The sequence below is a fragment of the Panthera pardus genome, unplaced genomic scaffold, assembly GCF_024362965.1.
Source record: "Panthera pardus isolate Hobbes unplaced genomic scaffold, ASM2436296v1 HiC_scaffold_13, whole genome shotgun sequence".
Lineage (NCBI taxonomy): Eukaryota > Metazoa > Chordata > Mammalia > Carnivora > Felidae > Panthera > Panthera pardus.
The window spans coordinates 44,395,760-44,651,218 of NW_026526688.1; the positions used below are offsets into that span (position 1 = coordinate 44,395,760).

Consider the following 255,459-nt stretch of genomic DNA (forward strand, 5'->3'; position numbering starts at 1 on the left):
TTGTCTTTCCAGAAAGTCAAGCCACATCTAAACAGATTAGTGGCTGGACAAATGAGTTCTAATGATGACAGCATTCGCTCAGCTGCCTGGGGACAAGACACAGTGACCAGGAGGATACAGCTTTTGAAATGAGAGAATTAAGTACCTCTTTACGTGCCCCTCCCAGAAGTCTGATTATAGCCCGGTAGATAGCAGGAAACAGGAAGGAGCAAGCAGCTCTGAAAACCTACTAAGCACCAGGTCTTTCATGTGGCTGGTTATGTAATGTCTTGCATTAGCGCCAGCTGTAATATTATTCTTTATCTCCACTCAACAGATGTGGAAGCTGAGTCTCAAAGAGACTAGGCAACTGTCCAAGCTTACGAAGCTAAATCATAGCAGTGACCTTGACCAAATTCCCTAACTTCAGTATTTGAGCCAACGCCTGCCTGATTCCAAAATCCATCATATCTTGTTACCTAATGGGTACTGGTATGTAAAAAATTTGGTTTTTATTTCTGTAAATCCAGACTACTGTCCTTTAGTACAAAACCCAGGATAAACAAGTTTTCCTGAATAGGACTTACTGGCCAGGAGGCAATGAGGGCGGGGACACTTCCTTCATATTCTTTAATTTGGACAATCGACACTTTCTCAGCCTCAGGTAAAGTACCAAACAAGCTTCGAGCCCTGGCATCTGACCAGATCACTGCTCTTAAGCTGCTCCATAATGAAATTCTCTACTAATGTAACTAACACTTGCTTCTGCAATGAGTGTTCTCTCCTCCTTCTCTCTCTGAACACTGTTATTCCAGAAGACAGTATGGCCCGCTTCTAGCAGAATCTGTCAGTGGAGAAGGGCGGTAACCCTGGCCACAGCACAAAGGCCTGAATGGGCCCCATTTCAAGCTGAATGATCTATTCAGTCCTCATTGATCTGCAAACTGGGCTGAGAGCCCTTTAAGCTGAGCGGGAATGAGGCCTCAGAGTGGGGCGTTGCTCTTTGCTCCGCTTTTTTACTTTTGTTTTTTTGCCCCCAGGGCAAAATGTAACTTCTGTTTTAGTCTGAGCCTCGCCCTCCTTTTGGTAAACACAAAACAGTCCTGGGTTCCCCACCACCACCCATCCCAGACAGAATAATGCCCAGTGAGGAGGAGCCCGATCGTTGTTTTTGCATAGGAGCTAGATAAATCCACTCCCCAGTTCAGTAGTAGAGGAAGCTGGGCAGGCTCCAGAATACGAAAGAGCCTTCCCCAGTCTCTACCAGCCTTTCTCTGACCTTCTGGGGGCTTCAAATTCCCTCCTCCGTGTTCAGAAGTGTCAGAAGCTAGGTCCTTCCCAATGCAACCCTTTCCTGGGACTGCACATGGAGCCGCTTTAAGCTCTGAAGTTTGCTAGGACTAGGGTTTCCTCTTTCACCTCAAGCTTTGCTTCAAGCACCCTTCCCTGCACAATCTGCTTCTCCTCTCCTCCCTCTCTTCCCAGTTCCAATCTGCCCTATTACTCAATCCACCTGACCTTTCTGGAACTCAGAACAGGGTGCATTGCATTGTTAGAGACAATAGGCCCAAAGGGGTGGAGAGTTAGAACAAAGAGAAGAAACATTTTTTTCCCTCAGGAAGTTTAATTTAGATCAGGTGAGCACAAAGCTAAGCCAGATAAATACCGAATTTATGAGCCAGTGACTGTGGCACAAAGCACATCTAATGCAGGTCGGACCTGGGAGCGTTGCGGAGTATGAGTTTCATCTCTGCTCTTTAGGGGTGACTTTGTGGAGGAAGCCAGCTCTTAGCGGTCATGAAGGGGAGTGCCGGGCAGCTGACCTGTTTGAAAGGAGATGCAAGGTGAACCACGCAAAGGAGATCCAGAGCTGGTGGCAGTTGGTTAAAAGAGAACGACTAACAAACCCAAAGACAAGAGGGGAAGATTCGGCAGAAGGAGGCCATCGCACTTCTGGGACCATGCAGTGTTCATCACATGTGCCACAGGCTACGTTGCACAAAATCCCTTACAATGGGGAACATGATGAAAACAGGCCCGCATGGCAGAGGCTGCTAACCTGCCCCATGACCTTAGAGAAGACTTTTGAGCTTGTTGGACCTCAGTTTCCTTACCTGTGAGAAGTAAGGGAGATGATTCATTTTCAGAAATACCAAATAAAAGCTGTGCTATCTAATTAACAGTAGGTCTACAACCTATTGGAAATATCTGCAAAACTTCCCCCTTCCCCCACCCCGCCACAACGGAGTCCCAAACTTTTAAACACTTCACTTCCTGGTTCTTCAGCTCTCCATTTCGAGGGCTTACTTATTTTTTGAGGGCTTTGCAATGAGCATGGGCCAAAGAACAAAGGAGGGACTGAAAGTCTCTGCATCACCTCAGGGAATTTACATTTATTCCAATCAGACTATTTTTTGCCTTACATGGGCATAGACGACTTCCGGGTGAGGCTATAACCTCTGTAGTGCTCAGCCAATGAGGAACCAGAGGAGGGACTGGCATGCTAGGAGATAAATTGTCTGCTGTAACTGCCCTGAGTGTGCCTGTCCATCAGGCATCCGCTCTTGCAAGAATATTGATTACAGCCTCTCCTCACTGTGCTCTGAGTCTTCATGTCGCTCCTTTGATTGGGTCGGTGGGCTTCTTCCTCACATTATCTACCTGAGAAAGGGGTTGGATTTGAGCAAATGATTCCTAAACTTTGGATGGGTCCAATTGATTAAAAGTTTATGAAAATTCTTTATATTGCCAAATAAGAATGTTTTTGAAGCATCACCATCTACTCTCACCTTAAAAAGAAAGCACATTTCAATACTAAAAAAAAGTAGAAGAGACACAATCTTGGAATACTAAGGAGAGTCCTTTAGAGAAATATGGAAAAGTCCATTACGTGATCTTAGTGTTCTCATTTCATTGCAGACTATTGAAAGCTTCATCACAGAGGAAGACAGATTCCAGAAACCGGGAACTAATAAGTGATTCTAGAGGCACGTTCTAGCTCCTAAGATTCTGTGATTGGATCCCCAAGTGGGCAAATGACCCGACCCTCCCTTTGACCCACACTTGGTGCTTTCCACAGCCTGAAGCATAGCATGCTTGAGAATGGTGGCTGCCACTCTCTGTGCAGGTGGTCCCTGATGCATCAATTTCCCCTTGTCCCCTGAGGTGCAGAGGAAGCTTCCTGTGGCGGTTCTGCCACTGTGACAGGTTCTGGTGGGGTGCTGTAGGCAGCAATCTGAGAGATAACTCCTCTCCTCCACTGGAGGCAGTAAGTTACTCAGGGGTGACCTGTGTCTCACTCATCTTGGAAACCTTTGCAGCAAGTGTCCGTAAAGTCTTTCCACTAATATACACTGGATTTAATTTCTATACTCTGAGGTGCAGAGATACGAGGGTCTACACAAATGAAATCGGTTCTGTGTGCACAGTTTTAACAGACCGCACCCCAAGGAGGCTGCAGGCTCTGGAATTGAGTGCCATGTCAGCCGAGGGCAAGGGGGCTGCTTTGGTAACTGCTTTTGGGGGCTGTCATTTGGTAACTGAGACAATTCGGGGAGCAGCTCCCCACACAGCCCCAGGAGCCTGAGCCCAGCAGACGGACAGCTGCCCTGGCGGCACAGACTTTGCTGGGATTGTCTGGCAGAACTGTTGTCTGGAGACAATGCAGCCCATGTGACAGGCCCTAATGAGTCCCTTCTGGAATCCCACAATGGCCAAGTGGCAGAGGCTCCCTGAATAGGTCTCTCTCTCTTCTCAGCGGTGCCTGGGCAGCAACCTCTTCTCTCATTCTCCTCCTGCATTTCTCGGCCCTCTCTTCCTTTCTTCCTTGTCATCTTTGTCTTTTAGGTACTTTAATTCTCTTGTTCCCCTTTGACCTCTTTCTTCTCCGCACCCCTCCACATTCCGTCCTTTCTATCATGCCCTCTTAGATACAAAATCACCCTTCCCTATGCCCTGTGGCCATCCTACTCCTAGATCTCATAGCTGAACAGCTATTTCTGTAGGCATGTACCATCCCCCCCATTTCCCTGCCACCCTACCCCAAGGGGACTGCTCTTAAATTCTTAAATCATGCTTTCCCTGCTGCTGGGAGTGTGGGGGAGTCAGCAAGATTTAGTGATTGAAAATAAAAGCACCTGTAATGTAAGTTCATTATAAGTACTGGCGTTCCCTCTCAAGTTAAAGTTCCCAGGCCCCAGCAAGATGGCTTTTCTCTGCCATTAAGAATTGGAAAGGTCTGATCCAGAAGCTGTAAGGGAGGGTGGGGGAGAGGGTTGGGTTTATCTTCCTGCTCTCACTTCCTTGATTTGCAGCAAAAGGGGCCATGTGCAGCCTTGGCTGACCCAACCATGGGCATGAGGTCACATTTAGGGCATCCCCTGGGTGCCTTCCCTACAGCCTGCCTGGCTGGCTTGGAGCTGCCAATCCGTCTGTAAGAAGCCCCACTGCTGGGGAGGGTCAGCTTCTGCCACTGCCTGCCTTTTCTTCACCATTCACCCCTCAGCCTGCACTCCCCACCCCCCTCCCACCTCTTAGGAACCAGAGCTGTGGAGGAAAAAAAAACAGCCCTGATGAATGGGGATTAGGGGGCTCTGTGTTTTACAAAACGTGGTCAGGAAATACTGAGGGTCCTCCTTATTTCACCAGTAGATTCCCTAGAGAAGGATAATGCAATTGAGGAAGCATTGAAAGGGGTCTTCTTTCAGAAGAGCTGAAGGTTCTGTCTGGGGAGGAGAGAGGTGAGGCAGAGGGCAGGAGCCAGGGGCAGGAGCATTGTGGATGTTCCATAAATCTTCGGCTTTACATCATTCACTTAAAACCTGGCTGTGAGGCACAAAGAGGAGAATCTGAAGCCAGAGAGAGAGAAAGGGAGAGAGGGAGAGAGACTGCCAGGGAGCTTATTGAGAAAAAAGGAATTTGAGAATCACCAATCTGTTTCATTATCCCTGATGGCTCACCTTTTTTTTCTGCCTCAATCACTTTTTCTTTGATAACTGTCTTTATGAAACTGGGTGCAGTGGGTGCCTTTCAGGATGAGATGCTGGGTGGGTATGAGGGCAGATGAAGATCACTGATGGTGGTGAGAAGAAGGAGAGTAAAGGAACCCACCCCCACCCCTGCCTCTTTATACCCAAACTGGGATAAATCTGCGTGCTGGCCTTAGAACTGTTCAGAGGGGTGCCTACCCTGATATGCACGTCCCAAAAGTCCGAATTTGAAGCTGGAGCATTGTTCAGGCCTTCCGGCCCCTCAGTGACTCCTGGTACACTGTAGAGTAGCTCAGGTAAAGATAGTCCACATTTAATGAGCACCTACTATGTGTCAGGCACCGCGTGCAGGGCTTTAGATGGATTGTTTTTCATCTCCACAACCCTACATATCCATTTTACAGTCAAGGAAGTGGTGAGGCCCCAAGAGGCTGCTAAACTTGCCAAGGTGACAAAAAAAAAAAAAAAAAAAATCATAGGCTGGACAGACCAGGGTTTACCTAGCCCCAGGGGAATACTGGCAAGTCAGTGAAGCAAAAGGGCTAAGGAGGTGTCTGTTATTCTGTATTTTTGATCAAGGCTAGAGAAGTCTCATTTAGATCCTCCAACAGGCTTTAGAGCTCAAATAAAAGGCCACCTGAAGCAGAAACAGGAAAAGGAGGGCAGGAAGAGGGCATAACTGCTCCACAGTCCCAGGACAAAGTGCCTTCAATCAGGGCCAGGGGCAATGTGACCCACAGTCTGGACAAAGTTGGGCGTGCATTTATTGTCCCAGCGTGCTCCCAGAAGCCCCTTACCTGTCATCAACACTGTTTCTTGCTGCCACCAACACACGATAATCTGATCTGGAAGGAAAAAAAGGGAGTGGAGTATCTGCAGAAACAAACATCATCAAATGTCCTGGCTCCCTTCCCAGAGCTTCAACATAAAAGCAGGAAGGAAGAAGTCACTGAGCTGAGGCCGCATCAGCAAGTCTGTCCGAGTCTCCAGTAAGGTGGCAAGAGAGGCCTTGTAGCTCCAGGGCTGACTGCCAGGGCGCTGTTGCCGTGGCGGGGTGGCCTTCTTGGCGGAAGGACAGGCTTAGTGACAGGGACATGAAGGATGAGTTGAGTACTTGTTCTTTTCCTTCCCCTCCATATTCAACTTTTTGCCATAACAAACTTTCTGTTTTAATAATGCTTACGGCATTGGGGTGCCTGGGTGGCTCAGTCAAGCGACCCACTCTTGAGCTCAGCTCAGGTATGATCTCATGGCTCGTGGGTTCGAGCCTTGCATGGGGCTCTGTGCTGATAGAACGTAGCCTGCTTGGGACTCTCTCTCCCTCTTTCTCTGCCCCTCCCCCACTCATTCTCTCTCTCTCTCTCTCTCTGTCTCTCAAAATAAATAAATAAACATTAAAAAGAGAGAGAGAATAATGCTTACTGCATTTAAGACCTTGGCTTGAAGTCATAGCATCAAGCACAGCTCTAATTTGGACAACCGGTGACCTGAATTATACTCCTGGGAAGGTAGGAGGCAGGGGCAGGGGACTGCCTCTGAGATCTTTCACAGAGGTGAGGGAACGCTGCAGCCAAGCAAGAGTTTCCTGGTGAAACTAAACTGGCAGTAAAATGAAAGATCAAATCCTTTCTCTGCTCAGAACACTGCCCCTCGCTCCTCAACACTTTGAAAGGCAGAAGGAGATGGAATTATAAGTGAGCCGGGGTATGGGGTATGGAAAAAAGATGTAAATGAAAAATAAACTTGAAACATACCTAGCAGAAAGCACATTTGATTTGAAAGAGTCTTTCCATCTCAATTCTCTGTGGGCCTATTTGTAACAGAGATAGGGTTACTTAAAATACAGTCTCTGCACTGGCTGGTTGAGTCTCCTGAAAAACGCCTTCCATGTTTTCCACCAGCCTCTGCTGCAGCATTAACTCCTCATTCCTGAACAACACCTCCAACAGGACCAGCTGAACTTGAGCAGAGTAATTCTGAAACCTAGGGACACCCCTAGGTGACACGGAGACTTGGGCCCATAAGCTGTCAGATTGCAGCCCTTTTTTTCCTACCACCCCCTCCTTACACATATGGGCTTGCATGCACGCGCGCACGCGCGCGCGCACACACACACACACACACACACACAGAGTCACAACATCCTATAAGGCTGAACTGTTTTAGAAAAATGGCCTAGGTGTTGATTCAAGCAGATTAGTAACAAGTTCTCTTTAAAACACACACTCAAACTGCTACAGTTCCGTTTGGTGTGGTTTAAACATTTTTTTTTATAATTGAATTTTTTTAAAGGAAGAGCGGTTTTAAATTTCCTTCTGTAGACACTTAATCAAGAGCATCCTCTTCTCCTGAGGTGAAATGGCCAGCAACAAAGGCTCTGGAGTCAGGCCGTCTGGATTTGTAGCCTTGCTTCTTTACCTAACCACTTGTGGGGCTACTTCCTCTCTGTAAGCCTCAGTTTTCTCACCTGTGAAATGGGACCTAACAGTTGCGTCTACCTCATTGTTGTGAGGTTTAAATGAGATGAGTGATGTAAAAGCAAGGGGCCTGCTCACAGCAAACATTCATTAAATATTAGTTTTGTGACCTCAAAACAAAACATTGTTTTAATGTTTTTATTTTATTATTTTTGAAAGAGAGAAAGACAGAGCACAAGCAGGGGAGGGGCAGAAAGAGAGGGAGACACAGAACCTGAAGCAGGCTACAGGCTCTGAGCTGTCAGCACAGAGCCCAATGTGGGGCTCAAACCCACGGACTGTGAGATAATGACCCGAGCTGAAGTCGGACGCCCAACCGACTGAGCCACCCACGCACCCCAAGAAAAAATTTTTAAATGTTGTCCAAATGGACTTGCACCTGGCAGGGCAGTTCTCCACAATCTCTCTTCTTGCCCAAAGATAAAATTATATCACTTAGAGCATGTTTGCTTTTTCTAAATTGCTAATCATAAAAGTAGTACACGGTCAGGGCCAAATGCCTCTGAGCATTTATAGACTTTATACGTTCTGTTAGCTTCTACATACATGTTGGAAGAAGGTACTACTTCCTCTGGGCAGATGTAACCCTGCAACAGCACACAGCATGTCAGCCCCTGAAATACTCACACAGGACACAACTCGCTCAAACATCCAGGTGACCCTGTGAACACACTCCTTGCAAAAAATTCAAATGATACAAAGGTATGTAAAAAAGAAAGTGTAAGCCTCAAACAAGAAAAAGGAAAGGAAAGGAAAGAAAAAAAAGGAAAGGAAAGGAAAGGAAAGGAAAGGAAAGGAAAGGAAAAAAGAAAAGGAAAGGAAAGGAAAGGAAAGGAAAGGAAAGGAAAGGAAAAAGAAAGGAAAGGAAAAAGAAAGGAAAGGAAAGGAAAGAGTAAGCCTCCTGTAATCACATCCCAAACAAAACCACTATTAACAGCTTGCTTAATAGATCTTTGCTCTGTTTAAATTTTTTTTTTTTCAACGTTTTTAATTTATTTTTGGGACAGAGAGAGACAGAGCATGAACAGGGGAGGGGCAGAGAGAGAGGGAGACACAGAATCGGAAACAGGCTCCAGGCTCCGAGCCATCAGCCCAGAGCCTGACGCGGGGCTCGAACTCACAGACCGCGAGATCGTGACCTGGCTGAAGTCGGACGCTTAACCGACTGCGCCACCCAGGCGCCCCTCTTTGCTCTGTTTAAAACAGAATAATGAAATTCAATTAGGGAGGAAAAGTATGGTACATGATGAAATTTTTAAATAGTGCCAAGGGGCGTAGTCTAAAAGTTCACTTCCTACCCCTTGAATTCCTAATCAATTCATCAGTTGTGTATATGTGTGTTTCCTTCTAGGTATCTATATATAGATAAGCATATATGTGTGTAGGTGTCTGCATATGTGAGGGTGTATGTGCCCATGTCGTTTTTTTTTTTTTTTTTTTTTTTTTTTACAAGTGATGTCTTTTTTTAGACACAATCCTGAGATCAAGAGTCACAAGCTCTACTGACTGAGCCAACCAGGTGCCCCATAAATGATCTCTTATATACACAATACAAAGCTTCATGCTCTTTCCCCTCCGTGTTAGTACATACAGATACATCTCATTCCTTTTAACAGATGCACAATTTTGCACTTAGGGGTGTACCATGATTTATTTCACCAAGTCCCTTATGGAAGAACAGTCAGATGGCGCACATGTACATTTTCAGTGCTTTGCAGTCACAGACAATACTGCAATGATTATCACTGTATATGTATTATATACACAGTCTTTCTGGACATATGCAAGGACATCTATACATTATATTTCTAGAAGAATTGCTGAGTCAAAGAGTATGTAAAATGTATACCCATTAAATGTTGATAAATATTATCAAATGGCCCCCAAAGAGGCTATCAAGCAGCACTCCCACCAACAATGGTTCTAAGTGCCCGTTTTCCCACACCCTCACAACACCTTCATCTTTTAATCTTTTAAAAGACATATCTATCTTTTTTAACCTACCTGGGGGAATGCTGTCTATTTTTAAATTCTCTTGCTCCCTGATGCCACCCATTCCAATATCACCAAAAGTTCTTAACAACCCAGGAGAGGTCATCTGCAACTTTGTTAGCATATCCTTGGATGGAATCCATTTCAAAGTTGAATCCTCAGATATCCCTGTCTAACCCTGAAACTTTGATCTTTGTCCCTAGGCCGGGCAGAACCCTGAGGAACCGGGTCCTCTTACTCCTGGGGAGTCCTCAGAAATGCAAATGGTCCACCGCTCTGCTCCTGCCATCCTGTCACCTCTCCAGTCCCCAGCACAGTGCTTTGGATGAGCCGCTTTTACTGGAAGAAGGTTTGTAAGCTAGAGTCAGAAAGAGGGAAGAGTTTAGGGAGCTTGGAAAAAAAGCAGAGGACAAAAGGCCAGCTGGTTCTTAGTGAACATTCTGAAGGGAGTCTGAAAGCTAGACAAGGGACATGGCTCTGAGGTTTTATACATTCTGTTAGCTTCTACATACATGTTCCTGTTGTCATCTTCCTGTTTCACAGTAAAACCTACAGCAGAAGGGGCTGCTTGTCCTGTGAGGTTAGCAAGGAAGGGGAAGATTAGCAGGGAAAATATAACTTTTTGCAGCCGGTCTTGGGGGACACAGAATCTGAGGGTGGTGGTGACCGTATAATAACACCACAAAGATACCTGGAAAATGGACTCTTAAAGAGGTGTCTTGAGCTGCAGGAAAGCTCTTGGGCTAAAATAGAACCACAGTGACCACCATTTATTGAGCACTTACTATGTGCCCAACATTCTGCCAAGTACATTGCATGTGCTATCTCATTTAATCTTTTCAGCAGTTTTTTGAAGAAAAGGGTACCATTGTTATTCTCATGACACCCCTGAGGAAATGGAGTTAAGTAACTTGCCCAAGATCACACAGCCAGAAAGCAGTGGCAGAATTGGGACCAAAACCTGTTTGATCCCAAAGACCTGAGTTCATCCCCTCAGGGCAAGATCATATAGAAGCTTCAATGCCTCTGCATATACTCTCCAGTCTTGCACTGCTCAGTTACCCCAGATGAGTTTGTCTACTTCCACATGCTGCTTGTCGTCTCTCAAGATTCAGGCATCACTTCCCTCCAGTCGTCTCCTTTCCTGATCTCTCTTTCTCAAACACCCTGTAGGTGCGCCTGGCATGGCACTGCTTGTAACACTGGGTCTCTGCCACAAGACTGGGTGCTCCCTGAGACTGTACCCTCCTCTCGCATCTTGGGATGCACAGTGCCTAGCACAGTGCCTGACACATGAGACATGTCCCCCCCCCTCCCCACCCCAAGGTTCGGGGAATAAATGTTGCATTAGGGCCAGACAGGCTGAGCTGCCACTATTGCAAATTCCCTTTCCCACTCCCAGTTGGTAGGACAGAGTGAAATGTTATTTACAAAAACACCAAGCCAAACAAGACCCTCCCTTTCCCGATATGCTGAAGCTGCGCCCAGAACAGCCAGGGGTCACCAAATGGCAGCCAGATGGTAACTGACGGCTGCTTCCTAACTCCAGGGGCCTGGGGCAAAAGGCCTGGCTGCCCACCTGCTCCCAGGGACCTGTGAACATCCACTTTGTAGGCAAAAACCCAGACAGTTCCCTCCTCCTGAAACCCATCCAGCATCCAGTCCTAGGAGCTGTGACGCTGCCTGCTCCCTCTAGTCTGAGGGACTCCCAAGGCCGGCTGGAGCAGCTCTCTGGCCCAATCTCGACCCCATAGAGATGTTGCCTGCCTCTCCCCTAACTACTCCTGTGACAGGGAGGTTTTAACTCGGCGGTACCAGTCCAGTGTGGTGGGGGTGCTTATCTCTGGGGGGAACAGTCGAGCCCTAAGATAACTAAACTCAGATGGAGCAGGGGAGCGCTGGGGAGACAGCCCTTCTCCGTGGAAGAACTGTGAGGCCACAAGTGGCTGGCAGAAGAAGGAAGGGATTTTCTGCAGCATCCGAAACAAAGAGAACCGATGGGGCTTTGGGGAGAGCTCCGTTTCCCTCGATTTCATTCAGCACCGGTTCCCTCCTCCCACAGATCCAGGAGGCAACAGGCCCCCAACTGGTTATCAGGTCCTGGAGCATGAGGGCCTTTGTCTCCCCCTCAGACATCTAGCTGGCAGGGCAAGGGGCCTACAAATCCTCCCTGACCCTCCCAGCTCTTTGTTATCTCGGAGGGAAGATTACATTTCTGTGTGGGGAGGCAAGGTGCCAGGAGTCCTCAGAGCAGGACAGAGGCCGCCAGAGCTGCCGGCTGACCCCCGTTGCCTGGAGCCACTCAGGGCTGACACTCAGAACTGGGGATGTTCTCCCTTCAATGTCCTGGGGCCTGTCCTAAAGTGAAGGGTCTGCGTTTCAGAAAGACAAGGGGGGGAAGAGTCGCTGGGAAGGGGAGTTGAGCTGGAAGGAAGCAGCCAGCTCTCAATTATTCAGGAGCTGCGTCTGTAGTCTGTGGATGGCCCATTCTTTCCTAGGTTTCTCACCTTCTCCATTCTGCTGTCATTGGCTGTTTCCTTGAGAACTGGAGGGAGGAGAGCTGTCAAGGTGGCCACTTGCTTTCATTTTGATTTCTTGCTAAATCTATAGAGAAATTTGTTCAGTAGTATGTCTATGCCTCTCAGCAGCAGGCACACAGACTTTTAGATCATTCTCTTTCTGTTTCAATCAAGGACACGTTCTTCAGCCTTCTCATTTGGGTTCAAGATACTCCTAAAATGCTTCCAAATCAAAGGGGGAAAAAAGGCTGGATTAAAAACTCCCCGTTTTAGGAGACTCATAAGAGAGGAAGGGGGATATATTGTCTTTGAGTAATAGAGTCGGAAAATAGTCATTGGATATTGATGTAAACACTGGATTCTCCCTGGCTTGACTTCCCAATTATATTCCCTCAAGTTGTATTTCCTCCTCTGGCGGGTTCGCTACTCTCATCAAGTCCACCAACAACAAATACGTATGGAACACCTCCCAAGTAGCTCCCTAAACTCGTCAGACACTTAGATGGGATCCTTGCCTTGGTATAGCTTGGAAACTAGTTAGAGAGAAAGGTTTAAAAAAGATGACTAACAAAGTTAAGTGTCAGATCAGTGGGATAGACCAGAATGTCAGGAGAATTCCAGGGACTGACAGGGCTGGGAGTGGCAGGGAAGGCCTCTCTAAGGGGGAGGGATGTGAGTTTGGCTTTCTTATGTGTCTGGAATGAGCATTATTTAAAATGAGGAAGGTCTAATGGGAGAGCAGCTTCTATGGGAGGATAAACAGAGCCTGATTAGGAGCTGAAAAGTTGAAGGATCGGGGTGGGTGGCTGGGGGGGGGGGGGGTCAGGGAATAGGCTTGTAGGGGGAATAAATCTATAACCATGGCTAAAATTGATTTATTCTGCAAATACGTGTGTTCCTGCTTTTTATTTAGTTTTTTTTATTTAGTTTTTAATGTACTCATCCATTCAACAAATATTTATTGAATATCTCTAGTCAGTCAATAAACATCTATTGATCTCCTACTATGTGAATGACACCATGATAGTCACTATTCTTTCACATGCTGGTCAAATAGAAAAATAACAGCTCATTTCCTTACATTTGGGGTGCTGGTGGTTAATCTCATTCAGTATTCCAGCTTCCACAAATTCGAGGGGTTTTGTGGGGGGTGGCAATGAGGTATTAGCCCTACCTTAACTGACAGTGACTTGTATTTGTGTAACACTTGGTGCACTGACATCCATTATTTTCTTTGATTCTCATGACAATCATCCAGCTAGGGGGAAATAGGTAAACAAGTCTTGATTTTTTTCAGATGTATAACTTGTCTAAAGTCAACCAGTTTGTAAGCAGGGGACCAGAATGGATATATCTTTCATACTTCCTGTGGCACACTTCTCACCCTCCCAATGGCCCCAACCTGGCACTCTGGGAGCCTCAGAAAAAAATATAGACTCTTGACCCCTTCCTGGCACAGCCTAGTTCCTTAAGTCTGAGCAGGTCCTAAAATTTGTATTTTTTTAGAAGTTCCCCAGAGGACTAGTGTCCATCTGGATTAGGGAACCACTAGCTTACAGGGGAAGGATCCAGAGGAAAGGGCATCTGAGCCACTTTTCCTCAGGTTCCACAGAGCCTTTTCTTCGGGTATTCTGGGTGGGTTCCGACTAATTTCCAAACCAACAGCATGCCCAGCTCCCATCGCTCACTCTTTGCTTCCTAAAAGTCACTGCAGGTGGAAGACTTCTGGAGGCCAAGAATGGTGCCGTAGAATTCACAGGGCCCAGCTTTGCGTAGACCTCAAAACCTAAACTCTGTGGCTGGGGCAAGTGAGATGGAGGGGAAGGGTCTAAAGAGGGGATAGATCCTCTCGTGAATAAAAAAGCTTGTATTTATTGAGTGTTAACTATGTGGCAGGCCCTCATTTAATCCTCAACTCTATATGGAAAGCACTATTATCCACCTTTTCATAGAGAGAAAACAGATTTAGAGTGAATCATTTCCCCAAGGCACACAGTCAAGTGCGACTCCAAAGCAGGGGCTAGCAAGTCAAACCTCGGGATTACAGCGTCTCCCCACCTCACCCCCAAACCGCTTCTGTGTCCACTGCCTGAAATTCGGGCGCCCTCCTGGCGGTGCTCAGATGCAGGGGCACGCGCGCCCAGGGAGACCAGGCTGCAGCAAAGCAGCCGCAGAGCGCCGCGCCGTTGGGCCCGCTCCCCCGGCTCGGGGGCCGCGGCTGGGAACTACAAGGCCCAGCAGGCAGCAGCAGGGGGAGGAGGAGGGGGGTGGGACTAGCGCGGGTGGGAGTGAGAGAGCGAGCCCTCGCGCCTCGCCGGCGCACAGCGCTCGGAGCGCTCCTGCGGGTACTGCTGCGGCGGCCTGGGCAGCGGGCGGCAGCGAGCGGGAGCCCGGACTCTGGTCCAGCCGCAGCGCGCGGAGGAGCCCAGGCTGTGCCCGGAGCTGGGCGGCAACGTCCCGACTGGACCGAGACTCTTTAGCGCATTGCGGCGACCTCGCCTTCTCCGGGCGCGAGCGCGCGCCGCAGCTGGAAAAGCAGCGGAGACCGAGGACTTTTCGCCGGTCCGAGGGGCGCCCCGCAGCGCGCACCGTCCTAGTGCTGCAGTCGGGCACGCCGCGGCGCCGGGAACCCCTCAGGGCGATGAAGCTGGGTCTGCGAGAAGCGTGAGGCGCCGCCGCCCGGTTCCGGAGAGGGGGGCCACAGGGTCTGGAGACCCCGGGCGGCGGACGGGAGCCCTCCCCCCGCCCCGCCTCCGGGGCACCAGCTCCGGCTCCATTGTTCCCGCCCGGGCTGGAGGCGCAGAGCACCGAGCGCCACCGGGAGTCGAGCGCCGGCCGCGGGGCTCTCGCGGCCCCGCCAGGACCCGAGCGGAGCCCGGGGGGCGGCGGGCCGGAGCCCGGGACGCGGGCGCCCGCCCGCCCGCACAAGCCACGGCGGACTCTCCAGAGGCGGAACCGCAGCGCCGAGTGAGGTAAGAGCCGCGGCGCCCGCAGATCCGGGGCGGGCTTGGCGTCCCGAGCGGCCCCCCGGCGCTGGAGCCTCCTGGCTGCGCGCTTCCCCCGCCGCAGCCCAGTTGGGTCCGGCGCCTCCCTCCACTGGTTACGCGCCCCCTCCACCTCCTGACTCCCTTCCCAGCGCTCTGCGCCCCCCTTTTGTCTCCCCTCCCAGCTCCCCGCTCGCGTCGCCTTCTGCGCCCCCTCCCCGCGCTGGTCCCGCCGCTCCTCCTGCCGCCCAACTTTTCCGCCAACTCGCGCTGGGGAGCTGGCGAGGCGGCGGCGGCTCCGCGGTGAGACCTGGGAGGGACAGGGCCGGGGCGAAGGCGGCGGCGGCGGCTCTCGGTTTCCTCGGACTGGAGAGGGAGGGCGGGAGTGGGCAGCGAGGTGGGGGTGCGCGTGTGTGTGTGTGTGTGTGTGTGTGTGTGTGTGTTGCATTCCAGCCCATCTCTTTTTAATCCACCAGTGGGGACTCACCCCAATTCAGCAGGTAGCTTTGGGTGGAACGGTAAAAACCCGAGGTATTTCTGAGTCCTTTCCCACCCCGGGGAAGTCTGGGGTCGGAGTTGCGGGTGGGTGGATGGGGATATGAAGAAGGAAGGAAGTGGAGGGGTAGGTTAGCCTCTCCTCGAATAGGTTTTAAGGAGGTGTCGTCACCAAATGGCTGAATCGGCTGTAGCGGAGAGCGAGAAAGGAATTCCCTTTTCCAGAGGGGGTTCTTCTACTTAGTCGATCTCAGAAAAGGTCGGAAGTTTGGGGAAGGGAGGGCGCCCAGCGGGTGATGTTAAGCCCCATTATGGGGTCGGGTGGGGGGGGGGGGGAGGGGAACGTTCAGTTCCAATCTGGTTCTAGGAGGTGGGGGAAGGGATGAGGGTTTTGCCCGGTGCGGTTCACTCGGCAGCGCTGCTTGTTGCTTCTCTGGCTCAGACCCTCTGCCCGCCCTGCTCCCGCCTCCCGTTATGTTTGGGGTTGGGAAAAGAGGAACCCTCGTTTGCAGAGGAATTTATTGGCATTGTAGACGGAGTTCATTTAACACATATCCTATGAAGGCAGCCAGACACCTTCGCGCGGGGGTGGAGGGGGTGGTGGTGGTTGAAGCTTGCTTCTTTCTGGGCCCAGAAGCTATTGGTCCACCAAAAAAATTTCTGCGGTGTCTTTTTCCCCCAACACTTTTTTCCCCCATTTTCCAGATGTAGCAGCTGCATCTGGTTCCGTTTCGCCCCACACCGCAGCCACATTAACATCCCTCTCCCTCCCTTCCCCCTCACCCAAATTAAAACTGCTGTTCTTCAACTTGTCCTTACCACCTCCCTCTTTAAAATTTTTTTGAGACTTGGAGAGGAGAAGAGAGAGTTACTCTGGATCCCAAGTTATTTCGAATCTGATGGTGGAGATGCTGTCTAGATTGTGCCGGAAAAAGGCGTCGTGGGAGATGGGGCCACGATTTTAGGGGCGGTGGCACTTGGGAACGGTTCTGCTGGAGGTGGCCTGTTTGGCCATGGGTTTGACCCAGAACTGGCCCTGACGGAAGTTTCTGGAACCATAGCATTCCTTTTTCCGTCCCTTCAGTTAGAGCTGGAGCAGCCAGGGTTTCTGACCCTGTCCGTAGCTCGCCGTCGGTGTCTGACCGCCCCGTGGTGGCGTCACGCGTTCCTTTTCCACCCTCCTTGAGCCCGGGGCGCAGCTGCGGGGGGCATGGGAGGGGGGCGGCCGCTGTTGCTGCTGGGGGCTCTCCTTGGGCGTTTTAAAGTCGTTCTGTGGGCTGGAAACTGAAGTGAGACATTTTACCTCTTAAGGGCTACAGGGTTGAAAGCGCGGCGTTGGATTGTTGAGGGTGTGTGTGTGTGTGTGTGTGTGTGTGTGTTGTTTTTGTTTTTGTTTTGTAATAGCCTTTGAGGTAGGAAGGCACCTTATGGTCCAAAGTTGCGGGAGGGTGGGGAGAGTTGGTCGCTCTCACCCTCTCTTTTCCAGTCTCTTTCAAATTGAAAACACTTCTCTGGTTTCCTCCTTTGGGCGGTAGTTTGGAGGCTGTAATGAAATCGCACTTTCTCTAGACATGGTAATTAAGGTGACTGTTTCCTCCGCAGATGTGCCCTGCCCTTTGCACCTCCGGACCAGCGCTTTTTTTGGAATAGCGTCTAAACTGTAGAACCTTAGCCTTGAGACTGTTTAGCAGAAAGTGGCCATTTTCCCCCTGGGCCCAGCCTCCTGGTTTCCTCTCTGAGGCTTTAAAAGCTAAGTAGCAGGGCCCCGTGGGACGTGTCTCAGTCTAGCTAATTACCCCCAAGCCTGGGTCATCTCCTTTCCTTGCAGTGACCAAGGGAGAGCCATTGCCAACTGTCTGTCCTGATGGCCTGCCCCTCTAATGACTTGTTTATGTATTCCACCCCACCCCAGTTGGGAGAAGCTCCAGGGCTGCCGCTGACCCCTGGAGGAGCACAGGGTGTTTGGGGTCAGGAGGTTGCTGGGGCCTGGCTCTAGCAGGGTTGGTTACATACTGCATCAGTGACAAGCTCCTTGAAATATCTGTTGCATTCACTGTTAGTCATAGCCAAGTGTCAGCTCTTTAATGAGGGCCATCCGGATGGAGAGCCACTTGGACATGTGTGCTTTCACTGCCTGCGTTTACCGTGCCTGTACAAATGCCCATTTTGTAGATGTTTTCACTAATGGGATTTGGGCCAGAGGGGGCACCACTTACTTTGGTTCCAAAGTAGACAGCCTTGGGTACTTCTTTTCCTTGGTCAAAGTTCCTTGAACTTAGAAAGTTCCAGTAGAAGAGCAAGTGAAGCAAAAGCACAGGAAGAAATAGAGTAGGAACATTGCAGATGCTGTTGTCCCTCGTGTCTTGAGGGAGATTAGAGTACATCAAGGTATACCTAAGCCTGAGCTAGCTTGGACTCCAGAGGGCAGAAAGAGCACACTGAGCATTGAGTAGGCAGATTCCAGCCATGGAGACCCAAGGAAAATCTGCGGGTTTTTGTTTTTAGTTGTATGCTTTGTGTTTGGGGCATTGACCTGAAAAAAAGACTCCTAAAGCAGGGGATTTGCTCCCATGAGCCAGCTTCTCTGAACACACTCTACTTGCCTCCATTTTTAAATCTCTTTCATCAAGATGGCTGTTAGGGAAGAGCTTCCTGAGAAAGTTTGAGCCTGCTAGAGTCAACAAAGGTAGATAGAATTGATTCAAATGTCTTGTTCTGAAAAAGCCTCATCCCTTGAGATGAGTTTAATTTCCTCTTGGGAAATTTGCCTTGCATTTATCTTCCCAAGAGCTTTGTCAAAGGTCCGGATGCACCAAGGACTGGTGGGAGTCCAGATGTAGAGCTTTAGAGAAGATTCTGGTGTTTCCAGAGAGGATTAAATTCCAGACTTGGGCCAGCATATGTGCTTTTTTCCCTCAGCTTGCATTTACCTTAAACAGAAATTCTCTGTCACTACCACTTCTTGCAATTAAAGAAGTTATATTTGGTCTTCCCTATGCGCCCCCCTCCCCCCCGCCTCCCAGGTAAATGGCTGTCACTTGGGTGAACAACTCCAAGAATATGGTGAATATGGTGGTGTTCCACCAGTCCATTTTGTCTTCAAAAGCAAGGTTTCCCAGGTTATGGTGGAGCAATTAGTATTTCACTTATTATTATTAATTTTTGGTATACCTCCCTCCCAAGGACATTGGACACATTTTTTATAAAGACTCAACATTTATAGTGTTTCCATTGGGGCACCTGGGTGGCTCAGTCCGTTAAGCGTCTGACTTTGCCTCAGGTCAGGATCTCATGGTTCCCGAGTTTGAGCCCCGCATTGGGCTCTATGCTCTCAGCATGGAGCCTGCTTTGGATCCTGTGTTCTCCTCTCTCTCTGCCCCTGCCCTGCTGTGCTCTATTGCTCAAAAAATAAATAAATAAGTAAATAAAATATTGTTAAAAAAAAACAGTGTCTCCCTTGGACCAACAAAAATTTTACAAGCTGAGCTGCATAACTTTTTTCTGGTGTCTATTAATTATTTGCCCTGGTACTCTCAACAGTGAGTAGAGAATACTCACTTTGGGGGAGTGCGACCATTTCTGTTAAGAAGTCAATCTTCCCATCTAAAGGGATGAACGTTTTGATGTTACTTCCTCAATTCTGAGGAATCAAAATGTTTAGAAAATGTCTCATTTGGTATTTTTTGAGATAGAGTTTGGCTGGCTAAGAAGGAGTATTTGACTATTGCTTTTATGTGGCATTGGCAACCTCTTTTCCTCAAGAGTATCTGGGGGCGCCTGGGTGGCTCAGTGGGTTAAGCGTAGGACCCTTTTCGGCTCAGGTCATGATCTCACGTTTTGTGAGTTCGAGCCTCGAGTCAGGCTCTGCACCAGCAATATGAAACCTGCTTGAGATTCTCTCTTCCTCTCTCTCTGCCCCTCCCCTGCTCTCTCTCAAAATACGTAAACTAAAAAAAAAAAAAAAAAAGATGATCTGTATCAGTTTCTTTTCAATCAGCCTTTCCTTCATTCACTTACTCATCCAATTAACAAATGTGTCAGCATCTGCTATGCAGATCGTGGGTGCTAAGGGTATTAAGCGAAAGTTAGTCAGGCACAGACCCTGCTTCTTAAGGAGCTTGTGATCCCATGATACTTTGGAAATTCGGAGGAATGAGAGCCTCAGCTAGAAGGCTCAAGAAAGACTTGTGGAAGAGGTAGGGGGCTTTTTTTGTTTGTTTTTTGTTTTGTTTTTGAGGTGGGATTCAGAGAATAAGAAAGCTTGGCCCATTAAAGATGGGGGAAGGGCAAAGAAGAGGGCAGAGCACGAAGATCGCCTAGGATCATGCTGTCCCATAGAAATAAAGCACGATGGGTGGCTCAGTCCATTAAGCGTCCGACTTCAGCTCAGGTCATGATCTCATGGTTTGTGGGTTCGAGCCCTGCATCGGGCTCTGTGGTGACAGCTCAGAGCCTGGAGCCTGCTTTGGATTTTCTGTCTCGCTCTCTCTCTGCCCCTCCCCAGCTCACACTCTGTCTCTCTCAAAAATGAGCATTAAAAAAAAAAGAAATAGAACACGAGCCACATGTAATCTTAGATTTTTCTAGTAGCCATGTTTGAAATTCAGAAAAAAGAAACAGGTGGAATTCACTCTCATTAATTCATTGGTTGAGATTTTAATAATCTATTTAACTTAGCCTCATAAATCCAAATGCTATCATTTGAACATGTAACCAATGTAAAAAATTATTGATGAGATACTTTACCTTCCTTTTTTTCACACCCAAGTTTTGAAGTCTGGTGTGTATGTTTCATTTCTAGCACGTCCTAATTCACATTAGCCACATTCCAAGCAAGTTCTTGGCAGCTACAAGTGGCTAGTGGCCATTGCATGGGATACCTAGGTCTAGAGGATAGGGTTTGAAGATAGATAGTGAGAAATACCTTCGTAAAGATAGGAAGTTTGTGTCTTCTGCCACCAGTTACCAACGTCTCCTGAGAGTGCTGGCCAGGAATGACTCAAAGCACAGTGTCTATGATTCCTTACATGGATTTGTACTTAGGAGAGGGCAGGTTCTTTCACCCATGCTGCCCATATGATCTCTTAACCACCTGTGATGGAGGCTGGGCAAATACCTCCTCCAACAAGTGGGGAAATGCAGAGGTTGTGTCCCCCCCCTCCAGTCCCCAGTTGAGGACCTCTGTGCCCAGGTGGGGTTGGCGGGGGGCGGGGGGGGGGGGGAGGGGAGGGGGTGCTTCAGGTCCCCGGAGACCTGACTGGTATGGGAGAGACTGAGGGTAGAGCCAGCTGCAAGGTCTCTGAGGAAGCTTCTGAGTACACCTGCAAGGCTGCAGGTCACATCTGTCCAGCAGTGAAGGAGGGAGACTGTCCCTAGGGGATTTTAAGAATTCATTAATTAGTAGAAGGAGAGGGGGGTGTGGTAAAGGAAGAGGTGACAGTTCTAGGGTCCCAGACAGTATGTGGATTGGTGGTTTGGGTCGCCGTGTTTTCTGTAGGTTTGTGGAATGGGGACCCTTCTCATTCCAGGGGTTGGTGCTGGGAGGCTGGGTTTTCTTGACATCCTTTGTTTCACAGATGTGAGACTTGAGGCCCAGAGAGAAGCACCTTTTTGGGGTTGAGCTGGAGAGAAGCAGCTAGAAGAGTTTGACGTACACTGATAGCAGAGCTGAGCACAGCCAGCCACACCTGTGAGGGAGCCGGAGAGGCTTTTTGGGGGACAGAGTGGCTGAGTGGTGGTGGAAGCCGCCTGTCTGCTGCATTGAAAACAAGCTTAATCGCCTCAGCATGGTACCACCCTTTCCACTGGATACTGAAAATTCATTCATTACTCTGGTGGTTCCTGTGATGCTTAGGTTCTTAGCCAGGGGTACCTTTCTGGATGACAAGCCTGTATCTTGTTTGGTGTATCTTTGGGGGCATAATGAGATGTGGGATGTGGCTTACGGACGCCCTGTTGTAGCAAGCATCACTTCTGTCCCAGGCCAGGGACCGTGCCCCATCCTCGGCCCTTAGACGGTCCTAGACAGATCTGTGATCTGCTTCCAAGGGTCTTCTCTCAGGCGAAGGAACTGAGGCGCTCCCATCTCCAGAGCTACCTTGGGTCTGTCCATGTCTGCTTGGTTTCTTTATGACACAGAGATGCTCTTTGGAGAAAATGGGCTTGTGCCAGATAGAGCCAGATTTGCTTACCCCTACTTGGCCCCTGGGCCCTGTCCTTTAGCATTAAAAACGAGTGATGAGTGTCCCGGTGCTTTTGCCTACCAGCTGCATAGCCAGGAGCAAAGTACTCAACCTCTTGGAGTCTCAGTTTCCCCATCCCTTAAAGGGGAATAGTAATTCCTACCCCCAAAAGTGTATAGTGAGGAAGAGAAGATGTTTTATAAGTATAAATTTTACCTAGTACATGCTTCATGCATAGTAGGTGTTCAGTAAATATCCTGTTCTGTCTCTTCAAGTCCCTTTCCTAAATTTAGAACATTGAAAGAGAAATGTTTATTTATTTAACGATTTGAAGTTATCAAATTTTAGTAAAGCCCTGGAAGGAAGCTAGTGGTAGTACATGCCTCCTCCCACTAGCCAGCGCCTGTGAACGAAGCCAAGAATCTGGGGGTTTTCTGCCAACCGGGACTGACTCACTCATGGGGACTGACTCACTCATGAGGGGCCCTGTCTGCTCCAAGGAGGCAGGGCTGAAGCACCACATTAGGGCATGTTCCGGAGAAGTGGATTCTCCAAATAACTTGGATGGTTCCTTGGAGCATTTAGGACAGAAGCAACCTATAATATGGAGACGTCACTCCTACCCCAGTCCAAACAGGGCCCAGAAAGTCTTAGCACTTGGTAAATGCTTAGCAGCAGCAACGATCCTATCCTTAAGACCCTCAGTGGGTATTTAAAATTTTACCACTCCAAACCTGAAGAGGGTAAGGGGCTACAGTCCGTGCTTTTTGGAATGGGTCGCGGCAAGGACCTTCGTATTCTTCAGCGTAACCATTTCTGCTAGACATCTTGCAGCGTCGGGGAGGGGCATTGCGTCCACCTCGTGGTTCTGTGCTTTGAGGTCCTTTATGAGTTGGTGAGAGTTGTGTTCTGTCCATATGGGAACTTCATAGAACCAGAGATCCCTGCGATGTGTGTGGTGTTAGAGACCAAAAGAAAGAACCCAGGAGATCACTCACTGCAGCTTCCTGGTTGCACAGGTCCAGAGAAGGTCAGCGTTGTACTGGTTTCCCAGTCCTTGGTTTGTTCCAGAATTCTTCATCTTCTCTACCCCTCACCAAAGGGCTGGTTTGCCCTGGAGGAAGTGCAGTGTGTACTGGGAGGGGCACCAGCACGCGGGGGGCCTCCCGCAGCCCCACCACACTCTGTGGAGCCCTTGCCTGTGAAGGGGCAGAACTCTTGGGGATTTTCACCAGGCTCTTTGCTTTCCCAGCATAAATCATCTTGGGGCTTTTGCCTTGGAGGACTTCACGACAATTTTCCCAACAAGGCTTGCCATGTAGCCCACACTCAGGAAGTAGTCGGAGAGCTGAATTAAAGCACTGTTTTGTCTAATTAAAGCCTATAACCTCAAATTCAGTATTGGGGCAGGATCACAGTTCCCTTCTTTGTGCCTTAAGAGTAAGTTTTTGCTTTAAGCACCCTTCTGGACAGGGTGACTGTGCGACACACTTTAACTCCTTTTACTCCTTATCTCCCCCCTCCCATGCAGACTCTCCTAACTTTTTGGTTTGTTCTTTCCTTAGAGTCAGCTTGAAAAGGAGGATCAAGCTCAAGACGGAGTCTCCATGGAGGTGTGGAGCCTGGTCACCAACCTCTAACTGCAGAACTGGGATGTGGAGCTGGAAGTACCTCCTCTTGGCTGTGCTGGTCACAGCCACACTCTGCACTGCCAGGCCAGCCCCGACCTTGCCCGAACAAGGTAAGGCATGAGCTGAGGGGTCAGCCTGGACTCCTGGGCCTCGGAGACCTGGCAGGCTAGGACAAAGGTGATGTTGTGGTTGACCGGGAAGGCAAGGCTCCACCCCGGATGGAGCAAAGGGCTCCTTTTTGTAGGAGAGGCTTCCAAAATACATGGGCTGGTTTGCACCTGGCTATAAACACACCCAGCTTCAGCAGAGGCTGGGGTCATAAAGGCTAGTGACGTCCATTTGCCAGAGGTGACCTGCTTAGGGCGGAAATATAGTCTTTTCTCTTCCTGAAAAAGAACTTCTGATTGGGATCTAAGAGCTGATTCCCCAACCTAGATGACATAAAATGGTGCACAAGTGACCTATGAATTTGTTTGTTTAACACTTGGATGTTGAGGGGTGTGGGAGCTTGATAAAGACCTCTGGCTTCTAGAAAATTGTTTCAAAGACAATTGTTCCAAAGACAATTGTTCCATCTTCTTTGAGGGCTGGCAGTCATGGCCACGTGCCTGCCATTTTGCCGTCCTTGGCCATGTCTGACAGGCTGTGGTTGGAAGCCTGCCGAGCGGTTTGCTTTGGATACGCACCACTGGAGGGATTTCAGAGAGACGGAAAGCCAGGGAGCATTATGGTGCATGGATGCTCCTGGAGATCTATAGCTTCTTACAAAGTCAGACATTATTAGTAACGAGAAGGACTTGCTCATGGGATTTACTGGAATTGTGAAAGTACTTCATGGAGGTTACAGGTATATAACACACCTAGTGGCTTTCAGGGGCCTGTGAGAACTTACTGCTGCCAAAGGGTAGTGTGGCTTGTGACTCGGTGGCTCATCACACAAATACGAAGGTTGGCAGGCAGTGGGCGAGAGGCTCAGGTGTGCACGTGAGGTAGTGGCTGAGTTTAAAGAACCATCAGTCTCAACTGTCAGGACCCGTTTGAGTGATAAATCATGAGTGAAAATATTTGTCTACTCTCATGGTGATGGGGAAGATCACATGAGACTTTCTGGAAGGTGTGCTTGGGTGGACCACACAGACTAATGTTGCATTCGGAGACAGAGCTGAACGTAAGACTTGAGCTAGAACATGCCAGAGACCCAAAGTGGGAGTGATCATCTCTGCCCACAGGGAGTTTATTATCAGGAAGATAAGTACAGAGGTAACTAAATACAAGGTAGACTGTGTTTTAACCACACAGTGGAGTCATAACAATGCAGTGGGAATGCAGAGGAAGAGGAGAGCAGAGAGCATTTGAGATGGGTCTAGAGGGATGGGTGAGGGTTTGTTGGATGACAGCCAAGGGGGGTTGGTTTGGAGGGGAATGGAGGGCATTCCAGGTAGACTAGTGTGAATGAGGGTGCTGAGGCAAGATGTATAAGGTGTATACAGAATGACTTGCCCAGTGAGTAGGTAGTTGTGGGGAGTAATACCTGGAAGAATTGAATTGCGTTAGCATATGGAAGGCCTTAACACCCTGCTAAGGACACTATGCTTAAATGAGTAGATACTGGGAATAAATGGGTAGATACTAGGAATCTCAAAAAGTTCTGAGCAGGTAGTGATGTGGATCCAGCTTTCAGAAAATTAACTTGGCAGTTGAATTTGGATAGATGAGAAGAAGTCTGTATTTGAGTCCTGCTCTGCCATTTAATATCTGTATTACTTGCTTTGACAAATTACTCAAGCACACTAAGACTTAGTTTGCCCATCTTCTTTTTCTTTTTAATGTTTTAATGTTTATTTATTTTTGAGAGAGAGAGAGAGAGTGTGAGGGGGGGAGGGCAGAGAGAGAGGGAGACACAGAATCTGAAACAGACTCCACACTCTGAGCTGTCAGCACAGAGCCCCTTGTGGGGCTCGAACTCACAAATGGTGAGATCAGACCTGAGCCGAAGTTGGACACTTAACCGACTATGCCACCCAGATGCCCCTTAGTTTTCCCATCTTTAAAATGGGGACAGTAATAAAGCATTAAATGAGGTACCCAGATAAGACACCTACAGGTAAAGTTTTGGTAGTTATTACTGCTGTTACCACAGTTGCCAGACAGACGAGTTAGCTGTTTATTTAGCTGTTTGTTTTGAATGTCTAGCTAGAGGAAGGAACCAGAGTGGGGGGCGTGAGTTGTAAAGGAAGGGAAAACCAGCAGACACTATAGAAATAGAATCTGTGGGTTTCAGTAGGTTGGCTGTCAACTCTGGGTGATTTGAGACAGAGACAGAATGAAAGTAAAAGGAGTGAGTTAGGGCAGAAGGTTTATGAGGAGCAGAGATTTGGATCAGCCACAGTGTAGACGGTAATAAGGGAGTCCAAAAAGCAAGGAGGGCTTGGATGAGGTTTGAGAATATGAATTTATGTTGGGCCCTAAAGTGCTTTTTTTTTTTCTTCATCTTTCTCTATCAAACTCCTTTGCCCTTGAGAAATGGAGAATGGAGTAAGTGAATGGTATGGGTCTCAGGCCCAAGGAATTGTGGGGTGGGGTGGGTGTCGAGACGTTCACTGAATCCACTGGCTGTGGATCCTGAGAAAGGAAGCCCAGGCGGTGATAGAGGGTGGAGCCAGGGGGCTGAAGGTCTTGATGAGGAGGAAACACAGGCCAGGAACAGAAGGGAGGGAATAGGGAAGGTGGAGGGGGCTATTAGGAGGGCTCTGCAGCAGTGAAGACTGAAGTCAGACCGCCATTTAAAAAAAAAATCAACTGAGGCATAATTTACATTTTGAAAAATAACATCCATTTTTTAAATATAATTTATTTTGAGAGAGAGCACAAGCGGGGGCGAGGGTGCAGAGAGAGAGAAGGAGAGAGAGAATCCCAAGCAGGCTCTGCACTGTCAGTGCATAGCCCCACTCGGGTCTCAAATCCACAAACCATAAGATCATGACCTGAGCCCAAATCAAGAGTCAGATGCTTACCCACTGAGCCACCCTGGTGCCCCAATACACCAATTTTTAAGGGTATAGTGTGTTTTGGTGAATATAATGTCCCATGTGACTACCACCCCAGTCAAGGTAGGGAACATTTTCATCACCTCCAAAACTTCCCTCTGGTCCCTCTGCATTCAGTCACCTACGCAGCATTGACCCCAGCAACCGAAGATCTACTTTCTGTCACTATAGACTAGCTTTGCCTCTTCTAGAATTTCACATAATGGCATTATGTGGTGACTGTGTAGCCATTCCCCGGTTGATGGGCACTTGGGTTAACAGGTTTGGTTGTTATTAATAAAGCTCCTGTGAACATCTGTGTGTAAGTCTCGTGTGGACATAAGGTTTGCTCAATTGCCTTGGTTTTGATTTTGGCACCACTTCTTACTGTTGACTCTTGGGAAAGTTCCTGTGTGTGGAACTTCTATAAAATATAATGATAATGAACATCTGCTCCCAAGATCCAATAAGAATGTGTGCAGAGCTCTTAGCACAGTGCCTGGCACATGGTCAGTGGGCAATAAATGACAGTTGTGAGTGCTTTTTCCTGGGACCCCACAGAAGACAGCACGTGGTGAGGGGCTTGTTCCCTGGGTGGTGTGGAATGCCTTAGGACACAGATGTGGAAGTCCACTGGACTCCGGGGACGAGTCCCAGATCCCTGTTTGGTTAAGTCCCCCTGTGGGTGCAGTGTGGCTCTTTCACAGAGCTTTACCCCTCCTGAGCTTTGTGATAGCAAAGTACGTGCCCCCCACAGTCTTCAGAGAATTGCTGGGAGGTCATTAGGGAAAATCTGTCCCTGTGCTTTGTAAACCATAAGGTACCCCACAAAGGTAAAGTATCACTGTATGGTCTTAGCCCTGCTGATTATTAAATAATAATGCTGCTATTGTCCTCAGAAAAGACTATAATCTGTGTATAAAGGGTTTGTGCAAAAGTTTAAACCCCAAACTCTGCTCCCACAGAGAGCTTTTCCCCTTCAGAAGGGCCTTCTGTAATTGTGTGTATGTGTGTGTGTGTGTGTGTGTGTGTGTGTGTGTGTGTGTTGGGAGCCCCTCCCCCAGTCTGCAAATGCTCCTGAGGGAGTGGGGAGGGCCTGGAGTTTCTGGCTGTCCTTGGAAAGTTGATTTAATAAGGGTTCCAGGAAAACCAGCCTCCCTTGGTCCCTCCCTCTCCTTTCCTTTCTCTAGTTTGGGATCGTAAAGAGGCTAAGCTTGTTTCAGAGCAGGTCTTGAGGAAGGAGGGAGAGGGAGTTGTGTGGAAAGACTAAACCTGGGTCATGGGTGGAGGTGCAGAAATGCTCCTTTAAAAAGAGAAATACTGACTTGAAAGAGATTTTGAGCTTGAGGAGGGTTGTGTCTGTGTATTTTTCTCTCCTTTAGAATAAGACTTGGAAAAGCACGTGGGTGAATCCAAAACTGCTTGCTTCTTGCAGTTGGGGCTGGGGGTCCTGCCCCCTTTCCAGTAGTAACGTGGGTTAAACACCCCAAACCCCATGGTCAAGGGGACAGTGTGAGACTTGCAGTCTCAAAATACTTGCGTACATACTCAGAAACCTGCAACTAATAAGCGATTTAATGGGCTGGGGTTTTCCTGCTCCTCCCACCTACCCAGATTTGAAGGAGTCTGGTGGCCGGTTGAAGGGGGAGAGGTTACCCTTAATGGAAAAGCCGCACGTTTCCATTTCTGGCTGCAAGCCCCCTCGATGCCGAGCGCCACAAAGCAAGGCTTTGTCTTTGTGTTCCACAAAACCTGCGCCCGTGGCGGGGTGGCTACAAGCAGTACCAGAGACATTGCCCCAGCTTCAGGTGGGAGGGCCCCGGCCACCCCAGGCAACCCACCAGGGGGTCCCACAGCTGTCTTTGGCCTTAAGGAGTATGCATTTCAGCCTGGCTGCAGGGGGAGCCGCAAATAGGTACCAGAGGGTATCCCACTGCCTGCCTTGGACAGGCTGCAGCTGATTGGTATGGCCGGGGCACCAGTGTCCCGTGGCTATACTGGGGCACACATCCAGGAGCGTCCCTCTGCCCCATCTGCCCCCCAACATCATTTCTTCCTGTCTGCTTTGAATGCACACTGGATGTTCAGGAGGAGTTTCTCCTCCCTCAGCCAGAAGGCGAGGGGAATCACATGGAGCAGAAGGCGACGTTGGGTGACCCACTTGAAAACAAGGGTGCAGGATTTAGGTCGGTAGAAATCTGTAGGGTGCTTACCTACCAGGTTTCCCCCGAGGATCCGCTCTGCCCCACATCCTTTTCCCCAGAGTGGAGGCCTGAGTGTTTTTGAAAGGGCATGTTTGCAAGTGTTCCCAGAGCTGAGCTGAACAGGGTGGGGGTAGGGAGACCCAGTGCTCAGCCTGTGAGAGAATGTGAAGGAGGAGCACTCACGTGTCCTGCTTGACCACGCGGGGCAAGTGCAGCAAAGCCACTCCAGGGCTGTGTTCTTGGCTCTGGCTTCTGCATTGCTACACTATTAGCTTCACTGATTTTCCACTCTGGCTTTGCCAGCCAGCTCCCCGAAGTCAGGGAGGAGGAATTTCTCAGGGAAGAACAAATGGCTGTCCAGAGCCCTTGCTGCGGGTGGGGGAGGGGAGGGAGCCCAAACAAAGAATCAGGCTGGGATTTTGTCACCTGGTTTCTGTGACTACCTAGTCTGGGGTGGGCGGGAATTGAAGAGAGAGCGCCAAGGATTCCTTTGGATGCCGTGGCCCCAGCATGGAGGTAGGTCAGCAGGGCTCAGCCAGGGTGCTTGCTCCTGGTCAGGCAGAAGCAGTGAGTGATGGCTTGTGTCTGGGGTGGTGATGGATGGCCTTGGGAGAAGTGAGTTCTGGGGAGTCATTATCCGGGAGGGCCATGTCTGGGGTCAGAGAGCCTGACCAGCAGCTGCGCCCTGTTTTCACAGCGCCTGGTTCCTCTGAGGCCACTGGGAGCTCCAGCTCACCCTGTAGACACCACCTTTGCCTCTTCCTTCCTTTCCCGAAGCCTGGAAACGAGACAAGTGTCTCCCTGCTGACCGGGGAAAGTCCAGCTGCTCTGGCGCTCCTGGTCTCCTGAGTTCAGCTGCCCAGGCCTCCCTTTCATTCTGGAAAGATGGCTCATTTACAGACTTACTGCAAACATTCTCTTCTCTCTGCCCACCCACCCTACACCCTCCCCTCTGGCCCCAAGTGATTTAGCTGAAAGTTAAGTGCTCAACGGGACTCTTAAGGGCCTGGAGTAAATCCCAAACTGTTTCCTCCCAGAGAGAGGCCTTCTGGAGCCCAGGCTGCTCCTGATTGTGGAGGTTTGCTCTGACTTACAGCTGGTGACAGCCAAGTAGGGGAGACAGTTGCCTGAAGCCCCCATGGTGGGCTTGTTGCCGCTTTTTTTTTTTTTAATTTTTTATTATTTTTGTGAGAGAGACAGAGTGTGAGCAGAGGAAGGGGAGAAGGAGACACAGAGTCTGAAGCAGGCTCCAGGCTCTGAGCTGTCAGCACAGAGCCCGACGTGGGGTTCAAACCCACAAACCTTGGGTCATGACCTGAGCCGAAGTTGGAAGTTTAATGGACTGAGCCACCCAGGTGCCCCTAGGCTTGTTGCCTCTTAATGGTAGCTCCTGTCTCAGAGTTCCTCTTTCCTGGTTGTCAGTTCACTTGGACTCTCATCTTTCCCCTTGCCAGATGAGGTGCCCACTGCCTTCATTTAAAGACTTTGCGCCTTGCAAACTGGGCAGTGCTGGGGTGAGGCATCTGTCCAGTTAGTCCCAAGCGCTGAGAAAGATGGGCTCTGGCAGAGCTTGAAACCCAATCCTCCTTCCTTATCCCACACACTATGGCGTGGCTAAGCCTCCTGGGATGGGTTGTGTAAAAGGAGGTGAATGGGGGGGCAGCCGGCACCGCCATTTGAGCGAATGTGGCTGTGTTTCCCTGGCCCTGCACGTGCAGGCGCTTGCAGCCTCAAGTGGGTGAGAGGGTCAGGGAGTTCGGTGAAGACAGGCCTCAGTGGTTACGAGCTTGGGGCAGGGAGAGAGGTTAAAATCCACCAACACTGAACTTTCAAATTTGAGTTTAGTGTTTAGCCCTTCCTAAGTTTTTCTCTAGGATTGAAAACTAGCCTCTGGCTGATGGTCCCTTCATTCTGTCAGTCATTCATTCATTAACAGATTTCTCCCTACCTCCTTTCCTTCCTTTTTTTTCCTTCTTTCTCCTCCCTCCTTCCCTTCCCTCCCTCCCTCCCTCCCTCCCTTCCTCCCTTCCTCCCTTCCTCCTTTCCTCCCAGCCAGCCAGCCAAACAAGACTCTTCCTTTTCCTTCTTTTATACAATGTATTTATTCATACATAACCGTAGTTTATCCTGGTCCCTCAGTAGGAAATGTTCGCCCCTATCTTTTTCTCCTTTCACTTTTTGTAATTCCTACTCTTAGCTGAGGGTTTAGCTTGGATTTAGCTTGGGTTTAGCCTAAGGCATAGCTTGAGGGCCACCTACCCCTTGAATCCTTCCTTTTGTCTCCAAATTAATCACTTCTTTTATCCCTCTTTCTGTTTAACTTTCAAGCTGGCACTTTGCCTTAATGTTATATGGAGCTTTTTTTAAGTTTATTTTTATTTATTTTGAGAGAGAGAGAAAGGGCAAGTGGGGGAGGGCAAGAGAGAGAGAGGGAGGGAGACAGAATCCCAAGCAGGCTCCACACTGTCAGCCCAGAACCCGGTGTAGGGCTCAAAGTCACGAAACATGAGATCATGACCTGAGCCGAAATCAAGAGTCAGACCCTTGTGTCTGGGGTGGTGACCACCCCTAACCGGACTTAGCCACCTAGGTGCCCTAGAGGTTTTTAACATATGGTTTGTTTCTTCCTCAGAGCAAAGTTCTGAGCAGTCAGAAAGAATATTTTCATTGCTCTTTTAAAACACAGCTATTTGATATGTCATCAAGGTTTACCATAGGAAATTTAGAAAATACAGACTTGTAAAGAGAAGAAGAAAAACTATTCCCATCATCTAAAAATAGTCACTGTTAACTGTGAATCTGTTTCTTTAGACTGTTTTTCTTGCATTTATACAAATGTGACTTTTTTTTTTTTTTTAATTTTTTTTTTTTAACATTTTTTATTTTATTTTTGAGACAGGGAGAGACAGAGCATGAATAGGGGAGGGGCAGAGAGAGCGGGAGACACAGAATCTGAAACAGGCTCCAGGCTCCAAGCCGTCAGCACAGAGCCCGACGCGGGGCTCGAACTCACGGACCGCGAGATTATGACCTGAGCCGAAGTCGGACGCTTAACCGACTGAGCCACCCAGGCGCCCCCAAATGTGACTTTTCAAATATGGAATTTATATGGCATACACTGGTTTTTAACTTAAGCACATAGGTTTTTTTGTTTTTTTAAGTAAGCTCTATGCCCAGTGTGGGTCTTGAACTCGTGATCCTAAGATGGAGAGGTACATGCTCTACCAGCTGCCCCAAGCATGTAGTATTTATTGCCAAGCAAAGAAAATTGTTTCATTGTACTTAATAACTACATATATTCCATTGTGTGGGTGGGCAAAATGTATTTATTTACCCAGTCCTCTACTGTTGGGCATTTAGGTTATTTTCAATAGTTTGCACTTAAATGAACATACTTTTACAAATAAAATGTGTCCGTATTTCCAAGGATACTTACATTCTAATACATAGAATGTATTTTTTTACATTAGTTTGTACAAAGTATGTAATGTACTTTATTACATTAGTAATATTACATTACATTACTAATTACTAATTACATTACTAATTACTAATTACATTACTAATATTACATTAGTATGTACAAAGTATGTAATGTACTTTATTACATACTGACAAATTTGCCACAGAAAGGTTAAGCCAGTAAAACTCTTCTAAAATAATAATAAATACTATTTATTGCACCTTCACAGCCTGTCTGCTTTACATTTTTACATCTTTACACTGATCCCATGGCCATAGGTTTTACTCCCATAGTCAGATGGGGAAACTGGGATCCAAGGAGTTAAGTAACTTACCTGAGGTCATAGTTGGTGAAACGTGGAACTTAGATTCACACTCAAGTAGGTCTGACTTCAGTATTTTTTTCTAGTCCCTAGAAAAAATAGTGTATTTTTTATACTATGTCCCTATGTCAGATTGGGTTTCCCCCTAAAGTTCAGACGGACGAACATTTTATTTTTTTTAATGTTTATTTATTTTTGAGAGAGAGAGGGAGACCCAGAATCTGAAACAGGCTCCAGGCTCCAGGCTCCAAGCTGTCAGCACAGAGCCAGTCACGAGGCTCAAACCCACAAACCGTGAGATCATGACCTGAGCCGAAGTCAGACACCTCACTGACTGAGATACCCAGGCACCCCCAACATTTGAATCTAAACATTTCAATTTGCTGGGTCAGCCTTTCTCTGTCCCACAGGAATCAGGCTCCACCTCCCTTTCTGGGTAGGTGTGCAATTGGGGTAAGGGCAGCTGAGATGCTTGCCTTATAGCATTTCTCATGTGACATTCTTCTCTCTGCTCAGAGGTTATGCATGGGTCATAAGTCTGTGAGCTGCCTAAAGGCAGGGGTTCCCTAGCCTAGAATATTCAATAGAACAAAAACCCCATGGAGGCTGCCTTTTCTATTGTAGCAGAGCCTTCCTACTTGGAGAAGGTCTAGGATCGGAGGTCCCCAAAGTGTCAGATGCCACACCTGAGTTTTCTTCGTAGGTCACACTTATTCTAGAATGTGGTGGTGTTGCCCAGACATACAAATCACCTAGATTGCTTCTAAAATGGTTGTGGTCCAGCGGTGTCTGCTGGGTGGAAATATGTCAGAAGGGCTTACTGAGGCTAAAGCACTGGCATTGTTTTGAGGCTACCACTATGTATATTTTTAAGACATAAGGAAATACAGGGGTGCCTTGGTGGCTCGGTCAGTTAAGTATCTGACTCTTGATTCAGGCTCAGGCCATCATCTCACGGTTCGTGGGTTCGAGCCCCACATCAGGCTCCTCACTGACAGTGCAGAGCCTGCTTGGAATTCTCTCTCCTTCTCTCTGCCCTTCCCCTTCTCATGCTCTGTCTCTCTCCCTCAAAATATATAAATAAACTTAAAAAAAAAAAAAAAAAGACATGAAGAAATACAAAAACAGGGACAGAGATCCTGAAGCTGTTGGTTGTCTTAGTGCCTACTAAGATATTCAACACATTAATGTTTTAAACAAAAATATGTATTATATTGTGGTTGGGCTAGTCACAAATAATTACAGGATTTAAAAAATCTAGGGGCGCCTGGGTGGCTCAGTCGGTTAAACGTCTGACTTTGGCTCGGGTCATGATCTCACGGTTCATGGGTTCGAGCCCTGTGTCAGGCTCTGGCTGATGGCTCGGAGCCTGGAGCCTGCTTTGGATTCTGTGTCTCCCTTTCTCTCTGCCCTTCCCCTGCTCATGCTCTGTCTCTGTCTCAAAAATAAATAAATGTTAAAAAATAATTTTAAAAAAATCTATATTAATTTGTGGTATACTGTCTGAAGTGTGCCCCAGGAATAGGACATAGATGTATTAAAAGTTGTTTGACAAATATCTTCTTCCATTTCTGTTGGTAACTATCTGTGTAACCTGGGGAGAAAACACCAAAAGTCCCCCATTCAAGAGAGGCCAGGACAAATGCCTTCCCCTCCCCTAGCTTTACCATGGATCAGGCCCAGTCCTGGCCAGTGTTATCTTTTTTTTTTTTTTTAATGTTTATTTATATATTTTGAGAGAGAGAGAGAGAGAGTAGGGGAGGGGCAGAGAAAGAGGAAGAAGCCGAGAGAATCCAAGTAGGCTCTGAGCTGTCAGCATAGAGCCCTAAGGGGCTGTGAGATCATGACCTGAGCCAAAATCCAGAGTCAGATGCTTAACCAACTTAACCGACTGAGCCACCCAGGCACCCCCCTGGCCAGTGTTATTCTTACCAGACATATGCAAATACAGCAAATGACTCGTTAAAGAAGTGTCATCAAAAGACTGCATCAAGTAAGGACATAAAACCCAGGTTATGAGGACATCTGCAAACGTAGGAGAGGGTCCTTCCCTAAAGTGAAGGGACAAATTAACCATCATTTGTGAGCTGTGATCTGTGTGTGTACATATACATCGTGAAGGCAGAGGTTTTGTCTTTTTGTTCACTTCAGCACCTTAGAACAAATAAATACATGCATGAACACACAGGTAAGGAACCACCCATTTTCTTTGTTTAAAAGATAACCTAAAATTTCCAGTTTTAAAAAAGGAGACAGCGCAGGGCACTTGGGTGGCTCAGTCGGTTAAGTGTCCGACTTCGGCTCAGGTCATGATCTCACAGTTTGTGGGTTCGAGCCCCATGTCAGGCTCTGTGTTGACAGCTCAGAGCCTGGATCCTGCTTCGGATTCTGTGTCTGCCTCTCTCTCCCCCACTCACGCTCGCTCTCGCTCGCTCTCTCTCTCAAAAAAAAATTTTTTTGAAGTTAAAAAAAAGAGACGGTGGGAATAAAATCCTTTTCAGCAGGAAGATAAGGAAAATATGTAAGGAGTCATTTCTCCCATGTCTGACACTCTTCACATCATCTCACGGAACGATTCTTGGGTGCTTGAGACATGGCATCACCTGGTGGCCATGCTCCGTTCCCACAGCTCTTGATTCTGAAGCAGGGCCCGAGGTTGGTAGTTCTGACAAGTTCCCTGCCCATCCAGGAGAATTTGAGAATCTCTGATGTTCAGTTAATTTCTCAAAAAAGTCTATAACGTAGGTGCTGTTTCCACGTCACAGTTTAGGCAACTGACCCAGAGAGGTCAAACATACACAACTTGCCGAGATTAAACAGCCAGTAAGTGGTGGGATTGAGACTGGAGTCTGGTGGGTATCAATGCCTGCAGCCCTAACTCCTGTACTGGAAAGGATGAGAGGCAGGAAGGTGGAATATCAGAGAGGCTGGAGAGAGAAAGACTAAGATAGGCTGAGAGGTAGTGGGAAAGGTGGAAGAGGGCTGAGTCAAGTTGCCTGGGGGTACTGGGGAGGCAGGGGTAGGTTGGTCTGAAAGCCTTCCGGGGAAGAAGACTCTCTCCCCTCTTTCTCTGATGTGGGGCTTTAAGTCAATTATCACCGTCTTTGGAATGCTGATCTGCTCTCCAGCCTGTTAGAAGGGCCCTTTTGCATTCAGAAATCTCTGTTCCTTTACTGTCAAACTTTAGAGTTTACTTTTGGAATTAAGGTTTATTTTCCCTAGGTTTTGGGAATTAGCTCTTGAATCTTGAAAGAGTCAGCCTTACCTAACTACTGAATGAAGTTCTTCCTGTGACATTCAAAACTTTTGCCGATGTCATTTGAGCAGTCAAGAGTATATTAATGTCTGAAGGGTGCTCTTGGAGGTGGCATTTATTTTATAATGGGGGCCCTTCACTACCTGCAGCGCTTCCACTCCATTTTTGTTTTTTTTTTTAATTTTTTTTTTTCAACGTTTTTTATTTATTTTTGGGACAGAGAGAGACAGAGTATGAACGGGGGAGGGGCAGAGAGAGAGGGAGACACAGAATCGGAAACAGGCTCCAGGCTCCGAGCCATCAGCCCAGAGCCCGACGCGGGGCTCGAACTCACGGACTGCGAGATCGTGACCTGGCTGAAGTCGGACGCTTAACCGACTGAGCCACCCAGGCGCCCCTCCACTCCATTTTTGAAATTTATTTGCCTCGCTAGTTCTCATAGGGTAATATATCATGAGTCAAAAAGGACAGTGAAATAAATCCCTCTAGAATACTTGGGCTCCCAGTTTTCTGCCAGTCACAGCCTGTTAGCTATTCCGCGTCCTCCATTCTAAGACTTCTTCTGGTGAGAACATGGGTCAGAGAGAAGCCATGAAGACAAGCATTTATTGAAGTGCTGGTGGCTGGAGATCTGGGACCAAAACAGAATCCACCCATCCACCCATCCTCCCTCCTTCCTTAGAGTGAGCAGGGGAGAGGCAGAGAGAGCGAATCTTAAGCACACTCAGCAAGGAGCCCAGGCGGGGGCTGGATCCCACGATCTTGGGATCATGACCTGCGCTGAAATCAGAAGTCAGATGCTCAACCAACTGAGCCGCTGAGGCACCCCCAGAATCCTCGCTTCTTAAGGCAAATTAACTTGCAGCCTCTTGCCTTTCCTCACACCAGAGAGCACTGTGTGCTCGTGGGGGCAGAAGGGGGTAGCAGTGAGTGATGCTCACTTCTTAAGCCCCAGCTGAAAATTGGAAAGTTAGAACTAGAGGGCACCCAGAGCTTGTCAGGTCCATCAGCTTTCCAATTTCACAGATGAGGAATTTGAGGCCCAAGGGAGGAGATGACTTCCCCAGGGTCACACAGTTAGTGGTAGGGCCAGTTGTCTGAGTGATTTCCACTCAGATGTTCTTTCCACTGCACCCAGCCAGTTACACCTGTGCTTCAAGCAGGGTTTGGGGCTGAGTGGTTTTCACAAGGGTTTCAGACTAGGCTCGCATCCCTTAGGACGTCTGGATGTTGACATTGCCCAGATAATGTTGACATTATCTCTCTCCCTGGATTCTGATTGTTCAAGATCCTCCCGACTGAGCAAAGGAGTCCCCAGTGTAGACATTGGTCCCTAACCTTCCTCCAACCAAGCCTTTAGTCCTCCTCCTTCCACCTGCTTGCTACCTGACAGCCATACCGTCTCAGGTAGAGAGATCCCTGAAGCATGTTCTTGTAATTTCTTAAAGAGCACTTAATGCTCAACTTTCATGGTGTGTGTGAAAGAGAAAAATGAATATGTAGTATGTCACTGCATCCCCTGAGTCCTCACTGTCCTGCAAATCTGTGGAACAGACCAGAAGCCCCAGACTTTTACATTTCGTGAGCCAGTAAAAATTCCTCCCAGTTTTTCAGAACCTACATAGGGTTAACAACTCATTTTGCTACGTAAGAACATTTTTTAAAAAATTTCTTTTAATGTTTATTTTTGACAGAGAGACAGAGTGCGAGCAGGGGAGGGGCAGAGAGAGAGAGGGAGACACAGAATCTGAAGCAGACTCCAGTCTCTGAGCTGTCAGCACAGAGCTGGATGTGGGGCTCGAACCGTGAGATCATGACCTGAACCAAAGTCGGACCCTTAACGGACTGAGCCACCCAGGTGCTCCATGTAAGAACATTTTTAAAAACCAACACTGTTCACTACCATTACTTTCTTTTTTTTTTTTAACTGTGGTAAAATACACATAACATAAAATCGACCTGTTTTCACCAGTTTTGAGTATCCAGTTCTGTGGCATTAAGTTCATTCATGTTGTTGTCCCTCCATCACCATCATTGTCTCCAGAATGTTTGCATTTTCTCCAATTGAAGCTCTGTTCCCATTAGACTTGAACTCCCCATTCTCCCCTCTCCCAGCCCCTGGCAACCACCTTTCTACACCATTTTATTCTCTTTAAAAAAAATTTTTTTTTTAACATTTATTTATTTTTGAGAGACAGAGAGAGACCGAGCATGAGCAGAAGAGGGGCAGAGAGAAAGAGGGAGACACAGAATCCGAAGCAGGCTCCAGGCTCTGAGCTGTCAGCACAGAGCCCTATATGGGGCTCGAACTCACAAACTGTGAGATCATGACCTGAGCCAAAGTCAGACACTTAACCGACTGAACCACCCAGGCGCCCCCACCATTTTATTTTCAAAGGATGCTTATGCCCTTTATTTTCATAATGTAACGATAAGAGGCATTTCTTTAACATTGAGAAAAAGTAACCTTATGAAGAGCCCATTCCATGGCCCACTGAAGTAAGTGACCCCTGTACACTGTGTGACCCAGACCCGCCATGCAGTGATCGGACTAGACACGGGGAGGGAAGGTGGCAAGTACACTGGAGTGCTGAGAGTTTTGGTGAAGCATGCTCTCAAGCACCCACTGAGGTTTTGGGGGGGCGCAAAAAGCCAAATTCTGGAACAGCTGACTCCTCCACTAGTTCATCAGCAAGTTTAGGGAGCTGCAATTTTTTCCTGCCCAGCTGCTGGTGCTTCTTTCCCCAAACAAGCTCTGCTGAGTGTGGGGGTGGGGAAGCCCTCCAAGGGGCCCTTGTAGGGGGCGCGGTGGGGGCAGGGCTGTACTTTCTTTTCTTTAAGGAACCTGACCGGACTTTAAGGTCAGAGCACGGCAGAGTGGGAGCTGCAGGGTTACCTCTTCCCTGTTGATTCATCTCACTGTCCTCCTCCCCCAGCCTTAATGATCTTTCCATTACAGAACCCAGACCAGGAAGTGCATGACAGGTCGCAGCTGCAGACACATGGCTGGGAGGCCTGGGCTCCGGGCCAGTGGTGGGAGGGTCTGAGCTCTCTTTACAGCAGCGGGACCCTACACACACACACACACACACACACACACACACGCACGCACGCACGCCCTCACGCACACACTCAGGCACTTGAGCTAGTTCAGTGGAAGGTGTTCTGTGTTGTAACAGTTGGTGGCCAGTTGTACTTTTGCTTTGAGTTCAGGACTTGATTTTTACTAAAGGCAGAAGACCACCACCTGAGTGTCCAGATCCCCTCAGCTTACAACCCACACAAGTGGTCCTTACTGGGTTTGGGATTCTTTCAGGGGGGGTTTCCATCATTGAGCAGAGGCTCTTTGGCTCCTTTTCCCAAAACAGGACCCATCTAATATGGCTTTAGAAGCTTCCCAGATGTCCAGGAGAGTTATTAGGCATAGTATTAATACCTCCAAAATTGTCAGTTTTTCTTATGATTCTATCAAAATGCAAGGTTCAGAACCTCTTTTGGGGGATGGTTTAGTTGCAAGAGCGTAGGCTTTGCAAACACACAGTTCTGGGTGCAAATCTTAATGAGCAGAGCCTCCTCTGGCCATCTTCTTTGGGGATGGCTCCTTCCACATGCAAGTTTGCTCAGGAAATGTTAATTTACCCTCAACTGTGTCCTGGGGGGCAGTTGTCACACAGGAGTTTCTGTCTCCACCGCCAGCTGTGTTGTTGGCTTTCTTCCCTGAATCTGCCAAGGCCGGATTCCTCTAGTGCCAAATGTGAACCCCGGTGACACCAACTTCTAGGAACTGTGAGCTTAGACCGCCCTTCCCCGTAGCTGCAGGGCACCTCCCTTTGCTCTGGGGTGAGTGGGCTCTTTGCTTCCTGCGCCTCTTAAGTGAACTTGCCTCAGAGCAGCTAAGGTAGGCAGGAGAGAAGCATCGCGTACTGACAGTTGCTTTGGGAAATGGGGATAGGAAGAGATTTCTTCGGGCTCCATCCGTAGTGTGTCAGTAAATATTTGGCTAGAGAGCTTTTGCTGGCGGAGAGGAAGAAGGGAAGTTTCTTTTAAAACAGCTCTTGGGCACATTCCTTTGTTAATCACTTAATTACGGTCCTTCTCCCCAGTGAGTGAGTGCTTTGCCCTTGGTGGGAGGTAGAGGGGACATGGGGGACACGGGTGCTGATGGGGGCACAGTCCTCAGGAGGGGGACAAAAAACTACAGGTACGAGGAGGCACCACATAGAACCCATAGAACCCGGCGCGTGGGCTCGAACCCTGGACTCCATCCTGACTCTCATCTGGTTGAAAGTTTACACAGACCTCGCTGGGCTCGGGGCGCTCTCGGCTGGGGTCTCCCGAGTGGGGTTCTGCATGCCTGGGCCTCCTCCTGCCCAGATACTGGGGAGCTGTTTTGGGGGGTCTTGGGGCGGGCGCGAGGCCCCGCGCTGAGGCTTTGGCCAGCGCAGGCGGCTCTGCACTAAATTACAGTGACGAGGTGGGACACACAAAAGACCAAAATCTTTTTTTAATAAAAACAAAACAAAACTCCGGCCCCAAGCCCCTGGGCTGCTGAATGGCGATGGCTTCCTGTCAGGATTAGCCGGGCCGCCTGGGCCTGTGTGCACTGCCTTTCTCCTCAGGAAATACCTTTAGTAAGCCCCGGTGGGGTCCCCATGGCAACGCGCGAGGGGACCTGCTGACAGAGGCCATTCAGCCCGCCATTGTTCCTCGGCCCCTTTGTCGGGAGCTGTATTGCTGCCCCTCTGGCAAACACAGCAGTTTGCACCGTTTTGTCAGGCTGAATGTGGAGTTTTTACATTTTAATGGGTTCTTCTGGCAGTGGCCCATTTGCATGCAAAATGTTCCCTCGTACTTCTTTCCCTTTTTTTCTATTAAAAAAAAAAAAAAAAAAAAAAAACCTACACTCCAAATCTCCTGGGTCGGTGGGGGGACTGGTGAATGCAGCCGGATCAGGGTGTCCGACCCTGCTAATTGATTTGGTGTTCTGCCTCCCCTATCACACATGCCTGTGCTCCCCATTTCTGCAGCTTTCACTGTATGTTGGGGACATCGTGGGCACAGGGAATCCTGTATCTTTAGGGCTTCCTCTCTGTACCCCTGCTTGTAGGAGGATAGTCATTCCCTGGGATTTCAGTGAGATCCCCACTCTGGCCTGGCCTTGCCAGACTAAAGTAAGTTTTCAGTTCCATTTCAAAGCCAAAATAACGTAATAAAAAACCTCTGCAGAGGGCTCCCGGAGCCCTGCCGTGCTGTTCTGTGTTCCTTTTAAGTTGCCTTCAAAGCCACCCGGAGTTCCTCCCCCACCCACAATTGCCCCCTCATTTATCTCTGGGGAGTTTGTGCCAAAACTGTAAACATTCCTGGACCACCAGTTCCCCCATGTTACCGAAAAGAATGGCCGTTCTCCCCTAATTTTCTTAACCCAGAAATCCAAAATCAAAAGGATTTCATAAGGATGACAGCAATCACGACCCCGAGACAACAGGTCTGGACTTTGTTAAGGGCTGGTTATCCTTTGGAATGTAGGATGTCGATGACACCACTCGATGATACCACTCCTCACCACAGAGGGTAGAGAAGATGCATATTTATGGGACCAGCCCACAACCAAGCAGCATGAATAAGCACAAGATAAAGTCGTGAAAATCCGTAGGTCCTAGGAAGGCACATTAAGAATAGGACGAAGATTGGAGTTGGGGGTGTCTCAGAAGAGTGAGTCTTAAAGTCTTAGAGGAGTGAGGGAGAGAGCGGAGGAAACAGGCATTGTCGGAGAAAGCAAAAATAAGAGGGCCAGGGAGGGCAGTGGCTTGGCCAAAGAGGCTAGGAGATTGGACAGCTGAGATTGGGAGGTGGGTTGCGGGGCTCCAGATGGTGGAGGAGGAGGAAATAAACCGAGGTCCCCAGGAGTGTGAGGGCATGGAACGCAGGGCGCCCAGGCAGAGAGGTCAGGGCTGGAGAGCTGGGGGCAGTCGGATGTGTGACCAGGAGAGCTGGCCCCTGTGCCTGATGTTCTTAATCTTCCGCAGCAGAGTCAGGCAGAGGTCATCAGAGGTCATCAGCTCAGCTGTAAACTGTATTCAGAGGTGAGGGTCTTAGGGCAAGAGAAGGTGTCAGGTGACCCAGAATTGAGCCAGGGACACAGTGAGGGAGGGACTGTGCTGTCCACCTGTGGCCAAAGCCACAGTAAGTACCTCGAGTGGGTCACCTGTCACTGTCCCAAGTGCTGAGTGGAAAGTGTGACACTGTGGAGGGGCCCAGGCCCTGGCAGACCCAGCATCGAGAGCCAGTGCTGATCCCTGTTTTGTGACTTTGAGAGAAGTCCTTCAATCTCTTTTTTTCTTTTTCTTTCTTTTTTTTTTTCTTTTTTTTTTTCTTTTTTTTTTTTTGTATTTTGATGGGAATGAACACCAATAACATGAACATGAATTAACATGCCTTTTGGAGTATCAAGTGCCATACCAAAATAGGGCATTATTCTTAGTCCCAAGCCTGCCCCCACCCCCCATTTTCTCACTTGCCAAATGTGCACATTGATACCTGCTCAGCTTTAGAGGGTAGATGAGTGTGGACAGAAAAATGCATATATAAGTTAAAAAGCCCTAAAGTATAAGGTAGAAGTGGTGAGCTGGAGGGAATGAGAAGACAGGATAAGGTCAAAGCAGTCAACTTCAGAAGCTCATACGAGGAAGTAGGAGACATGAGTGCCGTTAGGATAAGGGTTTCGGTCACTTTTCAGAAGTCAGGGATTGCAAAAGCAAAGTGAGGGTAGAGAATATTTTTCAAAGTGATAGACATGGGCTCTGGACATGTGTGGACTCTGGAGAGTCAGGCCGCCCGCTTTTGAATCCCAGCTTGGCCACTTACTAGCTAGGTGGGCCATCTTGGACAAATACTGGATCTCTTTTTGCCTCTGTGTCCCCTCTATAAAACGAGGGTAATAGTGGTACCTACTTCACAGGGTTGTGGTGATTAAACGTGCTTGGCATGCGGGGAGCTTCCGTGTCCATAGGGTAGAGATCATAATAGTATGTACCTTATAAGGGATGGAACGAGAGTCTGTGTTAAAAGCTTACAGTAAGCGCGCTGTAAATATCGGCCAGTATTAATTAGCATGATCGTTTTCAGCATTGTTTATGATCCCAAGATAATATAGGGGAAAGCACATAGTAAATTGCAAAGTGCTATGCAAATATGTTGTTATTCTTCACCGGGTTCATATTAAGTTGTGAAGTTTGGAGATGGATAACTCAAACCAAATTGGCTGTTATGGGACCAGAGCTGGTAAAGTGGCATTTCAAAATACATTTTCAGGTGTGTTTGTCTGTGGCAGGAAAGGTTTGCATTCTTGGTCTGCAGAGAAATGTGTTCCCTGGGACTTCTTTAGTGCTTCTGTTCTATCTATTACCCACCTCACAGGTTAGAATCATTATTTTTTGCTATTTTCTGCCGTGAACCTCTGGTCCAGGCAGGCCATATGCTCTAACCTCGTCTCCTACTCTCTCCTTCATCTCCAGGCACATCCCATCCTTTTCTGCTCCCCCCAAAGTTTATACTCCCAATCTTAATTCTTTTTTTTTTCTAAGTTTATTTATTTATTTTGAGAGAGAGAGAGAGAGAGAGAGAGAGAGAATCCCAAGCAGGATCTGAGCTGTCAGTGCACAGCCTGACACAGGGCTTGAACTCATGAACCACGAGATCATGATCTGAGCCAAAAGTCAAGAGTCGGATGTTTTACCATTTAACTGATGAGCCACCCAGGTGCCCCTCCCATCTAAATTCTTTTTTTTTTTAATGTTTTTATTTATTTTTGAGAGAGAGAGAGAGAGAGAGAGAGAGGCGGGGGGAGGGGCAGAGAGAGAGGGAGAATCTGAAGCAGGCTCCAAGCTCTGAGCTGTCAGCACAGAGCGCATCTCAGGGCTGGAACCCACAAACCGTGAGATCATGACCTGAGCCAAAGACGGATGCTTAACCAACTGAGACACAAAGGAGCTCCTCCCCATCTAAATTCTTAATTTTTTCCTCCCCTTTCCCTACCAGTATGTCCAGCCTCTGCTGTGAACCCTGCTATCTGCTCTGACCACCAATACTTTTTTTGTTTAAGTTCTGTAACCTCAGAGGCTGTGTTGGATTGCCTGTACTGGGTTCTCATGTGCTTCTCCAGTTGTCTCATGTTGCAATATAAAATGCCTCATCCGTGTCAAGGTGTTGTGTAAATCTTACCACCCTGGTTAGAGCAAGGCATAGGTTTGCTCCTTTGTTTAATCCATGTCTTTTCCTTGCACGGTAACCAGGGCTCACAGAAAGCACCCAATGGACAGCTATTTTGAAGAAAGCTCCCTGTCTTCTCCTTGGATTTTTGGGGACTAGGGTCTCATCTTCTCATAAGAATGACAAATTTTGTATGGCTTTGGGCCTCCTTGGAGACTCCATTCCTCCCCCTTGCACAGTGTCTGCTCATGGCTGGTGGGAGACTCAGATTTAGAATCAAGAACTTGGATCTAATCCGATGTACCCAGGGCAGAACTGCCTGCTGGAGGACAGTGGCAGATTTCTGGCCAGTCGTGCCACAAGCAAAATGGTACATCCTATTGGTTTGTTGGGAATTGCAAAGCCCTGGTATTTTGGAGAAATGTAGGAAGGGATGGGAGACTCAGGAGGGCTCCATTAGCATTAATCATGTTCTAGACCTGAGAGCACCATGGAAAACACTGCCCCCCTTTCTAGCTGCTTCCCTGAGGACTATGAAAAAGTGTGGGTCCCTGATCTGCTCCTACTTTTCCCTGGGGAATAGAGAGGCTCTGTTAGAGAAGTAGGACAGGATTGATGATTGGTGTAAGAATCCCTTCCACTCTCACTAAAGCAGGTACTGGATCCAGCCTGCACAGCCTTCCACAGTGCACCTGCCATCCACACTGTCCCAGGAACCTGCCTCAGGACCAGAGGCCTCCTCAGTCTCCCAGACAGCCTTTGTTCGCTCCTGTTTTCTTAAGAGTTGGCCAGGGTGTTGGCAGCCTTAATCCTCTGGGGATATTCAAGTCAAACCCTAACCCTACCCCTAACCTTCCCACTCCCAGTGATGAGAAGAGTGACCCCACGCTGTGGACATCAGAACACAATGCATCTTTTTCCACAATGTACTTTGAACACATTGCACGTAGGGCCTGTAAGAGTGGATGTTGTTATCTGACTCACAGCCAAACACCTTCATCCTCAGGCTAGGTCATCACAGAATCCAGATACCAAATGTCCTCCAGCCTCCGTTTCCCACCTGATCTCTAAGGAAACAAGAGGCAGAAAGCAAGTGTTCTGGCTTGCTGCTTCCCTCACAGCATCCCCATTCCAATTAACCAGGTTCTCCAAGAGTGGGAATGTTGGTTTCAAGTGGCCAAGCAATACACTTGGCTTTCTTTTCTTCGTCTTTCATGGCCAGTCCAATAAAGGTGTCAGCTTCTTTCTTGCTACCTGACAGCCAACAATAAATATAGCCCTGGTCTGCTGGCCTTGACCAGAGAATAGCCAGCTCAGATGGAGCACAGATACAAGGGCCTTTCCCAGTGGGGACATAAATGGAGGACACTACCAAAACCAAAAGGAGAATAGAGAGTAGTGACTGAATTGTTACAGTGAGCAGTGATGCCCTTGCATCAGCCACCACACATAGGACTTCCCAAGGTCAGGACCACTATTGAGGGCAGTGATGCAGACAGGCAGGGTCCAGTAAACCAGCGAGTGCTTTGTTACCTTTCTGTCACCTAGAAGAAAGTGGCATTATCCCTGCTTTATAAATAGAGACATTGACACACATCCAAGAGCACTATTAGCCATGAAAAAAAAAATACACTCTAAACCCAAGAGCCGTAGGCTGAATTTTGGCCATAAGCTAAATTCAGTTCAAGACCTATTGGGTATTTTCGGCTTGTGACATTGTTAGGCACTCTGGAAAAATTATAATAAGCAGTTCTGCTCTGAATTGCTTTCTGTTTCTTAGGAGAGGAACACAGGGACACTTGTGACTCTTAGGAAACAACATACCCAAGTGTGCATCAACCAATGGATGGATAAATAAAATGTGGTATATCCATACAATGGAATATTATTTGGCCATTAAAAGGAATGAAGTAGTGAGACATGCTACAGCATAGAAGAATGTTGAAAGCATTATGCTAAATGGAAGAAGGCAGTCACAGACCATATAATGTAGAATTCCATTCATATGAAATATCCAGTATAGGCACATCTATAGAGATGGAAAGCATCAAGCTTCCTAGGCTGAGGGAAAGGGTAGGAGATGGCATGTGACTGCCAGTGGGTATGGAGTTTGTTTTGGAGATGATAAAAATGTTCCAAAGTTAGGGGTGCCTGGGTGACTCGCGTCTGACTCTTGGTTTCAACACAGGTCATGATCTCTCAGTTTGAGCCTGCCATGGGGCCCTCTGCTGTCTGTGCAGAGCCTGCTTGGCATTCTCTCCCTCTCCCTCTCCTTCTCCCTCTCCCTCTCCCTCTCCCTCTCCCTCTGCCCCTCCCCAGCTTGGGCTTGCGCTCTCTCTCTCTCTCTCTCAAAATAAATAAATAAACTTAAAACAAAATTTTTTTTAAGTTCTAAAGTTCAATTGTGAGGGCGCCTGGGTGGCTCAGCAGGTTAAATGTCCAACTTCAGCTCAGGTCATGATCTCATGGTTCATGAGTTCAAGCCCAGCCGGCATCATGCTCCATGCTGACAGTGTGGAGCCTGCTTGGGATTCATTCATTCATTCATTCATTCATTCATATTCTCTCTCTCTCTCTCTCTCTCTCTCTCCTTCCCTCCCTCCCTCTCCCCCCTTCTCTCTGCCCCTCCCCTGCTCTCATCCCCCCACTCAAAATAAATTAAATAAATAAGTAGACTTTAAAGTTAGATTGTGGTGATGGTTGCATAACTCTATGAATATACTAAAAAAAATCGAATTATGTGCTCTAAATGGGTGAATTTTCTGGTATGTGAATATATCTCAATAAAGATGTTTAAAAAAGAAACAAGATGGTATGTGATCGAGTGTGAATTTGTGTGGTTTGTACAGTATGTTTTACAGACAGTTGGGGTGGCAACACTAGGGACAAGAGGAGGATTCCTGGCGGGCTTTGATGGTGCACTTTGAGCAGTGTGGGGGGCGGGGGAGGGCTAGAGAATCACAACGCTGACAATGTTGAGCAGAAGTAAGTTTTGTTGTGAGAGAAGAATGCAGTTGGGCTGGAGAACAGCCAGCCTTGAAGCGGAGGGTGGGGAGAAGAAGGTTGCGTGGAGAGGTGGGAAGAGATTGTCAATGAGCCTTGAATGCCAGGCAAGGATTTTGATTTAATCCTATACACGGTACAGGATCTTGATCAGGAGAATTAAGGGACAAAACTCCAGAGGCAGAGAAAAGAAAGGTGGTCCTTGAGGCTATTTATTTATTTATTTATTTAACAAATTGCTTCAATCTTGTTTTTTGTTTTTTTAATTTATTTACTCTTGAGAGAGGTGCCTGGGTGGCTCAGTCAGCTAAGCGTCTAACTTCTGCTCAGGTCATGATGTCATGGTTCATGGGTTCAAGCCCTGCATCGGGCTCTGTGCTGACAGCTCAGAGCCTGGAGCCTGCTTCAAATTCTGTGTCTCCTTCTCTCTCTCTGCCCCTCCACCACTCATGCTCTGTCTCTGTCTCTCTCTCAAAAATAAAACAAACATTAAAAAGAAATTTTAAAAAATGTTTTATTTATTCTTGAGAGAGAGAGACTCCCAAGCAGGCTCTGCGCTGTCAGTGTGGAACCTGATGTGGGGCTTGAGGCCGTGACCCTGGGACACTTAACCAACTGAGCCACCCAGGTGCCCTGAGACTTTCTATGTATCCTGTAGAAGTTTTGTGTGCACATCCTAGTTAGAACAAGCGGGGAGTCAGGGCTCCGAGCTAGAATCAGCCAGAGTGGTCTCAGTAGGGCCAGTGACCCTTTGCTTTCTCTGGGGGGAATGCCCGTGTTTTCCTCGCTACCTTTTTGTTCCGAGACCTATCAAAATAGGCTGCGATGCCAGAGGCTAAGAATTCGAGTTTACGGAGTTTACTGTTTGACCAATGGCTTGTACAGAATCACGAGCTGCAAAATATTTAATCAGTGAGGTCACTGGAGGGAACAGAGGTTTGATCAATAGGAGTGTCTGCTGTTTCCCTTAAGGATCAAGTCTGAACAGCTTTTCTTCCCCCTTCTTTTGGCAAAACCACAATCCATTAAAAATGGAAAGAATAACTTTTTTTAAAGACCCACAAAAGCTTATTTTTAATCAGTTATGTGGTCTGCTCACCTTTGTGGGGTTCCTCTTGACCCGATTCACAAAACTATAAATGAATACTAGCCTAGTGGCTTTCAAACCCTTTTGCAGCAGCACCTCCCCCTTTCGATGACTCAGTATTTACCCAGTATTTAAGACAGCCCTTGGGTTGCAAGAGGGTCAGGGACGGCAGCCTTGGCCCCTCTGAGGACGATGGCTATTAGCTGGTAGTCACTGGTGCCATCTGACGCCCAGGGTGCTCATTTCTTCATTTGTAAGGTTTGGCACCTGGGTAGCACTTCAGAAGGAGTCAGTTACGGTGAAGGTGGTAAAGGAGAAAAGGGAGTTTAGAAAGGAAGACGGTGAGGAAACCGTGCATTTTCCAACAAGTGTTCATTGGGCAACTGTTGCGTGCCAAGTCCTGTACTGGGTGTTGGGCATTTTAAACGTAAATATGACACGTCCCCACCCTCACAACTCAGTCGAGAAAGGGGACTGTCCTTCAGTGTGACGAGTGCAGTGGGAGAGCACCTGCCCCAGCCTGGGAGTCAGAAAAGGCTTTGAGGCAGAGTCCCCAGCCAGCCAGAGAACTGGAAGGTAGCTGAGAGCCAGGCAGGGCACGGGCCCTGAGGGCAGTGGGGTGCAGGGATGGGAGAGCGTGTTTCAGAGGCGGGTGCTTTGGGGACCTGCAAGGAGCCCCAGCTGGGCCTCCCATGGTTAACCGAGGGGTGAGAAAGAAAGAAGGCTCCCAGGGCAGTGGAGACGTAGGTCAGGTGGTAGATGTGAGCTGGAACAGGTGCACTTTTTGGTGGGGGGTGGACAGTTGGCAGAAGATGCCAGGAGGGAGCACAACTGAACATCCTGAAAGGAAACAGAAACTGCATTTCCCCCTAGTTAGTAAAGGGGAGCTGCTCAAGAGCGGGTCACAGTCAGGGATGGTGGACTCTGAGTGTGCCTGGCTTCTGGCCTTCACTGTCAGTGCGGGTGCCCACTTGCTGGTTGTGAGGATGGATGGGTAAACGGGTTGTATCAGATCTGTGAGCCGTGGGGCACTCGGGATCCAGGGAAAGAAAGGTGAGGAGGAATGGATGTGTGTGACTGTGTGTTGGGGGAGGGGAAGCGGGAGGGCTTGAGGCGGGGGAGCCCTGCGGTGGGATGAGGAGAAAGGAGCTTTGTGTGCAAGGGCTTCTGTAGCCAGAGCAAGTGTGGGCTTGGTGGCAGCTGCAGGCCTCCGTTCCTAATATAGTCAAAAGCTCCGAATCCTCTGGCCCGACACCTGTTAGCCAGAGGTTCCCCTGAGCTGACCTCTCCTTAGGCCGCCTCTCCCACATATGCATCTTATGCATCTGACTCACTGAGGGGCCAGACCCCTCCCTGCTGAATCACTTGGACTGAGGGCCTCGGTTGACAAATTGCCTTCTCTCAACTTAGGTGGGGGCTGCTGGAGTTTTGAGGGACAGGTTTGCTCAGCTGTTTCTAGGGAGAGGCGTGAGGCTGGGCTAGCCAAAAAGAAATGGGGTGTCCTCCTGGGAAGTGGCCATCCTTGACAGAGGACTGAGCGAGTGGGAGAGGGGCAGTCTGGACACAACGAAGCCCTGGGGAGGGCCGGCCTTTCCCCCGCCCTCCGATGGAGGGAAATGAAACATCAACTGCTTATTGCTGCTGTGGCTGCTTCCTGGCTTTGCCTCTTTCTTCTTCTGACCTTTGGGGGAGTGGGGCATAGCAGAAGAGGTGGGGTTCTAGGTAGCCAGCCGTTTCCCACTGACGCCTGTTCCGGTTCTCACCTCACAGCTCTGTAGCCCCTGGGATGTTGCAGCTCAGTGCGGCTAGCTAGCATAATTCCCTTTGTCTCTCCCCCTCTCCCCTCTCCCCCTCTTCCTGTCCCATCCCTTGGTCCCCCTTCCCGGTCCCTGTGGGGGGCTGCAGCCCAGCCCTGGGGAGCCCCTGTGGAAGTGGAGTCCTTCCTGGTCCACCCTGGTGACCTGCTACAGCTTCGCTGTCGGCTGCGGGACGATGTCCAGAGCATCAACTGGCTGCGGGACGGGGTGCAGCTGGTGGAGAGCAACCGTACCCGCATCACAGGGGAGGAGGTGGAGGTGCGGGACTCGGTGCCTGCTGACTCCGGCCTCTACGCTTGCGTGACCAGCAGCCCCTCGGGCAGCGACACCACCTACTTCTCCGTCAATGTCTCAGGTTGGTAGCAAAGCCTGCCCTCCCCCTCTCCCTGGATCCACCCCTCCAACCCTCTCTGCTAGTTTCAGGGGGAGGCGAACCTCCTCCCCTTCATGATCTGCCCCCACTCTGCTTCCAAAACTGCTGCCCACTAACATTGCTCCCTGCCCGCCGCGTGGCTTAGCTCTCAGAGGGGTGACCAGGTGGGGCAGGCCTCAGGTCAGAGATCTAGGCCTCCAGGATCTGCCTCAAGTGACTGCTGATACACTTGGGTCAGCAAGACACTGATTGTTTTCCGCCACAGCTTGTCCAGATCTCCAGGTGCTACCTGGGGCTCGGCCAGCTTCCATTCTGTCATTCCCTTGCCATTCGGACTTGGTACTTGGCTTAGGGGTTAGAGCCCCAGAATATGTGGTGAGGTAGGTCCCTACTATGATGGGAAAGGATCCAGGTGCACCGCCATATTCACAGGCTTCATGGAAAACATCGGTCCTCCAGCTTCCTGAGCTGTATTAAGGGCAGCCAGGGAACCCTGGAGTTCTGTGACTTTGGGAAACTGCCACTTATAGAACACGAGTTTTACAAAACTCTAGGATGAAACAAAGAAGAGTTGAAATTTTCTTGATGCCGTTTGTGCATCCCAAGGGGGAGGGCTGGGCATGTCCTCCCCTTCAGGCATCATTTAGAACCTGCCCCCATTTGAAGGACTGGAAAAAGATCTGGCATGAACCCTGATTGGTGACCACATGTGTGTCAAGCCTTTTAAAAGGGGTGGATACTTGGGGAGAAGTGTCGGCAGCTGCAGACGGTGTGGTGGGCTCCCTATCTACCCTGGGCAAGAAGGGCAGCCCCCAAACCTCAGCAGATACATGCTAGGAAAATTCCATCTGTGAGTTGTTCAGCCTCATGGCTTTAGAAATAGCTTCTCGCCATAGCGTGCCTAGATCTGTCTGGGTTTCTGAAGAAGGAGACACACAGATTCCCCTGGCTGCTAGTTCTGAGACCCAGCATGTCTGGGTGCTACTGAGTTGAGAGAACTTCTCAATACAAGGTGTAATTAAATCCAAGAGGACCCGCTGCCCCTGATGGAACTGGCCAATATCAAGGCTTGTGGACAGAAAGGGGCACTGCGTTGGGCTGGGGAAGGCGGGGGACAGGCATAGAGCATGCAGTTCTTAAACCATTTCTGTCCCACAGAGAGACTGTCACTAAGGGTGGAATGGGACTGGGGGGTTCCAGATGCATTCGTTCTGTAACTGGACTGGCCTTTATGTTCATGGCTGGCTGTTGATATGGATGGAAATCTAGTGAGCCCTTTTCCCTCGAAGGGACCTCAGTGCCCCCTTCTTCCCATAGATGCTCTCCCCTCCTCGGAGGACGACGACGATGATGATGACTCCTCTTCAGAGGAGAAAGAGACAGATAACACCAAACCAAACCGTATGCGTGAGACACTGTTTCCTACCTTACTGCCTTCGGGCCGGGCCTTGGGTTTGAGTGGGAAGGGGGAGGCTTAGATGATTGTTTGGAGAAGGGGAGAAGAGGGCACATGCGGTCATGGGATCCTTTGGGCGCCCTGATTAGTGCAGGCATTGTTTACAGTGTTGGGGACACCTCCAGGTCCTGGCCTGGGCCCCTGCTCCTGAGCCTGACTGGCCCCTGCCTGTCTCTCTTGGCTTTCCCTGGGTAGCCGTGGCTCCATACTGGACATCCCCAGAAAAGATGGAAAAGAAATTGCACGCAGTGCCAGCTGCCAAGACTGTGAAGTTCAAATGTCCTTCTAGTGGGACTCCTAACCCCACGCTGCGCTGGTTGAAAAATGGCAAAGAATTCAAACCTGACCACAGGATTGGAGGCTATAAGGTACGTGTGTATGTATGGAAGTTAATGTAAGATGAATGAAAAAATCTACTTAGAAAATCCTTATTATGTGGCATTAATGGTTTAAAGTAATGCTTTCTAACTATAAAAGTAGTGTGCCTTAGAAGAATTTCAAATATAAAAAACTTCAAATGAAGCTTCAAAATCTTTTCAGTCTTGGGGTGCCTGGGTGGCTCAGTCGGTTAAGCGTCTGACTTTGACTCAGGTCATGACCTCACGGTTTGTGAGTTCGAGCCCCATGTTGGGCTCTGTGCTGACAGCTCAGAGCCCGAAGCCTGCTTCAGATTCTGTGTCTCCTTCTCTCTGCTCCTCCCCCGCTTGCTTGCACATGCGTGCGCGCACGCTCTCTCAAAAAAAAAAAAAAAAAAAAAAAATTAAAAAAAAATTTAAATCTTTTCAGTCTTTTTTCTTATGTGTATGGTTTTTTCATAGTTAATCGCAATGTGTGTAGAATTTCTTTCCCTTGTTAACATTACAGCACGTGTCTTCTGCCATGTGTTCGGTAGATAATTTTTCATGGCTGCACAATATTTCATTATTAAAATGTCCATAATTTGATGACATAGATTGTCATACTAGTTATTTTCTGATTTTTCACTATTACGAATTATGCTGTAGTGAATATCTTTATACATAAATCTTTGTTGGTGTTTTAAAATATTCTTCCCTAAGACAGATTGCTAGAAGTGAAGTTTACTAGATCAAAGTATAAGCATTTTTTTAAGCCCTTGATGCGTATTCCCCATTACCTTATTTCCCCCTGGTAATTAGATAATTTTAATCATTTATTTTTTTATTATGTGAACATTTCTTTTTTAAAAAAAGTTTTATTTATTTTGAGAGAGAGACAGGAAGTGCGTGTGTGCGCATGTGCGTGGGGGAGAGGCAGAGAGAGAGAATCCCAAGCAGGCTCTGCACCATCAGCACAGCCCAATGCGGAGCTTGAACTCATGAACCTGGGAGATCATGACCAGAGCCTAAATCAAGAGTTGGACGTTTAGTCAACTGAGCCACCCAAGTGGCCCTTTATGAACATTTCTTGAGCACATGTCTTTTCAGAAGGTGTACTGGCTGGACAAGTAGAGCTCTAAGTAAAACAGGAAGATACAAAATTTTAATTATTGTGACATTTGCTTTAATGGAGTATGATGTAATGAGTTGGGTGTGATTTTATTTTTTAATTTAATTTTATTGTGGTAACAATTACTTTCCTAAAAGGGAAGATTGATTCATCTTCCCATAGCAGAGTACAAGAATGACAAGCTCACCATACCTGAGCCAACAACTTTGATAGATGATGAAAGTATCTCATTGTTGTCTTATGCATTTTTTTGCTTATTAACAAACTTAGAATTTTCATATGTTAATGAGTGATTTCCGTTTCCTGCTGTGTGAATTGTCTGCTTGTATCTTTTACCCACCTTCGTTTCTAGGAAGAACTTCATCCTAATCTCTTCTTTAGACTCCCAGATCATCCTTATATCCTATTTCACCTAGCTGCTCTTTCCCCATTAATCTTGTATAAGAAAAGCAGAGATCCGGGGAGCCTGGCTGGCTCATTTAGTGGAGCATGTGACTCTTGATCTCAGAGTTGTAAGTTTGAGCCCCACATTAGGTGTAGAGATTACTTAAAAAAGTAAAATCGTTAGGGGCACCTGGGTGGCTCAGTCAGTTAAGCATCTGACTCTTGATTTCAGCTCAGGTCATGATCTCACAGTTCAGGAGTTTTGGCCCCACGTCAGGCCCTGTGCTGGCAGTGCAGAGCCTGCTTGGGATTCTCTTTCCTTCTCTCTCTGCCCCTCTCCTGCTCATGCTCTCTTTCTTTCAAAATAAATAAATAAATCTTAAAAAAGTAAAATGTTTCTTAAAAATCAGGAAAAATAGGAGAAACTGTAAATTAATTTACCAGACACTTGCAAGGCACTGCCATGGTACAAGGCAGCATTCCTGCCCACAAAGAATTTCCAGTCTGGTAGGAAGGCAAATGTCCTTGAACACTGCTGCAAAAAGCAGTCTGTGATCAGTGCTTCAGCAGGGCCACAGGAGTGAGAACCATTCTGACCCAGGTTGGGCTGGAGGAGATGGTTTTTGAAAGGAGAGGTCAAGAGCAGACAGGGCAGAACTCTTTGCAGGGAGCCCTTCCGGCCCAGGACACGAACAGAGGCGCAGAGTGGAAAGCTCCCATTGCATTGGGGAGTGTGCAGGAGGCACATAGGTCCAGATCATGGATGCCCCTGGCTGTTGTGGGCAGACTTCCAGAGTTTCTCATACCCACCTGCCAGCTTGCCTGATACATTCTTTCCCCGAACTTGGACCAGGGTGGCCGTCTGCCCTGTCCTGGCTCGTTTGCTGCGTGGGCCGTGTGTTCTGGGCTGTGATTGGAGGGTAAGTGGCACAGGGTGCCAGTGCCTCCCGTGGCTTCTGCCTCCATTTTCCTCCAGACTTGCGATGGAGCTATTGGCATGTTTTCCCCCAGGTCCGTTACGCCACCTGGAGCATCATAATGGACTCCGTAGTGCCTTCTGATAAGGGCAACTACACCTGCATTGTGGAGAATGAGTATGGCAGCATTAACCACACCTACCAGCTCGACGTCGTGGGTAAGAGGGCAGTGGCAACAAGGTTAAGGAGCTTAGAGGAAAGAGCAGGGTGTTGAGAAAACAGCCGTGGGGTCCAGGTTTACTTACAGGTCATTGGCGTTTACTAGCTCTGTCACCTTAAGCAGCTTTTCCATAAGTCATTTGTGCATTTTTCTTACCTGTAAATGGTTGAGAGGATTGGACAGTTCTGTGACTCACTGTAAGGTGAAAGGTGCTGTGGCTGGTCTCCTGCAAGGCTGCCTGGGGAGGGTGTCACGTAGCAGATACACAGGCAGCTGCTGGTGCTTCAGGGCCGGCAGCCTGCTGGGTGCATTACACCCGGCCGTTCTCACGGGCCCTGCGAGGTCAGCACTGTCACTCCCACCCTACAGAAGAGCAGACTGAGGCCCAGAATCAGACACCTCATTAATGTAAAACTGCAGACCCGTGCAGGGCATCACAGGAAGCACTAGGAAGGACGTAGTCCCTGCCTCTAGGTGCTGTTACTGCAGCCTCTTCCTTTCAGAGACTCTGAATCTCATTCCCTAGAGATCTTAAGGTGAAGAGTTTCTCAGCTAGCATTCTGTCTTGGCTTTGCAGATATGGTATAAAAAGAAGCTTCTGGTCCGAGGGGGATAGGACCTGAGATTTGGCATTGCTAGTGGACTCTTAAGTGCTGCCGGTGATGCTGTTCTTGGACCACGCTTTGAATAGCAAGTCTAAGTGACTCTCTAATTTTAGTTAGGGAGGTCTGGGAGTGTGACTAAGTTATAGGGTCTCCATTTAGGCAAGAGGGACTTCTGGTGCCTGGGAAAATGGGTGCACTGCCCTGGGGAGGAGGTTCCTAACAGCTGAAGACCCGAGGAGAGAGCGTCCCTTCTCTTCTTCCAGCTCAGGGTCAAGGGGCTAAGGCTCAGCAGAGACTGGAAATGCTCTGTCAGCATCCCAGCCAGGAGCAGGCCATGGCAGAGCCTAACGAGCCTCTCCTCTCCCTTCCTCCACAGAGCGGTCCCCTCACCGGCCCATCCTGCAGGCGGGGTTGCCTGCCAACAAGACAGTGGCCCTGGGCAGCAATGTGGAGTTCATGTGTAAGGTGTACAGTGACCCACAGCCCCATATCCAGTGGCTAAAGCACATCGAGGTGAATGGGAGTAAGATTGGTCCAGACAACCTGCCTTATGTCCAGATCTTGAAGGTAATCTTTGCCCTAGTCTCCATGGGCTGGGTCTGGGAAGGTCTCCTGCATCTCCCGGGGCCCCAGTTGCTGTGGTCAGGCTCAGCGCCGGTGATTGGGACCCATCCCTTATCCTTTTAAATAGGGACCTAGCCACATTCCCCGGAATTAGTGACAGGTCACAGAGTAGAGGTGCAATGGGAACAGAGGACAGGGGGTGGGGTGGGCATCACTAGTTTCTAAAGAGCTCTGAGAGTGGCTTTGCTCAGGTTTTTGGGTCAGCTACTCAAGGAAGGCCTTTGTACTCCTGACTTAACATTGCCTGGGACCAGAGCCTCTCCAGCAAATGTCTCCCAGATTCTGCCCTATTTCCCAAGTCCTGTCCTTTCTGGCAAGTGAGTGAATGAATGATAAGGTCACGACTCTTAGGTAGAGTTGGAAAAGCAAATGCCACAGGTAAATTCTAAACAGCATCAGGAATAATGGCATTTTCTTCCTTTTTTCCTCTCAATCCCAGACTTACATTGTCCCTGAATGCTCCACTAATCCAGGGAAGGTAATTACCTAATTCCCCAGTGGATCTCGCAACAAGAAGTAACCAGAAGCTGGGAACGTGGTTTACCTCCTGGTCCCAGAGTTAGACCTCATCCTCCCCTGGCTTGGCCGTCCCAGAGTTTTACTGGCTATCCCTTTTCTTCACTATTGGTGCTGAAGCCTGCTGTGAAGGAGATGAGGCCGTGGCCTTGGCCCTTGGCCACAGTCTCCATTCACAATCCCTGGCCTAGACCTGGAGGAGTGAGTTTAACACAGAATGTTTGATTGGGGGCAGCGATTTGTTTTTGTTTTTTTTTAAGCTTATTTTTCAGTCAGATGCTTTGGGCCTTTGAAGTCAACTTGTTTTGTCCTACTAAAAAGAGAAATGACAAATCTCACTAACGTCTCCCTCGCCTTAGCTCCCTGGGCCTGCCTTAATGTTACATGGGAGCAAGTGTGGCCACGTCTCAGTGTTTGCCCCACTGACTGGCTTGTCGTTGGTTTGTTCTAGCATTCGGGGATTAATAGCTCGGATGCGGAGGTGCTGACCCTGTTCAATGTGACAGAGGCCCAGAGCGGGGAGTATGTGTGTAAGGTTTCCAATTATATTGGTGAAGCTAACCAGTCTGCGTGGCTCACTGTCACCAGACCTGTGGCAAAAGGTAATGGGAAGATGGATGGGGCCGTGTGCTGGGAGTTTGATTCAGGCCCCAAGCTGCTGGGGCAGATGGGGAAGCCAGCACCCAACTCTCCCTGTTATCCTGCTGTATTTCTAGAGCCCAGAGCCATGGAAAAATACCCGGCCTGGGAGGCTGCTTTGGTTTGGTACTGTGTTGGTGTCTGCTCCCTCTGTGCCTTCTGTGTCCTCCTTGGCTATGTGCGTACTTGTGGGGACAGTCTGGCTGCATGGTGAATGATGCTACAGACTGAGGTTTGAATGGTAGAGAAGGGGCCAGATGTCCCCTTGCAAACTGGCAGGCCACGTGCACGCATGTGTGTGTGTATATGTGTGTGTGTGTGTGTGTGTGTGTGTGTGTACGTGTGTGTGTACGTGTGATTGCAGCACCCTTCCATCCCTCCTGTGTGTGCCCTCTGACTTTCTTTACCAGAAACCAAACAGCACCCCCCTGCCGCCGGGCCCCATTTCTCCATGCTGCCCACTGCCCGCCCGCATGCTTGGATGGGCCAGGGGCTGCCAGCGTCTGGTGAAGGGTTGTAACCAGCCAGCGTCGTCTCAGGTCTGCGGAGTCCCTCCCTCAGGGTTTCACTGTCTTCCTCTAACAGGTCTCGCTGCCTGGTGGTTTTTGTTTGTTCCTTGTTGCAAAGGAGACGCTGGGGAGCATTTCTTCCTCCGGTTTTTCCCCCCTTCTCTTCCTCCCTCCCTTCCTGTGTGTCTCTTAGAGGTCTCATGTCCTGTGCTTGTCCATTTTGCTTCCGTTGTCTCTTCTAGACTGCCGGAGTTAACACCACCGACAAAGAGATGGAAGTGCTTCACTTAAGGAATGTCTCCTTTGAGGACGCGGGGGAGTATACGTGCTTGGCGGGTAACTCTATCGGACTGTCCCATCACTCTGCATGGTTGACCGTTTTGGAAGGTATACACTGTACTTCTCCTCTCGATGTCCTGCCCTCGCCACGGGCACGGGGGGAGCATGCATTGTGGGGCTGGTGGAGACACAGAGCCAGGAGAGGTAGAGGAATGGCCCTGGCAGGTTGTCCAACCTTGAGTGTCGAATCCTCTCAGCTCACATAGGATCTGTCCTCGTTTTGCAGGAACACGGAGGCCTCCCACCTCTATGCCTGCGTCTGCCTCTCCCTTTGGCCAGTGCGATGCATGCGTGGGATCTGGAGTTAACCTGCAGCCGGGCTCTCCTGCCGGCCAGGCTCCTTCCCTCCTTGGGTCCAGCAGCCTTCCCCAACTTATCAGATCCTTTTTTGCTGGCTCTGCAAGTCTCGGGCCCATGCCTCCCCTCAGCAAATGTAGGCATTCTGTAAAGGGGGGCTTGTTGCTTACAGAGAACAGTGCTAGCCCACCCCACCATCCTCTGATCTTGGAGGAGAGGTTCCATCCACGTGAGTGAACTTGAGCTCTGAATAAAGTAAGGCCGCCTGGGATGTGGTGGTACCCCCTTATCCTCTTGGGCTACTGACGTTTCTCCTCTCAAGAGGGGAGGTCTGTGTGTGGGGCTGGGAAGGAAGGAGCCTGCGGCCTGCTCAGGTGGTGGGCTGCCCATCGCTGCTTCTCGAGTGTCCTGCACGTGGGTCTAGGGGCTGTGCTGCTCCTGTTGCCGCTGACGCTGCCCTCCTCTCTCTCCCTCCATCTTCCTCTGCCCTGCTCGCCCAGCAGGGTCTGAGAACACCCCTCCTTCAGGGGAGAAGCGTTCTGTTTTTACCCTGTCACTGTCTTTGTCCCGTGTGTGCTCCCAGTCACTTGTCTTCGTCCGTCCATACTGGGAAAAGAGAAAAACAGAAACACTTCCTCTTATTATCAGCTCTGCTGTCTCCTCGTCAGGCTCGGGAGTCCCTTGGGGCTCTGTCTGTGGTCACACCTAGTGCCTCTCTGGGGAGGTCCCCAGCATGCCAGCTTCTGTGGCTGGCTGGGGTCTTTGGAAGAGGAGGGTTGGGAGGAAAGCCATGCAAGGAAGAAGGGCGTTCCTGCTGGTGGCGAAGGAGTGTCCTGTGAAGCCCCCCGGCTTCGGCTTCGGCTTCGTATGCGAGGGAAGGGTGGGTTCAGCTGGATGGGCTTCTGTGGGAAACAGGCTGCGTTCTAAATGGAAAGTGGGAGATGACAATACAACAGTACCTTCTCCCCCCCCCCCCAATGTCCTCGTTCAGTTTCAGGAGTTAGGGCCTGTGAGTAGAATTCTTACAAAGTGCAGCAAAGCTTACGTTCTCATCTCAAGCAGCCCAGACATGGTTGGAAATGCAGTTAGTTCTGCCTATGGTTCAGCTAGGCATGTAGGTACGAATATTTGCAGGTCTGACCTGACACAGGTGAAATAGGCAAGAGGTGAGGAATGGTCAGGACACCGACTGGGGTCCTCCTTTCCCTCCCCTCTTGTTCTCGTTATGTGAGTGTTGCTATATGCTAGGCACTGTGGCATGTGGAGATGAACAAGGCGCCGGGCCCCTGCCCCCAGGGTGCTCATGGGCTGTCAGGGACCAAAGACAGATGGTTCCTTGTGTCGCATGTGATAGGTGTAGGCACACAATGCTGGGGCCCTGCGGAGAAGGGCCATGTTTCCATGAGGCGACTGAGAAAGTCTTTGTTGCATACCTGGTAGCCACCGAGCCCAGTGGTTCCACTGAACGAGGCAGGCTCCTGACCGAATGAATGAGGATGGGCCTCAAGTAACAAGACGGTTCTAATCCATCCCTCTTGTGGGATCCAAGTCAGGATCAGGAAGACTCAAAGATGGTAGGATATCTGATCTGCTCCATGCTGGACCACAGTCCCAGCTAGGACCTGGCTTGGTTCATTCTCTGCCCTGAAAATTCTCAGAGGAAAGGAGATGGGGGTTGTTTTTCTTATGAAGCTGGAAGCCTAGCGCATTGCTAACACGCCTGCTAACATGGTGTTCACACTGACTCAGCCCTGGAAGAGAGGCCGGCGGTGATGACCTCGCCCCTGTACCTGGAGATCATCATCTACTGCACAGGGGCCTTCCTCATCTCCTGCATGGTGGGGTCTGTCATCATCTACAAAATGAAGAGTGGCACCAAGAAGAGCGACTTCCACAGCCAGATGGCCGTGCACAAGCTGGCCAAGAGCATCCCTCTGCGCAGACAGGTAACAGAAAGTAGATAGGGGATTTGCACGCTCTATATCACCTTTCCTTCCTGTGCCCCCAGGGGCTTCTCCAGGATTCTGATGCCCTGCCCTCCTCTGTCCCCAACCTACCGCTTCCAGCTTTGCTTTCTAGCTTCTGGGCCAGAGGCAGTGGAATGTCCTAAGTGTTCCAGAGTTGGGTTCCAAGCTGTGCTAGCCCATGGATTCCATACACCTACCGTACCAGAACTGCGAGCCCCCTGCTCCTCCAGCACATGGCTTGGGAGAAGGCCCTAGCCAGGCTGAATGTGCATCTGATATTGCACTTTTGAACTGTCCCTGAGGGCCAGCTACAGGTGCAAAGATACAGAGTAGAGAAGAGGGCCTGAGTCAGGTGCCAGGATGCCTCTCTCTCCTCTCCAGGATGCCACCCTCTCCTCGTCCAAGGAAATGGAACAGAGGGTGAAGGCATGTGGAAGGGAGGGAATGCTTCTCATTCAGAGTGGTGCTAATTCTGGAAGGTGCTTCGGGGGTTAGGAATCCATAATTTGAGGCAGGGTTTTCACAAAGAATGGGAACAGGAATAGAATTGTGGTTGCAATAGTAAGTTATAAAATAATCAGTCTGGAAGAGGTAGACTTGGTCTGTTTGTGTTGAAGGTAAGTGAACAGAGAAGGCTGGCCGGTGGCAAAAATTAGTTTTAGAACTTTAGGCCTTCAGACCTTTTGTGGTCTTTCTGTCACTCTGTGTTAGAGAAGGAACATCAGATACCAGATACCTCTGCCATGTTGGTGGAAAGCCCTAAGAGTTGCAGGAACTTGCTGTTGCTGCTGCTCAATCCCCCCAACCCCCCACCCTATCCTCGCTAGAAGGGTGACCCCACGCTTCCCTGTAGGTGTCGGCTGATTCTAGTGCCTCCATGAACTCTGGGGTTCTGCTGGTTCGGCCCTCACGTCTCTCCTCTAGCGGAACCCCCATGCTGGCTGGAGTCTCTGAATATGAGCTTCCTGAAGACCCACGCTGGGAGCTGCCTCGAGACAGGTAATATTCTAACTTCAACTTCTGAGGAAGTCCCCTGCTTGGGAGTGAAGGTATACCAGATGCCTCCAGAAATCATAGTTGACACTTCTGTTCTCAGTCGAGTGGAATATGGACAGGTGGAAAGGGGGTGCCCTCTCAAGGCCTGAACTTTACCGGTCCTGACTCACACCACCCTTTGTTTTCCTAAAAGGCTGGTTTTAGGCAAACCCCTGGGAGAGGGCTGCTTTGGGCAGGTGGTGTTGGCAGAAGCCATTGGGCTGGACAAGGACAAACCCAACCGTGTGACCAAAGTGGCTGTGAAGATGTTGAAGTGTAAGTGATGTTTCTGTCCTTGCAAAAACAATCCCTTCCTTTTCCAAGCAAACTGTTACCTCAGGCCAAATAGAACACACTCTCCGGTGCTCTTTCACCGTCCACACCGGCTGCACTGCCTGCTTGGCGTCTCCTGGGAGTGGAGGGGCATTCTGTACCCTGAGATTGCCATGATCTCACTTTGTTCCTCAGCGTCAGTCTGGGTGGTGGCCAGGTGTTTATTCTAGATCTCGCTGCCAGCTGGTTTTTCTTATCATATCCTCCGTCCCACTTGTTAGCACACACTGCCAACAACCGCTCTCAGAAGAGGGAAGGGAAAATAGATTTAGGTGTGAATCAGGGAGGAGAGAAGCCACTCCGGAGGACAGGGACTCCTCGAGCATACACCTCATCCCCTCTCCCTTAGCTTTCCTCCTCTTGTCCTCCTTCACACATAAATGAGTCTCATGCCCTTCTGGTTTATGTGTAAAGCGGACGCAACAGAGAAAGACCTGTCAGACCTGATCTCAGAAATGGAGATGATGAAGATGATCGGAAAGCACAAGAACATCATCAACCTGCTGGGGGCCTGCACACAGGACGGTAGGCGCTAAGCCAGGCCGGCTCTCCCACCCCAGCCGGGAACCCGGGCCTCCCACGGATAACAGTGTCTGTCGGGAAGGAGATCACGAGCTGGGGGTATCAGTGAGCAGGCATCTCAGCTACACTGAGGGAACGGGGGCCAGCTTAGCAGCAGTTGGGAGTTACCTCTCGGGGGCTGGGCTTGTGCCTGTTGGTGCTCATCTGAGAACAGTGTGTGGATAGAACCAGGTGAGTCCTTGTGGTCTCAGGGCTCTTACCTCCCTCCCCCAACACAGCTTGGCTCAGGAACTTCCTAGTGTATGCTAGGAAGAACCACTTCCCTAGCTTTCTTTGGGTAGTGGACTGAATTTCCCAGGCTCCCTAGAGGTGCAGTTAGGATTGGAGGACAGACACATGGTGTGCAGTTGGGGGTGGGGTTTCCTTAGGGTGGAGCTGACCCAGAGCACCTGCCTGCCCACCCTGATGGCCTGTCCATCCCCGTGTTCCCAGGTCCTTTGTACGTCATCGTGGAGTATGCCTCCAAAGGCAACCTACGGGAATACCTGCAGGCCCGGCGGCCCCCGGGGCTGGAGTACTGTTATAACCCCAGCCACAACCCAGAGGAGCAGCTCTCTTCCAAGGACCTGGTCTCCTGCGCCTATCAGGTGGCCCGAGGCATGGAGTATCTCGCCTCCAAGAAGGTGTGGCACCTGAAGGTTCCCCTGGGTGAAGTTGGGATGGGAACAGAGCCCTCCTTGCACTCCAGTTGATGACTTTTAATCCTCTGGTGGGGTCGTAGATGTCTGTAGCACCGCTTCCCTGTGCTGTCTGCAGCTCTCAGGGATGTCGTCAGGAGAGCCTGGTGGCCTTCTGGTCAGACGGGATAAAGTTCTGATCCGTGCACACTGCCCCTTTTCTGTGCAGCTACTTATGTATCTCCAATTGTAGAGTAAGAATGGGGAGTCCTATGTTGTGGGTAAAATGAAGTCGTTCGTGACAGTGTTAACTACAGTTCTAGTGCTTGGTAAATGGATGCTTTGTTTGAGAGCACACACCTACACAGACTGGCAGAAGCGTCCAGGTTCTGCCTTTCCGGGTGCGAAGGAGACCCATGAGGAGGGTTTGCTCAGGTGACTGAGAGGCCTGGAGCTGGAGGTGTTCGAATGGCTGACTTTGAAGTGGAGCAGAGGGACCTCCTAACAGTGAACTAGAATGGTCAGGGGGAAGTGGTGTGGCAGGAGAAGGACTGTAAAGGCACCTGGGCTACCTGCCTGCTGCAGCGTCACGGCTGGGCCAGAGGCTGACCGACAGCTGGGCACTGTCAGCCCCTCACCCGCATCCCACCTCCTCTCTGCACAGTGCATACACCGAGACCTGGCCGCCAGGAACGTCCTGGTGACAGAGGACAACGTGATGAAGATCGCAGACTTCGGCCTCGCTCGGGACATCCACCACATCGACTACTATAAAAAGACAACCAATGTAAGTGCTGAGGACGGAACTGGGCGCTGGTCCTCGGCCCAGGCCTCTGCCCTGTTAGGCTTCCTCCTACTTACATCTCCTGGCTGTGACCCAGTGCAGGCAGCCCTGCTTGAGAAGCAGTGTGCTGGGATGAGCGAAGCGTGTGCCCCGTCCTGTGTGTGCCCCAGCTGGCCCCCACGCTGCCCTGTCCTGGGCCACCCCCAACCTCCCTCATGCTGCTTGCAGGGCCGGCTGCCTGTGAAGTGGATGGCACCCGAGGCCTTGTTTGACCGGATCTACACCCACCAGAGTGACGTGTGAGTTTGAAAGAAGCAATTGCCGGGGATATTTGGTATAGAGCATGCCCCTCTGGATGGGGGGGGGGGGGGTCCTCTTTCCATCTCAGAACAGAAGGAAACATTGTATGTGCGCACCTACTCTGTTCACTCAGTAGAGGTTGAAAGGCCAGTCTGTTCTCCAGCACTGCCCTTGGCGTCCCCCTGAAGAGTTTGTGCTCCGGGAGGGTGGGTTCAGGATGACGTGCTGGTGGAGAGATGGAGAGGGTTCTAGGCTGCCCGAGTTCTGTGCCCGTAAGACCCAGTGGCTCTGTGCTCACCCACAGCTGGTCTTTTGGGGTGCTCCTGTGGGAAATCTTCACTCTGGGAGGCTCCCCGTATCCTGGCGTGCCTGTGGAGGAGCTTTTCAAGCTGCTGAAGGAGGGTCATCGAATGGACAAGCCCAGTAACTGCACCAATGAGCTGTAAGCATGGGAAGACACTTGAGGTCCTGAGCCAGGCCCTGGGGACGAAGGGGAGAAGAAAGGGGCTTAGGTAGATCAAGTAGCCCTTCCTGGTCGTTCCTCCCCTGACTCAACAATCCTGTCCCAGATACATGATGATGCGGGATTGCTGGCATGCAGTACCCTCTCAGAGACCTACCTTCAAGCAGCTGGTGGAAGACCTGGACCGCATTGTGGCCTTGACCTCCAACCAGGTGAGGCAGTCCTATCCTAGACCTTCAGCCACCATCAACTAGGTGCATCTCTGTGAATGAACACTACCACAGGGAGGAGAGTGCCGGATCTTTTGTGTCTCCTTTCACAGGAGTATCTGGACCTGTCAATGCCCCTGGACCAATACTCTCCCAGCTTTCCCGACACCCGAAGCTCTACCTGCTCCTCAGGGGAGGATTCCGTCTTCTCTCATGAGCCGTTGCCTGAGGAGCCCTGTCTGCCCCGACACCCAGCCCAGCTTGCCAATGGCGGACTCAAACGGCGCTGACTAGCACCCCAGTTCCCATCCCCGAACTCCATTGTCAGCTGTAACCCTCACCCACCCCTCCCTGCGGGACTCACTGCCTTCCCCTCTGCCCCTTTCCTGCTGGCAGGAGCCGGCTGCCTACCTGAGGCCTTCACCCCATGGAGTTCACCTCTCTTCCTCCTCCTCGCAACCTGCTTGTGAGAGAGAGGAGCAGAGAGGCAGGTACTTGCTCATGGCCACTTCGTTCCCTCCCAGATGTTGGACCAAGACCCTCCCCACCACCTGGCACTGCCTGGAGGGCTGGGGAGTGGGAGATGAGCAGGCATGCAGGCGAGAGCTGACTGAGCTTTCCCATGTTGGTTTTGTCTGCTTCGAATAACCCGTAAGCCTGAGTTCCGGTGGCGGGGGCCTCATCCTCATGGCCACCGCGGTAGTGAGGGGAGGTCCGTGCTCCGGGCCTCGGCTGAAGGCAACCTCTGCTCCAGATAGATGGTGCCAGTGGCTTATTAATTCCGATACTAATTCGCTTTGCTGACCAAATACCTGGTACCAGAGGATGGGGAGGCAAAGGCTGGGAGCAGTGTCGTGGCCCTGGGGCCCAGCCCCAAACTGGGGGCTTTGTACATAGCTATGAAGAAAACACAAAGTGTATAAATCTGAGTATATATTTACATGTCTTTTTAAAAGGGTCGTTACCAGAGATTTACCCATTGGGTAAGATGCTCCTGGTGGCTGGGAGGCATCAGTTGCTATATATTAAAAACAAAGAAAAAAGAAAAAAAAGGAAAATGTTTTTAAAAAGGTCATATATTTTTTGCTACTTTTGCTGTTTTATTTTTTTAAATTATGTTCTAAACCTATTTTCAGTTTAGGTCCCTCAATAAAAATTGCTGCTGCTTCATTTTTATATGGGCTGTGTGACGAGGGAAAGAATGTCAGCTGAAAAGGAGTGAGCCTAATGGGGCCCTGGGGCTGTGTCTGTGCAGAGGGCGCCACAAGTTCCCTGCAGTTCCCTCCTAAATCTCTTCCCCTCAGGTCCTGCACCGAGACCTCCGCCACAAATCTCCTACCCCTCCGATACTTTTGGAAAGGCATCGATGTGTGTGTAATGGGCAGGAACCTCCCATCAGTGCACCAGAGGTGCCGGGCCCGGAGCCAAGGCCCCACCGCCCTCAACCACAGATCGTTTCCTCAGAGGAAACTGATGGGGTTGGTGGGGTTGGAGGGTCAGAGGGGGAGCTGGGGGCCTCCCTGGGAAATAGCCAAGAGGTAGAGCTAAGTGATTAAGAGGAGAGCTAAGGATTACTCCACCAAGGGCCTGCAGAAACTCAAACCCAGATATACATCTACCCCTTTATGTGGGTGTGGTTTTGTCTGTGCTTCTATGTGGGGGAAAGCTTGTCACCTAAGATCAGCTTTACACTCGGGTCCCTTGCTTCATGTTTCCTGGCTTACTCTGTTCATGGCGGTCCCCCACATCGTGCTTCCTGTGTCTGTGACCGACTTCATGTGTTGAAACTACCACAGATCTTGGCTTCCTATAGTTCTTCCTGTACAAACTCCACCCCATCCCCCAGGAAAGGGAAAAAATTCTCTGAATGTTTGGATTTTGGCTGCTTGGAAATCTACTTTCTCTGCCACCTGCTGGTTATTGCTGCGTTCCACGCGTGGATCCCTGCTCCTCGGAACGTTAGCACTCAACCTGCTACCACTCGGCCTCTATACCCAAAGCTTACTCTTTGCTGGATTATTGCTAAATACAAAAAGAAGGTTCGATTCACTTTCATTTCTGCAGGGCAAATGGGATTGCTGCTTTAAGTCTCCTTTCTAAGCTAGCTATGTTTTGGCAGCTGCGGTGTTGGCCACTATTGTAAAGTTCTCTCTTATCCTTGTGTCTCTCTGTAAATATGTGTCTGTCAACATGTTACAGTTTGTGTTTATGCTTAAAGAAGGCGTAATTTGGTGCAAAGAGCCAAGAAATGAATTTCTGATCTTAAAACCATTTGCTTTGAGACCTTAGAGTGGTGTCTTTCCTTGCAAAGTACAGATAATTTCTGCCTTGGCCCTCCCTCGAAGCAATGTTATGTGAGTGGATGGAGGACCTATGAAGAGCTTCAGATGCCTTTGGGAAAGGTGCCAGAGAAATAGAAGGCACTGTTATGATAACCGTGATGTCCTTGCTGTTACTACTCAAAATCACCCACAGATTTCCCCAGAGACTGAGCTAGCTGTCAAATAAAAGATAGTAAAATTGACCTGAGAGAAAATGAAGTGGCCATTTTACTTAGATAACCAGATTGGGTCTCCTGAGGAAAGGAATCCAGTTTATCTAATGAAGACGTCGTGCTGTCAAGGCACTGAATCTCTGGTTTCCTGAGGGTTAAAAGATTAGGGCCTGGGACCACCACAGCATTCATCAATACTGCCTTTCCACCTTTTCTAATTGCCACAGACTGAGGGTCATCAGTCCCTCGGTACCACTAATGTACGATATCGATCTCAAGTAAGAAAGATGGAACCTCAGGAAGCAAGAAATCTGTCTCGAGGACAGTGAAGCCGCTGTGACTATCGGCTGCCACTGGGAGGAGCCAGCAGGCCAAACTCAGTCGACATTCACATTCGGCAGCCAACCTGCTTTGAAGTTCCCTTAGTCTGACCTCACCTACGGTGAACTGGTGGTGACTGGGAAACCTTTAGCCTCGGTTTTAGCATTACAGAGCATTTATTTGATGTCACCAACATGACTGGTATTGTAACGACTCAAGTCCTGGCACGAGTGCAGGTCCTAAAAGTCAAGTACCACCAGCACCTCTCTCCCTGTTGTAGCAAAAAAATGTGGGAGACACAGGCCGAAGCTGACCTCACCACCAAGGTTTGGTTTTAAAAACTGCCTGAAATCGTCCCCAGTGAGATGATGGGCACCGGCACAGCTGAGGCAGCTGCCTCTGCAGGGAAGAATGGAGAGCAGGAAAGCGGGCTTTGTAGCAAGCAGCCTGGCATAGCCTTCCATTCCCTCAGTCGATGAGAGACGGAAGGTGAGCAAGAACCCAGCTGTTCTGGAAGACTCGGTCTGGGGCAAGTTCTCATTAGATTGGCACCTAACAGTATTCAGGGCCATGTATGCCGCGCCGCCTCCCAGGCGCTTGGATCGGAGCACAGAAGTGACATTTAATGAACATGCTGCCAAGTACAGATTTGCCCCTTGTTGCTCAAGGAGGGCTGGGGTCGGTGGTGTGCTGGAGCTGATCGTGCACACCTCTGACTCTTCTTCAGTGACCGCCTGTTGGCAGCTTGAAATCGAGCACTACAAATCAGGGCACCCCCTCGTCAGGCAGAGCTGGTTGTTAATCGTTTACCAGAACAACACCAGCTCGGTTTCAGCATGGGGATAGATGTAACAATCACATAGAGCCTGACAGCCAAGAGTGCTGTGTGATGATGAGCCCAAAGAAACATCCTTGACTTCTCTGAGCCACTATCCTAAGAACGGGAAGAGGGCTATATATCAGGTGTCTCAGATGCCTAGATGTAGAAAAAAAATGGGTGAGAGCCAGCTGGGGCCAGAACTGCCCAGGGGCCCCTTGACCTAACCAATCCCACTCGGCTTACAGGGAAAGCCAGAAAGAACCGGAGAACAGCCAACAGTATTTATGAATCATTCAGCTTAAACAGGATTGAACAAGTTGACTAGCTAGGCCCTTTCCCACCTTTAACACTTGAATGTGAGCTAATTAAAACAAACGCCCATCATTTTAAAAATGGGAAAGTTTATTGTGAATCACCTTACTGGGCCAACAGCAAAATCCATGGAACCTGCATAGTAGGGATTCGTCATTTAGCAGGCTGTGGTGGGGCTTTTCCTCTGGGGGAGAGGAGGCTTAAAAAGTATTGTAAGGTACAGATCTTTGCTGTGAAGTGCTGATGACAGTCCTCACTTAGGTGATCCCAGAGAGAGAGATTTGAGTTTTACTTGGTTTAACTGACTTCCACTTAACCGCTTTCAATTTCACAGCAAGCAAAGAAAACTAATTTCATCACCCCCGGGCCAAAGTATCTTTTCTTTCTAAGCATTCCCCAAGGGAAGAAAGCTGTTGGGTCAGCTGCATGGCAATCTATTATGTTAAGGGTTTTTTTTGTTTTTGTTTTTTTTCCCAGTATTAATAATAGTGAACACACCAAACATAAATATCTGAACATAATACTTGTTACTGGGTAGCACAGGGATTGTATCAAACTTTAACAACCCCTATGACCAACAAATATGTTTATGGAAGACAGACTAGAAAAACATACACCCAGCACAGACAAATGGTTAAGTCTTAAACCCTTAATTAGGTTTCCTGGCAAAATGGTGGCTAATGAAAGCCACATGTGCTGGAATAGTGGCAGCCTCCCAGATTCCTGGAGCCTCTGCAGGCCCCAGAGGGGGACGTCTCAGAACAGCCAAGCAGCAGCCAAGCCTTTTGGACTGCCAGTCTGCTTAACTCCCCATTTCTTCTCCGAAGAGCTTTTTCTTCTTCATATCCAGAAAGACTTTACTGGGGAGTACATCCATCCCATTTCATAAGGTGCTCTGTTTCCAGGGCACTATTCATACTGATGGATCACTGGAAAAGTGAGGTGGTCTTACAATGGTTTTGGAGTTTCCAAGTTCTCACTCAAGCTATCTAAGATGCCAAGCTGATTCCATTATGCGAAAACTTTCCTTCCGTAGAGGACACGCACACAAATACGAAGCTGTTCAAAAATAACATGGGGAGGGGGCTTTACACAAAGTTTAGTGGGATGACATAATGGTACAGAGGAAGTTGGCTTTGCAATTATATTTCTAAACGGTCTGAACTTGGTCTCACTGCTGACATCATCTGGATGGTTACAAGGCCCCAAGGACGAAATGGCTGATCTCTTCTCAAACCAGACACAGATCGTCTTAGCTGGGCGGCCCGTTATGGATGCCACTGCGGAGGGCAGGGAGCTGGAGAGAGTGAGCTTCGTCCTCAGTAGTCCTTATGCTCCTTTTGAACTAGCCTTGCTGTTCTGGGTTGTCTTTTGGGATTTGACCTGGAGTGTCTAGGCATAAAACATAAGGACTTTAGGCACTGGTCACAGTCAGATGTGTGAGTTCTTCAGGAGTTCCTCTTGTATTTTCTTAATCAAATAATGACAGACCATAAAGTCAGATCCAAGGTTATAATTTACCTTGATAATAAAAATTTAAAAAATTTAAAGGGGGGGCCCTGCAAGCAAGGCCCCTGGATGTTCACCCCCAGATGTCTGCATGTTCGCTGGCTCTCTTCTTTGGTGGTCAGGATCCAGTGGAGATAGTCACCGTCCAACTCTCCCATGAACACCCCCCCCACCACCACTTACTTGTGTCATGCTTCTGCTCTTGCCCCAAATTCTTTCACCCAAATGGGAGAAATGGATAGATAAGTAATTTCTTATTTACATGCATTTCTCCTAAGATTTAAATTGCTTTCCTGCTAGTATTTCCTGACATCTGAAGCCTGTGTGAGATACACAACATATGGGAACTATTTCCATCTGGCACAAAAGAAAATAAGAATCTGCCTATATTGTAATTAGCTTCTAGACTTAACATGTTTAGTCCTGATCCACGATTGCATTGGTTGATAAGGTGTTTTGTTTTGTTTTGTTTCGCTTTTGGATAACCGAGTTTTAAAAATGTTAGTGGTTATAAAATGACTAAAGTTCAGCCTACAACTTCCTGTTTGGAGGACAGGAAGAACTGTGCAGTGTTTTGCAATAGTTACAATTCTAGATTCTCCCTGCCCTTAAAAATAGCCAGAGAGAAAAGGCTTTCTTTTTTCAGACACTTACAGCTTCTTTAGCAGAAGGGATGGGTCCTTTCAGTAATGAAACAGGTGAAGATGGCAATATGGACGATGGGGTAACTGGGGGCAGTTGTATACATTCTTCATCCTTAAACACCAGAACTGAGAGTTAGGTTATGGGTTTAAAACAAAATGTGTACTAGATCTATAGTCACACTGCCATGACTGCCAGGAACTTGTAACAATGACATATTTTGGCACAGGATTCAAGAGGCTACATTTGGAACCTAATTGCATATAGCCAAATGTTGACCTTTCTTACAAATAGATCTGTTAGTACAATAAATATTCCTTATTTAAAGAACACCACTGTATTCAAATACAGTTTCATTGAGGGAGTTAAAAATATATGTTAACTTGTTCTCATTTTTAAAGCTAATTAATCAAATGAAAAGTAATTGTCCAACCTTAGTTCCCTTCAGTGGAGGTGCTACATCCAGCAGGTTCTCTTTAGATTCAGGAGAAGTAGCTGGTTCCACAGGAATATCCATCTTTGGAGACTAGGAAGAGAGATATTTTATATAAACATAAGCTTTCTGTTATTCCTGAAACTCAGAAGCACTTCATAGTAATAAATGCTTTCTAGCACAACTTGCTTTCCACTAAATCCCTGACTTCTTCCAACTATACCCTTTGTGAGAACATATGAAATATGTCCCTGAAATAGCAACTTAGTATTATTATCTTTGAATTATGAGCACCCTATATACAAAAGTTGCACCCTAAGGAGATCCTAGTATTAATAATCCTCAGTCATTGAGACACCTGGCTGGCTCAGTTGGTGGAGTGTGTGACTGACTCTTGGTCTGAGCGTTGTGAGTTTGAATCCCATGTTGGGTGTAGAAATTACTTAAAAAGTAAAATCTGAAAAAAAAAAATCCCCATTTATGAACAAGCTCCTGATTTGTTAATTCTGATCCTGTTCTCACTCTCAACAACAATCATTCATCAGCTTTTTTTTTTTTTTAATGTTTATTTTTGAGAGAGAGTGGGTAGGGGAGGGACAGAGAGAGAGGGAGACAGAGAATCAATCCCAAGCAGGCTCTGCCCTGAGCCAAACAGGGGGCTTGAACCCACAAATCTTGAGAGTAACCTGAACCGAAACTAAGGGTAGGACGCTCATCTGACAGAGCCACTCAGGCGCCCCTCATCAGCTTCTAATAGCATTGATATAACTTAGTCAAAATTGACATCTTTATCATCTTGGTGTCTAATAATAAGTGATAAATTTGTCTGAATTATTAAAATGGTAGGTGCTGCTTAAGCACCTAATGGTAGGTGCTCCTGCAACATGAGGAAAATGTAAGGGATGGTATTTTAGAATAGCTAGCTAACTTACTTTCAAGAATTATATTAATTAGATTTGAAAAGTAAATATGTCACTGCTCTTTGGAAATAAGTAATTTCTTTATGCACTTTGGAGGGAAAAAAGCTACATATATCCTAAATTATAGTATACTTAACTTGATGTCTCTAAAGTCTTTACAGAACCTAGCATGCTACTTATTTGCATTTTGTATATATGGAAAATAGACGTTTAAAGACGTGGATTAAAAAAAAAAAACTAATAAAATGCCTAGGAGCTTGTCATTTTGTCCTTGATTTCTAGGTTTTTCTCAAACATTCTAGAAAGCAGCATCTGGATAAAGGGCTTATGCCCCTCTAGAATAATTCTGGGAATACAAATTTAGCTCTGAGATATTACACTATTCCAAGATTTCCTTGCTCCTGAGAACAGTCTAAGAATGACAAATTTGTTCTGTCTTAATGACCAAAGATAGAGTAAGAATCAGGTAGGCTGCCTTTTAGAACATGGTCTGTGTTCCAGAATTGCTCCTACTCTCCCCAGGGTCCTTCCCAGACAAAGCCCAAATCTGATTAATCTCTGGAAATATGGAAAGGAAAAGCAAGGTGGTGTTCCCTGAAGTACATTTTTCATGCTGGAATTCATCTAATATCCCTTGGCTTGTCCGAGGAATCACTAGCTTAACTGAATTAAAAATGATTGGTCCCCAATCCAGAGTACTTCACTAAACCACATGTGCAGCGTCTTCTGTAATGGTCTCTCCTTTCTTACCCATGCAGGTTCTGACTTAGACATGAAGCCACAAAGTAGAGAAGTGAGAGTCCCTTTCTTTTTTTTAAAGAAAGAGATCGCGAGTGGGAGAGAGGGGCAGAGGGAGAGAAGCTTAAGCAGGCTCCACACTCAGTGCAGAGCCTGATGTAGGGCTCAATCCCACAACCACGGGATCATGACCGGAGTCAAAATCAAGAGTCGACGCTCAACCAACTGAGCCACCCAAGTGCCCCGAGCGGTCCTTTCTGATCAGAGCAAGATGCTCTAGTGATTGGGCCCATCCTGGGTTTTTCAGTAAAATACCAGGAGGGAAAAAAAACCTGCTGAATTAAAGGCAACAAAAAATGATTAAGGAAACGAGTTGAAGGAAAACAAATAGTTTACATTCTAGATTGGCCATTGACTGCTTAAAAATTAATAGGAATCTGGACAAATAGACACGAAAGAACAGGGACTATTTAGTTTCAAAACAGAAAGTGGTGAAAACAGTCTGCTGCTGAAGACAAGATAGCTTAAAGAGAAAGAATAAATGGGATTCCTAAATCAAGCTGGGATTAAAAAAAGTAATAGCTCTAGAGCTGGAGCTAGTTTTAATGATTTTAATTTTTTAAAGAATTCTAAAACGATTTTAAAGCCAGTTGGACCAAATTTCAAAAGATATTCCAAAAGAAAGGTCTACCCTAACTGCAAGAGGAAATAAGACATTTATGGAGAGGCCCCAGTAACAGAAATCCCGAAACTCCATAAACCCAGGTACTTACCTCCCCACTTAGTGGTATCTCAATTGGCTTTGGCTTCACATCTATCAGGTAGAAGGTTCGGGACAGGAGCAACAGAGAAGGAGGGACATTTTCCTTCAGGTGGAGGTCCTGCCACTGGAGAACGGGAGGAGGATAAAACACGATCGCATTGCAGAATGTTAGAACTGGACATGACCCACAGTCATCTACTGCTTCCCTGGTTTTACAGCTTCCCCAGCCACACCCTGGTAAACAACAGCACAAGGATAATGCTCGTCTCCGGGCTTCTGAGCCAGTAGTTGTGCTGTGCAACCCCCTCACACCAGTGGGATCAGAGTGAGAGAGGGGGTGTTCCATTAAACTTTCAACCCAATTGTGGCTCAAAGTAGCTCAGTATCTTTTCTTCGCCACAAAGCGGATAATGTGAAAGAAAAAATAAGACTCGTGCATAACCAAGGAAATAAACTGTAAAATGAAAATGAGACGTAATTTTCAAGAACCAAATTGGTCAAGCTTAAATATTATTAGAGCAATCATACATGACCAGAGACAAAATTCAAAAAGTAAAATGTAATCAGTAACAATAAGCCTGCCTTCTACTCCTACCCTTTGCTACCTTGTTTCCTGCCCTAGAAGCAACCAGTGTTACCAGTTGTCCTGTGAATATACAAACATACATTTATAGGTGTTTCATCTTTACATAAAGTATGATATATATACACTGTTCTGCCCTTTGCTTTTTTTTCCACTAAAATATCTTGGAGATTGATTCATATCAGTAGTTAATAGAGCTGCCTCTTTCTTTTTAAACATCTATTAAGTGTTCTATTGTTGCATGGAAATGCCACAATTTGATTATTTTCCTATTAATAAACTTCAGGCTGTTTCCAATCTTTTGCTATTATAAATGGTGCTGCAATGGATAATCTTATTGATACATCATACTGCACAAGTGAAATTTCTAGGTCAAAGTAAATGCATTTTTAAATTTTGAAAGATTATGTGGAGGTTTTTCTCAGCAATGCATGAGCACCCCTCTCCCCAACCCTCAACAACACAGTGTGTCATCAGACTGATCTTTGCCCACATAATAGGTGAAGGGGATATCTCGTAGTTGTAATTTATCTTATTATGAAGCTAAGATGTTTCATATGATTATCATTTTTAGATTTTCCTTTCTATAAAGTGTCTGCCTGTATCCTAACACAGGAATTTTTATTTTTATTTTTTTAATTTTTTTTTAATGTTTGTTTATTTTTGAGAGAGAGACAGAGTGTGAGCAAGGGAGAGGCAGAGAGAGAGGGAGACACAGAATCCAAAACAGGCTCCGGGCTCTGAGCTGTCAGCACAGACCCCAATGTGGGGCTCGAACCCATGAACCATGAGATCATGACCCGAGCCAGAGTCGGACACTTAACCAACTGAGCCACCCAGGCGCCCCATGACACAGGAATTTTTAAATAATACATAGTGCTGGATGTCATATTGTTGGATTAGTATCCTCACTTCTTTGTGGTAAAAATGATACACCCTCTCAAGCAAGCTATTTGACAGTATGAACTCACCCAATACTCTATGTTCAAGAAATAAATGATTTTAAGAAACTTTCTCTACAGTATGTTCACCTTCCAGCCAGAGCAGGTCCGACACGTAAGAGGAAAGAGCTACCTGACCTGGTTTCGAAGCCACAACAGTGACTCCCATTCCAAAACGCTCTGTGTACACTTGATAGCACTTCTTACAGTTATGAGAATTTTAACAGGAGCTACTCCTTTGTTCGAAAACATTGATGCTCTTAGTTAAAATATGTTGTCTGAGGGAAACTATGAAACATCTGCTGCCAAAGTCAAGGCTTTACATTGGCTTGAGGCATTAACTGGAAAAGTGGTCCCAGGTGAGCCACCGGGCAAGGTTTAGAACTCCGGATGGATTCACACATGACAGGCCTTGGATTAGAGATTTTGCCCAAACCCGTTAAATAGCTGAAGTATGCAAAACTCTAAGGTGGCCCCAAGATTCCCTGTCCCCAGTGCACCCACACCTCCTTCCAGTTATTCAAGCATGAATGTAGGTGCTGCCAGGAGGAGTTTGCAGATATAATTAGGGTCCCAAGTCAGTAGGCCTTAAAGTAGGAAGTTATCTAACTAGGTCTCGCCTAATCACGTGAGATCTCTAAATGTGGAGCTAGAGGTCAAAAAGGGGAAGTCTGAGATGAGAAGCTTACAGGGGTCTGGCTAGCGAGAAGCTTTGCACTTCTGACTGACAGAACTTGTAAGCTAACAAACAGGTGCTGTTTTCAGCAACTAAGTTTGTGGTAGTTTCTTAGCAGCAACAGAAAACTAACAGAGTACCCTGTCTCCATCAAAAAAGTAAATCTAGCTTCTGGGGTGCCTGGGGGGCTCAGTCAGTTAAGCATCTGACTTCAACTCAGGCCATGATCTCATGGTTCATGAGTTCGAGCCCCACATCAGGCTCTCTGCACTGAGTGCGGAGACTGCTTGGGATTCTCTCTCTCTCCCTCTCTCTCTTTGCTCCTTCCCCACTTGCACTGTCTCTCAAAATAAATAAATAAACTTAAAAACAAAATAAATCTAGCTGCTTCAGTGTCCCACTGCTCAATTACATGAGGCAAACTAAGGTAAGATGGCTCGCCTGAGAAGTCGACATTGCGAAGTGAGGTCTGCAAATCGCAGGGAAGAGAGTTCTAGTGAAAGTGGCCCGGGAGAGCCGCTACTTGCCTCTGTGAGCTGTTGTCTCAGTTGCTCCTCAGTGAGACCCAGGGATCTCATTCCTCGGGCCCTGCAGGCAGCCTGCAGTTCTGACACGCTCAAAGCACTCACCCCTTCTTTGGCAATTATCTGAAAGAAACGTAAGCAGTGGTACTGGATCTTTCCGTCCCAATCTTACCAAACGCCTAAATTCCAACAAATCAGGGAAACACTACATCTCTCACACCTTGTCCTCTGCACTGACTAAAGGCGCAGCAGTTGGAAATGAAGGGAATCCTGCCAACAGGTATTAATAGTATCAGAGATAGTCCCATAACTCCCCCCCAACACTCTCATCCAAGTAGTTCTTTCCCCTCTTGGTTTGCATTTTGGCTGGTTGTGACATCTCTTCCCCTTCGTGGCAGCTTTAGGCTTCATCAGAAAATATTCCACTTGAAAAGTTTTCAGTGTTACTATTTGCTGCGTGTCCCAGTATCACTCTCCCCCCAACCCCGCCCCCACTGGGGCACAGCCCTACCTCTGGTCCACAAAACCCTCTCAATATCTAACAGTTTCTGCTTGTTGTGCCCCAAAACTACAGTACTTCTGGGACCGGTATTGTTTATTCCAAAGTTCTGGAAGCAACAGCTGAAATCTAAATGAGGCCAAAGGCATGGTGCTTTCTCAGTTCTGGGAATCTTGCTCCCTCAGGCAGAATGCTTTCCTTAAAGCAGCTGATTCTGACTCAAAAAACATTCTTTCCATTTTTTAAGGAGCCTAATTAGTAGTTACAATGCCTTTTCCTCCATAAGATGTCCAGGCTCTGCTTCCCCTCTCTGCATTATGACTTGTCACCCCTTCTTATCAGGCCAACTCACCGGGCAGAATATTTACTCTGGCATCAGCTCTGAGGAAGGGGAGCGGAGGTTGGGGGTAGAGCACTGGCCTTAGCAATGGAAGACTCTCAGGAATCTCCTGGGCTGCTGCTCCTTCCCAGCAGGTCCTAACTACTTTAGATTACTAAATTACTAACTGCTTGTGAGGGCCTTCTCCAGAAAGTGCGTCAGAGTAAGACAAACAACTCCTAAAATGAGTAATCACAGTTCACGTTGTCATGGTAATGATTGTTTAAACCATTCAATGGTTTGCCAGAACCAGTCCCTGAGAAGATCTAAGAGAAGATATTGCACTTTATCACAAAGCCACCCTAAGGGATCTCCCATGCCTTGCTGATTCCCTATGGCTATAGTTAAGCTCTTACTTCATCATCTGCTTTGATAGACTTCAGTTTCATCAGAAGTTGAAAGCGAAGCAAATTGTTGGTTCCAAAGGGCTGTAGTTCTAGTAGTTTGCAGAGGGCGACCAGCTGAGGTCGGTCTAGGTGTTCCAGGGTTAGCTGATCCTCAAACAGTTTGGAAAAGCGAACTATCTCCTTTGTACTGGGCTTGTGGCCTGTCTGAACCTAGGCAATGAGACAAAGAGGTTCATTAAAATGTATTTTTAAAAAATTTTTTTTAACGTTTTATTTATTTTTGAAACAGGGAGAGACAGAGCATGAACAGGGGAGGGTCAGAGAGAGGGAGACACAGAATCTGAAACAGGCTCCAGGCTCCGAGCTGTCAGCACAGAGCCCAACGCGGGGCTCGAACTCATGGACCGCGAGATCATGACCTGAGCCGAAGTCGGCCGCTCAACCGACTGAGCCACCCAGGTGCCCCTAAAATGTATTTCTTACTTAATTTAACCTTCCCTGTAGACTATTTGAAAGACACATCAAGGCATTCACAGACTCTATCTTATGTCTGGAAATCGGCCCTGTGGTACAAAAAGGAGAAATCTGTCCAAGTCAGTCTAAGTCAACTGAAAAATCAGGAGTAGTTCACAAGTCTGACTCTAGATCTACAGTTCTTTCCACAAAGTTATCAATGTCTTCAACACATGACTGCTTTAAAATGGGTTTTTCTGCAAATCTCTAAATGTTTGCGGTATTGTATCTGTATAACTAAGGTATCTGCAAAGTCAGAGACCATGAACAATTTGGAAGCTCCATGATGACATGAAGTTTTCATATAACTGCCAGCCTGGAAGTTGTTGTCTGGTATTACAAAAGAGACGGACACCTGTTTGACGTAGGATGAGAACTGTGTAGAGGCGTCTCCCAACTTGGCCCTGTTCCTCCTTGCCATTTCTGTAATTGTTTCTTGAAGAAATTTTGCTAGTTCCAACTTTGCAGCCATTTTCTTTTTCTGTTTTTCTTCCTTAATAATAGAAGAGGAGGAAGTTAATCATTCATGATTGCAACTTCATAGATAAAGATGAGAAAAAAATAACCACCACCTTGTTATTGTTCATCCCTACTTCATGTGTTAATATTATTTTCAGACCTAATTAAATGGGTTTTGTGAGAAGCAGAATAAAAACTAGCCTGTTTGCAACTTGACTCCTTAATCTTACCTTTTATTTGTTACTAACACAATGATCATAAATATTTGATAGATCCAAATTGTCCCCTCAATGGCAGCCTTTGTCATTATTTAGAATGAGATCTTATCTCTTAGCCTGGTACAACCAAACCATCTAGTTGGACCAACTTCTGGTCTCAGTGGTCCCAGATGTTGCATGAGCCAGAAAGTAACTGGGAAAGAAACTGGGAAACTGGGAAAGTAACTCTATGCTACTGTAGCACATAGTTTCATACAAAACAGATACAATTAATTATAATACACTGATGTAAGTGTTACAACAGATGTGAACAAAGCACTACACAAAAAAGAATTACATGTACATTCCTTTTTTTTTTTTTTTTTTTTTAAGTAAGCTCTACTCCCAGGGTGGGCCTTGAACTCCAAGATCCTATGATCTACTGACTGAGCCAGCCCCTAAATGTACACTCTTAAGACTCAATGTTGACAAGTATTTCTAAATCCTCATTCACTATCAGAAATGCAGTGTGGTAGCATTTTCAGAATAACCATAGTCAGGACTCAGGGGGATGGAGAGAAAGAGAAATCTTTGTCTATTTTTTAAGTTGTCCAAGAGATTCTAATGATCAGCCAATCATAGCAATCATTGATTTTTAGAAAGATCTGAAGAGAGAGACGCAACCAAAAAAAAAAAAAAAAAGAAAAAGAAAAATCACACAATGGCAATGGCAATACCATCATGAGATCCATCCATCCATCTATTCATTTATTTACTGAGCATCTACCCTGTGCTAGGTGCTGGGGATAAAACAAGCAAAAACAGAGAAGAATTCCTGCCCTCATGGAACTTCTAGTCTAATGGGAAAGACAAACATTAGTGACTAATGATAATCCAAAATTTCCATAAATTAATGTAAAAGTGTAACAAATAAGTATGATGAGAGTGAATGGGTGCTCTAATCTGATGTAAATAGTGTCCTGCCTCCCATAACCTGCTTCCCTCCACCATCACCTACTCTGTCTGTCTGTCTCATTCATCTCCATGAAAAGAAAGAAAGAAAAAGGTACTTTCTAAAACTCTGGCCATGATGTGTGTATATGTATGTTTGGGGAACAAGAAGTGTTGAGGAAAGAGGAATGTTTAGATAAATCACTTCCTCTCTGCCCCCATCTTCCTGCACGCACAAATACATTCCTTGGAATCTCAAGATATTAATTCTATGTCCTGATTACTTTAAACGTAAGTAAACTAAACCACTACCAGTCAGTTAAATATTGAAGCTTGATTCTACCCCCTAACACCTATCTCAAATGTATCTTCAAGTTTTTATTCCTAATACCACTTTCATAATTTAATCCTCTCACTCCTGTGCTACTGTCACGGTATTCCAGATGATTTCCCTCCCTTGACTCTGCCCTCTTCAATCCTTCCAGCTAGCAAAATTATTTTTCTAAGGTACAGATCTAATCATGTTACTCACCCTCTGCGTAAATTTACCTTCCATCATTCACCATGGTCAAAGGCAAACTCTAAATTCCTTAGGGTGGTAGACGCTTTCCAACCTGACCCAACACATCACTTTTGTCTCATCTTCCACCATGGATCTCCTTGTATTCCCTACTCAAACCACAAAGAAGCACTCAGTGTCTCAGATTCTGTCATACTCTTTTATCCAATCAAGCCATTGTAAGTGCTACTCTTTCCATCCAGAAAGCCTTTCAAATGCTGCAGCAAAATTCTACCACTTTTCTAGTCTCAGTCGCCTGGCTATCTCTTCTATGAGACATTTCCCAATCCCATTTAAAAGTTGTCCTTTTCAGGAGTGCCTGGGTGGCTCGTTGGTTAGGTGTCCTACTCTTGATTTGGGCTCAGGTCATGATCCCACAGTTTGTGGGATTGAGCCCCACATTGGGCTCCGTGCTGACAACATGAAGCTTGCTTGGGATTCTCTCTTTCCCTCTCTCTCTGCATGCCCCACCACCCTTCCCCCCACTGCGTACACACTCTCTCTGTGTCTCTCTCAAAAGAAATAAACATTTAAAAACAAATACATAAAAGTTGTCCTTTTTGTCCTCTTGTAATGTCGTGTTCATGCCTTTGTACTTCTGTGTAGTAAGAGTGGCACAGCATGGAAAGAATGAAGGGGCCACCCCAGTGACCATCCAATGAGGATCCCTCTTCTCCAGGACGAGTCTTAAGCACTAAAGTGTCTGTCTGGCTAAACCTACTATTCAACTAGTCCCTGCAATAGCAGTTGATTTTTGTTTTCTTTTTTTTTTTAATGGTTAAAAAGTTACGATTCAATGGGATCACATCGTCAACAAATGATGCTAGAAAAACTTGGTATCCACACGCCAAAAAAAAAAAAAAGTCTTAACACTGATGTTCCACCTCTCACCAAAATTAACTCAATACAGATTATAGACTTACATTTAAAACTCAAAATTATAAAACATCCGGAAGAAAACACAGGAGGGGCATCTGGCTGGCTCAGTCAGTAGAGCAATGCGACTCTTGATCGCAGGGTCGTGAGTCAAGCCCCATGCTGGGTGTGAAGCCTACTTAAAATAAAATGTAAAAAATTAAAAAAAAAACAAAAAACAAAAAACATATGAGAAAACCTAGGTGACCTAGAGTTTGGCAATGAGTTTTTAGATACAACACCAAAAGCATGAGCTAAGAAAAAAATCTATCGATAAGTTGTACTCGATTAAAATGAAAAACTTTAGCTCTGTGAAAGCCAGTTAAGAGAATGGACAAGCCATAGGCTGGGAGAATATATTTGCAAAACACATATCTGATAGAGGACTTGTATCCAAATATACTAAGAACTCCTAAAACTCAACAATAAGAAAATGAACAACTCCATTAAAAAGTTGGCAAAAGCCAGATACCTCCCCAGAGAAGATATACAGGTAGCAAATAAGCATATGAAAATAAGCATGTGTTCAATATTACACCTCATCAGAGAATTGCAAACTAAAATAACAATGAGATATCACTTTACACCTATTAGAATAGCTAATATTCACATCAGTGACAACACAATGCTGATGAAGACAAAGAGCTATGGGAACTCTCTTTGTTGGTGAGAATAAAAAATGGTATCACTACCTGGGGAGACAGTTATTTTTTTTTTCCAAAACAAAACAGTCTTACCATACGATCCAGCAATTGCTTTCCAATGTACTTAGGAACCCAAATGAGTTGAAACCTTATGCTCGTACAAAAACCTGCACACAGACATTTATTTATGGCAGCTTTATTTATAATTGCCAAAAACCGGAAACAACCACAATATGTTTCAACAGGTGAATTCAACAACCTGTGGTACATTCACACAGTGAAATATTATACACTGATAGAAATGAGCCATGAAAGGAGTGCACACTGTATGATTCCAACTATCTGATATTCTGGAAAAGGCAAAACTATAGAGACAGTGAAAAGATCAGTGGTTGCCACTGATTCGGGGAGGTAGGAGGAACAACAAATGACACACAGGGCATTTTTAGGGCAGTGAAACTATTCTGGGTGATAGTGTGATGGTAGATACATAACATTATGCATTTTTCAAAACCCAAGAACTGTACATTACAAAGAGTAAAGCCTAATGTAAAGTATGAAATTTAACTAATAATAATATCTAGATTTTGGTTCTTCAGTTATAACAAACAGACCACACAAATGCAAGATGTTAATATAAGAGAAATGGGAGGTGGTACCTGGGGACCCTTATATTTTCTGCTCAATTTTTCTATAAACGTGAAAACTGTAAAGTCTATTAATTTTTTTTAGTTTTAAAAAATCCTACATACCTTTTTGGATTCACTTTCAAAAGTTGATGGCAACATCTCTGGGAAGAATTTCAGAAATGCTGGTAATAAGAATTCCATGAAGGGTACAATGAGGAACACCATAAATGGAACCAGGCGGAAGAAATCAGCACAAGTTCTCAAGAGCTAAAGAATTAAATGCACATGCGGTATTCATTATTTTAGGGCATGCCCAAAACAAAAAAAAAAAAAAGAAAGAAAGAAACCAAAAAAGGATGCCTTGGTTCTTAAAGTGTTAAAAACCCTTAACAGATTTTCTCTCTGTTTATAAAATGGAAAGGTAGAGTTTTCCTCTTTACCACAGCTCTGAAGTAATATCTATGGGACACCTTCAAGGAAATCTATGACAACCAAAACATGTTATTGGCATCTCTTAGCTTTCACCTAAGTTAGAGGCCTGTACTTTAATAATACAGTATCTGTTAAAAACTGATTTTTGAAATGCATATACAGAATATATCAACAGTAGTTTCTACTTCGGGTGCACAGATCAAACCCAAAGTTTCTCCACTCTGTGGGGAGATCAGAAAATACAATTATAATCATCTTACAGGCAAATAAGAATCTTGCCTAAAGTTGGAGGGTCAGTCAGTTTCAGACAAATAAACTCAATCAGAAACTCTGGTTCTCACCATCAGTTACTACTTCTACTTTGGGATTTTTAGGATGAACTTTATGTTGAGTTTAAAACTTGGTTCCCCAACATTTCACTTTAATTTTACATTTTCTTTCTCAAGTATGATGCTTGCCTACCCTTCGTCTCTCTCGTCTGGTCAGCACCTGTCCATGCAATAGCCTCCAAACCATCCGGGCAGCAACTTTGGTGTCAATCCAAAGTAAATAAAATCCATTGTAATAATATTTAAGTTCACCCATAATTTTTTGTCTATAAGATTGCTTTTCTTCTTTAATCTTCATGCCAGTTCCTTTCGTGGGCTCAGGGTTTGTCACCTGTGGCTTTTTTGGGGTTTGCTCCGGCTGAGGTTTACCAGGGACGTCTTGTAGCCAGCAAGTTGATGTGTGTAGCTTTTGTATTATTCTAGTTCGTAAGTGCAGTACTTTACTGCCTGACTGATTAGGACAGGAGTACTTCTTGCTTCCATAGTCCTTCATATATGTTTTCTTTAAATGGGAATCTGGCAAGTGAAGAAATGCAAATGATGGGGAGTAAGAAGAGCTGGTGAGATGGACAAAATGGCTAGGGAATCTGGAATAAAAAGCAACATCCTCTGAGTTGAGCACATACTAGGACAAACTCAAAAATTAAAGAAATAGACATTTTCTCTGGTTAAAAGAAAACAACAGTTTTTAAGGTTGTATTTTAAAAGCACATGATAGTCATTAACGAATGAAATATAACTTTTTACCCCAGTTGAAGAAAAAGGTACTTCATGGTTGAATGATATACTCTAGAAGAAATACTAATAAGTTAGTTCCTAAAAATAACTGGTATATTACAAGTTAGAAACCCCACAACTATTAATTTAAAAATCTAATGGCAGGGGAGCCTGGGTGGCTCAGTCGGTTAAGCCTCCGACTTCAGCTCAGGTCATGATCTCATGGTTTGTGAGTTCAAGCCCTGCGTTGGGCTTTGTGCTGAAAGCTCAGAGCCTGGAGACTGCTTCAGATTCTGTGTCTCCCTCTCTCTCTCTGCCCCTCCCCTGCTCGTACTCTATCTCTCTCTCAAAAATAAACATTAAAAATAATAATAATAAATAAAATAAATAAAAATCTAATAGCAAATATTTTTCCATCACGGTGTGTGTTTGAAAGTGTTGCCTTGGGGCGCCTGGGTGGCTCAGTCGGTTAGGCGGCCGACTTAGGCTCAGGTCATGATCTCGCGGTCTGTGAGTTCGAGCCCTGCGTTGGGCTTTGTGCTGACAGCTCAGAGCCTGGAGCCTGTTTCAGATTCTGTGTCTCCCTCTCTCTGACCCTCCCCCGTTCATGCTCTGTCTCTCTCTGTGTCAAAAATAAATAAATGTTAAAAAAATAAAAAAATTAAAAAAAAAAAAAGAAAGAAAGTGTTGCCTTTATCTACTCTCATGAAACAGGTGGAACGTTTGTGTCTTCGGTTACTCTGCTGACAATAAGAATACTGTTTGAGGGGTGCCTGGGTGACTCAGTCAGTTAAGCATCTGACTCTTGATTTAGGCTCAGGTCATCTCAAGGTTTGTGAGTTTGAGCCCTGCATCAGGCTCTGTGCTGACATAGTGGAGCCTGCTGGGGATTCTTTTTCTCCCTCTCTCTCTGCCCCTCTCCTGCCCGCTCACTTGCTTTCTCTCAAAAAAAAAAAAAAAAAAAAAGTAAGATTGCTTGAACAAAACTCTTCATGGCCTCCGTGGGTATTAACCAATCACATAATACTGCTTTGTCTGTGTAGTGCCCATGGACTCCCTCAAATGAGAGACATTTACAGCTGAAATGCCCTTCACCTAAGATTCTTCAAGAATCTTAGGTAAGAATTAGAATTGGGCACACCATCCATAGATTTCTATATCATAGTTTTACAATAGCTCATAATCTTCAGTTAAATTAGCACATTAGATTGTTTGAAAATAAAAAAATGACCCATCTAGGCAAAGAAAGTTCCTGGCAAGGACAGCTCTTCTGGCAAAGAGATGGCTTTTCCATTCTTGTGGACTGTTTTTGAAGCATGCCAAGATAAAACACATTTTGAAGGGCCAAAAGGCAAAATGTGCAATGTATCAGGCACAAAGTAAGTTCTCAGTGAATATACTTTGGAATAGTAAGTGATAACAGACCCTACTATGGCAGTTATGCGGCCTAGGACTGGTTTGTTTGCCAGCCACTGTACTCATTTTTATATCTAAGGGCGGCATGTAACATTTATTGATTATGGAGGTGTCACTCTTAAACCATGATGTCTTCTGTCTTACCTGTGCCATACATCTACAGAATTACTCAGGCTGAGTTCTAAGGCATATAGAAAATTCAGGGTAGGTTTAAATACCATAAAATATGAGCTTCCTAAAAACCAGGCTAGTTAAAGGCAACAAAACTTTACTTTTTTAAAAGGTTTTATTTTTAAGTAACCTCTACACCCACGTGGGGCTTGAACTCACAACCCTGAGATCAAGAGTCCAACACTCTTCCCACTGAGCCAGCTGGGTGCCCCCAGCAAAGCTTTAATTTGTTGTGTAACCAGCCTATCCTTTCACATATATCTTTTTCATCTAGAAGAAAATTCATATGAATTTGGCAGGGGAAGGGGGGGTTCCACAGCTTACCTTGTTCGGGCAATAGCTAAGATTGTATTATAACTGTAGAAAGCCATATTTATATTTGTCTCAACTAGTCAACATAGGAACCTAGACAGAAGGAGTAAGTACACGATTTAGTATTTTAAAAACACATCAATTATAAAGATATCAGGATTTAAGTGTTAAAAATTGCAAGGGTAGAAAATTTGCACATTCCATTCAAGGCATAAAATCTCTCTCAAGTTCATGAATGTTTTCTCAGCCCTGGATCTGGAAATGGTACTTTGAGATCCCAACAAACAGAAATAAGTTCTAGTATAACGGTGCTCATGATGGCGATATGGTCTTCAAAGACTTCTATTTGTGGTCAGTAACACCTAGTAACCCACTAGAATGATTGCCAGGTTATTAAATAAGCTAAGCAATACACACTTATTTGTAGTCTAAGAATACAGGTAGAATGAAGTAAATATCCTGAATTTGTTTCACTTAGCTTTTCCCCCATACTTGGCCAAGCTGCCCCAAACTTTAAAGACTGAAAGTACTCACTAAGCACTCATGTAGCAGTGAAGAGATAACATGGTACCTACTAATAATTCAAGTGGAGGTAAATCGGTTTCCTGTATTGGTGGTTCTCCAGAGTCCAAACTGAGCTTTGCACCTTTAAATAAGCTTTATCAAAACCTTTTTCCATCCTGGGGCGCTTTTCAGCCAAGGGCAGCAAGGTGCTTTAGTAATATCCCTTAGCGTCAACTCTGCCTTCCTGCAGCTGGAAAAGGCCTAGACCAGGGTGTTCTCCTGGACGGAAACCTCAACCACAGAGCTGATATTTTGAACAGGAGTTCAAATAATCCTTCGGAACATCTAAAAACATCTAAACCCAGGCTAAGGGCGGGTGGTCTCCTGCTGGAGGGATGCCACACCCGATCCGGCGGTTAGCCTGCTCTCTGGCCCCCGGGCGCTCCCGCCCGGGGCTGTGGGCAACCACTTCCTAGGCGGGGACTGCCGGGAGCCCCGCCTGCGCCATCGCGCCGCCCACGCCCACACGCCGAGGGCCCCGGGCTTCCCGGGTTACCTTTGCTTCAGGCCCTTGACGACACAGGGGCGAAACGCGCTCTCGGCTTTTGTGCACGTAGTGTGTTGGAGGATTGTGTTTGTGGTAGCGGGGTCTCGGGGGGGGGGGGGGGGGGGCGGTTCTTTGTGTTTGGGTGCGGGGATGATGCGGGTACGGGGGCGACAACCTTGTCGGCGATCCAGGTTTATGGAAGGAAGCCGAGGAGAAGCCGGGCGCGGGGTACGGAAGAGAAAAGAGGAAGCGAAGCACCGAGGGAGGGGGAATGGAGGTTGAGCTCCAAAGTTGGGGGGCGGGCAGGGGCACGAGGTCAAGGGCTGAGGAGAGTGCTGAGGGGAACTGGAAGCTGTCGGGAAAACTGGACGCTGATGGGAAGAGCGGATGCGGAGCGACCGGGCTCCGGAGGGAAAAAAAAGCAGGCGAAGTCCTCCGAATAACAGCTGGAGGACTTGGCCCGCCCACCCCTACCTCCTTGGGCCGGCTCCCGGGAACGGCTGCCTCAGTCCTCCAGTCCCTTCCCAGTCCCCCCTCCCCCAGCTCCCCATCTAGAAGGGCCCCGGGCCAAGTCTCTATGGCTCCACCTCTTTCCTCACCCGTTACGTCGCTCTGAGTGACGACACCACCCACCAATAAGCGCTCGGGTTACGGGGAGGGAGGGCGTCCTTCGCTGTGGCAGCCCTGGAGGCAGCGAAGGTCCAGCTGCCACCAGCTAAATGACCTTTATATTGGGCTCAGTTTAAGAAGAGGCTGTACTGCGGGAGGGGGCAAGACTGACGTTTTTTCGCCCGTCCACACTCTATGAGCTGTGGGCTAACCCTCCCTGAAGGCTAAAGAACCTCTTACCCTACCGATGGCGTAATATGCCCGATAGTCGCCATGGTAACCATCTTAAAGTCACGAATTACATCACTTTGATGTACTCCCCCACCCCCACCCCTCCGAATCAGCAACTGCCGGGGTTGGGGTGGCGCCGAGAGCTAGGCGGAGAGGGAGTGGCAGAAAGGGCGGGAATGGTTAGGAAAACATCCCTTTCCTTTCTCCGAGGCCTAAGAGTGGAATGCTGTGAAATCTTCATATGGAAATATGAATTCCACTAAAGTAATTTGCTTTATAAATCCGTTCTTAACAGATATTGTTTATGATAGTAGTTTGTGTAGAAATGTCAAATAACATTTAAGATGTATATTATAGTAGCCGTACAGTGACGTAGGCACTACAGGTTTGGGGCACTTCAATTCCTAGGTTGGGTAACTGAGCCATCTTGGAAAAGTGAAAGACGCAGAAATATTCTCGCTCTCTTGTTATTTCTACTCATCCATTTCCTCTGGCTCTAGAAGAAAAACAGCATTTTTAGTGGCTCTACTTGGACTAACACCAGACAACAAGGAATCGCTTTCACACGGATAATACTTCTCTTAACATGTGAGCTGACCACAGACCCTAGTCATCTGGGCTGCACATTTGTAAGAATGAAAGATGGCGGGTATTGAATTTCAGTTATTATTATTATTTTTTAATGTAGACTGCATTTAATCCACAAAGCATTTTTCAGCTAATAACCAGTTAGATCAACCATATTAAATAAGCAAAACTTTTCAGTTTGGCCACGAGAGGGCTCTTTGTGCATGTCTGATGCCCGAGTTTCCACATAAAGGTTTCACTTCACGTTCTGTGTTTACTAGAATTAACAAAATCTACAAAGCTTTGGTCTCTTCACCTTTCCTTTCCTGAAAATTCCCGATGGCAAATGTTGAGCTCTAAAAGGCTAGGCAGTTATAATTTTCAAATTAATTCCATAAATTAATCACTGCACTATCATAAACATGTACTTTTCTGGAACAGATCATAAAGATGCAAAAATATTCCTTTCAGTTCCCTGGGAGACATTTTATACCGGGAAATAATCTTATTCATGCATTGTATTCACTTACAACCAGGCACAGTGAAAATCATTAAGTATTCATAAACCAGATGAACGATTCCAAGCTCAGTATTGGAAAGATGAGCTAGATTTTCTACCACAGCCATATGTCAGCAATCCTATTCTAAAAAGGGAAGGGTTAAGAACCTTCCTATTGAAATCTGTTTGTTCAAAGCAATGTTTGCCTTCTGCTCTCAGGCCTGGCAATTTTTTGACTTTCATGATTAAGTGATTTATCATGTTAGGAGTTTTTGGATATAATCTTTGGAAGAGAAACAAAAAATTTTTTTCTCCATAACTGTGGCCCTGCGAATTGTGTTTGATTGCTGTCTTCAAATGAACTGTTTGCTCATTTTGTATGGAGAAGAGAAAGCATGATCTGAACCTCAGAAGATGTTAGATGCTAAAAATGTAAATTATTAATTTTAACGGCCGTTTCTTTAAATATGACTCAAGATCCAATATTATTAACAATATATTTTCTAATGTTTTGCAAGAAGAGATTATACATCTACTTGACATAACTAATTTCATTTATTTATTTTTAATGTTTATTTATTTTTTAGAAGAAAGAGCACGAGTAGGGGAGGGGCAGAGAGAGAAGGAGACACAGAATCTGAAGCAGGCTCCAGGCTCTGAGCTGTCAGCACAGAGCCTGATGCCGGGCTTGAACTCACAAGCTGTGAGATCATGATCTGAGCTGAAGTCGGACACTCAACCGACTGAGCCATTCAGGTGCCCCGGCATAACCTTAATTTTAAACTCTTGTCACTTAGAAGCAGATTAAAATAAAATCCCTGGGGACAATTTATCAGCTTCTCCTCAAGGGGAAAATCCAGGTGTCAGGTCAAAGCAACAGTTTGTCAACAAAGCAAGGAGTTTACAGGAAGGTGGAAAGGAAGGATGATGGTGGAAAGGATCATAGGAGAAAAAAAAAGATTTAACCTCTCAGGTGTCCCCCTTTAAGATGTCTGTGTTCTAAAAAGACATTTAAAGTAAACAAAAATAGATTCGGTTGATTCCTTTAACTTTTGGTACTGCACAAACCATAGAAATAGGTTTAGAAATAGTTAATGGTTGACAGTAATGAGACACTTAATTATCAATATCATCTGCAGTATTATTAACAGGGTTATGTTTTTAAAACCCTGAAACATAATTAGTAATCATTAAAATAATTGATCTGTAGGAATCTTTTAATTTCTTGTTTAAATGGTATTTAAGATAAAAATATCAGGAATTTCTTGTGGCCGTGCCAAACAGATCCAGAACTATAATGTCGGTGCAGAGTGTAACATCTAGTAGCGATACGGCTTTATTCTCAGACCATAACGCAGAGGATAGGTTTCGTTGTCTCACTGCTGCTGTGTTTCCTTCGTACGTTCACGTCTCTTGTGCTGCAACATTCTAAGTCATTACCACCAGGCCCCAGGAAATATCACCAAATTTCGCACACTCCTGCAAGGCTACTTTATTATGTCACACACCTTCTATTGTTTAACATAAATTTCCTAGAAGGGGGAGCGCTTAGAGGGTTACAGAGAATTTGGGTCTCTTTTCCTCTTCTCAAGCTTGAGTGAGCTCTGTGGAGGACAAATGCCCCCCCGTCCCTGGAAGCGAAGGTCTGGCTGTGAGCAGCAGAGGACCCAGGCACGTGACGGACACTGAGCCCTCTAGGTCCCTGGGGTCCGGGCTGCAGTCGGCGTTGACGACGTCCTCCTGGTTACCCACAAGCCTCCGGGCCCGCAGTGCCAGCAGGAAGAAGGCGTGCGGGGCCCGGTGTCTGCCAGGGAGGTCAGCGCTTCCTCATAGCGACTGAGATGCCGCCACGGCTTGAGATTGTGGGGCGGGACGGGGTGTGGGGGCGGGGGGGGGCAATCCGGGGCTCACATCCGAGGTTGGATGAGCGACTATCCCCCAAGGCTCAAAACTGAAATTGCTGCCACGGATTCCAGACACAGACTCATGTGAAATAGGGAGCTCTTCTCTGACAGCTGTCGGACAGAAGGCAGCCAAGGCTGCACACAAATTGTTCTTCTCTTTCCCGGTCATCTTAACCGGGCACTCGTTTGTAGGTTATTTCTAACATCTAAGGAGCGTACAGCAGTGTCACTCTGAGGAGTACCATATGGTGTTTATTATGTGCTATTATTTAATAAGTATCAGAACACGCACGAACACAATTTTACCTCACAGGCCCAACCTTTAGCCTAGCTTTCTAAAGTCTTTTTTTTTTTTTTTTTTTTTTTTTAAGCTCTCCTTCGTATCATTCCTTCCTGTCTTTGCTTTTATCGCCTGCGGTCTCACTTCTCGTCTAGACTCTCTCGGGCAGCTCCTCTCCGCCCCGCTGACTACCTTCTTCCTCCTTTCGCACCCCCTGCCCCCAAACACGGGACTGCATTTCCCGGCAGGCGCCGCGGCCAGCGGCCAATGAGGGGCTGAGGATTTGGCGGCGGCGGCGGCGGCGTTCCGAGAGCCGGGGTGGGGGGGCTTTGTGCGCGGCGGCGGCGGCGGCGGCGGCGGCGGGAGCGGGCGGCGGCGGGAGCGGGCGGCGGCGGGAGCGGCGACCAGGACGGAGGCGGAGACCGAAGGGGACTGTCCACTGGTCGCTGCGGAGAGGCGTGCGAAGGCCGAGTAGAGCCCCGAGGACCTTGCTGCTCCGGCGCGGCCGCCAGCCACAGCCTTCTCTCTGGCAGCAGCGGCTGCGCCGCGACCCCCCATCATCCTTCCACCGCCCCTGGCCACCCCGTCTCCCGCAGCCTTCCTCATCTCAGCTTCACGCCCGGCCTGGCCGGCCGCGGCCCTCCTCGGTGCCGGCAGCCATGGCAGAGGCGTCCGGCGCGAGGAAAATCTAGCCCGGGGATTTCATGCGGCCTAGCTCGGTTCCGTCTCCTCCCCCCGCAGCCCCGGCGGCTGCCCGCACCCCAGCCCCACTCCGGGCCTCCGTGTCTCTCCTGTGATCGTACTGACACGGCCGGGGGGTTAGAATGGAACAAACTGAAGGTAAAGTTAATGCGTCTGTGTGTGTATGTGTGTGTGCTGGAAGGAAGGGCTGAGGAGGGAACGACGAGGAGGGAGCGACGTAGGGATGGGACCCGGGGAGAGAGAGAGAGAGAGAGAGACCCTAACAAGGATGGGAGGACAAGCTGGTGGCCAGAAAGGGTTGGAGGGGAGCTCAGTAGGAAGAGCAGAGGGCCAGGTGGGGGGTGTGGAGATTGGGAGGTGGGGCAGAGGAGGTAGGATTGGGATGAGCGATGGAGTGGCGCTGAGGTGGGAATTGGGAGTAAAGGTGGGATGGGGGCGGGGATAAAGATGGAACGGGGGAGGGGCAGGGAACGAGAAGAAGAGTTAGGTTTGGAGATTAGAGACCTGGGTGAACTGAACTAGGTTTGGGGGTGCAGTGTGGAAACTTGAAGAGTCTGGGGGAAGGGGATAGAATTGTATGGAGAAATGGGGCATCAAGAGAGGAAACGAGGGGATGGAAGTAAAGGAAAAGGTGGATTAGGAAAAGGGATATAAATTGTTGAGACAGGATGCATAGGGAGATAGGACATAGACTCAGGAAACTGGAAGACTTAGAATTGGCGTAGTAGGGAGGGAAATGCACTGAATGTTGAGAAGGATGAGAACTATCGACCAAGCATCACAGAGTGGGAGGAAAAGAAGGGGAAGGGGGTTGTTAAAGGAAGGGAAAGCCTTTTGTTCCTATATTTCTGTGTATTCTGGGCCTTTTCTTTCAAGGCTAGAGAATGTAGAAGAAGCTAGTGGTTCTAGTGTTGTGATTGTGAAATGAGGAGGTGTGGGGTTTTACTGTTTTGAGGGAGGAGGAAATGTGTTAGTGTTATGGTGTCAAGACAGCAGAGACATGGCCATAATTTGATGGTTTTGCTGAGGGAGTGAAGACTATTCGGATTTAAAGGGGGTAGGGGCAGCCATGTTTGCTGCCAGGCACTGCAGTGTAAATAAATTCCTTCTCTCCGACAGCAGTATGAATGTGGAAGGGGCCAGTTCAGATTGTCAACCCCCTTTCTTTCTATTCATGAACTCTTCCCATACATCTTGTGGTAATTTAAAATTATTCATAACCACCAAAGGAGGTAGTGATGTTTTCCATCTTGTGTGTTTTGCTGCTCCCCCCACCCCCTTTCCCTCTTCCTTCTGGTTGCAAACAAGGCATGCTAATGAACTGCAGTGTAAAATTAACCCTTTTTATAAAGTTGGAACTGTATGTTTACTGGGTGAAGGAATCATTGCTATCGTATTTCAAATGTGATCATCAAAAGTCTTAAATGTTGAAAATTCATTTGTTTTAGAAGCTTCGGAAGCAGTCAACATGTTTTCTGAAATTCTTTAAGTAAACAAGGAAATTGCATTGGTTATTTTTCTTGGGCTTGTGTTCTTGGCAAAGCACTGTGTGGGGGTGAGAAGGGGTAGAAAGATCTGCTTGTGGTAGGTTATGTTCTTGCTGTATTTTGAATGTTGGAAAATTAGAAGTAGGTGTATTTTACAATGATGTTACCGACAGTTCATGCTCTTAGGTGACGGGTGTGTTAAGAAGTGTTTTTCTTTTAATACGCTCTCTCTCCTCCATCCCTTCTCTTTGCTTCATGGGTACAGGTCAGTACAGTCTCCAGATGTCAGCTCAGCACAGTGTAATGATCTATGAAGTAGGCATGCAGTTCTTAGAGCCTCAGTGAAGTGCCGGATTTTTGGGGTTTTTTTGTTTTTTGGTGAGAACTTCAGGTTACTCTCAGGAAAGCTACAATAACGCTTTAATGTATTAAAATGTAACTGCTTGTGTAATTTGAAATGGTTACTGTTCTAAAGGTTTTAAATCCTGACAAACTTACAGTAGATACATTGTTAAGTGGAGCCTATTTTATTTTCCTATTGAAAAGGATTAAATGTGTGTGTGTGACCTTTTATTTTTGTTTTATAGTTGTAATTGGGGTAATTCAAACTTTAATCCATCATATTGATTTTGAAACTATTCTCTAATACCAGGAAGGTGTGTTAAAATTGTAATATGATGGACTCAAACCAGTTGTACCACATATTGATTTAATCTATCTTAATGCAATATCCTTTCAGTTGTTATATAGAAGTTTAGGAGGTGTTCTTGGTGTGTTGAAAAAATTAAATTGAATATTGTTAGAGTAATACTTTATGAGAGTACTTTTAGTTAAAGGCCAGATTCAAAACTTGGTGTATTTTGACTTGATGATATTCAGCCTGAATTTTTAATGTTTGTTTATTTATTTTTGAGAGAGAGAGAGAGAGAGAGAGAGAGAGACAGACAGACAGACAGTGCAAGCAAGGGAGGGAACAGAGAGAGGGAGACACAGAATCCGAAGGAGGCTCCAGACTCTGAGCTGTCAGCACAGAGCCTGATGTGGGGCTCTCGTTAACCACCGGATCATGACCTGAGCTGAAGTTGGCCGCTTAACTGACTCAGCCACCCAGGCGCCCCTAAGCCCAAATTTTAAAAAATTCTGTGAGGAAAAGTTTCACTCAAAAAAAAACTATTCAATATGCTTTTTTGGAATTAATTTTTATGGAGATCTCATTTTTATATCTTCCACTCAGTTGACATGTTATTTGTAATTAACTGGTAAAATTGTGTGCATGAACTATCACTGCCATAAATTTAGGAAAATGAGAAATTCTTGTATATTGAAAGAAGAAAAAAACTCATGTTGGAAGCTTGAATTACTTTTTTAAAAAAGTGTATTCCTATGTATTCAGCATTTTGTCAAAAGCAGGGTCCCCTGACTAGCTGTATTGAGTATTCTGGCTCTTTGGATAGGTATCCACATAATGAAGAAGGCTATTCTAGTTAGATAATAATTAATTAAAACCCAGACTTTGCTGTGATTACCGTGTCTGTCAGCCCACCTGCTACCTGTGATAGCTTTTTTTTTTTTTTTAATCTTACTAAATATGCTCTTTCCTATACTAATCAGATTGATTCAATTTTGGGTAAAGGAAATTGGTTGCCTTTGAGATGGTCCTCCTTGAGTGAATTGTCAAATCTGATTCTAAAGACACTCAGTTTCTGAAGTTTATGATATTTATAATAATTATAGCAAAGCTGCTAATAGTTGTCTTACAGTATGTTATGCTAAGTGCCTTACACGTATAATTTCCTTTTATCCTACCAACAGTTGCATGAGGTTGGTACTATCGACTCCTTTTTAGAGATGGAGAAATTGAGGTTAAGTATCTTAACAGCATACAGATGGTAACTAGCAAAGCCAGTGTTTGAATCCAGGTCTTTTCTAATTATATAACCTGGATCAGCAGGTCTTTTAGTTTCTTTTAAAAAATTTATAAAGATAAAAAAAAACTATAAAGATAATACATGTTCATTATGTAAATTTTTTTCAAATATTATAAAAGGCTAAGAGGTAAAAAAAAAAAAAAAAAAAAAAGTTAGCACCCCATTTCCCCCAATAACCATTTTGAAGTTTCTTCTGAAAATATCTATAGATATTTTCTATATATTCTATTTCTTCTAGAAAATATCTGTATATACATATCTGTCTTAAAATACATTCAAAATGGGTCATACTGTCTGCATTTGCTATTGTGGTGTTTGGGGTTTTTGTTTGTTTTTGTTTTTTGCTCTTGTGTTTTAATAGGCTACCTGGGACATCCTTTTAAATTAGCACATATTTGATCTACAAGTGTTTTTAATTAAAAAAATTTTTTTTTAATTTTTTGAGAGAGAGGGAGACAGAGCATGAATAGGGAGGGGCAGAGAGAGAGGGAGACAGAATCCTAAGCAGACTCCAGGCTCTGAGCTGTCAGCACAGAGCCCAGTGCCAGGCTCGAACTCACAAACTCTGAGACCATGACCCAAGCTGAAGTTAGACGCATACCTGACTGAGCCACCCAGGCACTCCTACAACTTTTTTTTTTTAAAGGGTCATGTAGTATTCTATTGTTTGGAATATTGATTAACAGGATGTTAACTATTTTTACTATTGTAAGTAGTATAGCAGGTTCTGAATTAAGTACCTAACAGCCAATTTAAATGGAAGAGATATAATCCAACTACTTTATTTTATAAGAGAGAAAACAGAGGCCTAAGGAAGTTAAGTTCCTTTGGTGACAGATCTGTACCTGGCTCTTTATACTACACCACATTACTTCATTTATTATGAAGGTATTTGAGCTCTCTGTAAAAGCTCAAGGTGAAGGGGAATATTCAAGGTTAGGCACGTTTAATATAATGAATGCAAAAGGATTAAGTTGCAGTGAGGCAAAGGATCTTGTTTCTTTTTTTCATACTTTGTTCACTATGTTGTACATATAGTATATGCACAAAGCATTCTTACATGCATAAATGAACCCTAAGGATCTTAGAGTTTGTGTTTTGGGTAACGAAATGGTTTTGGCAGAATTTTTCCTGTTTTAGTAAAATTATCAATGAAACAAAATAGCAGTGAAATGAAAAAAATAAGAGGTCCATCGTGGTCCTAGAAAGGAACTTGTAAAGAAAATGGAGTCACTAGTAAGTTTTTAAAAATGAGCTAAAATATAGCTCATTGAAAACAAGTTTTAAAAGATCTTAGCAGGCACCACTGATTACTTTATTTTTAATTATTTTTGTCAAGAAGAAAATAAGTTACCATGGATACTTATTCATTGGATTCTTTTGAAACAAAGTCAGTTTTAGACACTTAAAAATTAGAATTATCAAAGCCTTAAAAAGATTTAGAACTTGGTGTCTATAAAATTTGTTTCTTGATACAATGCTGTTTTTAGTTTTACTTTAAAAAAAAAAAAAAGTAGAGTCTGTTATTTTTTGAAAGAGCAACTAAGATGATTTATTCCTTTGTTAATAAACAACATGTCCAGCATTTGAGTTTTTAAATGAATGGTCACCTTTATTTCTGCAGGCTAATCTTTTTATAAATGTTAATAAAGGTAGATTTAAGAAATTGATTATACTACAACTACCCAACACGTTTTTAAAAAGCTTACAGAGGTTTAGTTTTGGTTTTTATTGTTGATTTTACTAAGTACCTAGTAAGTACTTTCAAACACTTCGTATTATGTTGTGCGTGCACAGTGTAGCATAAAATAAAGGTAAAGGCATATTTAAAATTTTGTGAATTTAGAGAATGTTCAGTTCTTACTACATGGATATGTGTTATTACTCCTAAAATATATCTGCCTATCGATGAGATTTTGAATTTGCAAAGCTCCTTGAAAAATATTCTTGACTTATTTTTAAATTTATTAAGATGTGGATCTGTAATTCTTTTTTTACTAGGTTCCTTTTTTTATGTAGATTTAGAGATACATTGAAGAGAAAGTGAAGGGAAAATGAAAACATTTTGTATCCTTTACATTTTAACTGTATAAATGTATGAATTTATTATCTAATAGTACCTTGCACTTATGCCATCTTCTAAGATGTTTGATTGAATTCCTACATGATAATTGGACTTGTTTTTAAAATGTGAAGTTGGAAAGCATAAAAATTATTTAACCCAAATTTAAAGATGGGAAAATTGAGGTTTCAGGAAATCCTTAGGCCAAGTAGATTGGCATGTTAGGTAGAATAAGGTTTTCAGAGTTCTGTCTGATTACTTAAAATTTTTTTTTAGGGATGCCTGGCTGGCTCAGTCAGTAGAGCATGCGACTCTCCCTCTTGGGGTCGTGAGTTCCAAAACCCCACATTGAGTGTGGAGCTTACTTAAAAAAGACACTTTAAAAAAAATATGTGTGTTTCTTGACTTTTTCTTCATAGCCTGCATTATCCTTACTTTAATAGATAAACATTAAATAACAGTAAAGCATTTTTCTACCATGGAACATGCTTTTTGAATTTTGTATGATGTATATACATACATCTTGAAGTACATAGATGGATATTTTAAATATAAGTAATGTATGTATTCCTGGGGTTTTGTGAGTCAAACAAAACTTGGTTTATCAAGTTGATTTGAGATGAAGAAGTCTTGTATGGAGGCTTGCCTTTAACTAGTGGCATTTTGGCTGTAGCCAAGACAGTATTGTGTCTGTTGAGTCTTGTGTAACTAGTATCTCTTAGCTATAGAGTCTTAAGAAAACTGTACATTTAAACACATACACATAAAACACCTTAAGAAAGAAACAATTTTAAACTTTTAAGTTGTGAAATATGACATATAAAGAAAAAAGCACAAAACCTAAATGTACAGGGCACCTGGGTGGCTCAGTTGGTTGAGCGTCTGACTCCTGGTTTTGGCTCAGGTCATGATCTCACACGGTTCGTGTTTGAGCCGCACATCTGGCTTTGTGCTGACAGTGCAGAACCTGCTTGGGATTCTCTCTCTCTCTCTGTGTCCCTCCCACTCTCTTTCTCTCAAAATAAATAAACAAACTTGAAAAAAAAAGATTAAAAAAAAACCCTAAATGTACAGTACAAACAAATAATTAGAAAGTAAACATTATGTAGTGACCACTCAGGTAATAAACCCTTTAAGGAAAACTACAGAGACTGCTTCATTGGTTTAGTTGGTATTGCCTTGATAGTGTTGGACTTTCAGGATAACAGTATGCTGAAAGTAATCTGAAAAATTAATAATGAGGGGTCAGGAAATGTAAAAACTGAATCACCAGTTACTGTTATTATCAAAAGGGTTATCTAGGCAATTAAAAACAAGTTTCCTACCAGTGTAGTCATTTAGTGATTTGAAATCTTAGTGCTATATTAATGAATGTGAAACAAAAAATGACACTAAATTCTATAAGAATCATGCCATTTTACACAAAGTGTTTTTTTTCAGAGTTCATCTCTTACAGTTTTTTGTAGAATTTAATGACTACTGATTTTTAGATTAATATGCAAACTCTAACAATGATTTTTGCTTAGAAAATATCAAATTTGAGCTATTAATAATATCCTAAGTTAAGTATCTTATTTTATAAAAACTGCTTTGACTCTCTTGCTTTCACATTAATGTAACTATTAAAAAAGTATTAACCTGAGAAGTAATCAGTAGTGACATTCTATTTTGACACTTCATCCTTGATACCTTTTGATTCTTATCTTTTCTGTATTTGGTCTAGGTGAATCAAATTTTTTTGAAACTGAAGAAACTTACTTGAGGGTGCTTCTTTGTCTTAGCAGACTGTTTTCTTATATGTTTGGAAGTGTTAAATGTTGATTTTCGAGGATTTTGATAACAGAGAAAATTGAATTTTTTTCCTTTCTGACTACCTGTTACATACAGTATACTTGCATAAAATTCTGCAATGTGGACTTTGGAAAAGACATTTTTGGAACACATTTTTGGAACATATCTACGTACATAAAGTAAAACCTTTATTTGGTTATTGTAATTTTGTTACTTTTTAAGCTTTCTTTAATGATTTCTGCAGAATCCAAATACGTTAGCACATAGTATTTCATATTTGGTTGTGATGAGAAACTTTTTGCTGTGCTTTACCATACCCTTGAATTCCTTCCTGTAATGCCGTAAAATGTTGTTCTTTTTTATTCTGGCTAATTTTCCCCTAGCAAAGATGATAAGTAATTATTTTAAATCTTGAAATGAACATACATGTTGAGTTTTCCTAGATGTGGAAGCAAATGTGATTTGATATAATAATGTTTTAAACCTAGATTAGGTAGTTTGGCTTTGTGTATGAAGTAGAGTTAATACGCTTTTGGCCAGCTCGTGGTTTCTGTGTTAACACCTGTAAAATTAAGCGTGGATCATTAGAATTTATTTTATTGGGGATAGAATTAGTTAAGGTTTTAAACTATGAGGTTAATGCATTAATTAAGGTATTGGACACATATACATACATGCACACACATAATACTTGTGAGAAATGCTGATGGCCCTGTTTTTATTTTTTAATGGAAAATTTGTACTTTTCAAAGTGGCTACTAGTTTAAAAATAACACTTATGTTTAACTTATGAAAGGATTTTTATTGTAGAGAAATTGAAGACTAGTCAGATATAGAGAAGATTAAGATCACTTGAAATTCTGCCAGTTGGAAGTAACTATTGACACTTTGTTCTATATCTTTCCAGTGTTTTCTCTTATGCATCTATGTATTTTTTAACAAACTGCAGTTGTACATTAATATTATTTTGGTAACATGGTTTATTATGAAATGAATTTTTTGAGAATGTGATTTTTTGAATTGACATTTAATTTCATTGTATGGGTATGCCATATCTGTTTACCATTCTTCTATTGATGGTATTTTAGGTAGTTTGCACTTTTGGGATATTATGATTTGATGAACATCCTTATACATTAAAAAACAAAAACCTTTATGACTGTGATTATTTCCTTACAACAGATTCCTAGAAATAGAATTACGTAACAGATATGAACATTTCAAAGGCTTTTAACACGTATTGCCAGTTTGTTCTCCAGAAGGGTTTTTTTAAATAACAGTTTTGTTGAGAAATAATTCACATACCATACAATTCACCCACTTAAAGTATACAATGCAGCATTTTTTAGTATATTTGTAGAATTGTGCAGTCATCACCACAATTAATTTTAGAGCATTTCCAGAAAATTTTGAGCTAGTTTAAACTCCCAGCAATATCAGAAAGGCTTTGTTAAATTTGTGGTTTTTAAAGTGTAGTGCAAATATATAATAACACAATCATTTATGTGATAACATATTTTTTCTTTGTGATCACCATTTATTTTTTTTAATTTTATTTCCAGCTTTTTTTTTTTTTATATTTATTTTTGAGAAAGAGAGAACAGACGAGCAGAGGAGCAGCAGAGAGAGGGTGACAGAGGATCTGAAGCAGGCTTCATGCTTGCAGCGCAGAACCCAATGCAGGGCTCGAACTCGTGAGCCTTGAGATTGAGCTGGCTTAACAGACTGATCCACCCAGGCATCCCCAAATTTTAGTTCCACCTTTATTGAGATATAATTGACTGACACACACTTTATATCCATTTATGAGTGAGTTTAGAAAGTTACTGATGAAGATGCTCATATCCTATGTTCAGAAATCCTGACATACAGAGTTTAAGTTTATGAAACAAAGTATGTGGCAGATTTTTCAAAAATTATAAAATCATTCTCCAGTCAAGATGCCTTTATTGAGAGAGTGTTGTATATGGTTTAAAATATGTTTCTTTTTTTGGGGCGCCTGGGTGGCGCAGTCGGTTAAGCGTCCGACTTCAGCCAGGTCACGATCTTGCGGTCCGTGAGTCCGTGAGTTCGAGCCCCGCGTCAGGCTCTGGGCTGATGGCTCGGAGCCTGGAGCCTGTTTCCGATTCTGTGTCTCCCTCTCTCTCTGCCCCTCCCCCGCTCATGCTGTGTCTCTCTCTGTCCCAAAAATAAATTAAAAAAAAAAAAAAAAATATGTTTCTTTTCGTTCAAATTTTATTTAGAAACATTTTATTTTAGAAAATGGCTATAGAAAGTGTGCTATACCTGTATAATTAACTATAGCAAACTTGTCACCCTAAAGAAAGTATGGTTTTCTTTTTATTAAGAGAGGTTTGCTTTGCTTAAGTGACCTTCACCCTGAAAGTTGTTCTGTCATTCTGTTTGCTTTAAGCCAGTTAACAAAACATCTTTTTTTTTTCCCCCAACTCCATGGGCCTGTGGAGTATAGGGCAAGAGTCCCACCTTAACAACTAAGGCACAGTGTTGTCATCCCTGGAGATGAAAATATCTACTTTTTGGAGTTACAGTGATCCAAATTAGAACTGCTAGAGTGTACCTGGAACCGGACCAGGCATATAGCTGATAATTAATGACTTAAAAAAATTTTTTTTAACATTTTTATTTATTTTTGAGAGAGAGAGAGAGAGAGAGAGAGAGAGAGAGTGTGAAGTGGGGGAGGGGCAGAGAAAGAGGGAGACACAGAATCTGAAGCAGGCTCCAGGCTCTGGGCTGTCAGCACAGAGCTTGAGGTGGACCGCAAGATCATGACCTGAGCTGAAGTCAGACGCTCAACTGACGAGCCACCCAGGTGCCCCCCAAAATTATTTTAATGTTTATTTAGAGAGAGAGACAGAACATGAGCAGGGAGGGACAAAGAGAGGGGGACACACAGAATCCAAAGCAGGCTCCAGGCTCCAAATTGTCAGCACAGAGCCCCATGCAGGGCTTGAACCCATGAACCTCGAGATCATGACCTGAGCCAAAGTCAGAGAGTTAACAGACTGAGCCACCCAGGTGCCCCGATGACTTTTTTTTAATATAAGAAAAATAATATTTGCAAAATGAACTAGACTTTAGTCCCATGTTTAATAGATGAAGAAATGAATTCATCTGGCCTAAACTCAGTTTCAAAGAAGTTAAAAGTGAAGGTTAACTAATACTTGAATAGAATCTTTGCATGGGTTATGTGAGTGTTTCCCAGTTGTAAGAATTCATGCTGGTACAAGTACGAACATGAAGTTAACTTTCCAGTCCAAATTTACTTCCACTGTTGTTATTACAACAGCATGGTGGCTATAGCTTCACCAATGCTTAGTGTTCTGATTCAGCAAATAGCTGATAGTGTAAAATTTGAGTATATGGTATGAAGTGTCTTATGTTCTTTTTTTTTTTTAATTTTTTTTTAACGTTTATTTATCTTTGAGACTGAGACAGAGCATGAACAGGGGAGGGGCAGAGAGAGAGGGAAACACAGAATCTGAAACAGGCTCCAGGCTCTGAGCTGTCAGCACAGAGCCTGACGCGGGGCTCGAACTCACGGACCGTGAGATCATGACCTGAGCGAAGTCGGACGCTTAACCGACCAAGCCACCCAGGCGCCCCTGTTCTAACTTTTATTGCTTATTTTGAAATGGAATGTTGAATACAATTGATCCTAAAATACTAAAATGATAAACCTGATGAACCAAAAACCAAAAACTGGTCTTTATAGGAAAAATAAACTTAGTAAATTACTATTTTAGATATTATAATAAGTTACTTAGTATTTTAAAAACCACATATCAGTTCTGTGATGCATTCTCTTTTTGTCTTGCTGTGGTGAATGGAGAATACAAGGTAAAGTCAAATTTGAACATTTACAAAATTTTGAGAACCAATCTCAAATCATTTTACTATAACTTAAAAGTTTGTTGGTGAAAGAGGTAGGAAAATATGTGGATGAACTTGTTAGTTTACTAGATTTCATAGTGCATGGAGCAAGATGACTGATTGGAGTTACTTATTTTGTAGTAATTTTCAGTATGAGTCAATACCCTTGATGGAAGGGATTGGAAAATAATCTAAATTTTCTTCAAGTGTTAATACCGTGTCTGCTGTGCCGGGTGGGGTCAAGAACAAAGTGAAGACCATCGAGGTTAAAGCAAGTAGATAAGGGAAATATGGTATATTGCTAGTAAGTTTTATATTGGTATAGGCAATTCAGTAGTACTGAGGTTTAGTCAGGAAAAAATAAGAACTACAAAGCATCCTAAACTATTGTATAACAATGAAATCATAGTCAATGAAATTTGTATAATTGTATTCAATGACACACTTACTAGTCCATTGAAATACAATATAGGGTGGGGTTTTTTTGTTTTGTTTGTATTTCATTAGTTAATTGTGTTTTATTTCATGCAGGTCACTTCCTAATACAGGATATTAAAATATCCTTGACCCTTATCCACACATTTTTTGTGGAAAATTCTTAAGTGAAAATTTCAGAAAATATTTGTGGCAGTAACACTGTAGTTAAACAGATTGTGGGGTAATACAGTTACACTTTTAAAAATAGTGTTGCTCTTTTATTAGTAGTATAGACTCAGAAAAATTAAAAATTAGAAGAAAATGTGCCACTTCTGTAATGCATCTTTATTATTTACTTAGAGAATTTGGTAGAAAGAAATATGGTAGAAAGAAATATGGGTCTGATTTTCCCCCCTAAAATTTTATTTATGTAAATAGATATTGGTTGTCAATTTCATATAATTGTTTGCTCTTTCAAATAGTGAACATCTTTATGTAATGTTAATGTTAGGTAAGACCTTAAAGTTAATTTTTTTCAACCACGTATATTTCTGTCAGCATGAAAATCCAAACTGTACACCTATTTATTGATAACTAGGAGGAGTCACAGCCCATTTTCCATTGTTTGGGGTCTTTTCAGGTTATCTGGATCATCTCATTTTTAACCTCTGCTATTAGATATACACAAAAGCCTAATTCTGTATCCCTCAGAATTCATACAGCTAAAAGAGGTAGAATCAGAGTTAAAATTCAAGTCTCATTACGAAAGATGGATGTCAGAGTACGTTTTTGCTTATCCCAGACTTATCTCAGTCTGTCTTATTCTAGAATATAGATCTGATTACTAAACCTCTTATGTGACTTCTTTCTGGCTTCACAGTACTACTCACCCATTCCTTTAAAAAGTTTATGACTGGGGCGCCTGGGTGGCTTAGTTGAACATCTGACTCTTGATTTTGGCTCAGGTCATGATCTCACAGTTTGTGAATTAGAGCCCCACATCGGGATCTGCCCTGACAGTGCAGAGCCTGCTTGGGATTCTCTCTCTCCCTCTCTGCCCCTTTCCTGCTCACTCGCTCTCTTTCTCTCAAAATAAGTAAATATTAAAAAAAAAGTAAAAAGTTTATGATTAACCTTATTTTTATAAGCTTCTTTGGAATATTTTTGTTTAGTTCAAATATGAAAAATAATTTTTTTTTGAAAAATAATTTATATCAGCACTGTCCAATAGAATTTTCTGTGATGGGGGCGCCTGGGTGGCTCGGTCAGTTGAGTGTCTGACTTCGGCTCAGGTCATGATCTCACAGTCTGTGAGTTCGAGCCCCGCGTCGGGCTCTGTGCTGACAGCTCAGAGCCTGGAGCCTGTTTCAGATTCTGTGTCTCCCTCTCTCTGTGACCCTCCCCCGTTCATGCTCTGTCTCTCTCTGTCTCAAAAATAAATAAAAACGTTTAAAAAAAAATTAAAAAAAAAAAAAAAGAATTTTCTGTGATGATGAAATGCTTTATAGCTGTGTTGTCTAACATGGCAGCCACTAGCCACATATGGATATTGAGCAATTAGAATGTGGCTAATGTACTTGATAAATTTTATTTAATTTTAATTTGTTTAAAATTAAATAGCCACATGTGGCTAGCACCGATTGAGACATTTTTTAAAAATATTTTTTAAAAAACTTTTTAAAAGTTTATTTATTGTGAGAGAGAGGGAGAGAGAGAGAATCCCAAGCAGGCTCTGCACTGTTAGCACAGAGCCCATTTTGGGGCTTGAACTCCGGAGACATGAGATCATGACCTGAGCTGAAACCAGGACTTGGATGCTTAGCCAGCTGAGCCACCCAGGTGCCCCAGGTTTAGATATTCTTAATAAAGGAAAGAATTAAGTAGAGGTGGACATATTTTTCACATTATTTGCTCTTGCAGTCTATTTGTGTGTTTTTGTGGGGTCGGGTTTTAAAATCTCATTTTTCCAAAATACTCAGTGTCTTAGTGAATAAATCTAGTCATAGAAAACAACTTAGTAATAGCTATTTGAAAGCTATCGTGTTTTTAAAAATTCTTTTAATTGATTCAATTAAGTGACTATAGACTGCCAACCAACAGAATAATTTTATTTCTGTAGTATTCTGGAATAGTTATGGTTAAATAAGATTTCAAACTTAAACTTTTCATGTTACATGGAACATTTGATTAAATTATTATTAAATTTTTTTGCTATTGCCATATCTCAGAAGTCTCTGAAACAAAGAGAAATTGAAATAAAAGATATGCCTAATGATCACCTCTTCACTTTGTCTTCTTTAAATCTTTCTATATAACTAATTCCTGGTTTTGATTGTTAAGCCTTTTTTTTTTTTTTTTGAAATCAGGCTAGCCCCTCAGTCATTGTATCCTGTTACCCTGTTTTATAGTAGTTTATCACTATCTGAAATTTTCTGCTTTAAGCTCCATGAGACTAGAATCTTATTTCCTTTGACTTCCCAGAGTTAGAACAAGATCTGCTGTATAGTTGGTGTTCAGTAATGAACCATTTCACAAACAAAACAAAACAAAACAAAGGATTCTGTGAAGAATAAGATAAATATTTGGAATAACATGCCAGTTGGAGTCTGGGAATAGGCAAGGTGAGACTCAGCTTTTGATTATCTTAGTGATGCTGGTGTAGGTAATTTAAGGTAATTATTTTTTTTTTTAAGTTTATTTATTTTGAGAGACAGCAAGTGGGGAAGGGGCTCAGAGACAGGGAGAGAGACTTCTCTTAAGTCTCCACACTGATACAGTGCAGAGCCTGATGTGGGGCTCCAACTCAACGAACCATGACATCATGACCTTAAACTGACACTTCACCAACTGAGCCAGCCAGGTGCCCCTAAAGTGATTAATTTAGAATGATTTTGTATAGAAATGTTTCTCTGTGAACTTTTATTTTATTTATTTTTAAAATTTGTTAACGTTACTATTGAGAAACAGAGCACGAGTGGGGGAAGGGCAGATAGAAGGGGAGACACAGAATCCAAAGCAGGATCCAGGTTCCGAGCTGTCGGCATAGAGCCCGATGTGGGGCTCAAACTCACGAACTGTGAGATCATGACCTGAGCCAAAGTCGGACGCTTAACTGACTGAGCCACCCCGGCGCCCCTGTGAACTCTTATTTTAAAAACAAGCTTTTGTCAGGGCCCCTGGGTGGCTTAGTTGGTTAAGTGCCCAACTCTTGATTTTGGCTCAGGTTGTGATCTCATGTGCTGATGCTGCGGAGCCTGCTTGGGATTCTGTCTCCCTCTCTCTTTGCCCCTCCCCTGCTCACTCTCTATCTCTAAATAAATAAATAAACAAGTATATAAATAAAAACATTAAAAAAATTTTAAAACAAGCTTTTGTCTAGGCATACATACATGTACTAAATAAATCTCATCCACATAAAAACATCATAGAGTTGACAAAATGGAAGGAAAAAGTGAGAAAATATTTACACGGTCAGTTTTTGAGTATTCAGCCTCATTTCATAACTTCTTAGAGATGAAGGGGTTTACTCAGAGTCATTTATATACCATTGGCTGAAATGGTAGGAGAACTACCTGCTCCTGATTTTCCAGTATGTTTTGACTTATGATCTATGAATGAACATCGCTGGGTAGCAGACATAGGCACTTTAACTGATACAAGCAGTATTTGGCTAATACTGATTTGAGTTATCTCCAAGTTGTTGGAAATCAAATATTCTTTTACAGTAAATTAGGTGTTTAATTTCTAATTTTAAAATGTCAACAAGGTAAGTGTGGAAAGGATTTTATTTTTACTATTTATTTCTATACGTACTCTTAAATAGCTAAACAGTGTTTTAAGATGTGAATGAAAGCCTTTTTATTTAGGGAACTTATTATTTTACCTTTACAAAATACATTTCCACTTAGAGGTTATTCATCAGAGGTTATTCATCACTACATATTGGCTTAATGTAGTATTTTTGGATGCGAGGCTTTTCTTTTTTAACTTGTTCATTTATGTTTAACAGAATTTTAAAATATGGTTCTTACCAGAGTGCTATCTTTATTAGTGCAGATTTTCTCCACCTCCCTCTACATATTTTTGTGAAAATCGGTCACAAAATCCAGTGTGGCCCAGTGATTTTAGTTGCCAGAAATTGAAGATCTTAAAAACAGTAAGTATTTTCGTAATAAAACGACCTATAACATTGTGTCCTGTCTGGGAATGGCTTTACTGCCATTTCATTATTTGTATCACATCTATGACTAGAATGAAAGTAAACTCTAGAGCATAGAAAGCAGCAGTGACTGTGCCAACAAAATGGGAAGAAGTATTTCCTTTCTTCTGCATGTATAAAAGGTGGCAGCCACACCCTACCAGCAATTTAAATCTAATGGCTTTTTCTGGCTGTCCAGGGACAAATTGTAGGTCACATTACTATATTTGTATCCATACACAGGAATATTTGTGTTGTAATAGGGTAAGACTTTTTAAAGTGATATTTCTGTTTCAGATTCTCCAAATCTTAGGTTAATGGATCTATGGTAATTCCCCTCCTCCCTGTTTGTGCTTTATAGGGATGTTAGTGGAACTAAGGACAACAAAGTGAGTGGAAATGCTTTCAGAGAAGACTCTATTAGTTTCCTGTTGCCTCTCTAACAAATGATGTCACACCTAGATGCCAAACGAAATTTAAAACAACAAATTTACTATCGCATACTTCTGGATGTCAGAAGTCCAACATGGGTCTCTCAGGGCTAAAATCAAGACATCAGTAAGGTTGTATTCCTCTGGAGTCTCTAGGGGAAGAATCTGTTTTCTTGCCTTTTTCCAGCTTACAGAGGCTGCCTGCATTCGTTGGCTTCTGGTCCCCTTCTCTACTTTCAAAACCAGAAGTGTAGTGTCTTCTAGCCTCTTCTCCCTCCCCTTTTTACTTATAAGGATCCTTGTCATTACGTTCGCCCCAGCTAGATAATCCAGTATGCTCTCTCCATTGGTAAGATCCTAAATCACGTGTGCAAAGTCCCTTTTACCACATAAGGTAACATTCACAGGTTCTAGGGGTTAGGATGTGGGCATGTGGGGGGGGGGGCATTATTATATCACAGCCTCTGTGCAAGTTGAAGATACTGATTTTGTTAATTATAGTAACAAGGGATGTTTTCTGAAGCAGTAAGCATTGCCTTTCTGAATTAATACAGACATGACAGAAAGTGGTTTAATGGTCAGTGAGTATAGCATGTGGTAAAGAGTGCAGGTCATGAAGTAAGATTGCCTGGGTTTGACTCCCAGCTCTATCACTTATTATATGTGGGACCTTGGACAAGACACCTAAGCTGTTTTTCAGTTTCCTCATCTGTGAAATGGAGATGCTAACATTCACTTTAGTTTTTCTGAGGGTTAAATGTTGTAATTCTTGCCAAGCACTTGGGACATCACATCAAAAGTGCTCAGTAAATGATCCTGTTTTACTTAAAGCATCTTTAAAGTATTTTTCATTTGAAATTTCAAGAAATCCTTATATAGATTAAAATCTGGGTGTATTCTGAGATGAATTTTTTTTTGTTAAACATTTTGAATACTCAGAAACATTTCATATTTGGGAAAACATCTGTGCATACTAGTCATTAAAAACTAGGGTACAAACTGAATCAATGAGTATTTCCTTGATTAATAATTAGTGAATTGTATTTTTTCTTTTGTAAAACGTATTGAAACTTTTATACTCATTTTAGAAAATACAGAAAAGCAAAAGATAAAGCAAAAAAGAACAGAATGTATCCATAATTCCATTCAGAGATAGTAAACATTTACATTTTAGTGAACATCATTTTAGGGTAGTAGTTTTCAACCCTGGGGTGATTTTGCATCCAAGGGGACATTTGGCAAAGTCTGGAGACAAATATTTTTTGATTCTTAGTACTGGCAGATGGTTCTACTGTCATCTAGTGGGCAGAAGCCAGGAGGCTATCACGCATCTTACAATGCACATGACAGTCCTCCACAATAAATTACCTGGCCCAGAATGTTAGTAGTGCTAAGGTTGAGAAATCTTGTTTCACAGTGTGAACTCATTGATAAATGTATTGCCTTCTTAGTCTAGTTCTCAGTCATATATTTGAATTTTGGATCACTTCTTAATCAGTGAGTTACAGAAAGCCTAGATGCTAAAGACCAAATTTGATTTGGTAACTCATATTTGGCTCTTGAGAAATGTTAATAATTTTATTAAATTTTTTTTTTTCAACGTTTTTTATTTATTTTTGGGACAGAGAGAGACAGAGCATGAACGGGGGAGGGGCAGAGAGAGAGGGAGACACAGAATCGGAAACAGGCTCCAGGCTCCGAGCCATCAGCCCAGAGCCTGACGCGGGGCTCGAACTCACGGACCGCGAGATCGTGACCTGGCTGAAGTCGGACGCTTAACCGACTGCGCCACCCAGGCGCCCCTAGAAATGTTAATAATTTTAGAGATTAGTATAACACAGCAGTTTGATGAAGTTTCCAAAGAAGGTTTACACATTAAAATTACCTGCATAATTTTAGATTATGAAGTTGAAATCCTGTTACAGCAAACACTAATGCTGTGATTTTGGGCTGTACTTTTGACTATATTTTGATAGTTAAAATGTATTTTCTTCTGTCTTCATTACTTGGTTGGAAATGAGTATTTAGTAAAACAACTGTTATAATTTTCTTTGTTTTTTTCTGTCATCTCTGCACTTGATCTTAGCCAAAAGGCCGAGATGCGATTTTTCTGTCATCTCTGTATTTCATTTAGCAGTCTTTCTCATTTACTTACTGCACTAAGGGATAAGCATACAACAATTAACAAAATGTAAAAAAAAGTACCTAGTACTTCTTCTAGAATTGAAGTACAGTTGACCATTGAACAACATGGTTTGAACTGTGCAGGCCAACTTGTACACAGATTTTTTTGATAAATCTAGTTCTGCAAATGTATTTTCTCTCCTTTTGGTTTTCTTTTTTAAAATTTTTTTTTAACGTTTTTTATTTATTTTTGACACAGAGAGAGACAGAGCATGAACGGGGGAGGGTCAGAGAGAGGGAGACACAGAATCTGAAACAGGCTCCAGGCTCTGAGCTGTCAGCACAGAGCCCGATGCAGGGCTCGAACTCACAGATCGTGAGATCATGACCTGAGCCGAAGTTGGCCGCTTAACCCACTGAGCCATCCAGGCGCCCCTCTCCTTTTGGTTTTCTTAACATTTTCTTTTCTCTAGCTTATTTTATTGTAAGAATACTGTATGTAATATGTATAACATACAAAATGTATGTTTATGTTGTGGTAAGGTCAACAGTTAGCTGTTAGTAATTAAGTTTTTGGTGAGTCAAAAGTTATATGCACATTTTGGACTGCACTGGGTGTCAGCACCCCTAACTACCATGTTGTTCGAGGGTCAACATGGTTTGGTTTTGTTGGTTGGTTGCTTTTTCCATGATGAAAGATGGTACTGCTATCCTTTGCCTTGGAAATTAAAGATAAACATGAATTTCAGATATCTGAACACATTTGGCAGTTCTCAGAATGTTGAAGTTACTCAAAGACACCTCAAATATAGCTGGGCATTCTAATGTAAACTGATTTTGTTTTAATACAGGCTTTGTGTTAGTCTGTACATGATTTAAAAAAAAAAAAAAAGGAAAGTCATTTTATTAGAGTTCTAGATTCTTCTTATGTATTATGCTCAGTGGTGATAATGTTATGATAGTTTCTCTTAATATCATTAGTAGTGACTGCAGTTTTTATACACTGAAACAAAAAACAGATTCATTTCATTATATACCTACTGCTTTGAAAAATATCCCTAATATGTTAATAGTTTATATACACCTGTAGAATTATTAGATTCATGGTAGTGAGTTTCATATTAAATACGGTTGTGTAAATATTTAGTTTCCTGGGGAAAAAAATCTCTTGTCAGTCAGTGACTCTTGTGTGATGTGTTTATATACTGTATTTCTAGCACTTAATAAAATGTCTTCTATTCTGATCTGATGAAAAGATTACTTGATAAAATATAGTAAGATTACAAAGTAACTTTTGAAAACATTTAAAAATAATTGGGGCAAATTTTGTTTTGTTGTGTTTTCCTCTTAGTGACCTGATAACCTGCTGCTAGTTTGGTTTTATGTGGACATATAATCAGAGTGCAGGTACTTTCTAGCCTAATTCATGACCTTTCTTAAGAAGGAAAAAGCAAATTTGTACAGTCAGTTCTAAATGCATGCTCCTAACAAACAGCCTGTGGTATTTCACTAATACTAGTTAGTGGTTATAGCTCATATTAAAATATTTACAGGGACACCTGGGTGGCTCAGTTGTTTAAGCATCTGACTTCAGCTCACGTCATGATCTCATGGTTCGTAGGTTCGAGCCCCGCGTCGGGCTCTGTGCTGACAGCTCAGAGCCTGGAGCTTGCTTCAGATTTTGTGCCTCCCTCTCTCTGCCCCACACCTCTCAAAAATAAATAAACATTAAAAAAACTTTTTAATAAAATATTTACATTGTCAAGCCAATTCTGTGGCCCTTTACTGTGATACTCCCTTCTGTTTACAGTTGATTTCTTTATTGATAATGAGTCAGGCACTGTAGTTAGCCTGGAGATTCAGAGATGAAGTAGGCCACTGTCCTTAATATAGACTTCCAGTCTTTCCATATTGTCTGGCATCTGAGTTGTTTTTATTTCCCTAAATTATGGAGTTTCATTACATGCTTATAATTTAGTTTTGTAACATATCAAGAGAGATTCTTCTAATAATCTAGATATTTGGAAGCTATGCTATTAAGAGGCCAAGTAAGTTTTATTTTTTTTAAGTAAGCTCTACACCCAACATGGAACTCAAACTCATAACCCTGAGATCAAGAATTGTGTGCTCCACCAGCTGAGACAGGCACCCAAGAAGCCAAGAAAGTTCTTAGCTGAAACCCTTTTAGATAATGGTTAATGTAGGTATTGCAAAGGCACTCCCCTCCCTTTCCACAGGTTAGGACTTTTTTCCCGTAAGTCTGGAAATGTCTGAAGTCCCTAGATCCTCTCCCACATCCCACAGCTTCTTAACCCTGGGCATTTTCTTTTGCCATCCAGGCATTTGTCCCTTTCTGTTATCAGTGACTCTGTCTTGCTCATCTTTTATCTCTAGTACTCAAGACTAAACATAATACGAGTACTTGATGTGAAATGAATAAGTGAATCTTACTGGGAGCAATTTCTGAGCCTATTCTCCAGCACTTGCCCTTTATTGCTTTTCTCTCTTCAGTAATAATGTAACTGTACAATCGCAGGAGCCATGTCTGAATTTTCATCCCTGTAACTTTAGTGCTGAGCCCAGTGTCTGGTAAACAGTAGATGCTCAATAAATATTTCTTTTATTAGAGAAGCCTGTATAGGTTGGAGTGGGGACAATCTGGCTGCAGCTTTTGTTCTCCTTCCCATTGCAGTAGCACCAGAATGGGAAGGAAGGAGGAGCTGGTATGAACCTTGGCTCCAAATCGCCTCAGCCCACAGAGGGTAGTTAACAGACAGCAGCTGGTATCCAGAATCAATATGATAAAATGTTGTTTTACCATTATTTCTTTCACCAATGTTTTCATTTCATTTCATTTCATTTCATTTCATTTCATTTCATTTCATTTCATTTCATCATGTTCATACACACACACACACACACACACACACACACACACACACTTCCTGTAGGTTAAAATAGCCCTTTACAGTGTATTAAGTGCTAAAGTGTATTAAGTAAAGTATAGGTAGGGATGCTATGCCAGCAGAAGAGGGTACTTGGCCTGGCTTCAAAGTGTGTGTGATGTGTGAGAGGTGATCTGGAAAAGCTTCTTGGAGTATTTTAACACATCTGAATAGAATCTTCAAGCATGAGTAGATGACAGAGAAGATGCTAGAATGATGGAGAGCAAGGTGGGAAAGCTGCAGCAGCAGGAAAGGAGGCCGGACAAGTAGGCAAATCAAGAAGGGTCTTCTGCTGTTTGGATTTTATCCTAAGGCATGGAGAGTCATGAGAGGTTATTAAATTTGAGGGTTTTTTTTGTTTGTTTGTTTTTCTTTTTAAATACTGTCAGTGCTATAGAGAACAGATTGGAGGTGAACGACTTGGGAAGCAGGAAGAACAATTTGGAAGTTGATACTCTAATCCAGATGAAAAATGATAAGGCAGAGCCAGTGAACATAGCAAGAATTGGGTAGATTTGGAAGAAAGTTTGAGGGTGGAATCCAGCTTTCTTTTATGCATTACGTTTATCTTCTCCCAGTTGGGGGGCTTATCTTTTCACTTATGTTGTATCTTTGACATACAGTTTGTTAAAATTAAGATTGTTGATTTTATTAATCACTTAAACTCTTTGTGTATTTTAAGAAATCCTTCCACCTTGAGTTTGTAAAGATCTCCTGTTTTATGTTTTTGTTTATTCTTTAAAAGTTTGTAAGTTTTACTTTCTATATTTGGTCTTTAATCCACCTGGACTTGGTATCCTGTATGGTAAGGATCTAATTTTTTTTCTACATGGAGAAGCAGTTTTCCATACCATTCTTATTTATTTTGAGAGAGAGAGAGAGAGAGAGAGAGAGAGAGAGAGAGAGAGAATGAATATGAATGGGGTAAGAACAGAGAAAGAGGGAGAGAGAGAATCCCAAGCAGGCTCTGCACTGTCAGCACAGAGCCTGATACGGGGCTCAATCTCACAACCCTGAAATCATGATGTGAGCCAAAATCAAGAGTTGGACACTTAACCGACTGAGCCACCCAGGTGCCCCTATCTGTACCATTCTTTAAATCTTCTGTTCTTTCCTTACTAACCTGCAGTGCTGTTTCTGTTATAAGCCAAATTCCCATATAGGCTTGGATGTGTGTCCAGGATCTTACTGTTTCATTGTTAATTACCCAACTTAATAAATGTAAATCTTTTTATTTTAAGCACATTTAAGGTGTACAAACTACTCATCCTTTGAATGGATATCGTAGACTTTATTGTTGAGAAGCATACGCAGATCCTTTCTTGATTTCTTTTAGAGCATATTTTTTCAAGATATCATTCACATGCCATACAATTTTCCCTTTTCAAGTATACAGTTCTGTGGTTTTTAGTATATCCAGAAAGTTGTGCAACCCCACCACTAATTCCAGAACATTTTCATCACCTCAAAAAGAGATCCCGTACCCATTAGCAGTCAGCCTCCATTTCTCCCTTCTCCCAGTCCCTGGCAACCACTAATCTTTTGTCACTATGAATTTGCCTATTCTGGATATTTCATACAAATGGAATCATACAATATGCAGCCTTTCATGACAGCATTCTTATTTAAATTGAGTAAAATTGATAGATTAGCAGGGTATTCTCTAGGAATAATACTATCTAAGAAAATAGAACAAAAATACTGTACCTTAGTAGGGAGAAAGAAGAAAAAATCTTACCAGGATTTATTTGTTTTGTTTTTATTATTTAGGCATCAAATTCATATTTTATTTCTCCATTATTGAAGAACGTGGTTTATCTTTTGCTTAGTTGGTAATGAGTAAATGTCATGTAGCAAATTCTACAAGAATTTTGTTCTTCTGTTGATACATCTTGAGTTTATTAGATATAGATGGAGTGAGACTACTTTGATTTGAATGTTGTCTGTAATTGTATAAAAATGACACAATTTGCCTTATATCTTGGTGGATAAGTAAGATCACATGAAAATATAAAGGGGATACATTCTCTCTTGAATTGCCTATTTTTTAACACAAGCAGATTTTCCAGTTTAACCCAGAAATTAGTCAGCAGCTTAGAGTTCTTTTTAAAAGGCTACCTCGGAAAGTACCTTTAAGTCAAGATACCCAGATAAGGTTTACTAACACAGAACATTTATTTAACATACTAAAATGTTGTAAGCTTTTTGTGTCATTTGGCGAATTGATGCTTTATTAGTATAATAACTGAAAAATAGTTCAGAAAAGAAGATCTTTCCCAAGTTATATCATTAAACTTTCAATGAGTTAGCCTCAACCAGAATGGTAGTAAATACCTTTAAATGCTTCAGAAGTTTGACCAGTTTTTTCAAACGTCATAATTTTGACATCTTCAAATCTTCGTTACAAATATCTTAGGGAAACTAAAAATGTGTTAAGTACCTATAGAATTAGTATCATTATATAATGGCCTCAAAGTCTCAGAAGTCCAAACATTTGCATTACCTTGGGAATGTAACAAATTGAGAAAAAATGCCCAAATTTCAGTGAGAAAGAATTTGCTTCTATACCACTGTGGTTACAGCTATGGTTGGCTGTGACTACCAACTGTGTAACACTTGGTTATTATTAAAAGTACTTTATTTTGTTTGTGAGTAAAGAGTAAATCTTATAATCTGATACAGTTTTTGTTCCCTTAAAGGATAAGATTATCTAAAGACAAATGGAACAACCACTTCCATTTGTAATTTTATTTGTATTTCCTTGCTAGAAATTTTCAAGCAGGATCCATTTTGTTTGAAAGATTGACATTAGATTGTGTAGTTACTGTACCAGATTCGGTTATTGTTTTTTGCCTATAACAGAGCTAGATTAGATGCTATCAATTCTAGCAGCTTTTAGTGAATAAAAGGTAAACATTGTTGTTCATTTCCTTTTTTGGTGCTGTAGAGGCGTGATCAAGTTCTTAGAACCAAATGGTTGATTTTTCTTTTTTTTTTTTTCCATAGCCTCCACCCTCACCCTTGCTTTTTTTTTTTTTTTTTTTTTTAAGTTAAAATGTAGGAAGGCTTGTGAAGGAAAAATATTGATTTAGTGTAATTTGCATCCTGTTTATGCTTAATAGTAGCAGTTTGTGTTTGCTGATTATTATAGGTATGTTTGGGCTCTTTAAAAATATTTATCTTCTACTTATTTCCAAAAAGGTCGAATGGCTTATAGTTTTAAAATAGATATAAGAAAGCAAAATAACATACCTCTGTTCTTTAACAGTACACCTTTGTTATTACATTACTAACAGTTAAATGATTTTTTAAACTATGAAAACCAAAATAGGCAGTACAGAATTTAACTTATAGTCAGAGGATCACTCTGATCATATAATTAAATCAAAATATAAATAGAACACAGAACCAAAAAGAATGGAGTCTCTTTTAAAACTCTGGCATTAATGGATCTGGCCACTTTTCTTATAGATTAAGCATGTTTTTCAGAATTTTAAAGAGTCTCAGGTTTTACCCATGCAAACCTATTTACTTAAAATAATGGATCATATTTTAAAAAAAAAATTTAACTCCTGTCTCTCATTTTCTTTTTGGCATAAATTTGGGGGGGGAAATAGTAAAATGAAAATCACCCTTGATGCTGTCATCCAAAAATCTTCATATTCTGTCATTAAGTATGAGACATAGTTGAAGAAGTTTTTTTGGAGGGAGTGGGTATGTTTGTATGTATTAAACTGATTTCAAATACAAGATCTGATTGTCAAACATGAGTGATCATTCAGTTAGAAATGAGTATATGAATATATTTGGTAGCTTTCTCTTTACACCTCGAAGAATGTATACCTAAACTTGCCTTTATGTACTTACATTTCATTTTACTGTAAGACAAAATTACCCTCTAATTTTTTAACGTTATGTGTCTTTAAATTTAAAAAAAATTTTTTTTAATGTTTGTTTATTTTTGAGAGAGAGACAGAGCGGGAGTGGGAGAGGGGCAGACACAGAATCCAAAACGGGCTGCAGGCTCTGAGCTGTCAGCATGGAGCCTGATACGGGGCTCAAACTCATGAGCCGTGAGATCATGACCTGAGCCAAAGTTGGACGCTTAACTGACTGAGCTACCCAGGCACACCTAAAAAAATTTTTTAATGATGTTTTGCTGCAGGAATCACCAAACAGTAAAAACGCCAGGTTTATTACTGTAGACTGTGTGCACTCCATTCCTGTTACTATAGAAACACACATAGACTGGATTTATTGTAAACCTTGAGAAATGTTCTTTGCAGTACTTCACATAAAAAAAAACATCTGGGGGTGCCTGGTGGCTTAGTCGGTTAAGCGTCAGACTTCAGTTCAGGTCTTGATCTCATCGTTCGTGGGCTCAAGCCTCACATAGGGCTCTGTGCTGACAGCTCAGAGCCTGGAGCCTGCTTCAGATTCTGTGTCTCCCTCTCTCTGTGCCCCTCCCTGCTCTCTCTCTTTCTCTCTCTCTCTCAAAAATTAATAAACATTACGGGGCACCTGGGTGGCTTGGTCGGTTAAGCGTCCGACTTCGGCTCAGGTCATGATCTCACGGTTCGTGAGTTCGAGCCCCGCATCGGGCTCTGTGCTGACAGCTCAGAGCCTGGAGCCTGTTTCGGATTCTCCCTCTCTCTCTGCTCCTCCCCTGTTCATGCTCTGTCTCTCTCTGTCTCAAAAATAAATAAACATTAAAAAAAAAATCTGGACCCCTTGTTTACCTGGGTAAAGGAAGACCATTCTCTTCCTCTGTGTTGTGGAAGTCATGTTTGTTATATACCACTATATTTCTTTAGCTGTTAAAATTTCTAATGTTGATACATCAACATTAGATCTGTATCAAGTATGCTCTGTATTTTGGTATGATTGATAATTACTGGAATAGCTTTGGAAAATAAAGGTTGATGTTCATGCCAATTCAATTAACTATGACTATGAAAATTATATTTTAAGAGCTTCTATATTCTGAGTTTCAGATCTACAATTTTAAAAACACTAGGGTTTTAAGTAGTATGCTTATTAGGGGTTTTTTGATATATTTTGGTCTTTTGTTGGGTTAATAGATTCTGGAAATTCATTTGACTTCATACCAGTCCCTTGGGGCCTTAATAAGTCTTGCTGGGAAGTTTAGCCCACAACTAAGGATAATCAGTAGTGTCTAGGTAAGCATTTATTAGTCAAATTTTGACGAGGATATTGCCTGAGGAGACTATAACTGCATTTATATTCTCTTGCATTCTGCATGGAAAGATCCTCAACAACTGTTTAAGGCATTTCATTTATATGTAATAACTCCCTTAAGTTTACACAGTTCAGTTTAAAAGACTCATTAAGCCCCTCCTCTGAGCCTTCACTTTGGGCTCTAGGAGCATATGGATGAATAAAATTACTTCCTACTCTTAAGAAAATCACATAAACAGGTTGTTTCAAGATTAATTCTTAAGAGGTATGCATGGTGTATCTTAGGAACATGGAGGAAAGTTACTCAGACCAGCCTAGAGCTTAAGTGACTACTTCTTGGAAATGACTTTCTGAGCTCAGAAGATGGGTTAAAAGTCAAGCCAAAAAAAGTATAAAAGGACATATTAGGCATCAAAGATAACATTGGTAAAGGCACAGTGGTATGAAATTGTAGTGTATACATTCATTCTCAGTAGTTTAACATTACTAGCATACAAAAGTGACTGGAGGTTGAAGACCTCAGTAGAGACCTTGCTTGGAGGGGTTTGAGTGCTCTGTTGGCCAAGGTTTTGGACTTTTTCTAGGAATCATTGAAGGATTTTAATCAGGAAAGTGAAAATTAAGTGATCGAGGAATGTATTTAAAGGTAGTTGTATCTGAAAACAGATATAGGCAATTTATATGACATCTTAGATCCACTTTTGATTCCAGAAAACTTGAATTAGGATATTGACATGAGCAATTTTGACCTATAATAAACTAGTGTTGACATTTGAACAATATGGCTTTGACCTGTATGGCTACATTTATATGTGGATTTTTCTCAATAAATACAGTACAGTACAGTATATTTTCTCTTATGATTTTCTTAATATGATCTTTTATTTAGTTTATTGTAAAAATATACTATATAAGCACAACATGTAATTCTATAAAGAGGATCCAGCAGGGGGCCTGGGTGGCCTGGTTGGTTGAGTGCCTGACTTTGGCTCCTGTCATGAACTCACCGTTTGTGACTTCAAGCCCCACATCAGGCTTGCTGCTATCAGCAATGAACTGCTTCAGATTCTCTGTCCCCCTCACTCTCTATCCCTCCCTTGCTTGCACGTGCTTGCTCTCTCTCCAAACACAAACATTAAAAAAAAAAAAAAAAAAAGGTAGAATCCAGCAGTATGTATGGTTTAGTAGAGGGAATTGTCCCTTTTAAGAATTTGTTATGATGACTTAAACTATACATTTAACACACTGTGACAGATCACATAAATCTTTGACCTTTACATTTAACACATCATGAATACTTAATTGATATTCATAGCCTCAACCTGTTCATGGCACACTATTTTTTTAACCTCATATCTAAGATTTGACTTGAGTCTATAAACTTTATATTATTATTCTCCTCTTGAATAAGTTGGTAAATATAAGAGCCCTAAAGGTTTAGTTGATAATTTTCAACTTTTTTCCCCTTTAATACTGTCTGTGGACAGCTTCAACAAAATTAGAATGGTATTCATTGACTGACTTATTTTATCTTAAAACAACAACAACAACAGCAGTAACAACAACAGAGGGACACCTGGGTGGGTCATTCGGTTAACTGTCTGACTCTTGGTTTCATCTTAGGTCATGATCTCACAGTCTGTAGGATCTAACCTTGCAAGTCAGGCTCTGTGCTGATAGTATAAAGCCTGCTTGGGATTCTCTCTCTGTCCCTCCCCCATTCATGCTGTCTCTTGCTCTCTCAAAATAAATAAACATTAAAACCAGAAACATTGGTCAGAGGCAGAATTTATCATAAATTATTTGCCTGTGGTGGTTTCATTTATTTGGAAGTACATATTAGAATGGGTGGAGGACTAGTACCATTATTTAGTCTCCCACCAAACTGTTAACTCTGGGGAGTGGGATCAGGGAAGTGTGAAGTGTAAAATGTGAGTGTTTTTGTCATTGTTGTTGCTATATTCTTGATACACTTAGGGATTTTGAGAAATTAGTTTACTTTTTAAGAGCCAGTACTGTGGAATAGAGAGCCTTGGATTTATAGGATGTCTATGAGCAAGTTACTTAATCATGCTGGCCTTTCTGTTTCATTTGTAAAATAGGGGTCGTATTTCCTCAAAGAGGTGTTATTAGGAGTAAAATAATGAATGTGAGGCAGGATAGTTTGACACATAGTAAGCCCTCAAATATTAGCCATTATTATTATTATTTTAGTAGTACAAAAAAATTAAAACATACCATCTTTATCAGGGGATTTATTAAGGACAAACAAGTGAGAATTTTTGGTAGCCTCTACTGAGTGGTGTTAACTATGATGGGTGAAAACTGCCTAACTTCCAAATCCTGCCTGTCTTTCATGGCCTAAATACCTCCTTGCTTAGTGAATGAACATTGTTCTTTCTCAAATATCGTTTGTAATTGTGATGGTAACACAATTTAATTCTTAGTCACCCTCTGATTCCCATTGTTCACGTTATTTACTATTTTATGACTCTTGCCCATAACATCTCGTTTAGTTTACTGAAGAGATTGTAAATGCCTTTAGGTCAGAGATCAGGTTTTTCACAAGTTCTGTGTGCCCAGCATCACACCAACTGATAATGGTAGCCAATAAGTATTGGGCTTTAACTATACTCCAGGCACTGTCCAAAGTACTGCTTACAGATTAACTGTTAATTCTTACAGCAATTCTGCACAAAGTAGGAATTGTAAATATCCAGTTTATGGATAAGGAAACTGAGATTTAGGGAGATTAAGCTGCCAAAGTCACATAGTTAACAAGCCTTGGATTGGGGTTTTGAACCTAACAGTTTGATTCTGAGCCTATATTTTCAACCACATGCTCACTAGAGAGCCATCTAATTCTTTCAGGTCTTGACTATTTAGATCAATTGGTGTGTCTGCTGTTTGAAGGCTGACTGCCAGACTTCAGTACATACAAAAATCAGTAGAGGAATTTATAGTCCTAAAATATCTTTCTTTTAGAAATGATCAAAACTGCTTTCTTGATGAAAAAGTATGGTTCTATTCACGCTTCTGCTTTCTAGAAAAGATAACAGTGTGGAACATTTGGCTTAGTTGGTGTCAAATTTAATTTGTTTTGTCTTGTTTTATTTTTAAGTAATCTCTCTGCCCAATGTGGGGCTTGAACTCAGAACCATCAGATCAAGAGTCACATGCTTTTTACCAACTGAGCCAGCCAGCTGCCCTGGTGCCAAGTTTTAATGCAGGCTTTTACCACCTTAAGAAGCTGTATAACTTTTTCTTTTAAAAACTTCTTCCAGGGGCACCTGGGTGGTTCAGTCAGTTAAGCTTCTGACTTCAGCTCAGGTCATGATCTTGTGGTCTGTGAGTTTGAGCCCCGCATCGGGCTCTGTGCTGACAGCTCAGAGCCTGGAGCCTGCTTCAGATTCTGTGTGTCCCTCTCTCTGCCTTTCCCCTGCTTACATCTCTCTCTCTCTCTCTCCCTCTCTCTCTCTCTCTCTCTCTCTTTCAAAAGTAAATATAAAAAAAAAAAAAAAACTTAAAAAAAAAACTTCTTCCAAACCCTAGCCAAATTATTTTAATTTTTTTTTTTTGCAAACTTTTAGGAAAGTTAAAAGAATATTACAGTCAACACCTAGATTAGCCAATTGTTAACATTTTGCCTCCTTTTGTATGTACTTTTTTAATAACAGGACATTTGAAAGTTGTGATCCCATGGCACTTTAAATATTTCACAGCTGAAATATTTAGTGTCTCTTCTAAGAATAAAGACATTCTCTTATATAAACCAAACACTTATCATACCATTGAAAATTAATAATTCCATTAAGAAAAATTTTTTAAATTAATTATTTATTTTGAGAGAGAAAGGCAGAGAGGGAGACAGAATCCCAAGCAGGCTTTGCACCATCATCGCCGAATAGCTCCATTTTTTAATGGCCAGTCCATATAAAATTCTAAGTTTTCTCCAAAATACATTTGTTAACTGTGTATTTAAACACATGATTTCATCAAAATTCATGCATTACATTGGGTTTTTAAATCTTGTCTTTTAAAATGTAGAAGAATCTTTCCATCTTTTGTTTGTTTATAACATTAGCTTTTTAAAACCTTTTTTTAAATGTCTATTTTTGAGAGAGAGACAGAGTAGGAGCAGGGGAGGGGCAGAGAGAGAGGGAGATACAGAATCCAAAGCAGGCTCCAGGCTCTAGGCTCTGAGCTGTGAGCACAGAGCCCGGTGCGGGGCTCAAACAGCACAGAGCCTGATGCGGGACTTGAACTGGTGAACCACAAGCATGACCTGAGTGAGGCAAAGTTGGATGCTTAACTGACTGAGCCATCCAGGTGCCCCTAGCTTTTTAAAACATTAAAAAAATATATTTACTTATTTATTTTGAGAGAGAGAGAGAAAAACATGAGTGGGGGGGGGCAGAAATAGAGGGAAAGAGAGAATCCCAAGCAGACTCCTCGGAGCCCAAGTAGGGGCTCAGTCTCCAGAATAGTGACACCATGACATGAACCAAAATCAAGAGTCAGTCATTTAACCAGCTGAGCCACCCAGGTACCCCTATAACATTAGCTTTTTTGAAGAGCCCAGGCCAGTTGTCTAAGTGAATGTTCCACATTTTATATGTGTCTGATTGTTTCCTCATTGTGAGATTCAGTTTAAGCACTGGGAATAATACTTAGGAGATGATAATACCAGTGAATCACATCGTGAGGCACATAATGCCAGGTTGTCCTGCTTTTGATGATGCCATGTTTAATAACTTGTTTAAAATGATGCCTGCCAGATCTCTCTATTGTATGTATTTCTGTTTGCAATTAGTAAGTAATCTGTGGAGTAAGAAATATTTAAACTATGATTCACTTGTTTCATTTTTGCTCAGAAACCCTTAGTGGGCCTGTTTGCATTTCCTAAAATGTAAGAATAAAAGATGTTTGAGGCCTCTGGATGGCTCAGTTTATTAAGCGTCTGACTCTTGATTTCGGCTCAGGTCATGATCTCATGGTTTGTGTGTTTAAGCCCTGGTGATAGTGTGGAGCCTGCTTGGGATTCTCTCTCTCCCTCTCTCTGCCCCTCCCCTACTTTCTCTCTCTTTCTCTCTCTCTCTCTCTCTCTCAAAATAAACTTAAAAAAAAAAGAATAAAGGATGTTCTTTGTTAGAGAAGTGTTTTGCAAATATTTTCTCCCTGCCTATAATGCACCTTTTGGGGTTTTTTTGTCTCTAATTTTTTTTTTAAGTTTATTTATTTATTTTGAGAGATAGAGAGAGAGAGAGAGAGCAGCCATGCACAAGCAGGAGAGGTGCAGAGAGGGAGGGAGAGAGAGAATCCAAAGCAGACTAAAAGCCTGGCACGGGGCTTGATTTCACCAAGCATGAGATCATGACCTGAGCTGAGATCAAGAATCGGATGCTTAACCTATTGAGCCAGCCAGGTGCTCCTGTAATTTTTTTTTTTTTTTTAAGTTTAGCATAGTTGACATAAAATACTAGTTTTAGGTGTACAACACAATGATTCAACAATTATATACATTACCAAATGCTCTCCAAAATAAGTGTAGTTACCATTTGTCAGCATACAAATATATTACAATATTATTGACTATATTCTCTATGTTATACTTTTCATCACCATGACTTAACTGGAAGTTTGTACCTCTTAATCCTCTCCACCTATTTCACCTATACTGCCATCCACTTCCTCTCTGGGAACCAGCAGTTTGTCAAGTTATGAGCATTTTCCAGGTTTTGTTTTTTTGTTTTTTTGGTTTGTTTTTGTTTATTTGCTCATTTGTTGTATTTTCAGGTACCACATATAAGTGGAATTGTATAGTATTTGTCTTTTACTTATTTCACTTAGCATAATACCCTCTATATCAAAATGACAAGATTTTATTATTTTTTGTGGCTAATATTCCACTATGTGTGTATGTCACATCTTTATTCATGTATAAGTGGACAGTTAGGTTGCTTCCATAGTCTGGTCATTGTAAATAATGCTGCAGTAAACATAGTGATGCTTATATCTTTTCAAATTAGTATTTTTATTTTCTTTGGCCCAGAGTCATGTTACTGGATTGTATGGTATTTCTATTTTTAATTTTTTGAACCTCCATACTCTTTTCCATAGTGGTTGCACCAATTTTACATTCCCACCAACAGTGAACAAGAGTTGCCTTTTCTCCACATTCTGCCTAACACTTGTTATTTCTTGTCTTTTGTATACTAGCCATTCTGACTGATGTGAGGTGGTATCTCATTGTGGTTTTGATTTGTAATCCCTGGTGATTAGAGTGATGTTGAACATCTTTTCGTGTGTCTGTTGGCCATATGTATATCTTCTTTGGAAAAATATCTATTCAGGACCTTCACCCATTTTATTTATTCTTTTAAATGTTTATTTAATTTTGAGAGAGAGCACAAGCGGGAGAGGAGCAGAGAGAGATAGGATAGAGGATCCAAAGCAATCTCTTTGCTGATAGCAGAGAGCCCAATGCGGCGGGACTTGAACTCACCAACCTTGACATCATGACCTGAGCTGAAGTCGGATGCTTAACCAGCTGAGCCACCCAGGTGCCCCAGGATCTCCACTCATTTTAATCAGATTGGTTTTTTGGGCATAGAGTTGTAAGGTTTTTTTTAATTAATTAATTAAAAAAATTGTTTTTAATGTTTATTTTTGAGAGAGACAGAGAGCATGAGCGGGGGAGGGGCAGAGAGAGAGGGAGACACAGAATCCAAAGCAGGCTCCAGGCTCTGAGCTGTCAGCACAGAGCCTGATGAGGGGCTCAGACCCACGAACTGCAAGATCACTACCTGAGCCGAAGTCGGACACTCAACCAACTGAGCCACCCAAGCACCCCAATGGAATTGTTTTCTTAAATTCCCTTTCTGCTACTTCATTATTAGTATGTAGAAATGCAACAGATTTCTGTTTGTTGACTTTGTATTCTGCAACTTTACTGAATTCATTTATTATAATATTTTTTTGGTGGAATATTTAGGGTTTTCTATATCTAGTATTAGGTCATCAGCAAATAATGACAGTTTTACTTCTTCCTTATCAATTTACATGTCTTTTATTTCTTTTTCTTGTCTTAATTGCTGTGGCTAGGACTTACAATACTACACTAAATAAAAGTGGCAAGAGTATACATCCTTGTCTCTTTTCTGCTTTTATTTTATTTTATTATTTTTTAATAATTTTTTAAAGTCTATTAATTTTGAGAGAGAACACAAGTTTGAGAGGGGGAGAGAAAGAATCCAAACCAAGCTCTGCATTATCGGCACAGACTCCGGTGTGGGGCTTGGACTCAACAGAGGTCATGACCTGAGCCAAAATCAAGAATCAGGCACTTAACCGACTGAGCCACCGAGGTGCCCCTTTTCCCTGATCTTAAAGGAAAAACTTTTAGCTTTTTGCCATTTAGTGTATTGTTAGCTGTGGGTTTTTGAGGTGTGACCTTCAGTATGTTGTGGTATGTTCTTTGATACCCATTTTATTGAGAGTTTTTATCATGAATGAATGTCAAATTCTTTTCTGCATCTATTGAGATGTTCATAGGATTTTTATCCTTCCATTTTGTTAATGTATACCAGGTTGATTGATTTGTAGATATTGAACATCCTTGCATCTCTGGAACAAATCTCACTTGATTGTGGTGAATGATCTCTTTTTGTTGAATTTGATTTGCTAATCTTTTGTCGAGGATTTTTGGATCTGTATTCATCAGGTATATTGTTCTGTCATTTTCTTCTTTTTCTTTTGTAGTGTCTTTGTCTAGTTTGGCATAGGATAATACTGCCCTTGTAGAATGAATTTGTAAGTATTCCTTCCTCTTCTATTTTTTGGAATAATTTGAGAAGAATAGGTATTAATTCTGCTTTAAATATTTGGTAGAATTCAACTGTGAAGTGATCTGGTTGTTGACTTTTGTTTGTTGGGAGTTTTTAGATTATGTGTTGAATTTCATTACATTGGTCTATTCAGATTTTCTTTTTTCTAATTCAGTCTTGGAAGAGTCTATGTTCCTAGGAATTTATCCATTTCTTCTAAGATATCTGATTTGTTGCTGCATGGTTTTTCTAGTAGTCTATCCTAATGCTTTGTGTTTCTGTGGTGTTGGTTGTTAACTTCTCGTCTTTCATTTCTTTTTTACTAAAAAATTTTTTTTAAGTGTTTATTTTTGAGAGAGCCGGAGAGTATGTGGGCGGGGGAGGAGCAGAGAGAGAGAGAGAGGGAGGGAACACAGAATCAGAAGCAGGCTCCAAGCTTTGAGCTGTCAGCACAGAGCCTGACATGGGACTCGAACTCACAAACCATGAGATCATGACCCGAGCCGATGTCAGACACTTAACTGACTGAGCCAGCCAAGTGCGCCTCCTCTTTCATTTCTGATTGTATTTATTTGAGTTCTCTCTCTCCTTATTGTCTGGCTAAAGGTTTATCAATTTAGTTTATCTTTTCACAGAACCAGCTCTTAGTTTCATTGGTCTTTCCTACTGTTTTTTTAGTTTCTATTTCATTTATTTCTGCTCTGACCTTTATTGTTTCTTTTTTCTACTAGCTTTGGCTATTTTTTTCTTTTTCTAGTTCCTTTAGAATTAAAGTTAGGTTATCTGTTGAGATTTTTGTTTCTTGTGGTAGGCCTGTCTTGCTATAAATTTGCCTCTTTTGAACCATTGTGTTTCTATTTTAATGTCTCCAGGTATTTTTAAAATTTCTTTCTTGACCCTTTGCTTGTTTAGTAGCATGTTGTTTAGCTTCCATGTGTTTGTGTTTTTTGCAGGTGTTTTCTTGTAATTGATTTCTAGTTCTATACTGTTGTGGTCAGAAAAGATGCTGGATATAATTTCAGTCTTCTTAAATGTATTGAGACTGCTTTGTGGCCTAACATGTGATCTGTCGTGGAGAATGTCCCATGTGCCCTTGAAAAGATGTTTATTTTGGCTTTTTTGGCTGGAGTGTTCTATATATATCTGTTGAGTCCATCTGCTTTATCGTGTCATTCAAAGCTACTATTTCCATATTGATTTTGTCTGGATGATCTATCCATTGATGTAGGTGGGTGTTAAAATCTCCTATTATTATAATAATTTGTTGTTGTTATTTGAGAGAGAGAACATGCAAGTGGGGGACAGAGGCAGAGGAATGAAGAGAGAGAGAGACTCTTAAGCAGGTTCCACACTCAATCCAGAGCCCAATGCAGGGCTTGATCCCATGACCTTGGTAACATGACCTGAGCCAAAATCAAAAATTGGACACTCAACCAAATGAGCCACCCAGGTACCCCTAAAGCCCCCTACTATTATTGTGTTACTGTCAAACTTCTCTTTTATGTCTGTTAATTTTTGCTTCATATATTTCCATCCTTTTATGTTTGGTATATCAAATATTTACAATTGTTACATCCTCGAGTTGTTGTATAACAATGCCTTTGTCATTATGTAATGCCCTTCTTTGTCTCTTGTTATAGTCTTTTAAGGTCTATTTTGTCTGATAGAAGTATTACTGCAGTTTTTTTTTTTCTTCCATTGGTATGGAATATCTTTTTCCACTGCACTTTCAGTCTGTATGTGTCTGTGGGTCTTAAGTGAGTCTCTTGTAGACAGCATATAGATAGGTCTTGTTTTTTATCCATTCAGTTGCCTTATGTCTTTTGGGACATTTAGTCCATTTACATTTAAAGTAATTAGTGATAGGTCTGTACTTATTGCCAGTTAATTGTTTTTTGGTTGTTCTTGTTCTCTGTCACTTTCTTCTCTAGTGCTTTTTCCCTTGTGATTTGATGACTTTCTTTAGTGTTATGCTTGGATTTCTCTATTTTTTGTGCATCTATTATAGGTTTTTGGTTTGTGGTTACCGTGAGTTTCATAAATAACATCCTATGTGTATGGTTGTTTAAGTTCAAACATATTCTAAGAACACTACATTTTTACTTCCTCTCTCCCATGTTGTATGTATATGACATCATATTTTATATCTTTTTATTTTGTGTATCCTTTAATTTTTGTAGATATAGTTGATTTTACTACTTTTGTCTTTTAATCTGCATACTAGCTTTATAAGATTGACTACCTTTACTTATGTTTGCTATTACCAGTGAAATTGTTTCCTTTTATAATTTTCTTCTTGTTATACCTTTTTTCCTGCTTAAAGAAGTCCCTTTAACATTTCTTTTTTCCCTTTTTAACATTTCTTGTAAGGCCAGTTTAGTGGTGATAAACTCCTTTAACTTTTGTTTGTTGGTGAAACTCTTTATCTCTTCTTCCATTCTGACTGATAACTGCTATATGGACTATTTTTGGATGTAGGTTTTTTTTTTTTTCCCCTTTCAGCACTTTGAATATCATGCCACTCCCTTCTGACCTGCAAAGTTTCTGTTGAAAAATCAGTTGATAGTGTTATGAGGTTTCCTTGTACATAACTATTTGCTTTTCTCTTGCTGCTTTTAAGATTCTCTTTCTATTTTTAATTTTTGATATTTTAATAATGTATCTTGGTGTGTATCTCTTGGATCCATCTTATTGGGGCTTTCTTTGCTTCTTGGACCTGGATGTCTATTTCCTTCCTCAGGTTAGGGAAGTTTTCAGTTAGTATTTTTTCAAATAAGTTTTCTACCCTTTCTCTCTCCTTCTTCTGGGACCCCTATAATGTGAATGTTAGTATGTTTGATGTTGTTCTATTGGTGCCTTAACCTATCCTCATTTTTTAAAAGTTTATTTATTCACTTAAGTAATCTCTGTACCCAACATGGGGCTCAAACTCACAACCTCAAGATCAAGAGTTGCATGCTCTTCCAACTGAGGTAGTCAGGTGCCCCAACCTATTCTTTGCTGTTCAGTTTGGGTGCTTTCCATTACCCTGTATTCCAGAGATCTCTGATCTGTTCTTTTGCTTCCTCTAATCTGCTCTTGATTCTCTCTAGCATATTTCATTTCAGTTATTGTATTCTTCAGATCCGATTGGCTCTTTTTATATTTTCTGTCTCTTTGTTGAAGTTCTCACTGAATTCATCCACTTTCCTTTCAAGCCTGGTTAGCATCTTTATGACCATTACTTTGAACTCTTTATCAGATAGATTGCTTATCTGTATTTTGTTTAGTTCTTTTTTGGAGGTTTTGTCTTAATTCTTCCACTTGGAACATATTCCTCTGTTTTCTCATTTTGTCTGACTTTCTTTGTTCCTGTGTATTATGTAGGTCAGCTATGTTTCCTGGTCTTAAAAAGTAGTTATCTTATGCAGAAGGCATCCTGTAGTGTAGTCCTCCTTGTCACCAGAACCACATTATCTTCTGGCTCCTTCTGTCCTCCTGTTGTGACTGGGCCCTCATTGCGGTGAGTGTGCTGCTGGTGGGTGGGCTGGCCGTTACCCCAGGTATCGGCAATAACCAGTCACAACTACTGCAAGTGCACTGGTGGGCAGTGCTTGACCCTATGCAGGGCTGTCCCCAGGCCTTTTGGCTGCAGTGCAGTCAGTTCCAGCACAGCTGAAGCTACAGTTCAGCTGTAGCTCCTGAGGACATGCTGGCGGGTTGGACTGGCCCCCTGAAAAGCTGGCTGAGCAGCTTGACCACAACTGTTGTGGGCATGCTGAGGGCAGAGCTGGCTCACCCCTTTCCCTGGGACAGAGGTCACATTGAAGGAGTGTTGGTCCTGGACCATGGCTGCCTGAAGGTTGTGGTGGGGTGGTAGTCATTTTGAGGGGATGTCGCTCCTGATCAAGGCTACCTGCTGGGTGTGGTGGGGTAGGAGCTGCTTTGGAGGGGCCCTAGTTGGGATGGGTGGGTTGGATGGGGCAGGTCCACAGGGGAACTCCAGGGTGGGCAAGTGGTGCTAGCGGGGTAGATGGAGAGTGTCAGAACTGGCTCCTGCAAGTGTCCAGCCAACTAGGCTGAAAGGAGGGCAAGAAAAATGACTCACCAGCACTTCTATTCCTGGAGAAAGCTGTTACAGATCCCTGCCCTTCTGGCATATGTCTTAAATCTCAATAAATCCCCTTCACTATAACTTAGGCATTTTCAAACTGCTGCCTCTGTACTGGGTCTCAGACCAAGTGCTATGGAGTGCTGGCCCTTTAAGAGCAAAGTCTTGGTTTTCTGTAGCCCTCTGGATCTCCCAGAGTTAAACTCTGGATTTTCAATGCCAGACATTATGGGGAATTCATCTTCCTGGTTGCAGGAGGACCCCGGGACCAGGAGTCCCCATTGTGGGGCTTGACCCCCTCCTCAGGGAGGACCTCTGTGCCTGTGATATTCCTCCCACTTGGAGGTCACTGCACCAGGGGTCTGGTTCTTGATCACATGTCTGCCCCTCCTACCCTTCTCATTGTGGCCTTCTCTTTGTGTCTTTAGTTGTGGGCTGATCTGTTAGTCTTCAGGAAGTTTTCAGAGTGAGTGGCATGACATGTAGTTGTTGTCGTGGTGTGTCTGTGGAGAAGGGGAGCTCAGGATCCTTCTACTCTGTCATCTTCCCCCATTCTCATGGCTACCATTTTTAATTCCCTTTTTCTTTTCTTAACAGTGTCCTTTGAAAAGCAGAAGTTTTCAATTTTGAAGTCCATTTTGTCAATCTTTTCCTTTCATAGTTCATGGTATTTCTTTAGAAAAATCTTTGCCTAACCCAGTGGTATATTTTGTCTCATGTTTTACTCTAGAAGTTTTATGGTTTTGACTTTAGTATTAGGTTTATGAACTAATTTTAGTTATTTTTTTTGTATAATATAAAGTAAGGGTTGAGGTTCACTTTTTCTATATTGATATCCAGTCAGTTGTTCCAGCCCCGTTTGTTGAAAATGATGTCCTTTCCCCTTGAATAGCCTTGGCACCTTTGTGGAAGATCAGTTGATCATGTAACTATGGATATCAATATTTTAAATATTTGTTTATTATTTTTCATAATGAGCATAACGCATTTTTACCAAACAAGGAATTAGTGGGTGGGTAAAGTTATGCTGTAGGTTGATATCCCCAGAAATCTGGCCGGTAAATAGAGATATACTAATTATAAGCCCTTAAAGGACAGGGACTGTTTCTTTCATTTATTAATTGAAGAATATTGAATAAGACATACATGGTCTCTGCCCATCTCTGTCTTCATAGAGCATGCAGTCAAGTAAGGGAGACAGACAGTAAGAATGTATAAACACATGTTTGTATAACATATATTAAGTCACTATAAAGGAGAAAAAGCAGGCTTAGTCGGTAGAATGAGCATGGGACCTTGGAAGGCCTCTCAGAAAGATTATGTATGTTCAGGTAGCTGGAGTAGCACATGCGAAATTCCTGATTAACAAAGATTAAGTTGGCATATTTGAGAAACTGAAAAGAAGCCCGTGTGTCTCTGCAAGCAGAAAGTGTTGGTACGTGACTTTGGAAATGTAAACTGAGGTCTGACCGTGCAGGGGCTTGCTGACCAAGATAAGTAGTCTGGATTTTATTTGAGTGCATTGGGAAGGCACTGAAGGTTTGTTCTTTTGTTTTTGCTTAAGACTATGTATGTCTAGATCAATACATTAAATATAAGTAGCAGCTCAGAAACCTCCATTATGGTCTTGTCCAGTGTTTATAGCCCGCCACCCCACCCCCTGCCCACCTCCCATTAAGCAAGTACTATTCTGACAGATGTCTCCATTATTGTTAGTTTTAACTTTATTCTGTTTTTGAACTTTATATAAATGAAATCACACTGTGAACTATATAAATGGAATCATTGTGTCTGGCTTCTGTCACTCAAAATGACATTGTTGAGAGTCATCCATGTTGTTGAGTGTAGCAATAATTTACTTTTCTTGCTGTATTTTGAGGGATAGTTAAGTGACTGAGTTAGTTTTTAAAAGGTGACTGGCTGTTGTATGGGAAGATAGATTACACCCAGGCAGGAGAAAAAACATGGAGACTGGGAAGGTAACTATGGAATAGACAAAGTGAGGAGCTTGGACTAGCATGAAGAAGAAAAGATATGGAATGAAATAGACAAATATGAAATGTATACTTTGGAGATAAAACTCAGGGAGTTTAGTGATACATTGGGTAAGAGTAAGAATGAGGGTAAGGGATGTATCATAGTCCCAGGTTTCTGGCTTGGCAACTGATAGATGGAGTTTCACTTTTTTTTTTCCTCATAGGAAGGACTGGAGGAAGGACACATTCAAGTAGAGTAAAAACTGAGTTTATTATTAGGTCTTTTAAGCTGCTTGTGATATATGAGGGAAGCTGTCAGACATCCATTTGGATTGTGGCTATGGAGCATATTGGAAAAAAGTGCAAAGTAGGGATAGTTTACAGATTATGGGGCAGCTGCCATGTAAAGAGTACCATATTAAGAAGGTTTGAATATCACCATTTTATTCAACTTCTGTTAGCTGTGTGTGTGATTAAGGGCAAACCACTTGATCTTTTTGAGGGCCATTTCTTTACATCTCTAAAATGGGAATAATACTTGGCTTCATAGAGTTAAATAAAGTGTAATATGTGAGCAAGACCACATTTTATAGTTATTTGGACCAGTGGATGCTTAGAAAAGTTTATTCACGTGTATACAATTTGAGTTGGTAGGAAAGTCAGATTATGGAAAACCTTGAAAGGCATGGAAGAAACTTGGTATAATATGGAACCTTAGAGTTCTTAGTACGGGAATAGATTTATCTAAGTTTGATTTAAGGACGCATCTTCTAAATGCTATTCAGGAAGAAGTTAAAGATGAGAAATATCTAGAAAATCAGTTGTCATAGTTGAGGATTAAGGTGCTGAGGGCCTGGCCTGACATGGATGTAGAGATCAAAGAACAAATCAGAGATTTCAGTGGAAGAAACTATAGGATTTGTTCAATGCCTCATTTTATGGCTTAACAGCGGGGGGAAGAATCAGTGACTAAGACCATGTGACTAAGGCTTTGAGCTTGGGAAACGAGAAAAATAGTGGAAGCAATGACAAATCTGGGGTAGTCTAAAAGGAAAACTGAGTTAGGGAAAGGACAGTTCATTCAGTTTTGAATGTATGACTCTTATAGTGTGGTTGTCTTTGGGTAGGTGGATATTCTCTGGCAGTTAGATATTGTGGTAAAGACTGTAGAATTAGAAGTCAAGAGATTAATTCTTTTTTGAGTTTAATCACTAATGAGCTTTGTGGTCTTGGAAATTTTAGCATCTCAAATATTAAATGTAGTTGTCTAAAAAATGAAGCTAATACCCGCCCTGTCAGCCCTTACAGGATTGCTTTGAGGATCAAATAAGAATGCTTATGAAAATACTCTGTAATTGTAAACTCCTATATAATTATAAGGTGATAATGTTATTTCTTAGTTCAAATTAAAATGAAATACTTGGTTCAGGGCTAGAGAAGAAAAGGAGAAGATACAAAACTTCTTAAAAGTTTGTGTTTGGAACTAAATTGGAAACATCAGAAACCTTAGTCTCTGAATACATATGCCTGAAAACCTCTGTAGACTATAATTTGGGAGACTAATCTGGAAGCTGATCTTGTATATGACAGTTATGAGAACCAAAAACACAGCTTGCATCCTGTCAAATGCCAGTATTTAACTTGACTTCAACTTGGAAGTTCAAAGAACTTTTGAATTCCACCTGTATGGTTGCCCCATGTATGTTTACAGAATTTTAGAACATACCATTCTTATGTCTGTGAGCTGTACGTTTTGGCCAAGGTTCAATTTAGGGTAATGTTTCAGTTTTCTTCAGCTATTTGTAAAGAAGTGATTCCTAACATTTATCAGCATTATCAGTATGGTATGTTGGTTAGCATCAGCAACTCTGAAACCAGACTGTTTAGATTAAATCACAGCTCTGTCAATTAATGACTAGACTTGTGCACTTGAGCACATCATTTAACCTCTCTGTGCCTCTATTTCCCCATCTGTAATGGGAACTAACCTGAAGGTTTTGGGGAGGATTGAATGTAGTACTGTATGGAAAGCAATTAGAATGGTTCCTGGCACATAAGAAGTGCTATTTAAGTGTTAGTGGTGGTTATTATAGAACAGTTTGTTGTTATTTTGGCAGTGATCAAAGAATAAAGTACGTGAACAAGAGATTTTGATCCTCTCAGAACTTACAGCTGAGAGAAGTGGAAGGGTGTCGTGGTAAACATAATGGGCTGTAGAGTTATATTTACTTAGATTCATATAGTAATTCTGCCCCCTTTGCTTTATGGTTTCAGCAAACCACCTAATCCCTCTGAAGCTCAGTTTCTTTGCCTATGAACCAGGAGTCAATGTCTATCCTACAGAGTTGTTATGAGGATTAAATGAGATAATGTATAAAGTGCTTGACCCAGAGTAGATGCTTAAAAAATGAGAGAGTTGTCTAACACCCCCGGTCCGCTGCCATACTGGTATAGAGCGGTATGGGCAGTTTGATTTCCTCTATGCTCTCTTTTTCTTTGCTTGCAATTATAGAACTTCTAAATTTCTTTCCATTTGTTAACAGAGTAAACAGCACCTGTTTAATTGGATATACCTTGAAAAGTGTATTGTCAGCTATCATTTCCCTCTTCCTTTGCTGTTTTGGGTTATGTGCTTTATTATTATGGCAAATCCTACTAGAATCAAGATGGTAGACATTATTAATTGGTCATAGAATTGACTGGACTATAGCCTCAAAATCATTCTTCAGGATAAGAAGCTAAAATCAGCTCATCAGACTCAATACAGTAAAGAAATCCTCTCTGCCTTAGAGCTTTCTAGAAGAAATGTTTATGGGATTATCAAACTAATATCTGAGCTGTCCATTAATCCTCTCTCAAGATATGGGCTTGTCAAACTTTATGACAAAACAGAGTGGTTGTAGAGCATTTCCTGACAGATGTGCTTATCTGTTTTACAACATTGTTACACAATATGAGCATCTTTAGGCACCTTCCAGACAGGGTGCAATAATCTTAAGAGCGACTACAATGCAAAGATTGTAATGCAGTGACCCAACTAAGTGTGCATTGGAATCAGCTGGAATGTGGACTTAAAACAGACATGCTGTAGGCCTCCCCCGAGATTTATTGAATCAGATTCATCAGTAAATAGACCTTGACATGTGCATTTTGTAAAACTACCCCAGATGATTCTATTTATGCCGCTGGTTAAAAACAACTCAAATACTGTCAAGAATGTTAGGGAATCAGCTATCCTCATATACTACTGGTATGAGGGTGAATTGATATATAGCACAGCCTATAGAACTGTTTTGCAGTATCTATCAAAATTTCAAACTTTCCAATAGGAATACATACGTGCACAAAGATCTAGTTTCAAGAAAGTTCCCTGTTGTATAATATCAAACAATTGTGACCAACTAAGTGATTGTCAGTACACAGATGGTTAAGTACATTGAGTTAAATACCACAAGGAAACTATGTAAAGAATAAGGTATACATGAAACATATACATGCCAAGGTAGAAAGATGTCTAGGATATATTGTTAAGTTGAATAAGCAAGTTACAGAATAAACCCTATTTTTAAAATTTTATATCTAAATATATAGAGAAAGATTTGGAAGAATACTCACCAAAATATTTACAGTGGTTATCCATGACAGAAGAATGGGAATGATGGAGGAGGGAGGCATAAACCTTTCTACTTTTGTATTTAAAATATTTGCTGGGAACGTGGGTGGCTCAGTCGGTGAAGCATCTGACTTGAGCTCAGGTCCTGATCTCACGGTCTGTGAGTTTGATCCCTGCGTCAAGTACTGTGCTGACAGCTCAGAGCCTGGAGCCTGCTTCGGATTGTGGGTCTCCCTTTCTGTCCCTCCCCCACTCACGCTTTGTCTCTGTCTCCCAAAAATGAATAAATGTTAAAAAAAATTATTTTAAATGTGTGCAATAAGATTTTGTTACTTTTGTAATGATAAAAGAACCACTGGGCAAAACATGAATGATTTAAAGGAAGCTTGTAGGGAACCTAATTTATATGTGTCAAAACATTGCTTACTTTGCAAATACCAATTTTAACCTGAGACTTACAATTTCTAACTTGGGAAACATAAAGGAATGCAAAACAATTTTGGATGTTTGCTAAGAGGATAACATTTTGTTACTGAAATTGTGAAAGTAATTGAGAGTTTCAGATAAGCATTTAAGGTAAAAGGCATTTACCTTGTATCAGAATTATATTGGCTACTTGTTTTAAAAATCCTTAGTGCTTGTGTATATCTGGATATGGCAATTGAGTACAGGATATTGTAGTGACTTTTTTTTCAATTGATAAGCCTCTAGCCTGTGGGGATATTAACACCTTTTAATCTCCTCTTTTAAAACTTTAGGCCCGATGAGAGAAAGGGAAAGTTAAGGATGCTGGAGCAGAACAATGGATTTCTCTTTCTCTTTCATGCAAGGGATCATGGGAAACACAATTCAGCAACCACCTCAACTCATTGACTCCGCCAACATCCGTCAGGAGGATGCCTTTGATAACAACAGTGACATTGTTGAAGATGGTGGCCAGACACCATATGAAGCTACCTTGCAGCAAGGCTTTCAGTATCCACCTACAACAGAAGATCTTCCTCCACTCACAAATGGCTATCCACCATCGATCAGCATGTATGAAACTCAAACCAAATACCAGTCATATAATCAGTATCCCAATGGGTCAGCCAATGGCTTTGGTGCAGTTAGAAACTTTAGCCCCACTGACTATTACCATTCAGAAATTCCAAACACAAGACCACATGAAATTCTGGAAAAACCTTCTCCTCCACAGCCACCACCTCCTCCTTCGGTACCACAAACTGTGATTCCAAAGAAGACTGGCTCACCTGAAATTAAACTAAAAATAACCAAAACTATCCAGAATGGCAGGGAATTGTTTGAGTCTTCCCTTTGTGGAGACCTTTTAAATGAAGTACAGGCAAGTGAGCACACAAAATCAAAGCATGAAAGCAGAAAGGAAAAGAGGAAAAAAAGCAACAAGCATGACTCATCTAGATCTGAAGAGCGCAAGTCACACAAAATCCCCAAATTAGAACCAGAGGAACAAAATGTAAGTTGAAACATTTGAAAAATTTTGTAACCTTTCAGATTTACTGGAAGTCCAAGAAATATTTTTCAGTTTTTATCTCTTCAAATATAAATATTCCTGATAACTTCTTTCTTCTAATCCCTAGCAAGGAACTTGGGATGTTATTATAGGTGCTGAGTAAGAAATTTTTTGGATAAATGAATGGACATCATTAGAGGGAAGAAATATTTTTAAGACATCAGACACTAAGAATCTTGCTGCTTATGTTTCTTTGTCTAATAGCTTCACTTATTTCTATTTGCTTATAATAAACTCCTGGTTTCTAAAGATGAAGAAAGGCAGAGAAGATGGTTAATTATATTGGTTTTCTTTATTTTGAACTAACTTTTCCCCGGAGAGCTTAGATTTAAACACTCATTACGATTGTATTTGCTACAAAATAATGTGAATAGAGGAACTCTTTGTATTAAAATCAGAGTTAGTATTCATATATATTAAAACTTTAGGTGGACTGTATGTTAACTAAAATTGAAATAAAAAAATCTTCAGGTGGAATTTTTATAAAAGTCATTCTTCATAGGTAACTTAAGATGCATGCTGCCAATTTTTAAAAATATCTCTGAGGTTTCAGTATGAATTTACTTAATAATAGGTATGTAACAGATCAATCCTAGCTTGAATGAAGAGTTTTTAGTTACTATTCTAATACATGGTATGAATTGAAGACATTTCCCAGACATTGATTTGAGAAGAAATAGATATTTTTATAATACTAGTCTGCTTTTCTGTCTGATCTGGTATGCCTGAATAAGTTAATTTATTATCTTCTGTTTAAAGAAATGTTTACTTCATACCAACTCACCTTTCCCTCAGTAGCTGGGTTCCAGTACTTCATTCAACTCAAATGTGATCATTTTCTAGAGTAAAAGGCCACACTGATTCTAGACTCTCATGAGTCCCGGTGTAATATTTCAGTTTTTCTCATTTTTCTATAGTTTTATTTATTCATTTAACAATACTGTTTAAGTATCTACTCTTAAAGTAGGGCAAGGAATGAAAGTAAAGATGCCTACTTCCAGGCTGCTTATATTCTAGTAAGAGGAGCCAGAAAATACATGCATACATATGTACATACATTCAAACATATGTATAGTATAGTTTGTATAGTATAGTATAGTAGTATAGTATAGTATAGTATAGTATAGTTTAGGTAGTATTAAGTGCTGTAAAGAAAATAAAACTGGGTAATGAGATAAAGAGTAATTAGAGACACTTTAGCTATTCTGGTGTCTTAGTTCTGCATTTGTAAAATGAAGGCTTTGTAACTAAGTGTTTTCTGAAATGCCTAAATTTCTGAAATCATTTCTTAAATGCCTCACCCCTTGAACTTAGCTCACATAGTATCTTATACAGACTGTATAAGTACAGCCAAGTGAGCACACATTGAGCACATCAATTACTTCATTAAGTAAATGAATAAACAGAAGGAGAAAAGTTAACTTTTTGCATTCCAGATGCATTCACTGTAGCATTTTTTCCCTAGACCTACAGTGAAAAGGTATGTGATACACTGTGACCCTTGGGAATCACAAAAATGCATAAAACCTGAATTTGGTTAAAACCAGAGCTAAAGCTTAGTTCCTGAGAACTGTTTTGTTGGCCCATCTTGCTTTTGCTCTAGACAATCTGGCAGATAGGAGAATATCCAATTTTACTTACTGGGCTAGACTTTACCTCTTTTGACAAGGTACATTAAAAATATATTTCAAAATAGAAACAGGTCTGGAAGCATTTAGAGGCAGGATAAGACAATCTGCTTACTTTTTATATCCTTTTTATTTTATTGGAATCTAGGAAAATTGAGTGCAATGATATTTCTAATAGTCCCTTTATAATGAGATTTTAAGTTTTTTTTTTTTTTTTTAATTTATTTTGAGAGAGAGAGAGAGCAGGGGAGGGGCAGAGAGAGGGAGAGAGAATCCCAAGCAGGCTCCACACCATCAGCATGGAGCCCAACATGGGGCTCAAACTCATGAACCGTGAGATCATGACTTGAGCCAAAACCAAGAGTTGGAAGCTTAACCTACTGAGTCACCCAGGCGCTCCTAATAGTGAGATTTTTAAAGCCCATTCTGTCTTTGTTGGATATGTGCTATGCCTAGCTCTTTGTATCACTTAAACCTTGAGTTAATTGTTAAATCCAAGGATTCAAATGATTAGATAGAATTTAAAAGTTTTAGTTCATTTTCTTTTTGTTAAATCATGTGGGGCATAGTTTAATATGTCATTATTTAGGATCTTACAGTATCTTGAGGTAAAAGAATATCAATTTGACTGAAGGTATAGATGTAGTATTGATTGCACTAAATATTACCAAGACCATTGCCTGAAAGTTGAGTTTTTGGTGAAAATCCAGGTTTTCCTTCCCCTCCCCCATCCTTTTTGTCCTTGCCCCCTTTCCCTCTCCCCCAATGTTTCTCTCCCTCTTTCTCTTTGTTACTCTCCCTTCACTCCTCCCTTTTCTTCTAAAGAGAAAAATGAGAAGATCTTGTTAGTTGAATTTTGATTAATTAAAATTTATCACACATAGGGGACAGAGCTAAAGAAGTGGGCACCATAAAAGTTGTACTCCATTCTGATAATAGAACTTTAAAGCTAGAGCCTCCCAAGACTCCTGTTGAGTGTCATGCTTCACTAAACTATGCAGATGACCAGTAATGTGCACAAAATGATTGGTTTTGTAACTTTGTTTTCTTTTTTTTTTTTTATTATTAGGTTTCCTTAACTTGAACAACATTTATTTTGTTTCCCTTAGGATAGTTTTTCGTGTTTTAATTTTTGACACTGTTGTGCCTCCTTGTTGTTACTAAAGGTCCAAGCACTTGGTGTTTAGCATCGTAGAGGCCTTAGAAATGAAAGGGAAGCCCAAGTGAGAGTCTGCTGACTCAACTGGACAGCTCCCCTCCCCAGATGCTTTAGGGAAGCATAATGAGAACTGAGTGCTTGGAGGAAAAGTTTGAAATGTCCTTAAGCTGGATTTGTTTTTATATGTATTTTTGTTCCCTAAAAACCCAGTCATAAGTTCTTTTTTGAGCAGTCTCATTTAAAGTAATCCTTAATGATTTCACTCACTACTTTTTTCTTTTTTTCTTGGTATTTGATCTATAAGTATCTCCTCCCAGTTCTGGGCTGTTTGGCCTTCTAAAGAGTGGCTGTTATTTGGAACCACCTAAGTATATCTTCTCAACAATAAAATGTGTCCAAACATCTAGGCAGCAGGAGACCTGAGATCACTACTGAAATTGTATATTCTGTAAAGCTGGTGGAGCTGTTTTCCCTCCTATCAAATTAGAAACATGTGAAAATGTTTCTGCATGTCTTCCTCCCTGGCAGGTGTCATGCCTCAGGCATGTGAGCGTAGGCCCTATTCAAACATTGGTCTTCCACCAGCACCTCAGTGGGCTTATCCACTAAGACTAGTCTCATTAACTCTTAGCTTGCCATTTTCATTTATAAAAAGCCAAATAGCTTCCGGTCCCCTCAGCACTAAGTTAGAGCTTATATTTGGTTCTCTAGCCTCAGAGTATTAGGTCTTAAAATTCTTAGAAACTGTTTAAGTGCAAAATGTTCCTTTTGTACAGATGTTTTAGTGTTTAAGGTTATGACCTTAAATAGTTATTTGGAAAGTAATACAGAAAGATGCACGAACAATTTACTGCCTTTGAATTTTTCTTTCCACCTTAAATGTTGACATAAATTTTGGGTTTTTTAAAAGAATGTGATTTTGCTTAATGTTTTGAAAATTATTAGGGATTAGGAATTCTAGATTTGATGCATATTATTCATTTTAATAAATCTCTTGGGTTTTAATAAAAGTACTAGACCAAATTCTTTAAAAAGGAGTATTTTGGATAATGTAATTTTATTTTAGCTGTTTTCTTAACATTTTTTTTCCTGTTTAAGAAACTTCTTGTTATTTTTTCCTGGAATATAGGTCTTTCCATATGGAATCAACTAAAAATGTAAAAAAGAGGTATATACCCATAAAATCAAAAATTTATAACTAAGGAGAGCTAACTCACTGTCATCTTTTTCTCAGAGTCTCTCTTCCTAACGCAACACTGTTAGTACCAAAAGGTATTTCTTGTCCTTACTTGATTTAAATCTCTTTTAAGCTTATCTATCCTTTGAACAACTAATGGAAAATGGATATTATACCCAGAAGTATTTTATCTGTTGGCATTTTCTGACTCATTTTTCTTGACTCCTAAGCATTTGATTTCCAGTGACCATTTTGTCTTAAAAACTTCCCTTAATTGGTGTTTGTGATACTATGCTGTTTATCTTCTTACCCTTTTTTTTTGAGCTCAAATCGTAGATCTCTAAATGCCTACTAGATATTTCTATTTTGCCCATGTATTAGCATATCTTGCAATGTATATTTCCTTTTTATCATTTCAGCATCCTTATTTGGCTTTCTTATTTTTCTTTCTTTTATATAGTCTTGAAAGCTTAGAATAAATCTTAAGCTTGCTTCTCTCCCTTGCCATTGTTTTCCTTTTAAAATGGCTGTATAAACAATTTTAGTTCTGTGAAAGTGATTTTAACAGTGTTTCAAGCTAGCCTGAAGTTGAAAAGCGAGCATTCTGGAACAAACCAAAACAATCAAAAAAAGATAAGGCATTTGAGGGGCGCCTGTGTGGCCCAGTCAGTTGAGCGTCCGACTTCAGCTCAGGTCATGATCTCACGGTCTGTGGGTTCAAGCCCCATGTCGGGCTCTGTGCTGACAGCTCAGAGCCTGGAGCCTGCTTCTGATCCTGGGTCTCTCTCCCCCACTGTCACTTTGTCTCACTCTGTCTCTCAAAAAAAAAATAAATGTAAAAAAATTTTTTTTAAAAAAGATAAGGCATTTGAATAATAAACAGTTTTGAAGGAAATCCTGTCTTTAATCCAGAAAGGGAAGAATGTTAATGGGCTTCAGACCAGTTCTTACAATAATAGTAGGATTTTGTTGTGTGGCAAAGATGAGTCACTTCTTATCTGTCTGCCCTCAAAAGGAGTCACAGAGATCCCTTACACCCAGACATCATGAAGAGTGAGTGTGCGGAGGAGGACAACTCGCTTTCTTAGCGGCATATGTGCTTCCTCAAGCGGTCTTGTCTTCCTGCAGTAGCTGAAGAATGAGAAGTTAAGGTGAAGGCTTAAGCTGTATCTGTAGATTGAAGTGAAGCTACTGAAAGGGACTATGCAAATGTGGACAGTATTTCCAAACTACTTTATTATTATACCAGTGATCAGGAAGACAGTTTCCACTTGAACACAGATTTTTCTTTCCTTGCTCAATGAGTGTGTCCTATTGGATTATGTGGTACCACCACAGACACATCTGACAGCGAATTTTGTGCCCATCGACAAGTTGCCACTACCTTTTTTCACCTGGGCTGTTTTCAGTAACCTAATTAAACATTCTGCTTCTCCTCTTGCTTCTATTTTCCGCATAATAGTTAACATGATCTTTAATGCATAAAGTGGTGTGTGTTACTTCTCTTCCTAATCCTCTTCAAAAGTGCAGCTTTTTACTGCACTTAAGATAAAACATTTGAATATACTTATGAGGCCCTCATAATGTACCCTGTCTCCCCTCTCTCATCATGTAACCTCTCTCTCCTTTGGGCAATTAAGTCAGTTGTAATGGCCTTCCTACCATTATAATTTCCTACCATGAAATTTCTACCTTTTTTTTCTTAATCAAAAAAAATTTTTTTTAATGTTTTTATTTATTTTTGAGAGAGAGAGAGAGACTGAGTGCAAGCAGGGGGAGGAGCAGAGAGAGACACACACAGAATCTGAAGCAGGCTCCAGGCTCTGAGCTGTCAGCACAGAGCCGGACGTGGGGCTTGAACTCATGAACCACAAGATCATGACCTAAGCCGAAGTCGGACGTTCAACCGACTGAGCCACCCAGGCACCCCTCTTAAATTTTTTTAATGTTTACTTTTGAGAGAGAAAGAGAGAGAGAGACACACACACAGAGAAACAGAGCATGAGTGGGGGAAGTACAGAGAGAGAGGAAGACACAGAATCTGAAGCAGTCTCCAGGCTCTGAGCTGTCAGCATAGAGCGTGATATAGGGCTCGAATTCACGAACAATGAGATCCTGACCTAAGCCGAAGTTGGACGCTTAACTGACTGAGCACCCAGGCCCCCTGAAATTTCTACCTTTTTAAATCCCAGGAACTGCACACATGCCATGACTTCATTCTGGAATGTTCTTCCCACTTTTTACTAGACTATTCATCCTTTGATTCTCAGATTACAATTTACTTTTTCAGAAAGGCCTTTCTTGACCCTCATATTTAAAGATGCACCCCCCCCTTTATTTCTCTTCATACATTTACATTGTATAAGTGTATATTTTTATTTGTTTAGTGTCTGTCCTACCCAACTGTAAGCTCTTTGAGGTGATGGATCAAATCTATTAGTTTCATCATTGCATACCCACCTTCTAGAACAGTGCCTGGAAATTCATAGGCAGTGTTGAGTAAATGACTGATACTTGGAGTTTAGGGTATTAGTCTGACTTATCATTTCCTTGTAGTTAAAAATCTTTCTACAATTTTTTATTTAATAAAACTTTATTTTTACTGGTATTACAACAGTGTCCTGAATTAATTGAATTGACAATTTTAAGTAGCTTCTAGAATTACTCATATTTTTAAATTGGAACTAAGACCTAATTTGATACATATATCTTTCTTTATGCCATCTAAATTAAATTCTGTTCTTTGACAAGTGAGAAGTTTTTTAAATATCTTTTTTTTTTTTTTTTAATATTTATTTATTTTTGAGACAGAGAGAGAGAGAGCATGAACAGGGGAGGGGCAGAGAGAGAGGGAGACACAGAATCCCAAGCAGGCTCCAGGCTCTGAGCTGTCAGCACAGAGCCCGATGCGGGGCTCGAACCCACAGACCGTGAGATCATGACCTGAGCCGAAGTCGGACGCTTAACCGACTGAGCCACCCAGGCGCCTCTTAAATATCTTTTTAATTATAAAAGTAATATGCTTTATACAGAAAGTACCAATAACACAAAAATATAGATCTTCCTGGAGCACCTGGGTGGCTCAGTGGGTTACATGTCCGACTCTTGGTTTCAGCTCAGGTCATGATCTCATCATTCTGAGAGTTCTAGCCTTAGGCTCGGTGCTGACAGTGCAGAGCCTGCTTGGGATTCTCTGTCTCCCCATCTCTGTGCTCCTCCTCCATTCACACTGTCTCCGTCTCTATTAAAATAAATAAATAAACTTAAAATATATATATAGATAGATCTTCCTTCACCATTTCCCTAATCTCATTCCCCAAAGATAACTACTCTTATCAATTTGATATAAAATGTATCAAATACTTTTCAAGGCATATACAGATTATTTTAAAATAAAAAGTTGGAAGATGTTGATAGATATGTAGATTACTGACATGGAATAGTGCTATACTTACTATCCTCTGCTTAGATTTTCTCATTTTGTTTTCTGTAAATAGTTCCCTAAAATATAATTGCTCGATTGAAGAGGGACATATTTTGAAGTTTGATAGATATTTCCAAATTGCCTTCCCTAAGGGTTCCAGAAAAATAATTTTTAAATAACCTATTTGTGGATTTTATGATTAGAAAAATAATGTTTATCATAAACAATTTGACAAATACAGAAAAGCACACCAAAAAAAATCACTTTTTCCATCACCTGGTGGTATTCTAGTTTTTCTTTCTGTGTACTTAAAAAAAATTATTTTTCCAAGATTGGAATCATACTATACAGATTGGTTTGCAATTTGCTCTTTTCAAAAAATGTTATATTATTTTCCCATGTCCATATATATATATATATATATATATATATATATATATATATATAATTTTTTTTTTAAAGATCTTATTTTTAAGTAATCTCTACACCCAACATAGGGCTCAAACTCACAACCCCAAGATCAAGAATCACATGCTTCACTAACTGAGCCATCCAGGCACCCCTTCCATGTCATTTTAAAATTCATTTATATTTCTTCGCTATCTTGTTATAATGTATTTAACTAATTTATGTTACTAGACATTTAGATTGTTTTCTAATTTGCTTTTATAAATAGGACTGGTGTGCATATCTGTGTGTGTGTATATATTTATACCTCTCCACGCTTTTTCAACATACATATGTATTTAGAAGTGGAACTTCTGGAACAGAGTCTTAAAATTTAAGGCTTTTCATTCATGCCAGATTGCTCTCCAGGAAAATTCCAAGTTATATCTTACTAGCAATCTCAGAGTACTCATTTTTCTGCACCCTGTTAGGTCTAAATAAATAAATACATAAATAAAATAAATAAATTAAGTTTTAGAAGTGATGAAATAAGAAATGAGAGATACAGCTATGGCGTGGAATAGACCATGAATGTTAAGACATCGTGCACTGCATACGTTGTATTCTTACTACCTACATTATCCAGTTAATAAATGTCCTTTATTCTCTTTGTGATTTAGTTTTGATTCTTTTTTGTGTATGTCACTATTCTTTGGTTGGCTGCCATTTTATTTTTTTTAATCTATACCTTTTCACCTAGAGACCAAATGAGAGGATTGACACTGTGTCAGAAAAACCAAGAGACGATCCAGTACTAAAAGAGGAACCCCCGGTGAGTTGTTATATTGAATACTGTCTAATCAAGTATGGTGTGAGAAGGTGAAAGCAGGGTGACTAAAATATAACACATGTTTACACATATTATTATAGTTCCATACTTCTGGATTTCCGAAATTATACTGAAATAAATCTTGGAGCTGGTTTAAGAGGTAGATACTTTCAGTGAATTATTCTCCTTTTCAAAACTGTGACCACTTTTTCTTATCAAAGTATAATCAACATATAGCACTGTGTTAGTTTCAGGTGTACAACATATTGATTTGATATGTGTATACATTGCAAAATTATCACCTCAATATGTGTAATTACCATCTGTCACCATACAAAGTTACAAAAATATTTTTATGACACCTTTTCAATGGATTATGTGAATTCTCAAGGTCTCTTATAGATAAGACATCAAGAATATCAGCCCTATTTTCAATATTTGGAGTGAAGCTTATTGTTTTCCTTCTCTTCCTTTTTGCTAGTTATGGATAGGTATCAGGGAAAATATAATTGAAGATAAATTTTACTAGGTTAACATGTTTAATGTACTTGTACATAATGTCTTTTTTTTAACTTTGTCTGCTAATGGAGTTTTATGACCTTTTCCTGTAGGTTCAGCCAATATTATCTTCTGTTCCAACAACAGAAGTGTCAGCTGGTGTTAAGTTCCAGGTTGGCGATCTTGTTTGGTCTAAGGTGGGAACCTATCCTTGGTGGCCTTGCATGGTTTCAAGTGATCCCCAGCTCGAGGTTCATACCAAAATTAACACAAGAGGTAACTAAAGGCATAAATAGATATTAAATAAAAGGTCGGGGGGGGGGGAATTGAATCTTAAATATTGTATATAAGAGTGTGCACATAATATACAATCTGACACCAAAATATCAGGGCTTTTTTATGTTTATTTTTGAGAGAGAGAGACAGAGACAGACAGAGACAGAGCACAAGTCGGGAAGAAGAGAGTGAGGGAGACACAGAATCTGAAGCAGGCTCCAGGCTCCAGGCCCGAGCTATCAGCACAGAGCCCCACACGGGCTTGAACTCACCGACTGTGAGATCATGACCTGAGCTGAAATCGAATGCTTAACCAACTGAGCCACCCAGGTGCCCCCAAAATATCAGTTTTTAATTACTAGTGATAGAATTCTGGTCATCTTAATGGGCAGAAAGCCTCTATACCTGAGACAGTCCTTGTTTTCCCTTTTACCACTCTGCATTTTATAATTTCTTCGTGCTGCTTCTTTAAAAAACCTTTATCTGACTGACCTCTCATATGAATTCCAAAAGAAAGCAGATGGGTAAGTAATAAGATGTCTTATATGGGGGGAAAAAAATATGTCTTATATGAGCTTAGTGGGCATTTGGGCCATGCTTTCTCACTGTACATTTTATTTCATCATTGACTACTATGGATAGTAATTTTTTACCCACACGGTGTTTTCAATGCTGATGAAATTTTCACAATGCTTTTTTTGCCTCCTTCAATCCATTTTTTAATCTGTAAATTTAGTGAGACATCCTTATAAATTCAGTACAACATAGATGTACAGCTTGAATCTAGCTATTTAGCATAGAATCCTACCTTAGGAATATTAATGTTAAGAAAAAGATGTTTTCTAACTTTTCTCCATTTCTTTTCATGGGTTTGACCAAAACATGTTGACTAGATTATTGGGATTCTAGAGTTTGGAATGGACTTGCTTAGTTAGCCAGAGGAAGGTTTGAGCTTGGAATTTATTTCTGGATATTTGTTTTGTGAACTCACTCTTGTTACATGTTGAGTTCCTTATTGTTTGTGACAACTCTGCACCTATTTTTCTCTTTAAAATTTCTTTCTTGCTTCCTGTTCATTGTTATGAAAAGAAAAAATGTCTACATAAGTCTTGCAAGTTAGATTTGTGACAAGATCAGCCATATCTATAACTTTTGTGCTACATAGCCAGTAATCTGCCCTTGTACAGGAGGCAATTATCTGTCATTATAACCTGCTAATTAAAGGTTGGGTAACTGGAAGCATCAATGGAGCAGACGTAAAAAAACAAAAACAAAAAAAACCAGCATTGTGGAATGTCTACTTTTGTGGAGGGCACTATGTTAAGCATTTCTTTTATGTATTTTATGCAGTCCACATAGCAGCAACACTATGAAGTAGGTACTATTATTATCCTTATGTTTTGAATAAGTAAATAGAGTTTCAGAGAGACATATCCAGAACCTCCACTCTTAAACATACTGTGTATTGAAAGGAAAGTTAATTGAATTCACCTAGTCATAATTTACCAAGGTTGGAGGAAGGCAGTCAGTCCTAGTTCTTTCATTTATTACTTATTACTCAGAGTGTTGGACTAGTAATCTCTGAAATACCTTGAAGGTTTAATAATCTATGATTTTATGAATGGGAGAAGAAAGGGACAAGGATTTCCCAAAAGGACCAAGCTGCCTTCTTTTTTTAAAAGTTTTATTTTAATTCCAGTTAACATACAGTGTTATATTAGTTTCAGGTGTACAATATAGTAATTCAGCATTTCCATACATCACCCAAAGCTCATCACAAGTGCACTCCTTAATCTCCATCACCTATTTAACCCATCCGCCCCCCACCTCCCCTCTGATAACAAATCAGTTCTCTATAATTAAGAGTCTGTTTCTTGATTTGTCTCTCTCTTATTTTTTTCCCTTTGCTTGTTTTGTTTCTTAAATTCCATGTATGAGTGAAATCACATGGTATTTGTCTTTCTCTAACTGACTTATTTTGCTTAGCATATTACCCTCTAGCTCCATCCATGTCATTGCAAATGGCAAGGTTTCATTCTTTTTGATGGCTGAGTATTATTCCATTGTGTGTATATATATATATACCACTTCTTCTTCATCCATTCATCAATTGATGGATACTTGGGCTGCTTCCATATCTTAGCTATTGTAAATAATGCTACTATAAATATAAGGGTGCATGGATCCCTTTGAATTAGTATTTTTGTATTCTTTGGGTAAATACCCAGTAGTGCAATTGCTGGATCATAAGGTAGTTCTGTTTTTAAGGAATCTCCATGTTTTTGAGGAATCTCCATATTTTTTTCCAGAGTGGCTGCACCAGTTTGCAATCCCACCAACAGTGTAAGAGGGTTCCCCTTTCTCCGCATCCTTGCCAGCACCTGTTGTTTCTTGTGTTGTTAATTTTAGCCATTCTGACAGGTGTAAGATGATAGTTCATTGTAGTTTTTGATTTGCATTTCCTTGATGATAAATGACGATGAGCATCTTTTCTTGTGTCTTTTAGGGCCAAACCTTTTTAAATAACATAATCCATGTACCTATCTGGGCTTCTAGAGCTCTCTGAGATATTATTATCATGTGATAATTATCCAGCTCTTTAATTCTTTCCCCTTAGAGCATGCTTCTGAGATTATATAGTTTCACCTGTAGTTACTTTATGAAAACCTGCTAATTTCAGCTTTTTTATGGGATATAAGTGAAAGCACAATTTATGCTGCATCTGTGTTTCAAAGGAAGTGTTTAAGTTTAGTTTTATGAATTAATCTAATTTGGTCTGGTATCCCCTAGACAATCTTCTACTTTACTGCTGGAAGAACTGATTTTGTTTGCATTATTGAGAAAACTGGAATTCTGAGAACTTAGAAATTTTTAAAAATTTAAATTAATTAAAAGTGTATTCTGATATTTTTAATGTTCTTTTTCTGCAGTAGTTTTTAAAATAACCGCTTTTTGATATATGCATTACATGCCAATTCCGTGCAATTCAGTGATTTTTTAGTACATTTACAGAGTTGTGCAGCCAGCATTACATCTAATTTTATTTATTTTTTATAAAGTATTTTTTTTATGTTTATTTATTTATTTTGAGAGAGAGAGTGTGTGCATGCACTTAGAGAGGGAGAGAATCCACGCTGACAACATGGAGCCCAATGCAGGACTGGAACTAACCAACCATGAGATCATGACCTGAGTTGAAATCAGGAGTCAGACACTTACCAACTGAGCCATCCAGGCACCCCTCTACATCTAATTTTAGAACATTTTCAGGGTGCCTGGGTGGCTCGTCGATTGAGTGTCTGAATCTTGATTTCCACTTAGGTCATGATCCCAGGGTGGTAGAATTGAGCCCCATGCTGTACTCCAGGCTGAGCACGGAAGCTGCTTAAGATTCTCTCTCTCTCTCTCTCTCTCTCTCTCTCTCTCTCTCTCTCTCCCTCCCTCCCTCCCTCCCTCTCTCTCCCTCCCTCTCTCTCTCTCCCTCCCTCTCTCTCTCTCTCTCTCTCCCTCCCTCTCTCTCTCTCCCTCCCTCTCTCTCTCTCTCTCCCTCTCCCCCTCTCCCTCTCTCTCCCCCTCTCCCTCTCTCTCCCCCTCTCCCTCTCTCTCCCCCTCTCCCTCTCTCTCCCCCTCTCCCTCTCTCTCCCCCTCTCCCTCTCCCTCCCCCTCTCCCTCTCCCTCTCCCTCCCCCTCTCCCTCTCCCTCTCCCTCCCCCTCTCCCACCTTCTCCCTCTCTCCCACCTTCTCCCCCTCTTCCTGTCCCCCTCTTCCCCACTTTCACATGCGTGCTCTCTCTCTCTCTCTCTCTCTAAAATGATAATAATAATCCATTATATGTTATCATTATGTTTTTATGAAAAATAACTATTTTCTCAAAAATATTAATGAGGAAGAAGAGTATCATTTTACATTGTTACAAATCTAATGTCTGACTTAAGTGAAGATACTAGATACTCATATCTGCCTATACATTCAGTCTGTTATGATTTGTTGTTTTGGTTGAAATATATGCAGATGATCTGGCCTCAGGTACGTAGTCGGAAAGGGATAGTGTATTTTAATAGCCTTTTTAGATAATTGTGGATATATTTCTCTGATACTATACCCATACTCAACAAGTGGTGGGTAAGTTGGAATAGAGAGCCTAAAATCGTATCAATAAACTTTTTGCACTTTGTTACATTAGAATCCGTTGGTTCTGTCTTGCACTTTGAATGAATCTTTTACTTTACATGATTTTGTAATATCATATATTGGCCACTTAAAAAATATTAGTTTTACCAAGTGAGACATATCTTCCAAATGTTGACACATTCCTCTATAGATGTATTTTTAAATCATATTAGTTTACATGACCAGTTATTTCATCAGAAAATTCTTTGATTATTGGGAATTTGGAAGACTCACAGGGATAAATACTGGTTTTGCAAAATTCTAATTTTTGCTTGAAAGATCAAATTTTATTATTGGCACAAGTAGTGTCAGTTGATTTCCTTGAAAGAGCAAACTTGCTTTTGAGGAAATATCTGCCAGATGCTCAATTTCAAATAATCATAGGTTTTCTGCCAGTCATTCTTTGAAATATGGTGTTTTGTGAAAAAGTGGCCAGTGACCTTGCAATTCAAACAACCGTACAGGTACTTTTCCTCAAGATAACTGTCACACTTCAGTATGTACTTTATGCATTCTTCCCGTTTTATCACACAGAATATTAAAGACATGTATCCAAGGGTTGAGATTTAGTAAAATTAATCATTTTTACTGCATCACGAAGGACATTAAATAAAACTGGCTTTTTTTTTTTTTTAACTGCCAGTGTGTGGTTGTGAAGAATGTGATACTAGTATAGTTTGGTGTCACTCTCTGGTTTTATTTTTGCTAACATGCCAGCAGTCTTATCTGCAATTGTTCCTGTAGTATTAAGTGCAAATGTCAACAAAGTGAAACAATAATAACATCTTGGTATTATTATAAAGATAGTTTTGACCTTACAGGATCCGTGAGTCTGTGGCCTCTTCCCCTCCCCTGTTTGTATAGCGCACTTTTATATGTCCAGAAAAGCAATTTGACCAGCATTCATTCATTCATTCATTCATTCATTTTTGAGAGAGAGAGAGAGAATGGGAGAGGGGCGGAGAGAGAATCCCAAAAAGGCTCTGTGTTCTCTGCATGGAGCCAGATGCAGGGCTCAAACTCACCAACCGTGAGATCATAACCTGAACCGAAATCAAGAGTCAGACGTTTAACCAACTGCCACCCAGGCGCCCCTGACAGGCACTTTTAAAGTCCAAGAAAATATGTTATACATTTTTGGAAGGAAGAAAATATTTATTTAGACACAGATTTGTTTGTAAAAAGGTTTAAGACAAGGAAAAGTAAGTTGTGTAACCAAGATAAAAAATCTGATAATTAGCAGAATTTCTGATTTCCTTTCTCTTAAAACTTGCTGTACTAATTTTAACCATTTGGGAGTGATTTTTTACAGTAACTATTAGTTGTGTAATTGGCTGGTGTTGGATTATATCTTTGGACAATGCAAAGTGTACAAGTTTTAATAGGAGTAATGCTCGGGAACCTGGCTTAGGTTCACATTTTTGGCAGAGTATATGTGGATGCTTATGGTCTGAAATGCTTAGTAAGAATTTTTTCTTATAGGTGCCCGGGAATATCACGTCCAATTTTTTAGCAACCAGCCAGAGAGGGCCTGGGTTCATGAAAAGCGAGTACGAGAGTATAAGGGTCATAAACAGTATGAAGAATTATTGGCTGAAGCAACCAAACAAGCCAGCAATCACTCTGAGAAACAAAAGGTAACTGACAACGTATTAACATTACCAATCAAATATGGTTGTTAGGGAACTTAATAATTTAGTAGAATTTTTCATACTTAAATTCAGACAGTTGTTAGAATGATTTGTTATTTTAACCTAAGTTCAGTTTTAATAACTTATTTTTTATGTTGGTAAGTTTTATATTTCATATAAACAACATTAGAGTACTATTAAGAACTTGAACTCTGCTTAATACATTGTTGGATTCTATTTTGAATTGAATTAATGTACATAAGACTAGAAGATGCTAGTGAAATGTTGATTTTGCCAGGGAATTTTATTCTTTTTCCTATTTCAACATCTTTCCATAATTCTCTTTAGTCTTATTTAGTAAATTGTTTTGTGAAAGTAAAGCTTCTGAAATATTTAGTGAGCACCTCCTGTGAGACAGGCACTATTTTAAGCATTTTATGTATATTAATTCACTTACTCTTCATAACAACCTAAGTGAGGTAGATACTATTATTCCTATTTCTACAAATGAAGAAATTGAGACATAGAAAACTTAAACAATGGATTCAGCCAAGATCACACTTGATGGAACCAAGAAATATGTTTGTGGTGGTGGATGTTTTAGAATTAGGACATCAACTCTTGATAATCTATCTGGTTGACATTTTTAAACTCAACTAATTTTAGGATGGGTCTCTTGTGATTCCAAAATTGTTCATATTTTTACACTTTAAAAGCTAAGTTTTATCACAGAGGATTTTAATATTTTCAGACTTAACATTTTACAGATTTATACATCAGTGTTCCACATATACCATCCCCTCTCATAGTTTCCTTAGCTAATTTTGGACTCCCTCCAGTCTAACCCCCTGGAGAATTCATAGTTGCTTTGGTCATCTCACATACTTTTATTCAAAGTTTTCTTATGTGTTTTGCCACCTCAAAGTCTTCTGATCAACAATGATAGAGACCTATGGAAACCGATTCAGGGTTATTTTTTCTCTCATACATTGCTTCTTTCCTATGTCATGTCAACACTCATTTGTTTCTCCAGGTTCTGTCTTTTTCTTCATTCTGCTCCTGTTTGCATTATGGTACAAACTGCCAGCCCAGCATCAAATGCTGACTCTGCCATTTAGCTTTGTCGTGATCTCTGTAGCACCCCTGAGCTTTAGGGTGTCATTTTTTTTTTTTAATGTTTATTCATTTTTGAGAGAGAGAGACAGAGGGAGCATGAGCAGGGGAGGGGCAGAGAGAGGCGGGATCCCAGCTGACAGCAGTGAACCCGATGTGGGGCCCAAACTCACAAACTGTGAGATCATGACTTGAGGTGAAGTCAGATGTTCAACCGACTGAGCAACCCCGGTGCCCCTAGGGTGTCTTTTTTTTTTTTTTTTTTTGGATTGAGAGAGGGTGGAAGTAAGTTAGGGGCAGAGAGAAAAAGAGGGAGAGACAGAGAAAAGCAGGGCTCACCTGAAGCGGGACTCTTGTTCACCCAAAGCAGGACTCGAACTCACAAACTGTGAGATCATGACCTGAGCTGAAGTTGGACGCTCAACCGACTGAGCCACCCCAGTACCCCTAGGGTGTCTTTTTTTTTTTTTTTTTTTTTTTTTTTTGAGAGAGAGAGGGTGGAAGTAAGTTAGGGGCAGAGAAAAAGAGGGAGAGAGAAAGAAAAACACGGCTCACCTGAAGCAGGACTGTTGTTCACCCAAACCAGGACTTGAACTCACAAACTGTGAGATCATGACCTGAGCTGAAGTCATGCTTAACGACTGAGCTACCCAGGCACCCTAGGGTGTCATTTTTATTTTTTATTTTTTATTTTTTTTTAACGTTTATTTATTTTTGAGGCAGAGAGAGACAAGAGCATGAACGGGGGAGGGTCAGAGAGAGGGAAACACAGAATGTGAAACAGGCTCCAGGCTCTGAGCGGTCAGCACGGAGCCTGATGCGGGGCTCGAACTCACGGACCGCGAGATCATGACCTGAGCTGAAGTCAGCCGCTTAACCGACTGAGCCACCCAGGCGCCCCCCTAGGGTGTCATTTTTAATGTTAGTGCTTTATTGGCCTCTGAAAGTAATCGTTCTGTAATCTTTCTTCCCTTTGCTCTCTTTATTACTAGCTTTTTATGAACATAATGTGAGGAGGATGGCTCCCTCTTTGAGGGACTTATCCAGCAGAGTGGTCAACAAAAGATACATAAAAGAGAGTAGACCTGCATATCATCTGATGCTGATACTGACTTACCAAAGTTAAGGAGTTAGAACATTTCATTTGTTTTACTGAAGAACCTGAAGATATTTACATTACCTGGAGAGATGACAGAATCACATGGGAAATATATATTGGTTTAAATGTACCCATTAGATTAAAGCGTATCCGATAATGCCTGTGTCTTTTTTTAAAGATTCGGAAACCCCGACCTCAGAGAGAACGTGCTCAGTGGGATATTGGCATTGCCCATGCAGAGAAAGCATTGAAAATGACCCGAGAGGAAAGAATAGAACAGTATACTTTTATCTATATTGATAAACAGCCCGAGGAGGCTTTATCCCAAGCAAAAAAGAATGTTGCCTCCAAAGCCGAAGTTAAGAAAACACGAAGACCAAGGTCAGTGCCGAATACTCAGCCAGAACAGACCGATGCAGGTGAGGTGGCCTCCTCACCATCAAGTACTGAAATTCGGAGACAGAGCCAGAGGCGGCACACAAGTGTGGAAGAGGAAGAACCACCTCCTGTTAAAATAGCCTGGAAAACGGCTGCAGCGAGGAAATCTTTACCAGCTTCCATTACAATGCACAAAGGGAGCCTGGATTTGCAGAAGTGTAACATGTCTCCAGTTGTGAAAATTGAACAAGTGTTTGCTCTTCAGAATGCCACAGGAGATGGGAAATTTATCGATCAATTTGTTTATTCAACGAAGGTACCTCCTTTGTTTTGTGGGTATTTGGGGGGAACAGTAATTAATAAGTAATCAACTTTGGCATTAAAAAAAACCCCACAAACAACACGAGGTCATACTTTAAATACCCTTTTGTCTGCTGAATTTGAAATGTATAATCAGTTCGCTGTGTTTAAGAGGGGGCAAAAAAGGCAAAAAGGCTATGTTTTCCTTCTTTTTTTTCCCTCTTTTGTATATGCCCATCTGTACTAGATTAATCTTGGGTTGTTCAGCCAAAATTGAGCTTAGCTCCCTAAAGTTGTGGGAAAAAACTGGGCACTTTGCCTGTTTCTGCATGTATAGTTAATTTTTCTTAGCCTCAAATTGTGCTTCTTATTAAATTATTTTTGTCAGTTATCTGAAGTAACCATTGTAATAATGTATCTTGCTGGTCTCTTTGGTTGCACCAGCAATTTTGTTAGGTTCATGTTGGCTTGGGATAGCTAGTACATTTTAGAGAAATTCCAGAACTGTGTTTGTTCTATAACAATTAACTGTGGTGATAGCTTGGGTGAAGGGGTGAAAATACCTCTTCAAACTGAATACCTTCATCAGCCAGCCCTGAGCTTCCATTTAGGGCACTTATATTTTAGCTTTTAATGTTTATTTGTTTTTGACAGAGAGAGAGACAGAGACAGAGCATGAGTGGGGGAGGGGCAGACACACACACACACACACACACACACACACACACACACACACACACACACACACACACACACACACACAAAATCCAAAGCAGGCTCCTGGCTCCGAGCTGTTAGCAGAGCCCGACGAGGGGCTCGAACTCACAGACTGCGAGATCATGACCTGAGCCGAAGTCGGACCCTCAACCAACTGTGCCACCCAGGCACCCCCATTTTGGCTTTTAGACTTTAAAACTGTCTCCTGACATTTGTTACGTTTACTGCGTATTGCTCTTCACTGTCCTCCCAACCCTTCCCACAATTGTGGACTTGTGAATTTGAGTTCGTGTCACTTCATGGGTGTGTGCTTTTAAGAACTTTGTGCTTATTTCCTAACGTTGTCATATGCACACTAAAGTAAATATAGGTATGTTTCATCGGTGATATTTTTTCTTTTTTTTTCTTCCAAGTTTTTATTTAAGTTACAGATAGTTAACATACAGTGTAATATTATAATATTTCAGGTGTAGAATTCAGTGATTCATCACTTACACACCTGGTGCTCAAGTGATACATGTTTCTAGAGTGAAGCATAAGGGTTCTCTATTAACTTGTTTCTGACTAGAGGTTCAACTGATTTCTGTAAGACTAAGCTACTTGGAAAAACTTAAGTTAGTCTCCACTTGATTCTGCTGGTAGCTTTGAATGGCAAATGAATACTTTGCATCTTTTTTTTAATGTAAATTGGCTTCATTCTTGGAGCTAGTTTTGATCTGCTTTTGGTACAGAAATCAAACTTTGTCACACGCCCCCCTCCCCCCCCCCAAGGAGTGCTATTTAAATGAAATTTGAGATAAAACTAATCTTTTAAAAATGAAGATCTTAAAAATATATATATTTACAAATCACTCCTTTATCCCATTATGTTAAAAATACCTAAAATTGTACCTGCCTCTCTCTGCTCCAAATTGCTTATTGGGTACACATTGTGGTCACCGTGAATGTCAGATTTCTGTGCCTAAGGATATTCTTGTCTTTCAAGACGTGTTGACATTTTTATCTTTATATTAGGGTACTGTACCAAATGAAAATAACTTGAGTTCTTTTCCTATGATAGGGATAAATGGAGAGGCTATTCAGACCAGAAAAACATTTTGTTTTTGATAGAAAATTGATACAGATTCTTTTTCTTTTTTAAATTTTTTTTTAACTTTTATTTATTATTGAGAGACTGAGCATGAGCATGGGAGGGGCAGAGAGAGGGAGAGACACAGAATCCGAAGCAAGTTCCAGGCTCTGAGCTGTCAGCACAGATCCCAACGTGGGGCTCAAACTCACAAACCACGAGATCATGACCTGAGCCAAAGTCAGACGCTCAACCCACTGAGCCACCCAGGAGCCCCCAGGTTCATTTTTTAGTGATACGCATCATATGGAGTTAGACAAATAGTTGTTTTTTGTTTATTTTTTACGTAATCTCATTCTACATTTTAGAAGACATCCTGATGACTTCATAAAATTGCTCTGATAATGGCTAAGATGATAAATTAACTCAATCAAAGACCAAGTAAAATTCAAGCAAATTATGAACATCTTAAGCTGTCTTTATAAGTCAATGATTCCATTTGCTAGTAATCAACTATTTTTTTATTTTTCCTTATTTTGAAGGGAATTGGTAACAAAACGGAAATAAGTGTCAGGGGACAAGACAGACTTATCATTTCCACACCAAACCAGAGAAGTGAAAAGGCAACTCAGAATATATCATCTCCTGAAGCAACATCTGGTCCTACAGGTGAGTAATGAATGAAAAATATATGGACGCATTTTGAGGTGTCATAATTTTGTTTTGGTATAAAATGGTAGCTGTGTTCCTAAGAAACTTTTAGTTACCAAATCAAATTGTATTTAAAAAATTAAATTATAAAAGCAATTACTTCAGTAGGAAAGAATGGTTTAGGAGCTAGGGAGCTTTATTCGTAGTAGGATATTTTTCCTACAGGAATTTAAGTAATAGGAGGGCTCTGTACTTAAAAGAACATAGTTATGAAATCTGTACACATTTCAGTAAATGCACCATTTGATTATTTCTCTTTGCATGAGAGTTAACAGCTTTACTTTTCTAGCACTATTACACATCCTTAGACCATTTCCTCCATCTCTTATTAGAAACTAATTAACAGATGCCTGTGCTTTTTTTATTCTTAAGTATGCTTAGATGTTTGGAACTAAGGGACTAGGGCCTCTCCTATTTTAATCTGTTCTCTGATTAACAGATCCCATTAATTGAGAACCAAGCTATATTATTCTTGCTTAAGGGAGAAATGCCTAGGGGCACCTGGGTGGCTCAGTTGATTGTATGACTGCAGCTCAGGTCATGATCTCACAGTTCCTGGGTTCAAGCCGCACATCCGACTTTGTTCTGACAGCACTGAGCCTGCTTCGGTTTCTCTGCCTCCCTCTCTCTCTGTCCCTCCCCTCCTTGTGCTCTTGTTCTCTCTGTCAAAAATAAACAAACATTAAAAAAATTTTTTTAGGGGCGCCTGGGTGGCTCAGTCTAAGTTAAGTGGCCGACTTCGGCTCAGGTCACGATTTCGCGGTCCGTGAGTTCAAGCCCCGCGTCGGGCTCTGTGCTGACAGCTCAGAGCCTGGAGCCTGTTTCAGATTCTGTGTCTCCCTCTCTCTCTGACCCTCCCCCGTTCATGCTCTGTCTCTCTCTGTCTCAAAAATAAATAAACGTTAAAAAAAAAAAACTTTTTTTTTTTTAAATTTTTTTTTACAACATAAAAGAGAAGTACCTATATTTAGTAAGATTGTGCCTTTCGAATGGTCAAAATAATTTTTATTAAGGGACTGACTTAACTAAGATCATATAGTTTAACTGAGTATCTGGTGGGTTTGGTTTCTATAACAGTATTGCTGATTCATATGGTCATCAAGAAAAGAGTTAGATTGTCAACTGGTTTGGTCATTTGGAATCTTAGTTTAGGAGAAAGAAGTTTGTTTCATCTTGTTCTTTTAAATGGTTTTTGGAATGAAATCAAAGAATGAACCAAGTAATTTTATAGAAAAGGATTAAAGTCTTGAGAACTAAGGTAGTAGCCTTCAATCAGTAGTAACTCAGGCAGAATTGAGATGGAGTGGCACTAAAGAGCCAATATTTTTTGTAAGGGAAACTTTGAGTAAGATTCTTACTATTATAAGAGCTAAATAAAAGTCATTGTTTGAGAAAGAAGTTGGGGTAGCTCTCTTAAAATAAATGAGGGGGGCTATAAGACACGGTGAGGTGGTGGCAGGGAGATGGGACAAATATTGGATGGAGCATACTAAACATTATACCTTTATCCAAAATTGAGTTGGGAAGAGAAGTTGGAGTAAGGAGAGTGAAGTCCAGAACTTGTATCATTTCAAAATACTATATAAAAAAATGAAATTATGATTCTAAAGAAATGAATAAATGGACTTAAAAGATTTTGCATTAATTAGCCATAATTGAAAACATTTGTTCCCTTCTTTGAAGATTAAAAAAAGTCTTTGGTGGGAGGTACCTGTGTGGCTTAGTCAGTTGAGCATCTGACTTCGGCTCAGGTCATGTGCTCATGATTCACGAGTTCAATCCTCATATCAGGCTCACTGCTGTCAGCCTGTCAGAGTAAAGCCTGCTTTGGATCCTCTGTCTCCCTCTCTCTGCACCTCTCTCACTTGCACTCTGCCAAAAATAAATTGGAAAAAAAAAAAAAATCTTTTGGCCTCGGCTTCCCGTAGTTAGGTATATCAGTTTTGTTATTTTTTTTTTCCAGTTTGGTTATCTTTTAAACTGTTGGTAATTTGTCTGAATTTAAGTGTGATACTTAGCTAGGGGGATCTTTATTTAAATATCTATATTCTAATTAGGGAGAAAGTAATCTTCATATTAGACTGATCTTAAATATTATACTTTTTTTAATGTTTATTTACTTTGAGAGAGAGAGAGAACATGAGCAGGGGATGGGCAGAGAGAGAGAGGGAGAGAGAGAATCCCAAGCAAGCTCTGTGCTGTCAGTGCACAGCCCAACTTGGGGCTTGATCCCATGAACCATGAGATCATGAGCTGAGCTGAAATCTAGAGTTGGACGCTTAACTGAGTCACGCAGGTGCCCCTATACTTTTATTTTTAATGGAGCTTTTTTTCCCTTCCCCTCAGCTACTGAACATTCATATTGTCTTTTTCCTGTAAGACTTAAGTTCTGCTATGATTTCTTTCTTTCTTTTTTTTTTTTTTTAAAGTGAAAGGTTATACTGAGTTATTCCTTAGGCAGGTACTGTATTTAGGTTGTAAATTAATGAGTGCTCTAAAGCTTTGACCTTGGTTTAAATTTGGTTACCAGCTGTGGTTGATGAGCAGATTTTGCCTTTTTAAATGACCATTTTGCTTCTTGTGAAAACAACTTCAGTAGTTGAAAACCGAGAAAAGAGACTTGATCTCTCTTCAGAAACCAATAGTGTCATCTCAGTTGGTGTTAACTACTTAGGGAGAATTCTTGGGCCTTTTCCTAGTAAATTTGGAGGATAGATCGAGTATCTGGTACTGCTAATTTCTGTGTTTTGAAGAATTGTATTTGCATTTCTAAGCTATTTTCCAAATTCAGAGATGATCACCTCCTCTCTCTTAGGACTTAAACATAGTACTTTTTAGTGGTTTTAAATGTAGTAGAATTTATGTGTTCTTCGGGTAGCTTTCAGAACAATTTTAAGAAGTCATGTTGCCTTATTTTCTCTAAGATAGATCAAATACCAAAATACCATTTGTACTTGATGGAACAGTTATGTTGACATCCTTCAAACAAGTAAAGCTTTTTGTTTTAAGCAGTTCTTATTTCTGGGATACTCAGGTGACTGTGAGGGTAGGAGATCTGTTGTCTTGGTAAACATTTCCTTCAGTGTAAGAAGAGTGAGAATGAAGGAAGGAGCCAACACCTTCATTTGTGACTTCTCTGGTAGAGATTAACCACAGCTGAGAAACAATATATTCGTGTCAGACTACCTCTCCTTCCTCAGAATAGAAGTAGTGGGATCCTTCTTTGTTTTGGCTTTGAACTAAGGTGAAGGAAACCATGTATACACAGACAAGCACAATGAAACCACAAAATATGAAGGTAATGTGGAAGGCTTTATTGAAGTAGCTTCTGCCTGCTTTGATAGGAGCTTTCCCCTGTGGCAAGTGAAAGGTGATTATTGTCTAGGAAGGACCATTTGGGTGGTCCAAGCACTGAGAAGGTGGAGAACAGCTGTGCTGAAGGCATCATTCCTTCTCAGGATCACAGAATGAATCCTTCCTGATTTAGTGTTCTTTCAAGTTTTGGTCTTCAGTCTAAGTTTTATCCTTTCCAAAATGGGGTCCATGTGAGTTCTTTTCTGTTTACTTCCAAAGAATTTTACTGTTTAAAAATTAATAGTTTCTGTTTTACTATTTAACATGAAAAAACTTGCTAATTTGTTTCAAATAGTTTTTCATGACTAATTATGTCTAAAGTATAACAATTCCTTGACATCCAAGTTAATGATTTGGTTTTGGCCACACTTTTGTCCCTTTACTGCTTTTTTCTCCTTTGTTGTTAATAATATAACAGTAGCAAAAACTTATATAAGTGCACCAGCACTGTTAAGCATTTTACATATAGAATCAATTTCACTCATTTGTTAAAAATGCTAACTATGTAGCACTGATTAAATTGTTAATGATTTATAATTAAAAGACCGAAAGTAAAAAACAACAACAAAAGTGATAGATAAAAAAGCAGGGGATTGGGCCAGATCTTAGTTACATAAATGTCTAGTCATCCTTAAGTGAGTTTTTATTTTTTGTTTCTTTAAATCACCTCTTAGGCTCAATAGAAAAGAAGCAACAGAGAAGATCAATTAGAACTCGTTCTGAATCAGAGAAATCCACTGAGGTTGTGCCAAAGAAGAAGATCAAAAAGGAGCAGGTTGGCTTCCTACATGTAGAGAGTTAAAACATTGTATTTGTAAATGTTGTGGCTTATATGGTATCTTAAAAGAAAAAGAAACTTTCCCCACACTGGGTTTCCTTTTTTTGGACTATTCGTATGCTTCTGTCCTGGTGAGTTCCAGTGCCCAGTTCTAATACAACCATCCCTGTGATTCTGCTTCAAGCATTTTCACAGAACATAGTCAGACTACAGGAGATGGGAAGCCAGTGGTACAAGACTCTTAAAGAATTCCTCACATTTATTTTGAAATTTCTGTTATGAGCAAAATGATTTCATGTTTTCACGATTTTTATTTGGAACCATCACTGAGTCACCCCTGCCCTTTTAAATTTTGATTTTTTGTTTAAGCTGCTGGTATGTATTGTTTTTATTTTTTAAACAAATCAAATTAATTTAACTATGAGAGTTATATTTAAGACACAGATAATCATAGATGATCTGGTTTTTCTGTTGGTATCACAGATTTTTTGGAATGTTATTTTCCCAGTGGAATGGCACTCACCTGTGATTGGTCTATCAGAGAAACACTATTAAAGTAAAAACAAAAAAGAGGAGGAACATTTGACTGAAAGGTATTAAACCAGTGTAACCAATATAATAATATACATATTAAATTACCTTTTTCAAAGAAATGTTAAGAAACCATTTTTCCTTTAAATTAAACTCACAATAAGAATTTTTCTTAATTTTCTAAAGTAGAAGAATACCCATTTTGTATAGCCCAGACAGCTGCTATTAAACAAAAAGAATTCTGGATAGAATTTGTTCCAATAAGCTTTATATTTTTAAAACCACTTAGTATGGAAGTGTGGACTTTTCTATTCAAATTGTTTCCTTCATAATTTTAAACTTCCAAACTTAAAAGGTAATTTTGTGGGTGCTCTATGGCATCTCCAAGCATGTAAAACAATTTTCCCAGAAACATTTAACTAAAATTTAAATAATGTACTAATTTGTCATTCATTTATCATAATTAACTTTCATACTTAGGAAATTATATTCCAAAAAATCTTTCTAAGCTCTTGCAAATCTATAGCATTCATTAACAAAACAAAGTTGTGATTTTTCCAGCTGGTTCCCAAATTCTGTGACCAGTCAGTTTAAAATTAATAAGCAGAATGAGTATAAAAAGTGGGACAAATTGTTAATGCCACTGTGTTAATAGTTAGTAGTAGAACAATACCAGTGATTGTTTTAGAAGATTTTATATTTGTATTACTAATTGTATCTTATAAAAACGCTTCTGTTGTATGTTTTTTTACCTGTTGTAAAAAAAATAAAAATTTTTTTAAAAAGCTTAGAACAATCCTTAAATATTTACAAAATGTGTTTCAACATGCATATTTCACCACATCTTAAAGAAACATAAAATTCAACTCATAGCTAAAACAGGAACTCCTCCAAACAGCATCCTTTCTTTAATTCCAATGGTTCAGTCCTCAAATTACCACGTGTTGTACATATACATTGGCAGAATAACTTCTGATCTCGCTCTCCTAATGTAGGATCAAGACACTGTTCATAAGACACTCAAGAAAGTGCTTTTGCAATATCACAAACTTATTTTCTTAAGTTTGTACTAGCAGCAAAAGTATTGAGCTTCCAGCTGTATGGAGCCCTGTAGCACTCTCTACAGAGAGGGTCCTGATTCCCAGCAACTTAGCTGTGAGTGCAGGCGCGGAAGGGTCTTAAAGTGGCGTGAGTTACATTAACCTGAGTATCATAGTAAGTAAAAATTTATCCTAACGTCTTTGGGGCGGGAGGGGTTTATAGCAACATCGGGGCTGGTTGCAGAAACAACCCCTCTCCTGCCTCCCAGACACTGAGAAAAGGATTCTTGTTCTCTTCATATACCAAGGGAATGGTGGGAAAAGTCTTTGCTAGAAAGCATGTGGCTGTGTGTTGTCACTTGGTATTCAGCACAGGCAGCTAGGATTTAAACCCTCCCTGACCTTGAGACAGAACTTTACCCAGAAGATGGGACGGAGTTCAGATTACAGATACATTAATCACTCATCATTATTTAGATTGATGGAAGTATTGTTTTTTCCCTCTGTTAATTAAAAGTGAAAAAAATTCATTGTTAATGGTATATTTTTCTGTCCATACAGGTTGAAACAGTTCCTCAGGCTACAGTGAAGACTGGATTACAGAAAGGTGAGTTATTATAATGTTGCCTTGCATTTCCTCGATTAAAAACCAAATTTTAAGAATTACTTATTTGTACTTCATGTATTTTTGTTTGTCTCTGTAAATCACTGTTGTTGCTCTTCAGTCAAAAATTTGTGTGAAATTGAAGTATTTCCTGGCGTGTGCGTGTGTGTGTATGTGTGTGTGTGTCTTTTAGAGTTGATCTTATTCTGTACCTCCCATGTGTAAAGTCTTACTCGTTTCGGTAAATTGGAGAACACCATGTAGACTTGATACTGTTTCCAACTTTTCTCCATAAGATTCTGGGGTTTCACTGGTTAATAAACTAGGGATGTGACGAATCCATTTTTTTTGGTATTCGACTGAATACCGAATAGTAGCTATTAATGTTTATCAAACATGGACTATGACAAATCAGACAAGACAACCTGGTTGAAAAAAATCTTGCCACGTTTATTTTTACAGTGCTGTAAAATCTTTTTTTTTTTTTTTAATTAAAATGATTCATAGCATATTTATGGCCATTATTAGATGACCTTATGCAAATCTATTTGAGATATGCACAAAGTTTAAGAAACCTTAAACTTATATCTGTATTTTCTGTGTGCAATTTGACTACAGTACAAACTCCATAGCATGATTCGTGCATTTTTGATGAGATCATTCAAACTGTATTTAATACCTGTAGTTTACTCTGGGCAAATTGCATTATTTAAAAAAAAAAAAAAAAAAAAAAAAAAAAACACCAGCCTCTCTGCATTCTCGGGGAGAAGTCTGCAGCGATGGTCTCCGTGGAGATCCTCAGCAGAACTGAACAGCCTCTCGGAGGGAACACTGCTTGGCGGAGCTCCAAGAAAAGACATCGCGATCGCTGCGAGATTAGGAGGCCTGATTGCGTTGTGTTTCCACCATTCCACAGGGTCGGCGGACCGGGGAGTGCAGGGCTCTGTCAGATTCAGTGACAGCTCCGTCTCCGCAGCGATTGAGGAAACTGTGGACTGAGATTCCTGTACAATTTCATCCCAGAAACTCCAGACTTGTAGTCTCCATGCAAGATTTCTTTGTCGGCGGCTCGATAAACAGTTTCTTTGTTTTCAATTTTGATTTTGCCAATCCTCATTATTGGCATCTTCCTGCCTGGTTTCTTCTTCAAGACTCTGAACAATTGCTTTAACATTCAGATGATTTTTTTTTTTTTTTGGTCTGAGCTGGATGGGTACAGCTTAAATCATGGGTCCAGCCTAAAACCACCGTTTAACGTACACTGATCAATTTCAACATGGACTGTTTTTGTTTTTTTGTTTTTTGTTTTTAAATAAAGCATCATTAATGCACATCTGCAGGGTTTTGCCAAACAGCCCAAATTGTATACATTACAATCATTAAAAGCTCTTATTTTTTTTAATATTAGTGCCGTTATCATGGAGAACAGCATGGCAGCTGTCTTTGGCAGTCTGTCATTTTTCTAGCATTTTCAGAAACTCATCGGAAATGGCGGTACCTGTGTTTCCCTTCGAAAGCCTCTCAGTACAGCACTCCTGTTCCTCTGTTAAAACTCCTTGTTAATCCAGTGATCTTTTAGGCCAAGGAAATACTTTGTGGTGGTGTTCTGGGTCCACACACCAGCAATGAAGGAGATAGATTTGTGTACTTGTGTTTTTTAATCAGCGTTAACATGGGCAGGCACCCTCATTTATAGATGTAAGGAAACATTCAGTGAAAAAACTTGTAGAATGGGATGTGATAACAAGGTTCCAGTAATCTGAGCAGTCTAAAGAGGCCCACATCCTCCACCACAGAACATGGCTATATACCAAGTGCTACTCTCACTCAGCCTGTTGCGGATCTTCATGGCCTCAGGAGACTTGTTTCTCCATGGTCTCTTCTGGACTGCACACTTCCACCATAGCTTGCTGGGCTGATCTAGATGTCTGTTTGTTGTATGGAAATTTTGGGGGAAAAAAAATCCAAAACAAACTGTGGGTTGAAATATTAACCGTCTCCTTGGTTCCCTGGTATTCACCGTGCCTGATCTGCACATTTCATCGTGGCTGTTTCTGTATAGCCTATACTGCATTAGCCCAAGAGATTGTTGCTTTGTAACTTTTTGCACTATTGTTTTGGCTGGATTTGTATTACACACAGTTTTAAAAAAAAAAAAAAATTCCTCACTATTCTCTGCCTTTTTTTTTTTTTTTTTTCATATTTATTCCTTCCCGCACAAATTCCACATAGAGGCCTCTCATCCAGCTCTTCGTTGATTTGGCTGCACTTGAACATTGATTATCCGTTCCAACCCTCAGCAATGTGCCTCCTAAATGGCATGACATATGTAGATGTGCTGCAGCACTTGTTAATGGTCACAATAAATGCCACTTCACCAAGGAAGTCTCAGATGAACAATTATGAACATCCAAAACTTGTTCGGGGGGCAATAATCAACTGAATTGCAAAATTCGGGGGAAAATGGCACTATCCGTGTACGAATCGAATACAAATCAAAGATTTGTCACATCCCTAATAAAAACAAGATGGAGATGTCTCTGCGACCATATTTGTAAGCTACACAGTGTGTTGGGTTTTATGTCTTCCCCCTCCAAATTGAATGGTTCTCTGGATTGCTCCAAATCAATCGGCTATCCTGTAGTTTTGATAGAATTGGTTTTTAGCTTGGAACTTGGGCTCTGTCGACGGAAAATAGCTTTAGAGCAGGAGCACTGAATTAAATGTTTTTAATAGAGCGGTTGTAAATTAAATCACTCACTATCAGGAAGGTCAGAACCTTATGAAGTTTTGACTCATGACTTTAGTGTTACAAAGAGAGCTGTGCTTTTTTTTCACACTACAGATGAGTCTGAGGAAAGAAAGAATCTCCCACAAAAAAAAAAATAAATAAAACTTTAAGCACTATTTTAGGATTAATTTCAGTATGTTGTATTAAGGTGCCAGCGAGATTTCAGATTCCTGTAAACCTCTAAAGAAAAGGAGTCGCGCCTCCACTGATGTAGAAATGACTAGTTCAGCATACAGAGACACGTCTGACTCCGATTCTAGAGGACTGAGTGACCTGCAGGTAAATATGTTCAAGGTTCTGGGCACACTGCTTTTTCACTTTGAAAAATGAAGTAACAGAATACATTATTTGACTTATTCTGGGGGGCTCGGGGAAGTTTTTAAATACCCAGGGAGCAAATCATCTTGGTTCTTTTGTAACTTACAAATGTCTTAATTTTGCTGATCTCTTACATAACAGAAGCATTGCTTCTATGTTTTTAAGTTTTAACTACAGTTTCTCTCAAAACACCAGGCATATACTATCCAGGGATTTTAGAAAGGAAGAAAAAGAAGTTGTATCAAGGTTTAGTTGAGCAAATCTTGCTAGGATTTTCATAGCGCCTAACTTTGAGGAAACTTTTGTTTTATTTTTCTTAACAAGTGTTATGTTTTCCATGTAGGTAGGCTTTGGAAAGCAAGTAGATAGCCCTTCTGCTACTGCAGATGTAGATGTTTCTGATGTGCAGTCCGTGGATTCAAGTTTGTCAAGAAGAGGCATTGGAATCAGTAAGAAGGACACTGTGTGTCAGGTAGGCAAGCGACAAATAAGCTTGAAATAACTGCTCTAATATTCTGCCAATAATATACTTACCTTCTGCTGGAGAGAATATTATCTTCCTAAATTATACTACTTTAAAGCTATAGGTCTAAAAGTTCTTTTCTTCCCTTTCCGAGTTGGAAATTTTATTCATATGCAATGCTAATCTTGATTGTGATACTCAGTTCTGAATTAGAAGTAAAAGGAAAGGGGGCGCCTGGGTGGCTCAGTCGGTTAAGCTGCCGACTTCGGCTCAGGTCACGATCTCGCGGTCCATGAGTTCAAGTCCCGCATCGGGCTCTGTGCTGACAGCTCAGAGCCTGAAGCCTGTTTCAGATTCTGTGTCTCCCTCTCTCTCTGCCCCTCCCCTGTTCATGCTCTGTCTCTCTCTGTCTCAAAAATAAATAAACGTTAAAATTTAAAAAAAAAAAAAAAAAAAAAAAAAAAAAAGAAGTAAAAGGAAAGGATCACCTGGCTGGCTCATCTATAGAACATGCGATTTAATCTCGGAGTCATGAGTTCAAGTCCCATGTTGGGCCTAAAGTTTACTTAAAAAAAAAAAAAAAAGTATTGTATGGAAACCAATTTGACAATAAATTTCATTTAAAAAAAAAAGTAAATGACATATGATTGATTTCAAAAACATTTTCTTAAATTTAAGTTGGTATTACTTTTTTTTTAAGTTTATTTATTTATTTTGAGAGAGAGAGAAAGAGAGCACAAGCACACAGGAGGGACAGAGAAAGAGAATCCCAAGCAGGCTCTGTACTGTCAGCACCGAGCTTGACACGGGGCTCGAGCTCACTAACTGTGAGATCGTGACCTGAGCCAAAATCAAGAATCGGGCACTTAACTGACTGAGCCACCCAGGTGCCCTGATATTACCTTTTTAAATATATGTTTACCCTTTTTGAAAAATACTGCTTTGCTGTGTGGGGAAAAGTTAAAACGTGCAGATTCCAGAGAAGGAATCATGAAAGATCAAATATGCCTTTTAAGCTTTATACCATATTGGGTCTGGAAATAGTTATCTAATTCAGTGGTTCTCTCTTTCTTTTTTTTTTTTTAATATAAAATATAGAAGTCTTCCTATATTATTATTTTTGTCATGATGAGTACCAGGTGATGTATGGAATTGTTGAATCATTATATTGTACACCTGAAACTAATATAACACTGTATGTGTTATTAACTGGAATTAAAGTAAAAATGTTAAAAAATAAAATTAAAATAAATTAACTTACTTCAGGGGTTCTTAAAATGAGGGCCAAGGACCAGCAGCATCACCATTGTCAGGAGACTTGTTAGAAATGCAAATTCTTGGGCCCCAGCCTAGACTTACTGAATCAGAAGCTATGGGAGAGCACCCAGAAATCTGTCTTAACACGCCTTCTGAGTGATTCTAATGCCTGCTAAAGTTTAAGATTGACTACTTTTTGCCATATTACAGATCTGTGAAAGCTCTGGTGACTCTCTGATTCCTTGTGAGGGAGAGTGCTGCAAACACTTTCACCTGGAGTGCCTGGGATTGGCATCACCCCCTGATGGAAAGTTCATCTGTGTGGAATGTAAAACCGGTAAGTTTACTTAGTTTGATAGATATGAAAAGACAAATAGGGAGGAATGCGTGATGCCAGCATCCCCCGTGACGTCTAATTCTCTTACCACTTTTATGTAGCTCTCATCCTCCACTCCCTGTAGGTATTTCAACAAATTAAGAACATTCAGTGATTGGGATTTCTAAGATCAAATCGTCGAGATGGATTTGTGTTTTATCTAAGCAACTATGCAATATATATAAAGTGAATTATTTTTAGATGGGTTTGAGAGTTTTGTGTTCAATAAATTGGGTTAAAGTCCCCTTGACTTTAATAGATTGGATAAACATTAGTCACAAACTCACGAACTATAACCATGGTGATTATATTTTTATTGGAAAGATGGAGCTACAATGGAAAACAATGGAAATTGTTTTTTAGACAGTTTAGGGGATTTTGGATTCATCATTTGGTCTTATGTTTCCCCCCCTTCCCCCCCGCCCCCGCCCCATATAGACTACCACTGATCAAAACAATTTATAGAGAGAGAAAGTTTAATTCCTTACCCAAAGTCAAAAGACAACATATGATGAAAATGGGATTTAAACCCAGGAAGTAGCTTAACCCCAGAGTCCTTACTCTGTACTGTTGCCTTTGACAACCTTGATGAAGTAGGGTGGAGATTGCACACACATGCAAAAAATGAAGCTACAAAAGCTGTTTTGAACATATAACTTGTATTTTTTCCTATATAAGATATTATTTATCACATTTAGCCTCTGCAGTAAAACTTTAGGACAGCTTGCCAACTGGCAGCCTCAGGGTCACATTATCTGCGCGTCATTTTACTTGGTCTTTGGAATGTTTTGAATGTGTGAACATGGATCAGGCACGTATTCTTGGTTCCTCACATTCCCTGCCATTCCCTTTTCTAAAACCCTGTCATTCCAGTCATTTATGTAATCTGCCTAGCCCCTTGTAAGCACTTAAGTTGCAGTTTCTGTTATAAACTACTGATAGGAGGGACGATGTATCGTGTTATTGAAATACTCTGAGGGCTTTTCTCCTAGCTCTAGAACCCAACAGAGCAGAATTCTGCCAACAAAGGCTAGATCTAGTTTAATTTGGCACACATCTATTAGAAAATTTAGAAGAGGAATTTAGAAAGGAAAGTAGAAAATTTAAAAACAAGTAGGGCAAAGTTGGAAGACTTACTTCCTGATTTAAAAATTCACTACAAGGCAAAACAATTTAAAAAAAATTTTAATTAAAATTTACTACAATCCTACAGTAATTAAAATAATGTGGTACTGGCATAAAGACAAATATAAACCAATGAAATAGAATAGGAAGCCCAGAAATAAACATTCACACATATGGTCAAATGATTTTTTTGATAAGAGTGCAAAGACCATTCAATGGGAAAGGATAGTCTTTTTAACAAATGGTGCTGAGGGGTGTCTGGGTGGCTCAGTCGGTTAAGTGTCTGACTCCTTCTCCGGTCATGATGTTGTGGTTTGTGAGCTCAAGCTCTGCGTTGGACTCTGTGCTGACAGCTCTGAGCCTGGAGCCTGTTTCAGATTCTGTGTTTCCCTCACTCTGTCTGCCCCTCCCCCGCTCATGCTTGCTCATGTATGTGCCCGCTCTCTTTCTCTCCCTCTTTCTCTCAAAAATAAACAAACATTAAAAAAAAAAAAAAAAACACTAAAAGCAAATGGTGCTGGGAAAACTAGATACCCACATACAAAAGAATGAAGTTGGACCTTTACCTAATAGCCATATATAAAAATTAATACAAATGGATCGAAGACCAAAACATAAAAGCTAAAACTATAAAATCTTAGGAGAAAACATAGGGGAAAAGCTTCATGACATTGGATTTGGCATTGATTTCCTGGATGTAACACCAAAGGCATGGGCAACAAAAGAAAAAAATAAATTGAGCTTTATCAAAATCAAAACCTTTGTACACCATTAACAGACTGAAAAAGCGACCTACAAAATGGAAGAAAACATTGGCAGATCACATATCTGAGAAGGGATTAATATCCAGAATGTGTAAAGAACTTCTATAACTCAACAACAAAAAACAAAAAACCCAATTGGGCAAAGGGTTTCAGTAGACATTTCTCCAGAGAACGTTTACAGATGGGTCAATAAGCACATGAAAAAATGCTCAAAATCATTAGTATTCAGGGAAATACAAATCAAAATCACATGAGATGCCATTTCACACTCATTACAATGACCATTATAAAATAAAAGTAAAAAGCAGAAAACAGGTGTTAGCTAGGATATGGAGAAATTGGAACCTTTGTGCACTATCAGCAGTAATGTAACATGGTAGGTACAACCTCTGTGGAAAATAGTATGGCGGTTCCTAAAAAAATTAAACATAGAATTACTGTATGGTTCAGCTATTCCACTGTGGGGTATATACCTGAAAGAACTGAAAACAGAGACTCAAACAGATATTTATACACCCATGTTCACTGCAGCATTATTCACAATAGTCAAAAGGTAGAAATGACCCAAGTGTCCATAGATGAATGAACGAATGGATGGATAATAAAATGTGGTGTGTACATGCAACCATTTTTTTTTTTAATTTTTTAAATATTTATTTATTTTCAAGAGAGGGAGAGGCAGAACGTGAGCAGGGGAGGGCCAGAGAGAGGGAGACACAGAATCTGAAGTAGGCTCCAGGCTCCGAGCTGTCAGCACAGAGCCCGATGCAGGGCTTGAACTCACCGACCGTGAGATCATGACCTGAACCAAAGTTAGACGCCTAACCAACTGAGCCACCCAGGTGCCCCTATGCAACAGAATATTTTTGAAAATGAAGAAAAAAAGGAAATTAAAAAATGAAATTCTAATACATGGAAATTCTAATTCTATAATATGGATGAACCTTGAGGACATGATTGTGGATGAAATAAGCTAGTCACAAAGGACATATATTGTTTGATTCTACTTTGATGAGTTACCTAGAGTAGTCAAGTTTATAGAGACAGAAAGTAGAGCAGTTGTTACCAAGGTGTTTTTTGTTTTGTTTTGTTTTGTTTTACATTAGTTTTTACCTGAGAGAAGTGGGGAGTTCTTATTTAAATGGATACAGAAGGGTGCCTGAGTGGCTCAGTCAGTTGACTTTGGCTCAGGTCATGCATGATCTCACAGTTTGTGAGTTCGAGTCCCGCATCAGGCTCTCTGCCATCAGTGCAAAGCCTGCTTCAGATCTTCTTTTTCCCCCCTCTGCCTTTTTGTCACTCGCACGTATGCTCTCTGTCTCAAAAATAAACATTAAAAAATACATAAAAATAAATGGGTACGGAATTTAAGTATGGGATGATGAAAAAGTTCTGGAGATGGATAGTGGTGATGGTTGCAAAATAATGAGTTCTTAATGTCACTGAACTGTACATTTAAAAATGGTTAAAATGGTAGTGGCGCCTGGGTGGCTTAGTTGGTTAAGCGACCGACTTCAGCTCAGGGCACGATCTCGTGGCTTGTGAGTTCAAGCCCCACATCGGGCTCTGTGCGAACAGCTCGGAGCTCAAAGCCTGGAGCCTGCTTTGGATTCTGTGTCTCCTCCTTTCTCTGCCCCTCCCATGCTCATGCTCTGTCTCTCAATAATAAATAAACGTTAAAAAAAATTAAAAATGGTTAAAATGGTAAATTTTATGTTATATATTTTTAACCACAGTTTAAATAACAATTATTTTTTAATTTTTGATTTATTATATGAAAATTAGTTTGATACCAATTTGTTACCCTTCCAACATAATAGGAGTAAAAAACTCCAAACCATTGTTTAAGTTCATTTAGAAAGTTTTCTTTTGTTTATCAAAAGACAAACATTTGCATGTAAAAAGTATTGCAGGATAGGGGTGCCTGGGTGGCTCAGTTGGTTAAGCATCAGACTTCTGCTCTGGTCATGATCTCACAGTTCCTGAGTTCAAGCTCCGCATCGGGCTCTGTGCTGACAGCTCAGAGCCTGGAGCCTGCTTTGTATTCTGTGTCTCCCTCTCTCTCTGCCCCTACCCCACTCGCGCTCTTTCTCTCAAAAATAAATAAACATTAAAAAAAATTTTTTTAAGTATTACAGGATACATGCCTAATAAATTCTTATACTGTTCTTTTTATTGTTTAAGGCAAATGTGATTTCTGGAAAGAAAGCACTTTCATTTTACCTTGTGATTAAAATGTTTTACCTTATGATTAAAATATGTAACAGTCAAGCTTACTTATTAATTATTCTAAATGAAGACTGTTTCCTACTGAGAAGGGAGAGTATTGGAAGCACTCATATCCTTAGAGCTCTAAGGAGGTTGATAGTTCAGCTCTCTATAACAGTGTTACTAGTTATAGCAATTTTCATTTATATAAGACCTATTTTGATCATTATCCAAGTGAAAGCCTTTTTTTACATAGAGCAATTTATGCAATTAGGCAAAGCTGTAAAATCAAACTTCTTAACCTTTAAAATAATTTCTTTTAATTTTTTAATTTTCTAAAAGTTATTTTTAAAACAATACTGTTGCTTTCATATCTACATACATGTTAAAATATAATTTGAAATTATATAAATGTAACAGACAACAAAAAGAACCTCACAACCCTGCTGTCCTTTATTTTACAACAAAACCAGTAAAGGAAAAAAAAGCCAACACGTTTGAACATCACAGTTGTAAGTACTAATTTTAAACAATTTTTATAATTCAGCTAATTTGTAAAGGTTAGATACTTCCAAAATAAAATCTAACTCTCTGTAAAAAAATTGAAACAAAAAAACTATTCCATTTTTGTCTTTCAGATTTTTTATAGCATTGTGAGAAAAATGGGCAAAAGACTTGAAAGTCTGTTTCCAAAACATGATATCCAAATGGCCAGTAAATAATCACTTAAAATTCTATCCATAAAACAGACACAAAATGAAAACTCCTGTCCTAATAAAAGAGGCAAAAGATTAAAGCTAGGCACTTATTCAAACTGTAGAAATTAAGGACAGAGAAAATATTAAAATTACCCACAGAAAAGACAGTTATCTTCAAAGAATAGAACAACAAAAATGTTGTTATACTTTTAGTTCTTTGTTTACAACTAAACATCTTTTTCTGTATCTTTATTCCCTCTCTTGTGAATGATCTGTGTATGTTTTATCCATTTGTGTATTGTGGTGGTAAAGATGTTCTTAGCATTTGTTAGTACTTTAAATTTATTTCTAATTACACAAATAATGTATAAATACTATCTTACGAAAATATAATTATAGCTGAAGCAGCGTGCACGTAACATTTTTCTGTGTGTTGTAACAAAATGTATTAATTTTCTATAACTTGCTTTTTTCACTATCTTGGGACTCTTTATGTCTAAACAGATACATTTTATTTAATTACTACGTAGGGTTCCATAGTAGTATGCATCTATCATAGTTTATTTAACTGTTCTCCTGTTGAAGGATGTTGGAGTTGCTTTCAGTTCTTTGCAGTTACAAACAATGCTTCAGTAAACCTCCTTTTATATATACAAGGCTTCCCTAATATAGATAGCAAAAAGCGGAATTTCTTGGTCACAGAAAATGAATGTATGTTTAATGGATACTGCCACGTAGCCTTCTAAGGGTAGTACCTTTGAACCTAAACTCCTACTAGCAATATGTGAGAGTACCTGTTTCCCATGCCCCATCAATAATTGGTATTATCAAGCTCTTTTTTCTTGATGACTTTTTAAAATATTACTTGGGTTTTAATTAGCATTTATCTGATTACTGGTGAAGTTGAGCATTTTTCCATTTGTTTATTGGCTGTTTGTCTTCCTGCTTTCTGTAAATAGCCTATTTGTATCCTGCCCACATTTATTTATTTATTTATCTATCTAATTATCAATTTATAAGTAAGCCCTACATTCAATGTGCGGCTGAACTCATGACCCCAAGATCAAGAGTCACATGCTCTATCGATTGAGCCAGCCAGGCACCCTTGCCCACTTTTGTACTAAGCTGTTCTGTTTCTGTAGTAATTTATAGTTCTGTATAAATTTTGATTAGTTACCTTTGCTTATATCTTGCATATATTTTCTCCATAGGTGAGCTCTTTTTGTAACAAAACATAATCGTTTATCATCTTCGTTGCATATATTTTTCCACATCTGTCTCGTCCCTTCTTTTTATCCTACTCTATTCTATTCTAATTGACATTATTTCTAACTTTAGATGTTTGGCAGATTGACCAGTGGAACCATATGAGATTAAATTTTTCTTTGTTGGAAGGTTTTTAATGATAGTTTCAATTTCTTTAATAGTTTGTAGAACTATTCATATTTTCTATTTATTTTTGTGGGAGTGGTGATAATTATGCTTTTCTTTTCTTTTTTTTAATGTTTATTCATTTATTTTGAGAGAGAGCAGGAGTGGTTGAGGGGCAGAGAGAGAGAGAGAGAGAGGGAGAGAGAGAATCCCAGTGTGGGGATGTGGGGCTCGATCCCATGAACCACGAGATCATGACCTGAGGTGAAATCAAGAGTCAGTTACTCAACAGACTGAGCCACCCTGCTTTTCTAAGACTCTGTCCATGCATGTAAATTTTCAAATTATTGGCAATTTTTTTAACAGTTATAGGAATTGTAATATTAATTCTGATATTATTGCTTTTTATCTCTTTATTAGTCATTCTTGCCAGAGATATCAGCTTTATTAATCTTTTTCCAAAAACACCCAACTTCTGTTTTTTTTTAATCCTCCCCAATGTATATTAATTTCACTGCATTCTTTTTTATTTATTTTTAATTTACATCCAAGTTGGTTAGCATATAGTGCAACAATGATTTCAGGGGTAGATTCCTTAATGCCCCTTACACATTTAGCCCATCCTCCCTCCCACAAGCCCTCCAGCAACCCTCTGTTTTGTTCTCCATATTTAAGAGTCTCTTCTGTTTTGCCCCCCTCCCTGTTTTTATATTATTTTTGCTTCCCTTCCCTTGTGTTCATCTGTTCTGTGTCTTAAAGTCTTCATATGAGTGAAGTCATATGATATTTGTCTTTTCTCTAATTTTACTTAGCATAATACCTTCTAGTTCCATCCACATAGTTTCAAATGGCAAGATTTCATTCTTTTTGATTGCCAAGTTATACTCCATTGTATATATATACCACATCTTCTTTATCCATTCATCCATCGATGGACATTTTGGGCTCTTTCCATACTTTGGCTATTGTTGATAGTGCTGCTGTAAACATTGGGGTGCATGTGCCCCTTCGAAACAGCATACCTGTATCCCTTGGATAAATACCTAGTAGTGCAGTTGCTGGGTCATAGTATAGTTTTATTTTTAATTTTTTGAGGAACCTCCATACTGTTTTCCAAAGTGGCTGCACCAGTTTGCATTCCCATCACTCCATTCTTAAAGAGTGCTTTCACTGGATATGGAATGCTAGTTTAGTAAAAGTTTTCTTTGAGCCCTTTGAAGATAGCATCCCATTGTTTTCTGGCTTCCATTTTTCCCTTGCTGTCAGCTCTCAGTCTTACTGTTGCTTCTTTGAAAATCATTGTCGTTTCTGTGGGTAATTTTAATATTTTCTCTTTGTTCTTGATTTACTACAGTTTGAATGAGATATCTAGTTATAATTTTTCTGTGTTTTGTATTAGGATTATGAGTTTTCATTTTATGTCTGTTTTACATATGGAAACTGTAAGTGCCTAATGGAATCTTCGTTGTCTTTGGTAATTTATTTATTCTGGGTTGGAAAGACCTTCTCACTCCCAGCTCCCATATGTTGAAAAGTTCTGCTCTGGGTTTTCTATGGGTTAATTTTATTGTAGAGTGAGAAAGTGAAGACCTAAATTGTTTTTAGTGCTTTATCTCCAAATTGATTATCAGTTGTTCTAGCCAAAATTATTAAATAACCTTTTAGCTGCTTTTATTTAAAAGGAATATGCTTTATAAATAAATGTTAAAAATTTTTTTAAAGGGATATGCTTTCATCAGATTTTATTTAATTTGTGTTCCTCAACCAATTTTTCAGGACAGCACCCATGTTTTTCATGTAAAGTGTCTGGTACAGATGTGAAGCGTTGCTCTGTTGGTGCTTGTGGGAAATTTTATCATGAAGCCTGTGTTCGCAAATTCCCCACTGCCATCTTTGAATCAAAAGGATTCCGCTGTCCCCAGCACTGTTGCTCTGCCTGTTCCATGGAGAAAGATATCTACAAAGCAAGTAAAGGTAAAATGGAGCTTAAAAGGGGGACAAAGTGTTTTGGGGTTTTTTTTGTTTGTTTTTTTTTAATTTTTTGTAATGTTTATTTATTTTTGAGAGGGAGAAAGAGACAGAGCCATGAGCAGGGGAGGGGCAGAGAGAGAGGGAGACACAGAATCTGAAGCAGGCTCCAGGCTCCCAGCTGTCAGCACAGACCCCGATGCGGGACTTGAACTCGTGAACCATGAGATCATGATCTGAGCCAAAGTTGGATGCTTAACCGACTAGCCACCCAGGTGCCCCGGGTTTTGTTTTTGTTTTTTGTTTTTTTGGTTTTTAAGTACAGCAGCAAATAATAAGCACATTATTATAAAAAGTATATCAGGTATTATCTTTCTGTGTATATATAGATATATACAGCTTTCTGTAGATATAACAGCTCAGTCACGATAGATAGCATGATAGAGATTAGGTTCTAATTGAAATTATGAAAATTCTATATGTTCAAAATTACCCTTGAAAATTTCTTTAACAGGTGACATTAAGACCACCATCTCTCCAGCAGTGGAGCAGACAAGTTTTTCTTTGAGTGATCTCTCAGTGGGCACTGCATTTAGGATCCTGCATAAGGAATGACAGAGCCAAACTCGTGAAAAAAAATATTATCTTACTATAACAGCATCACATGGGACCCAAAAGAGTCCAACTCCAAAAAACTCATTTTATATCCAGCTGATACCTAATTATGTAGATTTTTTTTTTTTAACTTATCTTTAAACAGGTCGCATGATGAGATGTTTGAGATGTCCAGTAGCCTATCACTCTGGAGATGCTTGCATTGCTGCCGGAAGCATATTTGTATCCTCCTACATTCTCATCTGTAGTAATCATTCCAAACGGAGCAGCAGTTCATCCTCTGCCATAAATGTAGGCTTTTGTTTCGTTTGTGCTAGAGGTGAGTGTCAATCCTTTCTCTCCATTTCTTTGAGTTCATTGGCATATTTCCCCACTGAAATGGAGATTCAGTAATACCCCTGAGACATTAACACTTTCAGTAGTCCCTTTTATAACATTAAACATTCCAATTGTTAGAATATTAATTCTTCTATAAATTAAGCTAAAATCTAAATTTTTTAAATAACTTAAAATTACAGATAAGTTCTTAGTGTTCCTGTATGGCGTATCAAAAGATTAATCTATTCCCTTCTGCAAACAATTCTTCTATTGGAAGTAGACTCTTCCCATGTCATATTCTTTAATCCAGAGCTTTCAACTGATTGAGATTTCACTTGGAAGGAGAGATGAGCACATTTAGTTTTTAATTGTTTATGTTGTATTTTATCATGTTTTGGTCTGGCATTGAGGAAGGCCTGATGGGATACAGCCAAGGCAACATATGTGGTGGTGGTAGCTAAGAGCCAGCAATGCAAGCTTTCTTACTTGCCAGCTGTTGGTACTTAAGTATGCCAAGAGCTTGATCAAGTAAAAACAATATTGTGGCCCTGAGGGGGTCAGTGAAGTGGAGTTCACGATAAATATAAAATAGAATTTCTTTAGTTGAATATAGTACAGAGCATTCAGCATTACAGAGTATCTCAGCTGTATTATAATAAAACAATTTTTTTTAGTGTTTAGTAAACATTTTAGAAATTAATATCCCCAAATGCAGTTTGTTTTTTCAAATATAAATGCTAACTTTTCTGAACTTTGAAAGGACTCTGGTGTATCGGGCCAATTAGATTATGTTTAGACTGTGCTGAAGATGAAGTGTTTGGTTTGGTTTTGGTGTTACGTGGTTTCATTTTGGTTTTTGCTTTAGGATAATAATTCTTTTAATTTGGTGAAAGCACTGTAAAATATTTTTAAATAGAATTTAGGTAGTGTGACAGATCTTGAGTTGTTTTGGTTTTGTGTCTCTTAAAAAAAAAATAGCCAGAGGAGGTGGGCAGTAAAAGGTTAAATAAATGGCTGTCCTCCTGGTGGCAGCCCATTGTATGTAGGCTTTCAGTTCAGTTTGCCCCAGTGTGTGCTAAATCCCTGGGGCTGTTTGCCCTTACTGGGGAAGCCTTGTGTCTTTATTTAGGGGAGCAATTACAGCTGTATTCTGCTCTGAAACCTGGCTGGTGCGTGGAGGAGGAAGTCTGCAATGTTTTGCATCACGTAGTTAACAAGTGGCAGAAAGGATTCAAATAGTCAAAAGAAATGAAAAGTCACCACTGGTGTCTTTTCCATCTCCCCATCCCTAAGAAAGTAATGATAGTATGGAAATACTGAATTATCAGTTGAATGGCTAGCTTTAGAGGCTTTAAACAGATCAGTGTCAGTGATAGCATGAAGTCTCTGTCACTTTGTAAATATTTTATTCTACCTTGCTAGGCACTTACTATTACTCACGTTTACAGGGGTGTGTGTGTGTAAGTGTGTATAACTGAGCCAACATTTTAAGTATCAAGTTTATAACTCTCATGCTGGCTTACTTTGGAGTACATTCTGAATCAGTTACCATCAGTATATTAACCAATACTTTCTTTTGCTCTATTTCATTCAATAATTGGGAAACCTTTAAAACAGGTATTTTCAATGTAAGATAGGTAGAAAATGGCCATTGTCAAGGAACCTAGCTTTATAGGGGATTCTACCCATTTTAAGTTTAACTTCAGATGCCTTGATTTAAAAAAAGCTTGAGATAATGGAAATACTGGATCTGTATTTGCATCTTATCAATTTGACAGTTATTCTGAAAGATATACTATATTTATATGCCTGTATAATCAAGATTATTTAATTCCCAAATATTTGAACTAAGAAACTGTGCAGTAAACAAACTTTCATTTTCCTTTTTAGCCTTTTACAGAAACTTATTCAAAATAGATCAGATGGGTGGGAGGGAGGGGAGGGTGGGTGATGGGTATTGAGGAGGGCACCTTTTGGGATGAGCACTGGGTGTTGTATGGAAACCAATTTGACAATAAATTTCATATATTGGAAAAAAAATAGATCAGATGTTGGGATTTGAGAAGGCTGAAGTCAAAAGTTTTCACAAGTAAATGATATGAGTTCTTTCATCAGTATTTATAGAGGTCTCCTTTTTTAAAAAAAAAATGTTTTTAGTGCTTATTTAGAGAGAGAGAGAAAGCTCGCATGGGCAAGAACAGGAGAACAGGAGAAGGGCAGAGACAGAATCCCAAGCAAGGCTCCGCACCATCAGTGGAGAGCCTTATGTGGAGCTCAAACTTAGAAACCTCAAGGTCATGACCTGAGGCCAAATCTGGAGTTAGTATAACCGTATAACCCACTGAGGCACCCAGGCGCCCCAGGTCTCCTTGTTTTTAAAGAGGCCTAAATGTAATAAATTCACACATAAAAGGTTTTAATTGTGTTTGTTTTGGTATTAGAAAGCTTTGTTTTGCTTTTGTTTCTTGCCTTATACAGAGTTTTTCCCTCCTCATGAAGGATTTTTCTCTTAGTTCATGATTATTGGTTGTTTAAAACAATTCAGCTAATTCTTAAGGACTGAAATATCTAGAAATATTTTTAGAAATGTTTCAAGGTGTAGAGGAACATTGCTCCTTCCCTCCCCTCATGGCACCATAGGAAATGTTCAGTCCTAGCATTTCCTTTCATCTGGGGGGGGGGGGTATAAAATAAAAGTTACTTAACGTTCTATGCCTTTCTTTGTGATGGTAATTTATAATGGAGAAGGTAGACTAGGGTTTTCTTTTCATTTTAATAATAATAGCAATTTTTTTTTTTTTTTGCATCTGTAAATCAAACTCTACCAGATACCATCTGAATGGTCACAGTTGCCCTAAGAAATTATTTCCCCATTTTATGTAGATGAGAACACTGAAGCCCAGATTCCATAATTTACCTGAAGGTCATAGAAATTGTTAAATAGAGGGACTAGCATTTGTACCTGATCTGTCTCATTTCAAAGCCCATGTTTTTTATACTACCCTGCTTCTCTCTATTAAACATATGAAATTCATTTGACATTATATAACTTTTATTAGAAGATTTTTATACTATTGCCAATTAGCAGTTTTAAGTTCCATTCTGTCCTCCAGATCAGAGGTAGGTCTTGACTCTTTCTCAATGTAGTAGGTAGCACCAAATGAAGATAACACCCATGGCAAAAATAAATGGTAACCCTTTTAAAAACAAAACTCTTGACTCTTCTCAAAATGATCTCTATAAAACGGCTGTCATGATCCTTATTGCAAAGTCCTCAGATCATTATAAACTGTCTAGTAACCAAACAGAGCAATGTTCCCTGGTCTCACACTCACCTAGGTTAAGAGTGGCCTATAGTGAACTCAACAAGGGGAAGAGGATAGGAGGGTGTCACAGGTGGGTTAGAGGAGATCTGTTTCCTTCCAAACAGGATAGCTGGGTTAGTAGATCAAAAGAACTATCTTATAAACCCTTAGGTTGGTAATTACTTTATGTCATGGCAGGGGGAAAAAATGTAAATGGTTTGCATTACCTTAGTGAAGTTCAACAAGTCCTGGCTCCTTTAAAATCATGTTATCATACTGATAGAGAACAGCTTCATTATCTGGCAGAAAAAGATATGACTAGAGAAGAAGAGAGACTCAATTCTGCCTTTCAGTGTTAGTTGATACATTGAAGGTAGATCAGTGTTTCTACTATGTTATGTAAATAACTCTTACTTGCTATTAAGTGATATGTCATTTTGTTCTTTGGATTGTCATCACAGTATTTCTAAATATTAAGGAGTGTAGCTTTGTGTATCATAGCAGGTTTTAAGTGTGACATCAACTGCAGTTTACATCTTCAAATTAATTTGTGGTTTTCTTCTGGGTGTGTAGGTTTTTACGGGATAAGAAACCGAGTAGCTCAAACTCCCTTTAACAACTCTGGCAAGCCTTTTCTGTCAGTTTTTTCTTTTTCTTCATATTCTCATTTTCCCCCCAACTTTTAGCACAGCTACATAATAGGTGTTGGTTTATTTTTTACCCTCATGGAATCATGGGTAGTTTCATTGCAGCTCATCTCTTTCTGTTTGTTTCGTATAGGGCTGATAGTTCAGGACCATTCAGACCCCATGTTCAGTTCATATGCCTATAAGTCCCACTACCTACTGAATGAATCAAATCGTGCAGAGTTGATGAAATTACCTATGATTCCTTCTTCGTCAGCTTCCAAAAAGAAATGTGAGAAAGGTAATAATCAAAATAGTTTATCTCTTGCTTTTTATTTTTGCATTTCCTTTTTTTTTTCTCTTTAAATGAAGGGGGGAAATGTATGCCTGTCAAGCACTATCTGTTGCTTTTGGTAAATTCTACCTTGGTGGTTGTGACTGTGTCTTCATATGGCTGCAACATTATTAAAAAGGGCTTAAAATAATTCCATTATTGCAAATTCTTACTTCTCGTTGAATAAATTCTCACACATTCCATCTATCTGTGGGTTATTAAAATTGAAAGACTGAGTAGGATTTTGCTTAATATAGAAAGATTCTAAGGCTCTTTCTCTTCTGCCTGATGGAGAACTACCATTCATGTTAGAATAGAATAGATGTGATGTAAATTATCATGAACTTTCAACTAAAAAACCAGGATAGGTTATTAAAAGAGGGAAGCCAAGATATTGGTACTTAAAATTTTGATTTTAGGCTACATTTTGTCCTTTTGTTTCCTAAATGTTTTTGTTAAGATGCTATGAAAACTAGTTGCCCTTCTCTTAGGAGACTTTGGTGGGCAGCTGGGGTAATTTATCCCAAATACTCGATATTGAAAGGCAGCCCAGCTCAACTGAAGAATTACTTATGGATAATTTATCCACAGAGAATCAAGAACTAAATGTATATTTATATTCTCCCTAATAATTTAATCTATAAAAGCAAATCTTATATTTAACTTTACATAGCCTGCTTGTAAAAAAGGAAAAAGTAGTTTAACAGTACTATATTATTTTGGGAGGTCTTATCCCAGAGGGTAAAATGAATAACCTTGAAGGTAAAGGCCTTTTCCTGTATACATTCCCATTATGATCGGGGAGCCAAGTTCAGAATCTTTAAAGGAAATTTGATTCATACCTAAAATACTAGGTATATTTGAAATAGGTTTTTTTTTCCCCCATTCTTTATGTTGCCTGCTTGATGATGTATCTTTGCTCTTTGTCAGACATCTGAAGTGGCAACCCAAGACTAAAAAATATGTAATTAAGCAGGTTGATTAGAACCTATGGAGAAGTAGGTTGGAGAGAGTATTGGCTTGCTCGTTTGTTTGTTTGTTTTTACATTGAAGTCAGAGTATGTCACCTTACTGGTGATACCATCTACTTCTGAAACAAACATGGACGTAGGTCTGGCTAACTCCATAATGCAATAAAATTACCCGAGGCATTCATTTTAGGAAATGCCTTATTTCCTACAGGCGCTTTTATAAAATTAGATTAATTCAATTGTTTCTTACTTTGTTTTTGGTACTCAGTATTGACCTTGACATGAATTGAAATTATTTTGAGCCCTCTGTTTGCTTAGCTTGAACCACATCTTCTTCTTGCATCCTAAAGCAGTTTTCTTGCATAGCACCAAGGTGGATTGTTCATATTTTCATTTTTCTTGTGTATTTTTTGTCAAAAAATCGTGATGATTTTCACTGACGATTCTGGGTCTGTATTTCCTCTGAAATAACACTTAAAATTGAGGACTATTCCATAATGTTAAAAATGGCCAGCCTGACTTTTCCACATCAGCTCTAATGATCACATGTCCCCTAAAGCTATTTGCAAAGTCTGCTCTCCCTATTGGTAATTCCTTTCTGATGGAGAAATCAGTTATCTCATTTTTATTTTAAACTTACCGAACCCCCTACCTAGGCTAAGAGCACTCAGGCAGCTAATCTGTAGGTTGGAGAATTGGAGCAATTAATCCACATTGAGATCTGCAGACAAAGGAAAAAATCTTAATGACTGAAGTAAAAGCTTTTAAGCAGAGGAAATATAGTAATTTATTTCATCACTGATTGTATATAGATTTTCTTTTTGTTTTTATGTTAATCAGTTAGAAGTTTGAAAGTCTACAGGAAGAAAAGATTTTCTGGAAAATTGATAGCAAACCCTCAAAAGGTTAGAGCGTGTGATTTCATAAAGTTGTGTAGAGGGCTCTTAACCTTTTGCTTATGAGATATTAAACCTCAGTACAATCAGGTTATGGGCCTGATTTTCCAACACAATTTTTTTTTTTTTTTGCAGTAAATGTCTTTATTATATTTCATCTTCAGTGGTTAACATCCTTCTCTGTCACTTGTTGAAATACCTTTTAGAAATACCTAATCTCCCCCCAAATCTCTTTTATATTTTTGCATTAAAAAATATCCTTTTGTTTTGTTTGCTGTACTTGTCTTGGTCTTAATCCAGAGATCATTTTGTGTATTTCAAAGGAGAGGATTTTGCCAGGGAACCTGGAGAGGGATCTCCTTGTGTGTGGTACTTATTCCACAGTGACATTTACTTAGTTTTATGCTATAAAGCAGTGGTTCTCAATGTGAAGTCAGAAAAACTTATATAAACAATTTTTTAACTATGTTTAATATTTCAGAAAATCTAACAGAATCACACATTTGCACAAAATAAGGCTGCATACATTTCTTTATATTTGGCTATGATTTGAACAACTTAATGTGATGGTTTTGTTATTGGAATCAGAAGCTCTGATTGGCAGTTACAGATTTCTTTGGTTAATAAAAACAAGAGAAATTGTTACCTTTTAACAGGGATTTTGATTCTGTTTTTTTGGTTTAGGATTGGTTTTTTTGTTTGTTTGTTTCGGGGGTTTATTGGTTGATAAAATGTTTGGAAACATGGGTCCCTGAAGAAGAGAAAGGAGATCCTTGGCGATGAAAAAGTTGCAAACCACTGCTGTATAGCCTGTTTTTGACTTTCTTTATTTTTGCTGGAAAGTTAAATGATAATGTAATCACCAATTTGAGAAAGTTCGATCCTTTGCTTTTTTTGCATTTTTTTATGGAAATAAAAAACTACTGGTCAACCTATTGGTTATTTTCATTCTTGCTAATTTTACTATAAAGGGATTTAGTTAACTATGGCACTGGATTAAAATACAAGATGACCATTGCATGCTTTCTTAGCTCTCAAGGAGAAAAGAAAGTAAGTTGTTACATATTTCTTTGAAAATCTGCTCTCAAATCTACTCAAAGATTCCATGCATCTGTTAAGAGTTTTAGCTGCATGCTAAGCGGATACCTCAATTGCCCACATTACTGTAAAGACTACAGTAATGGTTTTCATACCACTCAAAAGTTTTGAGTTTCTGGCCCCTGAAGCCCTGAAAGGGGACTGAAGTAGCTAAATCTGTTCATTTGTTTTCTATTTTAATCCATCACTATAGAGCTGACTCAATCCCTTTATTTTCCCCCAATTTGAGTCAAATTTGATGCACTTAAAAGATAACTTTCTCTTTTCTCTTTCTTTTTCTCTTTCCTCTCTTCTTAGTTATTAAGACTGTTTATTTGTTTCAAGGTGGAAGATTGCTCTGCTGTGAATCGTGCCCGGCTTCCTTCCACCCAGAATGCCTGAGCATAGAAATGCCAGAAGGCTGCTGGAATTGTAATGACTGTAAAGCTGGCAAGAAACTACATTACAAGCAGATTGTTTGGGTCAAATTGGGAAATTACAGGCAAGTTTTTCCAGGACAAAAAGGAAGTATTCAATGATTATTCAGACATAGGTTCATAATCTATATACAAACTGGCTAGGAGATAGGTAGAACAACACCGAGCTACTTCCTTAAAAAAAAGAAAGAGAAAAGAAATCTATTTTGATTTGGCTTTTAGAAGCCAATTTGGGAAGGTTGGGTTATTGTTGGATTTTTTTTTTCTTTTAGATTGGTTCTTTGACTTGTTTTCAGTTTTTCTTTTTTAAGAGGAGACACTAGGCTCCTCCCTTATTTTTGTAAAATGTTTATTCTTTTTGAGAGAGAGAGTGAGTGTATGTGTGGGTGCATGATCAAATGGGAGAGAGACAGAGAATCCCAAGCTGGCTCCATGCCCAGCACAGAGCCCAACCCAGGGCTCAGTCTCACAAACTTCGAGATCATGACCTGAGTTGAATCAAGAGTCGGTTGCTTAACCACCTGAGCCACCCAGGCACCCCTTGTTTTTAAGTTGAAAGTAATTTTACACTAATGAACTATGTACTACTAGATTTTGGAATAAAAGGTCTTATATAGATAGTAGGGAACATGTATTCTTTGTGTCCTAATTCATTTATATTGATTTCTAATAAAATAAAAGAATTTATATCCTGCCCAAAATAGTTTTTACCCCTAAATCTGGCCCATTTCAGTTTCTGCTAGAAGCTTTAAACTGAGTGCAAGAAGAGAGCTCTTTAGAATTTAAAGAGAGAAATTATTTCATGAAGAGCTTTTAGTTCTTAAGAGAATGAAGAAGTATGTGTGATTGCCATTATATTAATAAAACTTTCTCCTTTTAAGAAGCCTGTCTTGGGGTGCCTAGGTGACTCAGTCAGTTGAGCGACCGACTTTGGCTCAGGTGATGATCTCATGGTTTGTGAGTTTGAGCCCCGCGTCGGGCTCTGTGCTGACAGCTCAGAGCCTGGAGCCTGCTTTGGACTCTGTCTCCCTTTCTCTCTGCTCCTACCCTGCTCATTCTGTCTCTCTCTGTCTCAGAAATAAATAAACATTAAAAAAAAAAAAAAAAAAAAAAAAGAAGCCTGTCTTTGGGGCGCCTAGGTGGCTCAGTTGGTTGAGCATCTGACTCTTGATTCTGGCTCAGGTCATAGTCCCAGGGTCATGGAATGGAGCCCTGCCTCAGGCTCTGTGCTGACAGCACGAAGCCTGCTTGAGATTCTCTCTCTCTCTTCTTCTCTCCTCTCTCCACCCCTCCCCTTGCTCGAGCATGCATATGTGCTCTTTCTCCCCCTCTCAAAATAAATAAACTTAGAAAATAGAAGCCTGTCTTTAACAAGCCTTCATTGAATAGGAATAGTGATATATTTTTAAAAACTCTACATTCTACATTTTGAGACATATGTTTATCATTTACTGAGAAAATAGGTACTGTTCAAGAGAGCACAATAATGGTCCACTTTTCAGAATGCTAAGTAAAATATATTTCTGTAGGATTTCAAACATTGTAATTTTTTTTAGTAAGAGCTATGTCATTTTCTCTGAATTTTAAATATGCTGCTTGCTTACTTACCTATTTAACTTTGTCGGGGGGGGGGGGGGGTGTAGAGTGTGTGTATGTGCACACACTAGCAAGTAGGGTTGGGGCAAAGGGAGAGGGAGAATCTTAAGCAGTCTCCACACCTAGCGCAGAGCCTAACATGGGGCTCAATCTGACAGCAGCGAGATCATAACCTGAGCTGAAATCAAGAGTCAGACGCTTAACCAACTGAGCTACCCAGGAGCCCCTTACCTATTTAACTTTAAAATTTTATTTTAGCTGAGATATAAGGGGCCTTGAGATTGAGACGTGATCCCCCCCACCCACACAAACAATTTTTTTTAACATATGACAGAACCCCCCCCCCCCAAAAAAAAATTTGGCAGTTGAATACATAAGTAATTTTATACTATATGGCAACAAATACAAAGTTTCAGAAGGCAAATGTCAAACCAAGGGGAAGTATTTTTACTTCTACTTTAATAAGAAAAGACAAATAACCTTACCTAGAACAGGGAGCAAAGAAGAGAAAGAGCCAGGTTGCCAAAGAAGAACAAATAGAAAATAAATATGTAAAAAGTGCTGAGCCTCACTAAAAATAAGTATATGTTAAGGACAAAGAGGTTTTTTATTTCATTTTTGTTTTTGTTTTTTTCCAATTAACAGATTGTCAAAGATTTAAGAGTAATAAGTTTTTGGCTAGGGAGGGCAAGGGAAAAGGAGTGCCCCCACAGGGCAGTCTTGCATCACATATTAAATTGTAACAGTGTCTACCTTTTGATTCACCTCTTCTAAGGAATTTATTTAAGGAAAAAAATTGGACAAACAGGAAAAAATGTATTTATAGGGGTATTCATTAAAGTATTATTGCAAAAATTTGAAATAACCAAAATGCTCAGTCAGTGAGGGATTTCTCAGATAAATTATAGTGTATCCATATCCATAAAGGGGTAATGCTCATCTCTATAGTAACATGAGATGATATCCAGGGTATATAGTTGAATTTAGACAGCATGTGAAAGAGCATATACATTATCTTTCCATGTGTTTATATAGTTAAAAAAAAATGTAGATCTAGATATGTTTTTCACGCCCAGAAAGAAAAACATCAGATGTTAATAGTATAAGGCATAAGATTTTAAAAGGGTGTCATTTAGGGGGCGCCTGAGTGGCTCAGTTGGTTAAGCGTCTGACTTTGGCTCAGGTCATGATCATGCAGTTCGTGAGTTCAAGCCCTGTGCTGGATCTGTCCTGACAGCTAGCTCAGAGCCTGGAACCTGTCTTCAGATTCTGTGTCTCCCTCTCTCTCTGTCCCTCCCCTGCTCGTGCGCTCTCTCTCTCTCTCTCTCTCTCTCTCTCTCTCTCTCTCAAAAATAAGTAAAACATAAAAAAATTTTTAAAGGGAGTAATTTTAAGTTTTTCTGTTACACATTTCTGCATTGTCTTAACTTTTATTTATTTATTTTTTTTGTTTTAACTTTTAAACACACATTGCTTTTTATAATTAAAAATCTGTATCATTCCAGGGTGGGCAGGAGTGCAAGTTTGACAATTAATAGATAAGACATTCCTGGACAAGAAATAGCTAAAACAGTGTAGGGGCACCTGGGTGGCTCAGTCAGTTAAGTGTCCCACCTTGGCTCAGGTCATGATCTCATGGTTCATGAGTCTGAGCCCCACATCAGGCTCACTGCTGTCAGCACAGAGCCCACTGCAGGTCCTGTCTTCCTCTCTCTCTGCCCCTCCCCAACTTGCACACAGACTGAAAAAGTTTTAAGTTTTTGTATGTTTACTGTTCATACTGATTATTCTATATACTACCAAAACTTACCTCTTCAATTCTTGACTTGCCCAATTGTTAGAAACTGTCATATGTACCTCACAGATGATTTCCATTTAGTGATCGCTATGCTATTCAGCCATTGCCTGTTTTCATTCAGTTATGTTTTCATTCTGTGCCACATCCCACATTTGTTATGATGTAGGATGAATTAGATTCTGAAATACACACTGACATAAACCTAGTACATTTGACCAAAAACTATTTACTCTGGTTGATTAGAGGGAAGAAAATGTTCATTTGAATGGAGTGGTCATTCTTCACTATAGCATCAGTTTATTCTCAAATGGTTCCCTTGACTACTAGAAATCAACTTTTATACCTTGAAAGACAATCTTACTACTAAAATTGTCAAATTTGGAGGAACACATAACTTTTCTAGGATTGAAATTGGTTTTGGAATAGTATTGGTAAATTCTAATTCTTAAGATGGGTAATGAGTTGTTATTTTTAGTTGTTATGCTTTATAACTTATATGTTCATGATATTCCTTTGTATCAGGTATTAGTTTTTAAAGGAAAAAAAACTAGATGGGGAGTTTAGGGTCTAGTTGGTTTAGTCTGGGTTCACTATTTCATTAGTTCACTGATCAATATGTTTTTTTTATTAATTTTTTTAATGTTTATTTTTGAAAGAGAGCATGTGTGAGCAGGGGAGGGACAGAGGAGGGGGGGGTGGGGCAGGATCCCAAGTGGGCTTTGCACTGACAGCAGAGAGCCCAATGTGAAAGTACAAAACCTTTTTTCTCCCTCATGCCAGCCGTGTAAAGAATGGTATGATTTTTCAATGTCTTGATTGATCTAAAATTGCTTTTGTTTTCAGATGGTGGCCAGCAGAGATCTGCAATCCCAGGTCTGTGCCACTGAACATCCAGGGCCTTAAGCATGACTTGGGGGACTTCCCTGTGTTCTTCTTTGGTTCTCATGACTACTATTGGGTACACCAGGGCAGAGTGTTCCCTTATGTTGAAGGAGACAAAAGTTTTGCTGAGGGACAGACTAGTATTAACAAGACCTTCAAAAAAGGTAAGTTGGATGATGTTTACAGTGGCTCAAAACCAAGACTCAGCGGTTGATTTCTCTGTGTCTCCTCACTTGCACTTGACATGTTTCTGGTATTAGAGGACTTTCACCAGGTGTTACAATCCAGCATCCAGAAGTATCCAATCACATTAGAGCACATCTTATCCAATCAGTTAGAAAAATACATTTCAGTATGGTAGACTCTGCCGTCTGTATGAAAAGAGTATCTTCAGTGATCTTTCTACAAACATAGAGATTATTTTGGAAATAGTCTTCTTAATCCAGTGAGGCACCTTTGCCACAGAAGAGTAGTAAAAGCTTCCCATGAAGAGCCTTATAAGTGTTTTTGCAACAAGTTTCCGGGAAGTTTGACTTTCTGGGTAAGAGTAAAAGGAATGTAAATCTAGTACAAGATAAAAAGCTGGGTTTTTTTGGTTGGTTGGCTATTTTTTTGCTTTACTTGGAAGCCTCTGATTATTGAAGTAGGACCTCTTCTCTAAGGCAATGGCTTATGCAGAGCACGGTGTTCAGCTATAATCGAGTTATGTCCTATTTCAGTGTTATCCTATCCTGGTGGAAAATGGTTATTTCCAGAATAATTTTAAAAAGAACACCCCAGGCCAGATTCAGGGCATTGGGAAGTCAATGTAAAACTGCTCTCCTAACAGTCTTTTTTTTTTTGTTTTTTTGTGTGTGGTTTTTTTTGTTGTTGTTATTTATATACTTTGTTTTGTCCTATTGGCAGCACTGGAAGAAGCTGCAAAACGTTTCCAGGAATTGAAAGCACAAAGAGAAAGCAAAGAAGCACTTGAGATTGAAAAAAACTCAAGAAAACCCCCTCCTTACAAACACATCAAAGTGAGTCGTTACCCATGAAACATTGGTATTTGACAGGCAAGAGGAAATGCATCGCCCTCTTAGTAATTAGAAGGCCCTTTTTGACTTACGAAGACTTTTACTGATTATCACCCAGTCTTCTGTAAAGCAAACTGAGAACTTTTGTTGGAAGCATAAAATGGGAGCCATAGCCACTGTGCTGTGAGGAAGAGTCTTTGATAAGCCCTCTCACACCTACGAGCAGCATGTTCCCTGTGAAACCTTGTTCTTGCCCTACCAGGCTGTCCTGCAGCAAGTGAGAGGATAGGTATTTAGCTCCTTTACAAATTCTAGAAAGCCCACAGTTGCTTTTAGTTATAAATGCCCATTAATTTAGTAGAAGAAATACACATGATAAATAAGTGAGAATTCACATCAGATTTTGATATTTGTGTCCAGTATGAAGAGGCCATTTTATTCTTAGCTTGTTCTTAAGTTATTCAGGGGGAAATTGAAATCAAGATATATAAAGAGCCTTTCTCAGAATCACACCACTATAGCAAAGCCAAGAATTTCATGGATGTGTGAGGTTCCTGTTCACATTCCTCCCTCTCATTCGTGACTTGGTTTTCCAGGCTAACAAAGTAATAGGAAAGGTGCAGATCCATGTTGCAGACCTGTCAGAGATCCCCCGCTGTAACTGCAAGCCTGCTGATGAGAACCCGTGCGGCCTGGAGTCGGAGTGCCTAAACAGGATGCTGCAGTACGAGTGCCACCCGCAGGTGTGCCCGGCTGGAGAGCGGTGCCAGAACCAGTGCTTTACAAAGAGGCTCTACCCTGATGCAGAAATCATCAAAACAGAACGGAGAGGCTGGGGCCTCAGGACCAAAAGGAGCATTAAGAAGGTAGCCTGGGACAGAGGCCATGGGGGCGGTGGGACAGACCAGGGCTGTGCCTCTCAGAAGATGCTTCATCTCCTCCTAGGGGTGAAATACATAGGGATTTTTGGCAAAATTTTGAAACTTCCCAAGTTGAAAGCTTGGCACTTCTTGAGCAGAGGAGAAGTGGTAGGAAGAGGTAGTAATAAAATGCACATAAACTTTGGATGTCCTATGGTCAGTCATAAAAAGGAGAAGGGACATTGGTCATTTCCTTTTTTTTTTTTTTTTTTTTAATCTGGTTTTAATTGACTGTCTTTATACATTTTTTTTTTTACATTTATTTTTGAGAGACAAAGCACACGTTGGGGAGGGGCAGAGAGGGGGGGGGAAGACACAGAATCCGAAGCAGGCTACAGGCTCTGAGCTGTCAGCACAGAGCCCAACGTGGGGCTCAAACTCACAAACTGTGAGATCATGACCTGAGCCGAAGCCGGAGGCTTAACTGACTGAGCCACCCAGGTGCCCCTCCTTTTTTATTTTATTTATTTTTTTTAAAGCTTATTTATTTTGAGAGAGAGAGAGAGAGCACAAGCGAGGGAGGGACAGAAAGAGAGAGAATCCCAGGAAGGTTCCACGCTCAGCATCAAGCCTGACACAGAGCTGGATCTCATAACCATGAGATCACAACTTGAGCCAAGATCAAGAGCCGGACTGAGCCACCTAGGCGCCCCCATTGGTCATTTTCTATTTGAAATATTTTTGACTTGTTAAGCAAAAGAGATGTAAAAGGCTTAGTAAAGGCAAAAGAGTATGAAGGTCAACATACTGGGATGGAAACTAGCAAACCCAAGCTTTGCACCAATGTCACAATTCCTTGGCTGTGAGGATGTGGCCAAGTCACTAACCTCCTTGAGCCTCAGTTTCCTCCACTCTCAAGCGGATGTATCATAACCCTTGCCCTACACTCTTAAAAGGGTTGTTGCCAGTCTCAAATTAGAGTATATGTGCAAAAGCAACTGGCAAAGGTTGAGATCTTTAACACTTACAAATTGCCTTCATTCTTGGGGCCCCTGGGCGGCTCATTCAGTGAAGTGTCTGACTCTTGATTTCAGCTCAGGACATGATCTCACGGTTTGGCTTGTGGGTTTGAGCCCTGAGTTGGGCTCCACACTGACAGTGCAGAACGTGTTTGGGATTCTTTCTGTCTCCTGCTCTCTCTGCCCCTTCCCCACTCGTGCACGCTTGCTTGCTTGCTCTGTCTCAAAATAAACTTTAAAAAAAAAGGGGCGCCTGGGTGGCTCAGTCGGTTGAGCGTCCGACTTCGGCTCAGGTCATGATCTCACGGTCCGTGGGTTCGAGCCCTGCGTCGGGCTCTGTGCTGACAGCTCAGAGCCTGGAGCCTGTTTCGGATTCTGTGTCTCCCTCTCTCTGTGACCCTCCCCCGTTCATGCTCTGTCTCTCTCTGTCTCAAAAATAAATAAACGTTAAAAAAAAAAAATTTAAAAAAAAATAAATTATCTTCATTCTTACACTTTGAGGCGCTTTTTCCAAGCAGTCTCTTTGAAGAAAAATTTTTAAATGCAAATAACTCAAGAATGAAAATCACCAGCAAATCCTAGTGTTCAAACAGTGGCTCTCAAACTTCAGAGATCCCAGGAATCTCCTGGGATCCTTGTTGAAAACAATGTCCTACTGAACTATCTAGGGACAAGCCTGAATAGTGTGCGGTTTCAAATGAGGCCCCCTTTCGGCCCTCTCTTCCACCCCCCCACCCCTCCACTCCCCGCCGCTTGCCCAGGGCCAGTAGCGAACTAGCAAGAGTGCAGAGACTCTCAGTGAGAGAAGGTGGACATAGTGGGAATTAAAATTACTCTTGACATTTTTCTACCTGTAAAAAAAAGAAAAATCATCTTTGTGGTTAAAAAGTACTGTAGGAAAGAGAAACAATACAAAAAAGATAATAAAGAGTGAAATTCCTTCATCCCTTCAATTCCTGGTCTCCTCACCAGAGATGACCATTGTTAATAGGTTGTCATGTAGCCTTTTATGTATACAAATACATAGTCCTATATCCTATACTTATAGAATCTTTAAAAACAAATATACATATTATTTTATCCCACTTAATATATCATAAACATCCCTTTATGACAACCCATATAGATTTCTGCTCATTCTTTCTTTTTTTTGCTCATTCTTTTTTTTTTTTTTTTTAATTTTTTTTTTTTCAACGTTTATTTATTTTTGGGACAGAGAGAGACAGAGCATGAACGGGGGAGGGGCAGAGAGAGAGGGAGACACAGAATCGGAAACAGGCTCCAGGCTCTGAGCCATCAGCCCAGAGCCTGACGCGGGGCTCGAACTCACGGACCGCGAGATCGTGACCTGGCTGAAGTCGGACGCTTAACCGACTGCGCCACCCAGGCGCCCCTGCTCATTCTTTTTTAACTAAACTCCCATTGTATTCTATAGTAAAATGTACCATAACTTATAACCTATCTTCTAATAAACTTTATATAATTTATTTAATTCTGTAGTGAACATTCTTGATTTTCTGTCTTCATGCACCCATTTCTATAGATTAGATCACTTGAAGCGAAACTCATTCATGAAGCACATGTTTGTGAAGCTGCTTCTATGTGCCAGGTACTACTCTAGGCATTTGGAAAAACAGTAGTGAACAACATACCTTTGTGGGTCTGCTAGAGACAGGTAATAAACAGATATGTAATGCTAGGTACCACTAAAATGCTGCAAAGAAAAATAATACTGTCAAAGGGGATGGCTGGTGACAGGAATTGTTATTTTAAATTGCTTGGTTAAGAAAGGCTGAGGAATGCCATTTGACCTGAACAATGACGAAAAAAGCCATGCATTTCAGGCTGAAGAAAGAGCAAAGACAGGGGCCTTAGCATGCTCCAGGCACAGCAGGAGAGCTAGTGCATCTGGAGAAGAGTGAGGAGGAGAGGGGTGAGAGGCAGGAGATAGCAGAGAAGGTAGGCTGGGGCCAGATCTTATGGGAACTTAGAGACCATAGGAGGGAGACTTCTGGAAGTTGTTAGTGGGAAGTGACTTGATCTGACTGGATGTATTCATTTTCTATTGCTGCCTGACAATAATACTACAAACTTGGGAACTTATGATGTTACACACACTTTATTTTCTCACCATTTCTAGGGGTCAGGAGTTGGGCAGTGCTTGGCTGGGTCCTCTGCTTAGGGTCTCACAAGGTTTCAGTCAAGATGCTTCTTGGACTGGATTTCTCATTCTTGTGCCCCAACTAGAGAAGGATATACTTTCCTGCTTGCATGGCTATTGGCAGAATTCTGCTCTTTGCAGCTATAGGTCTGAGAGCTTCAGGTGGTTTTTGTTTGGGGTTGTTGTTCTTGTTGTTTTGCTGCTATTAGCCTCTAGAGGCTGCCCACAATTCCTTGCCACATGGAGTTCCCCAACTTGGCTATTTGCTTCCTCACAGCCAACAAGGGAGAGACACTCCGGCAAGATGGATGCTAAAGTCTTGATGTAACAGACTCCCAGAATCACATACATTCTGTCATCTTTGCCGTATTCTATTCGTTAGAAGCAAGTCGCAGGTCCTACTCACTCAAGGAGAGAGAATCACACCACGGCATGAGCGCTGGGAGACAGGCATCTTGGGGGCTGCCTTAAGTATCCGTGTGCCACCCTTGTGTTTCCAAAAATTAACTCTGGCTGTAGTCTGTGGAATTTATGATCATGGGGAAGGGCTAACAAAAAGGAGACCATTGTTGTCCAGGAGAGAAATGATGGTGGCATATGGACTACCAGGGTTGTAGCTGAGCCAGAGAGAAGTGGGTACATTGCTGATATTTTGAAGGCGGAGCCAACAGGATTCACTGATCATTAAATATATGGATTGGATTGCTTGGCCAAAGGTCATTGACATTTAAAATGTCATTAGAATGCAAAATTTTTTTTTAAGTTGTTTTTTTTTTTTTTTTTAAATAATCTCTACACCCGACGTGAGGCTTAAACTCATGACCCCAAGATCAAGAGTCACATGCTCTTCTGACTGAACCAGCCAGGTGCTCCTAGAATGCAAAATTTTTGGTGGTACTTTTAAGCCATGCATATCACATACATAAATTTTGCCTATGACTTCAGGGGAGGTGTAGGGGCTATCCTGAAATTTATCCAGTTTAATATCATGTTAACGTCTTTTATTAATTTTTTAATGTTTATTTATTTTTGAGGGGGGGGGAGGAGGGGCAGAGAGAGGGAGACAGAGGATCCCAAGCAGGCTCTACACTGAAAGCGAAGAGCCCGATGTGGGGTTTGAACTCATGAACTGTGAGAACATGCCCTGAGCTAAATAAAGTCAGACGCTTAACCAACTGGGGCACCCAGGCGCTCCTAACATCTTTTAACAGTAGTTGCATTTATTTTAAAATGTATTCTAATTTATTAAATTGATATAATCAAGAGAAAAGAAAATACAGTCAGGATTATTCTGTCCAGTAGCACTTGAGGAATTGCTAATGTAAGACAATTGCTCTTTTACAAAATAGTTGGAAGTATATATTCCTGAAAAGCAAAATCATAAAGACTTAGTAGCATCATGGAAAAGATTTTTGGTACATTGAGGGACAAAGGCCAAATATGGAATTTGATTGTACACAGCCAGCCTTCTTCCTTTCGCACATAACAGATCCTTGCAAATGTGGGCCAGAGCCAAACAAGGGACTTCCTGTAACAAGGTGATTTCTTTCTTCAAAATTAAGAAAATATATATTAAATACTGAATTACAGCTTACCTTTTTGCCATAGTCTTTGAGGACAGATTTCTAGCTCTATTAAAGTTCTTGTTTTGTTATTTTTATTCATAATTTAATTCATAGTTAATGGGTATTTTTTGAGTTGTTTTTTGTTTTTTTAAAGGTTTTATATTTTTAAATAACCTCTACATCCAACATGAGGCTCAAACTCACAAAAAAATAAAAGTATCACTACATTTTTGCCAATAAATTTGAAAATTTATATGAATGGATTCTTAGAAAAGCATAATCATCACCACTCCCACAAAAATAAATTAAAAAATATGAATAGTTCTATAAACTATTAAAGAAATTGAAACTATCATTAAAAACCTTCCAACAGGGGCACCTGGGTGGCTCAGTCAGTTAAGCATCCTGCTTCAGCTCAGTTCATGATCTCAGGGTTTGTAGGTTTGAGCCCCGTGTTGGGCTCTGTACTGACAGCTCAGAGCCTGGAGCCTGCTTTGGATTCTGTGTCTCCCTCTCTCTTGCTCTGTCTCTCAAAAATAAACATTAAAAAAAAAAAAAAGTTCCAAAAAAGAAAACTTTAAGCTCAGATGGTTCCACTGGTCAATCTGCCAAACATCTAAAGTTAGAAATAATGTCAATTAGAATAGAATAGAATTGAATAGAAAGAAGGAACAAGACAGATGTGGTAAAAAATCTATGCAACAAAGATGATAAGGGATTATGTTTTGTTGCAAAGAGTTCACATATGGAGAAAATATATGCAACATATGAACAAAGGTGCCACCTGCATGCCAATGAATGACAACCACCATTTGTCTCTAGGTTAAAGTTGTACTTCCAGCAGTCTTTCTGGTTAATTCTCTTGGATTACATTACACATACAGTGTTAAAGAATGCTTTCAAATATAACACACTGGTTTTACACTTATGTGTTACGTGCTTCTCTACAGGGTGAATTTGTAAATGAATATGTCGGTGAATTAATTGATGAAGAAGAGTGCAGATTGCGAATCAAGCGAGCCCACGAGAACAGTGTAACTAATTTTTATATGTTAACTGTTACCAAGGTAAAATTGCTTTTTTTTGTAAAAAAGGATTCTTGGTTTTTGTTTCATGGTCTTAGGTTGAACTCCATTTCCTCTAACTTGATTTTTTTTTCCAGGAGAGTTAGAATGGTTTGAAGTAGCCAGTGTGCTACCAGCCACAGTGTGCTTCTTAACACCACAGTGCACCGTGGCTGGTTGGTGAAGCTTTGCATGTGGCATGTGAGGTGGCCCTGTGAGTGGAGAGACAGCCAGGACAGGGCAGACATGGTCACGGAAGAACCTGGCCCTCAGTTTCTCCATTACTGATGGAGACCATCAGCTCTGCCATGCAGAGTTCTAAAGCACCATTAAAGTTCTGATTTAGCAAAAATTCTAACTCTGAATTGTTCTGTATACTGAAACTTCATGTCTAAGTTAGGACAAATGAATGAAGCCATAAGCAGGATGACAAAACTGCTAGTTTAATCCATGAGATTGTAAGCCACCTTTGCTGTGCGTTCTGTCTGTATCTCACCTCACTTCTGCAGCAGCCCTCTGCCATGCAGGGGACAAGAAACTGAGGTCCAGCCATGACAAGTGATCTGTTGAGTGCAGAGCAAAGACTAGTACCCATCTTTCTGGTGTTCCAGGCTATCCCTGAAACTGAGGGAATACCATTAAAAGTAAGAACTGGAAATCACTTAAAAGCTTATTCTCTCAGTGCCTGGGTGGCTCAGTCGGTTGAGCATCTGACTTCAGCTTAGGTCATGATCTCACTGTTTGAGCCCCGCATCTGGCTCTGTGCTGACAGCTCAGAGCCTGGAGCCTGCTTCAGATTCTGTGTCTCCCTAATCTCTCTGCCCCTCCCCACTCGCACTCTCTCTGTCTCTCTCTCAAAAATAAATAAATATTTAAAAAAATTAAAAAAAAAAAAAAAAAAACTTATTCTAGGAGCGCCTGGGTGACTCAGTCGGTTAAGTGTCTGACTTTTGGTTTCAGCTCAGGTCATGATCCCACGTTTCATGAGTTCAAGCCCCACGTCAGGCTCTGCACAGACAGTGCAAAGCCTGCTTGGGATTCTCTCTCTCCCTCCACCATTCATACTGTCTCTCTCAAAATAAATAAACTTTAAAAACAAAAAAGCTTATTTTAGCTGATATGTCATTGTTTAACATTTTTACAACTTTCATGATTATAACTTTCATAAACATAAAATACCAATTATTTCTGATTACTGAGTAAGCCCTTCACATCCTCCCCTCACTGGCAGGGACCCTCCAGCCATCTTGACAATGCTGGGGAGGCCCCATCCTCCAGAGCTTATCCAGATTATCAGAGTTTGAATTCAAGGACCAGATTGTTGAGCTTTTGACTGTATTCTGAACATCAGTGTAAGTGAAACAGAAGGAACAGATGACTACTAAAGAGTATATCCCACACGACAGCCCTTCCATTGATCAAATCCCAAAGTCTTCATTCAGAGACCAAGTCTTTCATTTTTCCTCCTTCCCTGTCCGTGGCCTACACTCTTCTCCATTTGCCCCCATGGTCGTTTCGCTGCTTGAGCAGAGCAGGAAAGGAGGGCTGACAGCAGAAAACCATAGCTTCCACCCCACGCGGCTCACCGATCTCTGTGCTCTGGCATCGCAGAATGCCCTTCCTCAGCCTGTGGCCAACTGATCTTCCACATAGCATTATCCTGTGGTCTATGTCTAGAAACAAACTGAAGGAAGGAAGAAAGGAAAGGAAAGGAAAGGAAAAAGGAAAGGAAAGGAAAGGAAAGGAAAGGAAAGGAAAGGAAAGAAGGAAAGAAGGAAAGAAGGAAAGAAGGAAAGAAGGAAAGAAAAGCTAAATTCCACTTTATCTTAAATGCTTTGACTTGAAGGTCATCAAATAAAGTCAAGAACTTAGTCAACGGCTCAGAGAGCACATGATGTCAGATTGTCAGCCGTCAGACATCAGCTGGTAGCAAAAAGCTGCTCCCTGTGGCTCTTGACCAAGTTGGCTATTTCTGAGAGAGACTTGTACTTAGCTTTATTTTATGTTAAAGGCACCTTTCATTTCTTTTCTTTCTGAAGGACCGTATAATTGATGCTGGCCCCAAAGGAAATTATTCTCGCTTTATGAACCACAGTTGTAATCCAAACTGTGAAACACAAAAGTGGACAGTGAATGGAGATGTTCGAGTTGGACTTTTTGCTCTTTGTGATATTCCTGCAGGTAAAAAACCAGCTTGCTCCCCATGCCCTCCTCCCTGGGCAGGACATCCCTCAAGGTTTGAGGCTTAAGGATTTATTCAAATAAGATAGAATTCTATTTAGAATTATTATCTGCCGTTAAGAAGTGAAAATCTGTGTCCTGCAAAAGGGAGTTTAAGCAAGCAGAGAGGATGTCACAGAATTCTCTGGGTTCTTGACCCTAATGAATTACTTCTCCAAGTTCTTGCTGTCTGTGCGATATAACCAGATGCTTAAGCTTTTGTTTTCTTTTTTAAAGTATTAACATACTGTGTTAACTTCAACCTGGTGTCTGTGCTTGGTTGGGGGGGGGGGGGCGGGGCGGGGGTGTTTGTTTTTTAGTTGGAAGATCGTCTGTTTCAGGGTAGACATAAAAAGCTTCTGAAGCCAGCTGCTGCTTCCATTTTTCCTTACCCATCTAGCATCTTAACAGCAGAACTTAGTTTCTTCTCTGCTGGGTTTGTAGGAAAATGGGTAAGAAGAGAAGAACTGTAGCTAGAAGAGATTAAAGGCATTCCCGACGTTGTGGCCTCTTCAAGACCAGCTAAGAGAAAGCTTGGACCTCCCAGCTCAAATCCCTGGGTCTTTGGTGTAAATAGTAAATCTGCACGGTGAATTCTTTTCTGATCATAATCTAAAGCATTAATCACCAGAGATGGTATGGTCGCCAAGATGCCATGGTCCTATTATTCATTCAGAAATTGGTGTAAATTAGCTTTAGGAAAGCAACTAAACCAGAACCCATTTGTCTTGAGCACAGATTTCAGATTCTTAGTCTCTGTTACATGGATCTTGACCACTTCAATGAAAAGGATATGACAACTTCTGTAGACTATTTTTGCTGTCATCACTGGTGGATGGGGATGTTTTCCTCTATTGTTTTTCCCCATCACTGTCTTGTGTGTGGAACACGGGTGAGGGAAAAGCCTTCATGTCAGAATTATGTCTCTCTTTCATTGTGAGTGTGTGTCCGTGGCAGCATTTCTCTTCCCCATGACTTGAGTATGAATAATTATTTCTATTGTTTTAGGGATGGAGTTAACATTTAATTATAACCTGGATTGTCTGGGCAACGGCAGAACGGAGTGCCACTGTGGAGCAGAGAACTGCAGCGGCTTTCTGGGAGTGCGGCCGAAGGTCAGTCGTGAGGGAAGCAAGCGCCCCAAGCCAGCGGGAAATCAGGAGTGGGGCTGCTCAAGAAGTGTATGACCATCTCAGGAAAATGCTGGCAAATGGGTACCTGGATTAGTTCGAGGGACAGTCGTTGTGGTAACCAGAGTTTAGACTCTCTAACTTTCTAAGTAAGATCTTAGTAAGATCTTAGTAAGCATATCTTAGTAAGATCTGTCAGGTTCTGAAAATGTGTCTGTATTTCTGATTGTTTTTGAAGTTACCAGTATCCTTTTCAAAACTTTTTTTTTAAATTCACGTTCTACTTAAAACCACTGAGGGGCGCCTGGGTGGCTCAGTCAGTTAAGCGTCTGACTTCAGCTCAGGTCATGATCTCACAGTCTGTGAGTTCGAGCCCCACGTCAGGCTCTGTGCTGACAGCTCAGAGCCTGGAGCCTGCCTCAGATTCTGTGTCTCCCTCTCTCTCTGCCCCTCCCCTGCTCATGCTCTGTCTCTCTCTGTCTCAAAAATAAATAAAAACATTAAAAAAAATTTTTTTTAAAAATTTAAAAAAAAAAAAATAAATAAATAAAACCACTGAGTGAGGCGCTTTAAAATGTTTTGTGTTCTGGGGCGCCTGGGTGGCACAGTCGGTTAAGTGTCCGACTTCCGCTCAGGTCATGATCTCGTGGTTTGTGAGTTGGAGCCCCGCATCAGCTGTCAGCTCAGAACCCACTTCAGATCCTCTGTCCCCCTCTCTGTCTGCCCCTCCTCTGCTCGCTCACTGTCTCAAAAATAAACACTAAAAAAAAAATGGTGCGTTCTATGGTATGCGAATTATGTCTCAGTATCCTTGCAATTTAAAAAACAAAGCACCTTATTCAAAAGTTGTGAAAATGAAGCCATATTTTCATGTTCATACTGTTATGGGATAAGTCCTCCCAGTGGTTTTTAGGTCATTGAACAACCAAATTTAAAAGAGCTTAAATGAATGTGGGGTTGTGGGAGTTCCTGTTCTGTGTGAAGTTTCACGCACCGTGTTCACTACAACTGTGATCCTTCTCCCTGCCAGCCAACATGTGCGTCAACAACTGAAGAAAAGGCCAAAAATGCTAAATTAAAGCAGAAGAGGCGAAAAATCAAAGCAGAACCAAAGCAGATGCACGAAGATTACTGTTTTCAGTGTGGAGATGGTGGAGAGCTGGTCATGTGTGACAAAAAAGACTGTCCCAAAGCATACCACCTCTTATGCCTTAACCTGACTCAGCCACCGTATGGTAAGCTAAACTCTTGAGACCCTGTCTCTGACGTGCGTATAATGTAAGAGGTACTTCACTGTCCTTCGTGGAGCCGTGGAATGGATGAGGCTGACTAGAACAGCCAACAGTAGCAGACATAAAGTAATGCTCACGAAAAATGTATCCCTGCAAATAGAGAGTGGGTGCGAGCCAGCAGAGACTGGTCTCTGTGTCCCTATTGCCCTGGGTGAGCAGTTGGCTCCTGTGGCATTGAGTTTCGGGGAGCAGCACGCCTCCGGGCTCACCAGTGCACCTGCTCGTAAGTTTGGCTGAAATTCGGAGTGGTGCTCAGGTGAACTCGGTCTCCAATCAGAGAAGACGTTGGGAACGAGGGTGTTTCACGGGTCGTCGAGGCGGGCACTGATGGGGCTCTTTTCCCTGTCCCCACCCCTCACTAGGAAAGTGGGAGTGCCCGTGGCACCAGTGCGGGGAGTGCGGCAGCGCCGCCGTCTCCTTCTGCGAGTTCTGCCCGCGCTCCTTCTGTAAAGATCACCGAGAGGGCGCTCTGGTTCCCTCGGCCCTGGAAGGCCGGCTCTGCTGCTCGGAGCACGACCCCGAATCTCCTGTGTCGGCAGAGTACTGGAGCAAGATCAGATGCAAGTTGGAATCGCAGGATCGTGGAGAAGACCTGAGAGAATAAATGGGTGGTGATTTCTTTTTTTTCTTTTTATTGAAATGACAAAGAGAAAAGAAAAAAGGGGAATCGGTGACACGTTAGTGGAAGAAGAGCCGGCTGCGGTGCGCGGCCTTGGCCTTCAGCGCTGCCTTACTGAAGTGCGAATGGGGAGCCGGGTGGCGCGGGCAGGAGCACTTGCTGGGATCTGGTTCTGTTTTGTCAGCTTGCGGCCTCTTCTGTAGTGGGCCAGATTCCCTTGGTCTTTTCTTGCCTTTTATTGTGCTTCAATGCCTTTGCAGCTGGGAAAAGAGATGTCTTCGCTTTTAGAAGAGAAAGTTTTGTTAATGAGATAAATTTGAAGTCTAGGATGTGTTCCTTGGGTGTAAAAAGCAAAAGTAGCCATCATTCCTTTATTTATTTTCTTTTTTTTTTTTTTTTTTTTATCTTAAGAAATGTAGTTCAGGTAGTCTGTTCAGTGTGCGTGTGCGTCTCACGTAGGAGCTGGAGCAGGCCCTCTGGAAAAGGCTCTGATGATCTTCATATACCTCTTTGCTGAGCAGTAGGGAGGCTGACTTCTCTTTCCCTTCAGAACGTCTTTCATAGTCTCAGAGAAGGGCTTTATGGGAGTATTGGATCTGGCCTCTTGAGAACAAAATGCCTCAGTGGATTTTACCTCTGTGGTCTTAACCTAGGTGGGCTTTATGACGTGATAACTCTACCTAGAAAGGAATGTAATGTGGTTTTGGCTTTTGGAGAAAGACAGAAGGGGGTGCGTTCACTGAGTTGGAAATGTTTTCCATTGATCGTGGACATTTTTGATGAAGTGTGTTTATGTGGACATGAGTGGTCATCCCCCCTCTATCCTGGCACACTGACAAAGGCAGATGACGAGAGGCCCAGACCAGACACTGGATCATACAAGCACCATTTTCTGTTCAGTGTAGTGGAGCCCCCTCGTCCATCTTGGAAAGAATTAAGGGCATTTCCTCTCTTGTCTCTGCTTCCCTGTCCCAATCAAACATTCCCTTTGTCAGCTCGCTGGCCGCTTAGCCATGTTTCCTAGTGGGAACTACACAAATGAATCTGAGCTGCATCTGAGTAGGTTTCTTGGTTTAGTTCCTAATTTGGGGGGCAGAAGGGGTAGGGGCAGCCCCAAGTTCTATGTAGACAATTTATATCTCGTATTATCTAGTAACCAACATCGCCCCCATTGAGGAAGGGGGACACTTCTACAGGGTAGGTAAGAGCCACACAAACACACTTCGTTGTAGGAAGCACTTAGGGAAGCTCCCGAGAAAGCAGCGTTAGCAAAAATGGTTGGTGGTGATGCTTGGATCTCACAGATGCAAGTGTACCAAGGTGTCTGCCCACAAAATTCACTTGCATTTCATGTTTAGGAATATGTATATTCCAGTATTCCTGGTATGAAGTAATTAGTCATGTCAGACCTTGTTGTAACACTGTGCTAAGTAGAAGTCTAGGGCTAGCTTGAATGAACTATAACTTTCTCTGTGGATTCTGACTGCTTACAGTTGCTGATACCTGGTAGCATTTATTTTCCCCTCAAGAAGTTTCTAGGAACCTTATGAAGGTTGAGAGAGTAGATGCTCGGCCACATTCCTTCAGTTGTGTCACGCGTGTTCCTTTTTTCTTGTCAATTTAGAGTTCTTCTCTGGAAAAAAGAAGAAACACTGTTTTGTGCCTCTCTCTGTCTTTTTTTAATGTAAATGTGTAATCGTACTGGATTTTCTCTTGTAAAAAAAAAAACAAAACAAACAAAAACCACACTACACTTCCTTTACTTAAGCTCCTAAACTGCCATTTGCCTGATTCCAGCAATTAATTCTGAGGTGACTTCTTGGGCCTCCAGTAATTCTATTGATCAGACATGGTCCCAGAAGAAAGAGCAAAATGGAAAATGCTGTACGTGTTACCAAATATAATTGCTATGAGTAACATGAAGTACAGCTTCACCAAAACACTAAACTCTTTTGCAACATAATTGCTCTTGAGCAATTATATAGTTTGATATCCTTTTAAAAAATAATTTAAGAAAATCTAGGTTTTATCATACTAAAACTTTATATATATATGTGTGTGTATATATATATATATATATATATATATATATATATATATATATATGATGTTTGCTTTTTTAAACTTACTAACATGAAGGATTTCCTTTAACATTCGAAGTGCAACTCTTGTTGAAATAGTATCAAACATGAAATCTTCTCTCCTTGCTTTGTTTCCAACTCAGTGCTATTTAATATCTGAGGACTTTTCTACGGTAAGCCAGGGTACATCCTCTGCACTGCAGGTACCTTAGGTTTAAGTATTTTTATGCAGCTTCTTCATTGTGTCGTGTTTGGTTCATGTATCTGTAACAGCTCTGCTGAGATTTCATCGTTTTTGTTGGGGGTGGGGGGTACCTAATAGGATTGTTCTGCCATTTCAGAAATCAGGGTAGAAAACAAAGTGGCTAACCACAGCTCTGGAGTCTTTGTCCGTGACTGCTCTTTAACAGTCCGAAAAGTGGCTTCAGTCCTGCCAGTGCCAAGGAGCTCTCCTCACACCTCCGTGGTGTCACTCCTGACCTCTTTCATGTATTTCCAAGTTGCAGGTGATAGAAGCAGAGAGGGAGAGAGAGTTGCGCTCAACTGCGCCTCACCAGTGAGGTATTCCAAAAGACGTGTCTCTCTCTCAGGCTTAAGTTGGTATTTGTTAACTTTTAAATCTGTATGTGTGGTCAGAGCATAGATGGTTGGTTTTTATTCTTGTCCAAAAATGAGATAGCTCATGGCAGCATGGGATAATGGTGGTATTTTTTTTTAGCCTCCTGTTAATTCTTTGGAAGAAGAAGTGAATGTAAAATTTTTGATCATCAGCATAAAGCTTCAGAAATCAGACAGTAACAACTACAGAGGAAATCCTGGAAGCCCTCCAGGCGCGTGCAGTGCAGGAAGGGGCTGGACCCCGGTCACAAGGGAGTCAGGAGGGCCGCCTGGGGCTGGAAGGGGGTGGCTGACCCTTCATTCCTGGAAGGCCAAAGCAGCTGGAGGAAGTGATTCACTCCTGTAATATCTAATCAGGGCTAGAGTCAGGAGGGAGGTGGGTTTTATTTTCATTTTTATCTTAACAAGTTCCTCCTCTACCTTAATTCTCAAAAATGATGGCCTGAGCTATAGAATAGGCTGCCTTTTAGAATCATTGAAACTTGGAGCTGTCTGTGTGTTCAAGTCAGGACCCTATCATAAATAAATAAATAAATAATGGCGGGGGGGGGGGGGGGGGTTGGTGGCTGCTCCTAGCTCCCTTCTGCCATTTCCACAGAATATTTGGAAACGTGCTTGTGAAAAATGTTTTGAAATTCTGAGATAATCATGTAAAGGACTCTCAGGGCAGGCTGTTGGACACGTTTCTTTCATGGTTCATGAAGTAGAGTTTCCTTTTGGACTAGTCGCGTGCGTGGTCTGTGCTCCACGGGGCCGGACCCAGAGCTGCAGTGTGGAGGGTGGGGAGGCCGCTGTGCAGGGGGGAGTCTCTGGACTGCCCGGGATTCGTGGCTCGTCCTTCACTTCCTTTTAAGTCCCATGCTCTTCCTTTAGCATTCACCTTAAGGTGCTGCCACATGCCACGTCCCGACAGGGTAAGGAAACGAGTTGCCGTGGAGTCCTCACGGCTTGGGAATCTTACATTTGATGTACTTCTCCGTGAGGTACCATGACCTTGGGGAAGTTGCTTTATCGCTGGGCAGCGCAAATTCCGCTCCACTTCCTTCTTCCAAGGCTGCGGCATCTGGCCGCCCCAAGTCGTTGGGCCTTGTTGCTGCGACTTGACGAGATCATTGGGAACCATTTCCTTTGGCCCAGAGCCACCTCGAATTGGTCCCTGGTTATATGTAAACAAAGAGTAGAACTCCCAGTTTCAGATGAGCTGGGGAATAGATGTAATTAGACAGCTTTGCCATGTATTAACAAATACTGAAAAGTTGGGAATTTGTATATACTGAAATCTACCGACTTTTACCTGGGGCGGGGACCGGGAGAGAAGGGGTAGAATAGGGTGAGGGCGGGGACTGATCATGTTTACCACAGGTACGAAGTAGTCACTTTAACATTGAGACCTCTGCCTCATTGAATTCAGGTTTTTTAAGTACTTGAAACTCTTCAGATTCCCCTTATTTTACAGTTATTTTTAAATTTATGAAGTAGAAAGCATTGTTTTGTATACTGTTTTGAAAACAAATAGCCTAGTCTCTTATCCTCTTTAACTTGGATTAAAGGCAAAGTTCTGCAAATGGGAGAGGGTGTCCACAGTAGATATCTCAGATTTCATGTATGCATTTGAGGAAGAGACTCTTGCATGAAATACCAGCAGCATTTTTATGAATATTTCCTATGTATGTTCTTTATTTTGTCATTTTGTCACCCCTATCCCCGTGCACCTCCTCTTTCCTTTTAATATATATGCCTGTGTAGGGAAAAAAACAAAAATTTGCACTTACGTTGCACTCCTGAAATGCAGGGTGTAACCTGCGTGTTTCACAAAACATTTCCGTTCTTTTCTTGTCAGTCCATTGCTTAGGTGACAAGTTCAGGTGCTTGTGGCACATACGTGTGAAAGGGGAGGAGGAGGAGAGCGACCTGTGCCTCAGTAGCCCGTGCAAGTCCATTACGTGTAAGACAAAGGGAAAAGATAAACAGTTGCCAAAGTCATTTATTCAGCCCCTAGTTTTCTTACGTGACCTTCTCCATCTGCGGATTAGCAAGAAAGCACCCTCGGGTGCCAGTGCGCCCTCTCCCTGCCTGCTGCGGACCTCTGACTCGAGCTGGTGGCTCTCAGCAGCCAGCAGATCCCCGAGATAAGGTATTCGTAAGGTATTCTTGTCAGTTTAGGAGTGGACTGGATAAAATTTACTTTTCTACTTTTATCTCATTTGTGCTGTCACATACCCTGTGTCAAAAAAGAAAATCATATTGCCTCCGATGACCAAGATGCTAAATGATGATTACAACTGGCTAATAATTAGGTCCTTTTTATATACAGGGGTGTGTGCATAATTGGAATTGGTATGAGAAATTCATTTGTAACCACTTGTGATATTGCACAAACACAGATACCTACAGATTCTGTTTTCATTTTCTTGTGATCTTTATGATAATGACCTTTGTAGATTGGTTATTTCTGTACTTTGTTTATCTGTAATAAACTTTGTAGATCCTGTGAAATGTTATTTTGCCTAAATCACTTGAGATTTGAGTCTTTAATAACAGAGCATCAATATTCACTAAAGTCAATCTCTTTTGGGTTTCTGTGGCTTGGCTAGAAGCTCTTGACACTAAGGGATTAGTGTTCATTTTCCCTGGGGGGTGTTCCACTAGGGCATTACTGTATAATGACTTGATGTTGCCACATAGACTTCAAGATACATGATATTTTGGGGATTTTGTTGATCGACCTATGTTTTACTGCATAGTGTGAAACGTGTAAAGCTTGGTTAACCTGTATATAGATAGCTTATTGGTGACTAGTTACAGTACATTTAGGATTGCCTGTAATTTTAAGCTTCTAACTACTGTGTGTGCTGGTAGGAACATAAATTTTTGTACATTATATTTACTGAGATGTTGCCTTTTTTTATTTGACAACTACTTTGGAATTCAGACGTGTTTTTTGCTTCCGTGAGGATTAATTTGGAAAGGTTCTTAATGACATTCCACTGATTTCAGATTTTGCTTGAGATTGACTTCAATAAATTGTCCTGTATGTTACAAATTAATTGTGGACTTGTTCATTGCCTGTCATTTCTTGCCACAAGTACTGGACAAGGGGTCATAATGGGAGGGAGGGGACCCGGCGCAGGGCTGAATGGCCCAAGATGTGCACCCTGAGGGGGAGGGGGGCGGCGGTGAGGCCGCAGCACTGCAGGGCCCTTCGGGATGTCCCCGCCGCTGCGCTGCGAATAAACGTGGGGCCGCACTCGTGGGGTTTGGTTTGGTTTTCATAGAGGTGAGTTCCTTGGAGAATGTCGCTCCCCGCTTGGCGTGGTAGGAGAATATCGAGGCACCGACTGGTTGGCGAAGGGCGCCACGGGGATAGATGTCCTTCTCATCCGATTTCTCAGACTCCACGGAGAAACTGCTGCTTGGCTGGGCACCGGGAGCCAGCTCCCTGCCCAGCACCCTAGAACGGCCCCGCTTGCTCCCCATTCCTTTGGCGAGGTGCTGCTCTCGGGACGGCCCCGGAGCCGCCCCTCCTGCTCGCGGGGTTGCCGACCCGCCCCGGCAGCGAGGTGGCCGCCCGCCTTCTGCGCGCGCAGTTCCCCCGGCGCCCGCTAGCCCGCTCTGAGAGGAGCCAAGGCCCGGCCTCCCGGGACGGCCCTCCAGGGGGCGGGCGCGCGCCCCACAGCCGCCGCAGCGGCAGCCACGTCAGCGCGGCGTCTGTCCGGGGCCGAGCGCAGGATGGAGAAGGCGGCGGCGGCGGCGGCGGCCCTCGGGGCCGAGTTGGGCGTGCGGATCGCCCTGTTCGCGGCCTTCCTGTAAGCGTCTTGCGATCGGACCCCACTCCAGACGGGCTGCCGACCCAAAGGAGGCGGGCAGGCAGGCAGCAACTGCCTCGGCCTGGGGCTCCTCGAGCGCCGCCCGCAGGCCGAGGTCCGGGGTCCCTAGGTGGGAAGCCCCAGCCGTCCCAGGAAACAAGCCGACAGGCTCTGCACATTTTTGTTTCCCCTTTAGGGTAACGGAGCTTCTCCCTCCCTTCCAGCGGCTGATCCAACCAGAGGAGATGTGGCTTTACCGGAATCCGTATGTGGAAGCAGAGTATTTCCCTACCAAGCCCATGTTTGTGCGTGGAAAACTAGCCTTCCTTCTGACCCTTAGTACCTGTTACTGAGCTTAATGCCAGGAAGCAGCAGGAAGTGGTCGTTTTGGCTCCAAAACGGAAACTTACTGTCCCCCTTGATGTGCTAAAAATTTTGTTTCCTTATGATTAGGATCCAAATTTAGCAAGATGTCAGTTTTTGCTCCAGGGCCATGTTCTGAGCTCTGTTCCTTAGGATGGGGATGGCCCGAGGGAACTGGTCATTTAGAATAATGGGGTGATGGTGTTACTTGCTGGTGGAGCTGCTAGTGCCCAATCTGACGCTGCTTATATTGACGGGAACAGGGAGCTCTGACACGTGAGTTCTGCTGTCCCTACCACCCCTCTTCCCTGTGGGAGCTCCTTTAGTGGTCTCGGGGTTTGGTTTTTTAACCTCTGCCATGTTCTGGTTCAGGTCATTGCATTTCTCTCCCCACTGTCTCTGATCCTCCTGGCCAGATGTCTCAAGAAGGCCGGCGGGACAGACAGCAGACAGGCCTGCCTGGGTAAGAACTAGCGGTCTCTGGCTGGGTTACCTCCTTGGTGCTGGAATGAGAAGGTGGGAGTTGTGGGCTTCAGCCACTGGAGGTGTGACCTCAGCGGGTGGAGACCATGGGGTTCTGCATTCCTAAAGTCCTATCTCCCCTGTACCCGTGCTGTCACCCATGACACCGAAAACTAGCACTCTAAGAACGTAGTTAACTTCCTAGCAGTGCCTATATGCACTGGATAATTTGTACCCCAGAAACATCTTTAGCCTAGTGCAGAAGTTCTCTCTGTGCAACACGTTGAGAGAATTATTTCCACGCTCAGCTCCGGTTGGAGCCTGACCGTTCCTGTCTCAAAAAGACACGGCTGCTCTCAAGAGACAATGACCATGCAGCGCCTCTGAGGCAGAAACTAACAGTAAGTTTCTTTGCTTTCCAGCTGCCAGCCTTGCCCTGGCTCTGAACGGTGTCTTTACCAACACAATAAAACTGATAGTGGGCAGGTGAGTGAGCAGGGTCTGCACCTGGGTGCCAGTCCTTCCCCCTCCTCCCCCCCACAGGAGGTGGTTCATGGCTGCACCACACAGCTTCCTCCTTATCCTTTCCTCCTCTGTCTGACCTTGCTTTTTTCACTTAACTCTTCCTCCCTTTCCCTATGGTTGTCCTGCAGGTGACAGTTGGGCTCTTCGCTGCCCTGAACAGCATTTCCCACTGACAGCCGCAGCAGGGTCCACGTCCTCTAGAGCACCTGCTGAAGCTGCAGGGTGACTTGCTCTTTGCCCTAACAATTTATCATGTGCTGGACCGGCTCCCGCCCACCCCACCCCACCCCCCACCTCCCGATTTAAATGCTGACCCTGGAAATAATGCTTTTCTTTTAATGGTGACTGTCCTAATCCACTTCCATTATTTTGCCTGGGACACCATTTGACCGAGAGTAAATGGATTACAGATTACGGATGTCTGATAAAACCAAAAAATAATTTCTGGCGTTGTCAGGCGATCTGTGTTGAGATCATGCTTCTTTCAGGCCACGCCCAGACTTCTTCTACCGCTGCTTCCCGGATGGGCAAGCCCATTCTGACTTGAAGTGCACAGGAGACAAGGACGTGGTGAATGAGGGCCGGAAGAGCTTCCCCAGTGGACATTCTTCCTGTACGATGTGAACTTGACATCTCTGCCTTTTGGGGGGCCACTGAATTTAACCTAGGAAATGTGTGAGGATGGGATCATCTCACTAGTTTTGTTCTTGTATCTAGAAACTAGCGAACCCCCGCTTCTTTAATAACCCCAAGATTTCACAAGTCTGAGCCTCAAAAATCAGGGAAGAGAGAGGAAGTAGTTTACCTTCATGAGATCTGGAACGTTTTAGGATTGTTGTATTATTTGCCTAGATCCTGCAATCTTGTACTAGTTATAAAAGCATTAACCTTTGCTGAAGGACTGCTATGCGTCAGGTTCTTTGGAAGGCATTTTTGATTCTTATCTCATTTAATACCAAAATAGCACAATGAGGTGGGCAGTATTATTTTTTATGATTCCCATTTATACATGAGGAAACGAAGGCATTGAGAAGTTAAATAACCTGCCCAATTGTTAGTATTCCAAAAACTATTCTCAGAATAAATATTAACTTTGGGACACAAAATAAAGTCCTTCATTTTCCCTTTTGTTTCCTCCTCCTCCATCATCAATGATCTCTACCAGAAGGGTATCCAGAAAGAATAAAACATGCATGCCCCCCCCCCTCCCCCGCCACCTATTTGCAGATGGAGGACAGCGCTTCCTTTAAGAGACATACACTTATAGGTTTTCCCTCTTCTAGTTGCATTTGCTGGTCTGGCCTTTGCTTCCTTCTACCTGGCGGGGAAGTTACATTGCTTCACGCCACAAGGCCGTGGGAAGTCTTGGAGGTTCTGTGCCTTTCTGTCGCCTCTCCTCCTCGCAGCTGTGATTGCACTTTCCCGCACCTGTGACTATAAGCATCACTGGCAAGGTAAGTGAGGTATTCGTGCCGTGCAAGTTCGCACGTTTCACCCACCATTTTACCCCAAGCATTTGGCATAGAGGAGACGCTGAATGTGTCTGTTAAATGAATAAACAAAGAAGTCTGGGTTTCTGAACCAGCTGTATGGAGCATGGGAAAGCACAGTTTCCTTTTAAGGAGAAATGTCCTAAATTTTCCATTATTCTGAAGCATCATAAGTTCAGAATAAACTACGAATTTCATTTTTCTCTAAGAAATTTTTTACCACAAACCTCAAAAGCTCAATTCACTTAGGGTCTTAAAAATCAAGTTTGTTGTCATGAGGTTTTTGTTCAGAAACTAAAGTTCAAGAAAACATAAAATTGTAGTTAAACCAAAGAAATTTAAGTTGAATGACAAAGCAAAACATCCAAGTGACAGAGTACCTTCCCAGAAAACTAATTCAAAAAAAAAAAACCTGACAGTATTTCCTAAAAGTCCTTAGGAGCCCTAAGGCTCCTAAAGAATAAACTTTTTTTTTTTCCTGCAAAGAAAGGCAACTCCTGAGGAGTTTATTGCTTCCCCTAGAGCTCTTTAAATGATGAAAAAGGGGCTAATATCATTAAGTGAAACGTTATTCCGAATTTTTAAAAAATTCAATCTGGTATACTTGGAAAAAGGCTTATTTACACTTAAAAATGTGTTTTGATTTGGTTTAGAAAAGAACCTGATGATAATCCTATTACTCATATAACAAAACTGAGAAAGCCTAAAGAAACCATAAACCTGGAATTGAGGTTTTTTGCAGCCCAAACAAGTAGAGAAACCTGAAGGGCCAAGGTCTCTGTACCGACGTACCTCATTTTATCGCACTTTACAGATAACGTGTCTTGTGCAAATTGAAGTTTGTGGCGATGCTGTGCTAGGCAGGTCTCTCAGTGCCAGTTTTTCACGTTTGCTCACTTCGTGTTTCCCTGTCTCATTTTGGTAATTGTTGAATATTTCAAACTTTTTCATTATCACTATATTTGTTATGGTGGTCTGTGATCAGTGGTTATGACTTGCTGAAAGCTCAGATGATGGTTAGCATTTTTTTAGCAATAAAGTATTTTTTAATTAAGGTATATGCTTTTTTTTTTTTTTAGATGTAATGCCATTGCACACTTAATAGACTACGGCACAGTATTAGCGTAACTTTCATCTTGCACTGGGAAACCAAAAAATTCATCTGACTTGCCTTATTGAGACATTCGCTTTACTGCAGTGATCTACAGTTGAACTCGCAGTATGAGTATGCCAGCACCGCGTGGTGTTTTAACATGATTTACGAGTCTAATATGATTAAGAGAAGACCTTATCTCTTCTCTTTCAGACGTACTAGTTGGATCCATGATTGGCCTGACATTTGCCTATGTCTGCTACAGGCAGTATTATCCTCCGCTGACTGACGCAGAATGCCATAAACCATTTCGGGACAGACTTGTACTTCCCATTGCACAGAAGCCTGGTGATCCTTATCATTTTAGTATTTAGAAATTGGAACTACCTCAGTGGAGATGAGGTGAATCACCCTCCGTAATTGCCCAAGAATTTCTGACCTTTTGTCTCTTAAGAGGTACAAGTGAGGACATCAGCACTTCATTCTGCCTCCATATGTTTATGCAGTTTTGCTCACATGGATTTATCACGGAGTCAAAGTTCAAGGTTCTTTTTCACTGCTCTGTGCCACACATTTGGTAAAAAGATCATACAGTAGTCTACCAGCTGGTATCCCAATATCTACAGCATTTTACATTTCATTTAAATGCCATTCTGGGAAGGATCTTTCACAAAGAAGCCTTTGCAAGGGGTGCCTGGGTGGCTCAGTCAGTTGAGCGTCCGACTCGATTTTGGCTCAGGTCATGATTTCAGGGTTGTGGGATTGAGCCCCATTTCGGGCTCTGTGCTGAGCATGGAGCCTACTTAAGATTCTCTCCCTCCGCCCCTCTCCCCTGCTCGCTCAGGCTCTAAAATAAGAAAAAAAGATTTTACAAAGAAGCCTCTACATATCCTAGAAGCTAGAGATGAATTTCCATTTTCTATAGCTCAAAATCTTAAAATCCAGGGCATGACCAAACTAAATTATTTTGGTTCTGTTTACTTTCTCTGGTGACAATTCCATCAAACCTTATATAGGAAAATGTCCAATTCTGGCTGTTTTACCTTCCTACATATGTATCTTACCTGAGTCTAGTTAAATATTGCTGTCCATTTTAAATACTGTGGACATAAATTATTTATTGAATTACTAAGTAAACAGTTTTAAAAAATGGTAAGGACAAATGAGGTGGAAACCACCCTCAGTTGCTAGTACTGAAACATACTCCTAAACTGTGCTCACTAGTTTCCTTCTCTCCATGCATGACTGAAGACCTGCCCAAATGCATCAACTCTGCCAACTGGCTAAGGCAGGAAAGAAAAATTACAGATGTGGTTATCTAGCGGAAAAATGAACTTTCTGTGACCCTTCTTCAAATGGGATATAAGGAACAATTTTACAGGAGATGCTACAGGACCTACAAGTACCTTTCTCTTTACAATCGTACTTTAAATATAACCTTGGCTTATGTGTTTCTGTATCTTCAGTGTGTCTTTTTCCTTCAATAAATGTGATATTCAAAGAAGATGGTGACTGTGGGTGTTTTTGGTCCTTAATACCACACGAGAGCCAGAACATTTCCAAAGTAAAACCCTGGATTCCCCATCTGACATAAGTGACACGACTATCGGTAGTAGAGGCTGATACCTGCAATTACTGAAGAACAGTCTCAGTATTTATTTTGTAATTGCCACGCTTTACTGTATCTGCCTAAAGAAAACACCAGTCCCCGGAAAAGAACTTAAACATTAGTTCTTTGCTCAAACATTATCTTTTTAATTTGCTGTAAAAATATATACGGGGAGAAAATGGTTATTGTGTTAACTTTCTGTATAATGGATGAACCAGGTAAAAGTAGGCAACTGGTCAATATGGTTTTATTTCAGTATTTCATAAACTTTTAAATATAATCATGTAAAAAAACAAACATTTCAAAAAGTGCAAAATATTAGAAAGCTAATCAGTACTATTAATCCTTCCATGCAGACAATCTCTTGCTGAAATAAGCAATACAAATTCTGTAGCAGGAAACATGTATAAAATGATACTCTACAGTTGAAAAATAGTCTTGGTCAAGACACTGCACATGATACGACCAAAGTAGTGCAAATAATATGTAACTAAAGGATTTAAATCAAGCCTATCATCCTATGTGATATGCAACCATGATGCTACCACAGGTGGAGAGACGAGACATCAAGCTCTTGTACAGCTGCCTGCCCCTCCCCATCAGGAAAGAACCATTTCTTAGTCCCAGCAGTGGTTGATCTAGCTATCCCAGGGTTATGCTGTTCATCTTTGGTTACAGGAACTCCTCCTTGCTTGTCCTTTGGTTTACTCTTAAATACGCTCTATTCTGCTAATAGGAAGAATAAACTTAAATTTGAAGACAACTTGACAAAAGCTTCCCCTCTAAAATATAATTAATGCTACTTAATTCTCAGTAACCCTTACTTCAAACTCAGTTTATATAGAAAAGTGTTCCATGTATCTGACATTTCTTAGTGGCTAAGTCAGCATTAGCCTGTAAAGCAGATGGACAAGAAAAGGCCAGGCACTGACCCTGTACCCCAACCTCACCTCTACCATCTCTAAGGTGACAGTGATTAACTTCCTTTTCCTTTCCTCTCTGGAAAGGGATAAAGACCACTGCAGTTGAAGGGATGGCTGAAGTGAATGTTACATGCCAATGCACTGGATACCATGATACGTTTACAAAAAAACATTTTTTATAAAAAACGAAAACACAGCTTGCCTGCCCGTGCCATTGTTACAGGCCTATGGAGTGTAAAGGACTATCACAAAGAGAACTGCAAAGACAAACTGACCAATGAGAAAGAAAACAGCACAGTGGTGAGCAGATGCCTGGAAAAAGTTAGTCTACTCGCACCCATCATCTTCAAGGTACCTTTCACTTTGCATGTTCTGACAATGACTACAATAGCTGTTCCTTGGCCCCGACAGGCGTAGGTTTTTCTTGCAGAAAAAGAAACATTTCCCCCTAGCCAAACCGACCTGCCCAACCAACACTGCCTGTGCCATGAGGCTTCTAATACATTTTCTGGATTATGGGTACCAAGGAAGGCAATGGTGTTTACAAAATGTTTTCAAACAGAGCACACAGTACTACCTTCACCCAAGTGGATATGGTGGTTGACTGTCACAGATTCTATTTCACCATAGATGTACTCCTGAAAGATTTTTATTTATAACCAAAGCAGCCTGTCAAGGCTTGTATAACTTTGCCCTCAACTTAAGAAAGAAGCTACTATCCAATAACTAAGTCAAATTTCATCTAAACTCTCCTAAGTTGAAGCACGATATAAAAAGACAGGTCTAGGATATATAACATCTTTGCTTTATAAAGATGCACCTAATGTGAACTAAACTATCCACTTTAGACTCTGAGAGCAGCTCCAACAGCTGTGAAAATAATGAACAGCATCAGTGATTCCTCTGATCAACTGTCAGCCGTAGAGAATAAACAATAACTCTCTCCCAGCTACATTTTGGTCCTTCACAAAGTACTTGTAGGAAAGAAAAGTGGACTCAAAAGAATTTGCTCAACAGTCTTTTACACACCCACTTAGCCTTCAAGTGCAGAGAACACCAATGAGACATGTGTACCCCAAAATGCCTTCTGAATCTCAAGCCTGTTTCCAAACTAGAGCATTTTCTAAAGACAAGCAATAACCTCCTAGAAAAATGTCTACCCAAGCCAAAATAAACTCAAAACAGACTTTATACTCTCTCAAGGAATAAGCAATAAAAATAAAGGATGGCACCTGTCACCCAAGAATTAAAGATGCAAACACGCCCCACTATGAAGAATGGCGAGTGCTTATACGAAGCCAGTGGTAAAAAGCAATATGGTCCATCTTTGCTTTTCTACTCACTTCCAAAAAAGATTATCTTCCAAAGACCCCAGTGGTAAGTGGCAGGTAACATGCAGGAAATGACGTGGCTGAGAGGAAAACGGCAGCAACAAGCAGGTAGATTTTCTGGGGAAGGATCCTTCAGTGTCTGTCTAGGGAAGAGTGGAAAGAGGTCACGATGCAGTCACAGCTGGAAGGCAGCCAGGCAGAATGCCAGAGCCTGATACATGGACTTTCTTGTTACACATCTAAAAGTCTGAGTAACTTAAATCTCAGGATGTGTTGTTCATAATTAAAATTCTAACTACTGCCATGGTAACTCTCAGATGATCAGAGCTATTAAGATTCTGAGTTTAGATCCTAAAAATGATTAAGTGTTATTGGACCAAATCACTAGCAAAGTAAATGAACACTAACCTTTCTCTAAGTGGGCTATTGTGCTTTTTCCCCCAGGAATTTTAACCAGAGTCCCTCTAAAAATGAATAATAACCTAGATCTTGGTGACAGGCAAGAGAAAAGTATATTTATAAAGAGCCCAAGTCTACACTGTTCCCCATAACACATTAATATGTAGGAACCATGCAGCATACATGACATTTAAAAACTCACGTTAAGTAGCCATACATAGTTGATTTTCACTGTAAAGGCTGATCAAGGAAGATGCCCTGGGTTTGGTAGATTTCTTTGAGGACCAGCAATACGGTATCTTCAGACTCCCTGTAAAGAGAAAAACTTACATTGTAAAAAGCAGCAGCTAACGTTCATACTTAAAGATGCTTTACACATACTACCTCATTTACACAACCACTGTGCAAGTTTATTTTTTACAATAAAAAGTTCATTTTACAGTGGGATATTACTCAGCCATAAAGAATAATGAAATCTTGCCTTTTGCAACAATATGAATGGACCTGGAGGTTGCTAAGTGAAGTGAACCAGACACAAATACCATATGATTTCACTTATATGTGGAATCTAAAATACAAATGAACAAAAAACCAGACTCTTAAACACAGAGAACAAATGTGGCTGCCAGAAGGGAGATGCGTGTGGGCAAATAGGTGAAGGGAATTAAGACATACTAACTTCCAGTTATAAATAAGTTGGGGCGCCTGGGTGACTCAGTCGGTTTGAGTATCCGACTCTGGATTTCGGCTCAAGTCATGATCCCAGGGTCGTGAGATCAAGTGCCGCATCAAGCTCTGTGAAGCATGGAGCTTGCTTGGCATTCTCTCTCTCCCTCTCTCTTCTCTCCCCTGCTCGCACATGCTCTTTCTCTCTCTCAAAATAAATGCTCAGCACAAAGTCAGACACAGGGCTTGATCCTATGACCCTGGGATCATGACCTGAGCCAAAATCAAAAGTTGCACACTCAACCAACTGAGCCACCGAGGAGTCCCTGAGCTATATATCCTTAAGAAAATCCTTCATGATGTTATTTTATATAATCAAATTTCTTTATGAACTGGATACGAACAATTGCTGGGACACACACACAATAGTATCTGGAAGATGCATGAGAAATTCATAACACTGACTGTCATAAGATGGGAACTAGTGGTTAAGAAGCCCGGTGGGAGGGAAACTTCATTATTATACCCTTTTATATCTTGAATTTTGAACCAGGTGATTGTATTACCTTAAAAAAAATTTTTTTTTTACTTTTTATTTTTGAGAGAGAGAGAGAGAGAGAGTGCGAGTGCACTCATGCATGAGCGGGGGAGGGGCAGAGACAGGGAGACACAGAATCTGAAGCAGGCTCCAGACTTTGAGTTGTCAGCACAGAGCCCGATGTGGGGCTCCAAATCATAAGCCTGAGATCATGACCTGGGCTGAAGTCAAGCACTTAACCAACTGAGCCACCCAGGCGCCCCAGTGTTACCTTTTTTCTTAAGTTTATTTATTTTGAAGGGGGGGGTGGAGAGAGAGAAAGAGAGAGAGAGAGAGAGCGAGCGCATGAGCAGGAGAGGGGCAGAGAGAGGGGGTGAGAGAGAATCCCAAGCAGACCCTGTGCTATCAGCACAGAGCCCGTGTCGCTGACGGCACAGATCCTGCTTGGGATTCTCTCTCTCGCTGTGCCCCTCTCCTGCTCACATTTTCTCCCTCAAAATAAATAAAATGTAAAAAACAAAACAAAACAAAACAAAACTAAGATGACCAACTGGATGGCTCTTCCCATACTGTCCCAAGAATGAGCTCTGTGAAAAGGGAACAGTTCTTGGCCATTTACTACAAATTTTTTTTTTTTTTTTTTACATTACCAGACATACTGCTAGACATTTTTTTTTGTTTTTTTGGGTTTTTTTTGTTAGAGAAAAAGAGCACATGCACAAGAAGGGGACGGGCGGAGGGAGAAGCAGAAAGAGAGAATCTCAAGCAGGCTCCAGGCTTTAAAAAAAGAAAAGAAAGAAAAGAAAAGCAACCAAGTTTAAAAATAAAATAAAAACTATAGTGTGCAAAATACATACATTGAAAACTACAGAACATTGCTGAAGGAAATTAAAGACCAAAATACACTAAGAGATACTGTGTTTGTGGATCTGAAGACTCAATATCATTCAGATGTTAATTCTGTCATTTTATCTGCAGATATTATGCAATCACAAAATCCCAGAAAGCTTTTTATTTGAAATTAACAAGCTCAATTTAAAACATACGTGGAAATGCAAAGGACCTATAGTAGCTAAAATAAAGAAGAGTAAAGTTGGGTGACTCACAATACCTGATTTCAAGACTTATTTTGAAGCTACAGTAATCAACACAATGTTTTACTGGCATAAAGACAAGCAAATGGATCAACGGAACAACCTAGAACCAAGGTAATTCAGTCTCCATCTGAATAAATAAATGTTGCTACAACTGGATAGCTACATGCAAACCAGTGAACTTCAATTCTTACCTCAGACCATATTAAAAAATTAACTCAACCAAAATGGATCACAGACCGAAATATAAAAGCTAAAATGATAGAACTTCTAGAACACAAGTGATATCTTAATGACTTTGGATTTGGCAAAGATTTCTTAAATATGTTAAAAAGTCACAAACGTCAATAAATTGGACTATATCAAAATCAAAAACTTTTGCTCTTTAAAACATTTTGCTGGAAAAATGAAAAACCACATTCTGAGAAAAAAACATGTATCTGAAAAGGACTTGTAACTAGCATAGAGAAAGAACTCCTGAAACTTAAAAAGATAATCTATTTTCCTTAATGGACAAAAGATTGAAATAGTTCTCCAAAGAAGATGTACAGATGGCAATCACATGAAAATATATTCAACATCATTAGGGAAATGCAAATTAAAACCATAGTGAGGTGCTATTACAACCCATTTAGAAAGGCTAAGAGACAAATCATGAAGTTATCATACCGAGTACCCTTGAAGATACGGAGCTATTGGAACTCTCAAACATTGCTGATGGGAATGGAAAATGCTGGCAGGAAAAGTTTGGCAGTTTCTTTTTTATTTTAAGTCAGCTCCACACCCAGCGCAGAGCCCAATGCGGGGCTTGAACTCATGACCCTGAGATTAAGACCTGAGCTGAGATCAAAAGTCAAACGCTTAATCGACTGAGCCACCCAGGCACCCCTGGCAGTCACTTTTAAAAATACTTTTACCCTATGATACCTAGCCATTATTCCACTCCTAGGTATTTTCCCAAGAGAAACTAAAGAATATGTCCATATAAAGTCTTGTACACGAATGTTCACAGTTTTATCTATAATAGCCAAAAACTGGAAACACCCCAAATGTCCACCAGCAGGTAAATGAACAAATTGGGGTACATTCATACAAGAGACTACTACTTGGCAATAAAAAGGAAAGAAACTGATACACATCATGGAGAATGAAGGAAGCCATACAAAAAAGGGTTGTTGAAGAGCTCCATGCTATTGTTGTGTCACATAAAGATGAAGTGCCTTTTATTAAAGTAGCCAATGATAATGCTCCAGAGCATGCTTTGAGACCTGGTTTCTTAACTACTTTTGCTCTTCCAAAAGACCAAAGGAGCAAACTTGGACTTCCAAAAAGTGAAAGTATCATCTGTTACTGTAACACCTACTGGGTGGTTCAAGTCAATTGTTTACTTTTGATGGTTTCACAACCAGCAGCAATGCCAATACAGGACTAATAGTCAACCTAGAAAAGGAACTTGCTCCATTATTTGAAGAATTGAGACAGGTTGTGGACGTTAATCTGGCAGTTGTTTTGATGTATACCTTAACTTTCCTTATAACAGACATATATCAATCCAGCAATCTTTACAGACCATACTACTTGTACCCCTGTACTCAAGAAAGGGCCCTCTTTCCCACCTTACACTAAAAAAAGAGCCTATAGATAAAATTTATGGACATATTGTTATCTTTTCATGCATAGGGTATTTTCTTATTTAGTGAGATCTGGGGATACGACAGAAATGGTTCAATACATCACAGCTCTCATGGTGTTAGTCAGTCACCAACTACGCATGAAATTCTATTCAGTGGGTCAGAATCAAAATCGTACTTTGGGGGTGCCTGGGTGGCTCAGTCGCTTAAGCATCTATTTTCGGCTCATGTCATGAGTAATCTCATGGTTTGTGAGTTTGACGCCTGCATTGGGCTCTCTGCTATCAGTGCAGAGCCTGCTTTGGATCCTCTGTCTCCCTCTCCCCATTTGCACCCAGTCTCTTTTTCAAAAATAAACATTAAAAAAAATAATTACACGGGCGCGTGGGTGGCTCAGTCAGTTAAGCGTCTGACTCTTGATTTCAGCTCATGTCATGATCTCATGATTCATGGTTTGAGTTCCAGGTCGGGCTCTGCACTAACAGTGTGGAACCTATTTGGGATTCTCTTTCTCTGTCTCCATCTGCCCCTTCCCTTCTCATATTCTCTTTCTCCTCTCTCTCTAAATTAAAAAAAAAAATTAATTTTTAAAAAAATTAAAAAATGATCCACTTGAGACATTAAGTGCTACCTATTGCATAATATGCCCAGTCCTATAAAATGAACCAGGAGCTTTTTATTGTGAATAACAACAAGGATGTATTTTTCTTTCTAGTGTTTTATTTCTTTGCGCTGAGTGTGAGGAAGATACAATGGCTTAGTAAAAGTAATAAAATCAGTAAAATTACTAAAAAACAGGAAGAAAAAAAGAACACCCTATGATCCAGTGATTGCACTACTAGGTATTTAACCCAAAGAATACAAAAACAGTAATTCAAAGGGATATATACACCCCAATATTTATAGCAGCATTACCTACAATAGCCAAAATATGGAAACAGCCCAAGCCCATTGATAGATGAATGGATAAAGAAGAGGTAGTATATATACAAAATGGATACTACTCGGCTATAAGAAAGAATGAAACCTTGCCATTTGCAACAACATGGATGGAGCTAGAGAGTATTATGCTAAGTGAAATAAATCAGAGAAAGACAAACACCTATGATTTCACTCATATGTGGAATTTAAGAAACAAAACAAATGAGCATAGGAAAAAAAAAAAAAAAGAGAGAGGCAAACCAAGAAACAGACTCTTAACTCTAGAAAACAAACTGATGGTTACCAGAAGGGAGATGGGTGGGGGGATGGATGAAATAGGTGAGAGGATTAAGGAGTGCACTTGTGATGAGCACCAGGTAGACGTATGAAGTGCTGAATCACTATCTTGTACACCTGAAATTAACATTACACTGTATGGTAACTAAATGGATTTAAATAAAAACTTAAAAATATAATAACCATAATTTAAAAAGAAAGCAACCCTTTTTCAGATTTCTATCAAGCCACATCAGCAGAGATCATTCTTAAGAGCATTATTTTGGCCTCTTACAGGACTGCTTTTATTGAGTTGCACTTAGATTATATGTCATGGCCTCTACTGTACTTATTATCTAGAGATAAAACTGACTCCATCAAATAATAATCTCCTTTATCAGGACTCAATAGAAAAATTCCTCTCAAGACGTTAAAGCATTATTTTTTGAACTCTTACCCCCTACCCATCTTATTTTCCTAGTTGTACTTTCCTTTAGTTTCAAATATTTGATGATTAAGTTCTTTTCTAATAGATGAATTTCAAAAAGCATCATTAATCCATTCTACAATCCATCAGATAGTTATATTTAATAATGATTAATTCTGTTGAATAAGTTCTGGGGATCTAATTACAGCAAGGTACTATAGTCAGTAACACTGTACCGTATACCTGGAAGTTACTAAAAGTAAATCTTAAATGTTCTCATCACACACACACACGCACAATATATAATTATGTGCAGTGATGGAGGTGTTATCTAATCCTACTGTGTTAACCACTTCACAATATGCACATGTATCAAATCACATTGCACATCTTAAACTTGTATAATGTGTCAATTATATCTCTAAATCTTGAAAAAATATTTAAACATTAAAAGATTAAACATTAAAGGGGTGTCTGGGTAGCTCAGTTAAGCGTCCAACTCTTGGTTTCGGCTCAGGTCACGATCACACAGTTCGTGAGCTGGAGCCCCACATCGGGCTCTGCCCTGACAGCGCACAACCTGCTTAGGATTCTGTCTCCCTCTCTCTCTGCCTCTCCCCCTCTTGCTATCTCTCTCTCTCAAAATAAATAGAAACATTTTAAAAATTAAAAAATTAAAACAAAACAAAAAATAAAGTCTGTTCTAGCTACTATAAACACTTTTAAATGGGTTTAAAATACTTTTAGCAACAGTAACATATTTGTCCAGTGCATTCATACATACCCATCCTGTCCTACCAATAGCCAAAGTGGTTTTAGGGGAGCCTGGGTGGCTCGTCGGTTTTAGGGGAGCCTGGGTGGCTCGTTGGTTAAGCATCCGACTTCGGCTCAGGTCAGATCTCACACTCCATGAGCTCGAGCCCCACATCAGGCTCTGTGCTGACAGCTCAGAGCCTGGAGCCTGCTTCAGATTCTGTGTCTCCCTCTCTCTGACCCTCCCCCATTCACGCTCTGTCTCTGTCTCAAAAATAAACATTAAAAAAAAAAAAAGTGGTTTTAAAAACTAAACTAACTGAACTCATGGCTGCTGGCATCATCTGCCCATGCTCTATCAAACAGCAAAATAAAACGTGTTTAAATCAGATTTCTTTAGGGGCGCCTGGGTGGTGCAGTCGGTTGGGCGTCCAACTTCAGCCAGGTCACGATCTCGCGGTCCGTGAGTTCGAGCCCCGCGTCAGGCTCTGGGCTGACGCTCGGAGCCTGGAGCCTGTTTCCGATTCTGTGTCTCCCTCTCTCTCTGCCCCTCCCCCGTTCATGCTCTGTCTCTCTCTGTCCCAAAAATAAATAAATGTTGAAAAAAAAAAAAATTAAAAAAAAAAAAAATAAATAAATCAGATTTCTTTAAATGACATGATTGTTATTTTGTAATTACCTAAATGAGAAATCACTCTAATTCCAAATGTACACTAGCCTATCCTCTCTTTTCTGTATCTATCAAATATCTGTAAAACAATCAGACCAAAAAAATAAATAAGTAAAAACCCACACCCCAGAAACAAAAGCAAACAACACTTACCAGTAGCATAGATGGCTTTGCAAAGCAAATAAATATTCATTAAAACTTTCAATGGGCTTCTCTTGTAGCACATAGTCAATGCGTTGGCCTCCATTCAGCATTCCCACATTGATGGGTGGGACTTCTTTAACGGCCACAGAGGCCTCTTCTGTGTTAACATCTGGACATGGAGGAACCACAATAACCATCTAAAAGCTTCCAGTCCCCCAAGATTACCCTAACTTCCCCTCAGATGGCTAAGTTTACAATGGGATGAGCTACTCTCTGTTCAGCAAGTTCTCTGCACCTTCTTCCTTTCAATCCCCTTAAAGCTTCTCAAGTCACAATGATTTTGTCCAATCCCATTTTTTCTTTCCTGTACCTCTGATAGCGAATTCATTTGCATCTGGTTTATAAATAAATGTACCTATAGAAATCTTTAGGCAGTTGAAAATTAAAGCAAAAAGAATGCAAAGTTAACTGTGAAATTAAGAGGAGATATATGAGCTAGTGCCCAGCCAGGAAAATAAAACGGACTAATGAATACACAGACATTCCCCTGAAAAAGCTTCACAGAGGAGTCTAACATCCAGAATTCCCAAGTGAGGAATGTCTTTTAACGCCTCTTGACCAGGTGCTTAGCTTCTCTTGACATTTTTCCTCACAAATAATGTTTTTCCATAATTCGTGGCTATTTGATAATAGAAAAGACTAGCAGAGCTGAAAGCCCATTAGGACTCATAATATTGGTCCTATACAATAAAAAGGGAAAAACGGGTAAGTAAGAACTCCTGGGAGAATAAGAATTACACATCATGGAGTTACTCTTATCTGATGTGATGTAGGAAATCAAAGTGTACAGTGTCACTGACCACTTAGCTTCTCTGAACTCGATTCCGATTCTGCTTCAGCTTCTTCTGTAGTTTCTGAAGCTTGTAAGGCAGGGTATGGAGCTCTGGTGAAAGACTTCCAGGCCATCCGCAGTGAACCTAACAAGTTGTTCTTAAGGTCCATACTCATCCTGGTCAAGCCCTCTCTCAGTTCTGAAACATACATGAATAACAACATTACATGGTTTACAAAGAGTTTAGGGTCCAACACAGTTAAATAAAGTGAATGAGATCCAGTCAGTCTGCACTGACCAGACCGTCTAGAATTACAAGTTCTGAACTCAGACTTACCTAAGTGCATCCGCTTCCTGCCTTTATGGTGTGGGATCAGCATTGGCTCAAATTCCACTCCTGGGACCACCATCGGTTCAATCCTATAGGCCACAGGATCAAACTACATAGAAAAAAAATAACAGCTACATATATACCTCTGCTGAAGAAACTCAGAAAGTCTTAGGAACTATCAGGCAAGAATAACTATAAGCTCATTAAAAAAAAAGTTATTTTGCCTCATCACTTTCAGATTCAAACGATTATAAGCTGTCTCATTACCACAAAATAATATAGAAAAAAAGCAAATCAACACAACAGAAAATTATATGCTCTTGGGGCACGTGAGTGGCTCAGTGGGTTAAGCATCAGACTCTTATTTTCAGCTCAGATCTTGTGGTTCATGGGATTGAGCCCTGAATTGGGCTCACACTGACAGCATGGAACCTACTTGGGATTCTCACTCTCCCTAGCTCTGCCCCTCCCCCCTCTCAAAATCAAGAAATAACCATTAAAAAAAAAAAAAAAGAAAGAAACAGAAAATTATGTGCTCTTTACCAATGAGCCCTAATATTCAGGTGAAAACATGTCCAATGCTTACAGGGTGATAAATATTGAAGAAACCTTTGCATGTTGGAAATTTATAGTTGGGATCAATTCTTTTTAGTCCTCGGACGGTAAGGAACATTCCAATGGGCGAGCCAAAGGCAAAAAATATTTCTGGTTTATAGATGAGCCGGGGGTATTTTACAGACACCTGGAAAGAGGATATAAAAATATCTCTCATTGTTAACAGAAGTGACAATTGTTCCTACCATACCAATGGCAGGCAATAAAATAACCAAACAGAATTAATTAAAATTGTTACCTGCCCAATGCCAACATCCAGATAGTCACCATTTCCAGTAGAGTCTGTTTTATTGCAAAACTCCAGTTCTTTGGGGATGTTAGATATATTCACCCCTGAAGCTGGCTGCAGGATTGGTCTATTAATACCCTAAAGAATAATACAATGCCGTGAAGCTATGCAGTAAAAATATCCAAAGGTTTATACAGTTTTTTTATTGGTTTGAAAGGATGCTTACGAGTGTTCTGAATTTTAGGAAGAGTCCTCAAAAAAACAAGATAAAGCTGATGAAAACAAAAATTGTCGTAAATAATGAACTAACATCCATACATGCTCTAAAATGGTAAAAGCTGTACACAGCCATTTGGTCAGCAGTTGAAACTTCAGGCAACCATTAGGAGAGAAAACAACAGCACAGCATGATGAAAAAGAATGCTGAGGGTTGCTAAGGAGTTCAATCAAGTGCAATGCCCTTTTAATGGAAGCAAAATGTCTCTATGAGTATAGAAATTTATGCAGATGCTGGGCCAAGAACTGGGCCTTAAGAAAGAACTGAACAGCCTGCCACAAAGTTGAAAGACAACTAAGATATGGAAAGGAATTCAGTGGCCAAAAAAACTGAACGTAGAAGAAGTACTATTACAACGTGGATAAACCTCAAGTTCATTATGCTAAAGTGAAAGAAGCCAGCCACAAAAAGCCTCATACTATGATTCCATTTATATGAAATATCCAGAATAACAAAATCCATAACAACAGAAAGGCCAGTGATTCACAGGAGGAAGGAATGGGGAGTGACTGCTAATGGGTAAAAGGGTTTCTTTCTAGGGTGATGGAAATGTTCTCAAATTAGATAGTGGTAATGGTTACACAACTCTGTGAATACACTAAAAATGGCTAAATTATATACTTTAAAAGGGTGAATTTTATGGTAGGTGATGTGAATTGTATTTCAATAAAAAGGTTATGAAAGGAAAAAAACGGAATGGTGAGAAGACTCCAGGGAAGATAAGATTTCTGAAGCTAATAATATTTTTTAAGGATGTCAATATAAAAAATGTGTTTAATATCTAAAAAGAAAGCCGAAGATCAGTTAACAAAATTTCTTAGCTGCCTAAACACCTCACAAAGCATAAGGATACAAGGATGTCAAAAACTGTTTAATCCTACAAGCTATATTAAACATACCGTTGATTTTTTTCTGGTCCTAACGTAGTTTAATATCTTCTTTCTTGGTCCTAGGGGAATTCCCATTTCCTGAAGATCTTTGTCGGTACATAAAGCCTAGATATAGAAAATCAAATATCCTTCTTATTTCTAGGCAAAATAAAATAAATTACATGTCCCATTCTCTGAGAGGAGTAAGACCTAATCATTCTTGTTCTTTGCTTTATATTACTAGGGTCCCTAGTGGTATAACATCATTAAGAATTTTAAGAAGAGAGTATTTTATTCATAAAAGCCTAGAGAAAAATAAAAGGTATCAATGCTATAGTAATATAGATGACATTAGTACAAAAAAAAAAAAAAACAAACAAACCTACAGAAGTGAGTAGATAATGCATGACACAAAACACTCTTTGATTTCCATGCAGACTCAGATGTCACATTCCTGAGAAATACTATATCCCTACTCATGGACACAAGCAGTAAGAACATACAGCAAATGTGGAACATGAAACAGATGAACAATCAGTATCTCAGCTTCAGTGCTGCTTATCTGAGGAGGTTAAGGCTTCCTTCACCCTCCCAGACTAGGTTAGTTCTTAAATACCACTGTATGCTTTTCCTACTCAGAACTTACCATAATTGTAATATAGCATTTAATATGTGTCTTCCCCGCTAAACTATAAACATAGTGATATGAGAGACCATATCTGTCTTACTGACCACTCTATCTCTAGTAGTTGGTATAGTAAGCCTGATCATATTAAGCATTCACTAAATATCTACTAAATGAAAGAATGTATTGCAAACCCGAAAAAGCACCAAAAAAGTGGCAAAAAACAAAAACAAATAAAAAGCAAATATCAGCAGTAGAGCTCTTGAAGGTGAAAAAGAAACTAAGAGTCAGAATAGTTAGCGGTCATTTATTCTAACTCATGTTCACATTATCCGAGCTGTGTTGCTTTTTAGTCCTTGCTCTGCCACTATGTTTGTCGACATGGCTCCTCTGAACCTTGCACTTCCACAAAGCAAGATCACTTTATATGATAAAAAAAACACATAAACAAGCTAAAGGACATCACTAATGATAACAAAGTATTTATGACTAAAATGATTCCAAAGGGCAGGCTCTTAGTAAGTGGTAAGATGAAGATAAGCAATAAAAATACTAAAAATGGTACAGCATAAAGTTTTAAAAGATTATTTTTACCAGCGCTTCCTTATCTACTTTCTCCTTCTCAAAGATACTAAAGAATTCAGAGAGTTGAAGTTTCTCCAAATCTTCCTCTAGTGTCAGTGTGTCTCCTTGATCCATGACAATATTTGGTGCATCCTAAAAATTAAATAGTAAAGCTCACATTCTCTGAATTTATTTAGATTTTCCTTTATTATTACTATTTGCCAATAAAAATGTATAAGAGTTCCACATAAAGATATACTTAATTTTAAATAAATTGTAATTTATATAAAATTTAAGAAGTGGCTAATCTCTAAATTTGCAACCTCAGTTGAAACAATGTTTTTAAATAAATGAACGCATGAATCATTATCAAAGTATTTTCAACTTCATTAATACAACATTTATTGAGCTCTTATTATGGAACAAGTGTTTAAGACATAAAACAATCTAAGACAAAACCCCTGTCCTGGAAGAACTCATAGTCCAACAATATAAATAGAATACTTACATAAAAAGAGAAAATACACAAGATAGCATATGCTAAGTACTAATTTAACACTATAGATAAATGTTCATAGGACTTTGTTTTACAAAAGATGTTTAAACATCAAGTCCTCCCACTGCTTTCAGACAGAATTTCTATAAATTATATCAGTTTGCATCCAATTTATTCTTCATTTCCACATCACATACAAACTCCACGTCAGCTCAATGATTCTATAATTCTAATAGAACAGAAGTGAATATTTGTAATGGAAAATAAAATACCTAAAGTTATTTTAGAATATGACAAATATTTGTGGGAGCGTATTACTATCTTGCTTCTATCATCCAAAAGTGACAGAGATAATTACAAGTCTATTAAAATTAAAATAAATGTAAAATCAACGTTATGGTATGAAACTATACTAAGCAAAAAAACTAAAAGTCTAAAATCTAAAGATCCATACTAAGAAATAGTATATGAGAATCTATCTGTACATCTAAATTACCTTTTCACTGTCAATATCCCCCAAAGAATCTTTCTGATTTGTTAGGATATCAAACAATATAAGCGAACCTATAAGTAAAATAGAAGAAGGGACAATTTCTAAGCATTGGCACTACATAGCTGTCTTTTATACAAAAATTATTAAGCCAATTACCCACGTAGCAAAATCTATAAAGCAGGAAGTCTTTCCTTCCAATCCACCACCACCCTTCCAACCCCTTCCAAATTGTACATCAAAGACCAGTTCTAGACCTCTGAATCTGATACTGATAAAAGACACTGTACTTAGAGAACAGGTATCCTTAATATATAATAGTCCTTTCTGGTCACAGAAAACTCATTTGTTACCTAAACTATGACCAGCAATGGATACACCGCCTTTGAAATCAGGGTTCCTCTGCAGAAAAAGTGTATATATTCGGTTCATTTCAGAAGCAACTGTGTCCACAATAGTCTGACAGTAGGTGGGGCTATTGTAGAAGAAGACATCCAGAATTGTGTCATTGGTGAAGTGCCTTAGGCGGTTAATGCTGGGCAGAGTTATTCGCTGCAGATCTCTGAAAAAAAAGAAAAATATTTTAAGCAAAAAACCTAATACATTCCAAAAGCCCCTCTAAGCTATTATCCAGCTTAGCCTTCAAGTTTAGACTTAGATATTTAAAAATACAACAGACAATCAATTTATAGTAAATACAGAGGACTCAGAGACAGGTTTAATTAAGCCAAAAGAATTTCATCAGCAAAAGTGAGTGAGACCCTATACAAGACAAACCTAGTTTCTTCAATACATAAATTACAAAGAAATAAGAGATGGAAAGATAACCAAGAGATCAAAAGAGACTTAAAAGACATATCAGTGAATTGCAACTTATGGACCTTATTTAGATCCGCTTAAAATCTGTGTGTGCGAGCTTGTGTATGTATACATATATGTATATTTGTTGATATTAAGAATTTTTTAGGTGTGATAATGGTGTTATGGTTAATATATTTTTAAAAGTCCTTTCAGACATACAAACATTTACAAATGAAATGATGTAATATCTTAAGATTTGGTTCAAAAATAATATGATGGGAAAAAAAATAATAACATGGTGGAGGGATGGGCAGTAGACAGGGATAGGAAGATAATGGATACAGCAGAATCGGCCATGTGTTGAGACTTGTTGGAGCTGGGTAATCATAATCTGTACATGAAGACTCATTATATAAGCTACTTTTTTGTACAAAATTCTCTACCATAAAAAAAGTTTTTTTAAAAGACAGATAATACAGAGGCTTTTCCTAGAATTCTCAGCATTAAGGTTTTTGGATCACAAGTCAAATGATAAATGGATCAGCTCCCTTTCTCAATGCATCATTTCCAAAAGCTGAAAGAAGGCAAACAGAACTCTCATCCTGCAAAGGAAAACCATGCAGACATTATTATCTAAATCAACTTCGTTAAAGCTTTCTCAAGATACCCATAAAGATTCCTCAAAGACTCAACAGTTTCTGTAGTTTAGAGAGGGCAATATGCCCTTAGTAACCTCTTAGTATCAGTTCAGATAGGAGTATGAGCTCCATACCTAGTAAAAGCAACATAATACAACATCGGGCACATGCAATATGCTCAAATCACACAGAATTAAGAACTGAGAGATGCAGAAATTAGGAAAGCCATTTCCAAGATCAACATGGAAGTAAAACTACTTCCTTTATCTTCCAGAGAAGCATTTGCCAGTTCTATCCTAGAACTATATTATGAACACACTTCTTTTTGGAGAGCCTATAGCTCTCTAGAATATACTTAATATAAGGCAACCTTCTGACATTACCATAAAATCTATAAACAAAACTACTGGGCTTGTGACCTAAGAAAGCCATCACTTAATGGATGCCTGGGAGGCTCAGTTGGCTGAAAGTCCAACTTTGGCTCAGCTCAGGTCATGATCTTGCAGTTCAGTTCATGAGTTCAAGCTCCTCACTGGGCTCACTGCTGTCAGCGCAGAGCCCACTTTGGATCCTCTCTCTACCCCTCTCTTGCTTGCTCTTGCTTAAAAAAATAAATAAAACATTAAAAAAAAAAAAAAGCCATCACTTAAGAAGCGCCTGGATGGCTCAGTCAGTTGAGCATCTGACTCTTGATTTCAGCTCAGGTCATGATCCCAGGGTCATGGGATTGAGCCCCACTTTGGGTTCCATGCTGGGCTCATGGAGCTTCCCTCTGAGGGCTCCCCTCTCTCCCATTTGTGCTCTTTCTCTAAAACAAAATCAGGAAAAACAGCCATCACTTAAAAGTTGTACTAATTAGGGTACTGAGCCTGGGTGGCTGAGTAGGTTGGACATTGGACTCATCAGGTCATGCTCTCATGGTTCTGATGGTGCAGAGCCTGCTTGGGATTCTCTCCCTCTCCCTCTCTCTCTGCCCCTCCTACACACATGCTCGCTCTCTCTCTCAAAATAAATAAATATGAACTTTAATTTTAAAAAGCTGTACCAAAAAAATAAATAAAAAATAAAGTTGTACAACTATACTTCAAGTAATAAATGCTAATAATTTAATGTTTGGGGATTTCCTTTTTTTTTCCCCCCAAATGTGGACAAATGTTATCTAAATAAGATCACAAAAGGAACAATAAAATACTTTATATTAAGCTGATAAGAACAGATACTACACTCGATCTCAGCCAAAAGGCTGAGAAGCGATACAATAAAATACTTTATAAATCTTGAGGTAGGTTAGCTTTGACATCCAAAGAAGGAAATGCTTATACCATGGGAAGAAAGCAATGTTTGTTTTTAATGCTAAAGAAATAATATATCTGTAATAGTAAACAGTAATGAGCTAATAAAACATACTAGAAGATACACACAGCTCTTTACTCCTAACCAGGATAAACTATGGGATTGGTCAACATTTTAAAATGTTTCTCTAAGAAAAGGCACAGAAGCACACAAAATTTGCTGAAAAAATTTTTATACAATCAGCTATAAGCAGAAACATACCAACGGTATCAATAATCAGAAAACATATTACAATCATAGTTAACAACTCAAATATGAAAGGTATTACTCACACATCCACACCAGTAGAATGCAAAGGACTATGCCAGTTCACTGGAAGAAATTCTACCCTCCCAATCTGCTGATTTTCTTGGGCTTTCTTAAAATGTGTCTGTAGTAGGTTTAAGGAAACACTGCGAAAATCGTTAACTGAAAAAGAAATGAACTTATGCATCACCAGGGAAGCAATCAATTTATAGAATTAGGATACAACAGATCATGTAATAATATTCTATCTTCATTTGCTTAGAACACATATTTACCTGAGTCACAAAGAGCAAGTGGTATTCAGTGAATATTATCAGTGCATATAGGAAGAGCTATTCCCTTAACACAGAACTTTATTTTACCATATAAAACATTTTATCTAAAGAAAAGCTAACTTCAAAATTTCTATTATGTCATGGGGACTGTTTTACTTTTTTAATAAAAGAGAAAAAAATGATTATTTCAATTGGCCTTGCAGTTACATTCCTATTCTAACTTTGTGGTTCTTATAAACAACCACAATCCAATATTTTAAATTAAAAAAATATATACACTATTTGAAATTCATACTACATCAATCTTAACTTTCCAGAACGTTTATGCTTAGAAGCATTAGCCAGTAGGATAAGATTCCCAAATTGGGACAATTAGACTCTTGAATATATACTGTTAAGTTTTAGAGACACTACCTTTCAAAATCAAGTTATACTAACGACCTAAATATTCCAAGTAGAACATCAAGAGCTTTATCACACTATAAATTACACAATGATTAAAGGTTCTGTTATCCATTTAAACTGTATCATTTTTTGGTTCCCTTTAAATTTGGAATAGAGGACCATCACATCATAAAATAATTTTATAAGAATTAAAGGCCTGTTCATTCAAGAATTATTAGTTAAGAATATAACTATTAGCCTAGGGAATTTACTAGTACTTTAGGTCTAAGTTAAGAAGATTTACCACCTTGCCACCTGTCTTTAGCTATCCAAATCTTATTATGCAGGTAAGACAAAAGATTAAAAAGACACTTTATCTCAGCTCATGGGAGTACAGACTAATATTCCCCTAAAATGATTTAATCTTATACACTCTGCAAACCTACCACACTGTACAATGCTTCGAAAGCGGAGATCACAAGCTGGTCCAATCCCATGGACTACAAAAACCAAGTGATCTATTTGTAAAGGTTCTCCTACAAATGAAATTAAAAAGACAAATTATTTTAGATACCTGGTCTTATATTTTAAAATCAAACATTCACAATGAATAGGTTATAAAGATAAGCAGATCACTTTAAAGGACATAAAACAGTCCTATATCTTACTTAGTAAAAATACAGGGATTTTACTGTGTTTCTAATTTATCTTGACATAAGTCTGTGAAAAAACTTTTCAGTCTTTTTTAAACTTTTTATTTTGAAATAACTACAATCTTACAGAAAACGTGAAAGAATAGTATAGACACTTCCCTGTGCTTTTTACAAATTCAACACTTCAACGTTTATCACTTTTGCTTTATTATTCTCTATGTGTATGTGTTACACACACATTTTTTTTCTGAATCATTTGGAAGCAGTTGCATAATCAGATTGCATACATCATACCTCTTTAGCCCTTTAAATACTTTAATGTGTATTTCCTAAACATATTTTCTTAAATAACCACAGTAATCAAATTCAGGCAATATAACATTGGTAGAACACTTTTATCTAATATTCCATTTTTATCAATTGTTCCAATGTGTGATGTGTATATAAACCCTAAATGTTTAAACTCATCTTTTTATTTTTATTTTTTTTAAGTTTTTATTTAAGTAATCTCTACACCCAATGTGGGGCTCAAACCCATGACCCCAACATCAAGAGTCGCATGCTCCTCCAACTGTGCCAGCCAGGTGCCACTAAACTCATCTTTTTTTAAATTTATTTATTATTATTTTTTTTAACGTTTATTTATTTTTGAGACAGAGAGAGACAGAGCATGAACAGGGGAGGGGCAGAGAGAGAGGGAGACACAGAATCTGAAACAGGCTGCAGGCTCTGAGCGGTCAGCACAGAGCCCGACGCGGGGCTCGAACTCACGGACCGTGAGATCATGACCTGAGCTGAAGTCAGACGCTTAACCGACCAAGCTGCCCAGGCGCCCCTAAACTCATCTTTTTAAATTATAGTAAGTCTAGGGGCGCCTGGGTGGCTCAATCGGTTAAGCAGCCGACTTCAGCTCAGGTCATGATCTCGCGGTCCGTGAGTTCAAGCCCCGCGTCGGGCTCTGTGCTGACAGCTCAGAGCCTGGAGTCTGTTTCAGATTCTGTGTCTCCCTCTCTCTGACCCTCCCCCATTCATGCTCTGTCTCTCTGTCTCAAAAATAAACGTTAAAAAAAAAAATTTTTTTTTAAATTATAGTAAGTCTAAAATGTTGTAAGTATAGTAAGTCTAAAATGTTGTAAGTATAGTAAGTCTAAGATAAACCATCTTCTCTGCAAGATAAAAGGAATTTTATAATCCAGTTAAATATATTATAAAACCAACCATAAATGGACCTAGCAGGACAGCAATGGATAACCATCAAGGTCCTACTGACAAATACTTTTCCTTAGCTAAAAATCTTCAAGGACAGGAATTACCAGAAATAAATTGCCATTTTTTTTAAGTTATTTATTTATTTATTTTGAGAAAGCATGAGCAAGGGAGAGGCAGAGATAGAGGGAGAGAGAGAATCCCAGGTAGGCTCCAAGCCGTCAGTGAGGAGCCTGATGTGGGGCACAATCCCATGAACCATGAGATCATGACCTGAACCAAGATGAAGAGTCAGACACTTAACCAACTGAGCCACTGAGGTGCTCCTAGAAATAAGTTTCTAATCAAACAGGTGGAATCACACTTTTTAGAATTAGGACTAAATCAGTTCATTTGTACCTCGTGACTTCCTAATTAATACTGCCAAATTTTACCCATCCCACAATATATACTCAGCAACTTTAAAACAGACATTTAGATCTATTAAGATTCTTAGTACATGAAGCAATGCGGATCTCAACTCGTAAGACCATATGATTAAATCATTTTTAAGTTTTGAGGTAATCCAAATCCACAGGAAAAGGTCACAATTTAAGTAATAAATGAGTGTATCAGAAGAAAAAAACCGGGTGGGTTAGTCAGTTGAGCTTCCCGCTCTTGGTTTCAGCTCAGGTTAATGAGTTCAAGCCCCACATCAGGCTCCACGCTGACAGTACAGAGCCTGCTTGGAATTCTCTCTCTCCCTCTTTCTGCCTCTCCCCTTCTCTCTCACAAAATAGACTTTAAAAAAAAAAAAAAAAAGAAAAAGAAGAAAAGAAATAAATGCTTAACATTACCACAATGAATGTCAACAGAGATGTTCTCAACCCCTCTCTTCACTGTTCTTGGTCGACCCTGTTCAGTGGGTGTTGAACCCCATTCATCAGACCCTGCAACTGGCTGGTAATGCACCATAAGCTTAAACAGAAAAGATCAAAGCATATATAGCAGATATATTGTACATTATAGACATCTCTATTTATCCCTCTTTGTGAAGGACAGGAACATGTCTTTCAAAACATAATACATAGTCAAATCTCAACTACAGTTTTGACATGCAACTCCAGTAGCCTGAAATGAGAACCCTGAAATTATAGGCCAATGTGTTACGCATTAAATACCTTATAATTTTGTCAATTACACCTCAATAAAGCCAAAAAAGAAAAAAATACATCAGACTAACAGATCTTTCAATAATACCCTACACATGTAAGATATGCTCACATGTGTGATATTCTTAATCTACAGTGGCATAATTTTCACTAAGAAAATTCTTTTGTATAAGCTGAATGAGGTAAAAAAATGATGGCAGTGGCTACAAGTTTTAAGATTCATAATTGTGAATGCTATATAAAAATGTCCATAGGTTAGCCTAAGTAGAATCCCTATGAAAAAGAAACCAATTAAGTTCTCCTTACTAATGCAATTAACCTTTAATCCCACATGAAAGAAAGGTTTCATTTGCTTCACCTTTGGATTGTGTAATATAATAATTTCTCTGTTAGGAGACTCCAGTTTCTTTTTCCATTCATCCAGAGTTACAGCAAGCATGTATGTTTCCTTAAAAGAAAACACCTTTCATTAGATTTCTCTAATAGCTTTTCTATTAAAATTAAACTTTTTTTTACAAGAATACCGCTAGATAAATCACTACATAAGAATATCCAACTCCAATTTATCAAATTATTTGAAAAATCTTTCAAAATTGCAACAGATAATAGTATAGAATAAAATTACTGATTTTATCATCTAAACTAGATAAAATCATTGTTAACATTTTGATATACTTCTTTCAATAATATTAATGTCTACTCCAACTTAAAGAAAGCAAATTCCAGACTGTTTCCAGAGCCAGAAAAATAAAAGGCAAAAATGACCAATCCTGTGGTCATAGTTTAAATATGAACAATGATCACCATTAGGGGAAAAAAAATTTAATTTAAAGACAAAACAGGCATAAAGGCATAACTTTATCTTGAAACTAATTTGCAAAAAGAAATGCTATACATGTAATCTGGATACAACCAAACTCTTTCTGGAAATTTCATTAAAATGAGTCACAGGAAAAGATTATTAAATGAGAGAAGGAAAAAAGTGAAATGGGGTCAGGGGAATACCTCTAATACTTGGCTGAAGCTCTCAGAGTAGGGAACATACTTATTATCTTTGTCTCCCTTGTAAAACCAGGTACATCGTCTCACTTCTGATGCTAGCTCATCCCAGTATACAGCGTACCGCATCCTCTCCCCCAAATGCACATCATATCTGCCCCCATCGGTGGGGACAACTCTGCCATTGCAATCTTTTCCTATCAAGGATTGGAAAAGGGAAAAGAAGTAGATATATTAAAATAAACCTCCCAAAATACAATTCTGAGTTATATTCTAAATAATGTTATGAAACATACAAATTTTGTTTCTACCTGGCTAAACATTAAATAAAATGGGGGCACCTGTGTGACTCAGTCTGTTGAGCATCCGACTTTGGCTCAGGTCATGATCTCATGGTTCATGAGTTCGAGCCCCATGTCAGGCTCTGTACTGACAGCTCAGAGCCTGGAGCCTGCTTTGCAGATTCTGTGTCTCCCTCTCTCTCTCTGCCTCTCCCTCGCTTGTACTCTATCTCTCTCTCTCTCTCTATCAAAAATAAAACATTAAAAAAAAATTAACATTAAACAAAATGGAAATAATATTTTTTTACTACTTTATAAACCATCAAAACCATTCCTGGTTTCAATGATACATGAAAAAAATAATACCCAACACTGTTTTGTTCTTTTTCTGAGGAGAGAGAACAGTGTTTCATTAAAAAAAAAAAAAAAAGTATATAAGGCTTTTTTATGAATTTTTTGCTTGAGGGACCAAAAGGTAAATTAATGACCATGACCATCATGATGTAAAAGTGGTTACTAGCGTCATTCTTGTTTCATAAAAGAAGAAAAAATAAGTGACAGTTAATTCATTCTCTTGCAATGTGACATCCCCCACTCTTCATAAACAAAAACTGAAACATAAGCTAGAACATAAGAAATAGTAGATAACTATGCAAAAATTGTAAGTACTGTTTTCAAATACAGACCAAATTCTTAAGTATTTTAAAATGCTATCGAGACAACCAGAAAAAAATCTAAAACTTATTTTTTTTAATAGTGCTCAATATAAGAACTATTACATCAGACTGAGAGAAATAGTATGTCTTTATCTAATACAAATCATCATTTTCATCCTACCAGAACCATAGGCGTCTTCCAGCTGCTGTGAATCCTCAGAGTTAAAAGGAATCCATGTCTCCTTAGAATCTATTATTTTACAATAGAACCAATGAGGAGAAACTGGTTCATACAAACTGCCAGCATCCATGTCTAGTAGCTCAAAGGAACTACATGAGTTTGGTGATGGGGATGGATCTGACTGGGACAATTGTTCCTGGTGTGACCCCACTGATGACATTTCGCTCTCTAAAAGACAAGATGAAAGAAAACTATCGGGAAAAAGTTATTTTCCTTCTATTAACACTGAAATTGCTCTCTCTCACACACATACCTGGTCATTTTTAAGGAACCACGTCTAAAAAAAATCTAAATCTAAACTGAAAATAGAAATAAGTTCTAAATTAAGAGCTGGATTTGAGAGGGAGCTTTAAACACAATGTTTCTTATAGTCAGACCAACCGCTTTACACTGATCTCCCAATCCTCTCAGAACACTACATGGTTTTAATCAGACAATAAATTAGAAGACAAACCCAGAATCAGAAGAAACACATGGTCAAAAACTTGACGGCAACAAAGCATCTGATCCCAATTTCAATCTAAGTCTATTGATAAAGACAAAAAATTGACTCCAACTGTCTTAGTAACACCTGGATTTTAGGGCTCCAGACCCCTATCATTATACATTGACATGATTACCGGAATCTTAAAATACTGAAAATAAAACTATTCACTTAAGAACCTGTTACCTTTTATTGATCTTTGAAATGTGCTTAACCGGGGACTAGGGCACAAATTCCGAAAACACGAACCCCCGTTTGAGCCACTGCGCGCAAGAGCGCACCCACTCACACCTGCCAAGGCTCAGGTGAAAAGTAACAAGCGACCTCAAAAGCCTCCTTCCCTCAGAGGCGACTCTGGCCTACGTGGTCCTACCCCGTCAACACTCAGACCACTCGTTAAAGAACAGCGCACACATCAAAGAGTACTCAAGCTCTGCGGAGAGTGAGCAACGTTATTGGTCTCTCGGCACCGAGCGCAGCGGGATGGCAAACACCCGGCTTCGCTCAGAGCGAACGCTCTCGAGGCTATCGGCCACTTTGATCTTTTTTTCCTAGCGCCAACTTACCTCGGCCACCTTGGCGTGTCCCTTCTCCCCACGACCCTGGGCCTTCTGCAGCCCGGATCTGGGACCTCAGAGCTCGGGGACCTGCCTCCTCCCGCTTCCAGCCCTGCAGAGAGGAGCGGAACCACCAATAGAAACAAGGTAATTTCTCAGTGCCTTACAGGGCGCAGTCGATACAAAGGGGGCCCTGACCGCTTTCCTAAGGACCGAGGTCACCCACCCCCGGGCTGGTACTCCCAGCACCCCCTTTCCCTGCCTCAGGCATCGCGTCCGACTCCGCCCCCGGCACCTCCATCCCGCAGTGCCTCCAACCCGCACCCCAGTGGGGCCTCCCTCAGCCCAGCGCCCACCCCAGCAAGCCGTCGCGGGCTCACCTGGCTGCCCCGCTGCCTTTCACACTCTCCTGTCCTCGCTGAGGGGGGCACATGTCCCCGCGGCGGCCTTTCCCCTGAGCCCGGGCGGGGCGGGGCGGAGCAGGGCGGAGCCTGCGGCCCCGCCAGGCTCGTGCCCAACACCGGTCTCCACTGCGCTCCCAGCGGGTGAGCGGCAAGCCAAGCTACTAAGAGCAAAGGTGAGGTGGCCGGGACCGCGGCGTGGAAGCGATGGGTGGGGCGAGGAAGGCAGCAGGGGACTGGCAGGAAGTGTCGCGAGAAGTGGAAGGAATCGCGCGAGATGTGGCTCCTTCCTGCGGGCAGGGAGCCGGAGCGCCGAGCGCACGGGCGGTGCGTGGGGCGTGCCTTGCCCTCTGAGCCGGCGCGCGGAGTCTCTGGCTGAGGTCGGAAGTCTTTGAAAGGCAGGGATGGAGGATGACAGGTTAAGGGAGCATTTTGAGTTTCAGGGAAAGACAAAGCTTCTTCGGGATTAATCAGCCCATCCTCCTCACTTGGTAGATTAAATGGGAAAAGAGGCCCGCTGACTCCGGTACTATGTCGGACCGCACTAAAGGGCCGGGAATGGTGCCGGGAACCCGAGGGAGACGCAATAGAACGGTAGGGCGCTGGCAGCGGCATCGTCCACCCAGACTCCTGGGTGCACAGGAGAATGGATACCATTGGCATTTGCAAAGACAAAAGGGTTATCTCTGGGGCTTTCCCCCTCCTCGTTCTGTTTTATTAGGATTTCAAGGCTGCCAAAAAGAAAAAAAAAAAAAATGCAGAGGTGAGCTTCACCGGATTTAAAAGCTGCATGAGAGGTTGGAAACGAGATATTTTTGTCAAAACAAGATGACATAATTGAGGTGAAAAGTTTAAACGAATTTCCCACAGTCATGAAGCTAATGGCCCTGCCCTGCTCTCCTGAGTATTTAGTTTTATGGAAGACGTTGGCTCCTTTGGGTATTCTGTAGGATACTTGCCTGTTTTCTATCTAGATTATAGGGCAAGGGGTTCAGGGAATGTTTAGTTTTATTTCTTCAGAACCGAGAAAAAACTTACAACACTTTAATTCTCTTACAGGTCAATAGCCACACACAGATATCCACAAGTTTACTTATACCTTCTAAAATTTATAACACCTAAATAGCTTCTGCTCTGCAGGAAGAGGGTGAGGAATGCCAGAACTGTCCCATTCTCTAGGATCTTGTCAGACGATTAGCTAATATCATAGACTAATAGCTGGCATTTGCTAATCTCTTATTACATTCTAGGTAGACTTGTAAGCATCTTACAGGTGTAATCCCATTTAGTCCTCCTGGCAACTTGATGAAGTACAGACTATGGTTATCCCTATTTGCAGAGGTAAAATGACTTCCCCAAAGTCATACTACCAGCAAGTGATGGAGTCAAAATTATAAACACAGTATCTATCTTCAGAGTCTCCACCTAAGTAACTTACCTAAAATCAGTTAACTGACAAAACTAGAACTTGAATTTAGATCATCTCTAAATCTCCATATCCTCTATACGAGCTGTTCACAATTTTGTTTTGGTCTCAAGAACTCTGCCCTGTAATTATTGAGAATCCTATAGGATACTGTTTATGTAAGTTATATATATCACTGTTTACTAGAAATTAAAACAAATTTAAATATTTACTAATTCATTTAAAATAACATTAAAAGCCTATTTCTTGTAAATTTTTTATGGAAAAATAACTAGTTTCCAAAATGAAAGGAAAATCAGAGAAAAGAATGACATTGCTTTACAGTTTTGTAAATTTCTTTAATGTCTAGTTTAATAGAAAACTGTTGGATTCTCATATTTGTTTCTGCATTCAAACTGTTAAAACTTTAGTTTTGGTTGATGTATGTGAAGAAAACCCAGCCTCCCTCAACTATGCTGTAGCTGGAGAAGGAGGAAGTATTTTAATAGCCTCTTCAGATAATTGTGGCTATTCTTTTTAATGCTACACTAAAATTCAACAAGTGGTGGCTTTTTAAAGGTTAGTTGCAATATGGAATCTGAAAACATATCAGTGAATTTTTTATACTCTGATACATTAAAATCCATTGGTCTGTTTTGCAGTTTGAGTGGATTTTTTACCTATATGTGATTTATGAGATCAACCATTGGTCATTTGGAAAATATCAGTTCACTGTGCTGTGCAGTCTTCCAAATATTAACACATTTCATAATACAATATATATGTATATTTTTTCTTTTTTTTTTAAATTACCATCAATCTCATTAGAAGAGTCTGTAAATATTGGGAAGCTGTCAAGCTCTTAGCAAATACAAGTTCTCTAAATTCTGCTTTTTTTCTTGAAAGGCCAGATTTTATCACAGGCAAGAAGTACTGTCAGTTGTTTTCCTTGAAGTGACCAGCTCACTTTGTTTTCAAGAAAAGCTCTGTCAAATAGCTAAATCTGACTAGTCCTAGTTTCTGTGTTGTACTTTTAAATAAAAACGTTGCTCCATGAAAAAAAGAGTAGCTAGTTCAGTTACCAATTCAAATAATCTTTCTTTTTCCTCAAGAGACCAGCATACTTTAGTATACAGAACTGTTTTATGCATACTATTTTGTCACATATAATTTGACAAGGTGTGAACGCAAGGGTTAGGATTTAATAAAATTAATAATTTGTACTTCGTGAACAGTATTTTTAAGTGAAATGTGCACTATTTTTATTACGGATGCATGGCAGTGCACAATACAGTGAATGACTACAATTTGTTTTTGTTAAGGTCAGGCATAAGGCAGGGTAAAGATAGGAGTCAGAGGCTTTATTTGGGAACTAAGGTCTCGGGCGAGGTTCCGTGACTCAGGGAGAGAGAGGAGTCAGGGAAGTCGCCCCCAGGTGTGGAGGGGTGGGGTTTTTAAGCTGCAGCGTTCGGGTTTAGGTCCGGGTGAGCGTTTTTCCCGACACGTCGTGCTGTCGCTTGGTGATTGGTTGACCTCCAATTCGTTCTGGCACCCTACTAGGGGCTTTTTGTTCGGTTGCGCTGGCAAGATGGCCGTCCCTTCTGTGGTTCCAAGGACATCCTCAGTTTTCACAATTCCTGCTAAGGCGCAAGCGTTTTACCCGCCATTGCTTTTGCATCAACAGTGCAAATGTCAAAAACTTAGCAATGGGGCGCCTGGATGGCTCAGTTGGTGAAGCGTCTGACTTTGGCTCAGGTCATGATCTCGCGGTTCACAAGTTCCAGCCCTACATTGGGCTCTGTGCTGACAGCTCAGAGCGTGGAGCCTGCTTCAGATTCTATGTCTCCCTCTCTCTCTGCCCCTCCCTGGCTCATACTCTGTCTCTCAAAATAAATAAAACATTAAATTAAAAAAAAAAAAACAGCGAAAAAAGCAAATTATGTCTTAGTATTAATAGTTTTGTTGTTTTAAATAGGCTCCATACCTAGTCCAGAGCCCAACACGGGGCTTGAACACATGACCCTGAGATCAAGTCCTGAGCTGAGATCAAGAGTTGGTTGCTTAATGGACTGATCTTATGATCCCTGAAAGGATCCCCAGCTTGCATGGACCATAGCAATTAAATGTGCCCACCCTGCAGCTTAGAATACAAAAATAATGGTTAACAAATTACCTACCCTGAAGGAGTTTACAGTCTTAAGAGACAAGCAGATAAACAAATTAATGTATCTTGAGCGTCCTAAGAGACAGGAACCATATACACTAACAGTTCCAAAGGAGGAAGCAATCAAATGTCCTGGTATACTTCCAGAAATTTTCATTCGGTCAGTCTTTGATGGGATTCATGTATTTGCATTTTAAACAAGCACTCCAGATGACTTAGAGGCAGATAGTGTGGGATCTACACTTTAAGAAACACTGCCTTAAGCAGATAAATTTTAGGTTCCCAAGAAGGCCCAGTAGGTAGGCTCAGAAAGAGAATATTTTATGGTATATTGCTCAGAACACACACACACACACACACATACAATTTCACTGGCTATTGTTTACAGTTGTATATCAGATCCCTTATCAGAAAAAAAAAGGCAAAATCTGAAACAAACCCTACCATTCCCTTTCAGTTGTCTAGTGCAGGAGGCAGCAAACTTTTTTCTGTGAAGAGCCAGACAAATATTTCAGGCTCTGTGGGCCATAAGGTTTCTGTCACAACTAATTAGATCGCTTGTTGTAACACAAAAATAGCCAGAGACAAGAGGTAAACAGATGAGTGTGGCTGTGTCTCAACAAAACTTTGTTTGCAAAAGGAGGGGTTACATTGGGTCTCCAGTGCTAGGCAGTTTGCTGACTCCATGCACTAGTACAAAAGATAATGCTAATTGCCAGTAAGCTGCCTAAAGAGCAAAAGCAAGAGTCTAAGGGTCATGAAACAACTGGATTTTATATCCCGAGTTGGAAAAACTGCTAGGCATCAATTTTGAATTCCCATGTCTTTCCAAAATAAACCATATTTCAGCATCAAAATGTATGCGTTGAGTGCCTATCAAGGCATTAGGTAAGAGGATACATAGTTTTTGGAGGCAGGAGTCCTCAATACCTGGTGGACAGCTAGGCATCCTGAATGGAGAAAATTCCACCGTTGGATGGTCTGACTATAAAATAACAAGAACAGGGCTTCAGGCTGTGATGGTGGTTCTCAAATTCAAATGAATGGAAGAATATGCTAAGTAGAGTCTTTAAAATGTAGATTTTTAGGGGTGCCTGGGTGGCTCAGTCGTTTGAGCATCCGACTTCAGCTCAGGTCTTGATCTCACAGTTTGTGAGTTCTTGTGAGTTCGAGCCCCGCGTAGGGCTCTGTGCTGACAGCTCTGAGCCTGGAGCCTGCTTGGGATTCTGTGTCTCCCTCTCTCTCTGCCCCTCCCCCACTCACAGTCTGTCTCTTTCTCCTTCAAAATTAACTAAACATTAAAAAATAAAACAATTTTTTTAAATAAAAAAATAAAATGTAGATTTTTAGATCCAACACCCAGAGCTTCTTATTAACTAAAATAGTTTAATCAGAGGGGTCATTGAATCTACATTTTAACCAAGAATATACAGGCAGCCGCTGTGAGGCAAAGTGCTTAAATCAAGAAACAGAAGGTCTGAGCTAGAATTTTGGCTATGCCACTACCTTTGTTTATAAGATAATATTAGGGGCACCTGCATGGCTCAGTCGGTTAAGTGTCTGACTCTTGATATCGGCTCAGGTCATGATCTTGTGGTCCTGAGATGGAGCTCCGTGTTGGGCTCCATGCTAAGCTTAGAGCCTGCTTGGGATTCTCTCTCTCCCCCTCTGCTCCTCCCCCACATGTGAGTGTGTGTATGCACATGCTCTGTCTCTCAAATAAACATTAAAAAAAATAAAAGAATGTAAGAACTAGAAGAAACCTTACTGATATCCAGTGTGATGTTCTCTTCCAACCCAAAGTTGGTAATTTTTATTAAGTCCGTCCATAAACCATTCATAAAAACACAATGTATTAGCATGGAGCCTGTATGGGATTCTCTCTCTCTTTCCCTCTGTCTACCCCTCCCAACTCACACACGTACACTCTCTCTCAAAGTAAATAAACGTTAAAAAAAAAAAGAGTTGTTTTGAAAATTCATTGTATTACTTCATAGCCCCAAATGAATAGTTCCTGCCCTCAATTTAATAATCTTAGAATGTTTTCACTTTGAGGAAAATGATACATACTTTCCCTGTGACTTCTCTGTCTTCCTGCAATGAAAGCTGTTTTAGAGGCCGATAACCTAAAAATGTCAGTTTAAGCTGTGCAGCAAGCTGGCTTTCCACCAGCCCTGGGAGGTTTCCATCAAGGCTTCCTTCCTGTTGGCTACAGCTGTCAGAATGGGCTGTAGGGGCCCAGGGCAGGTGGCCTATGATAGGCCGCTTTGGCATATTGATTATTTAAAATAAAAGTTACTGAAGAAACAGCTGTGCAGGAAGGACACTCAGATTATCCTCTGTCTCTCTGAAAACAGGAAACAAATCTCCCCTGTGAAAGGTACACTCGCTGCACCAGGAGGTAGAGACATCCTTACCACCCAGAGCTAGGAAATCTAGAGCCAAGAAGGTTGTGTAAACAACCCTTGTTATTTTTTACTTATTTACTACCCCAACCCAAATTCTGTTTACAATTCCTTACTAATTAAACCTCCCAAAGTTAAATTTTCTGTGTCCTGTCAATTCCTCACAAATTTGTCTCTTTGTCTAAAAAGTATAAAAACTGGTTGCCTTGGTCACTTCTTGAGGTCTCAATTTCAGTATTGGGCCTCTGTGCACATGTAATAAAACTTTGGGGTTTTTTCCTATTAATCTGTCTCATGTAAATTTAATTCTTAGTTCAGCTAAGGAAGACCTTAAGAATAGAGGAAGAATTTTTTCTTCCCCTCAGAGCCAATGTAAATGTAGCAAACACAAATGTAAAAATGTAACACTTTAAGAAAAATAACTAGGAGAGAATCTTCAGGAACTGGGGTTAAGTAAACCAGTGGTTCTAAGAGATTTGACACCAAAAGCCCAATCCTTAAAAGGAAAAAATGATAAATAGGTTTTCTTCAAAATTAAAAACTTTTGCTCTGGGAAAGACTCTGTTAATAGGATGAAAAGACAAGCTACTGGGGCACCTGGGTGGCTCAGTCGGTTGAGCGTCCGACTTCGGCTCAGGTCATGATCTCACGGTCTGTGGGTTCGAGCCCCACGTTGGGACTCTGAGCTGAGGCTCAGAGCCTGTGCTCAGAGCCTGGAGCCTGCTTCGGATTCTGTGTCTCCCTCTCTCTCTGACCCTCCCCCATTCATGCTCTGTCTCTCTCTGTATCAAAAATAAATAAAAATTAAAAAAATTAAAAAAAAAAAAAAGAAAAGACAAGCTACAAAAATAAAATATTTGCTAACCACACATCCGATAAGAGACTTGCATCCAGAAAACAAAGAATTCTCAAAACTCATCAGGGAAGACAATGGAGCCCAAATGTGCTTTCAATACTGTTTTTCAGTAACAGGAGCCAGGGCTTCTTGGAGAAACAACTGATTCTAGGACTAGAACAGGACAAGCCTGGAAAAACCTTCTAGTACCAGAAAGTAAGGGAAGGGAGTCAAAAAAGCCACATACAATGACGACGGGAGGTATGTCAAAAGGACACAACTGAGAGCGCTCCCAACAGCCAAAACAAGAGAATTGGAGGAACAAAATAAATAAGGTAGTATTAGATCGTAACATAAAGTATAAAATAAGCATTTATGAGTCCATACTGATAAAAATGGTTACACAGACAAATAAATGGGAGAATAAATTTCCCTTGCAGGGAAATTCCAAATAATTTACACTCAATAATTTACACTCAAGAAGGTGGAGGATAGCTCCCTATTTCTTAAGTCATGTAGTGACTTCCTTCCAAAGAGTGTAGTATGAAAAAGGGGGGGAAAAGTAATTTTATGGTGGAGAAACCCAACAAACACTATCTCAGCCAGGTGATTAAGGTTAACATCAACAGTATAAGTTACGTTGATAGTATATATGCATTTATATATGATGAGATGGGCACTTACCATCTCTGTGGTCTTCCTCTCAAAAACCCACAGCCCTACTGTATATGAGAAAAACATCAGACAAATCCCAGTTGAGGGGCAGTCTACAAAATCTGACCAGTACTCCTCAGGACTGTCACAGTCATCAAAAACAAGGAAGATCTGAGAAACTGTCACAGCCAAGAGGCTCTTACTATATGATGAGGAAATGTAATGTGGTATTCTTCATGAATGGGATCCTGGAAGAGGAAAAGGATGTCAGGTAAAAACTAAGGAAATCTGAAGACAGTATGCATTTTAGTTAATAAGAATGTATCATTATTGGTCCACTAACTGTGTCAAATGTATAACACTAAAGTGGTAATAGAGTGTGGAGTATATAGGAACTCTGTAGCATTGTAAGTTTTCTGTGAATCTAAACTATTCTAAAATAAGTTTATTAGAATAAGTCCCCCAGAAATGGGCAAAAGAACAGACATTTCACAGAAGAGAATACACAGATGGCAAATAAGCACATGAAAAGATGTTCAACATCATTAACTATCAAAGAAATGCAAAATCATTAAACCACAATGAGGTATCACTATGCATCTGTTAGAACACCGAAAATAAAAAATAGTGACACCATCAAATACTGGTAGGGATGCAGAGAAATTCATACATGCTGGTGGGAATGCAAAATGGTGCAGCCGTCCTAGAAAAGTTTGGTAACAGACTACAAAATTAAGCATGCAACCACTCTATGACCCAGAGCTGCATTCCTGGGCATTTTTCCCAAAGAAATGAGAACCATGTCCACACAAAAACCTGTACATGAATGTACATAGCAGCTTTATTCATAATAGCCCCAAACTGGAAACAACTAAGAGGTCTCCAACAGGTGAGTAAACAAATAGTGGCACATCCGTATCACAGACCACTACTTAGCAATAAAAAAGAACTATTGATAAGGAGAGAACTTGAATGAATCTCAAGAGAATTATGCTGAGTGAAAAAAAAGCCAATCTCTATGGTTACAATACTGTACAATTCTACTTATATAACATTCTTGAAACGGCACAATTCAGAAATGGAGAACAGAATGGTGATTGCCGCGGGTTTAGAATGGTGGGAAAAGAGAAGTAGGTGTGGCTATGAAAGGTCAATAGTGAAAATAATTGTGATGGTGGAATTATTCTGTATTTTGACTGTATCAGGGTCAATATACTGGTTGTGACACTGCAGTAAGTTCTGCAAAAATTTTACCATTGGGGGAAACTGGGTAAAGGATACATGAAAGCTGTGCATTATTTCTTAAAACTGCATGTGAATCTACAATTATCTTAACGTAAGAACTTTAATTTGAAAACATAATACCCCCAGTAAATTTGAATTTCAGGGAAACAATCATTTTTAGTATTGGTATATCCCATACAATATTTGGAATATATTTATTTTAAAAAATGATTTGTTGGGGCATCTGAGTGACTTAGTTGGTTAACCTTGATTTCAACTCAGGTCATGAGCTCATGATTCATGAGTTTGAGCCCCACATCGGTTCTGCACTGACAGTGTGGAGCCTGCTTGGGATTCTCTGTCTCCCTCCCTCTCTACCCCTCCCCTACTCACTCTCTCTCAAAAATAAATAAACATTTAAAAAAAAAATCTTCAAAAAAATGAGGTTATTCATCGGAAATCCAAATGTAACTAGGAGTCCTATAATTTATCAGACAATACTACTCAGCATTAGCTTATGAAGACAGAGTACATATTGCAAAAGAAAAGGAGATTTAAGGATTGGCTGACACAAAATGTGCTCTGAACCCAGAAACTCCTAAATCCTCACTCTCAGCAGCTGGGACCTCCTGCACCTCACATTTCCTGACAACAAATGTGCCCACTACTCCTGGTAAGAAAAGCCACATGGAGTATAAACCCTCCTGTTTACACACAGGAATGAAAATGATCAGATAATCTATCCTTCCCAATTTCAGATTTAAAAGAGCTATCCCCTGGGGCACCTAGCTGGCTCAGTCAGTTAAGCATCCAACTCTTGATTTCTGCTCAGGCGATGATCTCACGGTTCGTGAATTCAAGTCCCATATCAGGCTCCTCACTAACAGTGCAGAGCTTGCTTGGGATTCTCTCTCTCCCTCTCTCTGCCCTTCCCCTGCTCGCGTTCTGTCTCAAAATAAATAAATAAACTTTAAAAATAAAAAGAGCTATCCCCCTCTAACAAAGATTATGAAAAAAACAAAACAAAACAGAATGGTCATGAAGCACTTTCTAGAAGTAATTTTGGGTCTCCAGTATAACACTAGAATCCAAGAACCACCAGACATCTAAGAAAATATCTCTAACATGATAAAGTTGAAGATCAAAAAAGAAAGGAAAATGCATTTTGGAGGAAATTCATTATTCAGTAAAAAGAAAACATCAAGAAATTATCATTAATAATCCTCCTCCAAGATAAGGTGCTTACAACCACAGACAAAAGCAGAATTCCATAAGGGAACACAGAGAACAAAAAAATTCTTAAAATTTAAAAATATAGTCAAAATGTAAAACTCCAAATGAAGATTTAGAAGATAAAGGTAAGTAAATCTCCCACAAAATACTGCAAAAAAGGCAAAAAATAAAAAAGAAAGCAAAATGAATCAAAGAACCAGCCTAAGAGGTCTAGACAGAAACAGGAATTCTAGAAAGAGTTAACAGAGATGAGGGTGATAGAGGGGCAAAATTAACAAAGTCAAGACAATGTCATAGGGCTTAGGGTATAAGTTTCCAGAATGAAAGGTACCCAGTAAAATGCACAAAAAACAGACCCACACCAAAGCTATATTGTTAGGAAATTTCATAAGAGAGGAGACAAAAATATCCTACAAGCTTCCAGAGAGAAGGATTTTATACAAAGGGTCATGAAAACACATTCTCAAATATGCAAGATGTTAAAAAAAACTATTTCTCATGCACCCTTTTGCAGGAAGCTACTGGGGAACATGCTCTACAAAAATGGGGGAATAAATTAAGAGAAAGACATAAATTACAGAAAAAAGGAAACCAGCAGGAGAAGCCAAAAGAATCCCCAGGATAAGTAGAAGATCCCAGAATGACAATATGCACTAGGAACATACCAGTTCTACAGTCAGAAGGCTCCAGGGTAGACTTCTTCAGGAATTTGAAGTTGACAAAATATATGTCTGGACATCTTAAAAGATTTACATAAATGATGAAGGGTTTGAGGTCAAATTAGTTATAAGTACATGAGCAAACTCATAAATAAGATAAAGGATTAATTGCAGGGAAAAGAAGTTCAGAAAAGGAAATGTACTCACAGTTTACAACATTACTGAGCTCTGGTTAGCATTTACATGGTCATAATAATGTACAACAAAATCATCGCATAGATTGGGGGGTGGATTTTGAGTACGGGGGGGATGAGGACTGAGATGTGTGTATTGTAGGGGCAGAGAGTTAAACCTAAACCTCCACCCTCTGTAATAGAAAATCAGTAGAAATGACCTAAAATTGATAAATCAAAAGAAGCAATACAATTATGTCATTACAAAATATGGAGAGGCATGTGGCTGGCTTAGTCGGTACAGCATGCTAGTCTTGATCTCGGGGTTGTAAATTCAAGCCCCATGTTGGGTGTAGAGATTACTTAAAGAAAACAAAATCTTTTAAAATATAAACAAAAATTTAAAATAGGGAGATAACACCTAAAGGAGTTAGAAAAAGACCAAACACAAAACCCAAAACCAGCAAAAGGAAGGAAATAATAAAGATGAGAGCAAAAATAAATGATATAGGAACTAAACAACAGAACAAAAAATACAGGGATAATTTTTTAAAACCTCAGTTAAAAGTCGTTGCTTGTGGGCAACAACCTCTTCGCCCTTGGCTGCAGCAACTTCTTATTTGACATGTCTTTGGAGACAAGGGAAACAAAAGCAAAAATGAACTACTGGGACTTCATCAAGATAAAAACCTTCTGCAAAGCAAAGGAAACAGACAGCAAAACTACAAGGCAACAGACAGAATGGGAGAAGATATTTGCAAATGATATATCAGATAAAGGGTTAATATCCAAAATCTATGAAGAACTCATCAAACTCAACACCCGCCCCCCCAAAAAAAAAAACCCAGTGAAGAAATGGGTAAAAGACATGAACAGACACTTTTCCAAAGAAGACATCTGGATGGCTAACAGACATGAAGAAATGGTCAATATCACTCATCATCGGGGAAATACAAGTAAAAACCACAGAGATACCACCTGTCAGATGGCTAAAATTAACAACTCAGGCAACAACAGATGTTGGCAAGGATGTGGAGAAAGAGGAACCTTTTTGCACTGCTGGTGGGAATGTAAACTGGTGCAGCCACTCTGGAAAACAGTATGGAAGTTCTTCAAAAAATTAAAAGAAGAGCTACCCTACAACCCAACAATTGCACTACCAGGTATTTACCCAAGGATATAGGAGTGCTGTTCCGAAGGGGCACATGCACCCCAATGTTTACATAGCAGCATTATCGACAACAGCCAAAGTATGAAAAGAGTCCAAATGTCCAGTGACTGATGAACAGATAAAGAAGATGTGGTATATAGGGGCACCTGGGTGGCTCAGTCGGTTGAGTGTCCGACTTCAGCTCAGGTCATGATCTCACGGTTCTTGAGTTCAAGCCCTGCGTCGGGCTCTGTGCTGACAGCTTGCCTGGAGCCTGCTTCAGATTCTGTGTCTCCCTCTCTCTGCTCCTCCCCTGCTCTCTCTCTCTCTCTTTCAAATACATTAACATTAAAAAAAATTTTTTTTAAAGAAGATGAGGTGTATATATCTACAATGGAATATTACTTGGCAATTAAAAAGAATGAAATCTTGCCATTTGCAACAATGTGGATGGAACTAGAGGGTACCATGCTAAGTGAAATTAGAGAAAGACAAATATATGACTTCACTCATATGTGGAATTTAAGATACAAAACAGATGAAGGAAGGGAAGCAAAAATAATATAAAAACAGGAAGAGACAAACCATAAGAGACACTTAAATACTGAGAACACACTGAGGGTTACTGGAGGGGTTTTGGGTGGAGGGATGAGCTAAACAGGCAAGGGGCATTAAGGAGGAAACTTGCTGGAATGAGTACTGGGTGTTACACGTAAGTTATGAATCACTAAATCCTATTCCTGAAATCATTATTACACTACATGTTAACTAACTTGGATGTAACTTAAAAAAAAAATAATTAGAAAAAAAGTTGTTGCTTTTGTAAAAGAAAACACAGGACTGGGAGCAGAAGCATGGTCCTTGTCACAGAATTGACTCTTTAACCTTATAACCTCCATAGAATTATTTGAGTCTTTAAAACTCAACTTTTTAAAAACGAAAAAAAAAAAAAAAAGATGAAAAAGAAAAAATTCCAGTCATCAACTACCCATCTCCCAAAAAATGCCTGGGTGGTTCAATTGGTTAAGCGTCCAACTGCAGCTCAGGTCATGAGCTCATGGTTCTTGGGTTTGAGCCCCACACTGAGCTCCACACTGATACTCTGGAGCCTGCTTGGGATTCTCTCTCTTGCCTCTCTCTGCCCCTTCCCCACCCATGCTTTCTCTCTCTCTCAAAATAAATTTAAAAAACTAAAAAACAAAACAAAAAAAAACCTTTTGTAAATGCCAATTTAATCTATATTCAACTTTTTAAAAAATCTTCCTACCATTAATAGAATTATAGTAACCACTACAGAACTGTTTTTAAAACCCTATTTTTTAAAGCATTTAGAAGAATTCCACACCAACAAAGTAGAAACAAGCATAACCCACCATGCCAGATACTTCATTAGGGCATATCTGTCTAAATATTTATATTGGCATTTACATTTGAAACATTAGTGGCTTATTATAAAGAAGACATAGCTGTGTTTAACATGCCAGGTCTTGGTAACTTTATTCAAGCTTTTGACAAAAACTACCCCCAAAGTAATATAAATTTAGAGACTTCTAGAAAGTCCAGATGTGAAATTCCAAGACAATTTTGAATTTAGTCTGGAGTCGATACTGAGTCAAATACTGAACCAAACCCACAAATCATAAATACTATTTTCCTTCTTAAGTTCATTATATTTTCTCAAGCAGGTTACCAATTTAGCTTTCCTTTCTTTGATATTGGTATTTGGAATCATTTTAACACGGATTACATCTTCAAGTTCTTAATTTGTACTTATCTTGAATATCTTACTATAATTAAAAATATAAATCCGAATGTGATAGCCCTTCCTTACATAAGAATGCCAATTAATAAATGTAGAAGAAATGAGAGAAATAGAAAGTCACCATTAGAACACCACAGTAGTAACTTACACAAGCAAGATCTGGCAATGGATGCGAAAATGAGTGGGCAATAGTTTAAGCAGAAACAGGACATTTGCATAGTCTCAAAGTAGCTCCAGCAAATAGTCATTACAAAGAAAAACATAGTAATTTTACAGTAGAGAATCCTAGCAGACACCACCTCAGTGATTAAGGTTAACAACACCAGAAATACATTATGACATCAGATGTCATGATACACTGTCACAGATTGGAAGACACTATGTAGACATGACAACTAAGTGCAAGGTGGGATCCTGCACCGGATCTTGGAACAGTAAAAGGACATCACTGAAAAGACCAAGAAAATCTCTACTTTTTAAACTCTCTACTTTTGTTAACAGTATTGTATCAAGGCTAATTTCTTAATTTGACAAATGTTCCATAGTTGTATAAGATGTTAACATAAGGGAAAGTTCAATGAAGATGCACATAAACTACTCATTTTACAACTCTTCAGGAGGTCTAAAATTATCTCAAAATTAAAAAAAAAATCTGTTAAAAAACATACACACATACGTATGTGCATAATGTGTGTATGTGTATGTATAAAAATCAAAACTTTGTGGAAATTGGTATCTTGGGCCCTCACTTAAATAGTTAATAGTATTCTCTCCTGAATGCCACTGTCTCATTGGTTTCCTTTAAATTGGCTTTAAGGTTCTCCCCCTTCTAAATTTTTAGTATCAAGTACAATTTTCTAATTTTCATAGAAAGCCTTTTTTTAACATTCTTACCTTAGGCCAAAAATAAAAATCCTAGAATAAAACTATCACCATATTATCTCATAAAATCATTCATTCCATCCATCAGACCCAGCCAATATCTTTACTCCATTTCTTCTCATCATACGTTTGTTTGGCTTTGTTTAAAAGGAGAGGAGATGGCGGATATATTTATTAGCACTAATAGGCCTGATAGTCTAGAAAAAAGTTATCACTTGGATATCTTATTAAGAAACAGCTGTTTTTCCAATCACAGATACTGTATACTAGAACTCACTTCTGATAGAAAAAGTAAGTCATTTACCTAAGTCTCTTCCATACCATAGCATGAAGCTACCCAAGCAAGCCCAGCTAAGACCCTTTCAATATCACTTTCTTAACTCTGTCTCTGAAATGACTGTTATTAATGGTAATAAACATCTTTTTTATAAAACAATTTACTCTAAGGAAATAAAGGTAAACATCAAATATGCCTTTAAAAGAAAATTTCCCACTCTAGCTATGGCTGATTCATTCCCTGAGCATGAATCCTTTTATCCTTACTGTTTTTGACTATCAACTGAGGTGAAATCTGCCCACAGGGATCTTGATGGTGAACCTAGTATTTTAGATGGAGAAGCACATTTCCAGATGGTCACATTTATTACTTTTGCAGTT

At 41.4% G+C, this 255,459-nt stretch overlaps 5 protein-coding genes and 1 pseudogene across 26 annotated transcripts; 3 read left to right on the forward strand and 3 right to left on the reverse strand.

The window, feature by feature from the left end:
- The first annotated feature begins 14,265 nt into the window (after positions 1 to 14,265).
- FGFR1 (fibroblast growth factor receptor 1) lies at positions 14,266 to 66,550 on the forward strand. Of its 7 annotated transcripts, none has more exons than XM_019440756.2 (18): positions 14,266 to 14,927; positions 23,182 to 23,357; positions 49,722 to 49,988; positions 51,324 to 51,413; positions 51,658 to 51,830; positions 54,325 to 54,448; positions 55,432 to 55,622; positions 57,586 to 57,730; positions 59,729 to 59,931; positions 60,800 to 60,945; positions 61,136 to 61,257; positions 61,729 to 61,839; positions 62,329 to 62,519; positions 63,178 to 63,300; positions 63,526 to 63,596; positions 63,902 to 64,039; positions 64,167 to 64,272; positions 64,383 to 66,550. In XM_019440756.2, the coding sequence occupies exons 2-18, from the start codon at positions 23,270 to 23,272 to the stop codon at positions 64,557 to 64,559; spliced, it is 2,466 nt and encodes an 821-aa protein (XP_019296301.1). In that variant the 5' UTR covers positions 14,266 to 14,927; positions 23,182 to 23,269; the 3' UTR covers positions 64,560 to 66,550. The 7 variants fall into 7 exon arrangements, with proteins under 7 accessions (XP_019296301.1, XP_019296300.1, XP_019296302.1 ...); XM_019440755.2 differs by having other exon boundaries at positions 59,729 to 59,925; XM_019440757.2 differs by having other exon boundaries at positions 51,324 to 51,407.
- Positions 66,551 to 68,285: 1,735 nt separating this feature from the next.
- LETM2 (leucine zipper and EF-hand containing transmembrane protein 2) lies at positions 68,286 to 87,014 on the reverse strand. Of its 3 annotated transcripts, XM_019440762.2 has the most exons (11): positions 85,990 to 86,430; positions 85,427 to 85,507; positions 82,932 to 83,385; positions 82,161 to 82,304; positions 78,039 to 78,176; positions 77,180 to 77,380; positions 75,949 to 76,068; positions 73,232 to 73,345; positions 70,801 to 70,893; positions 70,380 to 70,481; positions 68,286 to 69,608 (listed from the first exon to the last, which is right to left on the reverse strand). In XM_019440762.2, the coding sequence occupies exons 2-11, from the start codon at positions 85,471 to 85,473 to the stop codon at positions 69,546 to 69,548; spliced, it is 1,476 nt and encodes a 491-aa protein (XP_019296307.1). In that variant the 5' UTR covers positions 85,474 to 85,507; positions 85,990 to 86,430; the 3' UTR covers positions 68,286 to 69,545. The 3 variants fall into 3 exon arrangements, with proteins under 3 accessions (XP_019296307.1, XP_019296308.2, XP_053757046.1); XM_019440763.2 differs by lacking the exons at positions 68,286 to 69,608; positions 70,380 to 70,481; positions 70,801 to 70,893; positions 73,232 to 73,345; positions 85,990 to 86,430 and adding an exon at positions 86,940 to 87,014 and having other exon boundaries at positions 73,604 to 76,068; XM_053901071.1 differs by lacking the exons at positions 68,286 to 69,608; positions 70,380 to 70,481; positions 70,801 to 70,893; positions 73,232 to 73,345; positions 85,990 to 86,430 and adding an exon at positions 86,475 to 86,933 and having other exon boundaries at positions 73,604 to 76,068.
- A 4,265-nt stretch (positions 87,015 to 91,279) lies between these two features.
- On the forward strand, positions 91,280 to 208,528 carry NSD3 (nuclear receptor binding SET domain protein 3). 7 transcript variants are annotated; one of them, XM_053901072.1, is made up of 24 exons: positions 91,280 to 91,395; positions 135,994 to 136,712; positions 145,305 to 145,376; positions 145,985 to 146,147; positions 151,800 to 151,954; positions 154,339 to 154,854; positions 157,167 to 157,293; positions 161,364 to 161,464; positions 163,600 to 163,645; positions 166,582 to 166,712; positions 167,095 to 167,223; positions 168,682 to 168,808; positions 176,790 to 176,987; positions 177,742 to 177,915; positions 182,000 to 182,146; positions 185,442 to 185,625; positions 189,798 to 190,000; positions 190,743 to 190,855; positions 191,449 to 191,718; positions 197,408 to 197,524; positions 199,561 to 199,702; positions 200,750 to 200,856; positions 201,902 to 202,106; positions 202,526 to 208,528. In XM_053901072.1, the coding sequence occupies exons 2-24, from the start codon at positions 136,038 to 136,040 to the stop codon at positions 202,765 to 202,767; spliced, it is 4,344 nt and encodes a 1,447-aa protein (XP_053757047.1). In that variant the 5' UTR covers positions 91,280 to 91,395; positions 135,994 to 136,037; the 3' UTR covers positions 202,768 to 208,528. The 7 variants fall into 7 exon arrangements, with proteins under 7 accessions (XP_053757047.1, XP_053757050.1, XP_053757049.1 ...); XM_053901075.1 differs by having other exon boundaries at positions 197,408 to 197,491; XM_053901074.1 differs by having other exon boundaries at positions 185,469 to 185,625.
- A 633-nt stretch (positions 208,529 to 209,161) lies between these two features.
- Positions 209,162 to 214,724, forward strand: PLPP5 (phospholipid phosphatase 5). Of its 4 annotated transcripts, XM_019440770.2 has the most exons (8): positions 209,166 to 209,287; positions 209,484 to 209,592; positions 210,023 to 210,113; positions 210,535 to 210,598; positions 211,126 to 211,250; positions 211,921 to 212,091; positions 213,434 to 213,622; positions 214,472 to 214,724. In XM_019440770.2, the coding sequence occupies exons 1-7, from the start codon at positions 209,211 to 209,213 to the stop codon at positions 213,592 to 213,594; spliced, it is 798 nt and encodes a 265-aa protein (XP_019296315.1). In that variant the 5' UTR covers positions 209,166 to 209,210; the 3' UTR covers positions 213,595 to 213,622; positions 214,472 to 214,724. The 4 variants fall into 4 exon arrangements, with proteins under 4 accessions (XP_019296318.1, XP_019296315.1, XP_019296312.1 ...); XM_019440773.2 differs by lacking the exon at positions 213,434 to 213,622 and having other exon boundaries at positions 209,162 to 209,287; XM_019440767.2 differs by having other exon boundaries at positions 213,434 to 214,724.
- A 335-nt stretch (positions 214,725 to 215,059) lies between these two features.
- On the reverse strand, positions 215,060 to 240,886 carry DDHD2 (DDHD domain containing 2). 5 transcript variants are annotated; one of them, XM_019440751.2, is made up of 19 exons: positions 240,236 to 240,886; positions 239,865 to 239,967; positions 238,755 to 238,823; positions 237,643 to 237,833; positions 236,996 to 237,085; positions 236,323 to 236,443; positions 234,074 to 234,163; positions 232,995 to 233,130; positions 230,284 to 230,492; positions 229,937 to 230,004; positions 228,975 to 229,097; positions 227,786 to 227,881; positions 226,619 to 226,747; positions 226,352 to 226,507; positions 225,772 to 225,874; positions 225,463 to 225,633; positions 224,612 to 224,771; positions 217,685 to 217,792; positions 215,060 to 217,222 (listed from the first exon to the last, which is right to left on the reverse strand). In XM_019440751.2, exons 1-18 carry the CDS (start codon positions 240,869 to 240,871, stop codon positions 217,711 to 217,713), a joined length of 2,733 nt encoding a protein of 910 aa, XP_019296296.2. In that variant the 5' UTR covers positions 240,872 to 240,886; the 3' UTR covers positions 215,060 to 217,222; positions 217,685 to 217,710. The 5 variants fall into 5 exon arrangements, with proteins under 5 accessions (XP_019296296.2, XP_019296295.1, XP_019296294.1 ...); XM_019440750.2 differs by having other exon boundaries at positions 215,060 to 217,226; positions 238,755 to 238,982; positions 240,236 to 240,506; XM_019440749.2 differs by having other exon boundaries at positions 238,755 to 238,982; positions 240,236 to 240,505.
- Positions 232,477 to 232,624, reverse strand: LOC128776846 (U2 spliceosomal RNA; annotated as a pseudogene).
- Positions 240,887 to 255,459: the final 14,573 nt, after the last annotated feature.

Excerpts from the sequence above, each read along its gene's own strand:
- NSD3 (XM_053901072.1), top strand. The coding sequence starts at position 136,038 with ATGGATTTCTCTTTCTCTTTCATGCAAGGGATCATGGGAAACACAATT. Across the intron at positions 136,713-145,304 it reads TAGAACCAGAGGAACAAAAT|AGACCAAATGAGAGGATTGA; the intron begins GTAAGTTGAAAC and ends CTTTTCACCTAG. Across the intron at positions 197,525-199,560 it reads ATATGTTAACTGTTACCAAG|GACCGTATAATTGATGCTGG; the intron begins GTAAAATTGCTT and ends TTCTTTCTGAAG.
- LETM2 (XM_019440762.2), bottom strand. The coding sequence starts at position 85,473 with ATGGCTTTCTACAGTTATAATACAATCTTAGCTATTGCCCGAACAAG. Across the intron at positions 70,482-70,800 it reads CTCCACTGAAGGGAACTAAG|GATGAAGAATGTATACAACT; the intron begins GTTGGACAATTA and ends CTGGTGTTTAAG. Across the intron at positions 69,609-70,379 it reads TCCCTTCTGCTAAAGAAGCT|ACACTCCAGGTCAAATCCCA; the intron begins GTAAGTGTCTGA and ends TTTTATGCCTAG.
- PLPP5 (XM_019440767.2), top strand. The coding sequence starts at position 209,211 with ATGGAGAAGGCGGCGGCGGCGGCGGCGGCCCTCGGGGCCGAGTTGGGC. Across the intron at positions 210,114-210,534 it reads CAGCAGACAGGCCTGCCTGG|CTGCCAGCCTTGCCCTGGCT; the intron begins GTAAGAACTAGC and ends TTTGCTTTCCAG. Across the intron at positions 211,251-211,920 it reads CCCCAGTGGACATTCTTCCT|TTGCATTTGCTGGTCTGGCC; the intron begins GTACGATGTGAA and ends TCCCTCTTCTAG.
- DDHD2 (XM_019440751.2), bottom strand. The coding sequence starts at position 240,871 with ATGCCGCTGCCAGCGCCCTACCGTTCTATTGCGTCTCCCTCGGGTTCC. Across the intron at positions 238,824-239,864 it reads GACACGCCAAGGTGGCCGAG|ATTCTAAGGAGACATGGATT; the intron begins GTAAGTTGGCGC and ends GTAAAATAATAG. Across the intron at positions 233,131-234,073 it reads TCGAAGCATTGTACAGTGTG|TTAACGATTTTCGCAGTGTT; the intron begins GTAGGTTTGCAG and ends TTTCTTTTTCAG.
- FGFR1 (XM_019440756.2), top strand. The coding sequence starts at position 23,270 with ATGTGGAGCTGGAAGTACCTCCTCTTGGCTGTGCTGGTCACAGCCACA. Across the intron at positions 23,358-49,721 it reads CCCGACCTTGCCCGAACAAG|CCCAGCCCTGGGGAGCCCCT; the intron begins GTAAGGCATGAG and ends GGGGGGCTGCAG. Across the intron at positions 51,831-54,324 it reads ACAGGATTGGAGGCTATAAG|GTCCGTTACGCCACCTGGAG; the intron begins GTACGTGTGTAT and ends GTTTTCCCCCAG.